We start from the raw sequence: 288,358 nt of genomic DNA, 5'->3' as shown, positions 1-288,358 counted from the left end.
AGCGAATGCGCTACTGTGCCTCCGCCGAGCTGCGATGAATTTTCGACCGTTGTTTACTGGTTTGGCCCAGCGGAGCGCTACTTCGCAGCATTGCCATCGAGAAGAAAGCGGCGCGCGCTATTCGAAGAAATTTAGACGATTGTAGCGAGATGCACTACTGGTCCGGCGCCGCGCATATTCTCGGTTGATCGGCGAGGATGCACCACTGGGCCTCGCCTTAGAGGTTTTAAGCCTACCAGGACGCGCACCGAGGTTGGATTCGTCGACGGTCCATATATGGACAGTATTTTACGGAGTATCACCGTTAAAGCTCGCCCGAAGTAGGAAAAGATGATCAAAATTCAATTTAGACGAGTAAACTTCCGTCAACTAAACGATCAATTTGAAATCGGTCGATTAATAAAAAATTTTAAATTTTGTTTTATTAAATATCAAAACATTAAATGTTAAAAGTAGCTAATCTTAAATTTGATCCTTCGAACAGCTGTGGAGCTCGAGCAATGAAACGCAAACTCTAATCTTAGCAAATTGAATTCTATTGCTTTTATCTTCAGAATTTATCAGTCACCTAATCTGAGAATATCAATGGTTAGTTTGAAAAATGTCAAAAATTTCTCAAAAATGTAGTAAAATAAGGTTTTTTTTTATTCCCCCCCCCAAAAAAAAAAAAAAATTAATTTAGCCTCTAGTCAAAATGGAATAGTTTAAAACGGAACAAAATTAATGGCATATACTATAAAATGTGAAGGTCTGCAGTAGTTCATTAAATTCAAAAGAAGATGCAATTCAAAATGTTTAAAGTATGAAGTAGCCCTCAATTTTAATTGAATTCTTTGTATTTGCCCCGACAAAGAAACATTTTGATGATTTTCAAACTAAACTTTTGAAAAAGTAATTTTTTATGATTGCAAGGCGATCTCGGAAGTCGGGTGGGATTGGTTATACGTTATGTATGACCTGCCGCGCATGTCTGACGTTGCGCGGCTCCCCTCATGTATCGTAAAGAACGATAATGGAACGACCCGTGGGGGTCACGACGTGATACAAAGCGGGAATTGGGGAACTTAAAGGCGGAGGTGGGGGCGGATTGTGGGAGGTTTCACTTTACCATTCTCCAGTCAGTTACTAGAAAAACGTAAGACCGCCATAATTGTGGTCTATTATTTGTATTTGATCACAAGAGGGGTAAGGCAAAGTGCAAAGAAACTGCTGCATAAAAACTTAAGGCATAACGGGTGATGATAGATCTCGTAAAAATATCTGTTCCATATATTCCAGGATATCTAGGTTCCATATATTCCAGGGACCGTCGCCGAGTCCAAACGGCGCGTCGTCCTGGTAGGTTGTAAAACCTACAACATATAATGATGCTCAGCTGCTGCTGTCGCGCGGCGCGCCCATAGCAGTAGTGAGCAGCAGTGAGCAGCAGTGAGCAACATAAACAGTGGCAGCAGTTGTTTGATTCTCGATTTCCAATCCTTCCCTAGCTCTGAGCTCGGCGAGGCCGTGGTGCATTTCGCTGATTACGAGATAAGAATATGCGCGGTGGGCTCAGTAGTTCTATATATTTATAAGCGTGTCTTCACTGCGCAATGCGGAACGCACGCCGGGTCAAACCGGAGGAGCTAAGTGCAAAGCAACGCCCATACTGCTCTAACTGCCTTAACTGCACTAACTGCCACTAACTGCCTCCAAACTGCCATAAACTGCCACAAACTGCCACTAACTGCTATAACTGCACTAACTGCCATAACTGCCACTAACTGCTACATCGCGCCCACGCATTTTGGCGCGACCGTAGCGTTTAGTGGCAGGTTTAGTGGCAGTTAGTGGCCGTTTAGTTAGTAGCAGTTAGTGGCAGTTTTTTATGCGCGTCGGGATTTCAAATCGAGCGCTCATCAAATTTTATAATAGCAAGTCCGCAGCGTTTTAGAGCTGCAATTGTTGAATTACTGGGCCGCGCTCACAGCTCAGCCAGTCATTCCGCGGCCGAATCTCTATTAATTACTGAACATGCTAGACTGAGGTCCCCAGGTCACATTGTTGACTAAACCCAAAGTGTGCACGTTTACGCTAGATGTCAAATGTTGCTAGATAGCGTGTACGTTTTTTAAAAAACTATGTTTTGATTTGATTAAACTTTATCTTGTAGTAAACGGTCGGCCGTTTTACAACACGTCAATTTATTGATGCTTGTTGTTCAAGACCTGTCTAGTTTCGCCATTAAAATATTTGTATCTCGCATGAGTAGATAATGTTTTATTGAATTATGATGAGAAGGTCGTGTATTGTGTAATAGATTCAGAAAAACTCGTAAAGGTGCAAGTATATGAATATTTAAACAAATCCATTGAATTAGAATTTTATTCATGGGGACCAGCAAAAGCTCACGTTACAGCATGTATTTTTTTTTATGATAAGATGATAATGTTCGTTATGAGCATTTTTAATTTAGTTCGTATCAGGCTAGGAGTCTAGTATGTGTTTTATTTGTAATTAAAAAAACTTCTCTATCGGTATAAGGGTAAACTGCTGTGATAGGACGGAGCGAGCAAAAAATTTAATATGTAATAGCTTGTCCTGGGACCGAAATTCTACCAAATATTTTCACTAAAGTATAAACACTTTTGGATTGAGAAGGGTGCTGTCCAAACTATGAGTATGTTAACAGTGCGCGGTGATATGATTGAAGCGAAGTCAGCACTAAAAAAGTAAAAGTAGATATTAATTATTAGAAAATATATGAATTTGGGACAAAATAATTTACTATCGAGGAAATAAACTATTAATTTTTATGAAAGCGATTACTAATACACACTACAGTTACACAAACACCTGCATGCAATACGATTACAAATTGTTTAAAGGTTAAATTACAGGGTCGTATCGCTATTAGTATTGTGCTATTGTGCCAAACATTACCAATATTATTATGGTCAATCGTAATCATTTGCAATTTGGAAGACCCCTCTGCTGATATGTAAACGACCTATATTAACTTGATTATAGCAACGCGTGATGTTTATTGAATCATCAGTTCGATATGACGATAGTTATGAGAAAAGAAAGTCAAACTACAATTTCCATAAACCAGTTTTAGAACTAAACGTGATTGACGGTTCAGAACTTTCCAATTTGAATATCAGGGCCCCTCCCACGGATTAAACAGTTTTGTGCGGAGAAGAAGTGAGAGAGTCGAGCCAACAGAGTTCTCGCAATTGTTCCAGGCTAGCCTCTCCGCAGCAACGCCAACAGCAAGCAGGGTATTATCCATGGCAACCTATACAACCGCTGGGACCCAAGAATGGACATGCCACGGTACCCTCTTAATAGTTGCTTCGATTTCCGTGATAGCACTAGCAGTAGCAGAATTTGATGCTTGTAATTCCTGGGCGTGCTGAAACCTGTCATTCCGCCCTATCTGCTCATAGGCATATTTTTAATCGCATAATATGTTCAATGTTAAATCAAAGTGTTTAACTTACTAAAATACAAAAGCTGAGCGAGGGTACCGTTCCCAGGTAAATTCATCTTTGCAAGTTGAAATTTTCGTTTGAAACCACTTCTCTGCACTGGTAATTTGTATTTAAAAAGGGAACAAAAATGATTGTACGTGACCAAATTATTCCCCGCGCGAGAGCAATTAGATTCTCTTTCAGAATTAAGTTTCAGTTTCGGGTATTCGCGCGGTAAATCATATTTGCACGTGTGCGTTCCATGTTCTTCAGAAATAGGCAACGGTAAGTTTAATTTGAACTTTAATGTTGTGAAACAGGTGCTGTTATTTCATGATGGGAATCCCAAAAAAAGTGCTTGATCGGCCAGTTCATAACTTTGTCTTGCTAAATACTTGGTTAGTTTCATGATGCTTCGACTAATCATCACTGTTGGATGGGATGGTATTCAACTGTTGGAGGGCTACTGTAACTGCAGCCATTGATACGTTATAGTCATCAGACAGCAACTAACTGATATCCAATGGGGTTCTCAGCCTTAGGGATTTAGAACAATTACAGGGCTCAACGGTGGCTCGGAAAAGTTAATTTCATGGGTCGTATATATGATTTTGGTCTATTGAACGAGTATTAAAGTGAAATATATCCTCCAGAGATGATGTACTAATATATATAATACTTCTGTTCGTGAAACTGGACTTTTTCGATATTTATGTCTTAGGCCCGTATGCACACCTTTAGGTCATACTTAAACAGCGTTTTAAGGTATGGGGTCGCACTTTAAAAAGGGGTTTTAAGTGGCAACTTAAAAATGGATTCACCAAATTTCACGATTTAAGTGTCACCTTAATTTTTAGGGTGGACACTTAAAATCCCTTTATGTTTGGTATTCACCAAATAAACTCACGCTTAAGTTGGTACTTAAACTCACACTTCTTAAAACGGGATATTTTTAAGGGTAACCTATATCAACCTTAAACTAAGAACTCCTACTTAAAATATTACTTTCACAGTTATCATACGTAGCGTCACACATATACATCAGGAGTTTGATATTTCCGACACGAGTTTTGATCTTTTGACCTCAAAAAATTTTAAATAGTTGAAGAGTAAATGGTAATCGTTAAAATCTGAAGTTTATTATTTATTTTATACTAGTGCCGTGTGGAACAAAGAAAACATAGTGGTTTCAGAGTAAAAGTAGTAGTAGTGTTTTAAAATCAATCTTAATTAAAATAATAAAAAATTACGAATAATCCGTTATGTCTCCCATTCTCAGCTCCGCGAGAGGCCAGCCGAGAGCAGATCGGTAGTGGTGGCTGTTGGTACCAGGTTGTCCCTGTGGACCCTTAGAATCTCCAACCAAAGTTCGTGCCTTTCAGCCTGCTGTTTGGCATTGCTGCATCTCAATTTGCTGAATTGCCAGAATCCCCATTCTTGCTTGATGAAGTCTTTGCCCGATCCTGCACAGTTTCTTCCTATGTGTTGCCTTGGTTGAAATGATGAAGGTAGGAGAATTTCTCTGCCTTCGTTCTTTACCTCCACCGAGGGTTTCCTCTTTGAGCTTTGTGGTTACGATGCTCGAAAACTTGTTGCTGGAGTAGCTGGGGCACTTTGCTCCTCTTCGCCCAGGTTATTACCTCTACATATGGTGATGGGTCAGTATCTTTTGACTCCCAAGTAACCGAGGTGGAGGTCAGAGTCCGACTCATACTTGAGAATTTAGTTAGCCATGAATGCGGCATCATGGCTAACTAAATTTCTGAACTTTATAATATCAGTTGTGTGCATCAGATGCACACAAATGATTATTTAAAGTTTTCAAATTTGTTGTGTTGGCGAACGAAATACCCTGATCTTCTGATCCATTTGTTTGGCGAAGTTTGGCGGAAATTCGCGCGCGGGCTGGCAAAGTCACGCACGTGTATTGGCGAAGTTTCGACTACATTTCTACTTCATCCCGGCGATGTTACCCACCAGCATGGCGTGTTACCCCAGGCGACCAAATGCCCATTGTAAACGCAGGCTAGAGCTAGATAAGTAAAATTGGCAGGTATTTCAGGGAATATAATTGAGTTTCAAGTGGCTTATGGTGCTTAGCACGAATATGGTATAGTTTCAAGAATGGCGAAGTTACCCCGATTGCAGGGTAACTTCGCCCTGATTTCAGTGAACCAATGCTAGCTGGACTATTCATGCTGCTGTGTGGTTCATACGAAAACATTTGCTTTACCAATCCTGTTCATATGAAGCTATATAATAACTTTTTTCAAGTTACTTCGTGTCGATATTTCTAAATAACATGAAATATCCTGTAAATACAAGGCGACGTTCCCCATTCTACGGTACTATATTTCATGTACACATCTATTTTCTAACCAGTCTAAGTTAAAGCTAAAGTTACGGTACGTGACAAGAAAAAAACGTGTTTAGCATTTTATTTTTACCAAAAAAAAGTTGCACACGGCGAATTGATTTTACGCACGAATTAGTTTTTAAATGTTAGGACCAATTAGATTTAGAAAATTTGATCTAATTACACAACTTTCTTCTATACACATCAGTGATGGGCTGATGACTCCAGTGAAAGGGCTGGTGACTCTAGCGAAAGTGCTGGTGCGTTGAGAAAAGACCATAAACCGGGATTCCTTCGGGGAGCATGTAAGATATATCAAGAGTTTGTTCGCCAATGGGGTGTGTCTGGGTGTCAAAGATCTTCAAGGTGGGTGCTACTTGTGATGGAACTCTAGAAGGATGTGATGGTACTACTCGTGTCTGGCGTCTGGAAGCCCATAGAATTCCAGTTCAGAGAACTGAGTAAGGAGGTGCGGTACTGTTGAGAAGCCTCCCTTTATAAGGTGTATTTGGGTTAGAAAACGGACATTGGGTCCCTTACCCACGCACAAAGGTTATCTCCAATTTCTTGTTGTGTTCCCACAACTACCAATAAGTATACTTACCTTTATGTACATTGTAACAATTTTGAAATATAATCTTTCTATAACCATATTCTCTATACAATATTGTTTCTCCTATATTATATACTCGTACATGACAGAATAAAATTTATTTCTGGACTGCCCTCTTTGTGTTCTCAGTTTACAATGGTTTCCTGCGGACCTTATTCTTTCTTACAATACGTAGTCTGTGCTATCAGCTTGTTACTAAGTGTCCCAGATACTACAAATAATGTTTTTCTTCTATCCGCACACGGGATCGAGATGTAAGCCTTCTAAAGAATTACCTTCAGCAGCTCCATTAACTTAAGGTTAGATACATACTATACTATTTGTATCACGTCGCGATCCCCACCGACATGTCATTACTTTTCTTAGTAGATCTTGAAGTGAAAATCTTTTCGGTTTTTAGCGTTGATGTCGCTGAAATTTCCGTGAGTTGTTAGACTGCCAAATGCAAAAGTTTCTTACTTCTTTCTGATAAGGTATTCCTTAGCGTTGCATTTACATTAGCCTTAGGAAAGGTTTTATAAAATTCGATAACTGTTTTATCCGTCTTTCGGTATCGCGGGTTTTTCTGATCTAATCTTTACGGCCGAATGGCAAAGCGATAAACATTATTTTTCATAACACATCCGGTTTTCCAACAGTTTAAGTTAAATAAGGCATACTTGGTCAGTTCGTACAAAAGTCGTAAAAAAATTCGTACAGTTCGGCCACATTTTTTCAGTTCGGGATTAGTTCGGGGAAAAATTCGCCTCATAAATTTTCGAACTTTGATTTAAATCGAAAGAACTTAAATTAACTCAGATGTCAGGCCTTTGATAGATAAGTACTTTTCAACGACCGGTGCTTTTAGCGGAGGTAAAATACTCTTTATCTTACCAGTACCATTATCACGATATCAGATATGGGTCAAGATTTATTTTATGGTTTAAATCATTTAGAATTTTGTTCAAAGAAGCGACACCACTAAAAATAATTTGTCATTTGACGGCAATATCATGATTTTAATTGGATTTCTTTGCGGATATCCTTACTAATTTATCATAGAGATAGATTGATGCTACAGCACTCATTAAACGATTGCATTTTTAAAACAGTTTTTAAAGTTATTTAATTGAATAGAAAAGTGTTTCTAAAACAACCGTTCCATAGGTGCACAGCACATCGAAAAAAGTAGAGAAAAATTCAGTGCTGAACTTTATGCATGAACGTGAATTTAAAAGAGATTCGACAATCTTTGTAAAGAGATTTTTAATGACATATATACTCCCACTCCCGATACATCTCAACCTGTGAGAGGGTATATTCTTGCCATCAGTTTAACTGCGTCAAACCTTACGATGGTCTAGACGCGATATTTTCTCCTGCGTGGTGCTATATAACGAGTTTTACATAACAGAGATTTTTATTTTATTTTATACTCCAAATAGTCGGCTTCAGTTTGATGACTGACTTTTTATTACCACTGTACATCAGGGTTCGCTCCGATAATGAAATTTACAAGCAAGAATGCCTCCCTCCCGTGACAAGAAACACTGTTCACTACATCCAGACTGAACATCACTGAACTTGGAAATGTTTTGGGCTGGGAAAAAACTATGTGCAGTCTATATAAATATATTCGCTGCTAATTGACTTCTTCCTCGCTATTAATCGCGTACAGTATATTTAACGAACGATCTATATCATATTATAACCAATATATATACTAAGTATCTCAATAGATGTGTGTGTGGTCTGTTAGTGTCTGTCGGTTGTATAGTGCCCAAATAGTGCGACAAAATACTCTGCGAAGCCAAAGGATTAAGGTTTCAATTCGGTTCGGTGGTAACGTGGTTTTAAAATTCGGTAAAAAGTCCTCAGCAGCTTTTTAAAATTCGTATTACCAGTTCGGACACCTTTTAAAAGTTCGTACAGTGCGTACTGACCAACTATGAAATAAGGTTAACGGTGACCAGTCCTGGTGGACAATGACATGGAGCCTATTAGTATGACTATAAATTTATAATAATGCAATTTAAAGTTGCATTTGACGTACTTTTGGGGAATACCAAAAGCGCGCAAACTGAATTTATTTAACGCGCGAATCTGTTTTTGAAATAATGATAAACTGAAAGTGAAAGGAATCTAATTTGTAATTTACATCGCGCGGGGAATAATGTTGGTCACGTACGTGTAAATAGTAAAACTATTTATAAGTATTACGAATAACTTATGGACCTTATTTGGACGGACATTACATTTGAACGGACACAATTATGAACGGACATTACATTGAACGCTCGAAGGCATTCAAAACCATCAAAAAATCGAATTTGTTCAATATTTTTTTCAACGTTTTTTTAAATTCAGGCAAATGATTTTTAATCCATTTTTTTTATACAGTAAGTAAGAAAGCAGTCATTAAGCAGTAAAAATGTTAAATTATTTGTACATGGATTTGTCTAATATCACATATCATATTCATCAATAAAATTAAATGAGTTTTCGTGCAATGAAATAAGTCCTGCTTAAATCATCAGTGATTTTAGCTTTATGGAAACCTTTTTTAAAAATCAACTACCCCGGTCCTGCAATTCGTGTTACTATTAACCTTTTACAAGCTATTCGGCGTGAAGTGGTTATATCTATAGACAACTTAAGGTTAACCTTAAAATCCCACGTGGAGCTTTCCTAGCATGGTTTCATTGCCGCCCGAGGTAATATAACGATACAAAGTCGGACATGTCCATGGCAACACGATTTACCGTAGATATCTAGAGGCTGGAGAAAGTTGTCATGGTTGGCGGGGACTAGTCATGAACTTTGTTGTTGAGTCATAGAATTTTCGTGACTTTTTTTCCCGCCAAGTGACCCTTTTTTTACTCTATATAGACATTATTTACTTCGGAGAGCTATTCCAACAGCATATTGTTACTACAAGGCAACCAGCCAATTACAGGAAGCCGAAGGATTTGATTTTAGCCAGTGACGGTTTAAGGTAGTGTGTACCATACTTTTTCGCCCGAGACTTTGCTGCAATGTGCAGCTCTCATTAACCCTCACACCCGATTTCTCGAGTATTCGGCTGGAGTTCACCGGCGGGGCTGCATAGACCACTCACGATTCCTTAGCTGAATGTCAACGACCTCCACCCCACGACCAGGCAGGCAGTGGGATTTGAACCGCAACCTCACGAATTGCAAAGCTGGCTAGACCAACCTCACGATTGCAAAGTGGTAACCAACTGCGCTACCTGGCCGCTCCATATACTAGTATATTTTTCTGTGCTCCGGGCGACCAAGGAGCAACCTTTCCGTCGTTAACTTACGGCACAATTAAAGTTCTCAAAAGTTTGTCATATTCTGGACTAATAGTTCGAAATGGAAAACATTTTTGAAAAAATCTTCAACGGACTTAAACTTGTCGGACATTAATTGAACGGACTTTATTTGAAGGACATTTAGATGAACGTAGGGGCCTCCAGCGTGCAAGTAATGTCCGTCCAAATAAGTCCGATAAGGTACCTAGCGATTCCGTAAAATAAGGGTAATCTATAAATCACTTTGAGCGGGACTGGGAAGCTATTCCGCACATAACTTAGGATCCAAAAAATTACTAGGTCTAGAGACAGGTCCAAATCAAACCCAGCAATGATAAGTTTAACTTTATCTTATTGAACTTTATTTAATTTAATTTTGATTTGGACACCAAAATTTCGATTGAACGCTTGAGAGTCTGAGAAGAGGCCCCCAGGCTAGGGCATAGAGTACATATATTAATATCCGTTAACCTTAAATAGTCTGCCATTTACGTTCAAGTTCAACGCCCGTACGTAACGTTTGAATGCTCCGGGCTCCGGCGTTTCATTTTTGATGTCCGTTTTTAACTATAAATTGATAAATGAGATAGAAACTATTGTTACGGACTTAGCAGTAAAAAAGACAATAATGAATAAAAATAAGTCACTTATAGTTAGGCAATAAGCAAAATTAATAATGAAATTAGTGCTCTTAATTCGTGAATTTTTCGTAAGACGCAAATTGCGTTAACATAAATAAGGCTCGCTGCTTGTTAACTGTTGAGGCGGTTTTTTTTTGTATTCGTCCATTCGTCAAGCTCCAATTCGTCTCACAGGGTGAGGCTGATGTCGAATGCGACAGCGCTTTCATTGCAAACATCTTTGTAATGCGAGTTGGGTACCTCGCCAACCGAAGTTGCTCCACCAAGAGACTGGACCGTCAGAATCGGGCTAAACTTTGAGGCAGCGTCAGTAGAGAATTACAGCCTCTTTTCTGTCGTAGATCGTAGTATGGCGAAAGTATCTTCTTCTTTCGTTGCGCCGTCACAACACGTGCCATGACATCTAGAAAACTCCTTCCAGACATCCGATTCGTGTGTTGTCATATCCCTGATCTTAAGCCGGGTGAACCACTAAACCCTACTGAATGTAGGGGGGAATGGAGCTCGGAGCCACTTTTGATTGGCAAGGACTACCATATCGCTTTTATAGTTTCAAGTGCGAAAGCAAAATTTGCTAACTTTTAAGGTGAACAGATAATATTTGGTAAAACTTAACCGATGAAACCAAGACAGGAATCTTAAGACTATTGTCTGAAAATTTAAGCAAGACTATTATCGGCTCGAGAATTGAGCATAATAGTCGACTTCTATCCGAAAACACTTGGCGGAGTTTTAGGGCCTGAAAAAGTGCATGCATGCGCGCTAAAACTCTTTTAGCTCATCTAGAACATGTAAAATAAAAAAAAAAACTGCGGTGTAAACGATGGAGTGTCGACGTGTTTATATTTAAATCTGATTAACGTTCCTTTAATATATGTTACGAACGTTAAATCTTTTAGCGAACGCGTTCACAAAACTATTTTTAGTGAGCGTTCCGTTACGTTCACTACAACTAAGCGGGATAGTCTTCAAAGTAAATACTCATTAACTTTGACTCTTTGACAATGACATCAACTGTGTGGAACCCGATATACTAAAAAGAGTAGATATTGGCAATATAATCTTTAATTGTTTAACCGTGCTACTGCTTATTAGTATTGTGGTGATGGAGATTGGAGATGCTCCCGCCCATCATGCATGGCGGATTATCTAATATTGTTCCCATTTCCAATAGGAAATCTCACCGAGGCTGACAACTAAATTATATGGATACCCTCTCAATTGTCAGCAAACTCCTCAACCGCATGATCCTTTATCAGTTGAGAGAGACCCGTCGGGGTATTCATGATGAAACATACTGACAGATGCCTTACGGTATCCGTTTAGGTATTCAAGCCCATAAGTTAGGCTTGATTCGACACTATGGAAAAATGCATTCGTGCAGGAGTATGCAAGGAGAATACGACTACCCTGTTTGTCATTACCTTATATTGAAGCTGTTGCTATGCAAAAGTCATAGAAGTCGTGATCTTGGCTTCAAAACTCGTTCTTAATAGACCTAAATCATTATACGACCATGAAGATTATACTTTCCGAGCCACCGTTGAGCCTGTATTGTTCTATGGCGTGAGACCCATTGGGATATCAGTTAGTTGCTGTCTGATAAATTAATAAGCGTATCAATGCTGCAGTTACAGTAGGCCCTCAACAGTTGAATACATCCCCCAATCCAACAGTGATGATTGTTAGTCGAAGCATAATGAAATAACCAATGTATTTAGCAAGACACAATTATGAACTGGGCGATCAAGACTTTTGGGATTCCCAGCATGAAATAACAGCACCTGTTTCAAAAAACAGTTAAGTTCAGATTAACTTAACGTTGGCTATTCTGAGAACATGGAACGCACACGTGACAAATTGATTTACGCGCGAATTACCAGAAACTGAAACTTAATTCTGAAAAGTGAATCTAATTGCCGTCGCGCGGGGAATTAATTTTGGTCACGTACATCATTTTGTTGTTCCCTTTTAATATACAATTACAGTGCAGAGAGTGGTTTTCAGAAACGCGACAAATTCCAACTGGCAAAGATGATTTACCTGGGAACGGTACTCGCTCAGGCTTTTGTATTTATTAAGTTTAAACACATTGATTTAACATTGAACATATTATGGCGATTAAAAATATGCCTATAGCAGATAGGGCGGAATGGACCAGGTTCAGGCAACGCCCAGGAATTACAAGCAGCAAATTCTGCTACTGCTTGTGCTATCACGGAGAATAGAAGCAAATATTATTAGTGGTACGTGGCATGTCCTTCTTGGTCAGCGTTGTAAAGGTTGCATGGATAAGTCCTGTTGCTGTTGGCGTTGCTGCGGTTGAGGCTTGCTGCGAACAATTGTCGGAGGAACTTCTTTGGCTTCGACTCTCTTCACTACTTTCTCCGCACAAAACTGTCTTAATCCGTGGGAGGCCCGTTATTTCAAATAAAGTTCTGAACGTCACTTCAAGCGTTTAGTTCTAAAACTGGTTATATATATTATGGAAATGTAGTTTTGTAGCTTTTCTATAAACTATCGTCCTATCGAACTGATGATCATTAAACATCACGCGGTTTGATACATTCCAAGTTAATTTAAGCAATAAGGGTCGTTACATATCAGCCAGATGGGTCTTTCCAAATTGCAATGATACGATTGCCATAGGCATAAGATATTGTTAATTTTTGCACAAATAGAAAACAATAATAGCGATAACCCGGATTTAACAATTTAAACAATTTGTTTCGTTATTGCCATGCAGTGTTGTGTAACTCAAGTTCGTAATGCTTTTTCTTGGTCAAAAAGTATTATTATTTCCTTCGATGGATAAATTATTTGTCCTAAATTCATATATTTTCTAATAATATAAAATTGGTTTTAAGTCCAATACAATGTCAAGAAGTCATGTGGCATGTAAGGCGCCAAAGAAAATTGCTAAAAAGGCGCGGCGCAAACTGCTGAAAACTGCCACTAATGCTACAAACTGCCACTAAACTGCCACTAAAACTGCCAGCTAACTGCTACAAAACTGCCACTAACTGCTGCAATCGGCGCGCGCCAGTGCGTGGGCGCGATTGTAGCAGTTAGTGGCAGTTAGTAGCAGTTAGTGGAAGTTGTGGCGTTATAGGACGCTCGATTTCTTTACTCGAGAATGGCGACGAAATTTGAGAAATTTAAATTATGATTTGTATGTCGTTTTTTATTACTTGCTGTGAAGTCCCGCAATGCCAATTAAATAAATACACAATTAATAAATACACACTTCTATGAGTATGTTATAAATATTCAATGATTGTTTTTTTACGAAAAAAAAAAATATTGACATTTCTTACATTTGACACTTAGGGCAGGAAAGGGGCTGTTGATACTTGAATAGTTTTAGTACATTACTTTCCTGGAACAAATCAAACCGTATTTTCATAAACCACACCGCAAGAATTATAGGTCAATTGCTATTATATGTATCTCGTTGCTCCGACCTGGCCGTCTAAAATCTGGGGCAGTATTTCTTGACATCGCCAGTTCCAAACTAAGCCTTTTGTTTTTAAAGTCGGCACATATACTCAAGGCAAGGTGCAAGGGAAAAAAGAGGACCAGTCCAGTCATGAATTTACACGATTACAATTTAGACCCTCTTCCATAGACCACGTGCTAGAATAATTAGAGGTTGCAGGCACAGTTGCACACGTACCATTTGATAATTGTATTAAGATTTAATTTAAAATACTCATTATTCTCAACGTCCGATCCTGTAGATAAGAATTGACAAATGGGCAATTGAATCAAATTAATGAATTGTTATGGACGCGTTTTTATAATTTGCTGTGAAGTCCGGCAATGCCAATACAACAATACTATGTTATAACTTATTCAATTGATTGGCTTTTCTTTTACGAAAAGTAAATTTTTTTGGACATTCTAACATTTGACATTAGGGGCCAGAAAAAGGGGCCGTTGATAACTTGAATATACATACTATCCTGGAACAACTCAACCGTATTTTACTATAGACACACGCAGGAATTATAGGTTAATTGCTATATTCGTTGCTCTGACTGGCGTCTAAAATCCTGGGCAGTATTTCTTGTGTCTTGACAATGCAGTTCAAAACTAAGCCAATTTTGTTTTTAAGTCGGCACATCTAATCAAGGGCAAGGTGCAAGGAGAAAAGAGGACCAGTCCAGTCATGATTTACCGATTACAAATGTAGCCCTCTTCAATAGACAACGTGCTAGACTAATTAGAGGTGCAGGCACAGTGCCAAACGTACCCCATATGATAAGTGTATTAAGATTTAATTTAAATAAACTCATTATCTCACCGTCCAATCCTGTAGATAAGAATTGACAAATGGGGCCAATTAATTTAAATTATGGATTTGTATGAGTTTTTATTTATTTGCTGTGAAGTCCGCAATGCCAATACACAATACTATGGTATAAAGTATTCAATGATTGGCTTCTTTTACGAAAAGTCAAAATTTTTATAGAATTCTAACATTTGACAATTAGGGCCAGAAAGGGGCCGTTGATACTTGAATAGTACATACTTTCCTGGAAACAAAGCAACCCCCCCCCCCCCCCCCCCCCCCCCCCCCCCCCCCCCCCCACCGTATTTCATAAACACACCGCAAGAATTATAGGTTAATTGCTATATCGTTTGCTTTGCTACGACATGGCGTCTAAATCCTGGGCAGTATTTCTTGAGTCTTGACATGCCAGTTCCAAAACTAAGCTTTTTGTTTAAAAGTCGGCACATATAATCAAGGCCAGGTGCAAGGAGAAAAGGGACAAGTCAGTCAATGAATTTACACGATTACAAATGTAGACCCCTCTTCCATTGACCCACGTGTGCTCATGACTAAAAAAAATTAGAGGTGCACGGCACAGTGCACACATACCCAATTGATAATTGTATTGGATTTAATTTAAAAAATCATTCGCTCTTGTCTCAACGTCCGATCCTGTAGATAAGAATTAAACAAATGGTCGATAAGAGTCTGTGAAAACAGGAAGGGCCGGTGAAACGCTATACGTATAAAACAAAGCATCTGATATTATTATTAGACGGATTTTTAATTTTGATCCGTTATCAGAAGTAAAATTTTAAGTCATTCGATGGAAATGTTTGTTAGGGCGGTCCCCAATTTCCGGCACCTCTTCGTGCATAAGTCCTTCGACCACAACCCAACAGAGAAGAGAAGGTGATGAGTATGAAGCTGCTCCTGTCACGATCCAAGAACTCTCCTAGACCATCCCGATACAGATTTCCCACCATATCTAACTCAGGTAGAAGCAACGTCTCGAAATAGATTCAGTGGAACTAGTGACTACCTTACTCGGGATAATTATACCCGGGATAAAGTGGCGGGTTTTGGAAGATTCCGCCCTATTTTTCCCGGTCAAAAATTTTACCGAATTAAAAAAAACCGTCGATCAGATTATGGGTTCCAAAGGGGGTGGTGATCATCATATTTTACTGAAGTCTAATGTGTAGAGAAGACTTTTGAACGCAGGGGAAATCAGATTTTGGGTGACCGTGATTTCACTTTTCTTGCCCATGAAGTGAGTAAAACCTGTGCCAGCTATTTCATGGTCCCACGGTGGATTGATTCACGGGAGCAGTTGAGATGCAAAGCAAGACGTTCCCCATTTACCAAGCGGTGGGCAGGAAATTAAAAGCTCGAGCTGACTTCAGGAGCAGTAGCCCCATTAGCGGACAAAATGAAAGCTCTTGAACACAACAATACAACTTCGAATTTGACGGTCAGCAGCAGGGGGATATCCAATAATGATTAATGGAGGGGGACATTAGCCGAAATGAGAATGAGAAACGTTACTGAAGATTTGACTTATTATTGTTATGATTTATTTTCCTGTAATATAGACGTGTCTTTTTTTCTATTTCGAGTATATCTCAGTAACTGTAAATTGAAATAACTTCTTTAACAAGTAACACAAAACAGAAATTACGGTTGAAAATTTGTTGACCTCTGAAAAAAAAAATTGAAAGGTCGGCCACCGGTAAATACCATGACCGGGGATAATTTGGCGGGTTTTGGGAAAGTCCGCCATATTTTCCGGGTATTAATTTTCCCAGTCATAATTAACCCGTATAATTTCCCGAGTAAGGTGGGTTATCCAATTCATCTGATTTATGCGAATAGGCATCGCAAATTTGAATTTATGATGTCAGAGTTTTAACGGTTGTTTTTGGAAAATGGAATCGAAAAATCTTGACAAATATAGAATTTTATATATCACGCACCCGGCCCTCATTACTTGGCAATTTAGCAGAATTGCGTTACTATTAGTTCACTGTTTATGTTTTTCTTCCAGTTCCAGTCTAGGTTTATTTGAATCCAAAGGTCACTGTAACGGCGGTACGTGGTGAACAAAACCAACTTCAGATGTTCAGGACATATTTTGATCTTGATTTCCATGCATTTTATTTTTGTCAGAATTTCATCTATTATTATTATGATAAAACAGGATCTTACGAAACAAAAATGATTCTTAAAAATTCTTAATGCGGTAAAACTGTACCTTGAACAAGATTTCAACATCTGTTGCATTGCAGCTATATCTTTAATTTCGTTCCAATTCATACAAGATGTCCATTTGCAAACTTCTACTATTTAAATCATTCTTAAAACCGATAACAAAGTTCATTCTAGGTTCCCCAATCTTCCAATGAATAAAATTATCTGATTCAAAGCAAATGAGAGAGCCGTTTGGGTGGGTTGTTTTCCATACTCTGAGAATGTGTCAAACATTTTCCACGCTGGTGTTCAATACGCTTGGATAAACCCCCCCCCCCCCCCCCTTACATACAATGCTTTGTTGCTGATCATACCTTTAGGCCATTTGATGTTTAAAGTGGACCTGAGGTGTCTACGATGAAGTGTGTCCATTTTCTCCATGGTTGCTTTCTTAGGACTCCAACTATTTGAGTTATAATCCAATACAGATACAACTTGAGCATCATAAAACCTCAGCTTTCTTTCAAAGGAAATTTTCTTACCGGACAACCATACTTTTTCAAAGTTCTTAAAAGCAATCTCAGCTAGGATTCTCCTTCTTTGAATGTCCTTCTCAGTACACAGTAAGGAACCTAGTGACTTATTACTTCGCCATGGTTCGTTATTAGCTGATGGCTGTCCGTTTGTGTCTTTATCGGATTTTTTTCGCCAGGTAGAAGGTACTGAGTCCAGTTTTAAAATAACTTACTTGGAGGTTCCAGTCTTTGAGAATCTCCTCCAAATATGTACTTAGGTTAATTTAATACGCGTGGTGTGAATACTGTGCTCTGATTGGTTAATATAATACGCGTGACAATTTCGTCTTCAGACGAAAGTTGACAGCTTTTGAGTTGTAGAGTTGTTTGAAAAATTCCGGTCTTCGATAAATTGCGGCGACCTTGATCTGCTTTATAATATGTGTAATTGGATTTATTTTGCTCGAGATCAATGATCTAATGAACCGACAAAGTTTTCGGATATTATTTTGTAAAAATTTATAATTACGGTGCAAATTAGATTTAGCTACCAAGACACTATCACGATCTAATTACTCAAAATAAAATAGTAACAAAATGCAGTGGGAAACTTGTGACGGCACCAAAAGGAGGAGGAGGAGGAGGAGGAGGAGGAGGAGGAGGAGGAGGAGGAGGAGGAGGAGGAGGAGGAGGAGGAGGAGGAGGAGGAGGAGGAGGAGGAGGAGGAGGAGGAGGAGGAGGAGGAGGAGGAGGAGGAGGAGGAGGAGGAGGAGGGAGGAGGAGGAGGAGGAGGAGGAGGAGGAGGAGGAGGAGGAGGAGGAGGAGGAGGAGGAGGAGGAGGAGGAGGAGGAGGAGGAGGAGGAGGAGGAGGAGGAGGAGGAGGAGGAGGAGGAGGAGGAGGAGGAGGAGGAGGAGGAGGAGGAGGAGGAGGAGGAGGAGGAGGAGGAGGAGGAGGAGGAGGAGGAGGAGGAGGAGGAGGAGGAGGAGGAGGAGGAGGAGGAGGAGGAGGAGGAGGAGGAGGAGGAGGAGGAGGAGGAGGAGGAGGAGGAGGAGGAGGAGGAGGAGGAGGAGGAGGAGGAGGAGGAGGACGGAGGAGGAGGAGGAGGAGGAGGAGGAGGAGGAGGAGGAGGAGGAGGAGGAGAGGAGGAGGAGGAGGAGGAGGAGGAGGAGGAGGAGGAGGAGGAGGAGGAGGAGGAGGAGGAGGAGGAGGAGGAGGAGGAGGAGGAGGAGGAGGAGAGGAGGAGGAGGAGGAGGAGGAGGAGGAGGAGGAGGAGGAGGAGGAGGAGGAGGAGGAGGAGGAGGAGGAGGAGGAGGAGGAGGGGAGGAGGAGGAGGAGGAGGAGGAGGAGGAGGAGGAGGAGGAGGAGGAGGAGGAGGAGGGGGAGGAGGAGGAGGAGGAGGAGGAGGAGTTCTCATCTGTAAAACTAAGGAGCAAGCTAAGAAAGTAGCATTCGACAAGTCAGTGAAGAGGAAGGTTATTACTCTGGAGGGAGATGTATACGATCCGGCAGGTACTCTAACGGGAGGGTCCAGGAACACTTCTAGATGTGTTCTTAAAGAACTCTCTGCCTGCAAACAGTCCAGATCTGATCTCACTTAGTACAAAGAGCAGTACAGACAGGTAGAGGGAGAGTTGAGTAAAATGGAAAGAGTTGTTCACCAGTGGGAGGAACTGACAGGACAGCTGAGGTTGAAGAAGCACGAGCGTGATTTATTAGAAGAAAGATTGAAGCAGACCTCTCACTACAAAGACATAGAGGAGTTGAGGAGGACTAAGGAGGACCTTGCAAAGCAAAAGGAAATTGTAGATAATTTTAACGACAAAGAAAAGAGTCTCTTAAAGAAGTGCGCGGAAGTGGAAGCTAAGATGAAGAACTTCAAATCTGAACAAGAGAAAGAACTGAAGAAGTCGGAGAGGAGGATATTAGACGCAAAGAGTAAATTAAACAAGTGTTCGAAGGAGGCGAAAGCAAAGGTGAACAAGTTGAAAGAACTAGAGTTGGAGGTGAGCAGTGAACTAGCTAAGGAGTGGAGGGTCTGCGAGAGCAGCTGCCTAAATGCGAGGAGGCTATAGCTGCTGCTCAGGAGCTTGTGGAGGGAGCCCAGTTAAAGCTAACTGAGTGCGCGGCGGTGAGGGAGACACTGGCTGCTGAACTTGGGGCTCAGCGTGAACTGATACAACAGTGTTCTGCTGAGATAGAGAACTTTGTGAAGGAGCAGAAAGCAGCGGAGAAGCTGATAAGTAGCTGCGGGATAAAGCTGAAGGAGCTGACTCACAAGCTGAGTAAACTGAACAAGGAAGCGAGCGAAGCAAAGCAGCAGGTCCAGTATTACCTCAACAACTATGAGTGGATTGCTTCTGAGAAGCAGTACTTCGGACAGAGGGACACTGCCTACGACTTTGAGAAACAGGACCTGAAAGAAAGTGATAAGAAGTTGGAGCGTCTGAAGGCAAGTAAAGATAAACTGTCCAAGAATGTGAACATGAGAGCAATGCACCTGCTAGGAGAAGCGGAGAAACGGTACATCGACCTGGTGAAAAGGAAGGACATTGTGACTAACGACAAGCACAAGATAAACAAGGTGATCAAGGAGCTGGACGAGAAGAAGAACAGAGCAGTCAGGAGAGCCTGGGAGCAGGTGAACAAGGATTTCGGCTCTATATTCTCTACGCTGCTTCCTGGAGCGAGGGTTAAACTGCAGACTTTGGAGGGGAGACCTGTTACTGATGGTCTAGAAGTCAAGGTAAGTGCTAATGTTTATATCTTTGGAGGGGAGACCTGTTACTGATGGTTTAGAAGTCAAGGTAAGTGCTAATGTTTATATCTTTGGAGGGGAGACCTGTTACTGATGGTTTAGAAGTCAAGGTAAGTGCTAATGTTTATATCTTTGGATGGGAGACCTGTTACTGATGGTTTAGAAGTCAAGGTAAGTGCTAATGTTTATATCTTTGGAGGGGAGACCTGTTACTGATGGTTTAGAAGTCAAGGTAAGTGCTAATGTTTATATCTTTGGAGGGGAGACCTGTTACTGATGGTTTAGAAGTCAAGGTAAGTGCTAATGTTTATATCTTTGGAGGGGAGACCTGTTACTGATGGTTTAGAAGTCAAGGTAAGTGCTAATGTTTATATCTTTGGAGGGGAGACCTGTTACTGATGGTTTAGAAGTCAAGGTAAGTGCTAATGTTTATATCTTTGGAGGGGAGACCTGTTACTGATGGTTAAGAAGTCAAGGTAAGTGCTAATGTTTATATCTTTGGAGGGGAGACCTGTTACTGATGGTTTAGAAGTCAAGGTAAGTGCTAATGTTTATATCTTTGGAGGGGAGACCTGTTACTGATGGTTTAGAAGTCAAGGTAAGTGCTAATGTTTATATCTTTGGAGGGGAGACCTGTTACTGATGGTTTAGAAGTCAAGGTAAGTGCTAATGTTTATATCTTTGGAGGGGAGACCTGTTACTGATGGTTTAGAAGTCAAGGTAAGTGCTAATGTTTATATCTTTGGAGGGGAGACCTGTTACTGATGGTTAAGAAGTCAAGGTGAGTGCTAATGTTTATATCTTTGGAGGGGAGACCTGTTACTGATGGTTTAGAAGTCAAGGTAAGTGCTAATGTTTATATCTTTGGAGGGGAGACCTGTTACTGATGGTTTAGAAGTCAAGGTAAGTGCTAATGTTTATATCTTTGGAGGGGAGACCTGTTACTGATGGTTTAGAAGTCAAGGTAAGTGCTAATGTTTATATCTTTGGAGGGGAGACCTGTTACTGATGGTTAAGAAGTCAAGGTGAGTGCTAATGTTTATATCTTTGGAGGGGAGACCTGTTACTGATGGTTTAGAAGTCAAGGTAAGTGCTAATGTTAATATCTTTGGAGGGGGGACCTGTTACTGATGGTTTAGAAGTCAAGGTAAGTGCTAATGTTTATATCTTTGGAGGGGAGACCTGTTACTGATGGTTTAGAAGTCAAGGTAAGTGCTAATGTTTATATCTTTGGAGGGGAGACCTGTTACTGATGGTTTAGAAGTCAAGGTAAGTGCTAATGTTTATATCTTTGGAGGGGAGACCTGTTACTGATGGTTTAGAAGTCAAGGTAAGTGCTAATGTTTATATCTTTGGAGGGGAGACCTGTTACTGATGGTTTAGAAGTCAAGGTAAGTGCTAATGTTTATATCTTTGGAGGGGAGACCTGTTACTGATGGTTTAGAAGTCAAGGTAAGTGCTAATGTTTATATCTTTGGAGGGGAGACCTGTTACTGATGGTTTAGAAGTCAAGGTAAGTGCTAATGTTTATATCTTTGGAGGGGAGACCTGTTACTGATGGTTTAGAAGTCAAGGTAAGTGCTAATGTTTATATCTTTGGAGGGGAGACCTGTTACTGATGGTTTAGAAGTCAAGGTAAGTGCTAATGTTTATATCTTTGGAGGGGAGACCTGTTACTGATGGTTTAGAAGTCAAGGTAAGTGCTAATGTTTATATCTTTGGAGGGGAGACCTGTTACTGATGGTTTAGAAGTCAAGGTAAGTGCTAATGTTTATATCTTTGGAGGGGAGACCTGTTACTGATGGTTTAGAAGTCAAGGTAAGTGCTAATGTTTATATCTTTGGAGGGGAGACCTGTTACTGATGGTTTAGAAGTCAAGGTAAGTGCTAATGTTTATATCTTTGGAGGGGAGACCTGTTACTGATGGTTTAGAAGTCAAGGTAAGTGCTAATGTTTATATCTTTGGAGGGGAGACCTGTTACTGATGGTTTAGAAGTCAAGGTAAGTGCTAATGTTTATATCTTTGGAGGGGAGACCTGTTACTGATGGTCTAGAAGTCAAGGTAAGTGCTAATGTTTATATCTTTGGAGGGGAGACCTGTTACTGATGGTTTAGAAGTCAAGGTAAGTGCTAATGTTTATATCTTTGGAGGGGGGACCTGTTACTGATGGTTTAGAAGTCAAGGTAAGTGCTAATGTTTATATCTTTGGAGGGGAGACCTGTTACTAATGGTTTAGAAGTCAAGGTAAGTGCTAATGTTTATATATTTGGAGGGGAGACCTGTTACTGATGGTTTAGAAGTCAAGGTAAGTGCTAATGTTTATATCTTTGGAGGGGAGACCTGTTACTGATGGTTTAGAAGTCAAGGTAAGTGCTAATGTTTATATCTTTGGAGGGGAGACCTGTTACTGATGGTTTAGAAGTCAAGGTAAGTGCTAATGTTTATATCTTTGGAGGGGAGACCTGTTACTGATGGTTTAGAAGTCAAGGTAAGTGCTAATGTTTATATCTTTGGAGGGGAGACCTGTTACTGATGGTTTAGAAGTCAAGGTAAGTGCTAATGTTTATATCTTTGGAGGGGAGACCTGTTACTGATGGTTTAGAAGTCAAGGTAAGTGCTAATGTTTATATCTTTGGAGGGGAGACCTGTTACTGATGGTTTAGAAGTCAAGGTAAGTGCTAATGTTTATATCTTTGGAGGGGAGACCTGTTACTGATGGTTTAGAAGTCAAGGTAAGTGCTAATGTTTATATCTTTGGAGGGGAGACCTGTTACTGATGGTTTAGAAGTCAAGGTAAGTGCTAATGTTTATATCTTTGGAGGGGAGACCTGTTACTGATGGTTTAGAAGTCAAGGTAAGTGCTAATGTTTATATCTTTGGAGGGGAGACCTGTTACTGATGGTTTAGAAGTCAAGGTAAGTGCTAATGTTTATATCTTTGGAGGGGAGTCCTGTTACTGATGGTTTAGAAGTCAAGGTAAGTGCTAATGTTTATATCTTTGTAGGGGGGACCTGTTACTGATGGTTTAGAAGTCAAGGTAAGTGCTAATGTTTATATCTTTAGAGGGGAGACCTGTTACTGATGGTTTAGAAGTCAAGGTAAGTGCTAATGTTTATATCTTTGGAGGGGAGACCTGTTACTGATGGTTTAGAAGTCAAGGTAAGTGCTAATGTTTATATCTTTGGAGGGGAGACCTGTTACTGATGGTTTAGAAGTCAAGGTAAGTGCTAATGTTTATATCTTTGGAGGGGAGTCCTGTTACTGATGGTTTAGAAGTCAAGGTAAGTGCTAATGTTTATATCTTTGGAGGGGAGACCTGTTACTGATGGTTTAGAAGTCAAGGTAAGTGCTAATGTTTATATCTTTGGCGGGGAGACCTGTTACTGATGGTTTAGAAGTCAAGGTAAGTGCTAATGTTTATATCTTTGGAGGGGAGACCTGTTACTGATGGTTTAGAAGTCAAGGTAAGTGCTAATGTTTATATCTTTGGAGGGGAGACCTGTTACTGATGGTTTAGAAGTCAAGGTAAGTGCTAATGTTTATATCTTTGGAGGGGAGACCTGTTACTGATGGTTTAGAAGTCAAGGTAAGTGCTAATGTTTATATGTTTGGAGGGGAGACCTGTTACTGATGGTTTAGAAGTCAAGGTAAGTGCTAATGTTTATATCTTTGGAGGGGAGACCTGTTACTGATGGTTTAGAAGTCAAGGTAAGTGCTAATGTTTATATCTTTGGAGGGGAGACCTGTTACTGATGGTTTAGAAGTCAAGGTAAGTGCTAATGTTTATATCTTTGGAGGGGAGACCTGTTACTGATGGTTTAGAAGTCAAGGTAAGTGCTAATGTTTATATCTTTGGAGGGGAGTCCTGTTACTGATGGTTTAGAAGTCAAGGTAAGTGCTAATGTTTATATCTTTGTAGGGGGGACCTGTTACTGATGGTTTAGAAGTCAAGGTAAGTGCTAATGTTTATATCTTTAGAGGGGAGACCTGTTACTGATGGTTTAGAAGTCAAGGTAAGTGCTAATGTTTATATCTTTGGAGGGGAGACCTGTTACTGATGGTTTAGAAGTCAAGGTAAGTGCTAATGTTTATATCTTTGGAGGGGAGACCTGTTACTGATGGTTTAGAAGTCAAGGTAAGTGCTAATGTTTATATCTTTGGAGGGGAGTCCTGTTACTGATGGTTTAGAAGTCAAGGTAAGTGCTAATGTTTATATCTTTGGAGGGGAGACCTGTTACTGATGGTTTAGAAGTCAAGGTAAGTGCTAATGTTTATATCTTTGGCGGGGAGACCTGTTACTGATGGTTTAGAAGTCAAGGTAAGTGCTAATGTTTATATCTTTGGAGGGGAGACCTGTTACTGATGGTTTAGAAGTCAAGGTAAGTGCTAATGTTTATATCTTTGGAGGGGAGACCTGTTACTGATGGTTTAGAAGTCAAGGTAAGTGCTAATGTTTATATCTTTGGAGGGGAGACCTGTTACTGATGGTTTAGAAGTCAAGGTAAGTGCTAATGTTTATATGTTTGGAGGGGAGACCTGTTACTGATGGTTCAGAAGTCAAGGTAAGTGCTAATGTTTATACCTTTGGAGGGGGGACCTGTTACTGATGGTTTAGAAGTCAAGGTAAGTGCTAATGTTTATATCTTTGGAGGGGAGTCCTGTTACTGATGGTTTAGAAGTCAAGGTAAGTGCTAATGTTTATATCTTTGGAGGGGAGACCTGTTACTGATGGTTTAGAAGTCAAGGTAAGTGCTAATGTTTATATCTTTGGAGGGGAAACTTGTTACTGATGGTTTAGAAGTCAAGGTAAGTGCTAATGTTTATATCTTTGGAGGGGAGACCTGTTACTGATGGTTTAGAAGTCAAGGTAAGTGCTAATGTTTATATCTTTGGAGGGGGGACCTGTTACTGATGGTTTAGAAGTCAAGGTAAGTGCTAATATTTATATCTTTAGAGGGGAGACCTGTTACTGATGGTTTAGAAGTCAAGGTAAGTGCTAATGTTTATATCTTTGGAGGGGAGACCTGTTACTGATGGTTTAGAAGTCAAGGTAAGTGCTAATGTTTATATCTTTGGAGGGGAGACCTGTCACTAAACATATCTTACTTTGTAAACCTATACTACCTTACTTTACTACTACTATGTCGGAGCTTAGTCCGATCTACGCCAGAAACCCCCCTCAATATATCCCTGTCCCGCATCAGGGTTCGCAGTTCCTCTTTAGAGTTTGTCCCAACTTCCTTCAGTAACATAGACAAGTAGCTTTGTCTTGGTCTACTTTAAAGTTTATAATTGCAGGTTGGGTTTGGTGAGGTATGGAAAGAGTCATTAACAGAACTGAGCGGGGGGCAGAGATCTTTAGTGGCTCTCTCTCTTATCTTATCTCTTCTTCTCTTCAAACCCGCTCCTCTATACATTCTGGACGAGGTAATTATACTAATTATACTAATTATACTAATTATACTAATTATCCTCCTCTGTTAGGAAATACTAAAACGTTTATGTTAGGGAATACTAAAACGTTTTTGTTAGGGAATACTAAAACGTTTCTGTTAGAGAATACTAAAACGTTTCTGTTAGGAAATGCTAAAATGTTTCTGTTAGGAAATACTAAAAAGTTTCTGTTAGGGAATACTGAAATGTTCTGTTAGGAGAATACTAAAACGTTTCTGTTAGGGAATACTAAAACGTTTCTGTTAGGAAATACTAAAACGTATCTGTTAGGGAATACTGACACGTGTTTCTCTCCAGGTGGACGCAGCGCTAGACTTGTCCCACACTCAGAACATCGGACAGATGTTGAGGGCTCACTTCAAACATTCTCAATTCGTCGTGGTCTCCCTCAAAGATGGCATGTTCCAGAATGCTAACGTTCTCTTCAGGTTAATTGAATATTTTTTTGTGAATACTGTGCTCTGATTGGTTAGTTTGTGTCACGTGGTGTGAGTACTGGGCTCTGATTGGTTAGTTTATGTCACGTGGTGTGAATACTGTGCTCTGATTGGTTGGTTTGTGTCACATGGTGTGAGTACTGTGCTCTGATTGGTTACTTTGTGTCACGTGGTGTGAATACTGTGCTCTGATTGGTTACTTTGTGTCACGTGGTGTGAGTACTGTGCTCTGATTGGTTAGTTTGTGTCACGTGGTGTGAGTACTGTGCTCTGATTGGTTAGTTTATGTCACGTGGTGTTAATACTATGCTCTGATTGGTTAGTTTGTGTCACGTGGTGTGAGTACTGTGCTCTGATTGGTTAGTTTGTGTCACGTGGTGTGAATACTGTGCTCTGATTGGTTACTTTGTGTCACGTGGTGTGAGTACTGTGCTCTGATTGGTTAGTTTGTGTCACGTGGTGTGAGTACTGTGCTCTGATTGGTTAGTTTGTGTCACGTGGTGTGAGTACTGTGATCTGATTGGTTACTTTGTGTCACGTGGTGTGAGTACTGTGCTCTGATTGGTTACTTTGTGTCACGTGGTGTGAGTACTGTGCTCTGATTGGTTAGTTTGTGTCACGTGGTGTGAGTACTGTGCTCTGATTGGTTACTTTGTGTCACGTGGTGTGAGTACTGTGCTCTGATTGGTTAGTTTGTGTCACGTGGTGTGAGTACTGTGCTCTGATTGGTTGGTTTGTGTCACGTGGTGTGAGTACTGTGCTCTGATTGGTTATAATAAGACCCTCATCCTATCAGGACGAAGTTTGTTGACGGAGTATCAGCTGTTACACGACACACTCAACATTCCTCCACAAAACCTGCTCTTTCTGAGAAGGAGAATATTCAGCCGATCGCGAAGAAAAACAAAAAACAAAAGGTTTAGTTACCATGGTGACTGGTGATGTGAAACGTACTTACTTTTTTATTTTCGTGATGAGGATCTGTAAAACTTACTTTTTAAACAGGTGCTATTCAAGAAGCTTCTTCTAAGTTTAAATTAAGCAAATTGTCAAGTTGAGAACTAAGGTGGTGTTACCATGACCATGGTTACGGATTATTAAAACTGCGTATCAAGTTCAGTGCGCGGCTTAATGACTATAAGTGTGTACATGACTGAGTCCTGACTTGCTAACTTTATCTTGTTTAATATTATAGTACACTTTGCAAAGCAGCCTTACATTTACAACCTTATGTATCGAGTGTTCCTGTTATGTGGTGTGTGCTCGTGATACAAAGTAAAAGTAATATATACTGGTATTAATTATTTGTTATAGTTAATTGTGCTCACGCGGTATCAATCTACGTGTGTCTTATATTTAATACAAAATTAATACTTTTAATCGGTAAATTTAGATTCAAAGCTTTCTTCTTTGTAAATTTTAAACGACCCAGCTTTTAAGTCACAATTTTTTTAATTGTTTGTTATTTTTTAGTTATCCTACGTTTCCCCTAGTTGATGGTAATGCCGTTGACTTTAATAAAAAATGTGCTAATGAAAACAATCATCAGTACTTCTCAGTTTATTATGAGATATGAACGTTTGAAATTATGTACTGACGTTGATAAGTTTGTGTCACGTGGTGTGAATACTGTGCTCTGATTGGTTAATATCTCAAATCCTTAGAGCAGCATTTTAAATCCTGCACCTTTTGTTTGTATCTTTAAGACTATATTTTTAGTCGCAATGTATTCTGCTTTACCTGGACTGTGTTTATATTTATATTGTTGTATTTCAGTTACATTTCATTGGAATCTACCGAAACATTACAATTATTTTACTGTTCTTTGTTCATTAAGTAGAAATGTAAGCGAACAATACAGCAATAGTGAATAGCACTATTCAACGAAACATTTGTAAGTTTCAGCCCCACCTAGCTTTAAGACTGTTATTTGAGCAACATGTTCGCTCGTATCTCCGCTATATCTCCAGTGGATATTAGTGCAGTGGAGATTATTATTATCTACAGAAAGCACATCCAAATAAACAGTATGGAATATGTAAATTATTTCAAACAAATATTGGAAGCAGATCATAGTGATATACAAATTTAAACTATAAATTTAAATAAGAAAAATTGTAATTTTCATAAATAAACCGATTAAAAAAATGTAATCGTATTCAAAATATTCAATCGCATTCAAACATTTAAACGTATTCAAAATATTTAATCGTATTCAAAATATTTAATCGTATTCAAAGTATTCAATCGCATGCAAAATATTTAATCGAATTCAAAATATTTATTCGAATTCAAAATATTTAACCGTATTCAAAATATTTAATCGCATTCAAAATATTTAATCGTATTCAAAATATTTATTCGAATTCAAAATATCTAACCGTATATTTAATCGCATTCAAAATATTTAACCGTATTCAAAATATTTAATCGCATTCAAAATATTTATTCGCATTCAAAATATAATATAATATAATAAGTCACTGAAATATCAAGCACTCTGGAAGTGTTCGGATAATCGTATTTAAATATTGTTCATGTTCCCCGTTATACTGTCAAGGTTCTACTTCTTAATTGTTAGTTGGTTCTGAGATTCTGTATCCTGGCACCTTCCTAACATTTCTTCTGATAAACTTTTCTTATCCACAGAGTTGCCAAACTGAAATAGTTGCTGTCTGAATTTATTGCTGTTACAGAGTTATGTTTGATCTTTATAAATATATAGTATATACTATATAGTTAATATTAAATATAAGACATTTAAAAACTAAGCTTTTAATATTGTCGTTATGACTTGGCGGGAAGTTACGTAAATCATGATTTTTGGTCTGAAAAATTAAATATAATTATAAAGTATTGTAAACCGTATTTTATAGGTATACAGATAAATACAATTTTATTTAAACAATTGCATTTAAATTAGATAAATAAACCATTTTGTCTGTAAAGTGGACTGCGTTAACACTTGTATCACGTGGTGACCCCCACGGTCGTTTCACTATGTAGAGTTTCTACGATACAGGGGGGGGGGGGATACAACGTATGACAATTTAACACCCTTTCCAGTATTCGCTAGACTCTGAAATAGTATGTAGTGTTAGTAGAACACGAGTGCGAAAATAACACGAGTGCCTCAATGCCTGGGGTTGCGTCCCGTCTATGCTGAAGGGAAATCTGCACCGAAAGGACCGTGGCCGCACCGCAAAAGAAAAGGATATCGATCCTAGCTTGCTAGGTTCGCCATTGTTGTTGTTGTTAGTAGAACAGTTAAATCTACATATAATATAATTTAGAACATTAGCAGTTCGGATGTTATTTAACATTGCGTGAACTAAACATACTAGTATAATTTAGTCTCCAGCGTCTAATTTAGTCCTAATCCATCTATTTGGACTGAAACATACCAGAAGTAATGCTAACACTGCAACAAGTAGTGTATACATTACCCAGAAGTAATGCTAACACTGCAACAAGTAGTGTATACATTACCCAGAAGTAATGCTAACACTGCAACAAGTAGTGTATACATTACCCAGAAGTAATGCTAACACTGCAACAAGTAGTGTATACATTACCCAGAAGTAATGCTAACACTGCAACAAGTAGTGTATACATTACCCAGAAGTAATGCTAACACTGCAACAAGTAGTGTATACATTACCCAGAAGTAGTGCTAACACTGCAACAAGTAGTGTATACATTACCCAGAAGTAGTGCTAACACTGCAACACGTAGTGTATACATTACCCAGAAGTAATGCTAACACTGCAACAAGTAGTGTATACATTACCCAGAAGTAATGCTAACACTGCAACAAGTAGTGTATACATTACCCAGAAGTAATGTTAACACTGCAACAAGTAGTGTATACATTACCCAGAAGTAGTGCTAACACTGCAACAAGTAGTGTATACATTACCCAGAAGTAATGCTAACACTGCAACAAGTAGTGTATACATTACCCAGAAGTAATGCTAACACTGCAACAAGTAGTGTATACATTACCCAGAAGTAATGCTAACACTGCAACAAGTAGTGTATACATTACCCAAAAGTAATGCTAACACTGCAACAAGTAGTGTATACATTACCCAAAAGTAATGCTAACACTGCAACAAGTAGTGTATACATTACCCAGAAGTAATGCTAACACTGCAACAAGTAGTGTATACATTACCCAGAAGTAATGCTAACACTGCAACAAGTAGTGTATACATTACCCAGAAGTAATGCTAACACTACAACAAGTAGTGTATACATTACCCAGAAGTAGTGCTAACACTGCTACAAGTAGTGTATACATTACCCAGAAGTAATGCTAACACTGCAACAAGTAGTGTATACATTACCCAGAAGTAGTGCTAACACTGCAACAAGTAGTGTATACATTACCCAGAAGTAATGCTAACACTGCAACAAGTAGTGTATACATTACCCAGAAGTAATGCTAACACTGCAACAAGTAGTGTATACATTACCCAGAAGTAGTGCTAACACTGCAACAAGTGGTGTATACATTACCCAGAAGTAGTGCTAACACTGCAACAAGTAGTGTATACATTACCCAGAAGTAATGTTAAAACTGCAACAAGTAGTGTATACATTACCCAGAAGTAGTGCTAACACTGCAAAAAGTAGTGTATACATTACCCAGAAGTAATGCTAACACTGCAACAAGTAGTGTATACATTACCCAGAAGTAATGCTAACACAGCAACAAGTAGTGTATACATTACCCAGAAGTAGTGCTAACCCTGCACCAAGTAGTGTATACATTACCCAGAAGTAGTGCTAACACTGCAACAAATAATGTATACATTACCCAGAAGTAATGCTAACACTGCAACAAGTAGTGTATACATTACCCAGAAGTAATGCTAACACTGCAACAAGTAGTGTATACATTACCCAGAAGTAATGCTAACACTGCAACAAGTAGTGTATACATTACCCAGAAGTAATGCTAACACTGCATTAAGTAGTGTATACATTACCCAGAAGTAATGTTAACACTGCAACAAGTAGTGTATACATTACCCAGAAGTAGTGCTAACACTGCAAAAAGTAGTGTATACATTACCCAGAAGTAATGCTAACACTGCAACAAGTAATGCTAACACTACAACAAGTAGTGTATACATTACCCAGAAGTAGTGCTAACACTGCAACAAGTAGTGTATACATTACCCAGAAGTAATGCTAACACTGCAACAAGTAGTGTATACATTACCCAGAAGTAATGCTAACACTGCAACAAGTAGTGTATACATTACCCAGAAGTAGTGCTAACACTGCAACAAGTAGTGTATACATTACCCAGAAGTAATGCTAACACTGCAACAAGTAGTGTATACATTACCCAGAAGTAATGCTAACACTGCAACAAGTAGTGTATACATTACCCAGAAGTAATGCTAACACTGCAACAAGTAGTGTATACATTACCCAGAAGTAATGCTAACACTGCAACAAGTAGTGTATACATTACCCAGAAGTAATGCTAACACTGCAACAAGTAGTGTATACATTACCCAGAAGTAATGCTAACACTGCAACAAGTAGTGTATACATTACCCAGAAGTAGTGCTAACACTGCAACAAGTAGTGTATACATTACCCAGAAGTAGTGCTAACACTGCAACAAGTAGTGTATACATTACCCAGAAGTAATGCTAACACTGCAACAAGTAGTGTATACATTACCCAGAAGTAATGCTAACACTGCAACAAGTAGTGTATACATTACCCAGAAGTAATGCTAACACTGCAACAAGTAGTGTATACATTACCCAGAAGTAGTGCTAACACTGCAACAAGTAGTGTATACATTACCCAGAAGTAATGCTAACACTGCAACAAGTAGTGTATACATTACCCAGAAGTAATGCTAACACTGCAACAAGTAGTGTATACATTACCCAGAAGTAATGCTAACACTGCAACAAGTAGTGTATACATTACCCAGAAGTAATGCTAACACTGCAACAAGTAGTGTATACATTACCCAGAAGTAATGCTAACACTGCAACAAGTAGTGTATACATTACCCAGAAGTAATGCTAACACTGCAACAAGTAGTGTATACATTACCCAGAAGTAATGCTAACACTGCAACAAGTAGTGTATACATTACCCAGAAGTAATGCTAACACTGCAACAAGTAGTGTATACATTACCCAGAAGTAGTGCTAACACTGCAACAAGTAGTGTATACATTACCCAGAAGTAATGCTAACACTGCAACAAGTAGTGTATACATTACCCAGAAGTAGTGCTAACACTGCAACAAGTAGTGTATACATTACCCAGAAGTAATGCTAACACTGCAACAAGTAGTGTATACATTACCCAGAAGTAATGCTAACACTGCAACAAGTAGTGTATACATTACCCAGAAGTAGTGCTAACACTGCAACAAGTAGTGTATACATTACCCAGAAGTAGTGCTAACACTGCAACAAGTAGTGTATACATTACCCAGAAGTAATGCTAACACTGCAACAAGTAGTGTATACATTACCCAGAAGTAGTGCTAACACTGCAACAAGTAGTGTATACATTACCCAGAAGTAATGCTAACACTGCAACAAGTAGTGTATACATTACCCAGAAGTAATGCTAACACTGCAACAAGTAGTGTATACATTACCCAGAAGTAGTGCTAACACTGCAACAAGTAGTGTATACATTACCCAGAAGTAGTGCTAACACTGCAACAAGTAGTGTATACATTACCCAGAAGTAATGCTAACACTGCAACAAGTAGTGTATACATTACCCAGAAGTAATGCTAACACTGCAACAAGTAGTGTATACATTACCCAGAAGTAATGCTAACACTGCAACAAGTAGTGTATACATTACCCAGAAGTAATGCTAACACTGCAACAAGTAGTGTATACATTACCCAGAAGTAATGCTAACACTGCAACAAGTAGTGTATACATTACCCAGAAGTAGTGCTAACACTGCAACAAGTAGTGTATACATTACCCAGAAGTAATGCTAACACTGCAACAAGTAATGCTAACACTACAACAAGTAGTGTATACATTACCCAGAAGTAGTGCTAACACTGCAACAAGTAGTGTATACATTACCCAGAAGTAATGCTAACACTGCAACAAGTAGTGTATACATTACCCAGAAGTAATGCTAACACTGCAACAAGTAGTGTATACATTACCCAGAAGTAGTGCTTACACTGCAACAAGTAGTGTATACATTACCCAGAAGTAATGCTAACACTGCAACAAGTAGTGTATACATTACCCAGAAGTAATGCTAACACTGCAACAAGTAGTGTATACATTACCCAGAAGTAATGCTAACACTGCAACAAGTAGTGTATACATTACCTAGAAGTAATGCTAACACTGCAACAAGTAGTGTATACATTACCTAGAAGTAATGCTAATACTGCAACAAGTAGTGTATACATTACCCAGAAGTAGTGCTAACACTGCAACAAGTAGTGTATACATTACCCAGAAGTAGTGCTAACACTGCAACAAGTAGTGTATACATTACCCAGAAGTAGTGCTAACACTGCAACAAGTAGTGTATACATTACCCAGAAGTAGTGCTAACACTGCAACAAGTAGTGTATACATTACCCAGAAGTAGTGCTAACACTGCAACAAGTAGTGTATACATTACCCAGAAGTAATGCTAACACTGCAACAAGTAGTGTATACATTACCCAGAAGTAATGCTAACACTGCAACAAGTAGTGTATACATTACCCAGAAGTAATGCTAACACTGCAACAAGTAGTGTATACATTACCCAGAAGTAGTGCTAACACTGCAACAAGTAGTGTATACATTACCCAGAAGTAATGCTAACACTGCAACAAGTAGTGTATACATTACCCAGAAGTAATGCTAACACTGCAACAAGTAGTGTATACATTACTTACCCAGAAGTAATGCTAACACTGCAACAAGTAGTGTATACATTACCCAGAAGTAATGCTAACACTGCAACAAGTAGTGTATACATTACCCAGAAGTAATGCTAACACTGCAACAAGTAGTGTATACATTACCCAGAAGTAGTGCTAACACTGCAACAAGTAGTGTATACATTACCCAGAAGTAATGCTAACACTGCAACAAGTAGTGTATACATTACCCAGAAGTAATGCTAACACTGCAACAAGTAGTGTATACATTACCCAGAAGTAATGCTAACACTGCAACAAGTAGTGTATACATTACCCAGAAGTAGTGCTAACACTGCAACAAGTAGTGTATACATTACCCAGAAGTATTGCTAACACTGCAACAAGTAGTGTATACATTACCCAGTCACTAAGGAGATCAATATTTGAATTGAAATTCATTAATACATGTTTAATATAAGACACAATCAGATGGTTATTAAAAAGTAGATTTAAAGAATTAATCTCACAAAAATCATTTTGCACCTTTTTAACTTACCACTTCACCAGATATTTCTTCGCACGTGCAGAAACGCTGTTTTAGTTGATCAGATCTGATCTCTGTCTTGTATCTGATATCATCTGATCTTCTAGACATATCACATATTGTTAAATGATTTCACTGTTAGAATAAAATAATAAAACTATTGACTATACTGCAGTATAATGTATATTAGAAATTAGAAAGATCTTTACAATTGAACACTGATTAAAACTGAAGTTTTAAAAGATAATTTTCAGGGGGGGGGGGCATTATTCAGACAAACTCAGTAATCAAACACAAGTAAAACGTATAAATAACGAGTCTGTAACATATGCTCAGATACAGTTAGAAAAGTAGTAGTATTCAACTGAATATACACAGTATACACCAACAATAAAGCAGTAACATTCACTGTTCACTCATATCACGAACATACAATTGGTAAATACATTAGAATCGTGGAGAAAAGCGACATAACAAACGTAAGGTAAATTTATAGAGATAAGTTTGATTTCTATCGATGGATAGATGGATGAATTTCAGAAGGTGCAAGCGTTGTACCCAGGTCAAATTAACCAAAATAATTGGTATGTTCATAGTATTATAGATATATCATATCGACAAAAAGGGAAATAAGTTGCCGATAGATCCAAATAAAAGCAGACTCAACTCTGAGATCTGGATACCACCATAATATTACCTTATATGGTAGCGTTACCATGGTAACACTCTTGGGAGAGATATAGACGCGGTAAACAGATTGAGTCATTGATTAACCAATCAGCTTCCAGCATTACCAATCTCAGTCACGTGTCTTAACATCTAGCCAGATACATTATCAAGAGGGGTAATTAACATAATAATGTAATTAACATAATAATGTTATTAACATAATAATGTAATCAATGTTACATTGTTATGTAACATAATAATGTTATTAACATAATAATGTTCATTTGCACGCGGGATTATTTTTGGGTACTGGGTACATCTGAGATATTCACTGTTCATATTATAAATTAAAACTGCTGCACACCAATAATGTAGTAATGATGTTACTTTATTACTAATAAAGTAATATAAGTGCTAATAAAGTAATATAAGTGCTTATAAAGTAATATCATTATCAATAAAGTAACATCATTTCTAATAAAATTATATCGGTATCATTAACTACTGAGATAAAGTAATATCATTTCTAATGGATTACACAATATCACTTCAAAGTGTGGTTATTGAATATAAGACAGAAAATATGGCATTATGTAAGTTTCTAAATACTTATTTGTAAATATCTAGTTAGAATGGAGAAGGCGGACCACATTGTACCAGAATAGTAATACCACATTAACAACAAACTTCAAACATCGTATAAACTGACAAACTAAACTGCTGAATTAACAATATCTTGTCCTGTTTCTATGGCAACAATATCTTGTCCTGTTTCTATGGCAACAATATCTTGTCCGACAGGCTGATACTTTGTTTGTCCTGATGAAGAATTCCTCCTGTTTCTATGGTAACAGTTCCTCAGTTCTGCAACTTTTCTGGTTACCCAGCCGTGTTTTGAGGGTGTTTTAACCCCGTTGATGTGGAAATTAGAGTGTTTCTCATCGTACAGCACTATAGTAGTGTCAGGAAGGTATGATGCGTTATTATTACAAGGGTTCAAGTATACTGCGAGTCTTTCTTTTTCTGTTATCCACTTCTCAATATCCTTTATACATTGAGCTGAACCCCATTTTTTGAAGCGGTATTTAGTAAGAATCTCAGTGGGAGCTGTTTCACACCAGGCAAGAACCTTATTTTCCCATTGCTGCTCTTTTAAGGAAAAGTATTCTTCGCAGAGGTTACTGATCTGTTCAACCAGCTCATCATTGAGAATGTCACCTTCAGTCGCATCAGTGTACTTGTTTTCTATTCTAACTTTCAGTTTGTTGCACGCTGGTACGAGATTAGGACTCAACTCATCGTCCCTGATATCTTCAATACTGCGGAACACATTTGAACCAATCGCTCTACACCTCGAGATAAGATTGGGGTCAATGTTCTCAATACCAGGAAATAAATCTAACAGATGAAGATGAATATTGTCGTACTTTCTCACTTTAGTAATGAGCAAATCCACGTCCTTACGACGCAACTGAAGATTCTCAGCAAGATTCTCAGCATCACTAATTGAGGGCGAGAGTCTCCTGTAAGTGCTATTAAATGGTCGAGTAAAGCAGTTTCTAAGTTTCTTCAGAAAACTTGATCGTGAGCAGCATTTGCTCTGACTAACAGGTTTATCTTTATCTGTGTGTTCCCTACCCAACATGCAGTCATAACAGGGATCTAGAACTTGGAGTCTGTAATTATACTGATTGGACGAGTAGACTTTTGTGCTGTTTATCTTTGTTGCTTTTTCAGTTACATGACAAAATCGAGTGCTTGTGGTCACCTGGGATTTATATCCAAACTGCTTCAACCTGGGGTTGATTGAAACCGACAATAATTTAGATGTCTTGTCTGGATTAAGAACTGTTAAGTACAGCATATACATTGCACCAGATATGAGAAATAGTGCCAGCGATACATACCCCAAATCCATTATCCATCGTTTAGAGTTGAGAGTGTTTGCTAAAACCGTGACGGTTATCACTTCTAACAGGTGAAACACATAAATCAAGAAAAACTGTCGTCTTGATCTCAAATGATAAGTGCTTGGAAAATGTCCTGACACCAGATCTATAGGATGTCGGAGGCTCACTATAAAGGATTCACTCCATGATAGACAGAACACTAGTGCGCAGCGTCCAATCACTACAAGTTTACTGTTTTTGTTTCCGCCTTCTCTCAGAATAAAATCCTTTATCACAAATTTTCTTTTTACCATCGAAAAGTCATAAGGAGACTGCCACTCGTGATGAGATAGTAAGTGAGTAACAGAAGATAACAATATGTGAAGAAATACACTGATGGTAAAAATCCACATAGTTCCATTATCACGCATCACGCTGAATAGAACAAGGCACATGATGAGTCGTGAATTAAGTGAGAGCAATACTCCTATGAACGACACTAGTTTCTGACATGTCGTGAGGGCTCCAGGAGAATTGTCTGCACTCCTGCACAACTCTTCAAAACTTGCTACTTTATAGCAGAGTGTTAGTATACCATATACAGTTGAAAATAGGGTAACATATTCATCTGATCCCAAACTAAAATCAACATTACTTTTGTTGTTGTCGATAAATTTATACAAAATTATACCCTTGATAAGAGTGCAGGGCACATTCTCTAGGATCTTCTCTTGAGTGGAGAGTCTTCCAAAATGAAATTTATTACTTATGATTGTATCCAGCGTTTTACTCCGATGAAACACCAGCTCAAAAGCTGTTATAAGGGGATGCAGCTGTAATACTGTTAAAATGTTCAAGATAGTGTGTTTTACACTGTCAAACCTCCAAGGGAAAAATAACTTCATTATTCGTCCTCTGTTTGATCCCTGTAGAGATATCACAGGATCGACAGTTACCCTGCTCCAGCATTGAATGTAATACCGTAAAACAGATTGATAATTTAGATAAATCAAAGGTAAAATACTAAATAAAAGTAAACAATAACCCTCATACCGTGTGCTCAAAGTAGCATCATTAACAGAGTTTATCCCTACTTTAATGTCTAAAACAATGTCTACAATATATAGAGCAAAAAATTTCAAGATATTTAATATAAACAGTGTGTTGACCAAAACACATTTATGTCGCTTTTCTCCACAACTTAAGTACGTATTTATCAACTGTGCAGCAAGTCTAGATAACTTACTGTCAGTGTCTAACTCGGCGATTTCCTTCAAAGAATGTGTGTGTGGAACTAACAATGCAGCAACTTTAGCAGGGTGGTTGCATGTGAGCCTGGTGACAATAATCCGTAATATCTTGATTTTGTACTCAGAAGATAACACATCAGATCTGATCCGGGAGATACACGTGTCTATGAGTTGTTTGTTGGAGAAGTGCTCATGTAAAGCCATGCTCCCTTGTAACATGTTGTAAATACAATCAATAGTGCTCTCCAGTACCTCAACATTACTGCTTGTTTGAAAAATATTTGTCACTAGTTCGGGTATATCTCCGTACTCTGTACTGTTAGCTATTAACTCACTGATATCCTCCCTATTACAGGTAATGTTCTGTAAAGTTCCAAGTAACTTAACCATCACAGTGTCATCTTACTCCACTTCTGTAGTAGTTTAGATATAAGGGTTAGAACTCCCTCCTCAACAAGGTGGTCAACATGTGAGAAATCACCTTTATCGTATGCAAACTACTTAGAGTAGCTGATATATTGCACATAACCTCACTGTCAGTGCAAAGTTCACATGTTGTTATTAAATGTTTCATTACACCACTTTTAACCAGTGAGCTTATTACAGCTTTATCTCCTAGATAAGCTACTCTACTTATCACATATGTCAGGTTTCTACGATACACCTCCTCAGTATTACTGTCGTACTGTTCACTAAACTTGCTGATAAAGTCAGCTGAAACAACCTCTCTGATTACTTGTTTTTCAAATTCTTCTTCTTCATCAGGTATCGCTTTTATGTTACTAGCTAACTTTACAATACCGCCCTCAGTGAACATTTCATTTGTCGGCGGTATTAACAGTTGTAATAGCTCACTTTCCTCAATACTGCCCAGGTATTTATTTAACAGTATCGCAGCATTTACACTTAACACACTATCACTCCCCGTCTTGGCAAATTCTTTCAGTGGTTGAGAGTAAGGAATCAGAAGATCTTTCATTTTATCAGTATTCTTGTTTGCTAATGTACATATTATACCACACAGTAGGTACTGCTTACTATCACTGTTTAGTGTAGTTGATTGCAGGTGTCGGAAAGCTGTGGTAAAGAAGCTTGCGTGTAGAAACACTGTGTGAAGTACATCAGTCCCCACTACTAAATTCCTGATCACATCAATAGTCTCCACAATAACACTGTCACTGGAAGCTGTTTCTAATAACTCTTGTAGGAGTAGAGGTATATTTCCGTACTCTGTACTGTTAGCTATTAACTCCTTGATATCTTTCCTATTACAGGTAATGTACTGTAAAGTTACAAGTAACCTAACCATCACAGTGTCATCTTCACTCCACTTCTGTAGTAGTTTAGATATAAGGGTTAGAACTCCCTCCTCAACAAGGTGGTCAACATGTGAGAGATCACCGTTATCGTATGCAATGTTCTGTAGAGTAACTGATATATTGCACATAACCTCACTGTCAGTGCAATGTTCACATGTTGTTATTAAATGTTTTATTACACCACTTTTAACCAGTGAGCTTATTACAGCTTTATCTCCTAGACAAGCTACTCTTCTCAGCACATATGTCAGGTTTCTACGATACACCTCCTCGGTATTACTGTCGTACTGTTCAATAAACTTGCTGATAAAGTCAGCTGAAACAACCTCTCTGATTACTTGTTTTCCAAATTCTTCTTCTTCATCAGGTATCGCTTTTATGTTACTAGCTAGCTTTACAATACCTCCCTCAGTGAACATTTCATTTGTCGGTGGTATTAACAGTTGTAATAGCTCACTTTCCTCAATACTGTCCAGGTATTTATTTAACAGTATCGCAGCATTTACACTTAACACACTATCACTCCCCGTCTTGGCTAATTCTTTCAGTGGTTGAGAGTAAGGAATCAGAAGATCTTTCATTTTATCAGTATTCTTGTTTGCTAATGTACATATGATACCACACAGCAGGTACTGCTTACTATCACTGTTTAGTGTAGTTGATTGCAGGTGTCGGAAAGCTGTGGTAAAGAAGCTTGCGTGTAGAAACACTGTGTGAAGTACATCAGTCCCCACTACTAAATTCCTGATCACCTTCAATAGTCTGCACAATAACACTGTCACTGGAAGCTGTTTCTAATAACCCTTGTAGGAGTAGAGGTATATCTCCGTACTCTGTACTGTTAGCTATTAACTCACTGATATCCTCCCTATTACAGGTAATGTTCTGTAAAGTTCAAGTAACCTAACCATCACAGTGTCATCTTTACTCCACTTCTGTAGTAGTTTAGATATAAGGGTTAGAACTCCCTCCTCAACAAGGTGGTCTACATGTGAGATATCACCGTTATCGTATACAACACTACTTAGAGTAGCTGATATATTGCACATAACCTCACTGTCAGTGCAAAGTTCACATGTTGTTATTAAATGTTTCATTACACCACTTTTAACCAGTGAGCTTCTTACAGCTGTATCTCCTAGATAAGCTACTCTTTTCATCACATATGTCAGGTTTCTACGATACACCTCCTCAGTATTACTGTCGTACTGTTCACTAAACTTGCTGATAAAGTCAGCTGAAACAACCTCTCTGATTACTTGTTTTTCAAATTCTTCTTCTTCACCAGGTATCGCTTCTATGTTACTAGCTAGCTTTACAATCCCGCCCTCAGTGAACATTTCATTTGTCGGTGGTATTAACAGTTGTAATAGCTCACTTTCCTCAATACTGCCCAGGTATTTGAATAACAGTATCGCAGCAGTTACTTTACAGCTTGTGTCCGAACTTATTATTTCTCTAAGAAGTTGATGTTTATTTCTCAGTATATCAACCAATCTAGGCTGGTTTAATGAAACAATATCTTCACCTAGTGACATCTCATAAGAACATATCGTGTTGATCATGGAAAGTATTCTCCAGCTATAACATCGTTACTTTTCCAGGTCTCCAGCAGGTATATCACTTTATCATAAAGACCCTCCTCGGCAATGTCTGACAAAAGAACCCTGTTATGTTTGGAACATACATCTCTTAAGACTGTCACTACGTTTGTTATGAGATCTGCATCTGTTGAGTAAACACAGTCTGTAAGGATGAGCCTCACTATACCTCTATGAACTAGCTCCTTTAAATCTTCCTTATCACCGTAGTATCCGACCCTTCTCAATAAGAAAGTTGCATCCCTCCTAAATTGCAACTCCTCATTACTCTTATACAAATCAACAACCACACTGTAAAACTCAGTTTGTTTCAGCTTCTTTACCACATCTGGGCATACTGTGTCGTTCTTATCATCAGGAACTGAGCGAAGTTTGGTAGCGAGAGAAGATATTTCCTCTTTTGTACCAAGTTTACTATTTATAGTAATCATCTTACCTGGTTCTTGCTCTGGATTGTCTATTCTTATCAGACTGTTCTTATCTTCGACTGAAATGTATTATAAAAAGTTTTCACATTAGATTAGAATTAGAAATGCGCTAGTCGACAGCTTTACTCGAGATATTTAAAATCAGTTATGTTTTAATTTCTCTTCATCTTGTTCAGCACTGTAGAAAGTATGGATGTTATTTGACCTTATTTGACAATGACAACAAAGTTTTAAGTATTTCACCACATCAAAAATATCGATCATATTAACGGTAACCTAAGTTATGAGAAGTTGTGGGCGTAAAACTGAGCTATCTTATCGATTTTGTTTGAGCGGACATAAATTGGACGCCGGAGGCCCAAGCGTTTTTTCTCGTCGATAAAGCGCGACTTAAGTTGTCGTAATTTATTAATCATCTTAAGAATATTGCTTTGACAGAGCAAATTGGCACAGAATGCAACATTTATAATTCTCTTCTTTTAAAGAAAGATTAGATAACAGCGTTGTGTTTACACTATCTGTTATTTAGAACTTTGGTATATCTATAAGTATATAATATTTTAAACTTGAAAAAACACTGATAATTTAAAGAGTTAAAGGTTAACTACGTCGTTGCGTAGCAACATCAAGAGATTGCACGTGCGCGAGCAACCACAGTATACAACACAGGTTAGCAACGCGCGTCGCAGTGCTTTATAACCTGCCTCATAAGTGCGTCATAACTAGCTAACTAGCTCACATTACAATTACGCTATGACTATCCATAACTTTGGTTGTGATTGATGTTTTTTGATGCAGTAACAAGTATCGATTAGACAATACTTAAACCTTTGTCATCATTGGCAAATAAAAATCCATACAATTTATGTTACGGAGCTAGAGCCTAGATCATAGATGATAACAAAAAACTATGTAACATAATAGATTTTCAATTTCCTCGAAAAAAACTTTTAGCTAGCGGGTGTACACTGTACAGGTTGGAAGAAGCCTATGAGCTAGGTAGGCAGGTTATAAGGCACAACACTCATAGTCATACTCGAAAAGAAACTTTAAACTTTTAAAGATAAAATCATACAAGAAAATGTACGGTCAGAAACAGGTCGTAATAATACGGAATATTGTAACTGTCCCTTTTATCACGAATCAATCGCTCCTAGTCCTACTAAATCGCTCGCCCAAATTTTAAGAAAATTCTTGTGTAAAGGCCCTTTGGGTATGAAATTGATCTGAGTAGGTGTATTTTTGGACGCAATACGAACAATTAAAAAGGTAGATTGATAACAGTATGTATATGAGGTTTAACTATATAAGATGAGTTATAGGAATGGACAGATAGTTTTTCGCTCTATAAGTATAAGGCAGTTGAGCCAGGCCGAGTCTATCGAACACAAAATAAAAGACTTAGTGCAACATCAAGCCTAAATAGAACAATCTGATGTAGTCCTCATCAGCGCTGGTGTCTTAAAAACGGTCGTGCTGATTCTGTTATCGTGCATAACCACTTGAAACACTTCACGGGTCAATCCTTATTCAGAACACGATTCATTTTTACACCCTTAACCTGAACGCAGACCCTTACTATGAAATGAACGACAGCATTGATTGCCAGAACGAGCGTTTTCTTCGGCTCTCATTACGCTGAGGCAAACCGGAATTTGAATTGTCAAACAAATGGAAGCTCAGCGAAACCCCTACATGATATCTACATGACACTGATGCCAACCCAATCTCTAACCGAAGCATATGCTAATACCTTAATTCTAACGGAAAATTAAACCAACTTCCTTATTATATCTTTATATGGTCATATCGGCTTTTACTAATTCATATCACGTGATTGAGGCACTTTTTCGCCGATACCTCGCCAGTATTTGGTAAATCATTTTTTCGTTTTCAGCATTTGCCCTATATAAACATGAATTTTATGAAGATTTTGGGGGAGGGGGGGGGGGGGCAACCATATTAAAGTATATTGAAATGTAGGATTTTTCCCGATTTTGACCCGGGGATATACTTTAATATACTTTAATATATCTACAATATACTTTAATATATCCCTATCTCCTTGGAGGCCTACATCAAAAATTGTTGCCCAAAATAAGCTTGAAATGCAATTCTTAATCGATTCCAAAAATTTCTTGAAAAAATATTGAAAACTGATGGAGTTATTTCAATTTTAATGAAGTCATTTTGGCTAGTATTCCGAACCGAGATATTATGTGCAATTTTCCCAATTTTGTTCATGGAGGTCTTTTTACTTAGTATCCACTATATTCAACAAACACTGAGTTATATCTTTCACATAGAGTTAGTCTCATTAAAATAATATTGAAATTTTATCGAATTTGGGCAAAAGCGAATTTGGGCAAAAGCGTATGCCCAAATATGGGCATATTTTTTTAAGCTCATAGCTCAGCCAATTTTTGACCAATCTGGATGGAAATTCATGTACTAGTCCTAAAACAGGCTTATCTTGCGAATCTGAGTGAAAAATATAGTTCATCATGTAAATCTTAACGAAGAATATAAATCTTCTAATTGTAGGTATATTGAAGTATATTAAAATGTAGGATTTTTTCCGATTTTGACCCGGGGATATACTTTAATATGGTTGCCCCCCCCCCCCCCCCCCCCCCCAGATTTTAAATAAAATGCTAAAATATAAGGAGACTAGGTAATGTCTTATAGTTGGTTTACCTTGTGTTCAGAACAGATTTTTGAGCTGCTTGAGAATAAAACCAGCTTGTTTCTTGACAATCTCACGTGTAGGTGAAATGATCCTGAAATTTTTTAGTTATTTGTCCAGTGGTCATGTTCAAAATGAACAATAGAGCATTAAATCTTTTTAAGTCAAATAGGTACTTATCAGTTTTCACACAGTTAGTTACCATTAACGATAAAAAAGTAAAATATAGTTTTTATAATAACCTTAAGCTGTTTAGTACTCCTTTTCTTCTTGTTTAGCTTTGTTTTATAGAGAACTGAATTGACCTGCAAATGACAATTGACATTTTATTAAACATTAAAACAATTATAGCAACTATATAATTTTGTAAAACCTAAAAATTAATCCAGTCTGTTGACATTGGATCAATTACTCGGCACTAACGCGTTCAAATGTTCTTGATATACATGATTAAATTACAATCAATTTAAAGATACACAAATAAAAATATTTCAATAGGTTGGCTGTTAAGGTTAAGAACTGTCGTAATATTAATATCATAGTCCTGTCGCAACATAGTACCGTCATAATATAGTACCGTCGTAATATAGTACCGTCGTAATATAGTACCGTCATAATATAGTACCCGAGTACCGTCGTAATATAGTACCGTCGTAATATAGTACCGTCATAATATAGTACCGTCATAGTATAGTACCGTCATAATATAGTACCGTCATAATATAGTACCGTCGTAATATAGTACCGTCGTAATATAGTACCGTCATAATATAGTACTGTCATAATATAGTACCGTCGTAATATAGTACTGTTGTAATATAGTACCGTCATAATATAGTACTGTCATAATATAGTACCGTCGTAATATAGTACCGTCATAATATAGTACCGTCATAATATAGTACTGTAATAATATAGTACCGTCATAATATAGTACCCGAGTACCGTCGTAATATAGTACCGTCGTAATATAGTACCGTCGTAATATAGTACCGTCGTAATATAGTACCGTCATAATATAGTACCGTCATAATATAGTACCGTCGTAATATAGTACCGTCATAATATAGTACCGTCATAATATAGTACTGTAATAATATAGTACCGTCATAATATAGTACCCGAGTACCGTCGTAATATAGTACCGTCGTAATATAGTACCGTCGTAATATAGTACCGTCGTAATATAGTACCGTCATAATATAGTACCGTCATAATATAGTACCGTCGTAATATAGTACCGTCGTAATATAGTACCGTCATAATATAGTACTGTCATAATATAGTACCGTCGTAATATAGTACTGTTGTAATATATTACCGTCATAATATAGTACTGTCATAATTTAGTACCGTCGTAATATAGTACCGTCATAATATAGTACCGTCATAATATAGTACTGTAATAATATAGTACCGTCATAATATAGTACCGTCATAATATAGTACCGTCATAATATAGTACCGTCGTAATATAGTACCGTCGTAATATAGTACCGTCATAATATTGTACCGTCATAATATAGTACCGTCATAATATAGTACTGTCATAATATAGTACCGTCGTAATATAGTACTGTTGTAATATAGTACTGTTGTAATATAGTACCGTCGTAATATAGTACCGTCGTAATTAATATAGTACCGTCATAATATAGTACCGTCATAATATAGTACCGTCATAATATAGTACCGTCATAATATAGTACCGTCATAATATAGTACCGTCGTAATATAGTACCGTCATAATATAGTACTGTAATAATATAGTACCGTCATAATATAGTACCGTCATAATATTGTACCGTCATAATATAGTACCGTCATAATATAGTACCGTCATAATATAGTACCGTCATAATATAGTACCGTCATAATATAGTACCGTCGTAATATAGTACCGTCATAATATAGTACTGTAATAATATAGTACCGTCATAATATAGTACCGTCATAATATTGTACCGTCATAATATAGTACCGTCGTAATATAGTACCGTCATAATATAGTACCGTCATAATATAGTACCGTCATAATATAGTACCGTCGTAATATAGTACCGTCATAATATAGTACTGTAATAATATAGTACCGTCATAATATAGTACCGTCATAATATTGTACCGTCATAATATAGTACCGTCGTAATATAGTACTGTTGTAATATAGTACTGTTGTAATATAGTACCGTTGTAATATAGTACCGTCGTAATATAGTACCGTCGTAATATAGTACCGTCGTAATATAGTACCGTCATAATATAGTACCGTCGTAATATAGTACCGTCGTAATATAGTACCGTCATAATATAGTACCGTCGTAATATAGTACTGGCGTAATATTATAGTACCGTCATAATATAGTACCGTTGCAACATAGTACCGTCATAATATAGTACCGTCATAATATAGTACCGTCGTAATATAGTACCGTCATAATATAGTACCGTCGTAATATAGTACCGTCGTAATATAGTCCTGTCGCAACCCCAGAAGAAGCAGGAGATACCCAGCAGTTAAGATGACAGATGTCGACTTTGCTGACGATCTTGCACTGACAACAGACACCGCAGAGCAAGCGCAAGATCTTCTCCTCAGTGTGGAGCTGGCTGCTAACTCCGTTGGACTTCACCTCAACGAGAGTAAGACGAAGTACATCAGACTTCAGAGTCAATCTCTCTGAGTCTGACTCTACCGTCATTAAAGCAGCAAGTGGGCAGGAGATAGAGCAAGTAGATGACTTTGTCTACCTTGGAAGCAGAATAATGAGTGCGGAGAAGGACTTTGATGTTAGGAAAGCAAAGGCATGGGGGGCCTGTCATCAGTTAAAGACAACCTGGAAGTCTGGAATGCGCAGGGACTTAAAGATCCGTGTCTTTCGGGCAACGGTTGAGCCCGTACTCCTGTACGGCTCTGAAGCTTGGACGATAAGCCAATCCATATCTAAGCGGATCAATGGATGCTACACTAGAATGCTCCGGATGGCCTTGAACATACGTTGGCCACAAATCATCAACAACAGTGATTTATACGGCAACATCCCCAAGCCATCAGCGATGATAGCCTCCAGAAGAATGAGACTGGCTGGACATGTAGCCAGGCATGACGACCTTCTGGCAAACCAACTTCTGTTCTGGGACCCTCAGCATGGATACAGGAGACCGGGGAGGCCCCACCTTACGTTTCTGGACATGCTAAAGAAGGACACCAGCCTTTCCTGTGTTGAAGAGATAAGATCTGTTATGCTTGACCGCGACGTGTGGCGAGGAATTGTAGTTGCTCGGACCAAGAAGCCGACTTAAGTCAGAAGTCAATATAGTACCGTCATAATATAGTACCTTTGTAATATAGTACCGTCATAATATAGTACCGTTGTAATATAGTACTTTCATATTATAGTACCGTCGTAATATAGTACCGTCATAATGTAGTACCGTCGTAATATAGTACCGTCATAATATAGTACCGTCATAATATAGTACCGTCGTAATATAGTACCGTCATAATATAGTACCGTCATAATATAGTACCGTCGTAATATAGTACCGTTGTAATATAGTACCGTCGTAATATAGTACCGTCATAATATTGTACCGTCATAATATAGTACCGTCGTAATATAGTACCGTCATAATATAGTACCGTCGTAATATAGTACCGTCGTAATTAATATAGTACCGTCGTAATATAGTACCGTCTTTATATAGTACCGTCGTAATATAGTACCGTCGTAATATAGTACTGTCGTAATATTATATATATATAATGGTAACCACTGATAAATGTTTGGAATCATTTTTGCTTACCAAATCGTTTTCTTAGCCGCCCGCGCCCGTAATGTTCTTTCACTTTCCGGCTGCCAATCACAAGCTATAATAGAATTGTTATATATACTCCAGTAGCAGGGAGGAGTTGAGTGTGCACTTCGATGTCCACAGTTTTTTGCTGCTAAATCGGGTTAAATAGGTCATTGGTAACTCAAAAAATCGAGGGCCGCATGTTGTGTCGCTAGTCCCAACCCTGTGGAGCCACGCCCATATTTCATATCAGGTGCGTATATGGGAAATATGTATCTCAGCTTCTGGAGGTCTTAGAGACTCAAACTTGAGTTTAAAATGACCGCAATGCACATGTTTATATTGGTACTATGAAGGTCATGAAAGCCCAAAATGCTTATTTTTGGAAAAAATTCAGAAAAACCAATTTTCACTTGGGCGCGAGTAAAAAATTTACACTATAAATTAAGTGAAAATCGAGTAAGCAGTTCAGTGACTACAACATTTCTAAACACAGGGTCCTCTGCAGTTAGGTCATTCTAAATCGGAATTGGTAAAGTAAGCAAATTCTTTTAGTAGTTTTAACCCTGTGGAGCCACGCCCATATTTCATATTATGTGCGAATATGGGAAATTTGTATCTCAGCTTCTGAAGGACTTAGAGACTCAAAGGTGGGCTTAAAATGACCGCAATGTACATGTTTATATTGGCACTATGAGGGTCATGAAGGCCCAGAATGCTTATTTTTTGGGAAAATTCAGTAAAACCGATTTTCACTTGGGGCGTGAGTAAAAATCGACTCTTAGAAGTTAAGTGAAATCGAGTATGAAGTTCAGTGTCTGCAACGTTTCTAAACACAGGATCCTTTGTCAGGTCATTCTGAATCAGAAATGATAAGGTACGCAAATTCTATTGGTAGTTTCAATTCTAGCTCTAGGGTGCAAAACTCCTAAATTACCTCCAGGCGCAAATATGTGACTTTTCTATCTCGGCTTCTGAACGTTGTAGGGGCCCCTCTTTGAACTCAAAGTAACTACGATGGCCACATTTATATACCAACTGTAAAGAAACATAGGGTCTATACTCTATAGTGCTTAGTTTTTAAAACATGAACACATTCGGATAACATTTATGGAGCAGCACATACCACCTAACTTTAATTTTGGTATAACTGCGAAAATACTCAGTTTCAGAAGCTCCTTCCAGCTATCTTAGGCTGCCTTCAGCTCCCTCTCTGGGGCTCTCTCCAGTACTGCTTGGCTATTATGGCTAATCAACTTGAATCCAACCTCATGTAGCAGAAACTACTTTTAGCTACATTCTGCTAACTCCATGTCAACTCTACCCAGCTACCACCATCAGTACGTCATAATTTTAGATCTTTCTAGCAACCTCTGATATGTATGCTACCTCTTCCTCTATCCAGCTACTATACCACCTGTATGGCAGAAACCGCCTGTTTTCACCTACTTCGGCTACCTCTATTTAGCTACCACCAAGGTTCCTCCAACTTCTGCTATTTCTAGCAACCTTAGCTTAGGCTAGTGGGCTACTTCTTGCCCTGTCTAGCAATCATCAGCAACATTTTATTCTGGCGTTTAGAGGTTGCTAGAAACAGCAAATTTCCTCTTTCTTAATGAGCTCGAAATTGTTGGATGCAGCAGAGGTAGCACTCATATCAGAGGTTGATAGAAAGATCTAAAATTATAACGTACTGGTGGTGGTAGCTGGGTAGAGTTAGCAGAATACCAGAATGTAGCTAGAAGTAGATTCTGTTACATGAGGTTGGATTCAATACTCCAGTAGCAGGGAGGGGTTGAGTGTGCACTTCGATGTATAGAGTTTTTTGCTACTGAATCGGGTTAAATAGGTCATTGGTAACTCAAATCACCGAGGGGCGCATTTTGTATCGCTAGTCCCAGTCCTACAGGGCGAAATTTCTAAATTGCCCTCAGGCGAAAATTTGGGATTTTTGTATCTCGGCTTCTAAAAGACTTAGAGATTTGAATATTGGCTTAAAATAACCGCAATAGCCTTATTTATATACAAGTTATGAAGCAATCTAAGGTCTCAAGTGCCTAGTTTTAAAGATATTCACGAAAAACCGTTTTTTGGCTCATCGCAGCCTGAAATACCGGATTATTTTTTATCTCGAGCTAGAAAGGTCGTAGAAACTTCTCCTATATTGAAAAATATGCGCAATGAGCACATTTATATAAGACTTATGAATCATTATATGCTCTAAAATGCTTATTTGTAGAGATATTAGCAAAAATCGGTCATTTTGGTTACACCAATACAAATTTGGTAATTCATTTTGTCTTTTTGTTGCAAATATTCACGTTGCAATTTTCAAGATGCAGTTTGTTGCTATCGATAGGACTTTATATGCTATTGCATGGTTTTGATACAATCCTTCAGCACCTGACATAGGCAATAGGGGTCACAAACCCTGAAATGTCAGGAACTGGGCAGTGGCCGAGATAAATATTTGATAATTACTTGGACTCTTGACTCACATACATCTTTTCAACGGTTAGTTAGACATCTTAAACCAGTATTGAACGTTGAGTAAAACTTCTGATCCATTTATAGCTCAGGTGATGTGCCCCATAACCTCACGCCTGAGTGACAGTGGGCCTTATCGATCATGAGCCGCAAATCACAATGACTTTGGGCCTCAGAGACAAGGGCATTCGTACTCTTGGCTTAAATTGGCTCTTCGTTAGTATCATCGATCAGGTTTCTAACTTCTATATCATCTGCCTGTCCAGTGTCCATCCGTCTCTTTGGGATTCATTATTACTTCAAGTTCAGCCATTTCGCTTCTGTTCAACTGTAGGCGTAATGAGGGACTTCAGTCCAGCAATAAAGTCAATATCTCTAGATTTAGCAATATCTGGTTTCGCTACTTTTAAGGTAATTGTGTTCAGCAAGCAAGTTTGTAAGTTTTCAGTCTTTCTGCCCCAAAGTATTGGCCCCCAGGGCACCAGTAATGCTGGAGCACTGGTAATGCACATGGTAATTATACTGATTTTTTGCTTATCATTGCTCATTTTTAAGTTCCTTTTTCAGCAGTCTTCCCTATCATACTGGCAAAAAACAGATTCACCTCCTTTATCTCTAAATATAATTTTGAACCTGGGCTATACAGGTTATCGAATGTCCACCAACCTCGTGCCCCAATTATTGTCAGCCCCAGGACCTCTCGCACCTGCAACTTTGGGTCCCAAAACTTGAAGAACTTCGGGCCCAACGATACCTGTCCTTCAGTGACTCTGTGCCCCACATAATTCTAATTTATGACTCAATGTAAATTGTAAATGCTAAGATGGACATTCGATAACCTGTAGAGCTCAGGTTCAAGATTATATTTAGAGATAAAGGAGGTGAATCTGTTTTTATTGCCAGTATGATAGGGAAGACTGCTGAAAAAGGAACTTAAAAATGAGCAATGATAAGCAAAAAATCAGTATAATTACCATGTGCATTACCAGTGCTCCAGCATTACTGGTGCCCTGGGGGCCAATACTTTGGGGCAGAAAGACTGAAAACTTACAAACTTGCTTGCTGAACACAATTACCTTAAAAGTAGCAAAACCAGATATTGCTAAATCTAGAGATATTGACTTTATTGCTGGACTGAAGTCCCTCATTACGCCTACAGTTGAACAGAAGCGAAATGGCTGAACTTGAAGTAATAATGAATCTCAAAGAGACGGATGGACACTGGACAGGCAGATGATATAGAAGTTAGAAACCTGATCGATGATACTAACGAAGAGCCAATTTAAGCCAAGAGTACGAATGCCCTTGTCTCTGAGGCCCAAAGTCATTGTGATTTGCTGCTCATGATCGATAAGGCCCACTGTCACTCAGGCGTGAGGTTTTGGGGCACATCACCTGAGCTACAAATGGATCAGAAGTTTTACTCAACATTCAATACTGGTTTAAGATGTCTAACTAACCGTTGAAAAGATGTATGTGAGTCAAGAGTCCAAGTAATTATCAAATATTTATCTCGGCCACTGCCCAGTTCCTGACATTTCAGGGTTTGTGACCCCTATTGCCTATGTCAGGTGCTGAAGGATTGTATCAAAACCATGCAATAGTCCTATCGATAGCAACAAACTGCATCTTGAAAATTGCAACGTGAATATTTGCAACAAAAAGACAAAATGAATTACCAAATTTGTATTGGTGTAACCAAAATGACCGATTTTTGCTAATATCTCTACAAATAAGCATTTTAGAGCATATAATGATTCATAAGTCTTATATAAATGTGCTCATTGCGCATATTTTTCAATATAGGAGAAGTTTCTACGACCTTTCTAGCTCGAGATAAAAAATAATCCGGTATTTCAGGCTGCGATGAGCCAAAAAACGGTTTTTCGTGAATATCTTTAAAACTAGGCACTTGAGACCTTAGATTGCTTCATAACTTGTATATAAATAAGGCTATTGCGGTTATTTTAAGCCAATATTCAAATCTCTAAGTCTTTTAGAAGCCGAGATACAAAAATCCCAAATTTTCGCCTGAGGGCAATTTAGAAATTTCGCCCTGTAGGACTGGGACTAGCGATACAAAATGCGCCCCTCGGTGATTTGAGTTACCAATGACCTATTTAACCCTATTCAGTAGCAAAAAACTCTATACATCGAAGTGCACACTCAACCCCTCCCTGCTACTGGAGTACAAGTTGATTAGCCATAATAGCCAAGCAGTACTGGAGAGAGCCCCAGAGAGGGAGCTGAAAGCAGCCTAAGATAGCTGGAAGGAGCTTCTGAAACTGAGTATTTTCGCAGTTATACCAAAATTAAAGTTAGGTGGTATGTGCTGCTCCATAAATGTTATCCGAATGTGTTCATGTTGAACGTTTTACTGTGCTGCAAATGAGATACCATAATTAAGTACAAGTTTATGTTATTATTTTATGATGCATGAAGGTTAAAACAGTTTTTAATGAGTTTTTAAAAACTAAGCACTATAGAGTATAGACCCTATGTTTCTTTACAGTTGGTATATAAATGTGGCCATCGTAGTTACTTTGAGCTCAAAGAGATTAGAGAGGCCCCTACAACGTTCAGAAGCCGAGATAGAAAAGTCATATATTTGCGCCTGGAGGTAATTTAGGAGTTTTGCACCCTAGGGTTAAACTACTAATAGAATTTGCGTACCTTATCATTTCTGATTCAGAATGACCTTACAAAGCTAAAGGATCCTGTGTTTAGAAACGTTGCAGACACTGAACTTCATACTCGATTTCACTTAACTTCTAAGAGTCGATTTTTACTCACGCCCCAAGTGAAAATCGGTTTTACTGAATTTTCCCAAAAAATAAGCATTCTGGGCCTTCATGACCCTCATAGTGCCAATATAAACATGTACATTGCGGTCATTTTAAGCCCACCTTTGAGTCTCTAAGTCCTTCAGAAGCTGAGATACAAATTTCCCATATTCGCACATAATATGAAATATGGGCGTGGCTCCACAGGGTTAAAACTACTAAAAGAATTTGCTTACTTTACCAATTCCGATTTAGAATGACCTAACTGCAGAGGACCCTGTGTTTAGAAATGTTGTAGTCACTGAACTGCTTACTCGATTTTCACTTAATTTATAGTGTAAATTTTTTACTCGCGCCCAAGTGAAAATTGGTTTTTCTGAATTTTTTCCAAAAATAAGCATTTTGGGCTTTCATGACCTTCATAGTACCAATATAAACATGTGCATTGCGGTCATTTTAAACTCAAGTTTGAGTCTCTAAGACCTCCAGAAGCTGAGATACATATTTCCCATATACGCACCTGATATGAAATATGGGCGTGGCTCCACAGGGTTGGGACTAGCGACACAACATGCGGCCCTCGATTTTTTGAGTTACCAATGACCTATTTAACCCGATTTAGCAGCAAAAAACTGTGGACATCGAAGTGCACACTCAACTCCTCCCTGCTACTGGAGTAATAAGTATCTTTGATCGTGCTACAAAATAACATCATGAGAACAAAACACAACCTTTTAATTATCTCAGCAGATTGGGCCAATCAAGTTAATCTGTATTCGAAAATAGAATAATCTCATTATATTAATTGCTGATACCATCTAACGTAAAACTTATGAAGTAAATTAATTACGACAGGTTAAAATTAGGAAAGATATCATGAAGTTTTTTAAAACAAAATAATATGGGTGACTAAAGAATCAATAATGACTCAGCTAAGCTGTTCAAATAACAAAGGCCAGAACCGCACGAAACACCGAGACCTCTGGATGACCTTAACTTTTCTAGGTAGTTACTCTAAGTAGGTACTCTAGGTAGGAACTCTAGGTAGGTACTCTAGGTAGGTACACTTGGTAGGTACTCTAGGAAGGTACTCTAGGTAGGTACTCTAGGTAGTTACTCTTGGTAGGTACTCTAGGTAGGTACTCTAGGTAGGTACTCTAGGTAGGCACTCTAGGTAGGTACTCTAGGTAGGTACTCTAGGTTAGTACTGTAGGTAGGTACTCTAGTTAGGTACACTAGGTAGGTACTCTAGGTAGGTACTCTAGGTAGGCACTCAAGGTAGATACTCTAGGTAGGTACTCTAGGTAGGTACTCTAGGTAGGTACTCTAGGTAGGTACTCTAGGTAGGTACTCTAGGTAGGTACACTAGGTAGGTACTCTAGGTAGGTACACTAGGTAGGTACTCTAGGTAGGTACTCTAGATAGGTACTCTCGGTAGATACACTAGGTAGGTACTCTAGGTAGATACTCTAAATAGGTACTCTAGGTAGGTACTCTAGGTAGGTACTCTAGGTAGGTACTCTAGGTAGGTACTCTAGGTAGGTACACTAGGTAGGTCCTCTAGGTAGGTACACTAGGTAGGTACTCTAGGTAGGTACTCTAGGTAGGTACTTTAGGTAGGTACTCTAGGTAGGTACTCTCGGTAGATACACTAGGTAGGTACTCTAGGTAGGTACTCTAGGTAGGTACTCTAGGTAGGTACTCTAGGTAAATACTCTAGGTAGGTACTCTAGGTTAGTACACTAGGTAGGTACTCTAGGTGGGTACTCTCGGTAGATACACTAGGTAGGTACTCTAGGTAGGTACTCTAGGTAGGTACTCTAGGTAGGTATTCTAGGTTCGTACTCTAGGTAGGTACTCTAGGTTAGTACTCTAGGTTAGTACTCTAGGTAGGTACAGTAGGTAAGTACTCTAGGTAGGTACACTAAGTAGGTACTCTAGGTAGTTACTCTAGGTAGGTACTCTAGGTAGGTACTCTAGGTAGGTACCCTAGGTAGGTACTCTAGGTAGGTACTCTAAGTAGGTACTCTAGGTAGGTACTCTAGGAAGGTACTCTAGGTAGGTACTCTAGGTAGGTACTCTAGGTAGGTACTTTAGGTAGGTACTCTAGGTAGGTACTCTCGGTAGGTACACTAGGTAGGTACTCTAGGTAGGTACTCTAGGTAGGTACTCTAGGTAGGTACTCTAGGTAGGTACTATAGGTAGGTACACTAGGTAGGTACACTAGGTAGGTACTCTAGGTAGGTACTCTAGGTAGGTACTCTAGGTAGGTACTCTAGGTAGGTACTCTAGGTAGGTACTCTAGGTAGGTACTCCCGGTAGGTACACTAGGTAGGTACTCTAGGTAGGTACTCTAGGTAGGTACTCTAGGTTAGTACTCTAGGTAGGTACTCTAGGCGGGTACTCTCGGTAGATACACTAGGTAGGTACTCTAGGTAGGAACTCTAGGTAGGTACTTTAGGTAGGTACTCTAGGTAGGTACTCTAGGTAGGAACTCTAGGTAGGTACTCTAGGTAAGTACTCTAGGTAGGTACTCTAGGTTAGTACTCTAGGTAGGTACTCTAGGTGGGTACTCTCGGTAGATACACTAGGTAGGTACTCTAGGTAGGTACTCTAGGTAGGTACTCTAGGTAGGTACTCTAGGTAGGTACTCTAGGTAGGTACTCTAGGTTAATACTCTAGGTTAGTACTCTAGGTAGGTACAGTAGGTAAGTACTCTAGGTAGGTACACTAGGTAGGTACTCTAGGTAGTTACTCTAGGTAGGTACTCTAGGTAGGTACTCTAGGTAGGTACTCTAGGTAGGTACTCTAGGTAGGTACTCTAGGTAGGTACTCTAGGTAGGTACTCTAGGTAGGTACTCTAGGTAGGTACTCTTGGTAGGTACTCTAGGTAGGTACTCTAGGTAGGTACTCTAGGTAGGTACTCTAGGTAGGTACTCTAGGTAGGTACTCTAGGTAGGTACTCTAGGTAGGTACTCTAGGTAGGTACTCTAGGTAGGTACTCTATGTAGGTACTCTAGGTAGGTACTCTAGGTAAGTACTCTAGGTAGGTACTCTAGGTAGTTACTCTAGGTAGGTAATCTAGGTAGGTACTCTAGGTAGGTACTCTAGGTAGGTACTCTAGGTAGGTACTCTAGGTAAGAGCTTCTACTATATATCAAAATTTACCCAAACCTAAGATTTAAAAAACACTATAGCAACAAGGCTCCGGTTCACAGCATATGTATATATACACAATGCTTAAGGAAGGTCATATGACTATATGATCATTGATCATATGACCTTCCTAAAGCATTGTGTATCTACTCACCAAAGAAATCTGGTGTCCTCTTACTCAAAATGCATATCATTTGGATTTTCAAAATGGAATCATTATACTTACTGCTCGACATCTCAAAATGTGTTACTCAGCACTCATTTTCGAACAAATATAGCTTTATACATTTCAACGATGGATGGTGATTAATCACTTTACAATCAGCTCTCAGGGTAGCTAGATATTCGGGTAGCTAGGTAGCCGGGTAGCTGGGTAGCTGGGTAGCTGGGTAGCCGGGTAGCTGAGTAGCTAGGTAGCTGGGTAGCTGGGTAGCTGGGTAGCTAGGTAGCTGGGTAGCTGGGTAGCCGGGTAGCTGGGTAACTGTGTAGCTGGGTAGCTAGGTAGCTAGGTAGCAGGGTAGCTGGGTAGCCGGGTAGCTGGGTAGCTGGGTAGCTGGGTAGTTGGGTAGCCGGGTAGCTGGGTAGCTGGGTAGCTGGGTAGCCGGGTAGCCGGGTAGCTGGGTAGCTGGGTAGCTGGGTAGCTGGGTAGCCGGGTAGCCGGGTAGCTGGGTAGCCGGGTAGCTGGAGAGCTGAATAGCTGGGTAGCCGGGTAGCTGGGTAGCCGGGTAGCTGGGTAGCTGGGTAGTTGGGTAGCTAGGTAGCTAGGTAGCAGGGTAGCTGGGTAGCCGGGTAGCTGGGTAGCTGGGTAGCTGGGTAGCCGGGTAGCTGGGTAGCTGGGTAGCTGGGTAGCTGGGTAGCTGGGTAGTTGGGTAGCCGGGTAGCCGGGTAGCTGGATAGCTGGGTAGCTGGGTAGCCGGGTAGCTGGGTAGCTGGGTAGCTGGGTAGCTGGGTAGCTGGGTAGCTAGGTAGCCGGGTAGCTGGGAAGCTGGGTAGCTGGGTAGCTGGGTAGCCGGGTAGCTGGGTAGCTGGGTAGCTGGGTAGCCGGGTAGCTGGGTAGCTGGGTAGCTGGGTAGCTGGGTAGCTGGGTAGCTAAGTAGCTAGGTAGCCGGGTAGCTGGGTAGCTGGGTAGCTGGGTAGCTGGGTAACTGGGTAGCTGGGTAGCTGGGTAGCTGGGTAGTTGGGTAGCTTGGTAGCCGGGTAACCGGGTAGCTGGGTAGCCGGGTAGCTAGGTAGCTGGGTAGCTGGGTAGCTGGGTAGCCGGGTAGCTGGGTAGCTGGGTAGCTGGGTAGCTGGGTAGCCGGGTAGCTGTGTAGCCGGGTAGCTGGGTAGCCGGGTAGCCGGGTAGCTGAGTAGCTGGGTAGCCGGGTAGCTTGGTAGCTGGGTAGCTGGGTAGCCGGGTAGCTTGGTAGCTGGGTAGTTGGGTAGCTGGGTAGCCGGGTAGCTGGGTAGCCGGGTAGCTGGGTAGCTGGGTAGCCGGGTAGCTGGGTAGCTGGGTAGCCGGGTAGCCGGGTAGCTGGGTAGCTGGGTAGCCGGGTAGCCGGGTAGCTGGGTAGCCGGGTAGCTGGGTAGCTAGGTAGCCGGGTAGCCGGGTAGCTGGGTAGCTGGGTAGCCGGGTAGCTGGGTAGCTGGGTAGCTGGGTAGCTGGGTAGCTGGGTGGTTGGGTAGCTGGGTAGTTGGGTAGCCGGGTAGCTGGGTAGCTGGGTAGCTGGGTAGCTGGGTAGCCGGGTAGCTGGGTAGCTGGGTAGCTGGGTAGCTGGGTAACTGGGTAGCTGGGTAGCTGGGTAGCTGGGTAGCTGGGTAGCCGGGTAGCCGGGTAACTGGGTAGCTGGGTAGCCGGGTAGCTAGGTAGCTGGGTAGCTGGGTAGCCGGGTAGCCTGGTAGCTGGGTAGCCGGGTAGCTGGGTAGTTGGGTAGCCGGGTAGCCGGGTAACTGGGTAGCTGGGTAGCCGGGTAGCTAGGTAGCTGGGTAGCTGGGTAGCTGGGTAGCTGGATAGCTAGGTAGCTGGGTAGCTGGGTAGTTGGGTAGCCGGGTAGCCGGGTAGCTGGGTAGCTGGGTAGCTGGGTAGCCGGGTAGCTGGGTAGCCGGGTAGCTGGGTAGCCGGGTAGCTGGGTAGCTGGGTAGCTGGGTAGCCGGGTAGCTGGGTAGCTGGGTAGCTGGGTAGCTGGGTAGCTGGGTAGCTGGGTAGCTGGGTAGCTGGGTAGCTGGGTAGCTGGGTAACTGGGTAGCTAGGTAGCTGGGTAGCTAGGTAGCCGGGTAGCTGGGTAGCTGGGTAGCTGGGTAGCTAGGTAGCTGGGTAGCTGGGTAGCTGGGTAGTTGGGTAGCCGGGTAGCCGGGTAGCTAGGTAGCTGGGTAGCTGGGTAGCTGGGTAGCCGGGTAGCCGGGTAGCTGGGTAGCTGGGTAGCCGGGTAGCTGGGTAGCTGGGTAGCTGGGTAGCCGGGTAGCTGGGTAGCTGGGTAGCTGGGTAGCTGGGTAGCTGGGTAGCCGGGTAGCTGGGTAGTTGGGTAGCTGGGTAGCTAGGTAGCCGGGTAGCTGAGTAGCTGGGTAGCTGGGTAGCCGGGTAGCTGGGTAGCTGGGTAGCTGGGTAGTTGGGTAGCTGGGTAGCTGGGTAGCTGGGTAGCCGGGTAGCTGGGTAGCTGATTAGCTGGGTAGCTGGGTAGCTAGGTAGTTGGGTAGCTGGGTAGCTGGGTAGCTAGGTAGCTGGGTAGCTGGGTAGCTGGGTAGCCGGGTAGCTGAGTAGCTGGGTAGCCGGGTAGCTGTGTAGCTGGGTAGCTGGGTAGCTGGGTAGCTGGGTAGCCGGGTAGCTGGGTAGCTGGGTAGCTGGGTAGTTGGGTAGCCGGGTAGCTGGGTAGCTGGGTAGCTGGGTAGCCGGGTAGCTGGGTAGCTGGGTAGCTGGGTAGCTGGGTAGCTGGGTAGCCGGGTAGCCGGGTAGCTGGGTAGCCGGGTAGCTGGAGAGCTGAATAGCTGGGTAGCCGGGTAGCTGGGTAGCCGGGTAGCTGGGTAGCTGGGTAGTTGGGTAGCTAGGTAGCTAGGTAGCAGGGTAGCTGGGTAGCCGGGTAGCTGGGTAGCTGGGTAGCTGGGTAGCCGGGTAGCTGGGTAGCTGGGTAGCTGGGTAGCTGGGTAGCTGGGTAGTTGGGTAGCCGGGTAGCCGGGTAGCTGGATAGCTGGGTAGCTGGGTAGCCGGGTAGCTGGGTAGCTGGGTAGCTGGGTAGCTGGGTAGCTGGGTAGCTAGGTAGCCGGGTAGCTGGGAAGCTGGGTAGCTGGGTAGCTGGGTAGCCGGGTAGCTGGGTAGCTGGTTAGCTGGGTAGCCGGGTAGCTGGGTAGCTGGGTAGCTGGGTAGCTGGGTAGCTAAGTAGCTAGGTAGCCGGGTAGCTGGGTAGCTGGGTAGCTGGGTAGCTGGGTAACTGGGTAGCTGGGTAGCTGGGTAGCTGGGTAGTTGGGTAGCTTGGTAGCCGGGTAACCGGGTAGCTGGGTAGCCGGGTAGCTAGGTAGCTGGGTAGCTGGGTAGCTGGGTAGCCGGGTAGCTGGGTAGCTGGGTAGCTGGGTAGCTGGGTAGCCGGGTAGCTGTGTAGCCGGGTAGCTGGGTAGCCGGGTAGCCGGGTAGCTGAGTAGCTGGGTAGCCGGGTAGCTGGGTAGCTGGGTAGCTGGGTAGCCGGGTAGCTTGGTAGCTGGGTAGCTGGGTAGCTGGGTAGCCGGGTAGCTGGGTAGCCGGGTAGCTGGGTAGCTGGGTAGCCGGGTAGCTGGGTAGCTGGGTAGCCGGGTAGCGGGTAGCTGGGTAGCTGGGTAGCCGGGTAGCGGGTAGCTGGGTAGCCGGGTAGCTGGGTAGCTAGGTAGCCGGGTAGCCGGGTAGCTGGGTAGCTGGGTAGCCGGGTAGCTGGGTAGCTGGGTAGCTGGGTAGCTGGGTAGCTGGGTGGTTGGGTAGCTGGGTAGTTGGGTAGCCGGGTAGCTGGGTAGCTGGGTAGCTGGGTAGCTGGGTAGCCGGGTAGCTGGGTAGCTGGGTAGCTGGGTAGCTGGGTAACTGGGTAGCTGGGTAGCTGGGTAGCTGGGTAGCTGGGTAGCCGGGTAGCCGGGTAACTGGGTAGCTGGGTAGCCGGGTAGCTAGGTAGCTGGGTAGCTGGGTAGCCGGGTAGCCTGGTAGCTGGGTAGCCGGGTAGCTGGGTAGTTGGGTAGCCGGGTAGCCGGGTAACTGGGTAGCTGGGTAGCCGGGTAGCTAGGTAGCTGGGTAGCTGGGTAGCTGGGTAGCTGGATAGCTAGGTAGCTGGGTAGCTGGGTAGTTGGGTAGCCGGGTAGCCGGGTAGCTGGGTAGCTGGGTAGCTGGGTAGCCGGGTAGCTGGGTAGCCGGGTAGCTGGGTAGCCGGGTAGCTGGGTAGCTGGGTAGCTGGGTAGCCGGGTAGCTGGGTAGCTGGGTAGCTGGGTAGCTGGGTAGCTGGGTAGCTGGGTAGCTGGGTAGCTGGGTAGCTGGGTAGCTGGGTAACTGGGTAGCTAGGTAGCTGGGTAGCTAGGTAGCCGGGTAGCTGGGTAGCTGGGTAGCTGGGTAGCTAGGTAGCTGGGTAGCTGGGTAGCTGGGTAGTTGGGTAGCCGGGTAGCCGGGTAGCTAGGTAGCTGGGTAGCTGGGTAGCTGGGTAGCCGGGTAGCCGGGTAGCTGGGTAGCTGGGTAGCCGGGTAGCTGGGTAGCTGGGTAGCTGGGTAGCCGGGTAGCTGGGTAGCTGGGTAGCTGGGTAGCTGGGTAGCTGGGTAGCCGGGTAGCTGGGTAGTTGGGTAGCTGGGTAGCTAGGTAGCCGGGTAGCTGAGTAGCTGGGTAGCTGGGTAGCCGGGTAGCTGGGTAGCTGGGTAGCTGGGTAGTTGGGTAGCTGGGTAGCTGGGTAGCTGGGTAGCCGGGTAGCTGGGTAGCTGATTAGCTGGGTAGCTGGGTAGCTAGGTAGTTGGGTAGCTGGGTAGCTGGGTAGCTAGGTAGCTGGGTAGCTGGGTAGCTGGGTAGCCGGGTAGCTGAGTAGCTGGGTAGCCGGGTAACTGAGTAGCTGGGTAGCAGGGTAGCCGGGTAGCTGGGTAGCTGGGTAGCTGGGTAGCTGGGTAGCTGGGTAGTTGGGTAGCTGGGTAGCTGGGTAAATGGGTAGCTGGGTAGCTGGGTAGCCGGGTAGCTGGGTAGCCGGGTAGCTGGGTAGCTAGGTAGCCGGGTAGCCGGGTAGCTGGGTAGCCGGGTAGCTAGGTAGCTGGGTAGCTGGGTAGCTAGGTAGCTGGGTAGCTGGGTAGCTGGGTAGCTGGGTAGCTGGGTAGCTGGGTAGCTGCGTAGCTGGGCAGGGGTGTAGGAATGATTTTCTTCATGAGGGGGCCAAAATCTTAGAGTTTCTCAAATTTTGCACGCGCTTTGGCCACAGCCTGAAAACGTGTAAAAGGCCTAGCTGAGCAATTTGGCAATAGAGATCATTTTCAAACACAGTTTCAAGAATGATTAAAATAATACGATTTTAAATGCATATTAATTATTAGGGCCTGCAAGCAGCTCTTGCGAAATAAGTGTAGTTCGAAAAAGGGGTGCATATTGCATTCTCTGGAAAAGAATTTCAGGAAATTTGCTTCCAGAATTGAAATCTAGCAATGTGAAATGATAAATCCAGAAAGATTTTGTTGTGCCCATTTAATTAAGGGTCAAAGGAAATGTCCTGCAAATTTTGAAAAATATTCTTACAGTTATAGGTCTCACTCTCAAAGAGGGTACAACATGCAAGGAAGGAGAAACTGGAACAATTCTTGGAAAATTTGTTTTAAGGAACGAATTCTAGCAATGAGGTAATGTAAATTTGGACTACAAGGGGCAAACTGTGTCTTACTAATTTACTCCCACGGCATAAAAAAGTAATCAGTAATGTTATCTGAATTTTATACTCACTAGGCTTCTGAACTTCTGATGAATCCAGACATGTAATATGTTTTGTTTTAAAGACCCGAGGGCCACTGTGTCCTGCTAATTTACTCCCACGGCATAAAAGAGTAATCAGTAATGTTATCTGAATTTTATAATCGCTAGGCTTCTGAACTTCTGATGAATCCTGACATGTAATATGTTTTGTTTTAAAGACCTTTAATTCATGTCAAATAACGGAGTAGTTCGCTGTTTATTAGTCTCATGATTGAAATACTGATATCTGGATATTATCCGGTTGGAAGAGACAAGGACAAGTGAAACAAGGAAGTTAGGAGTAAGGGCAAATTTTCGGCGTCAACGCCATCTTCAGGCTCAAATTATTTGTTATATAGTAGTGTTGAAAGTATTAAAATATTTTAATACTTTCAACACTACTATATAACAAATAATTTGAGCCTGAAGATGGCGTTGACGCCGAAAATTTGCCCTTACTCCTAACTTCCTTGTTTCACTTGTCCTTGTCTCTTCCAACCGGATAATATCCAGATATCAGTATTTTAATTCATGTCACACACCAAAACTTTAAATTTTATCAAATTACAAATGTCCTAATATATACATTATACGTCTCTTATTAAGTTAAAAAGTCAGGGGTGCAGCCGTTGTACTTCAATTAAAATAATTGATCACGCCGGATCACGATGTTATTTTATCAAAATCAGCTACCCGTTTAATATCAGAATATGTAATATAAATTAACAGATTTCTGGTTCATTGAAAGATTCTGGTATTGAAAATACTGAACACGGCATAGAAGAGTAACCAGCAATGTTATCTGAATTTTATAATCGCTAGGTTCCTGAACTTCTGATGAATCCTGACATGTAATATCGGAATATGTAATATAAATTATCAGATTTCATGTTCATGCCAGCTCACAGCTGGATTGTATCCTGCTAATTTACTTGAAAAAGTTGGCCCCTTTTCGCCCCTTTTCCAGATTTTATGGGGGGGGGGGGGGGGGGCGGTCGCCCCCCCTGCCCCCACTCTTCCTACACCCCTTCCTACACCCCTGTAGCTGGGTAGCTGGGTAGCTGGGTAGATGGGTAGCTGGGTAGCTGGGTAGCTGGGTAGCTGGGTAGCTGGGTAGCTGGGTAGCTCAGTAGCTAGGTAGCTGGGTAGCTGGGTAGCTGGGTAGCTGGGTAGCTAGGTAGCCGGGTAGCTGGGTAGCTGGGTAGCTGGGTAGCTGGGTAGCTGGGTAGCTGGGTAGCTGGGTAGCTGGGTAGCTGGGTAGCTGGGTAGCTGGGTAGCTGGGTAGCTGGGTAGCTGGGTAGCTGGGTAGCTGGGTAGCTGGGTAGCTGGGTAGCTGGGTAGCTGGGTAGCTGGGTAGCTGGGTAGCTGGGTAGCTGGGTAGCCGGGTAGCCGGGTAGCCGGGTAGCTGGGTAGCTGGGTAGCTGGGTAGCTGGGTAGCTGGGTAGCTGGGTAGCTGGGTAGCTGGGTAGCTGGGTAGCCGAGGTAGTGCTGGAAAACTTTCCAAATTTTACCAAATTACTGATAGTTGACCAAAACTGTCGACGAGTTCATTTCTGCGCGCGTCTTGGTAGATTATAAATCTACAAGTTTCTGTTTGGCATTAATTATAAACGTTGTGATATCATAAAAAGGCTAATTTACTGTGATTCAAGCCTCGTCAAATCCCTCGTCAAATTTTAATCTTAAGCTTTTAGATCCATATTTATATTTTAGATATTTAAAATAAAACAGTGTAGTTAGGCGAGTTTACTTCTTGATTTTGTAACTCAATCTTGTCAACATATAACCAATTTAAAATACTGAACCAATTTAGACATGAAGAGTCGTCTACAATCTTGTGAATCTAATTAGCGATCAGGGCGAGCTGGGAATGACTAATTAGTAACCATGGTAACGAGCATTCTTATTCTTTTTTACTTGTAGTGGAACTATACAAGATACAAGATACAAGGCCAGGTCTCTCCCGAACGTTGGGATGGCTTGAGGTGCTTATCTCCTTTTCAGTAACCCTAAGCCACTCTGTGCCGAGGCACTATACTAGCTGTAGGGGGGTTAGTCCTACGAGCCAGAGAGTGTGTATCACCAGCCGAAGCTGTACCAAATCACAGCTTGGTAACTGGCCGACTTGCATCCGACCGTATTTGAACCCAGGTCTTCTGCTTGGGAGGCGATCGTGTTACCACTACACCACCCGGCTACTATTGTAAAATAGTTATTTTAACTATGATAACTATACTACTATTATTTTTTGTAATTTATAGCGCACCTATGGTAACTGTTATTCTTTCTTACTTGTAGTGTAACTATGGTAACTGTTATTCTTTTTTACTTGTAGTGTAACTATAGTAACTGTTATTCTTTTTTACTTGTAGTGTAACTATAGTAACGAGTAGTGTAACTTTGGTAACTAGTAGTGTAACTATGGTAACTAATAATGTAACTATAGTAACCAGTAACGTGTGTTACAGGTGATACGAGCAGGGGACGGGTGTAATGACGGATCTGTTCTTGTTGATGGTATCTGTACACTTTGTAACCCAGGTACTTACTTTAATGTGTAACTATGGTAACTAGTAGTGTAACTATGGCAACTAGTAGTGTAACTATGGTAACTAGTAGTGTAACTATGGTTACTAGTAGTGTAACTATGGTAACTAGTAGTGTAACTATGGTAACTAGTAGTGTCACTATGGTAACTAGTAGTGTCACTATGATAACTAGTAGTGTAACTATGGTAACTAGTAGTGTCACTATGGTAACTAGTAGTGTAACTATGGTAACTAGTAGTGTAACTATGGTAACTATCAATGTAACTCTGTAGGTTCTAAACATGAAGCCTAAAGAGATATTATCGATGATAGAGGAGGCGGCTGGAACGTCTCTTTACGAGAGTAAGAAACAATCTGCCCTTAAAACTATTGAGAAGAAAGATAACAAACTAACTGATATAAACAAGATACTAGATGAAGAGCTGAACCCTACTCTTGGTACATATACATTTATTTAATACACAGCAATACTCTTGTTCTTTATACTGTTTTATTATCCCACAACCAAACTTAGTTTGCTGAGTTATTTACAATTTTATTTGTTATCACGTTGTATAAATACTAATAAATACTAATACTGTCTTCTGATTTGTGCTCACATATTACCACGTGCTACCAATACTCGGTTCTGATTTGTGCTCACTTCAGAGAAGCTGAAAGCAGAGAGAGCGTCCTATTTGGAGTACCAGAAGATACAGCGACACATAGAAACATTAACCCGACTAGTGGTTGCCTACAAATACACACGTGCTCAACACGTGGACCAGAACGCAGCGGGGGAGGTGCTGTCTTTACAGGACCAGATAAACACCGTGGATAACGAAGTGGGTGCAAGTAAGAGTGAGATAGAACGGCTGAAGGAGGAGATCTGTAGATTGGAACAGACCAGGAAAGGACAGGCTTCTTCTAAGTTGGAGGAGCTGGAGACTGAGATGACGGACATGAGTAAGAGGGAGGTAAAGGCTACGTCAGATCTGGATAACGTGCTGGACGCTGTTAGACAGGAGGAGAAGGAGAAGGAGAGCATGTTGAGAAGTATCGCTAACACTGAGAAACTCATCTCTAATAAATCAGAGGAGTTGACAGCAGTGAGAGAAGAGGCAGAGAAGTACAAGGAGTTGGAGGAGAAAGAGAGAGGAAACGTGGAGAGAGCAGAGTCTAACTACACCCAGGTACAAGCGGGACAGATGGAGGGAGAAGACGGAGAGCAGCTGACCTACACTGAACATCTGATGAAGCTAAAAGACTCGCTGAGCGAGGCACAGACAGCAAACCAACAAGCTAACCTGAAACTAGCACACTCTCAGAGCACTATAAAGAAGATGGAGAATGACTGCAAGAAGGCGGAGAGGGAAATAGCCCGGGAGAAGGGCGAGTTTGACACGGCTGTAACAGTTGTGGAAGGTGTGGAGAGGAGAATTGAGAAGCTTGGCTTCTCTCATGAAGAGGTGCATAGTGAGCTACAAAATGAGAAATGTGAACTAGAAAACAAGGTGGCTAAAGCTTCAAAACAGGTAAACGAGTTAGTGAACAAGTTCCCGCAACTCCAGTTCGACTACGTGTCCCCAGACAGGCACTTTGATAGGTCCCGTGTAAAGGGACTGGTAGCTGATCTCTTCACTGTACCGGATAACCAGTACGCGATGGCTCTAGAGGTTGCCGCTGGGGGGAGGTTGTATAACGTGGTGACAGACAACGAGGACACCAGTGCTCTGCTCATCAAACACGGCCAACTCCGCAGAAGGTACGTCATGATACCCCTCAACAAGATCCGCAGCAATGTTATAGACAGGGAGGTGGTTAACAGTGCCAAGAGACTGGTCGGTGGGGACAACTGTCACCTAGCTCTGGATGTCATCCAGTTTGATAAACAGGTGGAACCGGCCATGAAGTTCTGTTTTGGAGGGGTTCTCATCTGTAAAACTAAGGAGCAAGCTAAGAAAGTAGCATTCGACAAGTCAGTGAAGAGGAAGGTTATTACTCTGGAGGGAGATGTATACGATCCGGCAGGTACTCTAACGGGAGGGTCCAGGAACACTTCTAGATGTGTTCTTAAAGAACTCTCTGCCTGCAAACAGTCCAGATCTGATCTCACTCAGTACAAAGAGCAGTACAGACAGGTAGAGGGAGAGTTGAGTAAAATGGAAAGAGTTGTCCACGAGTGGGAGGAACTGAAAGGTCAGCTGAGGCTGAAGAAGCACGAGCGTGATTTATTAGAAGAAAGATTGAAGCAGACCTCTCATTACAAGGACATAGAGGAGTTGAGGAGGACTAAGGAGGACCTGGCAAAGCAAAAGGAAATTGTAGATAATTTTAACGACAAAGAAAAGAGTCTCTTAAAGAAGTGCGCGGAAGTGGAAGCTAAGATGAAGAACTTCAAATCTGAACAAGAGAAAGAACTGAAGAAGTCGGAGAGGAGGATATTAGACGCAAAGAGTAAATTAAACAAGTGTTCGAAGGAGGCGAAAGCAAAGGTGAACAAGTTGAAAGAACTAGAGTTGGAGGTGAGCAGTGAGCTAGCTAAGGAGCTGGAGGGTCTGCGAGAGCAGCTGCCTAAGTGCGAGGAGGCTATAGCTGCTGCTCAGGAGCTTGTTGAGGGAGCCCAGTTAAAGCTGACTGAGTGCGCGGCGGTGAGGGAGGCACTGGCTGCTGAACTTGGGGCTCAGCGTGAACTGATACAACAGTGTTCTGCTGAGATAGAAAACTTTGTGAAGGAGCAGAAAGCGGCGGAGAAGCTGATAAGTAGCTGCGGGATAAAGCTGAAGGAGCTGACCCACAAGCTGAGTAAACTGAACAAGGAAGCGAGCGAAGCAAAGCAGCAGGTCCAGTATTACCTCAACAACTATGAGTGGATTGCTTCTGAAAAACAGTACTTCGGACAGAGGGACACTGCCTACGACTTTGAGAAACAGGACCTGAAAGAAAGTGATAAGAAGTTGGAGCGTCTGAAGGCAAGTAAAGAGAAACTGTCCAAGAATGTGAACATGAGAGCAATGCACCTGCTAGTAGTGTAACTATGGTAACTAGTAGTGTAACCATGGTAACTAGTAGTGTAACCATGGTAACTATGGTAACAATGCACCTGCTAGGAGAAGCGGAGAAACGTTACATCGACCTGGTGAAAAGGAAAGACATTGTGACTAACGACAAGCACAAGATAAACAAGGTGATCAAGGAACTGGACGAGAAGAAGAACCGGGCAGTTAGGAGAGCCTGGGAGCAGGTGAACAAGGATTTCGGCTCTATATTCTCTACGCTGCTTCCTGGAGCGAGGGTTAAACTGCAGACTTTGGAGGGGAGACCTGTTACTGATGGTTTAGAAGTCAAGGTAAGTGCTAATGTTTATATCTTTGGAGGGGAGACCTGTTACTGATGGTTTAGAAGTCAAGGTAAGTGCTAATGTTTATATCTTTGGAGGGGAGACCTGTTACTGATGGTTTAGAAGTCAAGGTAAGTGCTAATGTTTATATCTTTGGAGGGGAGACCTGTTACTGATGGTTTAGAAGTCAAGGTAAGTGCTAATGTTTATATCTTTGGAGGGGAGACCTGTTACTGATGGTTTAGAAGTCAAGGTAAGTGCTAATGTTTATATCTTTGGAGGGGAGACCTGTTACTGATGGTTTGGAAGTCAAGGTAAGTGCTAATGTTTATATCTTTGGAGGGGAGACCTGTTACTGATGATTTAGAAGTCAAGGTAAGTGCTAATGTTTATATCTTTGGAGGGGAGACCTGTTACTGATGGTTTAGAAGTCAAGGTAAGTGCTAATGTTTATATCTTTGGAGGGGAGACCTCTTACTGATGGTTTAGAAGTCAAGGTAAGTGCTAATGTTTATATCTTTGGAGGGGAGACCTGTTACTGATGGTTTAGAAGTCAAGGTAAGTGCTAATGTTTATATCTTTGGAGGGGAGACCTGTTACTGATGGTTTAGAAGTCAAGGTAAGTGCTAATGTTTATATCTTTGGAGGGGAGACCTGTTACTGATGGTTTAGAAGTCAAGGTAAGTGCTAATGTTTATATCTTTGGAGGGGATACCTGTTACTGATGGTTTAGAAGTCAAGGTAAGTGCTAATGTTTATATCTTTGGAGGGGAGACCTGTTACTGATGGTTTAGAAGTCAAGGTAAGTGCTAATGTTTATATCTTTGGAGGGGAGTCCTGTTACTGATGGTTTAGAAGTCAAGGTAAGTGCTAATGTTTATATCTTTGGAGGGGAGACCTGTTACTGATGGTTTAGAAGTCAAGGTAAGTGCTAATGTTTATATCTTTGGAGGGGAGACCTGTTACTGATGGTTTAGAAGTCAAGGTAAGTGCTAATGTTTATATCTTTGGAGGGGAGACCTCTTACTGATGGTTTAGAAGTCAAGGTAAGTGCTAATGTTTATATCTTTGGAGGGGAGACCTGTTACTGATGGTTTAGAAGTCAAGGTAAGTGCTAATGTTTATATCTTTGGAGGGGAGACCTGTTACTGATGGTTTAGAAGTCAAGGTAAGTGCTAATGTTTATATCTTTGGAGGGGAGACCTGTTACTGATGGTTTAGAAGTCAAGGTAAGTGCTAATGTTTATATCTTTGGAGGGGATACCTGTTACTGATGGTTTAGAAGTCAAGGTAAGTGCTAATGTTTATATCTTTGGAGGGGAGACCTGTTACTGATGGTTTAGAAGTCAAGGTAAGTGCTAATGTTTATATCTTTGGAGGGGAGTCCTGTTACTGATGGTTTAGAAGTCAAGGTAAGTGCTAATGTTTATATCTTTGGAGGGGAGACCTGTTACTGATGGTTTAGAAGTCAAGGTAAGTGCTAATGTTTATATCTTTGGAGGGGAGACCTGTTACTGGTGGTTTAGAAGTCAAGGTAAGTGCTAATGTTTATATCTTTGGAGGGGAGACCTGTTACTGATGGTTTAGAAGTCAAGGTAAGTGCTAATGTTTATATCTTTGGAGGGGAGACCTGTTACTGATGGTTTAGAAGTCAAGGTAAGTGCTAATGTTTATATCTTTGGAGGGGAGTCCTGTTACTGATGGTTTAGAAGTCAAGGTAAGTGCTAATGTTTATATCTTTGGAGGGGAGACCTGTTACTGATGGTTTAGAAGTCAAGGTAAGTGCTAATGTTTATATCTTTGGAGGGGAGTCCTGTTACTGATGGTTTAGAAGTCAAGGTAAGTGCTAATGTTTATATCTTTGGAGGGGAGACCTGTTACTGATGGTTTAGAAGTCAAGGTAAGTGCGAATGTTTATATCTTTGGGGGGGAGACCTGTTACTGATGGTTTAGAAGTCAAGGTAAGTGCTAATGTTTATATCTTTGGAGGGGAGACCTGTTACTGATGGTTTAGAAGTCAAGGTAAGTGCTAATGTTTATATCTTTGGAGGGGAGACCTGTTACTGATGGTTTAGAAGTCAAGGTAAGTGCTAATGTTTATATCTTTGGAGGGGAGACCTGTTACTGATGGTTTAGAAGTCAAGGTAAGTGCTAATGTTTATATCTTTGGAGGGGAGACCTGTTACTGATGATTTAGAAGTCAAGGTAAGTGCTAATGTTTATATCTTTGGAGGGGAGACCTGTTACTGATGGTTTAGAAGTCAAGGTAAGTGCTAATGTTTATATCTTTGGAGGGGTGACCTGTTACTGATGGTTTAGAAGTCAAGGTAAGTGCTAATGTTTATATCTTTGGAGGGGAGACCTGTTACTGATGGTTTAGAAGTCAAGGTAAGTGCTAATGTTTATATCTTTGGAGGGGAGACCTGTTATTGATGGTTAAGAAGTCAAGGTAAGTGCTAATGTTTATATCTTTGGAGGGGGGACCTGTTACTGATGGTTTAGAAGTCAAGGTAAGTGCTAATGTTTATATCTTTGGAGGGGAGACCTGTTACTAATGGTTTAGAAGTCAAGGTAAGTGCTAATGTTTATATCTTTGGAGGGGAGACCTGTTACTAATGGTTTAGAAGTCAAGGTAAGTGCTAATGTTTGTATCTTTATATAGGTTGTTATTGTTGCTAAGTAAACATATCTTACTTTGTAAACCTATACTACCTTACTTTAATAGTTTATAATTGTAGGAGCTTAGTCCGATCTACGCCAGAAAACCCCCTCAATATATCCCTGTCCCGCATCAGGGTTCGCAGTTCCTCTTTAGAGTTTGTCCCAACTTAGACAAGTAGCTTTGTCTTGGTCTTACTTTAAAGCTTTAATAGTTTATAATTGCAGGTTACTTTGTAAACCTATACTACCTTACTTTAATAGTTTATAATTGCAGGTTGGGTTCTATACTACCTTACTTTAATAGTTTATAATTGCAGGTTGGGTTCTATACTACCTTACTTTAATAGCTTATAATTGCAGGTTGGGTTCTATACTACCTTACTTTAATAGCTTATAATTGCAGGTTGGGTTCTATACTACCTTACTTTAATAGCTTATAATTGCAGGTAGGGTTCGGTGAGGTATGGAAAGAGTCACTAACCGAATTGAGCGGTGGACAGAGATCTTTAGTGGCCCTCTCTCTTATCTTATCTCTTCTTCTCTTCAAACCCGCTCCTCTATACATTCTGGACGAGGTAATTATACTAATTATACTTATCATACTAATTATACTAATTATACTAATTATACTAATTATACTAATTATACTAATTATACTAATTATACTAATTATACTAACTAGCAGGAACCCGTCTAACCCTAAAGTGGTGTCAAGACTCGAGAGACTAAAATAATTATTACCTATTTAATTCGCGTTTTTGACACCACTTGGGAGTCCAAATTTCGGGCACTAAAATTATTATTCCTTGGTCAATTTTTTATTTTTTCATGCTGATTTGAAGGCCTATAAAGCATTTGACCCAGTCAAAAAAGTTTCAGTTGTATATCTTTTACGGTTTTTGCGGAAAGTTGCGTTAAAGTTGATGCCGTGGTGTCAGTAAAATGGCACGGATAAATAAATATATATATATCGTCTCGCTTTATATATAGTAAGATTATACTAATTATACTAATTATACTCCTCTGTTAGGGAATACTAAAACGTGTTCCTCTCCAGGTGGACGCAGCGCTAGACTTGTCCCACACTCAGAACATCGGACAGATGTTGAGGGCTCACTTCAAACATTCTCAATTCGTCGTGGTATCCCTCAAAGATGGCATGTTCCAGAATGCTAACGTTCTCTTCAGGTAGATTGGATATTTACATTGTGAATACTGTGTTCTGATTGGTTGGTTTGTGTCACGTGGTGTGAGTACTGTGCTCTGATTGGTTACTTTGTGTCACGTGGTGTGAGTACTGTGCTCTGATTGGTTACTTTGTGTCACATGGTGTGAGTACTGTGCTCTGATTGGTTACTTTGTGTCACGTGGTGTGAGTACTGTGCTCTGATTGGTTACTTTGTGTCACGTGGTGTGAGTACTGTGCTCTGATTGGTTACTTTGTGTCACGTGGTGTGAGTACTGTGCTCTGATTGGTTACTTTGTGTCACGTGGTGTGAGTACTGTGCTCTGATTGGTTACTTTGTGTTACGTGGTGTGAGTACTGTGCTCTGATTGGTTACTTTGTGTCACGTGGTGTGAGTACTGTGCTCTGATTGGTTACTTTGTGTCACGTGGTGTGAGTACTGTACTCTGATTGGTTAGTTTGTGTCACGTGGTGTGAGTACTGGGCTCTGATTGGTTTCTTTGTGTCACATGATGTGAGTACTTTGCTCTGATTGGTTACTTTGTGTCACGTGGTGTGAGTACTGTGCTCTGATTGGTTACTTTGTGTCACGTGGTGTGAGTACTGTACTCTGATTGGTTAGTTTGTGTCACGTGGTGTGAGTACTGGGCTCTGATTGGTTTCTTTGTGTCACATGATGTGAGTACTGTGCTCTGATTGGTTACTTTGTGTCACGTGGTGTGAGTACTGTGCTCTGATTGGTTAGTTTGTGTCACGTGGTGTGAATACTGTGCTCTGATTGGTTATAATAAGACCCTCATCCTATCAGGACGAAGTTTGTAGACGGAGTATCAGCTGTTACACGACACACTCAACATTCCTCCACAAAACCTGTTCTGTCTGAGAAGGAGAATATTCAGCCGCTCGCTAAGAAAAATAAAAAACAAAAGGTTTAGTTACCATGGTGATTGGTGACTGGTGATGTGAAACCTACTTACTTTTAAAACAGTTGCTATTCAAGTAGCTTCTTTTTAAATTAAGCAAATTGTCAAGTTGAGAACTAAGGTGATGTTACCATGGTCACGGATTATTAAAACTGCGTATCAATATCAGTGCGCGGCTTAATGACTATAAGTGTGTACATGACTAGGGAGCACTGAGTTGTTAACTTTCTCTTGTTTAATATTATTGCACACTTTGCAAAGCAGCCTTACATTTACAACTTTATGTATGGAGTGCTCGTAATACAAAGTAAAAGTAATATACACTGGTATTAATTATTTGTTATAGTTAATTGTGCTCACGTGGTATTTATCTACGTGTGTCTTATATTTAATACAAAATTAATACTTTTAATCGGTTAAAGCTTAGATTTTAAGCTTTTTTCTTTGTAAATTTTAAACGACCCAGTTTTTAAGTCACAATTTTTTAAATTACTTGTTCTTTATTATAGTTATCCTACGTTTCCCCTAGTTGATGGCAATGCCGTTGACTTTAATAAAAAATGTGCTAATAAAAACAATCATCAGTATTTCTCAGTTTATTATGAGATATGAACGTTTGAAATTATGTACTGACGTTGATAAGTTTGTGTCACGTGGTGTGAATACTGTGCTCTGATTGGTTAATATCTCAAATCCTTAGAGCAGCATTTTAAATCCTGCACCTTTTGTTTGTATCTTTAAGACTATATTTTTAGTCGCAATGTATTCTGCTTTACCTGGACTGTGTTTATATTTATATTGTTGTATTTCAGTTACATTTCATTGGAATCTACCGAAACATTACAATTATTTTACTGTTCTTTGTTCATTAAGTAGAAATGTAAGCGAACAATACAGCAATAGTGAATAGCACTATTCAACGAAACATTTGTAAGTTTCAGCCCCACCTAGCTTTAAGACTGTTATTTGAGCAACATGTTCGCTCGTATCTCCGCTATATCTCCAGTGGATATTAGTGCAGTGGAGATTATTATTATCTACAGAAAGCACATCCAAATAAACAGTATGGAATATGTAATTTATTTCAAACAAATATTGGAAGCAGATCATAGTGATATACAAATTTAAACTATAAATTTAAATAAGAAAAATTGTAATTTTCATAAATAAACCGATTAAAAAATGTAATCGTATTCAAAATATTCAATCGCATTCAAAACATTTAATCGCATTCAAAGTATTCAATCGCATTCAAAATATTAAATCGTATTCAAAGTATTCAATCGCATTCAAAATATTTAATCGTATTCAAAATATTTAATCGTATTCAAAATATTTAATCGTATTCAAAGTATTCAATCGCATTCAAAATATTTAATCGTATTCAAAATATTTATTCGAATTCAAAATATTTAACCGTATTCAAAATATTTAATCGCATTCAAAATATTTAATCGCATTCAAAACATAAATATCTAATCGCATTCAAAATATTTATTCGTATTCAAAATATTTAATCGTATTCAAAATATTCAATCGCATTCAAAACATTTAATCGCATTCAAAGTATTCAATCGCATTCAAAATATTAAATCGTATTCAAAGTATTCAATCGCATTCAAAATATTAAATCGTATTCAAAGTATTCAATCGCATTCAAAATATTTAATCGTATTCAAAATATTTAATCGTATTCAAAATATTTAATCGTATTCAAAGTATTCAATCGCATTCAAAATATTTAATCGTATTCAAAATATTTATTCGAATTCAAAATATTTAACCGTATTCAAAATATTTAATCGCATTCAAAATATTTAATCGCATTCAAAATATAAATATCTAATCGCATTCAAAATATTTATTCGTATTCAAAATATTTAATCGTATTCAAAATATTTAATTGCATTCAAAATATTTAATCGTATTCAAAATATTTATTCGAATTCAAAATATTTAACCGTATTCAAAATATTTAATCGCATTCAAAATATTTAATCGCATTCAAAATATTAAATCTTAATCAAGATATTTAATCGTATTCAAGATATAATAAAATATAATAAGTCACTGAAATATCAAGCACTCTGGAAGTGTTCGGATAATCGTATTTGAATATTGTTCATGTTTCCCGTTATACTGACAAGGTTCTACTTCTTAATTGTTAGTTGGTTCTGAGATTCTGTATCCTGGCACCTTCCTAACAGTTCTTCTGATAAACTTTTCTTATCCACAGAGTTGCCAAACTGTAATAGTGGCTGTCTGAATTTGGTGCTGTTACAGTGTTATGTTTTATCTTTATAAATATATATATCTACTATAATTATATAGTTTCATAATATTTAATATAAGACATTTAAAAACTAAGCTTTTAATATTGTCGTTATGACTGGGCGGGAAGTTACGTAAATCATGATTTTTGCTCTGAAAAATTAAATATAATTATAAAGTATTGTAAACCGTATTTTATAGGTATACAGATAAATATTATTTTATTTAAACAATTGCATTAAAAGTTGATAAATAAACCATTTTGTCTGTAAGGTGGACTGCGTTAACACCCTATCCAGTATTCGCTAGACTCTGAAATAGTATGTAATAGTTAGTAGTAGAACACGAGTGCAAAAATAACACGAGTCTGTACCGAACGGCAGTGTTAGTAAAACAGTTAAATAGTACAGGGTGGGCCAAAAGTCAGTGTGCAAACGTTGGGTCTTATACCTCCGCTGTGTTTTATATTTGAGAGCTGTTGCTTTGCAGATGGCATACTGTACTTACTGGTTCGAGGATTCCGTCGTCAAAATTTGAAAATTCGAATATTTTAGACCACGCCCATTCAATATTAAAACACTTATATTGTTTTCTCTGAACATGCTGAACGCCTAATTTTTTCAGAGACGGTAGATTATCAAATTTTGCATATGATCTGAAAACATGAGGCAAAACGGATTAGAAATGACGAAGTTATCAAGCATTTTGTGTATCTCGTTAACAAAATTGACTGGGTGATTATGTGACACCGTGACACGACACCTTAATTGGGCACCCTAAACAATTCCCATAATGTTTAACGGGGTAGTTAACGGGGTCACCTTATCACGTGATTAGGTAAACCAATCACCTGATCACACGTAATGAATAAACTCGTTATGCTTCATATCTCGGTCATCTGAGAAGCTACAGTTCTAATTCTTTCAGGACAAACGTAATTCGAATGGCCAAACACAATTCAATAACATTTAGCTTGATCCAACTATCCAAACTATCAAATAAATGTGAAAATGAACCTCCATTTGAAAAAAATGAACGCGAATATTTTTCGAGTTGACAAATTCCTCGAACCAGTGGTGGTACTAAGTCATACCAGAAGGAAGTATTTCAATTGGGCACTCAGTGACTGAGCTATTAAGGCCAACGTTTGCACACTGACTTTTGGCCCACCCTGTATAATTTAGAACATTAGAAAATCGGATGTTATTAAACATTGCGTGAACTAAACATACTATAATAATTTAGTCTCCAGCGTCTAATTTAGTCCTAATCCATGGACTGAACCAAACCAGAAGTAATGCTAACACTGCAACTAGTAGTGTATACATTACCCAGAAGTAATGCTAACACTGCAACAAGTAGTGTATACATTACCCAGAAGTAATGCTAACACTGCAACAAGTAGTGTATACATTACCCAGAAGTAATGCTAACACTGCAACAAGTAGTGTATACATTACCCAGAAGTAATGCTAACACTGCAACAAGTAGTGTATACATTACCCGGAAGTAGTGCTAACACTGCAACAAGTAGTGTATACATTACCCAGAAGTAATGCTAACACTGCAACAAGTAGTGTATACATTACCCAGAAGTAATGCTAACACTGCAACAAGTAGTGTATACATTACCCAGAAGTAATGCTAACACTGCAACAAGTAGTGTATACATTACCCAGAAGTAATGCTAACACTGCAACAAGTAGTGTATACATTACCCAGAAGTAGTGCTAACACTGCAACAAGTAGTGTATACATAACCCAGAAGTAATGCTAACACTGCAACAAGAAGTGTATACATTACCCAGAAGTAATACTAACACTGCAACAAGTAGTGTATACATAACCCAGAAGTAATGCTAACACTGCAACAAGTAGTGTATACATTACCCAGAAGTAATGCTAACACTGCAACAAGTAGTGTATACATTACCCAGAAGTAGTGCTAACACTGCAACAAGTAGTGTATACATTACCCAGAAGTAATGCTAACACTGCAACAAGTAGTGTATACATTACCCAGAAGTAGTGCTAACACTGCAACAAGTAGTGTATACATTACCCAGAAGTAATGCTAACACTGCAACAAGTAGTGTATGCATTACCCAGAAGTAATGCTAACACTGCAACAAGTAGTGTATACATTACCCAGAAGTAATGCTAACACTGCAACAAGTAGTGTATACATTACCCAGAAGTAATGCTAACACTGCAACAAGTAGTGTATACATTACCCAGAAGTAGTGCTAACACTGCAACAAGTAGTGTATACATTACCCAGAAGTAATGCTAACACTGCAACAAGTAGTGTATACATTACCCAGAAGTAGTGCTAACACTGCAACAAGTAGTGTATACATTACCCAGAAGTAATGCTAACACTGCAACAAGTAGTGTATACATTACCCAGAAGTAATGCTAACACTGCAACAAGTAGTGTATACATTACCCAGAAGTAATGCTAACACTGCAACAAGTAGTGTATACATTACCCAGTCACTAAGGAGATCAACATATGAATTGAAATATACGTATAATATAAGACACAATCAGATGGTTATTAAAAAGTAGATTTAAAGAATTAATCTCACAACAATCATACTGCACGTTTTTAACTTACCACTTCACCAGATATTTCGTCGCACGTGCAGAAACGCTGTTTTAGTTGAACATCTGATCTCTGTCTGGTATCTGATATCATCTGATCTTCTAGACATATCATATATTGTTAAATGATTTCACTGTTAGAATAAAATAATAAAACTATTGACTATTATCTGCAGTATAATGTATATTAGAAATTAGAAAGATCTTTACAATTGAACACTGATTAAAACCGAAGTTTTAAAAGGTAATTAGTTATCTTATTAATTAATTGTCTGATTGAAGACAAACTCACTAATCAAACACAAGTAAAACGTATAAATAACGAGTCTGTAACATATGCTCAGATACAGTTAGAAAAGTAGTAGTATTCAACTGAATATACACAGTATACACCAACAATAAAGCAGTAACATTCACTGTTCACTCATATCACGAACATATATTTGGTAAATACATTAGAATCGTGGAGAAAAGCGACATTACGAACGTAAGGTAAATTTATAGAGATAAGTTTGATTTCTATCGATGGATAGATGGAAGAATTTCAGAAGGTGCAAGCGATGTACCCAGGTCAAATTAACCAAAATAATTAGTATGTTCATAGTATTATAGATAGATCATATCGACAAAAAGGGAAATAAGTTGCCGATAGATCCAAATAAAAGCAGACTCAACTCTGAGATCTGGATACCACCATAATATTACCTTATATGGTAGCGTTACCATGGTAATACTCTTGGGAGAGATATTATAGACGCGGTAAACAGATTGAGTCATTGATTAACCAATCAGCTTCCAGCATTACCGATCTCAGCTACGTGTTTTAACATCTAGCCAGATACATTATCAAGAGGGGTAATTAACATAATAATGTAATTAACATAATAATGTGATTAACATAATAATGTAATCAATGTTACATTGTTATGTAACATAATAATGTAATTAACATAATAATGTTCATTTGCACGCGGGATTATTTTTGGGTACTGGGTACATCCGAGATATTCACTGTTCATATTATAAATTAAAACTGCTGCACACCAATAATGTAGTAATGATGTTGCTTTATTTCTGATAAAGTAATATAAGTGCTAATAAAGTAATATCATTATCAATAAAGTAACATCATTTCTAATAAAATTATATCATTATCATTAATTACTGAGATTATAAAGTAACATCATTTCTAATAGAATTATATCATGATTACCTAATTATTACCGATAAAGTAATATCATTACTTATAGATTACACAATCGAACTTCAAGGTGTGGTTATTGAATATAAGACAGAGGATATGAGATTATGTAAGTTTCTAAATACTTATTTGTAAATATCTAGTTAGAATTAATAGGTAGGAGTATTTAGTATTTACCCGTTGAGTCAAACCCCGCATTAGGTGAGCAATTCTATTCGGAGTGCCCTCACGTATCCAATGGTATCTTAAACAATAGTATCTTAAACAATAATCAATAGAAATTAACCCTTAACACCACAACCGCCTATCATATTTGTGAACACGCATAACATTGTCTTATGAAAGTATGAACTCTCTTTGCAGTCCAAACAGTGCCCCTCCCCTAATAACCTAATAAGATTATAGTATAATATGACAGCGAATCTTACCCGGGTAACCCAATTACACTATTGATGCAGCTACATATGCGAGCCCCGTAACTCTTACCGTTTTCTTGATTAAGCCGCTCGGAAATTACACGCACACAGACGAACAGAAAACACACATTCTGGGATTATTAAGGTGATGTAAGTTTCTAAATACTTATTTGTAAATATCTAGTTAGAATGGAGGAGGCGGACCACATTGTACCAGAATAGTAATACCACATAAACCAATAAACTTCAAACATTATATAAACTGACAAACTAAACTGCTGAATTAACAATATCTTGTCCTGTTTCTATGGTAACAATATCTTGTCCTGTTTCTATGGCAACAATATCTTGTCCAACAGGCTGATACTCAGTTTGTCCTGATGAAGAATTCCCCCTGTTTCTATGGTAACAGTTCCTCAGTACCCAGCCGTGTTTTGAGGGTGTTTTAACCCCGTTGATGTGGAAATTAGAGTGTTTCTCATCGTACAGCACTATAGTAGTGTCAGGAAGGTTTGATGCGTTATTATTACAAGGGTTCAAGTATACTGCAAGTCTTTCTTTTTCTGTTATCCACTTCTCAATATCCTTTATACATTGAGCTGAATCCCATTTTCCATTGTCATATTTAGTAAGAATCTCAGTGGGAGCTGTTTCACACCAGGCAAGAACCTTATTTTCCCATTGCTGCTCTTTTAAGGAAAAGTATTCTTCGCAGAGGTCACAGATCTGTTCAACCAGCTCATCATTGAGAATGTCACCTTCAGTCGCATCAGTGTACTTGTTTTCTATTCTACCTTTCAGTTTGTTGCACGCTGGTACGAGATTAGGACTCAACTCATCGTCCCTGATATCATTAATACTGCGGAACACATTTGAACCAATCGCTCTACACCTCGAGATAAATTTGGGGTCCACTTTTTCAATGTTCTCAATACCAGGAAATAAATATATCTGATGACGATGAATATTGTCGTACTTTCTCACTTTAGTAATGAGCAAATCCACGTCCTTACGACGCAACTGAAGATTCTCAGCAAGATTCTCAGCATCACTAATTGAGGGCGAGAGTCTCCTGTAAGTGCTATTAAATGGTCGAGTAAAGCAGTTTCTAAGTTTCTTCAGAAAACTTGATAGTGAGCAGCACTTGCTCTGATTAACAGGTTCATCTTTATCTGTGTGTTCTCTACCCAACATGCAGTCATAACAAGGATCTAGAACTTGGAGTCTGTAATTATACTGATTGGATGAGTAGACTTTTGTGCTGTTTATCTTTGTTGCTTTTTCAGTTACATGACAAAATCGAGTGATGGTGGTCACCTGGGATTTATATCCAAACTGCTTCAACCTGGGGTTGATTGAAACCGACAATAATTTAGATGTCTTGTCTGGATTAAGAACTGTAAAGTACAGCATATACATTGCACCAGATACGAGAAATAGTAGCAGCGATACATACCCCAAATCCATTATCCATCGTTTAGAGTTGAGAGTGTTTGCTAAAACCGTGACGGTTATCACTTCTAACAGGTGAAACACATAAATCAAGAAAAACTGTCGTCTTGATCTCAGATGATAAGTGCTTGGAATATCTCCCGACACCAGATCTATAGGATGTCGGAGGCTCACTATAAAGGATTCACTCCATGATAGACAGAACACTAGTGCGCAGCGTCCAATCACAACAAGTTTACTGTTTCTGTTACTGCCTTCTTTCAGAATAAAATCCTTTATCACAAATTTTCTTTTTACCGAAGAGTCATAAGGAGACTGCCACTCGTGATGAGATAGTAAGTGAGTAACAGAAGATAACAATATGTGAAGAAATACACTGATGGTAAAAATCCACATAGTTCCATTATCACGCATCACGCTGAATAGAACAAGGCACATGATGAGTCGTGAATTAAGTGAGAGCAATACTCCTATGAACGACACTAGTTTCTGACATGTCGTGAGGGCTCCAGGATAAGATTTGTCTGCACTCCGGCACAACTCTTCAAAACTTGCTACTTTATAGCAGAGTGTTAGTATACCATATACAGTTGAAAATAGGGTAACATATTCATCCGATCCCAAACTAAAATCAACATCACTTTTGTTGTTGTCGATAAATTTATACAAAATGATACCCTTGATAAGAGTGCAGGGCACATTCTCTAGAATCTTCTCTTGAGTGGAGAGTCTCCCAAAATGAAATTTATTAGTTATGATTGTACTCAGCTTTTTACTCCGATGAAACACTAGCTCAAAAGCTGTTATAAGGGGATGCAGCTGTAATACTGTTAAAATGTTCAAGATAGTGTGTTTTACACTGTTAAACCTCCAAGGGAAAAAGAACTTCATTATTCGTCCTCTGTTTGATCCCTGTAGAGATATCACAGGATCGACAGTTATCATGCCCCAGCATTGAATGTAATACCGTAAAACAGATTGATAATTTAGATAAATCAAAGGTAAAATACTAAATAAAAGTAAACAATAACCCTCATACCGTGTGCTCAAAGTAGCATCATTAACAGAGTTTATCCCTACTTTAATGTCTAAAACAATGTCTACAATATATAGAGCAAAAAATTTCAAGATATTTAATATAAACAGTGTGTTAACCAAAACACATTTATGTCGCTTTTCTCCACAACTTAAGTACGTATTTATCAAATCTGCAGCAAGTCTAGATAACTTACTGTCAGTGTCTAACTCGGCGATTTCCTTCAAAGAATGTGTGTGTGGAACTAACAATGCAGCAACTTTAGCAGGGTGGTTGCATGTGAGTTTGGTGACAATAAACCGTAATATCTTGAATTTGTACTCAGAAGATAACACATCAGATCTGATCCGGGAGATACACGTGTCTATGAGTTGTTTGTTGGAGAAGTGCTCATGTAAAGCCATGCTCTCATGTAACATGTTATCAATACAACAAATAGTGCTCTCCAGTACCTTCATATTACTGCTTGTTTGAAAAATATTTGTCACTAGTTTGGGTATATTGCCCTCCTCTGTTGTACTACTGTTAGCTATTAACTCACTGATATCCTCCCTATTACAGGTAATGTTCAGTAAAGTTACAAGTAACTTAACCATCACAGTGTCATCTTTACTCCACTTCTGTAGTAGTTTAGATATAAGGGTTAGTACTCCCTCCTCAACAAGGTGGTCAACATGTGAGAAATCACCTTTATCGTATGCTATGTTCTGTAGAGTAGCTGATATATTGCACATAACCTCACTGTCAGTGCAATGTTCACATGTTATTATTAAATGTTTTATTACACCACTTTTAACCAGTGAGCTTCTTACAGCTTTATCTCCTAGACAAGCTACTCTACTTATCACATATGTCAGGTTTCTACGATACACCTCCTCAGTATTACTGTCGTACTGTTCAATAAACTTGCTGATAAAGTCAGCTGAAACAACCTCTCTGATTACTTGTTTTCCAAATTCTTCTTCTTCATCAGGTATCGCTTTTATGTTACTAGCTAGCTTTACAATACCGCCCTCAGTGAACATTTCATTTGTCGGCGGTATTAACAGTTGTAATAGCTCACTTTCCTCAATACTGCCCAGGTATTTATTTAACAGTATCGCAGCATTTACACTTAACACACTATCACTCCCTATCTTGGCTAATTCTTTCAGTGGTTGAGAGTAAGGAATCAGAAGAGCTTTCATTTTATCAGTATTCTTGTTTGCTAATGTACATATGATACCACACAGTAGGTACTGCTTACTATCACTGTTTAGTGTAATTGATTGCAGGTGTCGGAAAGCTGTGGTAAAGAAGCTTGCGTGTAGAAACACTGTGTGAAGTACATCAATCCCCACTACTAAATTCCTGATCACCTTAATAGTCTTATCAATAACACTGTCACTGGAAGCTGTTTCTAATAACCCTCGTAGGAGTAGAGGTATATTTCCGTACTCTGTACTGTTAGCTATTAACTCCTCGATATCTTTCCTATTACAGGTAATGTTCAGTAAAGTTACAAGTAACTTAACCATCACAGTGTCATCTTCACTCCACTTCTGTAGTAGTTTAGATATAAGGGTTAGTACTCCCTCCTCAACAAGGTGGTCAACATGTGAGAGATCACCTTTATCGTATGCAATGTTCTGTAGAGTAGCTGATATATTGCACATAACCTCACTGTCAGTGCAATGTTCACATGTTATTATTAAATGTTTTATTACACCACTTTTAACCAGTGAGCTTCTTACAGCTTTATCTCCTAGACAAGCTACTCTACTTATCACATATGTCAGGTTTCTACGATACACCTCCTCAGTATTACTGTCGTACTGTTCAATAAACTTGCTGATAAAGTCAGCTGAAACAACCTCTCTGATTACTTGTTTTTCAAATTCTTCTTCTTCACCAGGTATCGCTTTTATGATAGTAGCTAACTTTACAATACCTCCCTCAGTGAACATTTCATTTGTCGGTGGTATTAACAGTTGTAATAGCTCACTTTTTTCAATACTGCCCAGGTATTTGAATAACAGTATCGCAGCAGTTACTTTACAGCTTGTGTCCGAACTTATTATTTCTCTAAGAAGTTGATGTTTATTTCTCAGTATATCAACAAATCTAGGCTGGTTTAATGAAACAATATCTTCACCTAGTGACATCTCATAAGAACATATCGTGTTGATCATGTAAAGTAATCTCCAGCTATAACATCGTTACTTTTCCAGGTCTCCAGCAGGTATATCACTTTATCATAAAGACCCTCCTCAGCAATGTCTGACAAAAGAACCCTGTTTATGATTGGAACATACATCTCTTAAGACTGTCACTACGTTTGTTATGAGATCTGCATTCTGTTGAGTAAACACAGTCTGTAAGGATGAGCCTCACTATACCTCTATGAACTAGCTCCTTTAAATCTTCCTTATCACCGTAGTATCCGACCCTTCTCAATAAGAAAGTTGCATCCCTCCTAAATTGCAACTCCGCATTTATAACTCTTATACAAATCAAACAACCACACTGTAAAACTCAGTTGTTGTTTCAGCTTCTTTACTCACATCTGGGAATACTGTTCGTTCGTTTTTTTTTTTTCATTTCAGGATAAAACACACTGTATGCGAGTTTGGTAGCGGGACGGGAGAAAGATATTTCTTTCCTTTTTGTATTTTTTACCACCATGTTTTTACTGAATTTTATAGTATCATCTTGACCTGGTGATTGCTTTGTATTGGTCTATTTTTCTTATCTGCATCTTGTTTTTCTTATTCAGGAATGTTTATTTATCTTCGTATGACAAAATGTAATTATTTAAATTGGTTTTTATCATTTGATTATGAGTTGAAAATTAGTTGCGGACACAGTCGGGACAGGTGCTTGTTACTTCGATAGGAATGTTTTAAAATTCTTGTTATGTTTTTATTTTCTCTTTCATTTAGCTTCACGCAACGTTGTGAAGTTTGTGGTGATGTTATTTGGGAGTGACCCAATTGGGGGAACAATGGGGATCCCAAACAAAATAGGTTTCAAGTCCTTTTTTTAAAAGCCGGGGCTACTTTTTAACACCACCATTCAAAAAATAAAATATAGAAATACACATTAAACCTAATGTTATTGAAAAATAAATAAACATGTTTCAAGTATTCCCATAAGTGGCCTGGGGCGTAAAAACAAAAACGGGAGCTCACACTTTATCGGATTTTTGTCTGTGAGGCGGACATCATATTTTGGGGGACCGCCGGGAGGGGGCACCTACCAAAAGGCGTTTTTTCTCGTCGATTAAAAAAAAGCCGCGAACCTTTTTAAAGGTGTTCGTAATAACTTTATTGATTCATCTTAAGATTATTGCTTTGGGACAAGGGAGCAAAATTTGGGCACAGGAATGCACAAGTTTCTTTATTATTCTGTTTTTCACTTTAGAGAAAGGGACATGGGGGTTTGGCAGGCGTTGTGATTTTCACTAATCTGTTATTTTGGAACTTTGCGGTATTTATCTATAAAGTTATTATAATATTTTTTTAAAACATCGAAATAAAAAAAACCCAATGATAAATTATAAAGGTTAACTACGTTCCGGTTGCGTATGCTAACCCATCAAGGGGAGATTACACCGTGCGCGGAGCAACCCACCAGTTTTACAAAACTACCAGGGTTAATGCAAACCCGCGGCGTTTGGCTTTTTTTAAACAGAACGCTTATAAGTGCGTTCTTAACATACGGTCTTAAACTAGGCCCTTCACATTTTACAATGTTACCGCTATGACTTTATCCCATAATCTTTGGTTTGATTGATGTTTTTTTTGATGCAGGTTCAGTTAAGTAGTTAAAACACAAAGGTTATAAGATTACGGGGGGACAATACTTAAAAACCCTTTGTTCTTGTTTTCATTGGGCAAAATAAAAAAATTCCCATTTTCTTACCTATTTATGTTACGGAGCTAGGGGAGGGCCCTATAGAAAACATAGATTATTTGTTAAACCAAAACAAATCTTCCTTCAAACTCATTGTAAACATATTTAGTTTTTCCCAATTTCCTCGAAAAAACAAAAACTTTTAGCTTGCGGGTAGTCCGGATGTAAAAACAGGTTGGAAGAAATGGGGGGCCTATGAGGCTAGGTGGCAAGGTGTATAAGGGGGGGGACATACAAAACACCTCTTAGTCATTTACGCGCGAAAGAAACATTTAAAGATTTAAATTCACTCACATAGAAAATAGTGTTTTTACGTGTCTAGAAAACAAACACGGGTCGTTTCGTTACTAATAAGGGGAATATTGTTAAAACAATCAACTGTCCCTGTTGTATTCAAAGAAATCCAATTCGCTCCTAGTCATACTAAAAAATCTCAGCTCCGCCACACAAAATTTAAAGAGAAATTTTTCTGGTTGGTTAAAAGGCCCTTTGGGTATGGGAAATTGATTTCTGTGTAGGTTGTTATTTTTTGGGGACGCAATTTACGGATTAACATATTATTAAATAGGTTAGTTTTAAGGTTTGGATTTTATAAACATGTTCGGTTTTATGAGGGTTTTGTACTATATAAGGGATGAGTTATAGGATTGGGGGACAGGATTGTTTTTACGAGTCATAGTAGGTTATAAGGGGGGGGCAGTTGAGGGCCAAAAGCAGAGGTTCTATCAAACCCAACAAATATAAATGGGTCTTAAGTGCAAACAAATCAAAAGCCTAAATTAGAAAAAATCTTTGAACATGTAGCGGTTCCTCATTCAGCGCTGGTGTCTTTAAAAAAAAAACGGGTTGCGTTTTGGCTGATTTTCTGGTGTATTCGTGCATAACCAAACTTTGGGGGGGGAACAACTTTTTCACGGGGGGTCCTATATCCTTAAAAAACCCACGATTTCCCATTGTTTCTACCCCACCCTTAAACCTGGGGTAACGGCAGGTGGGGGGGGGGGGGGGGACACTTTTTAAATATGAAATGAACAACAAAACGGACAGCATTGGATTGCCCCATGAACGAAGCGTTTTTCCTTGTCGGCTTTCTTTTTTCATTTTACCGCTGAGGGGGCCAACACACGGAAGTTTGAAATTGGTTCAAACAAAACAAAATGGGAATTAGGGCTCAGCGGAATAGAAAAAAACCCCTTACATATATCTTCCTACATGACACTGGATGCCAACCCCCCTTAACCCTATTTAATCTTAACCGGATTAGGCCATATGGATTTAACTTACCGTTAATTTTCTCTAACGGAAAAATGTATGAACAAACTTTTCCTTTTATTAGTATTATACCTTTAGTGGGTGAATATCGGGCTTTTTACTAATTTCTTTTTCATATCAAACGTGAGTTGAGGGCAACTATTTCGCCGATTTTTTTTTACCTTCGGCCAGGTAAATTTTGGTAAAAAAAAATTCATTATATTTTCGTTTAAGCATTTTTGGGCCGTATATTAATAAAATATAAACATGAAATTTTTTTATGAGATTTTTTAACTTAACCATGCGATAATATTAAGGAGACTTTAGGGCTTTAAAATTAGTTCCCTATTTTTTGTAGGTTTACCGTGTGGTTGCAGAAACAGGATCTTTTGAGGGGCTAATTGTTTCTTGACCCCAATTCCCTCACGTGGGGTAGGGTGGGAAAAGGATCCTGAAAAAATGTTTTTTAGTTAATTTTGTATTCAAGTGGTTCCTTGGGGGTCAAAATGAAAAAAAACCAAAGAAGGGGGACCATTTAAATCTTTTTTTAATGTTCCAAAATAAGGTGTACTTATTCAGTTTTTTCCACCCACCAGGAATTAGTTTACCATCAACGGATAAAAAAAAAAAGTTAAAAACTATTTAGGGGGTTTTGTGATAAATAAACATTAAAAGCTTTGTTTAGTAGTCCTTTTTTTCTTCGTGGGTTTTTGGCTTTGTTGTTTAATAGGGAGTGAACCTGGGAATTAACCTTGCAAAAATTGGACAATTTTTACAACTAACAGGTTATTTGGAATCATATTATATAAAAAAATAACAATGTTAAAACCATATTAGTTATTAATTTTGGTTTAAAAAACTTAAAAAAAAAACATTAAAATCCAGTCGTCAGGGTTCAGTTTTATACAAAAAAAAATAGTAACCTCGCACAGAAAACGCGTTCAAAATTAAGCAATTGGAGTGATTCAAATTACAATCAATATTTTTAAAGAATAAAAATTACAATAAAAAACTATATTTTCCATAGGGGAGGTCATTGTTTGGGCTGTTAGGGGTTAAAAATAGAACTGTCGGTAATGGTTAAATAATTTTAGTCAGTTTACATTCTAGGGGGTATCTAGGTTGGGGAAACCTCTATGTTAGTTTTTTTTCTTTTCGGTGGGTACTCTAGGTAGGTTACCTACTAGGTTTTAGGAAAAAATCCTATGGTAGTGTGTCCTTCTTTAGGGTAGGTACTCTAGGTATGGTACTTTTTCTGGGGAAGGGTTTTTAACTCTTGGTTAGGTTTACGTATAGGTAGGGATTTTACCTCTAGGGTAGGTACTTTCTAAGGGTAGGTTGACATTCTAGGTAAGTCTGACTCTAGGTTAAGGTACTCTTAGGGTAGGGGTACTCTTAGGTAGGGGTTTTTACTGTAGGATTAGGGTGAACTCTTAAGGTTAGGGACTATAGGTAGGGTTTACTCTAGGTAGGATTAAAAATTCAAATTCTCTTGAGATAACTCCTAGTTAGGTTGGTACTCTTGGGTAGGGTAACTCTATTTAAAATGGTACCGTAGTTGTTTGGGGAATTTTTTAAGGTTTCTCTCTGTGGTAAACCAAGTAAATTGGTGTTGGATAAAACTTATTTTTATGCTTACCCAATTACGTGTTCTTAAGGGGGGCCCCCAACCTATTTTATCTTTTACCTTTTTCTGGCTTTGCCAAATCCACCAGAGCTATAAGAGGGATTGTTATATTAAGCATTACTTTGGGAACGGTTGGCTCAAAAAAATTCAACTAATGGTAAACAAATAAACACAACTTTTTCGATATTTTTTTGTTAAAAAACTAATTACTGATATTTCAATTCTTAAACGTTTTAAAAACTTTTTACTTAAAAGGGATAATTTAATTTTAACAAATTAAGGAACAATTTATCTTAAAGATACTGATTTGAAAATTATGTTATGGGGACCGGGCAATAATTCTGTGACTTAAGTAACGGCAAGTTAAAGCTGTTTCAAATGTGAAAACAAAAGGGGGCTAAGGAATTAATCACGCACCCCACCGCAAACCCAATAACCGAGACACTTTAGCGGAGATGAGGATTAGGGATAATTTTTACACACACACTATTAACCGGGGCTTCTCATTTTTACTTAAATTTTCAACCCAACTTCAAGTAAACCAAAACAAACACCCAGAAATAGTTCCTTCCAACATTAGATCCATTAATATCCCGCATAAACGAAACGCCGCTACAATCATCTTTTACAAGTCCCTAAGGTAAAGGGGGTGGGGGGGACTGTTCAATATTGGGTCAAGCTCTCCTCCAAAATTATTGTCTTTGGGATTTAATACGCTTCACATTTAAACGCGTCCGCGCTGAGTGCCGCGGCTGATCCCAGACCCACATCACCCTCTACAGCGCACCCCCCCCATTCAGGGACTTAAAGGTAAGAGCTTTTAGTTGTTTTTAGGGGGGAGTTGTTTGAAAAAATTTTCCGGTTCTTGCCTTTCGGATAAATTGTGGAGTGGGGGGGAAATTGGATCTGCACCTTTATTAAAAATATGTGTCAATTGGATCTTTATTTACTTTCGGAAAGATCAAAATCCCCCCACACTATCATACGATTATAATCGCCCATCCACCCCCCAACAAAGGTTTTCGGGGATTTATTTATTTCTTGTTAAAAAATTTGAACATTACCGGTGGGGCAAATTTAAGGGGGTATTTTTAAAGCTACCAAGGGGGGGGGGCCCCCCCACTATTCACCCGATTCTAATTTTACTCAAAACAAAATAAATTTAGTAAACCAAACTAAATTGCAACGGTGGGCAAACCTTGTGGGGAGGTAACCGGCCCACCCAAAAAAAAAAACCTTTCTCCTGGGCAGGAGGGGGGAGGGAGGAGGAGGGGAGGAGTGGAGGAGGGAGAGGAGGAGAGGAGGAGGAGGAGGGAGGAGGAGGAGGAGGGAGGAGGAGGAGGGGAGGAGGAGGAGGAGGAAGAAGGAGGAGGGGAGGAGGAGGAGGGAGGAGGAGGAGGAGGAGGAGGAGGAGGAGAGGAGGAGGAGGAGGAGGAGGGGAGGAGGAGGACGCGAGGAGGAGGAGGAGGAGGATGGAGGAGGAAGAGGAGGAGAGGAGGGAGGAGGAGGAGAGGAGGAGGAGGGAGGAGGAGGAGGAGGAGGAGAAGAGGAGGAGGAGGAGGAGGAGGAGGAGGAGGAGGAGGAGGAGGGGAGGAGGAGGAGGAGGAGGAGGGGAGGAGGAGGAGGAGGAGGAGGAGGAGGAGGAGGAGGAGGAGGGGAGGAGGAGGAGGAGGAGGGGGTGGAGGGAGGAGGTGGAGGAGGAGGGGAGGAGGAGGAGGAGGAGGAGGAGGAGGGGAGGAGGGAGGAGGGAGGGAGGGAGGGGGGGAGGGGACGGAGGGAGGGGAGGGAGGAGTTGAGGGGGGGAGGGAGTGTGAGGAGGAAGGAGGGAGGGAGGGTAGGGAGGGAGGCGAGGAGGAAGGGAGGAGGGAGCGGGAGGGAAGAAGAGGAGGAGGGAGGAGGGGAAGAGGAAGGAGGGAAGCGGATGGGGAGGAGGGAGGGCGGGAGGGGGAGGGAAGGGGAGGAGGAAGGAGGGAGGGGAGGGGAAGAGGAGGAGGAGTGAGGAGGAGGAGGAGGGAGGAGGGGAAGGAGGGGAGGGAGGGGGAGGAAGTGGGAGTGGGTGAGGGGAGGGAGGGTAAGGGAGGCGGGGAGGAACGAGGAGGGGAGGGTGGAGGAGGGAGGAGGTGGAAGAGGAAGAGGGAGGGGAGGAAGGAGGTGGCGGAGGTAGGGAGGACGGAGAGGAGGAGGGAGGAGCCGAAGGTGAGCGAGGGGGAGGAGGAGGAGGAAGGAGGAGGGAGGAGGTGAAGGAGGGAGGAGGAGGAGGGAGGAGGAGGGGAAGGAGGGAGGAGGAGGGGGAGGGGAGAGGAGGGGGAGGGAGGGAGGGACGGGAAGGGAGGGGGAGGGGGAGGAGGGGAGGAGGAGGGAGGAGGGAGGAGGAGGGAGGAGGAGGAGGGAGGGAGGACGGTGGGGGGGAGGGAGGAGGGAGGAGGAAGGCAGGTGAGGGAGGTAGAGAGGGAGGGGGGGGGGGGGGGAGGGTGGAGGAAAAGGAGGAAGGCGGGAAGGAGGGAAGGGAGGGGAGGGAGGAGGAAGTAGGGGGAGGATAGAGGGGAGGACGAAGGGAAAGGGACCCGGATGAGGGGACCGAAGGAGGGAGGGAGGAGTGAGGAGGGGCCGAGGGGGGACGAGGAGGACGAGGAGGAGGGGACGAGGAGGACGAGGGAGAGGAGGTGGACGAGGGGAGGGGGGTGGAGGGAGGTGGGACGAGGGGGAGGTGAGGGAGGGGGAGGGAGGGGAGGACGGAGGAGGGAGGAGGGAGGAGGAGGAAGGAGATGGAGGAGGAGGGAGGAGGAGGAGGAGGAGGAGGAGGGAGGAGGAGGAGGAGGAGGAGGAGGGAGGAGGGAGGAGGGAGGAGGGAGGAGGAGGAGGAAGGAGGAGGGAGGGAGGAGGGAGAGGGAGGAGGGAGGAGGGAGGAGGGAGGGGAGGGCGGAGGAAGAGGAGGAGGAGGAGGAGGGAGGAGGCGGAGGAGGAGGAGGAGGAGGGAGGAGGGAGGGGAGGAGGAGGAGGAGGGAGGAGGGAGGAGGAGTGGAGGAGGGAGGAGGGAGGAGGGAGGAGGGGGAGGAGGAGGGAGGAGGAGGGGAGAGAGGAAGGAGGAGGAGGAGGGGAGGGAGGAGGGAGGGAGGACGGCAAAGAGGAGGGGAAGTCGATAGTAGGAAGGAAGGGAGGAGGAGGGTGGAGGGAGGGGAGGAGGAGGAAAGAGGGGGAAAGAGGGGAGGGAGGCAGGGGGGGAAGAGGGAAAGAGGAGAGGAGGGAGGAACGGGAGGGGGGAGGGAGGGAGGGAGGGAGGAAGGAGGAGGAAGGGGGGGGGGAGGATGGGGAGGAGGAGGAGGAGAAGGGGGGGATGGAAGGGAGGGAGGGAGGGTAGGGGCAGGGGAGGAGGGAGGAGGAGGGAGGAGGAGGAGGGGGAAGTGGGAGGGAAGAGGGAGGACGCTAGGGAGGGGACGAGGGAGGGAGGGGAGGGAGGGAGGGAGGAGGGGAGGGAGGGGGGGAGGGAGGAGGAGAGGAGGAGGAGGAGGAAGGAGGGAGGGAGGGGGAAGGAGGAGGAGGAGGGGAAGGAGGAGGGGGAGGAGGAGGGAGGGAGGAAGGAGAGGGAGGGAGGGAGGAGGAGGGAGGGGGAGGGAGGGAGAGGAGGGAGGGAGGAGGGAGGGGGAGGAGGGAGGAGTGGAGGGAGGGAGGAGGGAGGAGGGGGGAGGGACGAGGAGGGAGGGAGGGAGGAGGGAGGGAGGAGGGAACGGAGGAGGGAAGGCACGGAGGGGGACGGTTGAGGGACGGGGAGGAGGACGAGGGAGGAGGAGGGAGGATGTGAGGGGGGGGGGGGAGGAGGAGGAAAAAGAGGGAGGAGGATGAGGGAGGAAGGGGAGGAGGGGAAAAGGAGGGAAAGAGGGGAGGAGTCGAGTAGGAGGGTTTTCGGAGGTAAAGTAGGAGGAGGGAGGGGAGGAGGAGGGAGGAAGGGGGAGGAGGAGCGAGGGAGGGAGTGAGGAAGGGAGGGAGGAGGGGGAGGGGAGGAGGGGAGGGGACGAGGGGAGGGGGGAACGAGGGAGGAGGGGAGGGGAAAGAGAGGAGGAAAGAGGAGGTACGAGGGAAGGTTGGCGAGGGGAGGTGGGGAGGGAGGGAAGAGGAGGACCGAAGGGAAGGACGGGAGGAGGGAAGGAGGGGAGGGGAGGAGGAGGAGGGAGGGAGAAGGGAGGGAGGGGGGAGGAAGGATTATGGAAGGGAGGGAGGGGGAGGGAGGGAGGGAGGAGGATGGAGGGGGGGGAGGAGGACGGAAGGGAGGGAAGGGGAGGGAGGAGGAGGGAGGGGAGGAGGGGGAGGGAGGAGGGAGGGGAAGGTGGAGGTGGAAGGGGAGGGGAGGAGAAGGAGAAGGAGGGAGGGGAAGGGAGGAAGGTGAGGGAGGAGGGGGGGGAGGGAGGGGAGGAGGAGGGGAGGGAGAAGGGAGGAAGAGGAGGGGAGGGGAGGGAGGGGAGGAGGAGGAGGGGGGAGGGAGGAGGGAGGGAGGGAGGAGAAAACAGGGGAGGGACGACGGGAGGACTAACGAAGGGACGGGAGGAGGAGGAGGTAGGGGGGAAGGGAGGAGGGGAGGAGGAAGGAGGGGAGGGGAGGGAGGAGGAGGAGGGAAGAGATGGAGGGAGGAGGAGAGGGACGAGGAAGAGGAAGGGAGGGGGAGGAGGAAACGGAGGGCGAGGAGGAGGAGGTGGTGAGGGGAAGGAGGGGAAGAGGGGAGGGAGGGGAGGTAAGGAGGGGGAGGAGGAGGGAGGAGGAGGAGGAGGGGATGGAGGGAGAGGAGGGAGGAGGGAGGGAGAGGGAGGGGGAGGGGGGACGAGGGGAGGGGAGGGGGACGAGGGGGGACAGAGGGGAGGGGGAGGAGGAGGAGGAGAAGGAGGGAGGGGAGGAGGAAGGAGGGATGGAGGGGAGGAGGCGGGGAGGAGGGAGTGAGGAGGAGGAGGGAAGGGAGGAGGAGGAGGAGGAGGGGGAGGAGGGGAGGGGAGGAGGAGGAGGAGGGGAGGAGGGGGAGGGGAGGGAGGGGAGGGGGGAGGGGAGGGAGGAGGGGGAGGAGGGGGGGGAGGATGAGGAGGGGAGGGAGCGAGGAGGTGGAGGGAGGGAGGGTGGAGGGAGGAGGAGGGGAGGGGAGGGAGGAGGGGGAGGCGAGAGGGAGGGAGGAGGAGGGGAGGGGAGGGGAGGGAGAGGGAGGGAGGGGGGAGGGAGGGGGGAGGGAGGAGGGATGGGGAGGGGGAGGTAGGAGGGAGGAGGGAGGAGGAGGTAGGGGGAGGAGGAGGGAGGAGGAGGAGAGGAGAGGAAGGAGGGGGAGGAGGAGGAGGAGGAGGAGGGGGAGGGGAGGAGGGGGGAGGGAAGGGGTGGAGCGAGGAGCGAGGAGGAGGGAGGAGGGAGGAGGAGGGGGGAGGAGGAGGGATGGGGGAATCGGAGGGGGGAGAGAGTAGGTAGTACTCTAAGTGGGTTTACTCTTTACGGTAGGTTTTTTTACTCTTAGTAGGTACCGTAAAGGGGTTTTAAACTCTAGGCTAGGTTATGTGAAGGGTTTTTAGTTTCATCTATGTAGGTACGCCTAGAGGTCTTTAGTATTCTTCTAGGGTAAAGGTTACTCCAGGTGAGGAATTACTTTTAGGGGTAGGTACTATTCTAAGGCAGGTTACCCTTTCTAGGTGGGGGAAACTTAGGTATGGTTACCAGTAGGTTAGTTACTTCTAGGCAGGTTACTCTGGGTAAGGTACTTCTTGGGCCAGATTGTTACTATAGATTAGGTTTACTCTAGGGTTAGGTTTACTCTTTTTAAAATGGGTATACACAAGTAGTTAATATGTGTAGTTTTTGTGGTAACCCCATTATTAATGGTTGGATAATACAACCATATTTTTATGGCTTAACCAAATATCGGTATTCTTAAGGGGGGGGACCCAATAGTTATTTTTCACTTTACCCTTTCTGGCTGCCCAAATGTACAAGCTATTTAAATGGATTGTTATATAATAGCATCTTTGGAACCGTATTTCCAAAATACTTAAATGGTAAACACAAAAAACTAAACATCAAATTTTTTATTATTATTGTTAAACTAAAATACTGATATTTTCTTCTAAACGGTTTAAATATACAACTTAATTAAGAAAATTTTTTTAAAAACAATAAGTAGGAAATTATTACTTCTTTAAGATTATATTATGTATAATTACTTTGAGTGGGACGGCCCAATTAAAATCATCGCGGGTACTAAAGTAACGGGCATAAGGGTTATAGATGCTTCAAATTTGGACACAAGGCCTGTAAACCGCACCGCAAACTATTAAAAAACACCCGAGGGAAACTCGGGATGAGAATAGAATTGACAAACAACAATCAACTAATAATACCGGGGGGGGCTCTCATTTTTACTTAATTTTTCACACATTCCTGATCACAACAACAGAATCGTTCTTTCATACACGTAGTTTCAATTTTTAACTCGCATAACGGGGAACGACGGCTTAGATCTATCTTACACTATAACTGCTTAGGTTGTCTTTTTGGAGGGGCCCAAATCAGAAATTTTCAAAATACTATTCAACTTTGACATGGAGTGACTTCTTTCATTTTGGGGATTATTTTAAAAGGAATTTTTGGAAAAATTTTTTAGGAAACCACTTATTAATTGGTGAAATTTCAAATTGGATTTATCATTATTGATTGGGTTAATCCAAAATCTTTTTGGAGTACCACCTAGCAGTAATTCTAAGTGTGTACCTCTAGGGTAGATGTAAATTCTTAGGCAAGTTTACCTCTTAGGTTAAGGTGACCTCGAGGTTTAAGTTAACTATAAAGGGTAGATACTCTAGGTAGGTTTTTTTTAACCTTTCTAGGTTTATGTACTCTAGGGTTTGGGTACTAGTTATTATGGTTACTTCTAGGTAAGGTTTGTAACTTTTACTTATGGTATGTTACTAAGGTTTAGGTTCAATGTTTTCTTTTACTTGAACATTAATTACAAATTTAAATTTAACAATTTGGATCATATTTGATACATGTTTGATGTTTCGCCTTCGGCGGCGCGCGCTTAGCGCCCGAAAAGTGGCATGCAACGTATGTCAAGATCATATGAACAATGAACTAAATGCAATCCTTGCTCTATTATGTGCGTAGTTAAACTGTGCATCACAGTTTAACTACGCTTAAACTACGAAACTACAAATATATCTTGATAGGAGGAATGTTGGAGAAGAATGTTGGAGAGGAATGTTGGAGAGGAATGTTGAGAAGGAGGAATGTTGAGACCAAATATGATCAGCACAGCTGTCCTTGTATAGCTGCTCCACTTCCAGTTCACTAACATTCAGTTTTCTTTCAGTATAAGTTCTTACTTCTTTGGGGGGGGGGGGGGCTAATTAGATATATACTACAGTAAGAGGTGCACGATAAAAATAAACTTGCTCGGATTTTAAAAATTTTTGTACCAGTGTTTTCTAGAGACTGTGAGAATTTTCACAATACCAAATTTGTCATACCTTTTTGGAAAGATCAGTGAATTTCGCCTAATAATAAGTGCCATATTTGATGGTGCGCGGCTTTTGGAGCAAAAGTAGCTGTAAAAGTCGCGTAATTTGAACAAATTCGTCCAAATTTGACCATTTTTGTCGTATTATTCGGATTTATCTTCAGTTCCTTAAATGAGATCATTCTGAAAATTGGCGACGACCTTCCAATAGGGCTTTTACAACTGTCCGAAAAATTTGGTGGATATCGGAGTTGATATAGTAATCAAAATGGGGCAAAATACGCTGCTTTTAGCTGTAACATAATGTCTGTTAATTGGATGTGCTTTAAATTTTTCGGACACTTTCCTTGTAAGTCTATGAGTAAGCTTACCAATTTTTGTTGCAATTGGAGGTCGGGAAGGATACTCAATATTTATTTGTTTGAAGAAAATTGTGCTGGCCGAAATTAGCGCTAAAAAACCATCCTACAGTCGGCACGCGCGGCTCACTGTCGATGGCGCACTACCTAACTACAGTACAGCTGAACTTACACTCACATTCACAAGCATGCAACTGCAAGCTCACCTGGTCCAATGAGCGGGAAACGGAGAACAAGCTCTGGTGACGTCATAGCCATGTGACCTCAGGCTCATAATCACGTGACCTCAGACCCAATCAACTGGGTTATGATCAGGTCAGCTCCCTGTTACCCGATCTTGAGGTGACGTACGACACCTCGTTGTCCCAATCAATGTCTGGATTACCTGGGGACCTCAGGCAATCATATTCATTAACATGAATAGAATAGAGATTAGGCGGAATGACAGGCTGAGCGCGGCCCAGTAATGTCTGGAAGGCTGCACATTTTCACATGCTAAATTAAATTTATAAGATTCTTAAGGAGTTGTGCTAGATGACGATACATAGAGGCCGTAGGATTATGAGGACTACCAGATCCTGATGGAACCTAAGCGATCCATGATATCACAACAGGCCCTACGGCTAGTCCTTAGTCCTCAGTCACATGACATTCTAGAGTTTACTAAAAATGTTTACAATTATTTGGGCGGTCATGACCGTAAATAATTATGTCCGTGAAAAATTTGGGCCGTGAAAAACTTGTCAGTGACAATTATGACCGATCGATAAGGTAGTAAGATAATGATTAATAACCCATCTCGAGTTTTGTCTTTTAAATACAACTAATTACTGATTACACTGCATTCTGATTTATGGTTGATAGCGATTCAGAGGAAGCTCCGGCCTCCGCGGTTGATCGTCTCTCAACGGATTCTGGGTATGAGGTTAGCAGCAGGTATGATGTTACCATCCCTCGAGCTATTTCGTTTTATTTTACGCATTTCCTTTTTCCTGGAATGTGGATATTTTTACTTTACGTTTATTCCGATCACGTCTGTAGATACTTCATTATATTAGTTTCTATGTTTTCTGCATTCTACACAGTCACCAAAATCTATATGGCTGTCTAACAAATATCTTTCTCCTAATTGCAGCGTTGAACGCACACTACACGCAAAGTGAGCCTCCTCAGTCATTGATCTTGATCATAACCTGATTAACTAGATCACATAATTAATTGAAATTTCTTACTGAAATTAGATCCCAACTGACTTGAAAACCTTAGACCTGTAACATAAGTCACTAAAAATGTGACAGAAATAGCTAGGAAATAGATTCGTAGATTCCTCTACAGCTGGGTTGACCACTTCTGGTTACCTGATTAAGACTTTTAATTGTATCACGTCGTGACCCCCAACGTCACGTATACAGCCGCGCAAACGTGAGGCAAATTAAGATCACAGCTTATTGATATTCGCGGTAATATTCCATAAATCCTCCATAAATTGCAAAATGTTTAAGGTAGTTTCTCATTCTATCCCACCGCCAGCTCTTGATCCACTTCATGTGTCCTAATATAAGCATGGGCTTCAATTTTCTTCGTCCATCAAATTTTGCTGAAGAGTCTGAGGAAACATTTTTAAAAACATGCTATTTTCGCTCGAATTATGTATAACTTTTTGAACTTTTATCGAATTTATCGCTGCTGCCTCATTCATACTCCAGCTCAGTTCAGCAAAGAATTTCCATTAGGGCAGCTGTACATCAGAGTGCATCAGAATTATTGGCGTGGTTGAAATATTATGTGTATTTTATGATGAAATCAATATTTTTCAACGGCCAGTCATAACTTTACTTCTGAATATCGAAATTACAAAATTCAAAAACTGGTCTGTTGACAATCTTTTGAACTTTTCCTTAGTTTCAGAATTTTGTGGTGATGTACTGCTACTAGGCAGTGCGCCATCGACAATAAGACGCGCGCGCTGACCATTGAATGGTTTTTAGCTCTTATTTCGGCCAGCACATTATTTTGGAAACAATCGAAAAGTTATAATACTTCCCATATAACAATTTTGTTGAAATTTGATCAGCTTACGTAAACACTTATGTTCTACTGAACCTAAATTGCTCAGTTCTTCGGGCCGCAAATTCCCTCCAGCAAGCTGTCGGGAATTATCATGCGGAGCCCAAAGAAGCGAAGGTATTACATACTATATTATAAAAGCTCTCTTTCTCCACTAACTGATAAAATAAAAGTTAGTCGAGCGGACGCATCCTGCATCTCGCATTCAGAATCAGGGGAATTGAAGCAGCCGAAGGCTTCAAGTCCAATAATCCAAATTTTTCTCTTTCGTTGTGATTTCGGACTTCGTGTTTATACTGAAGTCTGAACTGTAGTGTAAAGGATTACTTCTCGAATGATAAAGACTGCAAAGGAAACTGACACTGAGAAGTCAAGTAGTGATAGTTTTAAAAGCTTGGGTAAGCTAAAATTTCACGCAAAAGGAGGTCGCCACTCCCCAGGTTATAGTTGCTAACTGACATGTTGTTATTTGGATACAATTTAAGAAATACTGACAGCTTTGCCTTGAAGAGCAGTGGAGGCAGGGTCTCTAATGAGGTGAAGATCTGATGAAATTTATATAGTTCCATAAACTTGGCAAATGAACCATCATACAATGACTGTTGACGTCGATTAGGTATACTGGTCTTGGTGACACGACACTTGGAATAGTGGCCTTGATTCAGTGACTTGATGGAGTAGAAAACGAATACCCAGATCATTTGAGCAGTGTTGGTGCAATATTTTCCACATATGGATGATATCATAACGCTCTACTCTCCTTTTCATCGATACTATTTTATCGATGTAGTGATTTTTTTATAAATGTAGTGTTTTCAGCCGCTGCCAATGGCAATGCCACTAGTCGAAGTCGAAAAAAATTCTAAAAGCGCAATCGTCTGCGTCTCATTGACATTATGACTTTCTAGTTTCTTTATATTGTTTAATCGCTTGAATCCTATTTTTCAGAATGAAGCCCAATTTAAAAGCTTCGCAATACTATTTTTATTTGATTACAGTAGCGAAAGGTTTTTAGGGCAAATTTTTTCCTCCCTCATTAAAATTTGCATATGAAATTATTTGTGGTTTTAGCCTTAGGGGGGAGGGGGTTTATGTCCGCCAATGTCCGTTTCCTTTTTGAACTCTATGAGATAACGGACGTGTTTTTTGGGACATCAGCGGACATTTGACGCTAACAGAAAAATGTTTAAGTCAAAAACTTTTAAAAGTTATCCTGGAAATCTTTATTTTTCCTGCTACCCTGATCTCATTATCTTTAGCGAGTGATTGAGTGCGACCGTATTCTTCTTATTAGCGATTTACTTATTTGTGGTATGCGTTCCCGCACAAGGTCTTGGGACTGTCAACTACAAATACAATTATCTTGCAGATTTGCAAAGATTTGTTGTTGTTGTTGGAGTATAACTTTGTGAGTCTCAGTGAACAAATTCCTGGACAATTGAATTTCATGATACAATTAACTTCCGGTTACCTGATTAAGATTACGCTCATTCCAGAAATCCTCCATAAATTGCAAAATGTCTATTTAAGGGCTGTCCCACACCAATTATACATGAGTCTTACATTTCTTGTTTCATTGAATCATACAGTCGGCTAAGCCAGTTTCTCATTCGATCCCACTGCCAGCTATCGATCCCTGAAAATCATTTCCGGACTTTTGTCTTAAGCATGGGCTTCAATTACTTCATTATATTTTATAATACTATTTTTATTTTATTACAGTAGTTAAAGGTTTTCAGGGCAAATTTTTCCCTCCCTCATTTATCATATATACTGCTATAATACATGTGAATCATTGTATTATTAACATTATCATGAGGCACGTTTCGCCGTTCTCGTTACGTGGATGATCAATAATAATTAATTAATGTATTTCAAAAGAAATTTTCTAAATATTTTTCAATGCAATGTAGGAATAATCAAGTAAGTGTAACGACTATCGATAGTGCTGCACATCTATTTTTATTAAAGATGAAGGTGAGTGATTGACTGATGTGTTCCTAAAGCACCATTTTCATTTAGCAGGGGTTGTCAAGTTCAACACGTCACGTGTTTAGTAATTTCTCAATAAAATCAGAAAAGCTACGTCCTCCTACCAACTCAAACTATCCGGCGCAATTATGGCCATTTCTTATTAATTTGAACAAAGTTTAAGATTTTAACTTATATTATTGACATTCGGAAAACCACTTTGTTAATATTTTTAATTTGTTGTCCTCTTTCAGATCTTGATCTTGGTTCTGTTCGTGTTCGGTGGTACTCTAGCGGAACAGTATTGCTTTCCTGAAACTTCAACTACGTTTTTACAGGAATCATTTCAGTACCATTTTACGAAGATTGCTAGCAGCTTGTATGATATTATGAAGGAAGTGGCTGCTCTTCCGGATAGCTCAGGTAAGTATATTTGATCACAAATCGTTCTTTTTTGTTAACAGGGGATACCCGTACAAGGTCTATTCGAAATATTAGACTCCAATTGATGAGTTGATATCGTCAATCAATGCCACGGCGTATAATTTTAAACCTGTTTGTTTCCAGTTCAGTCTAATACCCCGAATATTCCATGTGAAGATACAATTTATGCTTTTGTTTCAGTTATAACGGATGACTCAGCTGCAGCTTCCGGCAACAAATTCAAAATCGCATATGACTTGTCTGTTGCGGCGCTGACACTCAAGATTGGAGAAGGACGTATGAAGGGCAAGACTAGCCACGAAGTATCCACTTTTAGTACTGAAAATGGATATGATGTTAAAACTGTACGCATGGTAGCTATGTTCACGGATTCGCATGAGTATCAGATGAACATAATCTTTTTTGATCCGGAAGCCCTGACGGAAGCCACCACCACAATGTCTTATACGTATCCAGTAGACGGAGACAACGCTAAGGGCACGATGAACGATTGGTACGTGACGTACACCTTCGACGAGGACGGTCAGTTGGAAGTTTATCTGAGCGACAGGAAAGATGGTCTCCTGGCAGAAGATAGCAAACTAAAGACAACTGACAAATTTCCCAGTAACGCATGGATGTTCTTGAAGACGCAATTAGAGGACAATTATGATGGAGTGTTCCTGGAGTTGTCTATGGGCCCGGATCATCCAGATGGCGTAATCACATTTCAATACCGTAAGTTAATCTGAAAAATGATCAAAGTACATCCAACAAAACATTTTCCTATCATAATACAGTAAACCCCAATTAACCGTACCTTTCCCCTTTCCTCCAAATCCGCTTTATCAATGCAATGGGACCCTGATGTCAAGCACAATTGTCAAGCACTTTACTTCCCCTGAGTGAACATCCTCATCGATTGATTTGATGTTTTTCTCGAATGAATGATTATAGCTAGTCGTATCAGTAACTGAGTAATAAGCCCAAACGTTTTCACAGTTCACACCTATAATATATTGATATGAGTATTGCTGAAAGCACAGTGTAAGGCCTACACGGACCGCCTCTAACTAGCCAATCCCTGTTTACATGCCGTGTAGCAGGGGACTAGAAAGAGCTAAACTAGTAAGCGGGGCATAGCCAATACACTATACTTCCATCATTGAGTATATTACCAACCAAGAGGAAAATTTCCTTGTGTTTGGAATCTACCAAGACGAAAGTTGTACAATCCAGCGAAATTCCGAAGAATCATTCCAGTAGACTAGGCGCATTGCAACCACAGCCACGGAAATACTTATGAGTATTGCTGAAAGCACAGTGTAAGGCCTACACGGACCGCCTCTAACTAGCCAATCCCTGTTTACATGCCGTGTAGCAGGGGACTAGAAAGAGCTAAACTAGTAAGCGGGGCATAGCCAATTATATATGATTCTGGGGCAAAATTTGCAGTTTTTCCGTTTGTTGCGACAGAGAAAAGGCTCTCATCAGGATAAGGAAATGTTCTAAGTTTCAATGTAACAACATCGTATTCATGATCTCAAATTATTTGTTATATAGTAATGTTGAAAGTATTGAAACTGATAGCAAAACAACTTCCCAGCCATCCCCGGAGACTCTATTACAACCAGTGACATCGAAATTGTCGTGATGGGAGAAGCTGGATTCGGTTATATCCTGCAACGGGCAAGCTACCCCGGTAGCGCTGCGGTGATGATAAATGGTTATTCATTCCCGGAATGCGTAAACACAGACAACTGTGAGTAAATCCAAAGTTTAAACCGTTACCATGGTGACTATGCGTTTCCATGGTGACTATGCGCTCGTTCATAGTATTATTAATTTAGTTACGAGCAGTTGCTATACATACTAAGTCGGGGTATTCTGACTCTATAAGCGAAATAATATTATGATTATTATTTAGTTGCTTTTATAAAATAACCTCCTATATTTCAGACATGTATATTGTTCGTGATTTAGTTGCTTTTATAAAATAACCTCCTTCATTTCAAACATGTATATTGTTCGTGATTTATTTGCTGTTATAAAATAACCTCCTTCACTTCAAACATGTATATTGTTCGTGATTTAGTTGCTTTTATAAAATAACCTCCTTCATTTCAGACATGTATATTGTTCGTGATTTATTTGCTGTTATAAAATAACCTCCTTCACTTCAGACATGTATATTGTTCGTGATTTAGTTGCTTTTATAAAATAACCTCCTTCATTTCAGACATGTATATTGTTCGTGATTTATTTGCTGTTATAAAATAACCTCCTTCACTTCAGACATGTATTTTGTTCGTGATTTATTTGCTTTTATAAAATAACCTCCTTCATTTCAGACAAGTATACGGATCTCGTGCAGAGTGAAAATCCCTACTGTCCTCAACCCAACACCGTCAGAGAGGTTGAAAGTAAAATGCCTTACGGTAAATATCATACTAAAGAGACGTGTCAAAGCGATAGATATAGCTGTTGGGATGATACTCATAGCACCTGTAATGCAAAACAAAATTTAGGTAAGAAACGATGTTACTACAAAGGTCAATATGTGTTATGGGACTATTATTGCGATTAGCAAATTTATCCCTTAATTGTCAAATTTGTTAACCAATGGTTGCGGAATATATGGGTGATTGCACGGACCTTATGGGACTTTATTTGGACAGACATTAAAAGTTAGTGATGGACTTTTTTATGTTTAAACGAGTATTATACGGCTGCTTTTATATTGTCTTCGAATCAGTTGGCTGTTCATTAACAAAGCTTGAAGCAAAAAGTTGCCAAATAAACAAATTGTAAGCCAAGAATAAAAATATATCCATCCAGAATTATGTCTGTCCAAATAAGGTACGATAAGTTCAGAGTTAGTCGTAATTGCTACTCAGATTTAGATAGCTCTTTTAACTGTGACTTTCAGTTTGTAGTGTGTCGGAAGCTGATGCGATTGTAATGACTACCGATGAGCACATAGATGTGCACGTGGACAACTTTGGACCGTTTGTCGAAATGGAACTGTCGGAGGGGGATCTTGACAAAGTTATCTTCTTGGGGGAAAGACTTGACTTTATCTGTAAAGACAAAAATGATGGAGCTGAGTAAGTGGTCTACATCATGTATATATGGTCATATGTTTGGTCACATTATTGTATGAACAGTATCGCTGGTGAACCTATTAAACCTATTTTCTTTGGCTATAGAAATGGCGCGGAACAGTTTAATCTGTTACCGCTTGTAACTGCTATTCAGAGCATGGTTTTGATTGCTGGTATTATGTAAAGAGGGAGCTGGGGGGAGAGGGCAGGGGTAGGGGGCTGGGGGCAGTAATTGTTTTTCCTTTGAATATCGTGGAGTCCTCTTCAAACTACAGAAAATTGTGTGTTAGCGAGAAAGTAAGTCTGTAAGTCGCGGAGTCCTCTTCAAACTACAGAAAATTGTGTGTTAGCGAGAAAGTAAGTCTGTAAGTTTCAGGATTATATTATGATTCAATTGATAAAGTTGGAATCCCAGATATGTGTTCGAGTACGACCCGGAAAACTTCAATGATGAGTCTCAGTTTGGATACGACACCATCAGTTTCAGCTGCGTCAACGATTACGCTAAATTATACACCGACTTCAAGGCTATCTTTGATGCCTTGAAATGTGTCCGTAAGTTACTGTTAAAGCTAATTATATGAAAGTGATAGTATTGTCTAGCTTGCTCGGCTCTTTAGTCTCTAGTCTGGGAGAGAAGTAATGTAATTACCCCGTCCTCTTAGACTCTAAGATTCTTATGAGATAAATTCGTGTTTCCAACCATTTCAAACGATTGTTAGTTCCGCAATTATTTAACATATTTTAAATTACAGCTAAAGCTAAGCCAGAAGATGAGCCAGAAGATGAGCCAGAAGATGAGCCAGAAGATGAGCCAGAAGATGAGCCAGAAGATGAACCAGAAGATGAGCCAGAAGATGAGCCAGAAGATGAGCCAGAAGATAAGCCAGAAGATAAGCCAGAAGATGAGCCAGAAGATGAGCCAGAAGATGAGCCAGAAGATTCGCAAGCTGCTATCCTTACTAGCAGCTCAGCCATCATAATTTTTCTCCTAGTAGTAGCATTCTTTTAGAATTTTCTATCAAGTGACCTATTCAATGATCGCAGAATTGAATACAGAATAGATATTACAAAAGGACACGAACCAGACTCAATTAGATTTAGAGCATAAAAACTGTTATTATTATTAAGGCTTTATTAGTGATACAGTTTTGTACAGTTCTAGGTCTTAGAAAGGGGTAGTTCGCATATTACGTAATCACTTATTGGCCCATTTTCAACCCCCTCCAATCCCCCTCCGTATAATCAGTTTTACACATAGCTATTAGTATTGTGTCAAATAATTACACTATCGTAATCATTTTATATTTTATAAATTCCAACCCCGGTATCGGTTCATTACATAATATTAGGGCTCTGGATAGAGCAAGCGAGAGGCCTCTGGTTAGAGTAAGTTTTTATATAATTCTGTTGTTATTGTATTTCAATCCACAATCGCGGTAAAATTGTTTTAATGTTTAATTTCTAATTTCTTATTCATTATAATTGTACAACAATTCCTTATTTGATATTTAATTGTCATACGTTGTATGACCCGCCGCGCACGAAGCTCCCCCTGCATCGTCGTTTCACCATAGTGAAACGATCGTGGGGGTCGCAACGTGATATTGTATCACGTGGTGACCCCCATGGTCGCTTCACTATGGGGCGCGGCGGGTCATACAACGTATGACAAACGTGATACAAGTATTTAATTGTCTAAGAATTTCATTGAAATAGAAATTAGCTTCAATTATAAAGATCAATGATCACATATCACACACGATGTAGTGATGCACCCGGGTTACAGACGACGCTATTGTCAGCACTGCGCGCGCACACACGCACCATCTACTGAGAGTGTGTACTGAGTGCTCATTTGTTGACGGATGTAACTCGTCTAACTTTCTTCGAAGTAGCGCGCGCCGGGCCAGACCATTAACAATGGACAAGCTCATTTGTATGTTTTTATAATCTATATTACTTGTGAATCAAGCGCGTCACGCATTATATACCGAGCTGCGAAGAATTAACAAAGTCAAGTCTAGTAACCTCTCCCAAGCTTATTTTGTATCACGTCGTGACGTTGCATCAGACACCCACGCTCGTTTCACTATAGATACAGCATACAGGGGTTCACCTAACCATGTGCTTTCGCGCCGCTTCGGGCGCGCTTGTTTCACAAGTCAAGAAAAGCACTTATCCACGAACCCCGATGGGAAGGTTCGTGCGCGCGTGCGCAATGCTGACAACAGCGTCTTTGTAGAGCAGGTAGTCTTGCACCCAACGCGAGCTGACTACTCAGAATGCGCGAGCACGTCAACATAAAATTTTTCGCGCCCTACAAACTTCGGTAGACCTTATAATTTGCGACTGAACGCTTGCGTATGTCGTAGTTCAAGCTGCGCGCGCGGTATGAGTATTTTCATTGCATCATACAACATAAATTATCGGATTATAAGTAGAAGCTATTTGTACAGGGATTTTCTCATCGATACTTTAAATGACTAATCTTTAAAAAACAAGGTCGATTCTTATACAATTACAATATATTTTGCATATGCGCGTTAAATCAATTCGTTATCATGTAATAATGTGTGTCATACTTAAAGCTAGGAATATTTGTGTAATATGGATTTTCATTCTAAAACATGGAAAGATTTCATCAATTAATGTAACTTGGTACCATATGGTTTATTTGATCTTATATGTTATCGATCTATATAGTTTTACGTTATCGTGTATCATGTATTGATAGTTATACATTATTATTATACAACGAGTCCAACCCAGCGCGCGTTTTGGTAGTTTATAAACCTACAAATAATTTTATCCCCTGATAAACTCCAAGATATTATACATCAACGGATTATAATCTCATTGTATAGTCACATAACATGATACCATGACCTAAATTTTGACAAATGGCTAAGCTCTTGACAAAAATTATAACCTGTAAAAGTCATAAAAATGATAACTTCACATAATCGGGTGGAAATCATGCTTTTTAAAATTTTTCACGAAAGTTTTTAACAGCATATTGTTTATCACATTTTTTTACACAAGATTTGAATCATGTTGTAATTTTGTTTTCCAATATTTTGATCAAAAATAATTTTTATTTGGATTTCAAAGTACGCACTACGCCGCGCAGTTAGAAATCGTAATTGTTCTGAACAAGTGAGATTTGAGATTTAATCATTATTTTCACAAGTGAGTCGATATATTGCAATCCCATCTCTTTTCGTTGCTGCTCACAGCATAGAGCTTCAATGCTCAAACCGTATATCTAGTTGATAGTAAAGTAGTATAGAAGTAGTAAAGTAGTATAGAAGCTGTTTCGTTGCACATTGAAATACAGATATTACTAAATGATCTTGAGAGGTTATTTAATGTAATCGATTTAGTGTTACTGCCTTTAAGCTGTGATGTGCTGGAGACTACTAAAACTAGTTCTAGTATAGAAAAGCACAGCGGATTTTGCTATCATGTTACACTTTTGTAGATCAGGATCGAATTTGAACGTATTACTCCTAAACAGATTATTTCAATCCTGCATTATATGGAAATATCGATAACCCATTCGAGCCTTTTTTTAAATGTGTTTATGTTTTTGAAAAAGTATATTATTGTGATACTTCCATGTATTAAATCGTTTAAATGGTATGGTAAAGAACAGTACACAGATACTTATTCTTTGATGCCCCGAAACACATTCCTAGCTCTAGATCTGCCTTACATTTCAATAATGGCTCTTTCATCACATTTGCTTGATAACTGCTGATTTGTAATGCTTAAAATTGATCCCACTCAGTTTGACTATCTTAGGTTAGCTGTAATATCGAACTCTACAGTAGCTTCCTCTCTCATGTCGGAGATCTCAGGAGACGACTGGGTATTTTGTGTCAAGAAGAGGTTAACCTCCCACTTAACAAGATAAACATCAAATTCATAGGTTTGTCTCTATTTTGATGGTTACTGATACAGCAGTTCATGTGTTTAAAATGTATGGGTTAAATTCTAATTAAATTCGGTAATAAATATTACTGCAAATTTTGTTAACGGTAAAACCATTGTGTATAAGACAGTCAATTATCTCAGGAGTGCCAAAAAGGTACCGTTTAATCGAGAGGACTTCACTGATGACAGAGATGTGGAAAAGACTACGTCCTTCTCTGGAAAACTACAAGGATAAAATACCCACCTTCTTCGGGAAAAAGTCCATCATATGCGAAAGGTAAATCGTTTATTTTTGAAAACCCGATCACGATCAAAGCATATACAATTTGGGCATGTCCCAGCCAAGTTAAGCCGAAAATCTGGCTTTGAAATCTTTAATTTGAAAACACCCAAAAATGTAGTTAATATACCCCTCCACCATACCAGATCGATTTTAAGTCAGCCAAGGCATAATTACTGCCCAAAAAGCCTGTTCCAAATTTGTCTCAATTCTGTTCCAGAATCCCAACTTCTCTGAAACCAAAATGGAACATTGCCCACAAAGCCTTTTCTGAGGATGCTAGGGCCACCAAACTTTTCAAGGACACTCCTGGTATCGATACCAATCGATTCTGATCGCCTTCAACTCAGTTTAGGCGATTTTAGGGTAAAGTTCATTTTTGTTCATTTCATGAACCAGGGGATCATTTTGCACTAAAAAGGTTTTTTTAAAGTTGAACAAAAAATGTCACAATTTGATGTGTGAAAATAGTGCTTTCGATGTGAAACTGGATGATTCTTGACGCACCCTATCCCTTCGGTGGAGTATTAAATTTCAAAGAAAAAAACTTCTGAGTTGCTGAACATGTTAGTAAACAATATGCCCCTCTACCATACCATATCGATTCCATGCCAGTCCAGGCATAATAACCGCTAAAAAGCATGTTTCTAAATTTGTGTCAATTGTTTCCACCATCTCAACTACTCTGAAACCAAAATAGAAACATTGCCCCAGAGCCCTTTTTGAACATGCTAGGCACACCAAACTTCTCAGGGACACTCCTGGTATCAATACCGACCGATTCCAATTGGTTTTAGCCCAATTCAGGCGATTTTAGGATAATGTTCATTTTGTGTTCATTTCATTCATTCCATGAACCAGGGGAGTATTTTGCAAGTCTAAGTGGCTGGAAATGTTAGTACATGTGTCCTTCTACCATACCAGATAGATTCCAAGTGGACACGTTCAAAAAAAGGTGGCACTAGAGATTGATTTTTTTTAAATGAGTTTTAAAAATGGTCATTGCTCTTTGTTGGTTGATATATCTATCTATACCTTTAGAAATTCGATTAAATTTCATGATCCTGAAATCACGGAGTCTGTAGTGCTTATATCACAGGAGTTATCGTTATTTGTGTGCCAATGATTCAAAAATCACACAATTAGAAATGCAAGATGAATCAACACTAGATAATCTGAAAAGTACTATTCACAAAGACGCCAAAATTGATATGGTGACTATAATGCATGTAAGGAATAAAATGTCTTATCTGAAATTGTTATTGGTGCCAAAATGATTCAAAAATCACAACTTAAACATTGGAAATGAGCCTATTTTGAGCAGTGATTATTGAATCATCTTACGTTTTTATTGGCTTTCTATCATTTGTTAGGGTACAAAATAGTATTAAATAGTATTAAAACCAGTTAATATGATTCAAAAATCACATTTTCGTTATTGGTGCGCTATTAAGTCTCACTATAGTAAGCCTTAAATTAAGTGCACAATATGACAACATATATCCATTCTATGGTTCTTATTATGTGATTTTTGAATCCATGTCTAAGCTTATACCATATTGAAGGCCTTTGAGCGATAATTTTTGATCTGGGTGGTTAAATGATTCAAAAATCACACAAATCTGGCTACCAACTATGTAATTTTCTTTAAAGTATGACAATTGAATCATATGTAATGTTCAAGTTGTAATGACATTTTGAAAAGAAAGGTAATGAATCGATAATCACATTTCAAAAATTCAATTAAGTATTATACGTAACTGATTGATTCATTTGTCACAGTATGGAGACAAAATTATCATGGCTTGAGTAGTAAAAGTACTTGCCTAGTTTAATCAGTTTAAAATCAGTGTTTTGTGATTATTGATTCCACTATTACTCTAATAACGAACTTCTCCATGACCATAAACAAGTGCAGTGTCACAACAAATTATTGCAGATTTACTATGAATACCAACCTGATATAGAGCCAAAAAGTGATGTTGTTGTTGTGAAACCAGTATTTCTGGTACCCATAGGGGATTTGAAATCAACTTATAAATCAAATGTCATTCCTCAAAGTATCATAATCAAACCCCGGGCGAGTCCAAAATTAGAAACCTGAGTATTGATTCATATGAAATATGAATATCTCTTAAACGATAAAATTTCCTGAACCAGATCTGACTCGCTATGTCTGTTCAGACATGTTTGTCTGCCAGATCGTGGTACCTGAGTCCCTTCATTGCCGTGCATTGAAATCACACAATAACACACAAAGCTAGAATCACGGCAAATCGACATTCATCGCTTTTTCATCGGAGTACTAATGGACAGTGTTCAAATGGACAGTGTACATTCCCCTGATACAGCATAATTTCAATACATGCTCATTTATGTGATTTTTGACTCATTATGGCACTTTTAACCATCTAAATTCTCTAAATATTAGTTAGCATGATATAATTGACATTGATAGAGTTCATTGTTACAATCATTCCGTTGATATTCATATCACATTCATCATTCTAAAATACTTAGTCAGAATTAACCCTGTATGTGATAATTGCATCGTAACTCCACATTTAACCGGTGATTCTTTGCACTTTTAACACTCAGCTATCTCAAAAAGGTTCAATAATCACATTGAGAAGCAGGACACACTCACAGAATGTAAATTCATGATTAGAGGTGCAAGAAATGAATATTTTGTGATTTCTGGCTCATATCTGCACAATTAACAGATATAAAGAGATGAATGACTTTATTATGTGACATTTGAATCTTTTTGGACCACATTAAAATTTGGTTAACTTTCATAGCATACTCCTTGAGATACAAGTATTTTAAAATGCTTCACACAATTTTGGCAGTGAAAAATCAATCTCTAGTGCCACCTTTTTATGAACATGTCCAAGTCAGTACAAGCATAAATACGGCTGTAAAAGCATGTTTCCAAAATTGTATCAAATGTTTCCACCATCTCAACTACTATTTTCATTTTTGTTCATTTTCCATACATTCCATGAACCTGGGTAATGTTATTTGAGTTTTGATGGCTCTTAGGCCTAGTTTTTACCTACATCCATCTTAGAAAACCGAATTGAGGCTTCCCAGCACTTAAATACAGCCAATACTTCGATGTGCCCATGTTCCAAAAATCTGGATTCTCAGGAGGATTATTGTGTCAAAATTGGGACATTTTGGAACATTGGTAACATCGGTTCTAGACATGTAATGATTCTCAAACTTGGTTTGAGTGGTCCTAGGACTAATATAAACACTTTCCGACCCATTTTAAACCATTCTGAGCACTATGAGAAGAATGTTCATTTTCGTTCATTTCTGGTCATTCCATGGGTAGTTTTATACGACTTTTTATGGTTCCTAGGCCTAGCTTACGGCTATATCCATCTTAGAAATCCGAACTGAGCCTTCCCAGCACTCAAATACGGCCAATACTGTGATGTGCCCATGTTCCAAATTTATGAATTCATCTACTGCATCTTCTGATGGCGGCCGCTGGCGCGAATTCGATTTTCGGTAAAAACCACATCAGTTTTCAAATTTGAGATATTTTTAGCGCGCGGCGCGCGCACTGCGTGTTAAATTTTAAATTTACGCCAGCTAGCAGGTGTCAGATTTACTGGTTATAATTGTGGGAAGTCCATCTATGTTTATTATTAATAATTTTTGGTTGACTATTTATTTTCCCCAGGAAACTTACTCACGTGCGAAAGACGAACTCTAAGAATTGGAGAATAACGGCAGTAGACAGCAGCTAACTTCCCCTGTACTCAACGACATTGAACAATAGACATGAAATGACTCGCTGACCCCCTACAAAGTACTTGTGCTCGGAGGCAGAATTTGGCATCGTTTGGGTCGAGAGATTTCCAAGGGTAATGATACAGTTAAACTGTATAAAAATACCTCTCTAAAACAACCTTCTCCTGGTCGGCCATGTCCCTCATCCTGCACTTGACCCCTGCAGAGGTCACAAGAACATCGGAGCACAAATGAGCGAGAAACGGGGAAGCCTTAGCTTCCGGGTCAAGGACTGCATCACTAGCACCTACCTATTGAACCTATTGATAGGTTTAAAAGTAGGCATCTTCACGCAATCTGCGGACCACCTCCTAGCAGCGAAATACGGATATACCCTCCCTATTACATGCGTTCAACCGGCACCCGAACCACACGCTGTTTCTTGGACACAACTTCCCACTTAAATCAGTGTCCTGTCGCATCAACTGGCATCGGCAAGTGGCGACACTGTGTAGACTCAACCCTGAGCTTGATCAGAATCTTCAGTCACAAACCTGACACCGTTTCGGGGCTTGCAATACGGTTTTCTGTCAGGCTCCCAGCAGTTTCTTTTGGACCACCATCTCATCTGACAATCACCCGAGGATACCTGCCAGAGCTCGCAATTTACGACGAGTTAGCTTATGGCACCTCTGGCTGTTAAGTGAAGTCATAAAGCTCAAACAGCTCTCATCTCCCATTCTCTCTTCCTAGACAGCAGACCTGGGAGAAACTCCTTCTAGCCGGACGTCACGCGTGATGTACGAGAAACTACGGACAGGTGTGTACCTATACTTTTTAAAATTACACATTTCGTCTGGATTGTGATTCACTGCAAAACAAGTCGCAGGTTCCAATTGTAGAACTATAAAATTTTAATAATTCATGGTTGATTATACGGCCTAAGCGGTATACAAATAAAGCGTTATTATTATTATTGCCTCTAATCCTCAGGGTACTCCTACTTGCGTGCGAAAGACAAAGGCAGCAAGAATCGAAGAACAGAACCCCGACCACACTGCTTGTGAGAAATGAGCAGCTCTTGATCTAGGACAAAAAACTTTCTTCTGTTTAATATCTAAAACGTGTTACGTGTGATATTACACCAACTTTTGATTAATAATACGAAACTTTATACCTTATAAAGTATGATATTTAAACACGAAAATTTACATTCTGAAATTGGTATAGTGTTCCTTTAACTGTTCCTTCAACTTTCATCGTAGCTTTTTTCAAAATATTCTTCAGTGCCATCAACAAACAGATTTTTTCATTTGACTGAACTGTGCCATATTTGATATTGCCTCTGTATTTTATAGGGAAAATTTTTTAAATCTTGCAAGTTGATGTAATTAAGTTTTAAGTTAACGTATTATAGATATGTTAACACTAGTTTATGTTTCAGTATTTAAATTGTTTCCATTTATAGTTTAACCGCTCCCTGTTGTAGAGTTATCAGATCTTTACTTAGGATAAACAATATAATATGAAGTTCGATAATAATATTAATAAACATTAATTGTATTCACTGTTTTCTAGTCATCAAACTTCAGATCAGGAGGTGACCGGGACATGATTTTAGGCCTGACCGGGACCGGGACCGGGATACAAAATGTGACTTGACCGGGACCGGGACTGAGATTATCAATTTACCGTGACCGGGACCGGGACCAATAATTTCTGGGATTTCTATCTTACCGGGACCAGGACCGGGACCAACAATACAATTTTTTCGGGATGACCGGGATGACCGGGACCAAAACTGGTATTCTCATATTGAAAGCTGCAACTTTCATTTACATTATAATTGAACAATTTGAATAAGTAATAACTAGAATATTAAATTAGAAAAAACTAGAAAAAACCCGTCAATATGGGGCATGGGCCTAATGTACTACACCAATAATGTTCATGTACTGATTACTCAAGTTCACCCTCATTCCTCAGTCAATGATCCCTCATTATTCAACAGTTTCATTCTCCAATTGACAATTGGGCGTAGCCCGAGTTGAAAACTTGATGTTAGTTTGCACTTATGAGTTATGTAACGATATTAGTTACCTAAACTTGTTTAGCAATTTTAAACATTGTTTTATTTGGCTCAGAGGTTGTTTTAAGATGAAATTCACAATGAATGAAAGTAAAAACTTAAAATCACAGTGAATGAAATTATGTAAAAGATCCCGGTCAAAATCCCGGCAAATTTGAGTGATTGACCGGGACCGGGACCAAGAATCCTGAATTGACCGGGATCATAAATCAGCATTTGACCGCGACCGGGATGAAAAATGTGACCTGACCCGGTTGACCGGGACCGGGATAACTCAAAATTGCCAATCCCGGTCACCTCCTGCTTCAGATCGGGGTAATATATTTATAATGTACAAAATGATACGCTCTCGAATGCACGCTTCCTTTTCCTCACCTTCGCATCTTTGATCTTGTTAAGTAAAACACATAGTAAGGTTCCCCAGAAATGTCCTGTAAACTTGACTTTTTATTTAGGCCGGTAAAAACCCACAACTGACTGAGGTTTCGAAATACAGCCAAGAACTCAGATATGACACAATCAATTTTTTACCTGAGGACCCCAGGCTATTATGTTCATAAATAACGAATATAGATTTGGCGGAATGACAGGCTGAGCGCGGCCCAGTAATCAATTTTATGTGTATGAAACAAATTTTCAACTGTCTGGCGGCGATCAGCATGTCATACTGACTAAACTCTAATCGGTTTATGAAAATTACATCCCGGTTAATGAAAAGCGTAGCCTGGAGTTCCCGCTCCCAGGTAAAATACATACATAAATGAGGACCGCCAAGCAAGGAATGAAGAACGAAATTAAATATTATCTAATCGATTACAAATCTTGCAGATTCCTGAAATTAAATGTAAAATGCAGCTAAACTCGTGCATCTAATAATAATATGACAATATGATAGAATTGTAATAATGCTACATGCTACGCGCGCTAAAACGATGAATCTAATCTAAATCTAGTAACCATATCAACGCGCAGTAACCATAGTAACGCGCTCGATTCAATTCCAGTATATTGCGACGAGTGTTTACATCACTAAATTAGCTGTAACTTTGTGTGATTATGGACGATCGTGCTAAATTTAAGGCGCTGTGGCTAAAATCGTCCACTGAACCAACAGGTAAAATTTCAGAGAGATCGTCCCCAGCGCTCATTTTCACCTCGCGAATGATCAGCTCGCAGTGGGCAGCACTTCTCCCTCCTTTTTACCGCCGTGAGGCGTGCGCGCGCTACTGCAAGCGCAAGGGCTCTGGATAGAGCAAATACAGGGGAGCCGCGCACTCGTGCGTGTGACAAAGCTTATTTTCTTGATTCAAAGTGTGCTTATTAGCTCAGTGTGTGCTGTTGGAGGCCTCGCCGCTTCGCGCAAACTATCATTTTAATTTTACTAGATCGTTGCAGAGCAACGATCTGGAAGGGTTGACATCATCAATCAATGTGTGCTCGTATTTACCTGGGGACCCCAGGCTATTGTGTTCATAAACATATAAATGACGGAATGACAGGCTGAGCGCCACCCAGTAATGCTCGTAAATAATATAATTTATAATACTGCTTCTCGGATCACGTAGTCATAATCCACAGGGGGAGCTGAAACATTGCCATTTGTAGTCAAACGCCGCCAGCAGTTGCTTTCGTCCAATGAAATCGCTGCATTATGAAAACCAAGCTTCGCATACCAATATATGTAATATATATATAATTCAATTATGCATAATGGCAGGCAAAATGCAGCGTGACAAGAATACCTGGGCAAACTTTCTGAACTCAGGCAGCTTGAACGACTAAATTTGATAAAGTAAAATTTCTTGTCTGAATGAACTATTAGAACCTCAAGAAGCTGATCCTCATGTCTCCGCTACTAAAATGTTTAATGAGCCCAATCACTCATCACTTAACAGTTTAATCTTCAAAGTGAGTTGTACAATCTAGGTTGTTTTAAGTAGCTGTTGATAGTGTAAAACAGGAGTGACCTGATCGTTTTCATAACTTCGATTAACAATTTGTACCATAATCAATAATAAAACTAGCACTGCCATGCATGGGGTTCAAAAAGGGTCATTGTAAGCCTCCAGCGTAATGGTGGGGGGGGGTGTCACGTCTCATAGAATCCAAAAAGGACTGGACAGGACAGGACAGGACATAGGCGGACATAGGCGGACATAGGCGGACATAGGCGGACATAGACGGACATAGACGGACTTTGGCGGACATAGACGGACATATACGGACTTTGGCGGACATTAGCGGACATTAATGGACACCTAAAATTAAATTGCTAAATAAAATGTTCAATTTTTGCTGTTATATGGGGAATCATGTTTTTTGTCCGACAAAAATGGACAAAAACGGACAAAAATGGGAATAACATTTAGATGCTTCCTCCTCCTACTCTTCCTCCTCCTCCTCCTGAGTCTTCCTGATCTTCCTCAGTCTTCTTCCTCCTCCCCTCCTCAGTCCTCCTCCTACTCCTCCTCCTCGTCCTCAGTCCTCCTCATCAGTCATCAACAGTCCTCCTCCTCCCCAGTCCTCCTCCTCCTCCTCCTCCTGAGTCCTCCTCCTGGGTCCTCCTCCTCCTCTTCATCATCCTCCTCTTCCTCCTCAGTCCTCAGTTCTCCTCAGTCATCCTCCTCATCCTTCTCCTCAGTCCTCCATCCTCCTCCTCAGTCCTCCCCCAGTCCCCCTCCTCCTTCTCCTATTTAGTCCTCCTCCTCCTTCTCAGTCCTCCTCAGTCCTCCTCCTCCTCCTCCTGAGTCCTCCTCCTCCTCCTCCTCCTCCTCCTCCTCCTCCTCCTCCTCCTCCTCCTCCTCCTCCTCCTCCTCCTCCTCCTCCTCCTCCTCCTCCTCCTCCTCCTCCTCCTCCTCCTCCTCCTCCTCCTCCTCCTCCTCCTCCTCCTCCTCCTCCTCCTCCTCCTCCTCCTCCTCCTCCTCCTCCTCCTCCTCCTCCTCCTCCTCCTCCTCCTCCTCCTCCTCCTCCTCCTCCTCCTCCTCCTCCTCCTCCTCCTCCTCCTCCTCCTCCTCCTCCTCCTCCTCCTCCTCCTCCTCCTCCTCCTCCTCCTCCTCCTCCTGAGTCCCCCTCCTCCTGAGTCCTCCTCCTCCTCCTCCTCCTCCTCCTCCTCCTCCTCCCTCTCAGCCATCCTCCTCAGTCCTCCTCAATCCTCCTCCTCAGTCCTCCTCCTCAGTCCTCCTCCTCCTCTTCATCCTCCTCCTCTTCCTCCTCCTCTTCATCCTCCTCCTCTTCCTCCTCAGTCCTCAGTCCTCCTCCTCAGTCCTCCTCCTCATCCTCTCTCAATAATAAAACTAGCACTGCCATGCATGGGGTTCAAAAAGGGTCATTGTAAGCCTCCAGCGTAATGGTGGGGGGGGGGTGTCACGTCTCATAGAATCCAAAAAGGACTGGACAGGACAGGACAGGACATAGGCGGACATAGGCGGACATAGGCGGACATAGGCGGACATAGACGGACATAGACGGACTTTGGCGGACATAGACGGACATATACGGACTTTGGCGGACATTAGCGGACATTAATGGACACCTAAAATTAAATTGCTAAATAAAATGTTCAATTTTTGCTGTTATATGGGGAATCATGTTTTTTGTCCGACAAAAATGGACAAAAACGGACAAAAATGGGAATAACATTTAGATGCTTCCTCCTCCTACTCTTCCTCCTCCTCCTCCTGAGTCTTCCTGATCTTCCTCAGTCTTCTTCCTCCTCCCCTCCTCAGTCCTCCTCCTACTCCTCCTCCTCGTCCTCAGTCCTCCTCATCAGTCATCAACAGTCCTCCTCCTCCCCAGTCCTCCTCCTCCTCCTCCTCCTGAGTCCTCCTCCTGGGTCCTCCTCCTCCTCTTCATCATCCTCCTCTTCCTCCTCAGTCCTCAGTTCTCCTCAGTCATCCTCCTCATCCTTCTCCTCAGTCCTCCATCCTCCTCCTCAGTCCTCCCCCAGTCCCCCTCCTCCTTCTCCTATTTAGTCCTCCTCCTCCTTCTCAGTCCTCCTCAGTCCTCCTCCTCCTCCTCCTGAGTCCTCCTCCTCCTCCTCCTCCTCCTCCTCCTCCTCCTCCTCCTCCTCCTCCTCCTCCTCCTCCTCCTCCTCCTCCTCCTCCTCCTCCTCCTCCTCCTCCTCCTCCTCCTCCTCCTCCTCCTCCTCCTCCTCCTCCTCCTCCTCCTCCTCCTCCTCCTCCTCCTCCTCCTCCTCCTCCTCCTCCTCCTCCTCCTCCTCCTCCTCCTCCTCCTCCTCCTCCTCCTCCTCCTCCTCCTCCTCCTCCTCCTCCTCCTGAGTCCTCCTCCTCCTCCTCCTCCTCCTCCTCCTCCTCCTCCTCCTCCTCCTCCTCTTCCTCCTCCTCCTCCTCCTCCTCCTCCTCCTGAGTCCTCCTCCTCCTGAGTCCTCCTCCTCCTCCTCCTCCTCCTCCTCCTCCTCCTCCCTCTCAGCCATCCTCCTCAGTCCTCCTCAGTCCTCCTCCTCAGTCCTCCTCCTCAGTCCTCCTCCTCCTCTTCATCCTCCTCCTCTTCCTCCTCCTCTTCATCCTCCTCCTCTTCCTCCTCAGTCCTCAGTCCTCCTCCTCAGTCCTCCTCCTCATCCTTCTCATCAGTCCTCCTCCTCCTCAGTCCTCTACCAGTCCTCCTCCTCCTTCTCCTCCTCCTATTCAGTCCTCCTCCTCCTCCTCTTCAGTTCTTCTCAGTCCTCCTTCTCATTTCTCTTAAGTCCTCCTCCTGGGTCCTCCTCCTGAGTCTTCCTGATCCTCCCCAGTCCTCTTTCTCCTCCCCTCCTCAGTCCTCCTCCTACTCCTCCTCCTCGTCCTCAGTCCTCCTCATCAGTCCTCAACAGTCCTCCTCCTCCCCAGTCCTCCTCCTCCTCCTGGGGCCTTTTCCTGGGTCCTCCTCCTCCTGGGTCCTCCTCCTCCTCATTCTCCTCTTCAGTCCTTCTCCTCATCCTCCTCAGTCCTCTTCCTCCTCTTCCTCCTCCTCCCTCTCAGTCATCCTCCTCAGCCATCCTCCTCAGCCATCCTCCTCAGTACTCCTCAGTCCTCCTCCTTCTCAGTCCTCCTCAGTCCTCCTCCTCAGTCCTCCTCCTCCTCAGTCATCCTCCTCAGTTCTCCTCCTCCTCCTCCTAGGTCCTCCTCCTGGGTCCTCCTCCTCCTGGGTCCTCCTCCTGATTCTTCCTGATCCTCCTTCTCCCTCTCGGTCATCCTCCTCAGTCATCCTCCTCAGTCATCCTCCTCAGCCATCCTCCTCAGCCATCCTCCTCAGCCATCCTCTTCAGCCATCCTCCTCAGTACTCTTCAGTCCTCCTCCTTCTCAGTCCTCCTGAGTCCTCCTCCTGAGTCCTCCTCCTCCTGAGTCATCCTCCTGAGTCCTCCTCCTCCTCCTGGGTCCTCCTCCTGGGTCCTCCTCCTTCTCCTCCTCCTGGGTCTTCCTGATCCTCCCGGCCCAGTCCTCTTCCTCCTCCCCTCCTCAGTCCTCCTTCTACTAGCCTCCTTCTCGTCCTCAGTCCTCCTCATCAGTTAAAGCTATTAATAGCTTTAGTGTGATTAATAAGTCGTTAGTAGGGGGTGCACAATAAAAATGAACTTGCTCGGATTTTCAAAATTTTTGTACCATTGTTTTCTAGAGACTGTACAAATTTTCACAGTACTAAATTTGTCATACCTTTTTGGAATGATCAGTGAGTTTCGCCTAGGTACCATATTTGATGGTGCGCGGCTTTAGCCAGCAAAATTAGGTGTAAAAGTCGCGTAATTTGACCAAATTCGTTGATTTTTGTCGTATTATTTTGTTAAATCTTCGGTTTATGAACGTACATGAATCGTGCTGAAAAATTTGTCAGAACCTTCCAATCATATTAGCCTACCGAACTTAATTGACGATGTCAATTCATGGCAGCTCGGCGCGGCACAGTAGCGCATCTCGCCGATCTCGCTGTGAGAATCCTTATTGAGTGCGCGGCGCGGCACAGTAACGCATCGCGCTACAACTACCGAACCTAAATTAGTTGGGAGGGATTGGTCTTGATTAAGAGGTCTAAAAATGACAAAATATGTATAAATTCGTTGATAACTCAAATTCTGGCCATCGAAATTGCTCAAATGTCAAACTAATTTAAGTTCAGTAGAACAATGAACATAAGTGTTTACGTAAGCTGACCAAATTTCGACAAAATTGTTATATGAAAAGTATCATAACTTTTTGATTGTTTTCAAAATAATAGGCTTGCCAAAATACGAGCTAAAATTAAAATACCATTCAATGGTCAGCGCGCGCGTCTTACGGTCGATGTCGCACGGCCTATCGTTAGCTTTGTACAAAATTATAATACATAGAACATAGAAGTTGCCACAAATTCTCAAAATGTTTGTCCGCTAAAGTCCACCAATGTCCGGTAATGTCCACCAATGTCCATTTTTGTCCACCAATGTCCGTCTTGTCATACGTTGTATGACCCGCCGCGCGGCTTCCCTAGGCGTCACGCAGTACGCGTAGACACATGGCTATGTGTACTTCACATAGTATAGCCATGTGTATACGCGTACTGCGTGACGCGCTTGTTTCACAATTAGAATATATATTCGGCGGTCGCGTGATACTGCAAGCGAGAGGGCTCTGGTTAGAGCAAGCATCACGCTACAACTTCGATCTTGTCTTCGATACAGTTAAATTGCTTACCCTCTTATTGCTTATATTATATATATAGTTCCATGGGCAAATTTTCACTTAAATATTTGAGATAGGGAATATATTCAATATTGATTTTTTTGAAAGGTTGTTTTTATATAGGGTCATTGTAACAATTATTTGATTCACGATGTCAATCCTTCGCATCTCGCCGATCTGCGGTTGCCGATCTGTGGTTGCGAGAAGAATTATTTGATGCGCGGCGCGACCCAGTAGTGCATCGCGCTACAAAACAATTATGTGTATATTGTCTAAATAATTTTATATTTAATTTTCACTTAAATTTTTCACTCGAATAAAATTGTTCGAATTTTTAGCACCCTCTTTTTGATTCACTCAAATATTTTAGCTGAACAACTTTTGATCGATTGTGCTCACTTAAATTTTTCTCACTAAAATATTATAGTCGGTGTGATCGTAATCAATATTATAATTGCATTTTGTTGTCCCGCAACCACGTTTCTGTTTGTGTTTGTGTATCCTAATCTAAACTCAAGTGGCTGCAGTCCTGAACCTGCCCAACACCACCAATACACGTATCGATTACTGTGTGCAAATTATTTGCCCATCAAACAGGTCACCCATGTCAGTAATAAAGAGAAACATAACAATTATCTTTGGTTCCATCCTTATGTGGCAAAGAAGCGTTTTATAAATTTTTATTCCACTGGAAAGTTTTTAAAATAGGATAATGTTTTTGATAAAATTGTTTTTTAAATGTTGTATTTGATGAAGTGAAACAAATTTTTTTTAGTGAAACAAATTTAAAATTTTATCCTTTATTTTACAATCATAATATAATAATATTTATGAGCCTCCGTTTTGAAAGTTTTAAATTTTAATACATTCACATTTCTATTTAAAATTCAATTTTATGTACAAGTCAATAACTGGCCGCCAAAGCCGCGCATTCTTGAAAACAGGATTAACTTGGTTATAGTTATACGACTATGTAAATTTAAAACTATCCGTGGTTTTTTCTTTAAAATAAATAAGTTATAATTTTACTTGATTCACGATGTCAATCCTTCGCATCTCGCCGATCTGTGGTTGCGAGAAGCATTATTGGATGCGCGCGCGCGACCCAGTAGTGCATCGCGCTACAATAATTTTACCTAAGTCCAAAGCCAGCTTTGAAAAATTTACTATTAAATCATAATATATCGTCAACTTTAAATATTTACAATGCAACAATTCATTAATCTGTAAACACGCGTACTCCAGCCCCTAAACGCATAAATTGTTATGCGGCGCGGCTCAAGCCGCGCACGCACGTATTATTTTATTGTTTATACTGTTTGCTTTCTGATAAATATCGTGTCAATGTGTACGTCTAAATTGTAAACGTTCATCTTTTGTGTAAAGTGAATCCAATTGGGACTAGTGACAAGGATAAGGACCCAAGTGCCTGTACGGCTTTTTCGGACCCCTGTGGACCACTACTCTTGAAATCACTCTACAACAATGAACATCTATATCTACTACGTCATTTGGCAATTATTGTCATTAATCTAACTTTCTAATTAATTGCCGAGGGGGGAGAGTAAACGCTTCACATTAAAATTCAATATACAAAATTCAAAACCATCAATACGGTATTAAATATTATGGACAAATCTATAGATCTATTTCGTAGTCATATATTCACATGATTTGCTTTATATTATCTTAATACTGTAATGAAGTACAGTAGGATTTGTGTTTCGAGAAAGAAAGGTTGCGGTCAAATTATTAACAAAAGTAAACAAAAGTCCATCAGGGACTCCGTGGAGTCGAAAAAGGTACACGGCCGCTGTCTGGTGCTGCTAGGCATTTATTGATCAAGATGTTTTATTGTATTGATTTATAATGATTCTATTGTTCGTGACTAATCAAGTTCTAAGTGGAGGTATAAAGTGCTGCTTAAGATACTTCGTCATCTCATGTCCAGTATAATGATTAAGATAGTATACAATGCAGTTTTAGTAGTTGACCCATACAGTTAAGTCCGTCATAACTCACAATCGTTAAGTCGTCGGTCAATTGTCAAAGTCGTTGTGTGTTTATTCGTTGAGATAGCAGTAAGATAAGATGTTACGCGCGCGCGTTTAATCCCGTCGACGTGAGATGTGACAATGAAAACGCCATAGAATTATTATTTTCGCGCGTTACGTAGAGTTTACCAGTGTGTAATACTAGTTAACAATGGGTGTACACTGAGCGCCACAATGCCATTAGAGACACTGCAGCTTTCTTCCTTCAAGAAGCAAAGTGTAAGGATGTAAGGATAGAACCTGCACTCCTACCTGTCCAACCAACTTCATTCTCCAGGAAGACCAACACCCAGGATGAAGCCCGTCTGGACGTAGCAGCTGTTGGACTGTATGCACCATTCGAAAGAACATTCTTTGACATCAGGGTCACTCATCCTAATTGCGACTCCAATACATTTAAGCCACTAGATAAAATCTACAGTGCCCATGAGAAAGAGAAGAAAGATCTATATGAGGAGAGAGTACTTCAGTCAGAGAAAGGGTCCTTTGTCCCACTAGTTTTTACAACATCTGGAGGTATGGGCCCACTCTGCACTGTGTTTGTAGATCGTATTTCTGAAAGGATAGCTGACCACAATAAAGAAGCTAAGAGCCAGGTCAAAAATCACATCAGAACACGATTCAGGTTTGATCTGCTACGAAGCACACTCATAGCACTCAGGGGAATCAGAGGAAGACAAAAAGCCCAGCACCTTGGACTGGATGACGTATCCTTCAATCTCATTCCTCAGAAGACGAGCTTTGAGGTCTCTTAAGTTTGTTAATGTAAATTTTATAGACAATTTATTGTAGCTATTAAAGGGGATGTACGGATAAAGTACCAAACCTTATTGTGTATATTTGGTTGCAATTCCGGTAAATGATGAAACATGTCTCTTCTGAGAGTGATACCGTGAGTTGCTTCCTTCTCTTATTATCAAAAAAAAAAAAAAAAAAAAAAAAAAAACACTGAGTGTAAGTGTGAGTTTCATATACAAGCCGTTGAATATTTCCAATTTTGAGTGTATCGTGAGCATGTTTTACAGTGCGATTGCTCGGTACTAGTGTGTTTGTGGAGTGCAGTGGTTGTATGTATGAGAAAAGATATATGGTCATTTTAGTAACTCACATAAATCAATTAATGTTGGTGGGGAAATATTTATTATATATTTTTTCACATAGTGCGATGATATTTTGTAGACATGTGTGATGATGTGATGTCATAAATTTTACTTTACTTTACTTTACTTTATACAATTTTATTTCTCAAATAAAATTTGCTCACATTTTTTTCACTGTATTATTTGCCCATTACATAGAACTAAAGGGTAAGTATATTCGTGCAATTATCAAAAATACCTCATCTTTAGATTTGAGGCCTCATCCATCCATTTTTAAACAATTTGGGACTCCAAAAACCAAAACCCTGGAATCTTACCAAAAACTCGGATCTACTGCAGGTTTTTGTTTTCCCCAAAGTCCGCCATGATAATTATTTTGCTTATAGTTAAGGTGTTGAGTGCACAACATGCACATATACATTGTGAGACATGGACAAACCCTTGCCAATGTTGAACGGCTTATTGCAGGCCATCAAGATTTTCCTCTTACTGAGATGGGGGTAGATAACTCTGTCAGGACTGGACAGTTGTTGAATAGGACATCTTTTAACAAGGTAAAGCTTCTCATCATAATAATTTAACTTAAAATGAATCCTGCCTCTCAAACCAATAAGTTGTCCCAAATAACAGCAAGTGCTCACCACTGCTTCCTTTTGGAGTCAAAATCATTAATTGGTGAGTAAAAAAGGTATTTTGTACAGATGAGAAATTTTCACACTGCATAATAGTATACATTATTGTTGATGCAGTCCTTCAGCCAAAATTTCAGGAAAGTCAACATATAATTTTCTTGAAATTGTGAGGTTGTGGATCACAATACTAAAATTACATAAATTATACTTTTTAGATACACTGTAGTGACCTTGGTAGGACAAAAGACACTCTTCTTAACATCGGCTATACTAGTGCAACCTTTGATAAGCGCTTGAGAGAGCGTGATTTTGGAGTTTGGTCTGGGAAACTTTGGTCAGAATATATTGATGCCAGCAAAGATATGAAAGATGGTATTTTTCTGCATGATTTGCCTGGAGTTGAATCCAATGAAGAAATGAACATAAGGTGAACCACCAAGACAGGGTCTAAAATCGTGCCCTGAAAATCATGTCAAAAAATCTATCTTTTCCTACATTTTTTGAGTAATCATCCTGAAACTTTCAGGATATATTCAAAAATTTTGAAATTAACCTTCAGAATCTTTTTATTCGACTTTGAAAATACCTTCATTTTTGTTAAGATTCAACTCTGCCTCAAGTGTTTAGTGATTCATTCTTTTTCCCGAAACTGTTCAAAGGAAATAGACAATATTAGTTTGCTCTTGGTACCGTTGATTGATATACTGATACTGTTGCATAATACATGTACACAATCAATTATACTTGTTTTTCAGGCTAAAAGACTTCTTGGCTGATCTAGTGAATATGCATGAAAAGAGTCCCTATAATGAGAATGTTCTCATTGTATCTCATAAAGGAACGATAAGAGCACTTGTTTGTCTTCTACTTGAAAACTCCAGTTATGATGCTCATAATGTACAATCAACTAATTGTCCAATAGGCTACAATTGTGTGTCACATTTTGAATTAGAAATAAGTGATAAAACAATACAAAACTGTAAAGTATTGAAGCTTTTCGACTGCAGTCATTTGATCTGAGATTGACTTCTTTCCATATTTTTTGTGTTGTTATGTTTCTAGCTTAATACTATTTATACACGTTTTATCGTCACAATAAATTATTTTTAGAGCAATTATTGAACAATGTTTGTAACCTTCCTGCAACTTTTTTTCTAAATCTGTATTAAAATTCAAATCCGCAAAAAGTCACAAACGATTGATTAAGCATCAGTTAATTAACCACCATCTAGGTATACCATAGCCACATCCCATTCTCTGTACTACAGTACTAAAGCAAAATTCTCACAATTTACTGCAGTATGCTATATTATGATGAATAATTACTCCAGTGATGAAAGTTAGTTTATATGTTGTGCGTCATGGCCAAACACATGCTAATGCTAGAGGTGTTCTTCAAGGACATCAAGATTCTCCTCTCACTGCTCTAGGAGTCCAAAGTTCAGCAAACACAGGGAAAGCTCTACAAGAAATAAATTTCAGTGTGGTAAGATTAATTGCAATGAAAACCATATTTTTCACCAGGTCTAAACCTATGTTAAATAGAATCTGCTGAATCTGTCGATGAAAGACAATTGAATAACCTTGGCCTTGGTTTAGCTGCTTTTTTAATAGAATTTCCAACGACCAGGTATTCAGCAGTGATCTGGGGAGGGCTCAAGACACTCTCTGTCAAATCGGCTACAAAACTCCAGACAAGTTTGACAAGAGGTTGCGGGAGCGTGATTATGGGTCCTGGTCAGGGAAACCCTGGAAAGAGTACAAGAATGCAACCAAGTGCAATAATGGGGAGTCTACTGAATACCACCATCTTCCTGGTGTCGAGACGGATGATAAATTACAGAAAAGGTTTTATAAAATGGAATTATTTTAACTTATTTATTGAATGAATTGTTTTTAGTTTGGCAAAAACTCAATGGATGGTTACCGTAATGGGTGCCACATGCCTAGCATGAAATATTTACCTACTTACTTGCACTTGTGTAGGTCTGTAGAAGCATTAAAATCGGGCGTTGCCTGCCACAGGCTATCCCGAATTTAGAAGCTTGCTTTCATCATTGGTCAAAAATAAATGTCATGAAAATATACTGTTTTTAATCATTTACAGAGGTCAAGCTAATAATTGTTGATCTGAACATGCCCCCAAAATGAAAACATGTTTCTTTTTAAAAAACTATACATCTCATCAGATGGAGTGAATTTCTTTATGAAATGATTAAGAATTTCAAGGACAGTACACCAGAAAACAACGCCCTCATAGTCACCCACGGAGGTATGATACGAGTGATAACAAAACACCTGCTGCAATTCTCGTCCCGACCCCTGGGACTGAACCTGGCGCACTGTGGTATTGGCAACAATAGCATATCAGTGTTCGAGTTGGAAGTCTCTGACGCTGAAATAGTTAATTGTGATGTTGTTAAAGTATTTGACTGCAAGCATTTGCAACGGTCTTGCTGATTTGGGAGGTTACACATTTTTATTTTTCCAGAATTTGTTGCTACCTAATGTTTATTTATTATCTGGAATATTTCTTTTATATTCAGAGGATTTTAATATGAACTCATATTCCGTTTGGATTCATTTTTCAAGTTTTGTACCGTTGAAGGTTATCATTCAACACTGAAATTAAAATCTTTTCCTAATTTATATATATTACATTGCATTCTTATGTTATTAAATAGGCTGATTTAAAGTTGAAATAACTAAACACAAATTTATTGTACAATATAATAGTAATTCCTGCACTGTTCTAAAGCAATGTTTTTGAGCGCTTACTTTGAATCTCTATCATAGTTTTGAATTTATTCTTTATCATAGTTTTAAATTTAATCGTTTTATGAGATTCGCGATTAGTATTTAGTAGTACTAAAATTAACATGTATATTGTATAATTAATATATACGTTATAAATGTAATTTCAATGTTTTGTTCTTCTGCAGCATATTAAATAATGATATTCTGTGCAATTTTCAAAAGATTTTTGGATAAAAACTAATAAGCTCACCTTTGGGTTTGTCAATTAGTGGGATTAGTTTACATTAACCTATGGTTCACAAACAATATCTTTGTAGTTTTTAGAGATCAAATTTCTTTACTAAGTAGGGTAAATTGGTATAACTGGTGATGTAGTTTTAAAATTAAATAGATGATACAAGTGATGATATATGTTATTATGTATTAAATATTACAACGGGCTGTTTAGTTATCCTTTGTTCACTTGGTATTAACTTTAATAATTTATTCTTTGAATCAGTTCTCTAAATGTTTTAAATACACTACAGAAGCGAAACTTATTATAATTTCTAAATTTATCGATTAGATAGCACGTGGTGTGGAATGGAATTTGTAGAGCCCGAACCTTTTATTATTTACAACAATTAAATTACAACAATACTTTTATTATGGATTGACTTTGTTTTATCTTATTGTTAACTGAACTAAAGCTAACAAGTAGTATGATACATAATTATCGGAGAGATTTTATCGAGGAAAGTTAAAATATCTGGTTTAAAAGTTATTTAAGTCATTTTTAGACGTTTGTGTCAATAATTACTATCTGTACTGAGCTTCAGTGTTCTTTTTGTAATGAATATATATGTTAGTACCTGTGTGCTATTACCTTATGATGAGCAGCTATTAAATGTCATAACACCAGTTCACCTCTATGTAACTTACTTAGGGATTAAATAATTGCCGCATTAATCTTTTAATGTTCATATTTATTAGGGCAGGCTCCCTCTATTAAAAATTCATGATATTGGCTATCTTTGAAGTGTGATCTTCACCCATAAAAATGTGACCTAAAGAGGTGATCCCTTGTATTTATATATAATATAATAAACATTATAATATTTTAGTTTAAGATCATTGATTTTTGAATATTTCTATTGAAGGAATTGATCAAAGTTAGTAAAAACTATTATTTGGTGGCTTTTTGATCAAATTTCCGTAACGACGTATTAATTGAAAATAGAATACGATTACTAAAATTTTTTCAGTCTTACAATAATTTCTAATTTAAATACAATCTGTAGAATTATTAATTCTATTAGCGACCTACTTATTTGTTATTTTCGTATGCCGAACTTAAAGTTAACTGAATTGTATTTACAATTCTGCCTTGATCTGATACATGGATAGGATAGATGGATATGATCATTGATTTTGGCATAAATACTTTTAAACTAACTTTGCAAAACGTTATTGTTTTTTAACCTGTAACGCAATCCAAATTTAATACTCCTCCCAAACGTTAAAACTGCATTAATTTTGCATGATCGTGATATTGGTCGGTAATCTTGGCTCAGGAAATTAGTTTTGCAGCTCCTTCAAAATTAAATATACATAATTTCTGTCAGCATAGTTTCTGTCAGCATGATTTTGATCTCTGGGCAAATTTTTTCGAGATTAGCCCAATAGCCTATGTTCAGGGTGCCAAATTTACCAAATAGAAGCAAATCATGATCATAAATTTAAGTACAATAATTTCTTATGAATACATCCCCTTCAAGTCCTGGTAATTGTCGAAAAATCTCTGGGCCATAACTTTATCATTAACCAATTTTAAACTAGCCGATCGAGTTACTGTATTCATATCAAGGCAGACCTAATGTAGCAGGTAATGGCTATTAAAAAGAGGATTACAATTTCAGGCGCCCTCTTCATCTGACAACTGTACGATTATTTAGAAATCTCGTTAAATATAAACGTATTCTCTTTTATGGACCTAAATGGAACGCCGTAAAGGATAGTCACGTGCGTTACTATAGTTACTATAGTCTGTTACATAATTTCATTTTTAATAGCAATTCATAGACCTCTACTTGCAGTCAAATTGTTCATTTAATTTACTAAACCTAACATAATATTGTAAACTTTGAGGGTTGTTTCACTTCTACTGCGCATATCCTCTAATAGGAAAATTGTCTCTAAAGATTGTAAAATGTATTGAAAGTATTAATAGTATTAATACTATTGATTTAATACCATGTTTGAGTGCATTCGTTGGTTAAACAAATTTTAACACAATATTTCATGTTTCAGGTCATATATGTAATATACATGGCAAGGAATTTATTACAAAACTCATTACGAATATTGAATGCAGCTGCTGAAAGGAGGATAACATCAATACTCCAATCCTACATCCCCTATCCTACATCCTACATCCCCACTCCTCTGCTGAACCATGATGCTGAACAGCACAACTCTCTTTCAAACTACCCCTCTCTAAATGCAGATAAAGACTTTGGTATCTTGTACAGCAAGAGAAGGCAAGGAGACGTGTTTACTTCAGAGTGGCGCGAGGAAGAGGACAAGGGCTTCTGGCATAGGAGTAACAGAGACATTCTGATTGATAAGAGATTAGACTTTGAGGCTGAGTGCCCTATGTGGCTGGTAAATAAAAAGGGTCGAGAGTGGCGACCTGCCCTGCCCAGGTTTATTGAGGGTGTTATAGTGGACCTCCAGACGAGGAAACCTAAGAAACCCAACTCTGGAAACAGGAAAGTTGCGAAGGTTCAGATAACAAAACACGGCCAACAGAGGGTCATTACTGCGCGGATACAGGGGGAGAATAACACTTTGCAGCAGCACCACAGGGTCCTGGTGCAGTATTGTAGGGCCAGGAACCTACCTACTGTCAAGTGGGTTATAGTTAGGGGCCAGCTGGATGCTCAGTACTGAACTGGGAACAGAATAGTACGCAACTATTGTCCTGATATTTATTTCGAGGTTGAACTGTTGAAGTGCATTTTGGATCAATTTGATGGAAGCTCATTTCTTTAAAGTAACTGTTACTGATGTCTTCTTGTAGTGAACTCACTTGAAGTTGACAGCTGAGATCGAAGAGAGGATATAGCTTTTAATAATTTGAGAAGCCAACTTCAAATCGGTCCGCTACATTATATCAGTTGTTAGCTAATATTTTGCCGACCTTTTTAGAGTGAAACGCACTCGAAGTGACGTAACGAATGCTAGCATACATTATCAGCAATTCATGAGCTGTTTTTATGCTTTTCTACTGAGCTTACTTTTATAAAGTCACTTCTTAAGATAACCGTTTCATTATTGAATCTGATAAAAGCTCGCTATATAATGCATAGATAATACATATATTAATGTGGAAACGTTTGAGACTTGAGACAATGCATTACAATTTTATTTAATCCAATCATTCAAAATATCTAAAAACTTAACATAATTATAACTCGATTTGATATATTCCTCAAATAACTGATGACTGATGATAATTGATAGCAAGTCATAGCAGAAAAAATGATCTCAATCGGGCACTCAATGACTGAGAAATAAGCTCAAACGTTTGCACACTGACTTATGGCCCACCCTGTATTATCTCTAATATACACACTGGACCCCCCCCCCCCCAAACCTAACCCTAGTAGGTACATACTACATAGTGGTTTTGATCGTGATGAGTTTCGTATACTTATTACTAATCAAAAGTATATTATTATTAATACCCATTACTCCATTACCCCCACTCTCTACCAGAGATCATTACGTCACCCACCCTGTACATTACGTCACCCACCCTGTACAATGTACATTACACTACAATTTTCTAGCAATGTTTCTAAAGAATTTATAATATATAATAATTCCGTTTCTTTAAATAACTATACGTACTAAATTAATACAAAGTTATTTTATCATACTTATTAAATTTTCAAAGTTATGTTAACAGGATCCCTCCAATTCTGCGTGATGTATTTATTTTGATGAATCGTCTCTATTTAGAAAAGTTAGAAGGTAATGGAATCAGCAGCAGCGCTGCTTCTGAAGAAACAGCTTGTAGGTAATTATTAATTGCTTAATATTATTACTTAATAACTTGTAGGTAATAATTAATTAATTAATTACTTAATATTATTACTTAGTAACTTGTAAGTAATTATTAATTAATTAATTACTTCATATTATTACTTAGTAACTTTTAGGTAAAGTTCAATTACTTAATATTATTACTTAATATTATTACGGAACCATCAACAATATTCTAGACCATGACCCATTGATTTTGCGGTAACATTTTAACTAAGGCGATTTGTTATTGACCCCCCCCCCGCCGAGAAAAGAATAACAAGCTTCTGGAACAAAATAAAATGCAGCTGTAAATGGTATTTAACAGAGGTATTTCAGAGTTGCAGAAATCCAGTACAGAGGGGTTCTCAGCCGGACTAGTGGATGATAGCGATCTCTTCAAATGGGACGTCATGGTCATTGGACCTTACGAAACTTTCTAGTAAGTTATCATCATTAGCAGTTATCATCATTAGCCTTAACCATAATTTCAAGGTGATCTTTGGGCCCATTTTCTAGTTAGTTATAGTAGCGATAATTAGACAACACGGACATCTTTAGCATAATATTGTATATAGCATGGCTTATATAGCATAATATTGGTATTCGAATTATTATCAGAAAATGAGGCATGTGGCAAATCGTAATTTATGTCACGTGATAGCGTGATTCAGTGAACCAATCCTGAATCCTGTTTCAATACACTGTGCATCATATCATGTCAATACAGTGTAAGTACAGTGTAAGTACAGTGTAAGTACAGTGTAAGTACAGTGTAAGTACAGTGTAAGTACAGTGTAAGTACAGTGTAAGTACGCTGTAAGTACAGTGTAAGTAAACTGTAAGTAAACTGTAAGTACAGTGTAAGTATACTGTAAATACACTGTAAGTAAACTGTAAGTACAGTGTAAGTACAGTGTAAGTACACTGTAAGTACACTAGAAGTAAACTGTAAGTACACTGTAACTAAACTGTAAGTACACTGTAAGTAAACTGTAAGTACACTGTAAGTAAACTGTAAGTAAACTGTAAGTACACTGTAAGTACACTGTAAGTAAACTGTAAGTACACTGTAAGTAAACTGTAAGTAAACTGTAAGTACACTGTAAGTACACTGTAAGTACTTACTCCACTAAACACATTGGAAACATAAATAATATCCCTGGTGTCATATCGCAAAATTAGAGACAGACCGGACCATCCACACACTACACAGCCCGTGTGTGACAAACTCTCGTGAAGTTGTGTAGAGTATGGTGTGACACACTGGCCAGTGTATTTACTTGGGTAATTACATAGCGGATCTTCAAGATGACGGAACCAAATCACAGTACTTAATTAGCATGTAATTTTGTTTTAAAGTTTGACGCTAGCTATAAGACGGTAGATATTAATCTGGTCAGAAGTCAGAACGTAGAATTTTTGGGTGAACTCCAAACTACTTCAGTGATTAATGTGAAATCATGTTCTACAACAAAATTGTTTACTAATCACTTACTAACTACTTATTTCTAATTGTAACTTATTTCCCAGCGAGGGAGGTTACTTCAGAGCTATCCTACAGTTCCCAAAGGAGTATCCAAACCGTCCCCCAGTCATGAAGTTTGTCTCCGAGATGTGGCATCCCAATGGTACGTACTCTCAACTCAAACATTTATTTAGCATGGTACGTACTCTCAACTCAAACATTTATTTAGCATGGTACGTACTCTCAACTCAAACATTTATTTAGCATGGTACGTATTCTCAACTCAAACATTTATTTAGCATGGTACGTATAACTCTCAACTCAAACATTTATTTAGCATGGTACGTACTCTCAACTCAAACATTTATTTAGCATTTTAATTTTTACTGTGATGTTTTCTGAGTAGATGTGTTTTTGAGATGATGTAGCTGTATAATGAACTTGCTGAATATTTTCACCTCACTATTTAGAACTGCTCTGACATGGTTAGTACCTGACACTTGTCTCAGTTGCTAGCCCTATGGGCGATTTAATACGTGACGCACAGTATTTCATTTCATCTCAACTGTCTATTTGTTGTAGTTTATCTCAAATAGTTATCTGGTTATACTGCCATTTTGAAATTTGGTATTCTTAATTTATTACATTCAGATAGTAGAAGGGATATTTGGTTGAGTAGATTAGTCTCATTTTAAAATGGATAGTTGACTGTTAAGCTTTATTAATGATATACATTGTACATAATAAATACATGATACATATTGAATATTTTAACATATTATATCCGAATTATAGAGATATACTGAACCGGAATTTTAATAAAGTTCTAATCTAAATCCATAATTCATATATTCTATTTTGGTCGTAATATCTTGTCTTTATTAAGTGACATTGTCAAACTTAGTTGACATCCTCCATCTATATTATTATATATATATTATATACAATATAAATATATCTGTATATTACACTGTTCAGATAATGATATTACTAATAATGACAATAATAATAATGAATAATTTCTAACATTCATTACACGCTTCAACATTAAAACTATGATATGTGGAATAATATACATTTCAAACTCTGTATTCCACAACATGACGTTTATTACATATCGTGTATATATCGTGTAGATTTACTCTCTTGTATTTATCTAGTTCTATGTATTGTTATAGACAATCCCCAGTACTATACATTATGATATATCTAAAACGTTCACTTATCTGCAAAGTAATCAGACACTGCCTTAATCCCCACTAATTACTTAATCCCCGCTAATTGGGTCTTATTAAGGACAGCCAATACCCATCTCTATTCAGGACTCAATTAAAGATAATGAAATTTGATCTATATTCTAAAACCCTCTAAAGCTAATATTGCCCTGTGTTAACTACTCACGAAAGTTCGTGACGTCATAAATGGTGATAAATGGATTATACAGCGTTCAATTTTCATGTAAGAATCTATGGTGACACATTAAAGTTATTAATATTTAATAACTTTTACTGGCCCACACAATTAAACCTAATGTCCCTGCTTACCTTATATAATACCCGCACATAATGTATTATGTGATATTATGAGCTGTAATGCTGGATAATAATTAAGTATGTTACATCCCACATGTGACATAAGGCTGTCACAACCGTGACACTGAAACCTACATTATACCTACTCTGTGTAACGGTTGTAGAGTGTATGTAACATTATGTGTTACAGTTGAAAAGAACGGAGTAGTTTGTGTAACAGTTGTATGAGTGTATGTAACATTATGTGTTACAGTTGAAAAGAACGGAGTAGTTTGTGAATGTAACATTATGTGTTACAGTTGAAAAGAACGGAGTGGTTTTGAACAGTTGTATGAGTATATGTAACATTATGTGTTACAGTTAAAAAGAACGGAGTAGTTTGTGTAACAGTTGTATGAGTGTATGTAACATTATGTGTTACAGTCGAAAATAACGGAGTAGTTTGTGTAACAGTTGTATGAGTATATGTAACATTATGTGTTACAGTCGAAAAGACCGGAGTAGTTTGTGTAACAGTTGTATGAGTATATGTAACATTATGTGTTACAGTTAAAAAGAACGGAGTAGTTTGTATAACAGTTGTATGAGTATATGTAACATTATGTGTTACAGTTAAAAAGAACGGATTAGTTTGTATAACAGTTGTATGAGTATATGTAACATTATGTGTTACAGTCGAAAAGAACAGAGTAGTTTGTGTAACAGTTGTATGAGTATATGTAACATTATGTGTTACAGTCGAAAAGAACAGAGTAGTTTGTGTAACAGTTGTATGAGTATATGTAACATTATGTGTTACAGTTAAAAAGAACGGATTAGTTTGTGTAACAGTTGTATGAGTATATGTAACATTATGTGTTACAGTCGAAAAGAACAGAGTAGTTTGTGTAACAGTTGTATGAGTGTATGTAACATTATGTGTTACAGTTGAAAAGAACGGATTAGTTTGTGTAACAGTTGTATGAGTGTATGTAACATTATGTGTTACAGTTGAAAAGAACGGAGTAGTTTGTGTAACAGTTGTATGAGTGTATGTAACATTATGTGTTACAGTTGAAAAGAACGGAGTAGTTTGTGTAACAGTTGTATGAGTGTATGTAACATTATGTGTTACAGTTGAAAAGAACGGAGTAGTTTGTGTAACAGTTGCATGAGTGTATGTAACATTATGTGTTTTTTTTTATTAAATACTTTTCAAATTTTACAGAGTACAGCAATAGATGAATATAAAATAGAATCGTTCAAAATATCGCCCCCATCTGTAAAATATGATGGGCACCCAAACACGGTAAACACATAGTGAACTATGTCCGCAGTAACTTGGACCCATTACATCGAATTAATCTAAATCCAAAAATTTATGAAAAACTATTTAATAACAAACAAATCCATGGTGAATAACTGTGGATATATAGTCAAAATTGGTATTTCAATACGTCAAATTCCAGATACATTAGATACAGGTCTGATATGGTCATTAATGTGTGAGGTGTGCGGGTGAAGTGTGATATGATGTTGAAAGTATAGGAAGGTAGATAAAAAATTAATAAAACAAAAATAATAATAATATGGGGAGCAAAGAGACTAGGCTAGGCTGTTGTTTCACTATCCAATAAACATTTCCATAGATGCTTAGTGACCTCAGCTTTGAAAACACTTGTAGACACAATCTGTCTTACCTGTAAAGGGAGTCCATTCCACAGTATATGAGTTCTGTAGAAAAATGATTTTGCCAGTGGGCTATTTGAGGTACATAAGGTGTGTGAATTCTGACTTAACTTAGGTAAAATTGATGACACAATAGACAGACTGTCGAGGTGGCAACGTCTTAGTCGAGAAGTGCCCTGATATAAAGTGAGATAGTGAGGCAGCGATACAGGAATTAAATTGTTCAGAACTTTGTGGAAAAAAATAAGATCATTCAAGTCAAACTTTTGAGACAAAGGGAGAATGTCGACAAGCTTGCACTTTTTGACATATTGCTCAGGTGGATAACTGCGGCCCTCTTCAGACAGAATCCATTTAATAGCTCTCTTTTGGAGACTTTCTAATTTATCACTAAGTGATTTATTACAAGGGCGCCAGATTATGGAACAATTTTCGAATTGGCTACGAACCAGGGAGAGGTAAAGCGCCCGGCGACGTTTCTGATCAATGACAATATGGCCATCTCTTCTGACCATACCAAGTTGTTGGCAGGCCTTAGTATAAATTCTGTCGCACTGACTATTCCAACTGAGCTTAGGAGTAACATCGACTCCAAGATCTTTTTCTAACTCTACATACACAAGAGGAGAGCCATCAAGATTATATGCGAATGGAGGAGATAAAGATGGTTTTCCTGAAACAATAAGCACTTTACATTTTGCTGGATGGAATCGCATTTTGTTTCTAAGTGCCCAGTCAGAGAGATAGTCTATATCCATTTGTAAATTGGTATTATCAGAAGATGAATGTATTTTACGCCAGATTTTTGTATCATCGGCATACAAAACAATATCAGTATTATCCGAAAGGCCAAGAGGAATATCATTGATAAACAATACAAAAAGTAAGGGACCAAGGATAGAGCCCTGGGGGACACCAGAATTAACTGAGAGGGTAGATGACATCTCATTACCAATAACCACTCTTTGGTAACGGCCTTGAAGGTAATTGGTAAGAAATTTGAGAAGTGTACCATCAATGTTATATAAGGTCTTTAGCTTATGAAGAAGGGTATCATGATTTACAGAATCAAATGCCTTAGCAAAATCAAAATACACAACATGATTGATAATGTTTTCGTTAAGAGACAATGCCAGGCTATCACAAAAATCAACCATATTGGTTGTGCATGACTTGTGCTCTAGAAAACCATGCTGCCTGGGATCGAGAAGGGTACTTGTCAAAGAAAGCAGTTTACGTTTAACAATGCGCTCAAAAACTTTCATGACTAAACAAGTAAGGGATATTGGTCTATAGTTTTCAACCTCACTTTTCTGACCTTTCTTAAATATTGGGACAACATTTGCAAGTTTCCATTCTTGTGGAATGTAGCCGCTGTTGTAGGATCCACGAAAAATGCATGTTAGAGGGTAAGCTAAACCTACGGAACAATTTTTTAGAATTTTACCGTGTATGCCATCTGGTCCCTGGGCTTTATTTGAATTAATATTTGAAAGAAGCTTACGAACATCCCGATGATCGAAGTCAATATCAAAATCAACATCATTGACATAGGAGATGTCAGTGTCATAAAGTGAAGGATCCGAAAACTGGTTATAAAAGAAAGAATTGAAAAGTTCAGCTTTATCTTTGGGATTGAACCGAAGCTGTCCAGAATAACTAACACAATTAGGAATACGGCAGGAGTTAGATTTATACTTAACATGTGACCAAAACTTCTTAGTTATAAGCGCTGGATCATCACTATTAAAAAGATTATCTCTTATTTTGGCTGATGAGAGCCTCTTAAAATCTTTACGGCTAGTAACAAACTTTAACAGTTGAAAAGAACGGAGTAGTTTGTGTAACAGTTGAATGAGTGTATGTAACATTATGTGTTACAGTTGAAAAGAACGGAGTAGTTTGTGTAACAGTTGAATGAGTGTATGTAACATTATGTGTTACAGTTAAAAAGAACGGAGTAGTTTGTGTAACAGTTGTATGAGTGTATGTAACATTATGTGTTACAGTTGAAAAGAACGGAGTGGTGTGCATCAGTATCCTGCACGAGCCGGGGGAGGATGCGTACGGTTACGAGGATGCGGGGATGAGGTGGCTCCCAATCCACACTATCGAGACTATCCTTATCAGTGTTATCAGCATGCTCGCAGATCCTAACGATGAATCTCCCGCTAACGTGGAGGCAGCGGTTTGTAATATTTGTAATATTTGTAATATTTGTTCCTTTTTTTGGGGAATGCCGGAAAATAGAGGATGGGCTGAACAGCTGGATAACGTCACCAGTTGCATTATGCCTTAATTTTATGGCGATCGTGTTTTCTTCCTCATCCTGGGATGATTCATAATCTTGATTAGGATTGTTATCAATTTCGTGCAACTTTCAGTTTATTAGCCCATATTATCTAAGCACATGACCGGATCAAACTAATCTCTATAAGGTCTACTTTAAATTTGTACAGTAGCGCGCGAAACGCAAATCATTGTGTATCTAATTCTCCGAAAAGAAGAGCGCACGCGCGTACGTACGTGCTCGTGCTATTTTCAGTTTTAAGTAGAAATCAGGCCGGTTTAAAAGCATCTGACCGATTACCTAATTTCTTGTCATAAAAGATTTTAAACACCTTCGTGAGCAACAGACACCCAGACCGGATATCTCAAATACCTTTTCACCTGCTATTTGGCCCTTCAGACTCGTTTTCCTGCTTCACCTAATGTAACCTGTCGTCACGTTCTTCCAGGATATTTTCACCTAAAGGCTGAACGTGTTACTTACTGAGATTCAGCGAAACTGATCTGTAAATTGTCTCCGATCGAATAATGAAATGACTAACTTCTCAAGGAAAGTTTTTTTTAAATATGTCGAACTGACACATTCATTCGCTGAAAATAAAATAGATCGCGTAAATATAATACGTAAATGATAAATCGGTGCGAAATTCCATCCGTCATCTCAAACTTTGTTTCTCAAATTACAATACGGTTGGAAATGTTGCAACCGATCACTATTATGTTCAATAGGTAACAACCTGCATTGAAACTAAGCTGTAAGCTGAGAATCAGTCCTGATAAGTGTTCACTGTGCAGTGTTCGTCGCGATTGTTAAAAACTGGCATGTTTTAAATTTTAAGGACCAGTTTATACCTTTAAAGAGGTTATATTAGGTTCATAACTAATCTGTAATAATCAGTAAATCTTACGCCGATAGGACTAAATATTTCTCCGTAATAGTGCGATATTAAATATTAACCATGAATTTTACCCTTACAGAAACAGTTTAGAGACGACTACAACGGTGAGTTCAAGAAACGAGTCCGAGCCTGCGTCAGAAAGAGTCAAGAGTTTTAAGAGTTGTTCGAGGACCACCACATGGTGACGTCTGCAGAAGACGAAGAGAGAAAAGGGACACTGAGGGCCCGGCCGGGGTGTGGCACATTTCTCATCACCCTCACCTACCACCACCGCTTATAGTTGTGCCGGCTATTATTGACTGCTTTCAATGAGACTGATACGATCGAGGAGTAGTAATTCAAAATTGTGAGACTTTTTTGACGTCTTTGGGTTGGTGGCAGCTAGTGAGCAGTGTGCTCGACATGCACTTTCCAAGCTTCCTTATTTAATTTCATGAACCTTTTATTTGTGAGATACCGCATGTTTGGTTCTTCAGCGCCCCAAAGGGCCGGATCTGCTGTCGAGTCGTTTTGGGTTTGGGTCAGAAGGTTGTTCTGGATAAACTTTTCGGCGCTTTGTTTTCGTCGTTGAGATGACTTTTGCTGCCACTTTGGTATTGTTTCTTGGGTACAAAATTAAAATTACGAGATTATGGTAAAATACGAAGTGCAATTCTCTCAATGATTGATTAACGTGATATATATTGTATGTATTTTAAGTTTAGTTAGTCAATAAATGATTAAACCTCTAACTTGTCTTATAGCAGCAAAAGCTGTTTAGTTTATTTATTCATTTTATTGTAAGTTTGATATCTATTACAAGATATGACAAGCTGGCCTTAAAATTTCATGCTTTCAGCGTAATTCTATTGCAATCGAGAGCATAGGTCTGGTCGTAAATCATAATTTACGAACGTGCTAAATCACTTAATCGCTCGACCCATTTTTTTTCAAATTCTTGTGAAAAGGCCATGAGGGTATGAAAGTAATCTAATTCTGTGCAATTTTTGGACGCTGATTCCGAATCACCCCCATGGGCCCATGACGTAGGGTAAAAATTCTTCCCTGGAGAGTTATGGGCAAAGAACAGTTTTGGTCACTAACTGATAGGCTAGTTCAACACGAATTCGATTGTTTGTTGTTATCTAATGAATGTGGTCTAATTTCTCGTTAGGGTAATTAGGGTTTTAGCATATGCTTCATTTTTACCTGGGGACCCCAGCACCCAGGCTATTATATTTATGTTCATAATCATATTGAATATGACAGGCTGAGCGCCGCCCAGTAAGCTTCAGTTAAGGATTCCGGATTGAGTTAGGGTTTCGAATAGTCATTGAGGGCCATCACCTGGAGAACGTGTTTATAAAAAAATCATATGATAGTCTATAGTGTACAGTTAATTGACGATGTCAATTCATGGCAGCTCGGCGCGGCACAGTAGCGCATCTCGCCGATCTAGCCAGACTCCAGAGAAGCCTTATTGAGTGCGCGGCGCGGCACAGTAACGCATCGCGCTACAAGTTGTACTTGTATATGACCCACTGCGCACGAGTGCGCGGCTCCCCCTGTATCGTAGAAACGCTACACTCTACAGCCACAGGGGGTCACTTAGTGAAACGACAATGAAATGGGGGTCACGACGTAATCCAAGTAAATTCCCAATGACAATACTACGAGAATCCTCAATCCTGGGAGTCCCACTCTACTAACAAAAAACATTATATTATAACTAACTACAAGTATATGTTGAGCTTGAACTAATCAATTTATTCGGCAATTGGGAAGTGGTCGATTTCTGCAGGAACCCCTGTTTTAAAAAAGATTGTCGTGAAGTATTATATATTTGACCAAAATCCATAATTGCAAATTGGGTAGGGTGGACCGCTGCCAGTGTCTCCCTTTCCCAAACAAAAGTAAATGATATTAATTTTAAATTTGAATTACCGTCCGCAAATACAAAATGATACCGAGAATAAAATTGGTCGATCGCTTTTCCCATGCAGTGTTCGTAGATTCAAAATTTTTAAAAATACAGCCATTTTGAACCACAATCATTTATAATTTAGTTTATATTATATACAAAAATAGTTTGACGTCATCCGACGAGTCCAACTCGGCGCGCGTCCTGGTAGGTTGTAAACCTACAACGTCATCATCACCACTGGCACTAGCACTTACTGGGCGGAGCTCAGCCTGTCATTCCGCCTAGAGTCTCTCTTATGATTATGAACATAAATTAAAATATAATACTAATAGGGCAGTGGCGTAACGTCGCATGTTGCCTGTTTTATTTGAGGAAGTAACAACTTTTAAAATCGATTTTTCTTCCTTAAGGAGTATTTTATTAAAAATTTGATCAGGACGTATAGAAGTTAGATATTTGTCCAAGCTTTCTAAAAATCTACCGGAAAGTTTACCTAGTTTGCTCCTTCATAAAGATATTTGCTATTGAAGTCAGAAGTGAGTACTTTTTTGAAGAATAATTTTATATAGAAATACAAAAGTTTTGATTTAGTATTTTTTGGTGTTGGGCCATCCCTCGGGTCGTGGAGCTCAGTTTTGTTTTCTAGAGGTCTAAATTTTGTTATAGGCTAGTTTTAAAGTCGAAAATTTGCACACGTGGGGACACGCCCAAATTTATAGAAAATTGCTAAACGCAGAGGTGAGAATTTTGCTAATATTCATCATTCATGATTTCTATCAGATTCTGCTTTCCCACGACAGTTAGATGGTATCATATATAATGTATATGAATTTAATGCCAACTTGGATGAGTAAAAATTGGCATATTCAGTCAGTGATCGACAGATATGCTTATCTAAACACAAGGAAATGTTTTCAAAGGTAAAATTTCGAAATTACCCGGAATTGGGGTGGTGCACCTCCTCCTTTTCCTCCTTCTTCAGTACTGACACCCCCATTTTATTGTGAAACTGAAAATGATAAAAAGTACAATGGTGTAACATAAATAATTGTTAATAATCTTAGTCATAGTGACCCCAACAAACATTGTGCAGATGCTCAAAGTTAACCCGAAATCATGAAGCCATTATTCTATGAGAATAATAAAATGTATTTGAACTTCATTACAATTAGAGTTAGAAGAGAGAGCCTACCTGGACACGACGTGGGGAACAGTGCGCTGTGCTGGCACTGGTTGTCTAACATTATATCCTGAACATGACACGTGTTAATTGTGATTTGTGAGAAATTATAGAGCTGTCAGAATGTTTGATCTTTCTTTTACTTAGTGAGACCTGAGGTTGCTGTTTTATTTAAGAGAAAACTTTGTAAATTCTTTATTTTAATTGCATGCTAATTGCTAAATGTGCTGAGCAAGTTTCTAAAGTATAGTATAACAGTATCTGAGACTTACAGTTAACTACACAAGACATGTACTAATAAAGCGGAAAACTTAGTACTTACTAATTGTCAACCTACCACCTGACCTGATCACGTGACCTGGTCACAGTTGTCATGACTACCTTCCTTACACATGCATTGGTTATCCAGACACCCTCACAGGCTCACAAGACAGTTAAAAAATACCTGAAGTGAGGCTGACATTATCTGTCTTCATCCTGTCTTCCGCCCCCACAGCCAGATCAGTGAAAGAGAACTGAACTTGTGCTCGGTTGGAACTTGACGTAATGCACTAAGATTGATCTTAAAATTTGGAGGGCGAATAGGTCTTAGTTTCACAAGAGTATAATATATACCAATCAATGTAAGGGAAAATATTAAAACTTTGAGTTGAGCACTTAGACTTGTCTCGAAGTTACTGTTGTATTTACACAACATGTTTGCGTGTAAAATAATATGGGTATAATATATATCATTCAAGCCTTTTGGTTGACGCTGGGAGTAATAACCCCACCCCTTTAAGTTTACAAGTGCCGACAATTCTAGTGTTTCTTCCAAATAATGATTGTCGTCAAAAGTGAAAAACATTAACAGACGAAGCTATCTGATTTATTATCTTGGAAGTTTTTCGAAACTGTAGATTTATTTTAGAGTTTGGTGATCAATGGTGATGAAGTGATAGTTTGTGCAATTACAGGTTGGAGCCCCGTGATTAAGGGTGAAATGAAAAGCAACACATTTTTGTGCGGAGTTGGTCTGGTTCACAGTACCTACACTCACCTACTTCGTACTTACTGCCTTCGACTTTTTAATTGTTACCTACCAAAGTAAACAAAGAATGAAAAAAATAGATATTTAAATTGTGTCTGGCCACATTATCCCATATTCTCTTAAATCTCATTTTCGATGTTTTAAACAATATATGTCTCAACATTTTTTTGATTGTTGAAAAACTTTTAAACGTTTTGATACTTTTTTGACCGTAGGATTTTAATGTTGGATCCAGCATTATATTATGAGACAAATGTACGATGATTATTGATTAATAACTTTTTTTTCTATTTGATCCGATCTTCTTAGGGGTCGTTCACGGCTCTTACTAATTCGCTCGCCCAAAAATTTCACGTGACTTTGCTATCCATAACCCTTACTCTTACCACAACCCTAACCCTAACCCGAGCCCTAAACAATCGAATTCATGTTTTACTAGCCTGTCACGTGACCAAAACGGTTTTTTGCCCATAACTCTCCAGGGAAGCATTATTACCCTACGTCATGTGGGGTGATTCGGAATCAGCATCCAAAAATACACCGAACCTGATCAATTTCATACCCAAAGGGCCTTTTCACAAGAATTTTCTTAAAATTTGGGCGAGCGATTTAGTAGGAGCGGTCGTTCACATATTACGTAATCAGCCGAGGGGGGTTTCTAAATGATTACGCTAATGTAATTTTGACACAATAGCTATGTATAAAACTGATTACGGAGGGGGAGGGAAAAAATTGATTACGTATTATGTGAACGACCCCTTATTACATATAATATTTAAAAAGGCTGGAAACAGGACTTCTTTCTGGACATTGCCTACAAAGTAACGCCTCGGAAACATGCTATTATTAGTATTCTACAGCGGGAAAATCATTAAAAAAATAATATAATCACTGTACTATAATTAGTACGGGTAAGTAAGTAGGGTGTGTCCACCTAACCGCCGAAATGTATATTATTATAGTAAAATTTTGGTTCCTCACGGAACGTTAAAATATTATTCACATGATTAAATCACACCGTCACGTAGTCCCTGTCTATTAGTCGCCTCCCTCCGGAAAATAGTGTGCATTGTGAACCATTGACACGTGCTTTGACCTTTAACACGTGTTCTGATTTTTAAAAATCACAATAGATGACAAAACCATACATCTACGCACGGAACAGACAGACTTTGATGAGGTTTGAGAACCATTTTGAACGTATAATTAAGGGAGCTCTGGTATCATTTCTCACTAACAATTTATCTTTCTCTATTTCTCTATTCGCCATCACCGAGGATGAGGAACGCACTCTTGCTCCTGTTGGTTATCCTAACACTCTGCAAGACGGTAGATGCTAGAAATAAACATAAGAAGAAGCCTTCGCCAGAAAAAGCGTGCCAGCACCATTTCAAAAAGTACGATAACTGTTTGAAGAAAGGGTACGTTTCGACACTAGGATGCAAGTACAGCACAAAGAAACCAATGAAAGGCAAAAAACACAAACATTGTGCCAAGTTGGAGAAAAAAGCAAAGAATTGTGGTAAAAGTTGCGCAATTGATGGCGGGTGGACTGATTTCGGTGGTTGGTCTGATTGCTCTGCGAAATGTGGTGGAGGATCTCAGGATAGGATGAGGTCCTGCGATAGCCCTGCACCTAAAAATGGCGGAGCTGAATGCCAGGGAGATGATTCAGAAAGCCAGGATTGTAACACACAAGGATGTCCAGTTGATGGTGGGTGGACTGACTTCGGAAGTTGGACTGATTGCTCTGCAGAATGTGGTGGAGGATCTCAGGAAAGGAAGAGGTCCTGCGTTAGCCCTGCACCTGAAAATGGCGGAGCTGATTGCCAGGGAGATGACTCAGAAAGCCAGGATTGCAACACACAAGGATGTCCAGTTGATGGTGGGTGGACTGACTTCGGAAGTTGGACTGATTGCTCTGCAGAATGTGGTGGAGGATCTCAGGAAAGGAAGAGGTCCTGCGTTAGCCCTGCACCTGAAAATGGCGGAGCTGATTGCCAGGGAGATGACTCAGAAAGCCAGGATTGCAACACACAAGGATGTCCAGTTGATGGTGGGTGGACTGACTTCGGTGGTTGGTCTGATTGCTCTGCAGAATGTGGCGGAGGATCTCAGGATAGGATGAGGTCATGCGATAGCCCTGCACCTGAAAATGGCGGAGCTGAATGCCAGGGAGGTGACGTAGAAATCCAGGCTTGCAACATACAAGGCTGTCCAGTTGATGGTGGGTGGACTGACTTCGGAAGTTGGACTCACTGCACTGTTGAATGTGGTGGAGGAACTATGACGAAGTACAGGACCTGCGAAAACCCAGCGCCAGAAAATGGTGGAGCAGAATGCCAGGGAGAAGAATCAAAATCGATCGGGTGCCACGAATATGCTTGTGAATCAGGTACTGGTAAGGGAGTTTTGGCTTTTATAAGGGTGAAATCTTCTCAAGCTATGCAATTTATGGTTTCAGATTGGGTATCATTAATTGTTGCACGATGATTAGCGCGCATCTAAGGGTCACTTAAGGGTCGCATGATGCACAGTGGTTACTGGAGGCACAATGTTTACTGGAGGCACAATGGTTACTGGAGGCACAATGGTTACTGGAGGCAATTAGGAGGGTAAGTAACAGTATCTAAAATGCAGCAGAATGAGTTCAGAAATAGGGTATGTTACCATGTTAGCTACTTAAATTGGCTCTTAAATTACTTTCATACCCTCAGGGCCTTGTCACAAGAATTTTCTCAAAATTTGGGCGAGCGATTTAGTGGGAGCGTCTTAAATTCCTTCCATAAGCAACCCTTAATCGAGTATAGACAGATTTCAAGTTGTCAAATACAAAATAAGCTAGAATTTTGACCAAGAAACCATTTAAACAGATATTGGATGTTGGCCCAAAGAGATAGGGCAAATAAAGGATACGCGTACGAAGGATCTCAATCAAAGACTAAATCGGGCTATACTTGTCAGGAGTGGTCTAGCCAATCCCCTCACAGACATATGTACACTGCTTTTCAGTAAGTAATGGTAATAAACCACAAATATTAGCAATTTCCAAACTTTAAATATGTACAATAATTAATTACAAGTGAACAGTGGTACTTTTCAGCTAAGCGTTTCATTTTTTTAATAAATCTGATCGTCCACTGACCTAAGACCTTTCCTTGCAGTTATCCAGGCAAAGGATTGGATCACAACTACTGTAGGAACCCAGCAGAAAAGTACCATGAAACATGGTGTTACACGACCGATCCTAGCAAACGATGGGACTGGTGTGTGGTCCCAGATTGCGGTTAGTTTTTCCTTAGAACCCTTTAATGTTTAAGATTTCTTTAAAAATCGAAAGATCTTCTTAGGCCCTAATAGTAATTAGATTTTTTAAACCTATAGTTAAGGTGTATCATCATCCTTTCATTTCCCTGGTGTTATTATTTCATATAGATCGTCCATTTTCATAGTAAAAGGACATTTTTTATTAACATAACTGTAAAATGAATTTTTTTACCAATACAAATACAATTATTTTCTTTTTAAGGAACTTTCAACATTGGTAATACTTTTAACATTCCTGTTCGGTAATATAACCATAACTGAACTTTTAAACAGCCGAAGAACTTAAGTTCATCAGCGCCACACAAAAAACCACCGGTTGGGGTGGGGTTGCAAAATTGGCTATTGACGGTAATACTAACGGCTTCTATTCCTCCAAGTAAGTACTAAGTTGATAGCTCAATTTAAATCTTGGGTCATCGCATTCTGCTGGTAATTGAAAATGAAAACGATAAAATATCAGGAAATAAAGCAATTGGCCGGTTTATGATCGATATAGAGCTAAAAAACAATTCATATGTAAAATAAAATAAAATTTAGGCAGCAAAAATAAAATGATATCTTCAGGACATGTACCCACTCTTCCGACCATGAACAAAACTGGTGGAACGGTAAGCTATCTGAGAGAGCTTCAGTGAGTAAGGTCATTATTCACAACAGACTCGACTGTCAGCAATAGAATCAATAATGTCCAGGTTAGAAGCTACTGTCCTTGTGTTATCCTTAGTAGTTTTCAATCAGTTTCTCAACCTAATCTTTCAATATTGAAGAGTTACCAGAATACTCTACCCACCATTTTCCCAGTGCCCAATATCTCTCAGGGTGCCTCACTATAACATCTAACCCCAGGTATATGTAGCGGGCACATACTGCGGGGCGATTACTTATGAAACTGGCAAGGTTGTATACGAAGTGGACTGTGGAGGTGCTATAGGGGATTACATAAAGGTAACACAGAACGGTGATTATCTGACACTTTGTGAGGTTCAGGCTATTGGAGTTTCCTCACCCAACCAGTGAGGAGTCCAGGAGTTGGAACACTGATATCTGTTTGGAGGTTGATTTTGAGTATATTTTAGTTTGTTTCGACTTGAAATTTCATTTAAGTATTACCAGTAGCTCTTTCTTGTTTGGTAGATTTCTGTTTCCTGTTTTCAATTGTTTCAAAAACTCCGAGTATTACTAAGCGTATCCACACATCATTTAATTTTAGCACTCTGAAAACTGCATTACGTCTAACCTTTAAAAAACGATTACATGATGTAATAATACTCTGGATGTAATATCCAGAGTATTCTTATCCTCTCCACCCCCCCCCCACTGTTACAGTGTTACAAATCTTCTCTTCGTATTGACAAATCCTTTCCTCGTCGTCTCATCTCTAAATTGAAAAAAAACATAAATAATAAACTATTCTCCGAGTCAATGAAGCTGTGGGCCATAATCGGACGGAACCCCATTAATAACGATTACAAAAGAGTCTATAGTGGTTTAAGTTACACTGTGTTCAGCTAGTCTACTGACCGTGCAAAGTAGTCCATAGTTTTACAATTCAAAATGAACAAATTATCATTTTCCTTTGCAAGATTCTAGAAGAATGAACGTTCATGTGTCATGGAGAATCGTATTTGATTCAATCATTACTTACAGTAATCCATGAGTTTTATGTGATTCCGCCGTATTAATTGGTTTTAGGCGTATCATCCACCCTTCTGATAAGTTCCGCCCATTGGTATATATTATGTCATATATGACATATATGTGAGACGTGAGTCAAGTAAATTTATTATCAGGCGGGAAATTTACATTTCAGTTTAATTTCTGACTAATTTAAACTGTACGTACGTTACTCGCGTGCATTGGTGCGCGGCAACAGAAATCTCATCCGCGCGTCACATAAAGTGCATTACTGGTCCGTGCCATGCTGGATGTCGCCACGTCACCAGATTTTGCAGCTTACCCACCACGTCCACAGGTCGGCCCGGGCAAACTTACACGTCCTCAAATATTGTCACGATGAAGTCACCGGCCTTTCAATCGCTCATCTGATCGTGTTTGAGAGGCTGAACTAGCATGTTCTTGTTCAACTGATTCTATGAGAGTTGAGACGGTCTTCAGTTATACTAATGATTAACCACTACGTATATTTTAGCACATCATTAAACATAAATTATAGCCTCGACACTTTAAAAAATGTCATTTCATTTATCAAATTTTCATCTCACAACACCTCCAAAACTTTTCACAACGATCTACAATAACAAAAACACTTGGATACAATTTAAAATAAACAAATTAAATTTACATGATATAAAAGTACAAAAGTAAAGTCCGACAAAATATAAGCAATGTAATCAAGTTCAATTTGCTTTGCTTTGTTTTGTATGGGAAAACTTTTAATTGACTCCGATTGTCTGTCAATGTCAAATTATTAGAAAACTATGATCGTTATAATATTTCAAACTATACATTATAGCGGTAAAAAAGTTAACTGTGATTTTGAATCATCTCTAAACTTGCTACTGTTGTGAAAATAAAAATGGTGAAAACAAAATAAATCGTAATGATATGTTGTCTCCTTTAAGAAAATTCCAAGCTAACCTCCGATAAGATTCATAAACAAGAATAAGCATAAATAACATATCGTTAAATGAACAATAAATCCCCTTTATATCATCCACTGCAACTGTTGGATAGATAATAAAATTCTGAAACTGTTATCAATAGTGTTCAAAGCTCATCGTGCTTTCCCTTTTTGGGACCGCTGAATTCGTTCAAGTCAACAAAGCCGTCCTCATTGATGTCCTCTAGGTTAAATATTTCGTCCACTACGTTGTCAATCTCGCTCTGGCCTCGCAGTGTCACTGTGCGACCTGGAAAAAGTAATCAAATACTCGATTAATTTATCATTATTCAAGTTAAATGTATACATTTAATTTGCTCCACTTTTCTGGGGAAATGGAAGTTTTAGAAAACGATTTTTAATGAAATATCCTAAAATATCCTAAAAATTACCTGTTTCCAGAATAAAGGCGCCCATTTCCTCTCTACTGATGAGCTTGTCTTTGTTAAGATCAATCTTAGCGAATATGTTGGGGGGAATAGTTCCTTTTTGAATATGTATCTGAGGGGAAATTAATAGTTTAAACAACACATTCTGCATAAATTAACAGCATGCACAGCCATCCGGTCAATTGTGGTAGTGGGTGGAATTTAGTGTACATAGTTGGGAAGCTTTGCAAGTGTAGTGTATGGTAGTAGCAGGTTGATATATGGAGAATTACAGATTGCAGTGTAGGGAGCATCACGGCTCTTGGATGTAGACAAATTGAAACAAGGCAAATGACTGGTGAAAACTAAATGAAATAATGACTGGCGGTAGTTCGAATATTAAGTTCCCACAGAATTATGCGCTAAATACACCAGAAGATTATGCTCATAATTCTGTGGGAACTTGTTAAATATAACTTTGTTATATTTTAACCTTCTGTTATTAGAGCAGCATATTATTTCAAACTATCGTGTATGTTTAGCCAGAGATGGATATAATAATATATAATATATAATAATATATAACAACACTAACAGTGCAGTATCATTTGTCGCAAAAATCAGAATAATCAGAAATTATTTGGAACTCCCAAAAACTGTCTAATATAATATATAATATATAATAATAAGAATTAAAGATAAAACTAACCACTTCAACGTCGTATACAAGGTCAGCACCAGGGGGGACATTTTTGCCGTCTCCTATTTTACCGTAGGCTAGGACAGCTGGGATGTGAATACGCCTCTTCTCTCCTACACACACTTGGAGGAGACCTGTGGAAGAGGGGAACATCAAGATTCTGACCATTTATCTAGGAGTGTGTCCTCTGAGAGGACTACAGAAAAATATAAATGTCTGTAATGTTGCCCCACTGCACGGAAATCTTTAGTAAAAGGCGAAAGATTTATTCGTGATGCAATGAGACCAGACTACACCTACTCTGTGGTGGTAGGCCATATGTTGATGACATAATGTATCCTTGTGTTTGAACTTAGACAGCACATAACACTGATAATTGCATCAATTAACGCTTAAAGTGAAGCTAATGAACATGGAAGTACTCGGATAAGTCTGTATAGAATACAAAGGCTTCTTTCTGGAAGTGCGTGTGAAGTTCATTCAGTTCATATTACATTAATGATTAAAATTGATCACTACTAGCTAGCATGGTTGTATGATTGCACAGTGAAGTTGTCTCTAGGATATAAATAGGTCTATGTTAATACGACAGAGCTGTTGTAATGTAATTAAGTTAAATGCCACCGAGTCAGTGGGCTACAGGAATTCTGCAACGTGGTACATTCGACGTTTTAAACTCTACCACGGATTGCAGCGTGGTAAGGTACACGTTTTAAGCTCTAAGTGTCATTAAACAGTCCAATAAAAGTAATAATTGCAAATCCTACAGATAGATGGATCATGGCAATCAGCAATGATCTCTCCGAAATCAATATTTTCATCAACAAAAACACCCAAAATAAAGCTTCTCACCTCGCTCAAGACCCTTGATCATATAACCGTGTCCTATTTTGAAAGAGGAAGGTTTACTAGAGTCGTGACTGCTTTCAAACCGTTCCAGTCCATTTGCCATGAATCCGTGGAATTCTGCTGTCAACATGTCTCCTTCTTCTGCCTTCTTCGTGCAGTCCTCACCTGCAAACAGCCGGGGTTTAGTATGGAAGTTAAACCATTATTGTAGTGTCATATTAATGCTGTCCGGGTGTTTATATTTTAAATGACATTGAATAGTAAGCCAGATAATGTTGCCCGCACTTGATAGTAGGGCCCCCAACTTGAGTGATATGTGATCTACTTTTCTACTTAGACCAGAAAGCAGCTGAGAGCTGAATTTATCCCACTGTAACTTATAAGCCGACCACATGGCTCGTTATCGGTTTAGGGCTAAGATCAATGTCCACTTTCCAGGTGTTATCCACAGTACAAATATAAGATATAATCACTGTTGCGAGGTTGTTGACGTTCTATTATACACGTGTCACTGACATTACATTATTATACACGTGTCACAACCTAAACAGTTCGAGAAGGGACACGTGGGGGAGACTATGTTTCACAGCTGGTATTATCAACACCTCATTCTATGGCGTATTACTGAGGTAACTGTTGCTGGAAATCTTTCTTTAGCATCAGTGGAACCCTCCACCAAAAGCTCAAAGTAGATCACGATAGCATTGAGAACCAAGAGCACCAGAATTACACTCCACAATTTAGGGCTAGAGAATAGTTTCGATTTAGGAACTGAATGGTTTTGATTTAGGAACTGAACACGGAAGTTTTTATATTATTTAGATGTATAGGTGGTGGGTGAGAACTGCTACTATCTTCTTGATATAGTTCGGAGAAATAAATATGTGGTCTAAATGGTAACTCCTGAAATGAGGTGAGTTCGCTATAATACTACAATATATGGATATTGGAGCTAGAACAAGAGTGGAATAAATTAGAGAGCAATGATCCGACTTGTAACTGGTCAAAAAGAAGCAACAGATGGTGCAAAACGGACAAAGAAATTATAATCGGCATTTCTTTCAACAGTGGTAAACTCATTGTTTCTATGTTTTGTTTGGGTAACCATGCGTAACCATGCGTAACGGAATGGATTAGCGGACTAAGACCGTGCATCGGTGAATTTCGTTATGTTTCCATTTTTAAGACTGAGTTTAAAATTATAGATACGCTCTCCTAACTGCTGTGGTGAATTGTGAGCTGATCTTATTATCTTAGCCGGCAGGTGGTGAACAAAGCAGTGTATTGGACCCTAAACCAGGTAACAATAAGATTAGGTAGTTTGACAAGTTTTAACAATGCAATAGATTGTGCTACTGTGTTTCTAGCTGACCTTGACAGAAACAGGTTAATCTCGTGATTCTGCGAAAATTACTATTCGTGCTTCTGACTTTACTGTTCACGTTTCTTACTTAACTTTCCGCTAGATTCTAACTTTACTTTTCACACTTCTTACATCACTGTTTACGCATATAACTTTACGGATTACGGAAAGTGACTTATTATTATATATTACGGAAAGTGACTTATTATCAATTTTCTAATACCACAAAACTCTGTAGAAATTTCAGTATTTGAATTTGAACTGTTGAGTTGGATAAGGAATAAGATTAAATGGGCATCATTTTCTTCATTTTTCGGTCAAAATTGAAAAGTAAATATTTCTGATATCATACTCTATTTAGCTGAAAATTGAAATAGAGAAAGGCGACAGGATGGTGATGTTTATTTTTTAATCAATCAAGCTTTAGCTTACATAAAGCCCATGCCCATTATACAAAAAATGTGGGAATACATGGGTATGTGGTTGTGTGACGAGTCACTTCACGACGTTGTGAATTTAGTTAACAAAATTTCCAACGGTTGATTTTAAAGTTCAAGAAAATCGTCCACTTATCTGACGCGGCTCTCGAGCAAATTTCAATTCACTTTTCTGAGACAATGTGGATAATTTATTGCAAAGACATGAGATGATTAGAAAACGCTGTCATACTATGTGGACTACAAAATTATCTACATAATTTTACGGTCTGTTAAACTCGAAAAGGTTCCGACAATAAGAATAGGCATTATCTAACACCTGGCTCTGTGGCTATCCCGAATATCAGATAAAACATTTACCATTGGATTCACAATTACAGTAATTTAAATACCTCTATGTGGTTCCAAACTGATTCATAGGTCGGCATTATATTAACATAATATTATCCTAATTTCAGTTTCTCCCCTAGGATGATGGATAACTTCTCCCTGATATTGTGTGTAATTTCCTTTCTTTGCTTAGTAGTTGGAACACCTCTTAATCTCCTAGCACTTGCTTACTTCACGAGGAACCCTACGAGGACGCTAGCTAACTGCCTGTTTATAGTAATCAGTGCAATAGACGGGCTACTCTGTCTCTCCATGCTGCACCACGCTGTATTGCTGGCAAGGGAAGTGGACCCTGGAACTGCTAAAGAATCTATTACTTGCATTGCTGTTTCCTGGATATGGAACATCCTAAGCAGACTGTCTCTGTTCTTAACAAGTGTTCTGAGTGTTACACGAGCGGTTAGCCTCTGCAGGCCCTTCTCCAATATCCGCACTAGACCCATTGTTATATTGGTGGCGGCAGAGCTGGTGTATTTGCTACTGTACGAGTGTTCCCCGTCCTTCACTTCACATAGAGTAACAGTGTACCATTATGGAAGTTGTGACTGGTCCGTGAGTAATGTTGGAACCGAGGTTCCTTACCAAATGTTCTACTCCATAGCTTACTTTTTACCCCTCATTCTGACCATTGGAAGTTCGACTGCTTCGTTCTGTTTGTTGAGGAGAAACCAGGTCATTTTCTGTGGGCTGAGAGGTAGTGAAGCTAACACTTATCGAAGACAATGTTTTGCAGCTAACACGATATTCATACTGGTTATTATATACGCTCTCTGCAACCTCCCCTATGCAGTTGTTCTGTTTGTTATTGATATTGAGATTATAATGAAATTTAAAATAAGGGCAGGTTTCTTTAAAAGTGTCCTGTTGCAGAGCATTTCACTAGGATCTGTTTATTTAGTTGCAATTAATGCTGCTCTTACTCCACTAGTTTTCCTTTTGAGGATTAATGAATTTCGGCTTTTCATTACAAGAAAGACTCTAGTGAGAAAACAGGAGACTGTTGTCTCAACCTTGTAAATCTGTTGATTTGCCTATTTTGGACATTCTTTACAATTCATATTGGAACACAAAAAGTGATAAAGTTTGAGAACCTGATATGATAATTGGTTCAATTAACCATCTGTTCAATTCTTTAGAATAGTAATCGAATGCACACTAACAGACTAATACCATCATGATCCTAATGGGTTTGCCAAACTGCGAACTTAGGTTCACATGTTTGGTGATATCGCATTTATTGCCAGGTTTAGTTTGAATATGTATCTTTTAAATGTTCATTGATTTAAGTTTGACTCCAAAACCGCATTCATCAGTAAAATTATTGGAACAGCGATTAGAAAACCATCAATTACGTAGTTATAATTATAAGTTTGTTGATGTGTCATGTTGCCATGGCCTGGTTGTTATTCCTGATTTTGGAACTTTAAATTTCAACTACTAAATATTTTTCCTCTCAGGATGAACAGCATTAATCTAGTACTCTCAGTGATATCTTTTCTGTGTCTACTGCTTGGAGCTCCCCTCAACTTTCTGGCTTTGGCCTACTTCACTAAAAACCCCTCTAGAAGTCTTGCCAACAAGATGTTCATGATTGTAAGTGCTATTGATGCCATTCTTTGTTTGTCAATGCTGTACAGCTTTGCAGTATTGGTTGATGAACTTGAAGAGGCTGAAGCGATACACTCTACCTTCTGCCAAATTCACTGTTGGATCTTCAACATTTTCAGCAGACTGTCTCTGTTCTTGTCCAGTATCCTTAGCGTGATGAGAGCAGTCAGTTTGCACAACCCTTTCACCATCATTCCTAACAAGCCTATTATAAGTCTCATCTCTCTGGAATTCCTCTACCTTGTTCTCTTCGAATGTTCTCCAGATTTCAGATCTCATAGACTTCACACATTTACCTATGGTGTCTGTGATTGGAGTACTGCAAAAGAGGTCAGAGGTGCCTATCACATGTTCTATTCCCTGGCTTATTACTTGCCAATAGTGCTCACAATAGGGAGTTCCCTTGCATCTCTGTGTTTATTGAGAAGAAACAGGAACAGGTTCAGCGAACTACAAGGTGATGAAGCAAACAACTACGCAAACCAATGTTACGCGTCTAATACAATATTTATTATTGTCATCATCTACGCTGTTTGTAACATCCCTTATGCATTTGTTCTATCTGTAGTTGACATTGAAATTATGACTGGATTGGAGCTAAGATATGCTGTATTTGCTGGAGCACACGTAGAGTTGCAATCTTTTGGATCTGTTTATTTGGTGGCAATCAATGCTGCAATAACTCCTTTCGTGTTCATTTTGAGACTGAAGGAATTTCGTTACTATGTGAAGAGATGGATCACGGTCCTTAAGGCTCAAATAATTAGATCAATAAGGGTCCATTTTTATCAGTATTAGTCAATCAAATGACATATTTTGAATGAAGAAGAGTGTGACGTTAAAGATCTACTTTGAATTTTGAAATAGTTAAACCAGTAAATGATTGACATGTGATGAAAATTTCTAAATGAATTTAAAATGTATTTAAATGTGCAACCGGTCCAGTCATAACGGGGCCATCAAAACAATGGTTTCGTTTGACTAAACTGACTCAAAGTGGACTCCCGAAAATCTCAAATTCAATGTTTAAAGAATCATTACTAACAGTAACAATGTTTTTATTTGACAGTGGCTTATTTTAACACAGCAGTTTATTTAAGAACTTTGTCAAAGAAAAACACTATTATCAACAAATAACAAAATGAAAGATTGAGCAATTCATATTTAAGTTTTAAATGTTGAATTTTTACCTTTTTTTAGAACATCGATCTTCACACCATCCGACTCAAAGTGATATAATATTGGTGCATGCTCATCATATTTGTAAACCTCATCAGCAGTCAGCACTGAAGCTATTAATAGAACTAGGAGGACTAGCAGGGAATTCATGACTGCTAAAATAGTGATAGGATTAGTTTGTTTTAGTAATCTCTGTAGTGAGTCTGTACTCCAAACTTCATACAAAAGTAGGGAAAATAAAAATTTTGCTGGTTTAAATAATGGGGTTCTAAAACTAGGTAATAAACGTTGGGGTACAAAACTGGTTAACCTTGTACTGTTGGGTAAGTGGTGAATCTTGGACAAAATGAGGCTGTGGCAATGTTCGAAACTATAAGCAAACTTTGTGAAGTGCTAATGACATCACCAACTAAGTAGTTCTTGCAATCAGACAATGGTTGAAAGTTACAAATCTCTTAATAAATCTGTATATACCCATACATACATACATACATCATCAGAATATGTGAAAAGTTTATAAAATATCTAAATAAATTCTGTATAAAATTAAAGGCTAGGTATGAACAATTTAACACCTTAAAGTACTATAATTCGAGATAATAAGGATCCAGATGTGAGGGTTTTGAGACAACAACTAAGAGTTAGCATATTAGCCCCTGCATCTAGAAAGGGGAAGCTCAAGGACTAGGATCAAAAGATTTATTCTCAAACAAAACGGGGATTCCAAAAGGATCACAGGCATTAATCCCTTGAGGCTTTAAAGTTCCCAACTTCTTGGCGAAAAATTGTTCATTGACTTCCAAATTACTAGGGCTCGAATTCCTAAGGATAAAAACGTTATAAGACAAATCAAAATCGGATCTACAAACAAGTTTGTGTTCGTCAATTAAATGTGCGGCCAAACTAAAAGTATCATTATTATCTTGCAAGAAATCATCACTAAACTTTAAAGACGTATCATTTAAAAGACTATAAAAATTGGCCCTGTGTTCAGCAACTTGCTCAAGAAGAGTTTTTACAGTTCGACCAATAAAACATTTCCTCGGAGTTACACAAATTTTACAGATGAAGATGTAAATAATGTTATAACTCGAACAAGTTCCTGGTGCTGGCTTGATTTTCATCCCATTTATGTTATATGATTTCTCCTTCCCGATCAAACCACAGCACTTACAGTTTTCCTGGTGGCACGGCTCTGTCTTCGTGAGCCACTCATTTACCCCATATCGACGGCCCAATTTTGATGGAGCAGGAAGCATACCTCGAAGGAGTTGGACCCCTGATTGCGTGATAATTAAAGATTCAATTAATGCTGCCACAAACAAAAGTAACACTATTTATTCATAGATAACAAAGAGAAACAGATGCAACCTGATGGGCCTCGGTTGACACTGAACAATGAGTCGCTAGCTAATGGAGTGGAAAATGAATTTGTTCATAGAAATATCTAATATAGTAAAATAGAGCTTTTTGCAGCACCGAAGTACAAATAATGACCGAATTACGTACAGATGATAATTGGAATAAACAGTTAAGTAATAATGATCAGTAATCAAGAAACTTACTTTAAAGGGTCTTGCTTTGAGTAAAAAATGCAACGAAAAGACTAAAGTAAGAAATGAACAAGGCTCATCTAGCTAGACATTACAATTGTAATTTACTTAGCTTCTGACAATATCTTGATGCATAGCATTATAATTGATATAAGAAGTATCGGCTCTGACTACTATTACTGGGCCGCGCTCAGCCTGTCATTCCGCCGAATCTCTATTTATGAACACAATAGCCTGAGGTTCCCAGGTAATGACTACTAAGGATACTGTACTCTTCGCAGATACATTAAAAAGCAAAGTTCTGCTAACCATATCGCTACACGGTTTACAAATTAACAATTAAATGCATATAAATTTTTTTTTATAGGAGAGGAGAATTTATTCAAACAATATACACATAATATAACAATTACCCTATATAAAATTCAATATAAATTCAATAACATAACATAACATAACATAACATTATAAATAATGCCTCTCTGGGCATCTCAAAAAGAAATTCATAGAAAATGAACACTTTACGTTTGAAACCATATAATTACAAACTTTAAAAAAATTTAATTAAATACCTTTGATATTAACCTTCTTCCTCTTAGCTACCAATGGATTCTCTTTCATATAACTTACATAACTATTCCTATTAGACACAGACACATCTATCCTATCAAAGATGTCATATGAAAGTTCCCAGTGATGACCAAGCTTATTAGCTCGATATCCATGAAGCCGAAAGGCATCTAATCCCCTCTTGAAACCAGTAACTGACTCACTAGCTTTCACAAGTGGTGGTAGACTGTTCCAATAGCGCAAGACCCTTTGGGCAAAGAAATCAGTCTCATTTGTGGTGAATCTATGAGTCTTTGATCTAGCAGCAACGGTCCTACCAGAACGACCAAATAAATCGGAACCATAACCCACAAAGCCTTCCTGGATCTTGAACATCTCAATGAGATCTCCACGAACCCTGCGTTCAAGCAGGGTTGTGAGGTTCAGCTTATCCAGTCTCTCTCTGTACGTCATGAGTCCCAATCCATCAATCATACGGGTGAACGATCTTTGAACACCTTCCAATTCAAGAATCAGTGACCAGTTTCCATGCCTAGCCATTGGAGCCCATGCCTGTGAACAATACTCTATATGAGGCTTTACTAAAGACTTATACAAGCCCAGCATAACGCTTTTCTCCCTCGATATAATATTTCTTGTAAGCCAGGCAATGGTACTATTAGCTTTAGCAATGCACTTTCTCACATGACCCTCAAAGTTGAAGCTGGTGTTAAAGACAACTCCAAGGTCCTTCTCGCTTTCAACACATCGCAAAGGCACACCACCAAACAAGTACTGATTCTTAGGATTACAAGAACCAATTTGCATGACCATACACTTATCTACATTAAAATTTAAACACCAACGAGACTCCCAAAGTTCTAGCAACTTCAAATCAGCTGTTAGATTAATAAAAGGATTAACAATCATTTTAACATCATCAGCAAAAAGTTTGATGATAGCTTTGATTCCTTCTGGAAGATCATTTACAAATAAAAGAAAGAGCAATGGTCCCAAAACACTGCCTTGGGGCACTCCTGAAAGTATATACTTAATCTCAGAAAATTCATCTCCTACTTTAACTTTCATAGACCTCCCTACTAAAAAGTTTTCTAAAATACCAATTATCTCCTCAGGAACACCAACATTTCTTAATTTAACTAATAAACGGTGGTGTGGTACGCTATCAAAGGCCTTAGAGAAATCAAAGTATAATATATCAGCACAGCCACCTTCAGCCAGCAAGTCATTGACAGCGTCAATAGACTCCAGTAGGTTAGATAAGCATGACCGACCCTTCATGAAGCCGTGCTGCGTGCTACTAAGCACCTGTTCAACACCGTCGAGAATATACTCCCTAAGAAGCTTCTCATAGGCTTTGCATAGTATACAAGTCAGTGACACAGGCCTGTAATTATTAGGACTATGTACTGACCCCTTTTTGTGCAAGGCCACAACAGTGGCAGTTTTCCATACCTCAGGAATATACTGCTCAGAAGCACAGGCACTAAACAGCAACACAACCGCATCCACAAAGGAACTGTTCTCACTTAAATACCTCAGGAGTCTAGGATGAACACCATCAGGACCCATAGCTTTACTAATATCTAGTGATCCCAAAATCTTGGCAACACTTTCAGGGTGCACCATAAATTTACTCCAGAAGTAATCATTATTACATTCTGTATAACAATTTTGAGGCAGAGGGCCAAAAGGTTCAGGTTTAAAAACTGACTGGAAAAAATCAGCTAACACTTCTGCCGTTTCAGAAGGAGACTTGGTCTCAGAACCATCATCTGTTTTAAGTCTTTCTACAGATTTTCTTAAAATACTTTTAGATTTAAGGTAATTAAAAAGAGGTTTACAATTTAACTTAAACAATTTAGTCACTTTATTCTCATATTTGATCTTTGCCTTAATCTCACCGTTCTGGTACATCAATAGAAAACCCTTGAACACCCTTTAAGTAGTATAAGTAAGCCAGTTTAAAGAACTGGCTCCAAATTTATATCTAATTCTGCTATTTATGCATATAAATCGAATCAATAAAATGATTCGCGTGGTTATGAATTACAAATCTATTAGTGGAGAAAATATTTGAAAAAACAAAATATATTCTAACATCTAACGCTTAAATAATAAAGTCGAATGACATGAATCGTAAAAAAGCAGCTTATATACACCACGATTATAACAGCAGCAATACACGTCACTAATGACTAAGTTACAAATTTCTGATATCAGTACGTGTCTTTTACTTGTTATTATTGTTATTATTATTCTTGTGCGCGGTGTGACGATCATTTCAACAGTTGATACTAGTGAAATATTTGTCGACAAGTCCAACTCGGCGCGCGCGTTTTCACAGTTTTATTAGATTACAAACCTACAACGATTTGCTTTATCCACAGCCCTCTTGCTTGCAGTGAAATATCAGCAACCAAATTTATACACATTTACTTCATCATAGGGGCAAAATTGACGGATGATACTCGTCTAAATTTCTTCGAAGTAGCGCGCGCCGCTTTCTTCTCGAAAGTGCTACGAAGTACCGCGCGCCGGGCCAGACCATTAATTCACATAGCCATGTGTCTACGCTACTGCAAGCGAGAGGGCTCTGGTTAGAGCAAAACCATTAACAATGGTCAAGGGCAAATAAAAAATGAAGTTATAAAAAAGCTTTTGATAGTAGAGCTAGGGGTTTCATATTTTTGTCCATTATATTTTCTTGCCTCTGCATTACACACTGCATTTTTCTACCATCCAATTTTTCTTGTACGTGCACTATAATAAACGCCGCGAGCGTGCTATTTTTTAAAAGGTCCCCAGCACACAGCAGTTTTATTTTAACATATTTATTTTATTTAAACCAACTAGACTTGAATCAATGTATTTTTAATTTTGTATGCTGATTCTAACATCTAAATCACCGGCCACGTAACATCGACCTGCTTCTACCAACATTTTTGTAGGTTTATAACTAATTACCAAAACGCGCGCCGCGAGTTGGACTCGTCGCGCGACGGTCTTGTGATTAATTGACGATGTCAATTCATGTGTCATGGCAGCTTGGCGCGGCACAGTAGCGCATTTCGCCGATCTATCCAGAAGTCGCTGTGAGAAGCCTCATTGAGTGCGCGGCGCGGCACAGTAACGCATCGCGCTACAAGTCTTGTGACTAATATTTTAAACAAATATTTTACGAGTATCAACTGCAAACTGGCCGTTAACCAGAATTTTGCTCTATCCAGAGCCCTTGCATTTGTAGTTGTAGTTAGTAGCTCGCGCCCGCCATTTCTGCGTCATATTGTTTGGCCCTCCTCGGCCACCATACATGATACAGCAGATCTATTTTCGTAAAATATTTGATCAACGATTGATTGACGATGTCAATCCGTCGAGATCGTTGCTCTGCTTCGCAGACGATCGTCGATGCGAAGCAAGAATGCTAGTTTGCGCGGCGCGTCGAAGCGGCGAAGTCCTCCAAATAACCGATTTCTGATAAAATTAAAGTTACCTGGGGACCTCAGGCCAGGCTATCATAATCATGTTCATAATAGAGAATATGCAGAATGACAGCATGAGCGCGCGGCCCAGTAAAATTCAAGTAGCGCTGGTGAGGCTAAGCCTTAATGGAAAAAGTGAGTCGCCAGTCGCGTGATTGGAACAAGATAAATGGAAAAGACAACTACTTTAATTCATGATGATATAATGATTTATTTTATAAGGTTACCTACTTATGAATTTATTCGAGAAATATTCTGGAAGTATTATCTTTTCACGCATGTATACGACTACGAGTAAGTACACAGTGGCCAAGCTCATTTACTGGGCCGCGCTCAGCCTGTCATTCCGCCAAATCTTTATTTATGTTAATGAACATAATAGCCTGGGGTCCTCAGGTAAAAGCTCATGAGAACTGAACTGATAAGAACTGATAATAAAATTAAGGAATAGTTCAACACCATACATTGCGAGTTGACTATTTTTAATGGTTTGGCCCGGCGCGCGCTACTTCGTAGAACTTGCCATCTTGTTATGTAGCGCGATGCGTTACTGTGCCTGGCTAGATCGGCGAGATGCGCTAAGCTGTGCCGCGCCGAGCTGCCATGAATTGACATCGTCAATTAATTGCCATCGGGCCGTAACATTTCGAGAAGAAAGCGGCGCGCGCTTCTTCGAAGAAATTTAGACGAGTAACATCCGTCAACATAGCGAGTAGGTAAATTTTCTAGTTTAACCATGATATATAGTTGCATCTATTAGTATTAACAATTTGTGTCCAATTGCAACAGCTTATTCTAGGTAGTGCGCCATCGACAGTGAGCCGCGCGTGCCGACTGTAGAATGGTTTTTTAGCGCTAACTTCGGCCAGCACAATTTTCTTCAAACAAATAGATATTGAGTATCATTCCCGACCTCCAATTGCAACAAAAATTGGTAAGCTTATTTATAGACTTACAAGGAAAGTGTCCGACAAATTTAAAGCATATCCAACCATCAGACATTATGTTACAGCTAAAAGCAGCGTATTTTGCCCCATTTTGATCATTATATTAACTCCGATATCCACCAAATTTTTCGGACAGTTGTGAAAGCCCTATTGGAAGGTCGTCGTCAATTTCCAGAATGATCTCATTTAAGGAACTGAAGATAAATCTGAATAATACGACAAAATGGTCAAATTTGGACGAATTTGGTCAAATTACGCGACTTTTACAGCTACTTTTGCTCCAAAAGCCGCGCACCATCAAATATGGCACCTAGGCGAAACTCACTGATCTTTCAAAAAAGGTATGACAAATTTGGTATTGTGAAAATTCTCACAGTCTCAAGAAAACAGTGGTACAAAAATTTTTAAAATCCTAGCAAGTTTATTTTTATCGTGCACCCCCTACTTATTCTACTGATAGAAGAAATCGACCAATGTGCAATGGCAGCAGTTTTAATTATTAAGATTACGCTGAAATAAGATAAGGCTGCTAAAATACGCAAGAAATACAAGCATTATTTTAATCGTTACATTTTCAATTCATTACAATTAGTTAACATGTCACATTTTAATAAGAATGAAGTTTTCGTCCTTAGTTGGAGAGTCACTAGAGTTACCTGAGACCAGTCCTTCTACTATATATAGGAGAGTGGTACAGTTGCTACTGCTTAGAAGTGACCAACACCCAAGGTGCAGATTAACAGGATACTGACTTTAGTAGCTGAGGAACTCGTTAGCTTCTATGCTGAATCGGACTGTTTGCTATCTTTGAACAGCAAAGCTTACATTTACAAGTATGTACTATGTAGTTTCAGTTTCCCTTGTAAATTTTGTCGCTGAATAGTGAATATATGATGCAGCTATTAGAAATATTATTACTTGTAACTTTACACGTGAATTTTTGATTCTTTTTGTTACGATTCTGAATTCTTTCAATATCCGTAGGCGTAGACTAAGACAGAAGTTTAAGAAGAGAGCGATTTTGAACATTGAGCACGTATCAGCGAACATTTCTCCCTTTAACATTTAAATTTGTCAACTGATCCTCTTACTATAATTATTTCGGCAGTTTTTATTCATTCATCTTTTACTTTTAGAAAACTGAAGAAACTTCACGCAACCATGAAGAAGATCCACGATTGTAAAGTCAACAGCACACCGCACGCCGACTTCACATTTCAATAAGAATGAAATTTTCGTCCTTAGTTGGAGAGCCACTAGAGTTACCTGAGACCAGTCCTTCTACTAGAGTAGTGGTACAGTTGCTACTGCTTAGAAGTGACCTGCAGCCCAAGGTGCAGATTAACAGGATACTGACTTTAGTAGCTGAGGAACTCGTTAGCTTCTACGCTGAATCGAACTTTTTGCTATCTTTGAACAGCAAAGCTAACATTTACAAGTATGTAGTCTCAGTTTCCCTTGTAAATCCCCTGTAAACTTTGTCGCTGAATAGTATATGATCCAGCTATTAGATATATTATTACCTGTAACTTTACACGTGAATTTTTGATTATTTTTGTTACAATTCATTCAATATCCGTAAACTAAGAGTAAGACAGAAGTTTAAGAAGGGAGCGATTTCGAACATAGAGCTCGCATTAGCGAATTATGGACTTTCTGACTTTGTTTGTTTATGCTGTAAGATTTTTCCATGTAACATTTAAATTTATTTAATAATCATGGGCAACATTAACCGTAATGCTGATAAAAACCTCGTCTTAATGCCATAAGCACGCCCGCAAGTATTTCTCGAGAAGAAGCTTGCTCGGGAAGCCAAGTAGGAGGAGTACGTCAACTATCAGTCCATAACTGAACCTCCTTCTATCCCTCTCAGATAAAGTCCCAGACGAGGAGAAGGAAGTCCTTGCGGCTAAGATAGGAAAACTGCCGCCTCAATCTCTACCTATCCAGAAACCTAAACTGCCTTCAATCAGTGAGAAGTCTCGTCTTGACGACTTCGTGGGACCTCGCTCTATCCTCATCTTCCAGGTACTCGGGGAGTCCCATACCTTTCTATCAAAAGATGAGTGGTGGCTTCTCTCAGTACGACGACAGCGGAGTCTCCGGAATCTTGTCCCCCTGAACGACTCCTGCGAGCGGGCTTTAGCGCTAGCCACTCGACTCAACGGGGCGATAATAAGAGACGAAGACTCATGGCAGGAGTTGGTCAGGGTGGTGGCTTCACATCACGAAAAGTTCCCCGTGAAGACCAAGGAAGATCTGAAGTAGTTTTAAATAGATGTTTTTAAGATAGTATAGTATTACAATTATGTATGATTTAATTTTCATAACTTTTAACAATAATAATATACTGATTGTACAAATTTGTTTTTTTTAAATGGGTGTGGCACATAGGGCGTGGTCACAGAAACTTTAAACCTTTTTAAAACGAAATACATGGGTCACATTTATATTCGAGTAGAAAGTCTCAAAGCTCTAAGTCAATCCAATCATTTAAAAATCTGAGATTTTCGTGTTTTTATGTGTATAAGAAATAGGGGTGTGGTCCACGGCCAGGGCGTGGTCAAAGAGTTTTGAAAGTATGTTTAAACGAAATGCCATCATCACATTTATTCATCATCACGATTTTCACTATTTTACCTGTATAAGAAACACTATAAAATATGGGCGTGGCCCAAGTCAGTGTTATACAAAACCGTAGAGACAAAATTGTTTTTTTGGTTGTTCCTGACCCTATAGAGCAACTAATTAGAGGTGATCTCTAATTATTTGAACGAAAAGTGGTTTTGTCAACCGGCCTAGTAATAGTATACAACACCTGCCAATCCTTCAAAAAGTTAAAAGGTCAATATCGACATGATCATTGATCCTCTTGTAGCTTCTTAATGATTTGTACGACACTTCAGAAGGTTTGGACATATGTATAAGCTGCCGTATCACACAGAGAGATTACCCAAAAATCTCTAATTCTAAAGCTGAACAAAGCACATAGATTTGCCTTGAAATAGGGATATAACGAAAGAGGAAAGATTTAATCATTTGCAGTATTCTTAAGTGGAGAAAAGTGGGTGCATCCAATTAGTGATACAATTAAAAAGACGTTTACAAAAAACTGTTTGAATTCAATGTGTAGAAAATCAAAAAATGAGTAATATAATTCAATATCAGAGAAAACTGATCCATTATTTTAAATGTACCAAAACATTTGCTGAGCATTAAAAAACTTCAAAACAACAAAAAGTACAGCAAAATCAATTAATAATGACAAAAAATCATTACACGTCATTATGAAAATTTAGCAATTTTAGCATTTAAATGCTGAACATAATTGGTTCCTTAAATTTTTCTGAAAACTTCATTCGAAACATTTCAAAAATAAAAATCATTTACAAAACGTTTAAAAATCAGCACGGAAAAGAACAGAACACTTTTTTAAGACAGAAAATAATTACAAAGCATCCTTAGGGCTTGCTTTAAAGAGGTAAGGTTTTTAAATCTTTATATTCAGTGACTCAAACTGAGGTATCTAAAAGACGTTTACTAGCCTCTCCCTCTCCACTTAGGATCTGGGGGCCAGCCTCTTTCTCGAAACTGTCTGAATCTCTGCCATCCTCTCCACCATCGCATGCAGCTTTCTTTTTATCCTCAGCCTCTCCAAAGTAAGTGAGACCGAGATAAACCAAAATACAGACAATGCAGACCAGAGCTAACATGATGGCGACAGCGATCTTAATTGCCAAGTCCCCATCAATGAATAATTTTGTCGTAGGAGCAAAGAGCAACATGATCAACCCAAAGCCACAAATAAACACAAATTTGAATGGGAATCTTTTGGGAATGCGGTTGCAGATTTGCGGCTGTAAAGTGTAGGCCAGTAGGATCAGGCATGTTGATGAAATGATGTACAAAATCAACCATGCCCATCCTTGGTATTTGAACACATCAGAGTTTGTACCGCAGGGGAAGAAGTGCTCCATGTACAGAGCACCTGCCAATCCTTCAACAAAATAAAAGGTCGATATCAACATGATCCTCTTGTAGCTTCTTAATGATTTGTACGACACTTCAGAAGGTTTGGACATATACGCTGTCGTATCCCGCAGAGAGATTACCCAAAAATCTCTAAAGCTGAACAAAAAGAGAAGAAAAACCTTTCTGACCTTAGATGTAGGACTGAGCTGTTTTTCTTTGAAGACAGGATCTTTGGAGATAACCATTAAGTTAATGATGGACCAAATTAAAGTAAAGAATAAGATCCATCCAACATTGTAGAAATGGTTTGGAGTGGCTTGCATTAGACTCGCATGGAGGAACAATCTAGACGGGATCATGGTTAAATAAGTTAGGTAAAGCAGAGTGGAGGCTCCGCCTGACATCTTTGGGGTTAGTGGGTCTAATTTCCTAAATGCCCCTTCAAGTGAAACTGTGCTTGCTGGCATTTTAAGAAATGGGATAATCATCGAAATGATCAGATACCACGGTGCACTTGTTTGGATCCCTAAAAAGTTTTTTTGTCCTTGGAAAAACTCATATTTATAAGTAAAAGTCTGCAACTTTCCAAAACACACAGCAGTGATGTTAGCAAGATTTTGTGATGCATAATCTGCAGTCCTATCATCTTTGGGCGACAATGATTCTGTGGCGATGTTATTTAAATAGATCTGAAAGAGATAAAATTGTACAATCAGCTCTGGTATCTGCTCTGTAACCATGAAAGACTGGTTAAGTACCTTCTGTGCTGAATTCTGGCGGATAACAGTCCGAATCTTCGATGGAGAGTGCATTAAGACCATCAGACGGTCGATCACCGGTCGCATCTGACATATTGTAAGGATGTTAAATAGTAGAGCTCTCTTCTTTTCACCATCTTTCATCTTAAACGGACAAAATAGTCGCTGAAAGAATTTCTTGAGACATGGTTTGCTGTAGTTGAGGGACGATTCTACAATCCAATCCTCTTCCTTTATTGCAAATCTACCAAGACTGACTCGAAGACGCTCCTTCTCCGCTTTGTAGAGCTCAACACTTGACCGATAATTTTCATGAATTAGAGTAAAACTCGCCAAAGCAATCATGAATCCTCCCAGTCTTTGTGAAAATCCTTGTAAAGATTCAACCCCTAGTTTAACATCCAAAGCAAAATCAAATAAATGAGTTATTGCACCTGGAATAGTAAAAAGTAATGTGGTGACGCCTCTTTCGCTACATTCGTGTAACCCCAATTTTTTAGCCATCCAAATCTCCCGGCCTTTGAAGAATTTCTCTACACGAGTAGAGACAGAGTATTCTTTGTCCTTCTTGAAATACGTTTCGTAAATATTCTTTGCCATGAGCTGAATATCACTACATTTTTCACCACTGTCCACTGTTTTTCCTAAACTTTTGATTGTTCTCTTAAACACTGGGTAAAGCTGTCCCTGCAGGATATTTCTAAGGAATTCCTTCTCTGATTTTTGACAGTCTGCGTTAGCTTGCAATGATACATAAACAAGCTTCATTACCTCGATAGTAGCAGTATGATCACTTTTAGTAATTTCTTGCTTATTGACAAATATCTTAACTAAGGGCTTGCACATGAAATATTTATAGAAAGTATATCTAAGATCATCATCGTGGGCATATTTCTGCAAGCCGACAATTATTACGTTAAGAACTGCTGATGCAATCGTGAATTTGACTACATCTTGTTTATCATCAGAACTTGACAAAACCTTAATTTTGTCCTGAAGCAGCGCCAGGATTGACTGATTCTTATGGGTTTTAAATTTGACTTCGAGCAGGAATCGTAAAGTTTCTGGTATTTTTTCTTTTTGTGATTTATGTAGAGAGCCATCACTTTCTGTGTTTTCTTTGGTTGAATTATGATCCACTTCGCATAATACAGCTTCAATCGCTTTTACGAGGCGTATTGATGGTTTGGAAGATCCCTTTGATATAATGCTGGCAGATGAACTCCTCTCTATAAGATCACAGACTATCTCGAAAATGTTATTGCCAGCGCTGTCTTTTATATCCAAATCGATTGTTGGCAGAGAGAGCAAATATAATGCGACATCCACGTTTCTGTGCTGAGTAGCTTCCAATAGAGGAGATCCTAATAGAGGAGATCCTAAGTTGATTTTAATGGATGGGAATTTGCAAAGGGCTTTCGCAGTATCCACATCTGTATTGGCTGCTGCTATGTGTAACGCAGTCCTATCTTCACTGTCCCTGGCGTTTACGTCAATATTAGAGAATTCGTTTAGTAAGTAGTTACATTCTTCCAGATCACGAAGCTCGGCTGCTATATGGATAATTCCCTTTCCTTGGTATTGCGCATTTATATCGACTTTGGTGCCGGGAAGTTTGTAGATGCACAAGAGGAAGTGTAATGACAAATTCTCTGAATTTGCCAGTTGTAACGGATCAACGCTACTGTCGTTTTCTCTGCGTTTAACACCAGGAAGGGAGCAGATGCACCTGGCTGCGTCAAGGTTGCCTTGTTTCACAGCGAAATGAAGCAGTGTGTCCCCTTCTTCGTACGACTTGTTAATATCTATCTCTTCCGGCGGTAAATCTTGCACCAGTATCCATAACATCGGATAAAGCTTTTCCTTAACAGCAATGTCGATTGGAGTTAGACCTTCGATGTTTTTGACGTTTTTCACATGTGGATTTTGGCATATCAGTTTTACGAGCTCAATATCATTTTTGCTCACTCCAGTATGAAGAATCGTTGCTCCTTTTGCATTAGCCAAGTTCACATCCTCATTGTTTATATTTATTTTGTTCACAACTGCATGAATCAAATGCCTGTGATTTGCTTCAAGAGCCAAGATTAGGGGAGTTGATCCAGAATTGTCTCCTATTGAACATACAAGTTTTTCCACATTATCGACTAAAATGCAAGCTGCTTCAAATTGTTTTTCTTTCATCGCCAGAAGAAGAGCAGTTCTTCCGGATTTATCACGATGGTTGACTTCTACCTGTTCATCAGCTATGAGGGCTTTGATAATTTCGGTTTGTCCTGCTTCTGCTGCATACATCAACGCATTTTTTCCAGTCTTATCACGATGGTTGACTTCTACTCGGTCATCGGTTGTGAGGGCTTTGATAACCTCAATTTTTCCTTCTTTTGCCGCATACATAAACGCAGTTCTTTCGGCCTTATCACAATGGTTGACCGCCTTGACGTCTACCCGTCCATCGGTTATGAGGGCTTTGATAACCTCAGTTTGTCCTGCTTTTGCTGCATAGATTAACGCAGTTTTTTTGTACTTATCTTGATAGTTGACTTCTACCCGGTTATCAGTTAGGAGGGCTTTGATAACCTCAGTTTGTCCTGCTTTTGCCGCATACATTACCGCGGTCATTCCGACTTTATCACGATGGTTGACTTTTACTCGATCATCAGTTGTGAGGGCTTTGATAACCTCAATTTGTCCTGCTTCTGCTGCATACATCAACGCAGTTCTTCCGGCCTTATCACGATGGTTGACTTCTACCTGGTCACTAATTGCGAGGGCTTTGATAACCTTAGTTTGTCCTGCTTTCGCCGCATGCATCAACGAAGTTCTTTCGAACTTATCGCGATGGTTAACTTTTACTTGGTCATCAGTTGTGAGGGCTTTGATAACCTCAATTTGTCGTGCTTCTCCTGCATACATCACGGCTGTTTTTCCGGCCTTATCACAATGATTGAATTCTACCCGGTCAACAGTTTTGAGGGCTTTGATAACCTTAAATTGCCCTGCTTCTGCCGCATAGATCAACGCAGTTTTTCCAAACTTATCACGATAGTTGACATCTACCCGGTCATCTGTCGTGAGGACTTGAACAGCCTCAGTTTGTCCTGCTTCTGCTGCATACATTAACGCAGTTCTTCCGGCTTTATCACGATAGTTAACTTCTACCCGGTCATCTGCAGTTGTGAGGGCTTTGATAACCTCAGTTTGTCCTGCTTTTGCTGCATACATCAACGCAGTTCTTCCGGCTTTATCACAAAAGTTGACATCTACCCGGTCATCAGCAATGAGGGCTTTGATAACATCAGTTTTTCCTGTTTTTGTTGCATGCATCAACGCAGTTCTTCCAGCTTTATCACAATGGTTGACTTCTACCCGGTCATCAGCAATGAGGGCTTTGATAACATCAGTTTTTCCTGCTTTCGTTGCATGCATCAACGCAGTTCTTCCGGCTTTATCACAATAGTTGACTTCTACCCGGTCATCAGCAATGAGGGCTTTGATAACATTAGTTTTTCCTACTTTTGTTGCATGCATCAACGCTGTTTCTCCGGAATTATCATTAACATTCACATCAACTTCGTCGATTTTCAGCAAGAATAAAACTAGTTCGACACTGCCTCTAGATGTTGCAAGATGAAACGGTGTTACCATAATATTATCCTTACTGATCACCAAAGAAGCATTATTGATCGATCCATTGCGGAGAAGACACTTAATCAACTCTAACGACTTGTGATTCATCACGGCATAATGTGAGATATTCAATCCGTAATCGTCTTTTTCTAAGAAAACATTTTTGTGCTGACATACAATGTTTACTATGTCTATCATGTCAATTCTATTAACCTCCAAAGCGTACATCAAGGCTGTCTTTCCCGTCGAATTCTTGATTTCTACATCAATTCCAACTATTTTAAAAAGATTTAAAATCAATTCCTTACTGGATCCTCTTTTGATTGCCATATGTAAGGGTGTCATGCCGTGTGGGTCTTTAGCGTTTACTAATGAGGTAGCAGCATTTGTTGGTATTTCGACACAAAGATATTCTACAGTTCTCATAGAGTCCTTCTGCACTGCGTGATGTAAGATATTCCACCCACTGTTATCCATCAAATTTATATCAGATCCGAGATTCAGTAGATGCTTAACCATTTCTATTTCGTCAGTCCATGCCGCGTACATAATGGGTGTCCTACTGTATTTGTCCCTAACGTTTATATGCACATCCACCAGACAATCATTTACTAACTTGATTTCCCCTTTTTGAGCAGCCTGGTGCAGTGTAATAGTACCATCTTTTTTTTGCACCTCCGACAGTAGCTGTTCTTCCACATCATCAGCCATCTTATCTCATCTCTCCTGAGGTATGAAAGAAAGTTAGCGAACGTGAGAAAATCTTATTGTATTGCTTCGGTTATAAACCATATATAATTGAAGTATTATATAACTAGACTTATGCAAAAGTCAAATAGAATATAAAATATATTATTATCTACTTCAGCTCCCTCTAGTTACCTCAAACTACTTCAATTTCAAACTTTATACGTCTAACCATCTTTTTATGTGGCTACCACAAGTTGGGCTTAGTTCCGGTCCCGGTCAATATCAGCTTATATATTGGAAATCCTGGTTCCGCAACAACCCGGGATTTTTATTGTACTTTTCGAGAATACTTTCGTAAAAAGTTTTCGTTTCAAAAAAATTTCTGATATTAAACGTTGTTTAATTATTTGAAACGGCAGACCGTTTCTTCTTAAATGTTTTGGATCGGGTGAGCTACCGAGGGGATATTTTAGGAAACTATCCATTAATACGAATCCAAAAAAACGAATCCATAAATAAAGGACTAATGATGTGAGACTGGCGGGTTTACTACTACTTCTTCAGCCTCAAGGACCAGACAATGTTGACGAAAAAATGTAATATACAGTGATAATATGAATGGTTAATATATATGTAATCCTACACACTTAATAACATAAGAAAGATAATATTAAAAGGATTATACCCTTATGATAAAGAAAAGGCACCGCACAACGTCATGTTGACCAACTGTTGCTAGGTCACTGTTGCTTGGTCACTGTTACTGATTTGAAACTTTTACAAAATAGCAAATATACAAATGTACAGCAAATCGAACAAAAATATAAATTTGGCCGAAATGTATAAATGCTCGAAAGCGTGGGTCAGTGAAACAAGTACAGAGGACAACTTTCAAAACACGAGTTTTATGGCCGCCCAAAGTCTCAATAACATCACCTCCACCTAGTAACAAAATTATGAAATATGAAAAGTGTGAAACGATTAAAAAATAAAGTATGTAAATTATATGATTGCCTCTCAAAAACAGATAACGCCCAAAACCTCTTAAGATACTCCTTCATATACTGATCAGTGTCCAAGAGACATAAATTACTTCATGGTGGCTTCTTAACACGGCTACACTCTACAGACCTTTTCGTAGTCGTACCAGATATAGTGGTCGAGATAAGTCTGTTCAGCCCTCTTCTTCTTCAGGTCAGTGACCAGATGCTTCCACGTTGCTCGTTCTTCGCTGGATCTATCTGGACAGATCCATGCATCTTTGTGGATCTCAACTAGCCTCAGTCTCCCTGTTTTCATCATAATCTTATGAACTGCTGTTGAGCTTGGGACGGTGATCTTGACTGGTCGGATAGCCGTACTACCTGGCCTCTTCCAGCCGACTCTAGTCGCTTCTAAGTGAGGTTTCTCCCCAATCTCCTCCAAAACTGCGGTTACTAGCGCTGGAAGCTGTACTTCCTCCTCTTCTTTCAGCCCAAACACAATCAGGTTCTTGCTCCTGTTCTCCTCTGCAGCCTTACTCTTCATCACTTTCTTCAGAATGTTATTGTTGCAGACCGTACCACTAGCACTGTTCTGTTGTACAGCTGCACTGTAGCTCTGAATCCCTGACTTCACCGTTGTTTGCACTGTCTCCTCAACCCAGTGGCGTAACGTTGCCTGTGCCCTGTTGGAGCCCCCGCTGAAAAAGCGCCCGCTGTTGGAGCCCCTCCCCCTTTTAGCAACCCTCCCTTAAATTGGACAAGTTAGATGATTTTAGAGGATACGCCGGTGACCTAGCAACAGTAACCTAGCAACAGTGACCTAGCAACAGTGATCTAGCAACAGCGACCTAGCAACAGTGACCTAGCAACAGTAACATAGCAACAGTAACATAGCAACAGTGACATAGCAACAGTAACATAGCAACAGTAACATAGCAACAGTAACATATCAACATTAAACTAGTAACAGTGACCTAGTAACAGTAACCTAGCAACAGTGATCTAGCAACAGTGACTTATCAACAGTGACCTAGCAACAGTGACCTAGCAACAGTAACCTAGTAACAGTGACCTAGGAACAGTGACTTATCAACAGTTGTTAGGTTGCTGTTGCTATGTTACTGTTGATATGTCACTGTTTCTAAGTCACTGTTGCTAGATCACTGTTGCTATATCACTGTTGCTAGGTCACTGTTGTTATGTTACTGTTGCTAGGTCACTGTTGTTATGTTACTGTTGCTAGGTCACTGTTGCTAGATCACTGTTACTAAGTCACTTTTGCTAGATCACTGTTGTTAGGTTACTGTTACTAGGTTACAATGTCATGTCGACCAATAGGCAGGGTAACTGGAACGTTTGAACTAGACCAAATAGTCTTGTAAACAACAAAAATGTAGTAAGAAACTTATATACATTAACTGGACGTATATTCAGATGTTAACAGATGTATAGTACGTTAAGTGTTAACTGAGTATAAATAACGAGGCGGATTATCTAGTGCACTACTACTAGTAGTAATCCATAGTAGTAAAATGTGGTCACGTTTTGTACTAACCATCATTTTATATCCTTCTTTCAGTAATTACGTCACAAGGACTGCTCCTTATTTAAACATTATTTTGGACAATTTACGATAACGTGGTAAAAATATTGCTCGGTAGCCAGCTGGAACCAGGGAATCATTTTCAAGAACTGAGAATTGTGAAATTTAAGTCTTATGAGGTGGAACTACTCAACAAAAAGTTAGACTTAAAGCACGTTGGAAGCGACACTGTAGATCTATTTTGGTATTATATTGTGTAAATGTGATTGCAATAATATGTACATTGATGAACAATTTATTTGAAAAAATGTAGGAATAAAAGTGTAATTTAATACTACAAGTTGACTTGAAACTAAACGTTCGAATTCGAAACCAGAAAGAATTTTAACGAAGAGTAATGGTTGCAAGTAATATCAGAAAGGATTTCTACTCCTAAACGAAACGTGTCGACCTCCCCAAGATCGTGTAAATTAACACACCGTGTTCTCACGGCGTGCTAACTCACGGAATTATTACATTCTCGCAGTCTCAGTATAAGCCTTGCAGCATAATCTCATTATCTGACACTGGTCTCTGGTATTTAAGGGGGAATCTGTGACAAACATAAATGGAAATACGTGAGCATTTCTAATTTTTTCTACTTCCTATTTGGTTAGAGTTTGTTTACGTCTAGAGAGAGAGAGAGAGAGAGAGAGAGAGAGAGAGTGAGAGAGAGAGAGTGAGAGAGAGAGAGAGAGAGAGAGAGAGAGAGAGAGAGAGAGAGAGAGAGAGAGAGAGAGAGAGAGAGAGAGAGAGAAAGGAGAGAGAGAGGGAGAGAGAGAGAGAGAGAGAGAGAGAGAGAGAGAGAGAGAGAGAGAGAGAGAGAGAGAGAGAGAGAGAGAGAGAGAGAGAGAGAGAGAGAGAGAGAGAGAGAGAGAGAGAGAGAGAGAGAGAGAGAGAGAGAGAGAGAGAGAGAGAGAGAGAGAGAGAGAGAGAGAGAGAGAGAGAGAGAGAGAGAGAGAGAGAGAGAGAGAGAGAGAGAGAGAGAGAGAGAGAGAGAGAGAGAGAGAGAGAGAGAGAGAGAGAGAGAGAGATAGAGAGAGAGAGAGAGAGAGAGAGATAATATGGCGGAGTGACAGGCCGAGCGCCGCTCAGTTAATTCCATATTTGATATTGAATTATAAAATCTTTTATATTTCTATGTAGCCATATGTTTATTGTTTAACTTTATCATCATAGCAGGGACAAAAGGAAATCGCGGCATGTACGGAATCGCGATTTTTCCCATTATTTGCGAAAAATTTTATGTATAGTTTAATATACCGCGAAATGTAATTCGCGGTATCGCGATTTTTGGCCAAAATAACCGCGAAATCCTTTTGTCCCTGCATCATAGAGTGAAGACGGTACAGTTAATTTGATGAAGGTGCAACAGTAACGGAAAACAGACACAAAAAGGTCGAATTTATGACATTCGTTGAATTATACTTATACTTTTAGTTATTGTTGTAAATAAATAGTTTTCAAAACCGTTCACACTTTCACAGTTCAGTAGAATCGATCATAAACTTAAACATTGTGCTTTAGTATTGGGTTGACGATCAAGTTATTGGGATGAGGCAGTTTATGATAGCAATTGCATTATGCCTTGTTGGATTAACGATCTCGGAGGTCCCTGTGCTCAAGCTAGGGCAAATTCTTCAATCTCCAGGACAGACATTAAAGCTGTTCAGCCAATACAAGGCAGAGGAGCATATCAATTTCGGCGCTAGTGAGAACAGGGTTCGGTTTCTGATATTCAAGAAGAACGCACAGTTGGTTTCAACTTTAAATTCTGCACCAGAAGAAACTGCTAAGTTTGGACTAAACTTCTTCTCATCTCAGAGCAGCGGGGAGAAACATAAATGGCTCGGACTTAACACAACAGGCCGTCCTTTGAACACTTACATTTCTTCGTTGGTATCATCTAAAGCATATAACACTCCCAAAAGTGTGGACTGGGTAAAAGAGGGAGCAGTAACAACCGTTAAAAAGCAAGGTTCGTGTGGTTCGTGCTGGGCGTTTGGTGCAGTAGGTGCTATGGAATCAAGATACAAAATAAAGTCAGGTAGATTGAGAGCCTTCTCGGAGCAAGAATATTTAGACTGCACTTTTTCTCAGGGTCGAGAAGAATCATTCAAGAAACAAGATGGCTGTGGTGGCGGGTTTCCCACTTTGGCATACGATTACTCAACAAACCACGGGGGTAGACTTGCAGCTGAAAGAGATTACCCTTACGAGAGTAAAATGGGCGAATGTAGAGGAACAAAAACACCAAATGCGGCTGTTGCGCTCAAAATCATCGGAGGGGAAATGCTGCCTCTTGGTGAAAGTTCTTCCATCGCAGCTCTTGCCGAAGGTCCTATTTGGATAGCTTTACAAGTTACTAATGCGTTTTTTGCTTACAGAAGTGGTGTTTTTAAAGATACCACTTGCATTGGGGATCAGCCTAATCACGGAGTAACTGGAGTCGGATATACTGAGACATACGTGCTTATCAAGAACTCGTGGGGTAAAACATGGGGAGCAAAGGGTTTCATGAAGGTGGCAAGGAATCACGACAGCTGTGGGCTGTGGAAAGAATGGAACGCGGGTTACCCGATGCTTGAAGCAACAGGGAAGAAAGACAAAGGAATAAACGATAAAAAGTCTGGATATGGCGATGAAGGTAATAGTGAAGATCAAGAAGACTCTTCTGAAGACGATAATGAGAACACTGCGTGCGAGGATAACTATTCTGACTGTAAAACGATTTGGTGCAAATATACCTACTTTGCTAAAGACCAGTGCCAGAAGACATGTAAAATGTGCGCGGAGAAAGATGGTGAAGATGGAAATGGGATATGTAACCCTGGCTTGATTAGGTGCCCAGATGGAGTGTGTAAGCACGAGCACATGTGTTAGGATTGCGGCTGATTATGAGAGTTAGAAATTCAGAATAAATTCATAAATTACGGGTGGTGCCTACATGGAAATTGCAAGGGTATTTATTAAGCGATTTAGTGGACTGAGATTAATTTGATTTTATTTTCATATATACTTGATTGTTATTGTCGAAACAAAGAAAACATCGATTCAAAAATTTGAAAAAAATTTAATACAAATAATAATTTGATCTTAGTCACCCTGCTTGCTGCCGGCAAAACTGCTTGACGGAGTTACCAAATAAATTAATAAATGCGTATCTAAATAATTATACAGTGCATTGTACAAAAATCGAGTAACCCTAAATTTAGAGTAACGGGTTAGTATCAGAGTTGAAATTGTATCAAACCACTTTGGTGGCGCGATTAAAATAAAAATATACCTTATTTTAATCAAAATTAATATTCTTTTTAGTTGAATTTATATGTCAGTCAATTGAATTATAGCTTTTTGGAGTGGCGAAAAAATATTCGAGCGTGCTTTAATGGAATGGATTTTTCTAAAAAGGGAGTCTTTACGATAACCAATAACCATCCTGCATAAAAGACTTTTGTCGTGATACAGTAAAGGGACTTCTTAAGTAATGTGCTTTAAGTATAATATACTATATACAGTCAAAAAATTGCTATTTACAAAGATATAATTATAAAAGTTAAAACCAATAAGCTGTTTTACGTTAAATGAACCCAATTAAAGTAAAAATCAGCGAACAACTTATGAAAATTGTGAAATTAAATTATTCTAATTGGTTATGAATAATGGCAACTATTTAAGAGATGAGCTTTTCCGTGAATGTTATCCGATGAAAAGGCCAGCAAAACCAAAGTGTCCTCCAGCAGCGCGGGGACTGGTCAATTCCATGAAAGGCAAATCTCTTGCTGCAACTGACACGGAATCGACAGAAGAGCTCCAAGACATGTTAAAACAGCGTGTTTTGGAATATAAAGAACAACAAGAGGAGATACTTAAAAAGGTTGATAAGAAGACTGCAAGGGTTTTGGAGCAGATTAGCGAACCAGGGAGCTCAAATTGGCTCTCATGTTTACCACTTAGAAAACATGGTTTCGTTCTAAATAAATCTGAATTCAGGGATTCTATCAGATTGCGGTACAACTTAGATCTGGATCGTTTGCCATTACAATGTCCATGCGGAAAAACGTTTGATGTGAACCATTCGCTAAATTGCCATCTTGGTGGCTACATCATTATCAGACACAATGAAATTAGGGATTTTTTTAGCTGGCTTGCTGAACACTGTTTGCTCGGACGTGGAAGTTGAACCTCAGCTTCAAGAACTAGAAGGAGAGCAGTTCAAGAGGTCCTCAACACTAACCGGTGACCAGGCAAGACCCGATATTAGAGCTCGTGGTTTCTATAGGCCGGGCCAAGTGGCTTTTTTCGATGTTAAGGTAATTAATCCTAATTCTAATTCCTACCCTCAACATTCGACAAAGAAGACAATGGAGAACGCCGAGAGACAGAAAACACGATGCTACAACGAGAGAATACTTAATGTAGAGCACGGGTCATTCGCTCCATTAATATATTCAGTAACGGGTGGCATGGGACCTCAAGCCAGGACATTTGAGAAACTGCTTTGCAACAAACTTGCTTATAAGAAGAAGCAGAATTACAACGATATTATAAATTATTATCGGTGTAAATTATCATTTTTAATTAGGAGATTAATTTTATTGTGTGTTAGAGGATCAAGAAATACCTCAAACAAAACTTACGAATTATCTAACATGGATGATTTAGAATTTAACTCTTTCGAATCGAAAGTCAACTAATTTTTTCAGTCCCATGGACTGGGTTTTATTTTTGCAATGATGATTTTCATAATATATAACCTGTAATACTATTCTGTATATATCTAATTTCGTTTTCCAAAAAAAAATTAAAAAGGAATTTCAAGAAAAAACATTTACTAAATGTCATAATATAAGTCATGATGTAAGGATTACTAATTTGATAAATTTTTTGTATTTCTATCGATGCCACAAGTGTTTTAAATTTATTACAACATTTAACTTAACGGCTGATACGCATTATGCACAGAGCTGTATCAGCTAGCTTGCATAGTATAAAATTTGTTTTGATAAAGGAGCAAATTTGCTAATTTCACGATATTGATTTATTTTCTCAAATGTCGTTTTAAATCTCAGTCAATTTCAATTTCTATCGTCAGACTAAATAATATCAACATTTGTGCTGCTTAACGACTGCTTTTCTTGCTTACTGTAATACAAATCAATTGAAAAGTCTGATTTTTAATGAATTTGAATGCCTTCGAGAGTTAATTTTAATGTCCGTTCTAAAGTATGTCCGTTCACGCGATGTCCGGTCAAATAACGTCCGATAAGGTACATTATATTTTGTTTCCAAAAAATGTATGGCATCTGTTTACTTATTCTTGTAAATAAATAACTTTCAAAACCTTTCAGTAGCATCGATAATGAACTAAAACAGTATACTTTAGTATTGAGTTGACGATCAAGTTATTGGGATGAGGCAGTTTATGATAGCAATTGCATTATGCCTTGTTGGATTAACGATCTCGGAGGTCCCTGTGCTCAAGCTAGGGTCGATTCTTCAATCTCCAGGACAGACATTAAAGCTGTTCAGCCAATACAAGGCAGAGGAGCATATCAATTTCGGCGCTAGTGAGAACAGGGTTCGGTTTCTGATGTTTAAGAAGAATGCACAGTTGGTTTCAACTTTAAATTCTGCACCAGAAGAAACTGCTAAGTTTGGACTAAACTTCTTCTCGTCTCTGAGCAGCGGGGAGAAACATAAATGGCTTGGACTTAACTCAACAGGCCATCTACCGAACACAAACATACCTCCGTTAGCCTCGTCTAAGACTAAACTATACACTCCCAAAAGTGTAAACTGGGTAAAAGAGGGAGCAGTAACACCCGTTAAAAGTCAAGGTTCGTGTGGTGCTTGCTGGGCGTTTGGTGCAGTAAGTGCTATGGAATCAAGATACAAAATAAAGTCAAGTAGATTGAGAGCCTTCTCAGAACAAGAATTTTTAGCCTGCACTCATATTAGTCAAGATGGCTGTAAAGGCGGATGGCCCTCTGATTCATACGTGTACTCAAAAAACAACGGAGGTCGACTTTCAGCTGAAAAAGATTACCCTTACGAGAATAAAATGGGCGAATGTAAAAGAACAACAACCCCTAATGCGGCTGTTGCGTACAAGATCGTCGAAAAACAAGAGGTGTCCGCTGGTGAAAGTTCTACCATCGCAGCTCTTGCTGACGGTCCTCTTTGGATGGCTATACAAGTAACAAATGCCTTCTATGCTTACAGGAGTGGTGTCTTTAAAGACCCCACTTGCCGTGATCATGTTAATCACGCAGTAACTGGAGTTGGATATACCGAGGAATACGTGCTTCTCAAGAACTCGTGGGGTAAAACATGGGGAGACAAAGGTTTTATAAAGATAGCAAGAGATGACTTCAGCTGTGGAATTTGGAAATTTAACGGCTACCCGATACTTAAAGCAACCAGTAAGAAAGACGAAGGAATAAACGATAAGAAGTCTACATATGTTGATGAGGATAATGAGGACGATGAGGATAATGAGAACGATGAGGATAATGAAAACGATGAGGATAATGAGGATAATGAGAACGATGAGGATAATGAGAACGATGACGATAATGAGAACGTTACATGCAATGATAAGGGCAGAGGTTGCGTTAAAGATATGTGCAAGCATGAATCATTTGCTTTTGAGTGGTGCCGGGATACTTGCGGGTACTGCAAAATAAAATGCGAGGATAACTATTCCGACTGTAGAACGATTTGGTGCAAATATACCTACTTTGCCGAAGACCAGTGCCAGAAGACATGTAAAATGTGCGAGGAGAAAGATGATGAAGATGGAAATGAGGGATGTAACCCTGGCTTGACAAGGTGCCCAGATGGAGTGTGTAAGCACGAGCACATGTGTTAGGATTGCCGATTATGACAGTTTCAAAAAATTCATACATTCGTAAACACTGATGGTCTCATATTTTTCCTATGATTGCGAGTTCGACTATCATTATGATGAGGTTATTGATTTTCATAATGCATCTAACGTTACACAAATTATTAGTTATGACAGTATCTATTGTTTTGAATTTGTATTAAATCCAGAGTGCAAAACGTATGGAATTGAGGGGTCAATATTATTTCTCCGGAGTAATACCGAAAAAATTTCTGGTCTCTGTTGTAACAAGAAATGCGACCGCTTTTCTTTTGTGGATGGCCGCTCAATTTCCCGATCCGTGATGTTTTATTTTATTACATATATTCAATATAACCTGGGTCCCCAGTCTTTGCTGTTTATTATAAGTATGCAGATTAGTGTATGTACTAAGAGCGCCAACTTGTGGGTGACATTTTATGTCTCAAACCCAACATATTATACATCATTGGAAAGGTCTCATTGAGTAGAGTCATATGGTACCAAGTTTTGGGCAAATGGCTGTTCCTAGCGAAAGTTATAGCCCGTCAAACTCAAAGTCCCAAAATTATCACTTCAGAAAATTGGGCGGGGCATCGTGTTCTTAAATTTTTTGACGAATTTTTTACAGCATATTGTTGATCACAGTTTTTTTTACACAAGATTTGCCGTATGCCGTAATTTTTAATCCATTATTAGAGTCACACTCAATTTATTTTGTCATCAGAGTTTGAAATACTCAAAGAGACGATCGATATTCCGCGTGGTTCGCGGCGCGCTACTTTGTCTACAAATTATTAAATTGCGCGTTATAATTCCGAGCAGCAGAAGACGTTTCGCTGAATTTTGTAGGGGATTTGACACGGATTTCAAATCCCCTACAAATAGTTGCGAATTGTTCCTGGGAGTGACCTAAGTGGGTCAAGACGTCGAAACTTAGTTTTTCTGATTGTTGGGGTCAGGTACTTCCTATCTAACCACCAAATCATGTTCCAAATACCCCGGAACATAAATCCCCTACAGGGATAAAGATTCTCAGTCTTGATAAGACCTGGATTTCAGTAATTTTGGGATGGGCGTGGCCCCTGGGAGTGGCCTGAGTGAGTCAAGATGTCAAAACTCGGTTTTTCTGATGGTTTGGGACAGGTACTTACTATTAAACCACCTAAACATGTTCCAAATACCCCGGAACATAAATCCCCTACAGGGATAAAGATTCTCAGTCTTGATAAGACCTGGATTTCAGTAATTTTGGGATGGGCGTGGCCCCTGGGAGTGGCCTGAGTGGGTCAAGATGTCAAAACTCGGTTTTTCTGATGGTTTGGGACAGGTACTTACTATTAAACCACATAAACATGTTCCAAATACCCCGGAACATAAATCCCCTACAAGGGTAAAGATTCTCAGTCTTGATTTGACCTAGATTTCAGTAATTTTGGGATGGGCGTGGCCCCTGAGTGGGTCAAGATGGCCTGAGTGGGTCAAGATGTCGAAACTTAATTTTTCTGATGATTTGGGGCAGGTACTAACTATTAAACCACCTAAACATGTTCCAAATACCCCGAAACATAAATCCCCTACAAGGGTAAAGATTCTCAGTCTTGATTTGCCCTAGATTTCAGTAATTTTGGGATGGGCGTGGCCCCTGGGGGTGGCCGGAGTGGGTCAAGATGTCGAAAATTGGTTTTTCTGATGGTTAGTGAGTATGAAAATATAGATGTTTTCCATTTCACCAGTCTTAGGTCCCGAATTTGTTCTGACATCAAGTGAATCGTAATGGTTATCAGTACAATACAAGATGAATTTAGCATAATTTTAATTTGATTTCTGTTGCCGGTCTAGAAGATGTTCGTGATAACTGTTATTGCGCACAATTGATCGAAGTATAACATTTGATTTCATCGTATGTGATGCATATAAAGGTTTTATTCTGATTTTTTGCGACAAATGATACTGCACTGTTAGGATGAACGACGTTTTAAAGTAACAACTTCGTATTCATGCTGACAAAATTGGTAAATATGTGAGAAAACTGTCCCATAAAATTTATAAGTCAAAAATTGCTAAACGACAACAAATTGTTCAAATACTAGACTAAAATTATAATCAAAATCTATATATACACAAATACTCTATCTGCTATTCAATAAACTTAAAACATCAATTGAACAGCAAGTACGTGATTGTGATCGTGTGATGGAATGACATGTACAGTGATAATAGATGATAAGGTAAAAGATACAATACATGTGTGATGGTGTATACACACTGTGAGTGAAATTATAGTGAGTGGTTACTGATCGTGAGCGAGATGTGAAAAAACACTAAAACTTACTACTACTAGAAAACTGAAACTGTATGCAATGTATGTATTTTACTCTATAGACATACTAGAAAATCTGTTGTCACAGGGAGAAATCTAGAAGTCAATTTTTATCATATCATAAATTTAAATCACAACCAAAGATACAGGCTATTATTTTGTAGAACACTCTAAACGCAACAGTAAATGATCGAAATTTAGCTCCAAATTCTTAACACGTGCACGTGCAAGTCTCCACCTGCTTTACTGCTTTACTATGCACGGGAGTCGGGAGCGGTTGTACACACAGACAGAAATTTTCGAATTATAAAATAAAAATATAAGATTAGAATTGCCAAAGATTGAGCTAACATTTTTATCAAATACAATACACATTGTGTATTTATTGAATACTAATTACACATATAATAATTTATAAATATGGCGAAACATCACATATTATCAAAAATTTAAAACTTGTAAATTTGTCAAATTCACGAATTAGTCTCAGTATAAAATAAAGTAAAACATCGCAGCAATAAATATAAGATGAGGACATTGCTACATTGACAGATCTAATATCAAATAATAGATCAGAAAAAGAAAAATGTCGTTATTCAATAAAAATCGATTCGAATAGTTTAAACTACAAGTGCTAGGGCCCTTATCAGTTATCATGTGAATTAAATAGATTAATTCTAATTGGTGTTCATCACTGATTAGAGGTAACAAAGTTTCGTCTCCGTAGGATAAGCTAGTCAGCAGTAAATAGCAATGCATCGCATCAGTCAGCGAACGCCATCGATCGTAATGTGTCTTGCTTCAAGCTTTTAACACCTGAAATTATATGTTTTGAATAACAATTACAACTCAAAAAAAATAACGGAACTCAAAAAGCTCTTAAGTCTTACGTTACAATATCTTAATAAAATTCTGGGTAACTAATTTAAATAAAACCATACCAACATTGGACATACGTCTTACAATGAGCGCTATAATATTCAGAACATAACAGCTGATAACCACCTATAACAAGCACGTGATTGAAATCCACGATTGGGGTCGGGCAATCTAACACTACTACTGGTATCACTACCACTGCACTACCAGGTATGAACTTAAGATGAAACAATTCTTAAAACCCCCTTTAGCTTTATATTCACGAGTTGACACATTTAACAATTTTACAAAAGCAAGGAAGCAGTAAATACCTTCACCAGCATGAAAAGAGGAAACTCTAGGAAAATCCCTCAATAGGCAGTGAACCTGGAGAAAATATTTTTAAATTAAATATCTAGGGGCTCTTAAAATGTGTTATACCTTGTTTAGTGTGGAAATGTATTTAAATACTTTTATATTCCTCTGTTTTATTGCACCCGACCATATTACCTGGTCCCGGAAGGTGTTGAAGTGGGCCACGGTAATCCTTGGCCTCTCGTCATGATCAGCGTAACTAGCCAACCTGAGGGTTGATCATTGTAGTTTCACTCTGCCCTTGCAATCCCAATAAAAGTTGCAAGCCGATACTACCTAGTAAGATACAATTTCAAAAAACACACCTTTGAATATCCGACAAGTCTGTGTCTAGGGTAAATCCAGCAGCAAAGTTTGTGAGGGCCAGCATTACCCCTCTGCATGGTGGTCCTGATCCTGCAGGGTGCTTCTTGGTAGCACTGTCTGACTGTCCACTTTGCAACTCTTGCACCTCCACTTGGAGTCTAAGAATTTAGAGGGATGGTGTGGAGGAATCCCAAAAAACCCGGCAGCACGCTTCGTCTCGTCCAGTAAAGCTGCTATAGCTTTTATGATTCCTGGATAAATGTGTATGACTGCGACTTGGCTAGATGTGATTTTAAACATAGAACACAGATTGGAATTATCTAGCATACGTAAATGTATAATTGAAAGTATGTAGCAAGCTGGACTAGCACGGCGTACTAACCTCATGTAAGGAATCTCTACCATCGGGGTTTCTGCGGCTCCTACGAGCAGTGGCAGTCCCATTCGCTACGTTTCGGCATGCCAGAGTCATGTTGTCATATTCAGGATTACCAACAGGATATGGCTGCTGGTATGCCTTGACGAACTCCTTAAAATGAATCAGCATCACTTGGTGAATATGATGAGGGTTGGTGTAAGGGTTCCCTATGTGGGTTCCCACCGTTATCATGGTCTGATGCAGGTGGACTGTGTTGTAGTAGTCCGCTACCGTCAGCTTCTTCTTCTGCGGGTTATTTAGTTTTATACTAGCATATGCGCCACTGGTGACTTGGCCAGAGGTCAAGCGGGAATATTTGGACAAAAAGGTATAAATTGAACTTTTCTCTTAATATGGAATTGAGTATTAACTATTGATGCTTTTCATATAAAAAAGTTAAAACAAATTCTTTATGTCGTCAAGGGGTGCCTCTCCAAGTTCTTGTAAATGAGTCCACTTTATAATCAACCAACCAACCATATGTTAACCTCTGAGCAGTTTTCAAACAACAAATAAAAGGTCATTTAATATAATTATAAACATCTTTAACTGTGTAATGTGTAAATAAAATACTTTATCAAACATCAAAAAGCGCTTACAGATCAAGATATGATGATACTCCATAGTTTGTCGGTGTGGGAGCGGTCACGGTGACAGGATTGGTCACCAGGGTAGGAGCTGTTGCCGGGACCAGGGCCGGAGCTGTTGCCGGGGTGATCAACGGTGCCGGAGCTGTTTGAGGGCTGACAGAGAGCGGGGCCGTTAAAAGGGTTACCTTACTCGGGATTATTATGACCGGGATAAAGTGGTGGGTTTAGGGTAATATCGCCATATTTTTCCCGAACCACATTTTCACCGGTCGTTAATAAACCCGCCTACTCAGCTTTTGGGGTTCCCAAGGGGTATGGGTGCTCATTTTTAATCGTTGTCTTATATTCACTAAAGAAGACTATTGGGACACTTGTTGTAGGTTTTTCGACTTCATTTGGCTAAAATTGCAAAAAATTCACCTTTTTGCCCAATTCTTGTCATATGTGTGGGATACTGAAGGGAAAGGAAGCAGTTCTAACGAGCTCTTCTCAAACACAAGGATATATTCTTGTGAACTCGGCTAGTATATATGAAACATTTGTCATGGAGTTGTAGAGGGAGTTATGTGCCTCGCCGGGCTAAAGTAGTGGATGACCTTGCTGTACGGCAAGTTAAACAAGGATCTGAAACTACTAGGTTCCGTACAGACTCAACTCTGCACCCGTGTCAATATGTTCATTATATGCAAGCCTCTTGATTTATAATCACCGAGTCTAGTAATTGTTTAAGAGAGTTCTCTGGCAGTTTCGAAACTCGAGAGACTGTGGGATACTGAAGGGAAAGGAAGCAGTTCTAACGAGCTCTTCTCAAACACAAGGATATATTCTTGTGAACTCGGCTAGTATATATGAAACATTTGTCATGGAGTTGTAGAGGGAGTTATGTGCCTCGCCGGGCTAAAGTAGTGGATGACCTTGCTGTACGGCAAGTTAAACAAGGATCTGAAACTACTAGGTTCCGTACAGACTCAACTCTGCACCCGTGTCAATATGTTCATTATATGCAAGCCTCTTGATTTATAATCACCGAGTCTAGTAATTGTTTAAGAGAGTTCTCTGGCAGTTACGAAACTCGAGAGACTGTGGGATACTGAAGGGAAAGGAAGCAGTTCTAACGAGCTCTTCTCAAACACAAGGATATATTCTTGTGAACTCGGCTAGTATATATGAAACATTTGTCATGGAGTTGTAGAGGGAGTTATGTGCCTCGCCGGGCTAAAGTAGTGGATGACCTTGCTGTACGGCAAGTTAAACAAGGATCTGAAACTACTAGGTTCCGTACAGACTCAACTCTGCACCCGTGTCAATATGTTCATTATATGCAAGCCTCTTGATTTATATATCCTTATTGTCAAATTTGATTTAAATAGGCCAATTTTTAATTTCTTAGGTATTGACTATCTCTACATAATAAAATAGGACTCAAAGTAAAAGTAACAGTTAAATTAAAACTTGAATTAATTAAAACTGATGAAAGGGATGATCCAGATGAAGATAACGAAGATGATTACAACTTATTGGAAGACTAAACAGCTCTCCCTTTATCTTAATATCGATCTGGTTGTTACGCTTCAAATGTTAAAAATTATTTTCCATCTAGTTTGATTAACCACGAGTCATTATTTCTGTCTACTTTCAACAATTATTGATAATTCGACTTGTTTCACAAGTTTTAGCAATGCGAACATTTCTAAACTTGCTTATCTCTAATAAGGAAATTTACATCTGCGACAACATTTTTGAATCTAAAATTGAAAGGTTGGACACCGGTAAAATGGCGACCGGGAAAATGTGGTGGGTTTTGAGCAATTTCGCCATATTTTTCCCGAACCATATTTTAACCGGTCGTTAATAAACCCGTCGTAATAATCCCGAGTAAGGTAATTCAGCCTCCTGGTTGTCCCAATAATTGTACGCCTTCCTGTAACAATATTTTAGAAATATTTTGTAATATCAAGCCATATATCGAACACAATATGACAATAATTCACAAAAAACAACTTTGATTGGCGATATATCAAAATAATTGGTTACAAAAACTTCCATTGGTGTAATTTTACTGAAATTGGTTCTTGGACTGTTTTAAATAACACAACATAATTTGCCACAACAAATATTATACTGACCCCTTGTCAGGTGAACTTGTACTGGCGGCGGGGCTGGCGACGGGGCTGGCGATGGGGCTTGTGACTCGGCTGGCAACCGGGCAGGCATCGGGCTTGCGACTGGGCTCGCGACTGGGTTGGCGACCGGGCTAGCAACCGTGCTGGCAACTAGGCTTATTACTGGGCTGTCGACCGGGCTTGCGACTCGGCTGGCAACCGGGCAGGCGACCGGGCAGGCGACCGGGCAGGCGACCGGGCAGTCGACCGGACGGGCTGGCGACTGGGCTTCCTCATGTAGCAATATTTTAGAAATCTTTCGTAACATAATTTAAGGCAAAGGTAATATGTTATATCTGCTGAACACGTTTATTCTGTACATAAAAACTGCACGATAAAATCAGGCTTGTTATTGAAAAAATATTATGTCAACCTCAATTTCACAACAAAAAAGGCTATTTTATAAAAGTTCTGCATGACCAAAATGGTTTTTGCCCATAACTGTCCAGAGAAGCATTCAAGCATGAGTGTGATTCGGAATCAGCGTCCAAAAATACACCGAATTAGGTTACTTTCAATTTCATATCTTAAAGAGTTAAAGGGCATTATATCACAATTTTTAATTTGGGTTAGCGATTTAAAGGGAGCAGTTTTAAATATCATAATTGTTGATATGCTACAATAATATTTGTGTTCGTCATTGTCGTGCATCCTGGGTTTGGACAGGATATGCCCGCTTAAAATACTTCCATCGCATTACATTACATAATTCTCAATAAATGTAATAGATTTGTAGTGTTGTAATTAGTTACAAACAACGAGAAAATAACTCTTCGTTTCTGTACCTGGAACTGGAGGGAGAACTTGCTGAGCAAACCCATCAAGCCATGTAAAAAACACACCCTTAGGTGCATTTTTACATCAATAACTTGTTAGAGGTATCCTTTGGCAGTGGCTCGTATCAGAACAGTAGCATGGTCTCCTATACCCCCTTTACTAATGTTCCGACTGAGCAGCAGGTACCATGCATGACGCTGCCTCAGGTAGTCACTGAACAAATCCCCTGTGATAAAATTTGGTCAGTAATGCACTATTAGTTACTGATTATACGATTCAATGAAACGAAAAGTTTTCAATGAAACGAAAAGTTTTATTTTACATTCCTTTAATCATAAATAAAATAAGAGCTTAAACCACGAATTAGTTAGCTAGAAGTAAACTTGAGGAAATATTTTTGGTGATTGTATATAATTATTTAAAAAACTTTATTTGGTTGTTAGTATTTTTATTATGGTACCTAAGTGGTTGAATTTAGTGAGACAAGGTCAGTTTCTCTATTATCTTAGAAAAATTTCTACTTTACAGTAGGCAATGCTGAGTGGCAGGAATGAGGGACCAAAACGCTTGGGGCTAACAATGGCCCATTTACAAACCACTTCAGACATGGCAATGATGTCATTTATGCTTAATTCGTCTGAAACTGACCCTACTGCACTTGTAACATTCTATAAAAATCTCTTCTAAAATAGGTATAAAAATGCATAACTCAAAACACACAAACAAAATGTTTATAATCCTTATATAATAAATTTCTATAGAACTTTTAAATTTCTATAAAACTAATAAACCTATATATATATTCATTTTGCACCCAGAGAAAGATGTGATCACAGAGGTAGTTTCGATATTATGTTCATGACAAGGTATGGGGCTGCTGCAAGTTATATTTTGCTAAGATATTACCGCTTTTTCAAGCTTAAGTAATCTAGGCAAGGTCAATTTTAAAGTTTTTGAATTTTGTCGAACGCTGTTTAAGGCTAAGTTCCAGTCATTTGGTTCTCCTTCCTTTTGAGTGTGAGTGATGGTGATTCTTATGGATGATTTGAGGTGATTGGGCTTATAACAGGTGAATGTAGTTAGCATGAGATTTTGTCGTACTGTATTCCATATTGTCCCTGCTCTGTATATGTAGCTGTCTGATGGTTTAGGTGTGAGAATGAGTGTCTCTTTGCCAAGTCTGCCAGATGTTTCAAAGAGGGAGTATAGTGATATAGGGGTTCTATATTTCAAGACCTTGAAGATGTCATTAATACAATGGTAGAAGTACAGATTATGCACATTCATGATTTCATGAGTGTTGAAGAGGGGTTTTGTATGCTCCTTTCTGTAGAATTCCTTGCCCAAGATTTGCTCCCCGTAGGGTCTGCATCGTGCACTAGTTTTAAATTTATCCAAGTATGCTTCTTTATCTCCAAACATTATGCGGGCACACATTTTCTGTGCTTTGAACAGAGGTTCAAGTTTTTTGTTAGATGCCCCTCCCCAGACAGTTATACCATATGCAAGATAGCTTTCAAACAGAGTGTGATATAGATCTTTATGGAGTGATGTGGGAATGTTTTCTTTAATTCTATTTAGCATGCCACAGCAGCTGGCTAGTTTTTTTGCTAATTTCCTTCTATGTGCGTTCCAGTTTAGGTCTTCATCGATTGTTACACCTAAGAATTTAGTTTCATGTACTCTCTCCAAGGGTATGCCATTGATATTGATTTCTTGATCAGAGGGTGTATCTTCATCTTTGTTGGATCAAGAGTTTGAGAATTCAAGGTAACAGCTCTTGCCAGTGTTTATGTGAAGTTTATTGGCAAGCATGTAGCGGTGTACGGAATTTAGGACATCATTGGCTTTTTTGTATGCTAGGTTTTTACTTTTTGCAGCGACGAAGATATTTGTGTCATCAGCAAATAGAACAAATTTAGAGTTCTTTTCAGAGTTTGTAAGATCGTTTATGTAAATTAAGAACAGAAGGGGCCCTAAGCAGCTCCCTTGTGGCACTCCAAAAAGCACAGGTAGAGTATCAGATATTTCATTGAGCACACCAACATATTGTTTACGGTCGGAAAGATAACTTTCCAGGAGTTTGTGTGCCCGTCCTCTGATCCCGTATGTGTTTAATTTTTTGAGAAGTATTGAGTGATTAATTATTAACTGCAGACCAGCGGCTTATATAATATAAAGGAGGTGTATAAAATACTCACAGCTGTAGGCGACAAACTTAATGTCCTTTACAACCTTGGGACGAAGCCAGGCTGCGTTTAATGTCAGACACATTTGTCGCCAATGCTCTATGACCAGGTCATGTCCTTTCCCCCACTTCGTGATGTTACCCACAAACATGATGCAACGTTTGCATGAACTCCTGTAGGTCTAGGGTTGACCGTACCGTCCGTTGATCTGTCAGTTTTGTAGACCCTGTTCAGATAATTTTGATAGCTGTTAATAATTTAGACGCTACCCTACTTGGTAAATGTGATAAATAGCAGAGAATTTAGACGCTACCCTACTTGGTAAATGTGATAAATGGCAGATAATTTATACGCTACCCTACATGGTCAATGTGATAAATGGCAGATAATTTAGACACTATCCTACTTGGTAAATGTGATAAATTGCAGAGAATTAAGACGATACCCTACTTGGTAAATGTGATAAATTGCAGAGAATTAAGACGCTACCCTACTTGGTAAATGTGATAAATTGGCGAGAGATAAGACGCTACCCTACTTGGTAAATGTGATAAATTGCAGAGAATTAAGACGCTACCCTACTTGGTAAATGTGATAAATTGCAGAGAATTTAGACGCTACTCTACTTGGTAAATGAGTTGAATCAATGGAAATTGTTACCTGTTCCAAACGATTTCTAAAACGAGGGCACTTTTCAGGGGTGCGTCTGAATCGAAAAATGTTAAACTTGATAAAGTTGTTGCCAGTTGCCCGTCTGAGTGATGCGGGTTTGATTAGATTATATATATACACTACAGTTGAACCTCTCATTACCGCCATTCATGGTAAATTCCAGTGCATATGTGATATAATTTACCTACTAAACTGTTTGATAGAGGTGCTGTGAGTTATGAGTGAGTGTGATGTGACATGACTATGCAGTATGCACTGACTGTTTTGAGTGTTTTAGTAAGGCATCAAATCCCTTCTCATCTTCTCTACAGAACTTTCTGAGCCGTTGATGCACTGGGCCACAGCATTCATGAGGCAGTTGCCATCACCAGTGGTGTGTAGTGTGTACCAGCTCAAGCCCATCTTCCTCGTTCTAAGGTAGAAAAGATTTTTAAATGCAGCTCGAAAAAGAATGTCCAGAGAATTTCATGTCGCAGTTCAATGACAGTACAACGTTTTTTAAGATGCTGAAGTTATAACCGAAAAGAATAACCTGGTAGTTGTGATTTCCTACGGTTAGAGGAGGGTCTGTACGTTCCAAAACAGGGTTTGGATGTGGAGGATGTCCGCTACTGGTACTGGATGTACGGTTAGGGGTTCTGTCCGGTTCCTGCAAATAGAGTATATCAATAACCAATCACTTTATAATGGTTGGAGATTGCACTGCCGTCAATTGTGATAAAACATATAATTGATACGGTGTTAAATATAAAAAGATGAAAACTTTGAACAAGTATCTGTGTGTGTGTGTGATATTATAAGACGTGCCCTTGTGTTATGGATATTCACATTGTCCTTTGCATCAACCAGTTTCCCAGTCTTACTCAGCTTTCTCTGGTCCTTGCTCCCTGCAGCAGTGTCAATGATTAGATCCCAGTCTTTGGATCTGTTCTTAGCCCACGTCACTCTGATAAATGTGGATAAAACTTGACTGACTTACTGACTTAAGTCGGCTTCTTGGTCCGAGCAACTACAATTCCTCGCCACACGTCGCGGTCAAGCATAACAGATCTTATCTCTTCAACACAGGAAAGGCTGGTGTCCTTCTTTAGCATGTCCAGAAACGTAAGGTGGGGCCTCCCCGGTCTCCTGTATCCATGCTGAGGGTCCCAGAACAGAAGTTGGTTTGCCAGAAGGTCGTCATGCCTGGCTACATGTCCAGCCAGTCTCATTCTTCTGGAGGCTATCATCGCTGATGGCTTGGGGATGTTGCCGTATAAATCACTGTTGTTGATGATTTGTGGCCAACGTATGTTCAAGGCCATCCGGAGCATTCTAGTGTAGCATCCATTGATCCGCTTAGTCATGGATTGGCTTATCGTCCAAGCTTCAGAGCCGTACAGGAGTACGGGCTCAACCGTTGCTCGAAAGACACGGATCTTTAAGTCCCTGCGCAATCCAGACTTCCAGGTTGTCTTTAACTGATGACAGGCCCCCCACGCCTTTGCTTTCCTAACATCAAAGTCCTTCTCCGCACTCATTATTCTGCTTCCAAGGTAGACAAAGTCATCTACTTGCTCTATCTCCTGCCCACTTGCTGCTTTAATGACGGTAGAGTCAGACTCAGAGAGATTGACTCTGATGTACTTCGTCTTACTCTCGTTGAGGTGAAGTCCAACGGAGTTAGCAGCCAGCTCCACACTGAGGAGAAGATCTTGCGCTTGCTCTGCGGTGTCTGTTGTCAGTGCAAGATCGTCAGCAAAGTCGACATCTGTCATCTTAACTGCTGGGTATCTCCTGCTTCTTCTGGGGTTGACAGTGAAGCCCAGATCTTTGCCTCTAAGTGCTGTTGTCATCACATAGTCAATGACAATCACGAAGAGGTAGGGCGCCAGTGTATCTCCCTGCATAACTCCAGCAAGTATAAGGAAAGCTTCAGTCAGACCATCCTCCGTGATGACTCGTGCCATGGTGTCCTTGTACATAGCATCTATCAGCCTAACAATGGGCTCTGGTATACCGTATGCCAGGAGTATCTTCATCAATATACCCCTATGAATGCTATCAAAGGCCTTCTTAAAATCGATGAACAAGAGAAGGGCGGACAGGTTTTTGTCTCTAGCCCCCTCCAAGATCCTCCTTAGACACAGAATGTGGCTGGTGGTACTGCGTCCCTCCCGAAATCCGTTTTGGTTGATCCTCAGGATTTTCTCCATCGCTGGTTTGATTCTGTTAAGGATCATACGATTCAAGGTCTTACTAACAATGGACGTAAGAGCGATTCCTCTGTAGTTATCCACTTTAGTTAGATTTCCTTTCTTGGGCACAGGCACGATGTTGAGTTGCCGCCATTGATCAGGGATTTTTCCATCAACCAGAGCGCTGTTACAGAACTCTAGAATCAGGTCGTCCATGTCCACTCTTTTGAGAATCTCTGGAGCTATGCCATCATCACCGTAGGCCTTACCCTCCTTGATCTGCTTCCTTGCCTCCGCTAACTCCTCCCTGCAAAACAGACCAGTCTCTAAATCCTGCTGTGGGTGGATGGTTTGGATAACTATTTCCTGGTCAGGTACAGATGGTGGTTGACCCAGGAGCTTAGTGAAGTGGTCCTTCCAGCTCTTCAATCTCCCCTCTGCACTACCTCCATCAACCAGGCTGCATGGCTTGCTTTTCCTGCCATTTATGTCATTAATAAGGTCCCAACTTTCCTTATTCTTGCACCTGTCAGCAGCATCCTCAGCCCGCCTGATCCGAGAAACAAGAGTCTCCTCCTCAACCTCTTTGTAGCTCACTGCAAGTGCATCCTTACACTCCTTAACTACCTCTCTACTCTCCTCTGTAGGATTCTCGTGATATGCGTCTTTGGCCTGAAACAGAGTTCTCCTCCTCTCCGATACCCTAGGATCTTGGGAGGGGTTGTTACGTTGTCTTCTTGGGATGGGCTTAAGCAACTTATGATTGGTTGCTTTCACGGCATCCATAAGCTTTCCGTACTGAATCGTGGGATCGTTCTGCTCACTAGATTCTTCCTCCAGTAGCATAGAGAATCTGTTTTTCACCTCCACAGAATACAAGGCTTGCAACCCCTTATTCTCTTTGAGCAGTCTGTAGTCATATCTTACTACTCTAGGTGCATTCTGGCACTTTCGCAGGCTGAGTTTGACTGAACTAACTACTAGACGGTGGTCCGACCCAAGAGAGTTAAAAGAATTGGAGACAACAGTGTCCTTGACTGAGTTACGCCACTTCTTCCTTATCAGGATGTAATCAATCTGACTCTTGCTCAGTGTTCCGTCAGAGAGATACGTCCATAGTTTACCGGGACGTTTCTGGAATCGGTGGTTAGTTGCCTCAAGGTTTCCCTCCAACAAAGTATCCCTGAGAAGCGATCCGTTTCTGTTGGATACTCGATGCCAGTACCAACCTGAATCCTCCTCATTCAATCTGCTAAGATGGGCGTTAAGATCACCAACAACCATTAGCAGATGATGGGCTGGTACCTCTCCTAATGCAGATCTTAGTCCCTCGTGAAAGTCCTCTGCCTCTTCATTTGATGCTGCTTCAGTGGGACTGTACACCGTTATTACTGTAAGCCGTGGGTTTCCATCAAAGGATATGAGAAAAATTCGCTTCCCAAACGATTTCATGAGACTCACTGCTTTGTAGGCCTGCTTGGTCAGCATAAACCCAACTCCACCAGTAGCAGCTTGTCGGGTGTTTCTCCAAGCAGGTGTGGTCACCAGGTGCACACCCTTCTCAAAACTTTGGATCTTGATCTCCTCCTCATGCACAATCCGGTGCTCTTGTACCCCTAAAACTGCAACTCTACTCTCAAGGAAGAGCGATGCTAACTCTATCCTCTTATATTGTTCCCTAACAGTACGAACGTTCAGTGTCCCGATGAACGTTTTCCTACTACACGACACAACGCTGCCACTATTACTGCTCTTCTTTTCCGGTTCTGTACTTATCCTGTTGTGTTGTGTTGGGTACGACAGTACATCATCGCCTGGCCCTCCCAGATTGGGTTTTAAGCCAACCAAGTCATAGAACTGCCGACCCTCCACAAGATTCGTGTTAGGGGCTTTAACCCTAGTGCTGTTTAAATTCATCATAGTTGTTTTTCAAATAGCTAAATGACCCCATGGAGTCCCCTCCATGGTGGCAAATGGTCATTTCCCAAAGCCACGCTACCGGAACATTTGGGTTTGAACCGCAGGAACATCAACTTGAGTTGAACTTTTTATCAGACTTTAACCAATCGAACTGTCTGTTCAGGGTAAATGATGTGGTGAATTCTTCTTCTTCTTCTTCTTCTTCTCCGACACTACCCGAAGGTAGCCACTCCTGTCCCTGAGCTAGGGGGGCTAGGGTGTCAGCATAAGCTAAACTTTTGCAGGAGCTAGCCCTCTCCCTGACTGCCCGTTACCCCGGGTATGGGGGGTCATCCTTTCCACCAGAGCGTGGTCCAATCATTTGGGTCGTAGTGGAAAGTCAGAGGATATAATGACCAACACCTCCAGCTGATGCTCCGCACCTCTCTTCTTCAGAGGCTAGGAGTTCGAGAGACAACTGACGTTCCTATCTTGTCTCTCCGGGGATCAGCTATCTACCCGTCGTCCATCCTGATTCTTGCCTGGAGTTCACCACCATCCATCGTCCAGTATCCAGTCTTCACCACGTGGAGGCATCAGGAGGACTTGTTGCAGAGAGGCTAAGGTCGACTTATTCGACTAGGTACTGACAGGGGGGCACTAGCGGGGTACCTCCGATTCACAGCCCTGGCTTTTATAGTGAGAGCACAGAACTGCTAGTCAGCGGTGATCTTTTTGATCACCTACGCATCTACAACCATTGGAAGACCAAATAAAACTTGGGAAGGATAAATAACAGCTGATAGGTATATCATATATATATACAGTGTACATACTACGTCATATTGTTAAAAGTGTCACGTTTTTCTGCACAGAAACACTTACCCAGCATGAATCTTCTTCTATTCGTGAGAAGGTCTATCCTTGGAGCTCACCACCTCCTTACAGATCTTACATTTGTACTGACTAACCAAATCCGGATTCTGGCGCTGCAGAAACTGAACAATTTGCCTGCCTTGTAGGTTGGTGAGGTACCAGGGTCCTCCGAATGCGAACCGTCGCTGAACAGGTCCAGTTCCGACCGTGAGGTCAGTCCTGTCCCCGAGCAGCTCCGTTACAGCACTCCGGGAACCCTCCTCGCTGCAGACAAGGAGGATCCAGCCCCCGACAATCCAGCTATATCTCAGTGAGACTGGCCCAGTTATTGCGGTTACCGGCATCTCTGCTATCCGCAGCGCCAAGAATTCCATAATTTCCCGGCGTACCTCTTCCTTGGGTGGGCCTGCAGTGGGTGTGGCCTCTACATTGAATGTTGGGCCTGCTCTGCGGGTGTTCTGTGGGGTTGTGGGGTTTGGTCGCTGTTCTCCAGTTACTGGTTCACTGCTGGTTTGTGGTGTGTTCTGTGAGGTGTTTGGTGAGGTGGCGGCCGCTGATCACCATTTACTGGATCACTGCGGTGGCCTTCCCGTTCTGCTCTCTCCTCAGCCCTCCTCCTGTTTTGGCGCTCCTTGGATTTTTGGTTTCGGCGGGCCATAGCCGCAGCCGATCTCTTAATCTTAGGGCGTTTTGGTTTCTCGACAGGTTCCTTCGATTCCTCCGTTTCCATTATCTCCACCGTCGGCTCTTCCACTGATGTGGTTGGAGTGATAGTGGTTGTCATGGAAACCGGGTCAGCCCGATCGTTTGAGCAAATTTCTCCTCTGTTAACAGCTAACGCGCATTTTACTGCGCGTCTGCAGACAAAGAAGCTAATTGCTGCTCGGAGTTTGTTCATTAAGTTTATTAGGATCTGTGGCCTACGTCTATGACGTGGCGCAAAAATACAAAAGTCTGACTCACTTGGAATCAGTCTGGTGTCCCTGTTAGTTTCCATCTCTTGATCTTCCTCTTTTTTTCCTCGCCGGTTTCCTCCTCATTGAGGAGGATATTCTCCCCTGAGAAGAGACAGCGATAATAAATGAGGAAGTGGTCGTGATTTGAGTTTAAAGAGTGTTGTCGGTTTGAACCGATGAGGAGAAAACTATTATTGTGGAAGCTTTTTATATAATTACCTTCTGGTGTAACATCCGTAATTTCCTCTTCCTCTTGTGAGGATTCGGAGGTTGACCGTTGACGCTTTTCAGATTCAAACATATTTCTAGTAAGAATTGGTGATTTAATTTATTTTTGGTTTTGCAGTACAAGTTAAATTTCCCATGCCCGAGGGTTTTGAGATATTTTTGCTTGTCTGGGATTTTGGTTTTACAGTTCAAATTAGACTTCCCTTACTGGGCGGCGCTCAGCCTGTCATTCCGCCGAATGTTTATGAACATAATAGCCTGGGGTCCCCAGGTAAGACTTCCCATTCCCAAGGGTTATGGGATATTCCAGCGTTACTATAATTTTGGTTCTGCAGTTCAAGTCTAGGATTTTCCCATGCCCTAAGTAAAGGTATTTGGATGTGTCCATAAGACTGAAGTTCGAGTTTTACAGTCTCCATAATAATGGCGATTGTTAATTTTATAATAAAATTTTGTAACTGAAACTTCAAAATCCATAAACTAGAACTGAAATAAGGGAATGGAGTTAATAGTCCACCACAGAAAACTTTCGTGCATGGTAAGGCATTCGCCTGGGTCGAGTAGTGATTAAAAAATCCAGAAAACTGGGTGGGTTTGACCTGGTGCCTTTCGTCCATTGACACCTTGTCCCACGTTGTCATACGTTGTATGACCCGCCGCGCACGAGTGCGCGGCTCCCCCTGTATTGTCGAAACTATAGTGAAGCGACCGTGGGGGTCACCACGTGATACAAGTCCCACGTACCTGAGGATGGTGTTAACGCCATGAACGAAATCCGGGATAAAGCAGCTCCTAGCTGGGCCTGAAACGGGGTACAAAATAGCCGTATAGGCACTTTACTTGGGTCCTTATCCTTGTCACTAGTCTCAATTGGATTCAGTTTACACAAAACATGAACATTTAGACGTACACATTGACACGATATTTATTAGAAAGCAAAATGAAAAAGTATAAAGTAATACGTGCGTGCGCGGCTTGAGCCGCGCCGCATAAGAATGGATGCGTGTAGTATAGGGGCTGGAGTACGCTTGTTTATCATTTATTTTTTATAGATTACTGAAATGTTGTATTGTAAATATTTTAACGGGTGATACTCGTAAAATATCTGTCCAACTCGGCGCGCGTCCTGGTAGGTTGTAAACCTACAATAAATATTTAGAATTGACTTGTAGCGCGATGCGTTACTGTGCCGCGCAGCGCACTCAATGAGCCTTCTCTCTAGATCGGCGAAATGCGCTACTGTTTGTCATACGTTGTATGACCCGCCGCGCACGAAGTGCGCGGCTCCTCCTGTATCGTCGAAGACGCTACAGTGAAGCGACTGTGGGGGTCACCACGTGGTACAAGCTACTGTGCCGCGCCGAGCTAAGATGAATTGACATTGTCAATTAATTTGACGGATGTTACTCGTCTAAATTTCTTCGAAGTAGCGCGCGCCGCTTTCTTCTCGAAATGGCCCGACGGAACGAGCTACGAAGTAGCGCGCGCCGGGCCAGATCATTAACAATGGTCAATCAATTAATGCGTGACGCGCTTGTTTCGGCGGTCGCGCGCTTCTGCAAGCGAAAGGGCTCTGGTTGAAGCAACGTATAACTATAAACAAGTTAATCCTGTTTTCATCGATGCGCGGCTTTGGCGGCCAGTTATTGACTTGTCATACGTTGTATGACCCACCGCGTCGGACGATAAAGTGAAATGACCGTGGGGGTCGCAACGTGATACAATTATTGACTTATACATAAAATTGAATTTTAAATAGAATTGTGGATATATTAAAATTTTAAACTTTCAAAACGGAGGCTTATGAGTATTATTAAATTATTATTAATTATTATTAAGTATACAAGCACATTATTTCATTTCATTGTAAAATAAAGGATAAAATTTTAAATTTGTTTTACTAAAAATTGTTTCACCATATACAGTAAGAGAGACTAAATGGGATTCTATCAAAGTATAATATAATTGTTGACAGTGAATCTATTGAATCTAAGTAAACTATAGGTAAAAATATAATATTAATCATAAGCTAAAATGTACTAATCTTTGTATTCTAAATGGGGAAAAAGAAGAAACATTGTCAGTCAGTCGAGAAAATTGTCAGTCAGGCTATATGGCAGCTTTGTAGATGTTGTGACTATGCTAGTAGTGGTCCCAGGCTTGCGACTGGAATTGCGGTGTTAAATCGATTTAATGGTACCAACGATCCACCTCCCACTTGTTGTTTGGTACTTAGCATTAATAGTGTTAGCTGTAGCCATTTATAGCAAGAATCTTAAAACTAAAGGGGATGACAAGGAAAAGAGGAAGGAAAAAGAATAACGGGACAAACAATTAATTAAAGTATTTATAGGAGCATTAGATATTGTAATTACAAGCTTCAATAATAAATCACTGACTAAAACTTCTAATTAAAATGACACTTGGTACGCTCGCCCATTTTCACTGGTCAGTCTGAACTTCGGTTTAGCACGTTGTACACTTATTCACCTAAGTTTCAGAATTTGTTCAGTTTAGCAGAGTTAGTACCCGTGTTTCAATAAATCAAAAGATATCAGGGGAGTTCTTTAATAATGTTACGGTCATCTAGAATACCGAACTTCCTGAAGACGTTATCATATTTCCTCAGACAACGTTTAATGCCTTTAATCAGTCTATCACGGCTATATCCTCTATTAATTAGAATTTTGAATATTTTGTGAAGATGGGAGGTAAAGATATCCAATCTAGTGCAAACATTACCATATCTAAGAACTTGACTTGAAAAAACGTTGTAGCCAACCTCGGTTGGGATGTTACTGTGAGGAAATGTAAGGGATACAACATGAAAATTAAAATCATCAGTTTTGTTATACACTGATATTTCTAGTCCTTCTGTGGAAATATTAATATTTAAATCAAGGTAGTTAATGATTTTATTATTGGAACCAGCTCGCTCCATCTCCAATGAATTAGGATAAATATCTTTAATCAATTTATGAAAGTAAAGGTAGTTAATAATAGATAAATCGTCAACATATCGTTTATTATTGGATAATATCTTTGCTAATCCCATTTTCTTTTCCTGAAGTAAACGTTTCATATAATTAAATTCCTTTTTGCCAACAGTGAGATCAGCTATAGGGGAACTTGAATTTCCACCCATAGGAATACCCTTGGTTTGTATGAATACAATCCCACCGAAGACGACATAAGTGTTATAAATAATAAATTTAACAGCCTCTTTTAGGTCATCTTGACTAAAGCAGGCATGACAATCATAGGTTTTATTGGAAAAGAAACATGTATTACTGTCTCTTTTAGAAATACAAATATATCTATTACGGTCTGAAAATATTAAATCAACAACTTCATTAATCATATTCTCTACTTCAATCAAGTCTAATCTGGTATAAAGAGTAGTAAAATCATATACTTGTATATTATGAACATCGCTATTTTTGATAGCTTCAAGGAATTCACTTGAGGAATCTATGCTCCAAAACATGTTTATACCGCTGTTGTTGTAGATTGCCTCGCAGTATTTCTTGAAGTATTTCCTCAAAAGTTTCAGACAACAGTTAACTTGGACGTTAAGTTGTTTCGTAACGCAAAAACGGGCACCTGCAATGAACCTCGCCTTGTAAGGGTTCTTATGAAGCTTAGGGTTCCAGAATATGCGTGCTAGTCGCAAGTTTTTATCTTCAACTTGTACATTAAATCTCTCCTTTAGACTCTCAGATATTTTATTGACATAATGAGTCTCGTCTTCGCTACAGGGTTTATATGTATCATTACCTATACATTCTAGAGTATTAGGATCAAAACCCATTTCATTGACAAGAGTTTTTACATAAAACTTTTTACAAATAAATGAAAAATTACCAGAAGCTTTGTCGATACTACAAATAATGTATTTACTTTTCAGCAATTTAAGACTTCTTTTAACATCATCTTTTTCCAGTGTGTTTTCTTTTATTTCAAATGTTTCAGGAAAGTTTTTCTTGTAATATTCAATACGATTGGAAACTATTGATAACACTTTTTCCTTCCAATCGCTGAACTTTACTTCTTTTTGACAGTACTTTCTACTTTTTGATTTTATAAATTTATCGACAGCTTCGGTAACTGACATATATATCTCATCTGGAGATTTAAATGTGGGAATTCTGTATTTACAACCGTAGGAAAGTACTTCCCTAAGTTCAACATTATCAACAATATCTAAATTACCAGTAACTACATGTCCATGAGGAGGATAATTGAAAGGGGAGGAGTGACAATCGCATGGACTACCTAAAATAGATTTAATATCAGAAATAGAAAGTTTCTTTAAGAATGAAGCATAGTTACAAATAGAAAGACTTATAGGATCATTATACTCATAATAAATCTGTAATGGTGTAAAAGACTGAATCAAAATGGGAAGCAAATCAATGACTGAAGTGTCAGAGAAAATAGATTTTAGGTTAAGATTATCAATGAATTTGCAATTAAATGGAACAATTATAAATTCTCTTTTACTGGATTCAGATTTGTTCTGATGGTATTTGGGGGAAAATGTTGAACAGAAAGAGGAACATACGTTGTAAATCAATCCTGAATTATTTTGACTCAAAGAGTAGAGAGTGTCTAAATCTGATAAGCTATAACATTTTAATGTTTTGTATATGGAATGTTCTGAAGAGATGTTATCTTTCAGCCTGTTAATATCAGACTCTATGGTATCCAGAGACTTCTTAGGCTGAACTTTCTTCTTTCCATTCCCTCTGCCACGTTTGTATCGAGCAATCTGTCCACTAAAATAATTCATAACCCGATCTTGGGAGATGTTGCCCGTTCCTTTCTTCTTGTCATTAAGACCAAGAGGGAATGCTGTCCCAAGCTTCTCTATCCAGTAATCCTCCAGGAGAAGTAAATCATTTTTGACATCGGTGGACATGTCAGAATCAACATAATCTACAATCTGTATGGAAGCATCTGAGAAGACGTGACCAGGAATATTAAAATGTTCATATAAAAATGTGGATGATTTGGCTTTGACACAATTTCTGTGGCCATTGACTCTTTTATGAAGTGGTTGAGTTGTTTCTCCAACATATTGTTTTTTACAGGTAGAACAGGTAATAACATAAATAACATTATTAGTTTTACAATTAAATATAAAATTTGTATGTCCAAAGATAAAATCATTATTAAAAGTACTGCTCCTAAATGTATTAACAGGATTAAAACTGTTGCAAGTGAGACAACCTCTACCATTGCAACATCTAAAAGAATTTATATTGAATTTTTATATAGGGTAATTGTTATATTATGTGTATATTGTTTGAATAATTTTCTTAGTGTGCTAGTAGCAGTTAGAGGTGTACGTGGTAAGGCAAAGAAGGCATGGACTGCCCCTATATCCAATGTCTCCTTCAACCTGATACCTGAGGAGAAGAGCTACGAGGGATAGATGATATCTATTGCTCAGGATTTACGATTGTGCTCTGCCAATTGCATCACTTGATTTAATTTATTGTATATATAATACTGTTTGACATTTCTTAGTTAATAAATATAATAATCAATAAATTAGAATAGAAACTTGTCTTCTTTTCAGCTCACTCTTCTGAAACCTCTTCCTCTACATTCCTCTACATTCTCAGCCTCATTATCAACTTCATTGCCAAGTCCTTGTCTAAACCATCAAATCCCAGTTGTGATCTAGGAATTATACAAATTTGTTCAATACTCTTAGATCATAAAAGGTTAGGGAGTGTTTGATGGGCGAGGGCCTGAATCACTTGTTGTTTTGATGTGAATTTATGGAATTTTATATTTAGTCTAGTTGACCGTTTTATAAGTTACAAAGGGTTTTTTTCTACCCTGGTTCTTACAAATTTATACCGTTTTTATTTATTAATTTATTACTTAATTGAGAGAAGTTTACTTTTAGGTGTCCAACCTTAGAGTGAGACAATCACCATTGCTGGATTTATTTGTGTATTATATTGTTTGAATAATTTACTTTGAAAACAAACAACATTTTTTTAAAATTTACAGAGCTGCTGTACAACTGGGCACTAAGTTTAGTTCATTCCCATTACAAAGATGCTTCATTCATTGTGGGATTTTTAGGTACTTCTGTACCACGTTCAGCTTTGCCATGAAACTCCTCACAATCGTTGTCATTTGATTTCTTTTTGAATTTACAGACTAGACTCAGCTTCAGGGTCATCAGAGTTGTCCACTTTATTCTGCGTTTGTTACCTGCTCAATGAAGTGTATTCTTGATCAGGATGTGTGAAGTATGTTCAAAAGATGAATGGAAATATAAATGCCCTAAATGTGTGATCAGATATTGCTCTCTTGACTGCTTTAAATCCCATGAGTGTAATCCACTTGTGCAGAAAACTCCAATTCAGCCACAAAAGAGAGGACCTAGGCCTCTTCAACTTGACTCTGATGACGAGACAGATTTGCTAACATCAGAACAGCTTCAATCTCTAAACTGTGATGCAATGACACAACTTCTTGGTAAATGGGCTACTGTTATGATAGTACCACAAACTTTACGAAATCTCTTTTGTATAAATATCTGGGATATTGACTTAAAATTACCGTTTCACAGAAACAATAATACAAATATAATGGTTTACCCATTTATACACAAAATGTTCAACTTCACCATACTTGCATTCTTTATGATTAGTAATTTATCTCAGGGAATCCTCATCTCAGAAACATTTTAATGGAAATAAACTCAGCCCGGGAACCAGAGATTGCCCTAGAACACTTCTATGATGAACCAATTGTTTCAGAGTTTATAAGCAAATGCCTTGAAACTTTTCCAGAGGAGGCATCAGGATAGCTAATTTATTTTTAGCTCAAAGTCATGTTGCTTTTTAAAGATTTTTTAGTTGTGACTGAATTCTAGTTTTTGAGCCAATTTACACTATTTTGCCCCCCCCCCCCCCCCCCCCTCAATTTGGCTTACAACAAGATACCTTTTTTATTTATGAGTCGTTTCTGTGATGATAGTTTGATATATTCACCTAAAGTGAGTCTTATTTTTTGTAAAAATTGCTGCTTTTAGGGATACAATATTAAATATGACCTGGTTTAAGACCTAATATCCTGTAACATATTACTTACAGGCCACATTGTTTCAATTAATACTAACATAATAATATTTACCAACAGATTATGACATGTCTGATCAACAAGTTGTAAAACTACCTCGCACAGTTAGAGTTTGGAACTTTGTCAATTCGGGTCGAGGACTTCTTTCATTTTGGGCTTTAAACTTTGTTGGTGCCATCAGCACAGTTATTTACTTAAAAGTGCGATACACTGGTCTGCGACGTAAAACTGTCAGAGAGAAGATCATTGCACGTCGTCTTGCTGTAATTAGTTAACTGACTGATATGAAGGTATTTTTGATCTTATTTAAAGAGTTACAGCCATACTACGCATAATGCTTCCAAGTTCCTTTAAATATCAAATTGAATTGTTTAACCAAAACTTCAATTGTAATGAATGGCATATAATTGAAATTTATGACTGATTTGAGTAATGTCATACTATTATACCTTATACCTTCTTATTTAAGTTTCCAGTCCTTACTTAAAATTGAAGTAAATTCTGCGATGTTAGATTAAACACTGCTGAGTATAAGTTTTATCTTAAAAGTAGTGTTGTTGAACTTCAATTTATTATTAATACATATTATCAAAATTTACATTACACCTTCACAATTTGTGCTTCAGATTAAGAAAGAAAAGAAACACCTGAGGTTGGTCGGCTTAGTTGATTCTTTATTTTTATTCCGTAGTCCTCATTAATAAATGTGATTGAATCTGTTCATTGTAAGTGAAATGCGCATGGCACTCAGCCAGAATATAATATACATAATTGTACTGTTTCAGGTACACACCACCGCCACAGTTCAAACCAACACAGAAACCTTCTAACCTGGGAAATAAAGAGTTGTGGCTCGTCCAGATTCCACCTGGGGTTAGTCTTTGTTTTTGAGATTATTGATAGCAGGAGATCAGTACCCTCGGGTTTTTGTTCTGGATATGTTCAATTTAAGCTGTGGTTATAATATGGCAAAAATGAAAAATTGTTACTTTCTCAATTGTTTCAACCTTATATTTGCCATGGAATCTGAATAACTAACCACAAAAGATTTATAATTATATTTTCAAATTATCATGACTTGAATGTGTTTGCAGAGTATCAATTTAGTATTAATTATAATACTATTTTAGGTAAAAGCAGAGTCCCTCAATGGTACGAAGTTCAAGCTGAAAAACAATAAAGTGATATCTCTGAATGAGGTTAGAATGAGTGAACCAATTATATAATACAGTTTGATAAATTGACAACGTACCCTGAATTTAAACTTAAAGAATCTTAATTGTCAGAAACATCTTGAAATTCTCTGAATTTTCTTGTATAGTAGGAGTACCTAGTTCTGTTATTGAGATCACGTTGACGGTTAAAGTGTAGTTCCTAGCTACTAGTAACCAGAATGCCTAGTTATAATATTTTCAGAACACAGAGATGTTTATACACAAGAAGAGCTCTGGTCACGTGGTGTCCGCTGACAAGTCAGTTCCACTGCAGGGACAGATCACTCTCAGACACAAGATTGAGATTCCCATTCTTAATAAACCTGTGGAAATGCCAGTCGCTGAACGGTTACCAACAGATCTGAAGTACAGGCTTTCCAGGCTACCTCAACAACAGATTAAAGAAGAGATTAGTTAAAAATAGTAGATTTACTAGAGGATACCCAGTGTGACCCCTGGTAATTTCGTTTCGAACAACTAAATGTATCATTCCAAAACCTGACCCTTTTAAGTATATATGTATTAATTCAACTAGATTAGGATTTGATGCTAACTTTGCCCTTTTAGATGAGGGTTTTTCATAAATTATTAATTTATTGGTTTTCTATCTTTACATCTTTATTAAAGATCCGTGCCCACCCCTATCTTTAAGATATATTTGTTGAAAAATTTGATAAAAAATGTGTCAAATAAATTTTTGTGTGCGATATGTTTTGAAAGTGATGATAACATATTAATGTATATGTTATAACTACATAATATTACATTGTGACTGAATAAATTACCAATTAATTAACTAATTACCAATTAATTTTGACTAATTACCAATCATATAACTAATTACCAATTAATTAACTAATTACTAATTAATTAACTACATTAGGTGGGTATGGACACCCTACTCCAGGAATCCTTCCCAGAGTTGGACCCCTGTATTCAGGAGTACCTCCTGGGCATGCTTGATGATGACACTACAGTAGAGGATTTAACATCGTAAGTGATCCAGGTAACTTGCCTGTTATTATAGGTCGTAGCCTGAATACTGGTGCTCGGATAGCTCGAATCACGTGACACTTAAACAGTCAGACCTTATAAGGCATGGTTGTTTTAATAAAACAAATATCACGTGACCATGGCAACCCGACTGCTATCTTTTAGCTGAACTGCCTATAACAAACGTTCTAAAGCTTATTAGACTCCTTCAGTTTAAACAACTCTGAAGACTTGTTTGGCAAAAAAATTCATTGTATCTAGCATGGTAAGGATACCCCCTCACTCTCCGTAATCATTTTTACACATAGTTATTGTGTCAAAATTACACTAGCGTGATCATTTGGAAACCCCCCTCCCCCTCAGCCTCGACTGATTACGTAATATGTGAACGACCCCTCGAAAGATATGATTAAACACGTTTTCTGTTTTAGTTTTTAAGTTTATTGCCATTAAATAGGGTTTTACCGATTTTATCTTCTTTGTAGACTTATCAGATCTTTAGAATGTTCATAATTAACTACTTCAGATTTGTGTAAAGTTTGATAATAAGGATACTAACTCTTCTAGTAGTATTAGTTTTCTATCTAGATTTTAACTCCCTAACTCCCCAACCCTTCTGCAGATCAGATGACCTGTTCGACCTGATTGGGCCGTTTATTTTGAACGGTTGTTCAGATGTGAAGGAGGGAAAAGTAATGAAGCTGTGTGCGGCAATGTATGACACCCTCAACATACCCACCTCCAACAGTCAGCAGACCATTCTCAGCGCTCCAATCCAGATTTCTAACATGACAATCGCCGACACCAGCCGTTAGTCTGAAATATCATGTATTATTTCTGATGTTTATGGTATTTCTGATGTTTTTTTTTTTCCAAGTCAAATATCGATTTCGGGTAGAATGTTTAAATAATTTGATAATTTTTTATTTCAAATTTCTACAGAGCTGAGCGGGAACATCTGGAAGGCCACAAAAGGAGAAAACTCAACAATTGTGAACAAACAGAAACTGGAGAAGGCAGAAGCTAAGCAGCGGGAGAAAGCGGAGAAGAAACTGTTTAATGAAGCAAACAAGAAACCACCTCCTAAAGCTGTGCACAACGACTCAGGAACAGTTAGTTAATATTGCCTGCTCTATTGGGGTATATTTTAATGAGCCAATAACGTATAATTGCAAAGAAAACACAACGACTCAGGAACAGTTAATTAATATTACCTGCTCTATTGACTATTGGGGTATATTTTAATAATGAGACGTATAAGTGCAAAAAAAACACAATTTGTATTGATCATATCAGAAAATTTAATATGAAATGAAAGGTTTCTTATTTTTGTAAGCCATAATGTGTACTAATAATGTTGTTTACAGGTGCAGCAGGCAGTAAACAAGAAGGACCAGTATCTGACGGCTAAAAGTGATATCCACATTAACAACTTTGATCTCATGTATGGAGAGAAGAAACTGCTCATGGATGCCAGTCTTACAATCAATTACGGACACAGGTATGTCACTCAGTTTTGAAGCTACATAGGTCTTATCTAGGTCACTAGTCTTTTATCTAGGTCACTAGTCTTATCTGTGTCTTATCTTAATCTAGCATTAGCTTTTTTATTTATTTTTTTAACATCTTTCTATCCTGAAAAGGCTGAACTATATTTTGACAATTCTTAGTATTTTGGGACACCCTCTTGAGTCTTGATGATGTGCACTGAACTAAATTAACCTAAAATAAGTAACTAACAGAATCATGACAGGTACGGTTTGGTTGGAAGGAACGGTTACGGAAAGTCTACACTGATGAACGCAATAGCAAAGAGAGAACTGGCAGTACCTCCTGCTGTTTCTTTGTTACATGTCGCTCAGGAAGTGGAGGGTAAGTACTTTCTAATCAGTAATATAATCAGTAAAATATTCAATATTCATATCTTAATATTTAACCTAAAGTAAGTAATATCGAATGTGGTGTTTTAATTTTTAGTTGACATTTTCCGCTGAGATTGTGACATTTCTACCCGGCCTGAAGTGTCAGATTATATAATTAAATTGTATAATTAAATTGTATAATTAAATTGTATAATTAAATTGTATAATTAAATTGTATAATTAAATTGTATAATTAAATTGTATAATTAAATTGTATAATTAAATTGTATAATTAAATTGTATAATTAAATTGTATAATTAAATTGTATAATTAAATTGTATAATTAAATTGTATAATTAAATTGTATAATTAAATTGTATAATCAAATTGTATAATTAAATTGTATAATTAAATTGTATAATTAAAGAATTAAATTGTATAATTAAATTGTATAAATTTTAAATTGTATAATTAAATTGTATAATTAAGTTGTATAAATTTTAAATTGTATAATTAAATTGTATAAATTTTAAATTGTATAATTAAATTGTATAATTAAGTTGTATAAATTTTAAATTGTATAATTAAATTGTATAAATTTTAAATTGTATAATTAAATTGTATAATTAAGTTGTATAAATTTTAAATTGTATAATTAAATTGTATAATTAAATTGTATAATTAAATTGTATAATTAAATTGTATAATTAAATTGTGGGGGGGGGGTGTAACCCAAAAAAAAACCCAACTCCTACCCAAGAAAAGGTAATACTGGGATTGGGTTTTTTTGGGTTTTTTTGGGTTTTTTAAACAAAATTTAAACAAAATTCTAGCCATTTCATTACTTGTATTGAATGTGAATTATTTCCCACTGAGTCTTACCTACGTGTTGTTCTCATGTCTTAACTTAATAGATAGTTTACATAGTATATAATAAGTGTGTTTATAATTATATTGATAGTATGTTATCACGATAGCAAACAGGATGTCTCGTTCATCGAGATATAATCCATATGAATGCACAAAGTGGAAATGTGCCAAACGTGGCATATGTGTTCTCCTGTCATGGAAGGAGGCTATGACGAAGGTCAAGGGCAAGTCAAAGCACATGACTTAAATTACTTGACTTAAGGCGGCTTCAGAGTCCGAGTCTCGATGATGTGTCTCCAAAGCTTTCTGTCCACCATAAGCTCCTTAATCTCCCTAGTGTTCTTGAGTCCAGTGTCACTTATTAGGTTATCGACGAAGGTGAGCGGTGGTCTACCCCTCCCTAGGTTCCCAAAGGAGAAGTTGGTGTGCTGCCAGGTCATCATGTCGCTGGATGTGCCTAGCCAACCTCATTCTTCTGGCATGTATCTTCGAAATAACTCTTGGGAGTGATCCGAAGACCTCCTTGTTGGTGCGATGTCCTATTCAGTCCACGTTTAGGGCCATCCGAAGCATTCTACTGTAAAGCTGTAACATCCGTCTATTCTTTTCTTCAAAGATTCTGTTATTGTCCACGTTTTCGTTCCATACAGGAAGATTGATTCAACCGTAGGTTGAACAGACGGATCTTTAAATCTCGGCGCAAATTGGACCTCCATATAGCCTACATTTTGTGGTAGGCAGCCCATGCCTTGGCCTTGCGTAACCTAAAGTCGTGCTCCGTTGTACTAAAATCCTCAACTTCTTCTAAAGCATGTCCGTCCTTAGAAACTATTGTGTGTGGCTCCTCTCCTACTAAATGAATGTAAGATGCTTGGTTTTAGACAAAAAAGATTTCATGCCTCCTCATCAGATGAGGCTTTTGTAGGACTGTAGCATGTGATGACAATGAGCCTGGGCTTTCCATTAAGAGACATGGTGAGGATCCTTGCGCTGTAAGATTTTATAACTTTATAAGACTTATAGCCTCATATGCGCTGCTGTCCTCGTCAAGATGATTTCTACTCTCCCATTAGAAGCGCCAGCTGCGTTTCTCCACGCAGATGAGATCACTGGATGAATCCCTTTGCTCATCTTTTCTATTCTGGTATTCTCAGCAATCAGCATGCACTACCCGATGTTCGATTCTTGCAGGGCAAGGATGTGCAGCTTGCTTCGAGAAAATAGTTCTGCAAGTTCGATGCGTTTGTGCTGTTCTCTGGCTGTTCTTATGTTAAATGTGCTTACCTTAGCAGTCCTTTTACATGATACAATACAATTGAGGTTCATATCTTTTTGATGTTTTCTTGTTTGACTTTCTGTAGAAATAGGTTGTCGTGTTGTGGAGACCGAGTCATCAGCTTCTGTAATAGCAGCGTAATTACCCCGGCAACCACTTCCACTAGAAAAATAAGGGGCTTTAACCCTTAAGCTGTTGATAAACTTCATCTTGACTTTTCAGTTGGCTCACAATCCTGTGCAGTCCCCTGCACATTGGCAGTGGATTGTGTTCTTAACTCTTGCGCCACTAAAAGGTTAAGGGCATCCGCTTGAACAATAGCCATCTTTAACTCTCACCATAATATCTTGGGTATCTTGAGCATGTAATTGCACGAACATAATATGCTATACAAGACACATGCGACACTTCCTTTTTCTACCCAACAGTATCAGTTGTAATCCTTACCCAATCGTCACCTGCTCCAGTGTGGGACTTTCCGATTTTATCCCAAAGCATAAGGAGGTTAGAGTGAGAACAGAGCTACACTTTAGCGGGGACTAACCCTTCCCTTGACTACTTCGTTACCCGGTACCCCGGGCATAGGGAACCGTATCCTGACTACCAGAGTGTGGCCCAGTCTAGCTGGGTCATAGTATACTAGGTTGAACAGGGTAACAGCCAACACATCTTTAGCTACTGTGCAATCCACAGTAAAGATTTACGAGTCTGAAAGCCTCTTCAAGTAGACCAAGAGTTAAGGAGTCAATAGATCAAATTATTGAACTTCCGGGGCTCAACGTCTCCCGTCGACCGTCCTGCCTTTAGCCTGGACCCCCTGTCCAGTATCCAGTCTTCACCACGCGGAGGTAGTGGCTTTCATCATGCTGTCCGATGAGTGTCTGGAAGAGGGCACCAGCAGGATATCCCTTTTCAAAGTTCTGGGAGCCTCACATCAGACCAGGGCTTCCACCCAGCTTTTATCCAGCGGTGACGCCTTGGCCCTTGGGCCACCTAAGCTTCACACAACCATTGAAAGACCACCTGCCTACTTTTAAAAATTTTGACGATGCGATTATTACAGTCGAGGGTCTGATGCTGTACATTCTCAGTGTAACAGCTGACAAGTGACAACAGTTATCAACACTTTATGCCCTGGCCGTTTACATCCGATGCCTGCGAGCAAACTTTATGCTTTCCTGCGCATAGGCCTCCATGCAGGCATTAGAACTAATCTGTGTTCTAAGGATATGTTGGTTGGCATGGGCAAATCAAACCGTTTCCTCGAGCTTGATGCACTCGGCAAAAGTTTGATCCCTGTAACAGTTGCCCACCCTCGCAACAAGCTTGTTATACCGCATCCGAAAGCAGAAACTATTTAGAGGTAAAGATACTTCAATCCCAAGATTGTTACAAGCTATGAAGAAGGGAGTCTCAAGGGGTAGAGAACTCCTTCAAGAACACTATAGCTTTGAAGGAGAGGCTTTCCAACCATCTTCTGACGGAGCAGAGAGTGACGAAGAGGAAACAGATGATGAAGAAGAGGAAGTGGAGTATATTGACTTATCAGAGGAATGGGCGAAAATAGTAACTGTGTATGGTGATGCTCTGCATCATGATACAGCTGTTGAGGTTTGCCTCAATGGAGGTCGGGATCGAATGCCATCCCAGTCAAGATTTTAGCGACTCCAGGGCCATAAACAAGCGAAGATATCACTTAATATCACATGTGATCATGCAGCTGATGGTAACTGCAAGATTCTTTCAGTTGGAGATAGAGCATGGTTTCTCGTTAAGCGGATGATCAGGAAAACGGAAACAGAGATCGTGAAGGTGAGAAGAAAGGCTTTATTCCTCTCGTACCGGTTGCGGTCAGGGTTGGGGTCATCAGTGAGTTGCGTCCCTACTAACTCAATTTGCCATGGCCATCGAAGTGAGCATTACATATGTCTGATATCATATCTGGATGGCCAACTTTTTCTGAGCACATCAGTGAATAAAATACTGCTTTTGGGTGATATTTAAGCGATCATATCTATTGTGATGTTGTAGTGATGAACCACAACAGTGATGCTGTACTGATAATTGTTTTGCTAGGTGCCTACATGATTTTATTTCCTTCAAATGAAAAATTTGTAAAAAACCCAAAAAAACCCAACTCCTACCCTGAAAAAGGTCATACTGGGATTGGGTTTTTTTGGGTTACACCCCCCCCAATTGTATAATTAAATTTTATAATTAAATTGTAATAAGATTGTATAATTAAATTCTTAGGTTTTGATCCTCTTACTTTAACGAGGAACTGATGTACTAGCCATTACTAATTATTGCTAATTATTACAAATATAACTTTAAACAGGAACTGATGTACTGGCTATTGCTAGTGTACTGGAGTGTCACACTGAACTAGCTGAGCTGAGGAGAAGGGAGAAGGTCGCTCAGGATACACTGGCTAAGGATGAAAATAATGAAGCTGCTGGAAAGGAACTCTCAGGTTTAATATATCAACATTTTTAATAGTATTATGGGCTGTTTAGCTTTGACCTAGTTGCTGTGAACATATTGGTGGGTGCATGTAAGAATATATATGTTATGATCTAACTGAACTGGATTCATGTGTTATCTCATTGTTCAATCTAAATGAAATTTTTCAGCGGTGTTTGCGAAGTTAGGAGAAATTGAGGCAGACAAGGCGGAGTCCCAAGCTGCTACTATTCTATCTGGTAAGAAGTTTTATCATAAATATTACAACATATTTATATTATATTAAGGGCACAGGGGGGTCTTCATATTATATTCAGCCCAGTTATCTAATACCCGTTTTACTAAATTTTGATGATTAAGATAACACTAATTTAACACTAATTTAACACTATTTTAAAACTATTCTAACACTAATTTAACACTAATTTAACACATGATATTATCCAGGCCTCGGTTTCAGTACTCGGATGCAAGGAATGGCAACCAAGGAGTTCAGTGGAGGATGGAGAATGAGACTAGCACTAGCTCGAGCTCTCTTCACTCAACCGGACCTCCTCTTGCTTGACGAACCTACTAACATGTTGGATATCAAGGCTATCATTTGGTGAGAGAGATAGGGGTATTGATGATAAGGTTATATTGTAATTAGCGGGGTGTAATTTATATTAGTCGTATTCCATAATAATTACAAATAATCAATAATTTGTCGACCTAAAAGAATGTATTTATTTTAACAGTTGAACTTTTAAAGGTAAATTACTCATCAGATTTCGATTGTATAATCACAATGAGAAAACAAATGTACATTCGCAATTATACTATTGCTAAACTATGTGCTCGTGTATTGATTATGATGATGTGTGTGGCACTGTGTCTACTGTCTATGAATTAACTATGAATTGAGCATATAATAGTAGGCATATTAAAGAAACTGTTAAACACTCTAAAAGGCTGTATCATCTTAATCGTCATCTCCCAGTGCGATTGCTAATCTAGATCTAATTGTTCATGATCAGTAAATATAAAAGGTCTTCTATAAATAGAACATATCCACATAAACCTATCCGGAGTATCTGTTTCCGTTAAATGTTCTGCAGAGCTAAGTCCCCTCTAGTGGAACCAGTCACTGATCTGCAGAGTATGATCCCCGGTCCCTTTCTAGTGACACTTCTCTCTAGTGACACTTCTTGTAACACCTCAGTGTCACTCCTTCTCCCTTCCTCACACACCTACACTTCCTCTTACACCCGCTCCCCTCTTTCAGCACCTTCAGTCCCCTCCTACTTGGCGTCACGTGACCAAACACCCCCTCCCAGTTCATTAAACTACACGTGTCAGGGCACCACTGCAACGTGCATAACCTGAGGGTCCTGTTAATGCACGTGCAACTATTACACCCGTCAAAATACAGCTGTCCTTGTTGAGCCCAGCGTGGTTTACCTTTTTTGTCGAGATAGGAGCAGCAAGTAGAATCTACATCGTCACATTCAGAAGAGTTAGCTGATTTGAACACCAGGAATAGCAACAGAAACTGTATCATAATGCAATGGTATTCAGGACAAACCAGAACTCAGAATCATGTGTGTTAAAAAGCTAGACTAAACATGAACCAGTTTTTATTCGTATTCTGAAATGTATCAAGGAGTCATCTTACAAGATTGTGACACCACTAACTTGTGCTCATTTAGAAGTGTTGTAGTGTGCCAATTACTGTGCGTCACTTTTAGGTTATTATATTTATTTTAATTTTATCATAAACTGTTTTCGTGGAGAATTTCTAGAAAGGGACTATTTGAAGTTTGTGGGTGTTATCACCCATCACCGGGTGTTATTTCAGTGATCTTGTCCTTCAAAGTTCAATATGTTAACTGTTATTTTGACAAAGAGAGCTCCTATCCTAGTAACAAAGCTAATTATCATTCACTATTATACTAACTATTGCTAATTATTACTAACTATTCCAGGTTAGAGCAGTATTTACAGAGCTGGCCGACAACACTACTGGTAATCTCTCACGACTTCAGTTTCCTAGACGCAGTAGCTAACATGATCTTCCATCTCCACTCTGCGAAGATAGACACCTACAGGGGAGACTTCCAAACTTTCCTCAAGTCTAAGACTGAGAAGTTGAAAGCCCAACAAAGCGAATACGAAGCACAACAAGCTGAACGAGCTCACATCCAGGCGTTTATAGACAGATTCAGAGTGAATGCTAACAGAGCAGCCCTGGTGCAAAGTAAGATCAAGATGTTGGAGAGGATGCCAGTGTTGAGGGCTGTGGAGCCGGAGAAGGAGGTGGTGTTTAAGTTCCCTGATGTGGATAACAACCTAGCTCCTCCCATTCTCCGTCTGGAAGCAGTTACATTCCATTACTCGCCCGAGTGCCCTATGTTTAAGAAAATAGACATTTCCGCTGACATGGATTCTAGAATCTGTCTTGTTGGTGATAACGGAGCGGGTAAATCAACTTTGTTGAAACTTTTAATCAAAGAGCACGAGCCATTGGACGGTTACTCGTTCCACCACCGGCACTTGAGGGTGGGCTACTTTAGTCAGCATTTTGTGGATCAGTTGTTGATGGACGATTCTCCAGTAAGCTTCATGGGATCTAAGATGCCCGGCACTAGCTCGGAACAGTGCAGGAGGTTATTGGGAAGGTTCGGTATATCTGGGGAGATAGCTATGAGACCTATTAGTACGCTCAGTGGGGGTAAGTAGTTATTTGTTACTTGTTGTAATATCTTGCAGTAAAACACCAAAATTCGGATGAAATCTTCGTAGTTGTTCTACATCATTAGTCCTGTAGGAGTTGCAAGTGTTGTTGTCTTGTTATTACTGGGGGATCCTACTGGGTCCCTACTGAGACCCTACTGGGTCTCTATTATGCTGTCTGTACTGCGACCAGATGTGTTTTGTCCGTGACGTACCTTGCTCTTACAATTGAACCTAGATCTGTTGTTTCACTTTAAGAAAGGTTTTGTCGTATAGCGACTTATTCCGACGTAATAGGACGTAATAGGACGTAATAGGACGTGTCACGTTTATAATGATAGATTATACGGATTTGAGCAGGTCGCTAAATTACTGTTCATGTTGTAATACTTGGCCAGACGCCAAGTTGGCCTGCTTGTAAGAGACAGTTTGTAGTACACCCTGTCGAGTTGGCGCACAACCAGAAAGACGACAGATCGACAGATAATTTGTTAGGAAATTTAAAACTTTCTGGATGTTGGTACTTTAGCCTGTTTGTTCGAGATAGTTTGTAGTATTTATTTAATCCAATTATTTTACCAGGTCAAAAAAGCAGGGTAGCGTTTGCAGTTTTATGTGCCAAAGAGCCTAATTTCCTTGTACTTGACGAACCTACGAATCATTTAGACATGGAGACTATAGAAGCACTTGGGGCGGGTTCGTTTAATATTTGTTTTTTTGTTTTTTTTTAGTCAGAAAATTATATCACAATAAAGTGATAAAGTTATAAAGTAATCATTCCACTCACTTTCGTGATAATGATTTCCAGTTTACAACATGTCCTCTAACTGAGCTATCATCACAGCAATAAAGGCGTATAAAGGAGGAGTAGTGATGGTTTCTCACGACGAGCGACTCATATCCATGGTGTGTACCATGTTGTGGTGGTGTCACGACCACAATGTTAGTGTGTTGGAGGGAGGCATCAGGGAGTACCGCCGTCTTATGGAGCTGGAACTCAAGAACTAGAGAGAAAATGATGAAACTGACGTGGGAGAATGTTGAAAGTGATCCTCAAGTTGGGACTTTTTGATCGTCAAGTTGAGACTCTGACCATCGAGTTGGGATTCTCTGATCGTGCTTGCTCCTGTTTTTATCTGTTTGAATTGTCATTGAATAAACTAATGAAGTTGAAATTGATGTGCATATTTCTGTAGATGTATAAACCTTTTTTTTATTTGGGCGATGTTGTATCAAATTGACTGCTTTGAAGACTGGAGATAAGAAATCCTAAAAGATATCATCAATAATTGATTCTAAAAGTTTTAAAACCTCCTGTGTACAGTATGACTGTTATATTCAAAATTAATTTCTAACAAAATTAAATTTATATCAGATCTGTAATAATTAAGATCTGTAATAATTAAGACCTAATACATGTATAATAGTTGACCTTTATCCTAACTGTTATACCACCACTAGGAGGGGGCGGCACCATGCCTCAGATATCATGTCGTTATTACGAACAGAAGTACCCGGAGGTGGACGAGGTTGTCATGGTAAATGTTGTTCAGATCGCTGAGATGGGCGCCTATGTCAAACTACTCGAATACGACGGACAGAAAGGTATGATCCTCATGTCCGAGTTCTCAAGAAAGCGTATCAGGTCTATAAACAAGTTGGTGAGAGTGGGAAGGAACGAGTGTGTCCTGGTGACCAGAGTGGACCAAGATAAGGGGTATATTGATCTCTCCAAGAGACGAGTCGTACAGGAGGATATTAAGAGGTGCGAAGAAAAGTACTCTAAAGCTAAAACAGTTAACCAGATCTTGAGACATGTTGGGGAGCTGCTAGATTACGAGGATGACAAAATGTTAGAGGAGCTGTACAAGAAGACCGCGTGGTGCTTTGACAAGAAATACCCGACGAGCGGAAAATCACACGAGATGTTCAAAGAAGCCGCTCAAAAACCTGAGGTCCTTGATGAGCTGGATATTGACGACCACACCAAAGAGGTTCTTTTGAAAAACATCAAGAGAAGACTCACTCCGCAAGCAGTCAAAGTAAGAGCTGACGTAGAGGTGCTATGTTATGCGTACGAAGGTATTGATGCTGTGAAAGCAGCTCTCAGAGCAGGTTTAAAACTAGCTACAGAGGAAGTTCCCTTGAAAATTAATCTTATTGCTCCACCTATTTACGTCATCTCTGTAACGTTGTTCAACGAAGAGAAAGGAGTTGAGGCAGTGAGAGCGTCTATGGAGGCCATCAAGAACTCAATAGAGGCCTCTAAAGGTACCTTTAACGTGAAGCTGGATCCTAAGGTAGTAACAGAAAGAGAGGATCAGAAACTACAGGAGGAACTGGAACAGAGGGAGAGAGATATGATGGAGAAAGATGGAGATGAAGACAGCGAAGATGAGGAAAGCGAAGATGACGAGGAGGAGGAGAGCGACGAGAATGAAGTCTAGTTTTGTGTTGAAACTTCTCCTCTGTTTCTTTTAATTTTTGAATTGTTTGGGTATCTTATGCTCGACATGTGCCATGTACATGATCTTCGTGTATCATTCTGATATTCTGTTTCCCATCTGCGACTCAAATTCTGGTCTCATTAAATATCTAGTACGAAATATCATCTCGTCACCTGAAAGCTAAAATGAAAATATTTAAAAAAGTATTTGCTGTAAATATTTTCATGTTCACGATACACAAAGCTAACCCGAACTTTTCCATGATTTAGCCAGTGTACTCGAGCGGTGCAAAATGACCTGCAGTCTAAGAATCTAGAAGAGATCCCAGAGGATGGAAATGAACTGATAACCTCGTCCCGCAATTCAGTAGCTGCTACAAAAACCCTGGTAACTAGTAATCCTGGTAACCCTGGTAACTGATAATGAAAACTAACGTGGTAGTAGCAGGCTCTGTAGCAGTGCTGTTTCTGGTCCCACTTGCTCTGCTCTGGTACCGTGGGAGGAAACAGGGGACAGGAGGGAGGAGGGATCGTATGGATGAGAGGCAACATGTCAAGAAGAACAAAGATAAGATAGTTAGAACCACTACTATCGAGAAGGAGGATGTTAGGTCAGTTTCTTACTTTCTTAGCGCGTTTATTACTTAACAGTGCATTTATTACTTGTAAGACAAAATTCAAGGGAATTTATAACTTATCAGTTAAAATTGTATTTTACAAAATCAGAAATGAAATCTAGAATTATATCCTATTGAGATAGGCACTTGAAAGTATCAATTATTATAAACTTATTTGGAGGCGATATTTAAATAATGACATAATGCAGTATATTCACAATATTATTTACTTAACTTTTAAGGCTGAAATTGTTTTTGCAATTGCTAGGTTTGCACGTTCTTACCCCTGTTACCTCCTGTTCATTGCATTCATTCATTCAATTTGATTCATTCATTTACATTCTTTCATCTTTCAGTTCGCCGTGTAGTGTGTATGTTTTTTAGTTCTAGTTACTAGTGGTCCTACCATACATTTTCAAATCGTGCAAGAAATCGTGTTTATCGTGTATAACACGTGGTTTTGCTTACATGTATCAATTAACTGATACGTATTCAGGTTTGTGATCGGTAAGAGAGGCTGCGTTATTAAAGACATTGAGAGTCGGTGCGGAGTCAAGATCTCCTTCCCAGAAGACAGTAACCCTGGTAACTGTAACCCTGGTAACTGTAACCCTGGTAACACGTCTCAGATAGTTGAAGTTAAGGGAGACTGTAACGATGATATAACAGAGGCAATAGTAAGTTATTATCAATACCTTGCCTAACATTCCGCTTTATTACACTTCTTATATGTATTTTTGTTGTGTTCAAGACTTTTGATCTTTTCCGACCAGACGATTCCTCTTTCTGGAGTCTGATGAGAACTTTAAACAGGGAGAGCAGTATATGGAACTTAACATGGTTCACTGATGCATCACGTCTTTAATATGCACTTTCTATTAGAGCTTATAAATATCAATTTGACAATATATATATATATATTTTATGTAAAGTAGGCTTACATAAGTAAGTGGTATACAGTTCTTTCATAATATATAATATTACATAGTTTGAGTGATCTGCATAGTAACTTCGATAGCTTAGTCAAGTCGTGTGTTAATCATTGTAACAAGCCACCATGTGCCGAAACACCCGCCAATACTGTTTCATTGTTTTTTGTTCTTTGCTATACAGTTGTTTAGAATCGTGATGTTGCTTTGAAACTAGCAATTTATAAACACTTTTTATAAATACTGTTTATAAGCACTGGCTATTTATAAAGACATCTGGTATCTGATAAAAGTGCCTAGAACATTTTTAGAAAATCGACTTTAAAGATTCAATAAACTGAGTCAGCTATTATAAATTAATGTTATAATATTCAGATATTATTGTTCCTTATTTTTTATTGTTCGATCAGATGAATGTTCATAATTTGTATTAACTGAATGTGAATTTCAGGAGATGGTCCAGGAAGCGTGCCAGCTAAAACCCAAAATACTAACAGAAGACATAGAAATCAGGGCTGAGTACTGCGGTAAGATAATCGGAAAAGGAGGAGAGAATTTGAAGGATATCAGGGAACAGAGTGGTACAAGGATACTTATTAGTAAGGAACCTGTGGAGGGAAACGAGGATATACGACTCTGCTCAATTGAAGGTAAATAAAACCATCATTAAAAACAGGTAAGTAATAATAGCACTCAAAACACATTTAGCTTATCTCAAGCTTTCAAACTCTTCTTAAAACATATTTTAATTACCTTTTTTATTGGAAATAATTGCAAATAAGTTTCTAAAAGTCCCCAGTTAAGGATATAAAAAGATCATAAAATCAAAAAAATGTTGCTAAAACATTAATTATCGAGATGAAATTAACAATATTTTAGGTCATTAGTTCAGTCTGGTTGGTTCCATTGTCTTAACATTACTGCTCTTCTAATATCACATGGTTAATTTTAAGTTATTTGTTCATCATGGGGCCTTGTAACTCTAGTTAGGAGTATTTTCTTCTCCTTGACCCCTAAAGAGAGCTACAAAGTAGTTCCTAATGTGCTGTCTTATCCGCTAATTTCTGGACACTATGACAAGAGGAGACAGAACAGCATTAACAAGAGGAAGCTCAGAGACTGGAGAGCTTCGAACATGCTGTACACCCAATCTGCAGGTTCACTGCAGGTTGTGATGAGGACTTGGATTATGATAGCAGAGATGGAGAGTGTCACAGAGGAATGATAAGACTGCTAGCAGGAACACTGTAGTAGTGTTGATGTGACCCCAGGCTATCAGAATAGTCTCCGTATCTTCTCTAGCTCTGGCACGCTGCCAGCCTGTTATCACTTGTACTACCATACTAACCAAGATAGCGAGGATAGGAAGCAGGTACTGCACAGTTAGCAGGCTGATCTCTATATGTATGCACTAGGCTCAGTTTTAAACCCAGCAGAGATCCAGACAGCCGGGGAACGTGGCCACTGATGCTAGAGAAACTAGCATGAACCAGAAGGAAATGAGGTTGCTGAAGGTCTTTGTGGTGGCTAAGTAAGCTAGGATGTAAATATCGTATACTGTCAGGGATAGAAGCAGCAGGATGTAGGTTTTTCCGTGGGTCCTGGGAATGTCTCTTTAACTGACATGCTAGATATGGTTACCAGGGTTACGGTCACCAAGGTCACAGTTACCAGGGTTACAGGGTAAGATATTGTCTCTACTAGGAAGGATCTAGAAGATAAGTGGGTGCAACAGAATGAAGCCTCAACAACTAGAATAATGATTAATCTCTAGACCAACCAGAAGAGTCCTATTGAAATTTCAAACCAGTACTCAAAATCAGAATTGCAGACACTTTTGGCCTCTTATGTTGTCATTATATTGGCAAATTTTCAGAAAGGGGCAGTTCACTTTTCACGCTCACCTAACCTTCTTAGCACCTTAGGCTTAAATGTGCCAAGAAATGCTCTTCATTGGAAATGCGTCTCAGCATGACACTATAGTTAAAGATTTAAAGGAACTAGAAATGTAGGAAATTAAGTGGCTTTTGAGGTTCAATTCTACTAAATGTTCAGTTATGCATCTAGACTTTAATGATAACCTAAGATCAAGTTATTTTTTCAATGAAGTTATTCTAGAAGAATCTGTACAGGAAAAAGACTTAGGGGTTATAATCCATAATTCCTTGCTTTGGAATGAACAGATTAAAGCTGCAATATCTAAAGCTAACAAGATGATATTATATGTTGGATTTGATTTTTTTTAATTAAATTGATTTCTGATACTCAAAATAGTTGTTGGAAGTGGATCTAGATAAAATACTTAAAGTCACGTAATGGTAGTCAAGTAATGGTAGTCACGTAATGGTAGTCACGTAATGGTAGTCAAGTAATGGTAGTCACGTAATGGTAGTCACGTAATGGTAGTCACGTAATGGTTGTCACGTAATAGTAGTCACGTAATGGTAGTCACGTAATGGTAGTCATGTAATGGTAGTCACGTAATGGTAGTCACGTTAACATAGGTGCAGATTTCGTTTTGAGGTGAACTTTTAAGTTCCCGAGAAATCTTCTTAAGTTTGCTTTTTTTTCTCCTCGGGCACATTCGTAACCTACGGACCAGGTAAACCTAAACTACATATTGAGTATTGACCGTTATGTACGTCGGTATCTACTATCTGTTGAGGAGCCAAATCATCTGAAAAGCCCTAAACCTATATTTTTCTCAGGCACGTAGCCAGGATTTTTCTTTGGGGGGGGGGGGGGGGGCTGTCGGCGAGCGAAGCTGCATACTGTGGCAGGGGTCTGGGGGCGCACCCCCCAGCGGGGTCCAGGGGCGGACCCCATTGGCGGGGGCTCGGGGGCGCACCCCCCCGGAAAAATTTTGCGAAATAGGGTGTTTTAGGCTAAATTGAAAGTTTAATGAATTTACAAAAATGTATGGTTTGGCATATCATTGCCTACAATCCTGACTTGAGTAATTTCCCCCTTTGAGACTTTATTTTGGGTTGAAAATTGAGTTTATCAAGAGGAAGTGAAAAATCTCTGGTTCAAATTTGGATTTGAAGCCATGTTTAATTTTTTCTGCTGAGGTCATTTTTTTGCGCAGAAAGCGCTCGATTTTAGGGGAAAAATGTAAGTTTGCTTTTAATTTTTATGGTCCTGTCGGCACCTGAAATCGACGTAATCTGCAGGGGTGGTCACGTAATGGTAGTCAAGTAATGGTAGTCAAGTAATGGTAGTCACGTAATGGTGCGACAGTCACGCAAACTTTAAGGATTTACATTTCATCATCTGACCACCCCATTTAATTAATATTGCAGAACCAGTGCAGGAATTGAGATGGAAAAATAGAACACCTCAATATTTGGGATAAGAGATCAGTTGCAGTAGGAAAAACTATGGGGGCCGGGGGCTACATCGTGTCTACTCATATTGCTTGTGTTACAGTATAAAGCTAATAAGGTGGTGCTCTGTGAAACAATCACGAGTAGCAGAGTGTAGTAACTGGCTGTATATTGTTGTCTTGTCAATCTGTGTGAATCTCACTAATTGTTTTCAGGTACAAAAGAGGAAATAGAAGTAGCAAAACAGCTGATTGATGGCAACATACTAACTGAGATAGAGATACGAAGAAAAAGAGAACATAGACAGGTAAGGTTCACAAGGTTACAAGGTTCACAAGGTTTGCAAGGTTCAGTGCTGGTTAAAATTGTAATTGTTGCTCGGCAAAATAAGAATTATTGAATTTCAGGAAGTGAAGAATTACCTGTCCAGCACTGTAAACGGCACTTCCTTAGAATCACGTGATGAGAGTGATAAGTCACGTGATAGTCAGAGTGATAAGTCACGTGATAGTCAGAGTGATAGGAGTGAGGAAGATGACAAATGCTCACATAAGAGTTACCCACTCCAAGACTCGTCAGTAGTGGCAGTGGAAGTGGCTCCTAGCCCTGAACCACAGCTTATATCTGAGTTTCTAGAAGAGGACCTGACAAGTGATGCGGTACCTAGCCCTGAAGAGTGTTTTGAAGAGGACCTGCCTACTGTGGTATGTGAGGAGATAACAGCTACAGAAGCAACAGACCTGTCTATGTTAGAACCTAGAGCTAGTTCGGGGTTTAGTCTGCAAATGTCCTCAGAATCACTGGTGCCAGAATCTGTGTTCGATAAAATCAGAACTGATTTGAGAATTGATGAGGACGTGGAAACGGTAAATATTACTACTGAACATGGATTAAAATTAGGAAAACTAGGAATAACTCCCTTTACCGAGCCTCTGCTTCAACTAAAGTAATATTATCTAGTGATTCAGTGAAGTTCTTTACACTTGCCTTGGGTGCACTTGCCTTAGGTGCCTTGTTTACACTTGCCTTGGGTGGAGCTCCTGAATCAATCTTTCAGATTAATCCATGATCAGGGGTAATATTTACCATTTAATCCACGATCAGGGGATATATATTATTACCCCAACTAAATAGATATGTGTTTCAGGTATATTTAAAGGACCAGAGAGACTTTGATCCGAACATAATGCTTGACAGTGTCTGTCTACCTCCGCTATCTCCAATTCAATCAGTAAACGAGGAAATTGGTGAGACACTTATTTACAACTGTCAAAACTGTGATTGGCAACTAGATTGAATTCGTATTTGTAGTATGTATTTGAAATTCATGAACAGTCTATGTGATTGTAAAGTTCACTAACATGACCACCTAGATTCCGAGAGCCAGGTTACAGTAATCGCCAGCTCCCTCTCTTCCAACATCTCTAACCTCGCTACTAACGGGGGGTCTACTTGTAGCTCTACTAGCTCTCTCACTAGCAACCTAGTTAACGAACAGATGACACTTAACCTCAAGTCAATGCTAGGGATTAACAAGAACGGCCACGGGTGAGTTAGATTTGGGTTACACTTGAGCATGGGATTACGTCATGATTACGTCATGGAAACTGTAGCCGGTCATGTCTGTAGTTTATGTTCTGTGGGGTATACTCTAAGTTGTCTAGTTTCACGCTCTGGTAATAACTGTTTAAGTACCTGAAGTACGTATGTGAACTAGTACTTGTAGTTAGTAGTAGTACTAGTAAGTACTGTGTCTATTTGCTGTATTACTTTACAGGGAGCTTGTGCATGATGAGCCCGGTACATTACTACCTGATACATTACTTGATAAAGCCTTGTTTGAATGCTCTGTCTACTCTTACAATCACGGTACACATCTTCATTTCTTCAGAACTACACTTTATCTACACTATCTACCTTATCTTATCCACTTTTTATCAGTTCAGAGCTATCTACTATGTTATCTCCTTCTTAATGGCCTTCTATATAAATTCAACCACCTTGATCAAATATTTTATCGACTCAAGCACCTTCATTACAGCCTTCGCTTAGCGTAGCTTGCTTTAAGCTTGCACTAAAAGCCTGCACTCAGCTAAGCCCACACTAAGCTTACACTTTGCAGTCTGCAGCACTAAGCCTTGCAGTCTGTACTAAGCCTAGATTAATTTGAATTTGTCCCAGGTAGTGTAGATATGAGAGTGGAGTGGGAGGAGTTTGAGGGAGTGATCACGTGTGCAAAGTGCTGCAGTCACGTGTGGATAGTCAACAGACAGTCCAACTGCCTACCCATCATCAACAACATGTTATCAGAGTACAGCCAACTCTCTCCACTACACTCTGTCAAGATGGTTAGCATTTTACTGTCTTTAACAGGCAATTTATTAAATGAATGGTCTTTCTTTCCGTTAAAAATTAAGCCGTTCTAATCTATTTTAAATTTGCAAAAAGTAATCGACCCCGAAGGGACTCGAACCCCCAATCTTCTGATTCGAAGTCAGACACCTTAGCCATTAGGCCACGAGGCCGATATGCTGTCTAAAAGTATTGACTTATTATACATATATATGGACATATCAGCGCATCAAGGCATCTTAGTCGACTGGAAATTTGTTTACTATTTATGCATATAACAATACCTGAAGCCCAATTGATATAATCTCCGTTTAACTCTAGCTTTCAGCCGTGCGAATATATTAAATTCACCAAATATACTCAGATGAATAGCACTTCAATTATACATTAGTGCTACTGCTATTCATTTACAAATCATATTCTTTGTAATATAAATCGTTTAGAAAATCCTCTCCATTGATCATCTTAAACCAAAAATAAACATTCTCACAAGTCTCTGCTAGGAATGTGGACATGCCTTATTTCTAGGGAAACCCAGCTAAGTAATAGTTTGTGTTAATTCCAAGTTAACTTTATAAAATTGGCCTATACGAGAAGAGAAAGTCTAACGAAGGATTGGTCGAAATTATGACGTTTTATTCATCAAATATATATTATTTGATCTAAATGGTTTCCATAAAAGCGATCTATGATCTTTCTGCTAATTATGTCTGTTCCTTATGTCTTTTGTGTAAGTGATATCTAGGGTGCCGCATAGCAGGGTAGCGGGGGCGGTGGTGTACAACTTACACCACTGCTTTAACGCTCAGTCACCTACTTCTTAGCTGATTTTGCCATCATGGCCCTGGTACCTTGAAACAGTCACGCGAAATTGCGAAACGCATCTGCACACACGGGTCGATAACGTTGCGCGCGAACGACGTATTACATTTTGTAGTCACAAAACTCTTCGGTCAAAATTTCGATCGCGCGCGCGTTCGAAAATTTTCAGCTTTCGTGCACGTGATTGCATATCGCGGATCTTACCGCATTTTATCTGTTGATGACATTGAAGAAATCCAACCTCTTTCGTTCGAAAAGTTGAAAATATGAGAATTATTTGTTTATTTCATATCGATGAACCGTTAAGTTGGTCGTGATATGGTACATAAAAGTCGGCGTGACTAACTTCGGCTCCAAATATGCTTAGCTGAGTTCAGATATCTCATTATCTTGAGGACAGTAATTTAATTCTCCTTTAACTTGACGTCGCAATAAAGATTGGATTAATTTGATCCAAATTCCAAACCAACTACTCAAACATCGCGACTACTATGTGTTTATTTATTGGTGCAGCACGAATACGATATTGTAAGTTAATAGTAATACTGTAATAGTTTAAGTAAGTTGTTTACCAGCGGTTATTAATATGGGGTGGTGGAGGAATGATAACTTCAAATCTTCAATGTATAAGATTTTCCCAAAACAGCCAACAATCCTTACTAAAAATGTTGTATATTATGCCCTTAAAAAGGTCAGGCCTTCTAAAAATTTCCTCTTTGGCACCATATTTCCTTCAAAACCGAAAATTTCCTCGCAGATTATCTGCTGGTTGCCCGGTCTGCCTCCTATCTGTCGGAACAGTTCTTATAACGGGGGGGGGGGGGGGGGGGATCCACCCCCCCCCCCCCTTATAACAACAAGTCAACTCTCCGTTTTCAACTAACTCACATTTGCAAGATATTACACTAACTGATAACTATAAATAAGTATTAAGTAATCGCATGAACTAATACAATAACATGCATGCTAGTTGCTTGACTGTCGAACAAATTAATACGATGACTTAATTGGAATGGGAGTGACTACAACACGTATAATTTCAGAATCGATTGTATCTGTTTATGGACCAATCCACGGGGACGAATTGCCGAATAATCACCCTACAGTCTATATCTAAAACTCTGGTAGAGTGTTACGATGTGGACACAGGAGTTGTGTTTGCAGTTCCTAGAAAGTGTTTGACGGAGCTGCCCGAGGACCTGGCTGGACTGCCCCCTGCTGGTTAGTTACTATTGACTTACTGTTGCCGTTATTGGGTGGGCGTGAGTTATAAGGGGGTGGGTGTGAGTTATAAGTGGGTGGGTGTGAGTTATAAGTGGGTGGGTGTGAGTTATAAGTGGGTGGGTGTGGGTTATAAGTGGGTGGGTGTGGGTTATAAGTGGGTGGGTGTGGGTTATAAGTGGGTGGGTGTGGGTTATAAGTGGGTGGGTGTGGGTTATAAGTGGGTGGGTGTGAGTTATAAGTGGGTGGTATGAGTGGGTGGGTGTGAGTTATAAGTGGGTGGGTGTGGGTTATAAGTGGGTGCTGGAATAGTTGAGGGTAAAATAAGGAGGAGGGTCTGCCAAACGATCAAGAATTTTCTTAGGATACCCCTTCAGTATCATACAATATATCACACTTTTGAAACAAAGCATTATAATACTATCATGTATCAGAGCATGCTCGAATAGTTTACAGAATTAATGTTTTATCCACCGCCAGTTTTACCGGAAAACCTAGCAGTAGCAATGTTGCCATATAGAGACATTGTTTCACCATGCTAAACTCGTACCACATGCGGATCGCACACCGCAGCAAGGCTCAGCACTCCACTTACTTACTGTAGTTTAGTGGTCACATGTCCGCTAGCTCTTATTAAAACGTAACGTTAATAACCTTATATTAATACTTACTTACTTACTTTATGTTAATAACGTTAGTTTATGGTTAGTATTGTTAATTAATTATGGCTAGTATTGTCTTAGAATAATTGTCGTGCGATTTCGTAGCCTTAAACGAAAACATTTAACAATTTTGTAGCCTTTCACCTGAGATTAAAATATCATTAATTTTAAATGATTTTATATAAGAATGTATTTAAAATTCCTGTGGACGCCATTGGCAACGTATCGCATAATAGATTAGTGGAGGGGATTTTGTAAAAGGGAACCAGTTAAAATATAATTTGATGACAATGCACAATGGTTAGTGTTATGTAATATATGACTCTATGCATGGTTAGTTAAGCGTGTGGCCCAACAAGCTATTACTACTAATACTACTCAAGTCTTCCTTTTCTCATGTTGTTTAATGGGGACAACGCTTACTCACCTGCTCCTTTATAATAAACTCAATTGTTTCCCGACTATTAAACCGAAAATATCTGATTTACAGCCCTTCTCATTATATATATATTATTAAAACTCGTACTTGCCAAAATCTTTTTGTTGTACTTAAAACTGTAGAGCGCGTAACGGATAATACAGCGCACACACAATCACTCTCTTTAAATCCTGCTTTCCAGTTCACGCTGCATGTGGAGCACTTTGTTTAACAGGTGTGTGAGGAGTCGGAGGAGCAGATATATGTGAATACCTGTAACTCACTGTGTGCACTGTTGCACTGCTTGTTACACACTCTTTTAACCTTCCCGCCCTCGCTTACACTATTATCCCCCGGCTCATAATAAAACATTATATTCGTGTGCTTGATTTTAGTTTGCTGTCATCTCGTGAGAGTACTACTGCGTGAGTTATATCTAGATAGGCTCAATCTACCTCAGTTAGGCAAGTTTTCTTACCTGAGCTGTTCACATTTTGGTTTTGTCACCGCTTGTTTCTTTGTTCGATTACAGGACCTACTATTATTAGTTCTGCCTAGACCTATCTGCTAAAATCAAGCATGGGTAAATACACTGTATAAACACTGTAGTAAGCTACCAACAGTAGTAAGCTACTAACAGTGGTAAGCTACCGACAGTAGTAAGCTACCAACAGTAGTAAGCTACCGACAGTAGTAAGCTACCGACAGTAGTAAGCTACCGACAGTAGTAAGCTACTAAAAGTAGTAAGCTACTAACAGTAGTAAGCTACTAACAGTAGTAAGCTACCAACAGTAGTAAGCTACCTACAGAAGTAAGCTACCGACAGTAGTAAGCTACCGACAGTAGTAAGCTACTAACAGTGGTAAGCTACCGACAGTAGTAAGCTACCAACAGTAGTAAGCTACCGACAGTAGTAAGCTACCGACAGTAGTAAGCTACCGACAGTAGTAAGCTACTAACAGTAGTAAGCTACTAACAGTAGTAAGCTACCGACAGTAGTAACTACTAACAGTAGTAAGCTACCGACAGTAGTAAGCTACTATTACAACTGTTTATTCTTTATGTTATTGTGCTTTTGCCACGCATATCCTCAGTTTTTACACGTGTATTTTCAGCTGTGTGTGTGAGTATTGGAGCTAGTGGCTGTGGAAACGTGGCAAGTTCTGAGCTGATAGGAAAAGTAGTTACCGTCACCCCTCGAGACATGGGCGCTAACAAGGAAATCAAGTACCCACGGGTCAAGATACACCGGGACCAGGTGAGATCTGCTCTGGATCTACTGCTAACTTGTTATTATCATTGAGTTTCTCAAACTGCAAATATTTGACTTGCATCAACCATGACTAACTAAACTAAACTAAAACACTAAACATCTAACCAGTAGTCAGGGGGGGGGGGGGCTAGGGGGCCAGGTGAGATCTGCTCTGGATCTACTGCTAACTTGTTATTATCTTAGAGTTTCTCAAACTGCAAATATTTGACTTGCATCAACCATGACTAACTAAACTAAACTAAAACACTAAACATCTAACCAGTAGTCAGGGGGGGGGGGGGGGCTAGGGGGCCAGGTGAGATCTGCTCTGGATCTACTGCTAACTTGTTATTATCTTAGAGTTTCTCAAACTGCAAATATTTGACTTGCATCAACCATGACGCCCCTCTAACTTTTAGGAGGTTCTTTCATCGGAATTTCTGGTTAACATAAATATTGAATATTTCTCTGTTATGCAAGGTACTTACTCACTGAAAGAATGTTAGTCTAGATTTGCTTTTGTGCGATCACGGTTACTACACTCTGCTGTATAGGTCAGCATACTCAACATAGTAAAGGTTAAAGGTGTTAGGTACTCAAGTAGGAGTTGTAGTGGATAGCCAAGTAGGCGTCAAATATTTCAATAACATACCCTGAATAACCCTTTTGACCAATAATGTTGAGAGTATTTTCTAGGAATAACTGCATCTCAGATTATTTACAACAAATCCCTCTCAGATTATTTACAACAAATCCCTCTCAGATTATTAACAACAAATCCCTCTCAGATTGTTTACAACAATTACCGGCCCTACGTTTCGTCACCTAAACCTACTGAGGCTGTCTCACTTCCCAATGGTTCTTCTTTAGTGTACGTCTCAGCTATTCATAACGCCGGCCACTTCTATGTTCAGGTGAATCAACTATTCACAACTGCTTAACATAGGTTTATATTCACTATTCAGGAATGTGTTGTTTTTAATCAATAGTCTTATATAATGATTCCCTTAGTCTTGCCTCACTAAGATGACATATTGATTTTGTTCAAATAGGGGTGGAGGATTTGAACGTTTTCCCCAGGAATACGTTAGTTATTGGATAGTTGGTACAAGGTAACACTGTCATTACCCACATTAAATACCATGTGTCTGGCGGAAGACTTATTACCTCTCGACTTGTCAGTGTTAACAGTGTTAAGTCCGCACACTGACGTACAGTAAGTGGAGATAACTTCTAACTTCTCTTTTTAACCCCTGGTATGTTGTACAGGCGTGTGGTAAGAACATATCAGAGCTGGACCGGTTAGAATCAGCTATGGCACAGCACTACGGATCAGTGGAGACTCTTCCTCAGTATTCCTGGGATCCTGTCCCTGGACAGGTTAGATACCATTACCATGGTTACTATGGTTACTAGATCCCATTGCCATGGTTATTGGTTAACCCATAATTACCCTTAAATACTGTTCTGCAACCAGATCAATATAAGATCGACAAACATTGAGTTTCTCATAATTTATATTTCCTTTTTGTGACACTGTTCAGATTACCTGTCCTTCATTATAATTCCACTAATAATTATACGAGTGATTGTTACAATGTTAATACTAGTGTGCCTGATAGTAGTGGTACAGTAGTGGCTTTACCGTATACCATGCGTGATATATCGCATACCATGCGTGATATCTCGTGTTTTCGTGTGAAATGATTGACTGAAATTGAAACTGTTTAACAGCTGCCATTACCCACGTGATATGTTCATTACCAATACCACGTGTTCAGATGTGCGGAGTTTGGCACACTTCGGAGCAGATCTGGCTGAGAGGACAGATCAAAGAGTTGGACAACTCCGACATGCTCTACATTAAATACATGGACTATGGGGACACTGTCCATCTCCCTCACTCTCACACGCGCAAACTCAGGTTTCTAACCCTCCTTTTTACTGGTTGTAACCTTAAGGCTAACTAGGATTATTTAATTGGGAGCCTGAATTGTAAATGTGACTGAGTTGTGTTCCTGTCTGATCAGGTATGTATTACCATGTGATTGTGCGTCAAGTTTGAATTCCATTTAGTAGTAGAAGTAGTACCTCCTTAAGTGTATAGTAGTAGTAAGTACCTTCGTAAGTGCATTGCCGCAAGTTCTTCATTACGAGTGGCCGGAATAAAAACACGAGCTCACTCCGCAAGCGTTTCTGAAGAACTAATTACTGAGTACAGTGCTTGACACTATCCGGCAGTCGGCACTGCATTATGCTTGCCCGAGAGACGTGTAACAGTAAGCTGCTCCTTCGGCAAAACATGTATAATTCACGCTTGTTCGGGATTAAGGGAGCAGATATTATTGGTAGTTAATGACAGCATGTACAGGATCCTACTTAGTTTCGAGCTAATATGTGTCGGAGTGGGATGGTTATTATCGGTCATGATGGATCCAGAGAATATTTGGACGTGAGGAACTTGGCTGTAAATGTTACTGATGTGAATTAGAGTTGGCACGAATTTGAGAAGATTCTTTATATATTTAGCATTAGTAGTAGTAGTAATATATAATATATTATGTGGATCATATTCTTAATGTTGCCAGATATTTAGGGAGTATTTTAGGTGGTGACTCAAATGGAGACAGTAATTTTACTAATATGCACATAGCAGTCATCTAAAATGCACATGATATAGGCTTTAAAATCAAAATTTTAACTGATCAATCGGACAGTTATAATATTTTGGTAGTGATGTAAAACATTCTTCCTTATCTCAGATCGAATATCTTAAAGAAGGAAAAGAGATCGTATATTATCTTTTAATCACAAAACAGTATGACAGAAAATAAATATTCCTTCGGTTTCATTGGAGCATCATTCTCTGATCTCCATCTCTCCTCTTTACTCCTTACTCTTCCCTTACTCTTCCCTTACTCCCTACTCCTTACTCCTCACTCCTTACTCGTTATCTTAGGTTCTGATTGTTCGTCTCGGCATGACATACTCCTGAGTACGCTTACCCCCGCCTAGTCATTTGTCTGTGACTATGAGTCCTATTGCAGTACCAATAAACCCAGTCCCTATAGCCGCGTACAAGTTCGGCATCTCATCAAAAACAAGGACCTGGTAAGCGAAGCTGAAGACAATACTAACATTCCTCACTGTGGCTACAATAGAGCTATCACAGATCTGTGTGCCCTTGGTCGCAAAACTCTGACAAATGAACATGAGAACTCCAATACTAAGACAAATAGCCAGTAAGAAGTTATCGTCTATTCTCAGAAAGAACATCTCAGAAAGCAGATAGTCTCCCATGAGGAAGGAGTAGAGTATACCTAGGAGTATGAGTATAGTGAATATAGACAGTCCGTATACACTGTGATAGAATATAACCACGCTGCTCTCCACCTCACTCCCCAGTTTCCGGACCATAATGGAGGACATGGCTCTGAACAGACCGTGTCCCACCCCAGCTCCTAGTCCGTAAAGTCGTGCGGTTGAGAAGGTATTTTCCATGATGATATCCTCCGGGTTAGCCAGCAGAAAGACTCCAATTAGTCCGAGTATTAGAGCTACGTAGATCTTACAGGTTAGGGGTTCCTTGAGGAATACAGCAGCCATCAGCACCATGAACAGGGACATGCTGAAGAACATGACCACAGTCGCCTCCCCGACCGGAAGGTACATCACAGCAAACAGTACCAGAGACATGGCTATGTTCTCAAAACAGGATCTGATGAACAGGTAGAGGAGTCGTCCCTCCGTGTCTATGTTCTGTCTGGTGTAGATCATTGTGGAACCCACTAGGATGAACATTACGAGGAACTTGAACCAGAGGACTTGTAGAACTGGAACTACCTGCAGGTGATGATGGGTTATCATAGTTACCACCTAGTTACCACCTAGTTACCACCTGGTTACCACCTAGTTACCATATAGTTACCACCTAGTTACCACCTAGTTACCATGGAGACCACTCCGAGAATATTTGTTACTGTAGTTTTGTTCCAGTGGGATTTTTAAAATTGATCGAGAAGTTAATTAGTTCATTAATTAATTATTAATTAATCGCGGACCTGTTCAGCTAGTTTGATGCTGACACTGGCAGAGGAGCTGAACAGAGCTCCGACCACTGTGAACAAAATCCCCTTCCTACGATTAGTGAACCAGCCATCCTTCTCCTGAGGAGGTCGTGTGTTAGTAGTAGTAGTTGTTGTTTATCTTATGTAGTTATGAACAGGGCCAGATTAAGTGTTTTCGAGGAGTTAATGTAAGTACAAACTAAAGAAACAGAACGAAAATATGTTGCCCTCTTAGAATTTGTTCCAATCGTTAGAAGATGTTCGCACCTTTTTGAGGATGTCAATATCGTCATCGTCATCACTGAAGTGTGTGAGAATATAGGTGGTAGTGTCCTTTACCATGCTTTTAGCTGAGCCCTGTGCTGTGTATTTGTTGTTTGACAGCTGTTGCTTTATATAAACACCATTAATTATTAATTTGACAATATATCGTGCTGAATTTAAAATAAATCTCAAATTCTTCAAGTTTTCGATATTGATAAACTTGCTAATTCTAGCAGGGAGGTTTTATCAAATTATTAACATCTCTCGTTAACATGATGAGCATTGAGCAACATATTTAGGTACACTCCTTAAAGTGGATATAACGGCGACAAACAACATGCATCATAAGGATCAGCAGCGAACATAATATGTTGATAAGTTCCTAAGAAATCACGAATTCTCGAAATATTTCAATATTTATCAAGAATAGTTACGTCAGGATAGGCAGATAATCCTGCAGCAATTAAAAGGATCAGCCATTTAATTATCTTTATAAGTTCGTAAGAAATCTCCAATTCTTCAAACTTTCGATATCGATTTTTAAAAAGAGTTACGTCAGGGAAGCTGGATGATAGAGCGGAAGTTATAAGAATAGGAGGACAGTGTTACAATGTTACAGTGTTACAATGTTAAAGTCTTACATAAATTAATTTTTAAGAATTTAAAGAATCAGTGTTTAATGTTTACACAAATTATAAAATCAATAGAAACACAGTACAGCATAGTACGTATAAAGTTAGCTAAATCCTACTAAATGTTTGTGTTTTGCGTGGGCACAAGCTTACAGTAAACACTTATTCTGCCTAAAATTATAATACAATGTAGCTAGACTTTATTACAGAGAGGATTGTGCATGTGCAACAGAGGATTGAGCACGTGCAACAGAGGATTGTGCATGTGCAACAGAGCAGGAGGTGACCGGGATTGGAAATTTTGAGCTATCCCGGTCCCGGTCCCGGTCAAATGCTGATTTATTTATTTATGATCCCGGTCCCGGTACCGGTTAATTCGGGATTCTTGGTCCCGGTCCCGGTCCCGGTCCCGGTCAATCACTCAAATTTGCCGGGATTTTGACCGGGATCTTTTACATAATTTCATTCACTGTGATTTTAAGTTTTTCCTTTCATTCATTGTGAATTTCATCTTTAAACATCCTCTGAGCCAAATACAACAATGTTTAAAATTGCTAAACAAGTTTGAGTAATAAATTATGATCATGAATTAACCAGTAATCGACCGGAATTCCCGGTACCAGGAATCCCGGTACCGGGATTGGCAATTTTGAGCTATCCCGGTCCCGGTCCCGGTCCCGGTCAAGTCACATTTTTCATCCCGGTCCCGGTCCCGGTAAATTGATAATCTCTGTCCCGGTCCCGGTCAAGTCACATTTTGTATCCCGGTCCCGGTCCCGGTCAGGCCTGAAATCATGTCCCGCCGGTCACCTCCTGCAACAGAGGATTGTGCACGTGCAACAGAGGATTGAGCACGTGCAACAGAGGATTGTGCACGTGCAACAGAGGATTGTGCACGTGCAACAGAGGATTGTGCACGTGCAACAGAGGATTGAGCACGTGCAACAGAGGATTGAGCACGTGCCAAATAGTCAAATACTCTTTACGCTAACACCAGACACCTTTAAATATTATATTATATGCAGGAAACGTAACCTAGGTGTTAGAGTAGGGTGCAGGTGGTGTATTACAAAGTACGGAATTTTTCTTCTTTTTACCTTGGTAACATGCAGTAGTGTAGTGAAAGGAGGGATCAAAACAGTTCTGTAGTTATGTTTAATAGTTATCATCCCCCTGTAGATATTATCATGTTATATTATAATGTTGCTCCGTGGGAACACTTAGGCCACTCTAACGTTTATCTACCTCAGGGCAGAGTTTATGGAGTTACCCTACCAAGCTATAGAATGCTTCCTTGCAAACACCATCCCTATCAGTAAGTTGCAATTCTCGCGAACCTGAAAATGAAAACCTTAAATAGATTTCCTATCAATCAATATTCTTATATAACTACTGCTCCCCCCCCCCCCTCTAATATCTCCCTCCGCAGCGACCAGACAGTGGACCCCGGACGCTACAGCCAAGTTCGATGCCTTGACCCAATGTGGACAGTGGTACCCGCTAAGATGTGTGGTAGTGGGTGAGAGACACGGTAAACCCTGTGTGGAGTTGTATGATCAGCCCTACAGGTGAGAACGGACTTGCCACCCAGGCCCATGGAAACATTAAATATGTTGATTCTGATTCAAAATTTCTGGTCATTCTGTTTTTGCGACAAGTGAATATATATTGTGAAATTAGCTATATCATTGAAATTTATTTCACAATTATGTTTTAATTTATTTCCATAAAAAGCTAAATTTCACTTTACCAGTGATAAGGAGTACAGTGTGGGTGAGTGTTTGTGTACAATGGACTACGCTCGGAGTAGCAAGATGGAGATACCTGCAGTACAGACCCTCTCCACTCCCATCCCTTCCTTCGCTTCCGGTTTGTTTATTTAATTTTTAATTATTTTAATTTACAATTTTTAATTATTTTATTTTCAAATATTTTTATAGCGATCATTATCGTCTTAGCCAAAGAAATTTAAGCAATTTCGGTGGCAAAAGTAAGAAAGTTATCTCATAATTTCACCCTTCAAATTGGCATTCTTATGGCAACCATTTTTCGAGATTTTAACAACAACCTGGTCCAGGTGCGGCTTATCTAGTTTCCCCTGATTTTGATGACGTTGACGACGAACTAGAAGAACTGTTTGCCTGTGATGATGACAGTGACAGCGCTGACAGTGATGATTTTCCTGTTTCCCGGGAAAACGTCTCCAACCTCCTACTCTCCCTAGGCAACCAAGTAAGCAGGCTACCTCCATCTACTGCCAATACAATATACATCAGATCACCCCAAAAATAACACCGAAATCCACCAGATTACCCTCCAAAATAACAATAAATTTCCTCAGATTACTCCCCAAAGTACACAGTGCAAGAAGAACAACCCCAAATACAGACCTCAGACTTGCGGACAAGCCAAGAATAACGCCTTCATGGAGCGACGGGAATCCACCGACTCCAACAATAATCCTTCAGAACAGGTACTATATAAAAATAGGTCTTATTTCCTTCTTCTTTGCTCTCTTTAAGTTTCTGTATTTATTGTAAAATTGCTAATACTAATAGTAATAAGGTGAATAGTTGCCTAGATAACAACCGTGTGAGGTTACCTTTACCTTGCTGGCCCTGCCTACCTTGCTGGCACACACAACAAACTTTATCACGAGTCTTCCAGCGACGTGAAAATAATAAAATAGACACATTACTTTACTTTTAATGGTAGAAATAATGGTAAACCCGCATCGTGTACCTGTTACCGATGATAGCCCAATATTCGCAGTTATAATTAAATCTCAACACTATTACAGATAATTTATCGCAATTATTCACTATATTCGGGATAGTAAGCGATGTCGCTCATTAAACCTTACTAGTTACATACTAGTAACTAACTACTATTATAACAGCCTGGAATTGTGGGGTCGCATTGAACAGGCGCACCGTACATATTAGGGGATACCAGATAAAAATACTGGAACTATGATTGTGACAGAATAGTTGTAATTAGTAACAATGAAGTTTGCAAATACCTTGTATAATTGGAAGCGTCTGAGAATTTTTAGAAATATTAATAGATAAATTCAGTCTTAGTAAAATTTTGTAGCGCTACCCTTACTAACCCTTAATGTTCATGTATTTTAGAAACCCCACTTATATTAGTTATAGAGTTAGTTGGCAACTATTGTACTTCCCAGCCGCTCTGAAACCATCATTTTCATCAACCGCTTCAAAGTGTATAACCGCAAAATGTTTGACACATTTTTATATGAAGCAAGACGTGCAACATAATATGCTTCTTCATAAATGTGTAACAAGTCACAAGTGTAAATTGAATAAAGTTTAAATTAAATACAATAAGAATTTAAAATACGTACAATAGAGTTTAAAAGTACAACAAAGTTTAATAATAAATTTGCATAACTGTTAAGAAAAGCTAATTGATGAGACAGAATTTACGGAGAGTGTAGTGTTTAACTGTCTCGTTTTACAGACGACCCCACAACCACAGAGGAAGAACCGGTTCAGTACACAAGAAAGCAGTTCCACATCCGACTCAGATAACATCTCAGAATCTGATCAGGTTCGTCTTAATGAAGACTTGGGTGTTGGGTGGGGGTGGAGGTAACATTTAACTGAACAATTGGTTGGGGGGGGGGGGGTAACATCTAACTGAACAATTGGTTGGGGGGGTAACATTTAACTGAACAATTGGTTGGGGGTGGGTAACATTTAACTGAACAATTGGTTGGGGGGGGGGGGTAACATTTAACTGAACAATTGGTTGGGGGGGGCCGGGGGGTAACATTTAACTGAACAATTGGTTGGGGGGGGTAACATCTGTTATTTGGAAAGGAATATTAGTAAAGAAATTAGAATAACATTATTATATTGGAAATTCAAAATGTTCCCAAATCGTAGTTATGGAGACCATTATGTAATGCAACTTTGCTCTCGTGATTTATCAAAAGATCTGGAACATAGCATTGAGGAATGCTATTCCGTTTTTACGGATAATAAGTATTATTTTCACTTCAAATAGGTCGCCGACATAGTTCGTCAACACAGACACAGACACACACTTGACACTGAAATCCCAAATTAGATCCTTATGTTAAAATGAGTATTAGCAGTACTGTAGTTCTGTATTGGGATTGCTGTAGCGCTAGATAGCTAGTCGTTAGTATTTAAACTTCAACTTGTTAATTAATTTGTAACAGCACTCAGTTAGGTCTGATATGTTGAGGGAGGAATTGTGCTAATTTGATCCAGAAGACTATTACTGGGGGGGGTGTCACGTCCGTCTATGTCCGCTTGTCTCATAGAATCCAAAAAGGACAGGACATAGGCGGACATAGGCGGACATAGGCGGACATATGCGGACATAGGCGGACATAGACGGACATAGGCGGACATTGGTGGACATAGACGGACATTAATGGACACCTAAATTGCTAAATAAAATGTTCAATTTTTGCTGTTATAGGAGGATCATGTTTTTTTGTCCGTTCGGTACCCTATATTTTCAAAACGGACAAAAAATAGAGCGGACAAAAACGGACAAAAATGGACAAAAACGGACAAAAATGGAAATAACATTTAGATGCTTCCTCCTCCTACTCTTCCTCCTCCTCCCCCTGGGTCTTCCTGATCTTCCCCAGTCCTCTTCCTCCTCCCCTCTTTAGTCCTCTTACTCTCCTCCTCGTCCTCAGTCCCTCTCATCAGTCCTCAACAGTCCTCCTCCCCAGTCCTCCTCCTCCTCTTCATCCTCCTCCTCTTCCTCCCTCAGTCCTCAGTCCTCCTCAGTCCTCCTCCACATCCTTCTCCTCAGTCCTCCATCCTCCTCCTGAGTCCTCCTCCTGGGTCCCTCTTCCTGGGTCCTCCAACTCCTCTTCATCCTCCTCCTCTTCCTCCTCAGTCCTCAGTCCTTCTCAGTCCTCCTCCTCATCCTTCTCCTCAGTCCTCCGTCCTCCTCCTCAGTCCTCCCCCAGTCCCTCTCCTCCTCCTCCTATTCAGTCCTCCTCCTCCTCAGTCCTCCTCAGTCCTCCTCCTCCTCCTCCTGAGTCCTCCTCCTCCTCCTCTTCCCTCTCAGTCATCCTCCTCAGTCCTCCTCCTCAGTCCTCCTCCTCCTGGGTCCTCCTCCTCCTCTTCATCCTCCTCCTCTTCATCCTCGGTCCTCAGTCCTCCTCCTCATCCTTCTCATCAGTCCTCCTACTCCTCAGTCCTTTCCCAGTCCCCCTCCTTCTCCTCCTCCTATTCAGTCCTCCTCCTCCTCCTCAGTTCTCCTCAGTCCTCCTTCTCATTTCTCCTAAGTCCTCCTCCTGAGTCCTCTTCCTCCTGAGTCCTCCTCCTGAGTCCTCCTCCTCCCTCTCAGTCATCCTCCTCAGTCATCCTCCTCAGCCATCCTCCTCAGCCATCCTCCTCAGCCATCCTCCTCAGTCATCCTCCTCAGTCCTCCTCCTCAGTCATCGTCAGTCATCCTCCTCAGTCCTCCTGGTCCTCCTCCTCCTCCTCCCTGGGTCCTCCTCCTCCTCCTCCTCCTGGGTCCTCCTCCTGGGTCTTCCTGATCCTCCTCAGTCCTCTTCCTCCTCCCCTCCTCAGTCCTCCTCCTACTCCTCATCCTCGTCCTCAGTTCTCCTCATCAGTCCTCACAGTCCTCCTCCCCAGTCCTCCTCCTCCTCCTGGGGCCTTTTCCTGGGTCCTCCTCCTGAGTCCTCCTCCTCCTGGGTCCTCCTCCTCCTGGGTCCTCCTTCTCCTCAGTCCTTCTCCTCCTCCTCAGTCCTCTTCCTCCTCTTCCTCCTCCTCCCCCGCATCCATCCTCCTCAGCCATCCTCCTCAGTCCTCCTCCTTCTCATTCCTCCTGAGTCCTCCTCCTCCTGAGTCATCCTCCTCAGTTCTCCTCCTCCTCCTAGGTCCTCCTTCTGGGTCCTCCTCCTCCTCCTCCTGGGTCTTCCTGATCCTCCTCCTCCCTCTCAGTCATCCTCCTCAGTCATCCTCCTCAGTCATCCTCCTCAGTCATCCTCCTCAGTCATCCTCCTCAACCATCCTCTTCAGTACTCTTCAGTACTCTTCAGTCCTCCTCCGTCTCAGTCCTCCTCAGTCCTCCTCCTGCGTCCTCCTCCTGAGTCATCCTCCTGAGTCCTCCTCCTCCTCCTCCTGGGTCCTTTCCCAGTCCCCCTCCTTATCCTCCTATTCAGTCCTCCTCCTCCTCCTTCTCCTCAGTTCTCCTCAGTCCCTCCTTCTCATTTCTCCTAAGTCCTCCTCCTGAGTCCTCTTCCTCCAGAGTCCTCCTCCTGAGTCCTCCTCCTCCCTCTCAGTCATCCTCCTCAGTGCAGTCATCCTCCTCAGCCATCCTCCTCAGCCATCCTCCTCAGTCATCCTCCTCAGTCCTCCTCCTCAGTCATCGTCAGTCCTCTTCCTCAGTCCTCCTGGGTCCTTCTCCTCCTCCTCCTGGGACCTCCTCCTCCTCCTCCTCCTGGGTCCTCCTCCTGGGTCTTCCTGATCCTCCCCAGTCCTCTTCCTCCTCCCCTCCTCAGTCCTCCTCCTACTCCTCCTCCTCGTCCTCAGTTCTCCTCATCAGTCCTCAACAGTCCTCCTCCCCAGTCCTCCTCCTCCTCCTGGGCCTTTTCCTGGGTCCTCCTCCTGGGTCCTTCTCCTCCTGGGTCCTCCTCCTCCTGGGTCCTCCTTCTCCTCCTGGGTCCTTCTCCTCCTCCTCCTCAGTCCTCTTCCTCCTCTTCCTCCTCCTCCCTCTCAGTCATTCTCCTAAGCCATCTTCCTCAGTCCTCCTCCTTCTCATTCCTCCTGAGTCCTCCTCCTGAGTCCTCCTCCTCCTGAGTCATCCTCCTCAGTTCTCCTCCTCCTCCCTAGGTCCTCCTTCTGGTCCTCCTCCCTCCTGGGTCTTCCTGATCCTCTCCTCCCTCTCAGTCAATCCTCCTCAGTCATCCTCCTCAGCCATCCTCCTCAGCCATCCTCCTCAGCCATCCTCCTCAGCCATCCTCCTCAGCCATCCTCCTCAGTACTCTTCAGTACTCTTCAGTCCTCCTCCTTCTCAGTCCTCCTCAGTCCTCCTCCTGAGTCCTCCTCCTCCTGAGTCATCCTCCTTAGTCCTCCTCCTCCTCCTCCTCCTGGGTCCTTTCCCAGTCCCCCTCCTTATCCTCCTATTCAGTCCTCCTCCTCCTCCTCAGTTCTCCTCAGTCCTCCTTCTCATTTCTCCCTAAGTCCTCCTCTGAGTCCTCTTCCTCCCTGAGTCCCTCCTCCTGATCCTCCTCCTCCCCTCTCAGTCAGTCCTCCTCAGTCATCCTCCTCAGCCATCCTCCTCAGCCATCCTCCTCAGCCATCCTCCTCCGTCATCCTTCTCAGTCCTCCCTCCTCAGTCATCGTCAGTCATCCTCCTCAGTCCTCCTGGGTCCCTCCTCCTCCTCCTCCTGGGTCCTCCTCCTCCTCCTCCTCCTGGGTCCTCCTCCTGGGGTCTTCCGGATCTCCCTCAGTCCTCTCCCTCCTCCCCTCCTCAGTCCTCCTCCAACTCCTCATCCCTCGTCCTCAGTTCTCCTCAATCAGTCCTCAACAGTCCTCCTCCCCAGTCTCCTCCTCCTCCTGGGGCCTTCTCCTGGGCTCCTCCTCCTGAGTCCTCCTCCTCCTGGGTCCTCCCTCCTCCTGGGGTCCTCCTTCTCCTCAGTTCCTTCTCCTCCTCCTCAGTCCTCTTACCTCCTCTTCCTCCTCCTCCCCCTCCCCCGCATCCATCCTCCTCAGCCAGTCCTCCTCAGTCCTCCTCCATCTCATTCCTCCTGAGTCCTCCTCTCCTGAGTCATCCTCCTCAGTTCTCCTCCTCCTCCTAGGTCCTCCTTCTGGGTCCTCCTCCTCCTCCTCCTGGGTCTTCCTGATCCTCCTCCTCCCTCTCAGTCATCCTCCTCAGTCATCCTCCTCAGGTCATCCTCCTCAGTCAATCCTCCTCAGTCATCCTCCCTCAACCATCCTCTTCAGTACTCTTCAGTACTCTTCAGTCCTCCTCCGTCTCAGTCCTCCTCAGTCCTCCTCTGAGTCCCTCCTCCTGAGTCATCCCTCCTGGGTCCTCCTCCTCCTCCTCCTGGGTCCTTTTCCCAGTCCCCCTCCTTATCCTCCTATTCAGTCCTCCTCCTCCTCCTTCTCCTCCAGTCTCACTCAGTCGTCCTTCTCATTTCTCCTAAGTCCTCCTCCTGAGTCCTCCTTCCCTCCTGAGTCCTCCTCCTGAGTCCTCCTCCTCCCTCTCAGTCAATCCTCCTCAGTGCAGTCATCCTCCTCAGCCATCCTCCTCAGCCATCCTCCTCAGTCATCCTCCTCAGTCCTCCTCCTCCAGTCATCGTCAGTCCTCTTCCTCAGTCCTCCTGGGTCCTTCTCCTCCTCCCTCCTGGGGGACCTCCTCCTCCTCCTCCTCCCTGGGTCCCTCCTCCTGGGTCTTCCTGATCCCTCCCCAGTCCTCTTCCTCCCTCCCCTCCCTCAGTCCTCCCTCCTACTCCTCCTCCTCCGTCCTCAGTTCTCCTCATCGTCCTCAACCAGTCCTCCTCCCCAGTCCTCCTCCTCCTCCTCCTGGGGCCTTTTCCTGGGTCCTCCTCCTGGGTCCTTCTCCTCCTGGGTCCTCCTCCTCCTGGGTCCTCCTTCTCCTCTGGTCCTTCTCCTCCTCCTCCTCAGTCCTCTTCCTCCTCTTCCTCCCTCCTCCCTCTCAGTCATCTCCTAAGCCATCTTCCTCAGTCCTCCTCCTTCTCATTCCTCCTGAGTCCCTCCTCCTGAGTCCTCCTCCTCCTGAGTCATCCTCCTCAGTTCTCCTCTCCCTCCCTAGGTCCTCCTTCTGGGTCCCTCCTCCTCCCTGGGTCTTCCTAATCCTCCTCCTCCCTCTCAGTCATCCTCCCTCAGTCATCCTCCTCAGCCATCCTCCTCAGCCATCCTCCCTCAGCCATCCCTCCTCAGCCATCCTCCTCAGCCATCCTCCTCAGTACTCTTCAGTACTCTTCAGCTCCTCCTCCTGTCTCCAGTCCTCCTCAGTCCTCCTCCGGAGTCCCTCCTCCCTCCTGAGTCGATCCTCCTTAGTCCTCCTCCTCCTCCTCCTGGGTCCTTTCCCAGTCCCCCTCCTTATCCTCCCTATTCAGTCCTCCTCCTCCTCCTCAGTTCTCTCAGTCTCCTTCTCATTTCTCCTAAGTCCTCCTCCTGAGTCCTCTTCCTCCTGAGTCCTCCTCCCTGAGTCCTCCTCCCTCCCTCTCAGTCATCCTCCTCAGTCATCCTCCTCAGCCATCCTCCTCAGCCATCCTCCTCAGCCATCCTCCTCAGTCAATAGTCATCATCCCTCAGTCCCTCCTCCTCAGTCATCGTCAGTCATCCTCCTCAGTCCTCCTGGGTCCCTCCCTCCTCCTCCTTCTGGGTCCTCCTCCTCCTCCTCCTCCTGGGTCCTCCTCCTGGGTCTTCCCTGATCCTCCTCAGGTCCTCTTCCTCCTCCCACTCCTACAGTCCTCCTCCCTACTCCTCATCCTCGTCCCTCAGTTCTCCTCATCAGTCCCTCAACAGTCCCCTCCCCAGTCCTCCTCCTCCTCCTGGGGCCTTTCCTGGGTCCCTCCTCCTGAGTCCCTCCTCCTCCTGGGTCCTCCTCCTCCTGGGTCCTCCTTCTCCCTCAGTCCCTTCTCCTCCTCCTCAGTCCTCTTCCTCCTCTTCCTCCTCCTCCCCCCGCATCCATCCCTCCTCAGCCATCCCTCCTCAGTCCTCCTCCTTCTCATTCCTCCTGAGTCCTCCTCCTCCCTGGTCATCCTCCCTCAGTTCTCCTCGCCCTCCTAGGTCCTCCCTTCTGGGTCCTCCTCCTCCTCTCCTGGGTCTTCCTGATCCTCCCTCTCCCTCTCAGTCAATCCTCCTCAGTCATCCTCCTCAGTCATCCTCCTCAGTCATCCTCCTCAGTCATCTCCTCAACCATCCTCTTCAGTACTCTTCAGTACTCTTCAGTCCTCCTCCGTCTCAGTCCCACTCTCAGTCCTCCTCCTGAGTCCTCTCCTGAAGTCATCCTCCTGAGTCCTCCTCCTCCCTCCTCCTGGGTCCCTTTCCCAGTCCCCCTCCACTTATCTCCTATTCAGTCCCTCCCCTCCTCCTCCTCTCTCCTCAGTTCTCCCTCAGTCCTCCTTCTCATTTCTCCCTAAGTCCTCCTCCTGAGTCCTCTTCCTCCTGAGTCCTCCTCAGAGTCCTCCTCCTCCCTCTCAGTCATCCTCCTCAGTGCTGTCATCCTCCTCAGCCATCCTCCTCAGCATCCTCCTCAGTCATCCTCCCAGTCCTCCTCCTCAGTCATCGTCAAGTCCTCTTCCTCAGTCCTCCTGGTCCTTCTCCTCCTCCTCCTGGGACCTCCTCCTCCTCCTCCCTCCTGGTCCTCCTCCCTGGGTCTTCCTGATCCTCCCCAGTCCTCTTCCTCCTCCCCTCCTCAGTCCTCCTCCTACTCTCCTCCCTCGTCCTCAGTTCTCCTCATCAGTCCTCAACAGTCCCTCCTCCCCAGTCCTCCTCCTCCTCCTGGGGCCTTTTCCTGGGTCCTCCTCTGGGTCCTTCCCTCCTGGGTCCTCCTCCTCCTAGGGGGGTCCTCTTCTCCTCCTGGTTCCTTCTCCTCCTCCTCTCAGTCCTCTTCCTCCTCTTCCTCCTCCTCCCCTCTCAGTCATTCTCCTAAGCCATCTTCTCAGTCCTCCTCCTTCTCATTCCTCCCTGAGTCCCTCCTCCTGAGTTCCTCCCTCCTCTGAGTCATCCTCCTCAGTTCTCCCTCTCCCTCCTAGGTCCTCCTTCTGGGTCCTCCTCCTCCTGGGTCTTCCTGATCCTCCTCCTCCCTCTCAGGTCATCCTCCTCAGTCATCCTCCACAGCCATCTCCTCAGCCATCCTCCTCAGCCATCCTCCTCAGCCATCCTCCTCACGCCATCCTCCTCAGTACTCTTCAGTACTCTTCAGTCCTCCTCACTTCTCAGTCCTCCTCAGTCCTCCTCCTGAGTCCTCCTCCTCCTGAGTCATCCTCCCTTAGTCCTCCTCCGGGTCCTCCTCCTGGGTCCTCTTCCTCTGAGTCCTCCTCCTGAGGTCCTCCTCCTCCCTCTCAGTCATCCTCTCAGTGCAGTCATCCTCCTCAGCCATCCTCCTCAGCCATCCTCACCAGTCATCCTCCTCAGCTCCTCTCCTCAGTCCTCCTGGTCCTTATCTCCTCCTCCCTCCTGGGGACCATCCTCCTCCTCCTCCTCCTGGGTTCCTCCTCCTGGGTCTTCCTGATCCTCCCCAGTCCTCTTCCTCCTCCCCTACTCAGTCCTCCCTCCTACTCCTCCTCCTCGTCCTCAGTTCTCCTCATCAGTCCTCAACAGTCCCTCCTCCCCAGTCCCTCCTCCTCTCCTGGGCCTTTTCCTGGGTCCTCCTCCTGGGGTCCTTCTCCTCCTGGGTCCCTCCTCACTCCTGGGTCCCTCCCTTCTCCTCCTGGGTCCTTCTCCTCCTCCTCCTCAGTCCTCTCCTCCTCTTCCCTCCTCTCCCCTCTCAGTATCCTCCTAAGCCATCTTCCTCAGTCCTCCTCCTTCTCATTCCTCCTGAGTTCCCTCTCCTGAGTCCTCCTCCTCCTGAGCTCATCCTCCTCAGTTCTCCTCCCTCCTCCTAGGTCCTCCTTCTGGGTCTCCTCCTCCTGGGTCTTCCTGATCCTCCTCCTCCCCCTTCAGTCATCCTCCCCAGTCATCCCTCCTCAGCCATCCTCCTCAGCCCTCCTCCTCAGCCATCCTCCCTCAGCATCCTCCCTCAGCCATCCTCCTCAGTACTCTTCAGTACTCTTCAGTCCTCCTCCTTCTCAGTCCTCCTCCAGTCCTCCTCCTGAGTCCCTCCTCCCTCCTAAGTCATCCTCCTATAGTCCTCCTCCTGGGCCCTCCTCCTGGGTCCTCCTCCTGGGTTTTCCTAATCCGCCCCAGTTCTCATCTTCCTCCCCTCCTCAGTCCCTCCTCCTACTCCTTGTCCCTCAGGTCCTCCCCTCCTGAGTCCTCCTCCTCCTGAGGTCATCCCTCCTCAGTCCTCCTCTGATCCTCCTCCTCCTGGGTCCCTCATCTGGGTCCTCCCTCCTGGGTCTTCCTGATCCTCCCCAGTTCTCTTCCTCCTCCTACTCATCGTCCTCAGTCCTCCTCATCAGTCCTCAACAGTCCTCCCTCCTCCAGTCATCCACTCCTCCTCCCCTGGGGCCTTTCCTGGGTCCCTATATAGTTATATAATTGATATAATAAGTTAAAGCCTATTAATAGCTTTAGTGTGATTAATAAGTCGTTTGTTTTGTACAAGAATATAATACAAGTTGCGAAAATTCTCAAAATGTTTGTCCGCTTATGTCCACCAATGTCCGCTAATGTCCACCAATGTCCGTCCCGAGTCCCGCCTATGTCGTCCGGGTCCGCCTATGTCCGTCCGAGTCCGCCAATGTCCGTCAGTGTCCGCCCATGTCCCCAAAAAACACGTCCGGTGTCTCATAGAATCCAAAAAGGACAGGACATAGCGGACAAGACGGACATGACACCCCCCCCATTACTATACTTCGTTCATTGTAAAACATCTAAAAAATATATGGAGACATCCATAGTAAAGAATTTATATTAATATCCGAGACGAGGAGACGAGGAGACGGTCTCGGTACATATTTCTCATGATATAGATCATACTACTTGTTTTGGAGCTTCTTTTATTTATTTTTCAGTTCGTTGCTAAATACACCTGCTAGTTAACATACGTTACATGTTTTTAATTTCAAACTTTTAATCGTTTTAAATACTATTTAAGACTGTGTATTATAGTGTACAACCACTTTTTAACCACTATTTTACTGTTTTTTGTCCGATGTGGTCTTCGCTTATGACGGTTTATTAAAGTATTTCGGTCGATTACATAACTATATAGAATAAGTGTAACCCGGCCTTCGGCCGGGATTTCACTGCCGCAGTTAAAAAGGGTAGGAGTAATTACCTGCTGAGTCAAAACCCGTATTTGGTGACCCAATACTCAATAGTTTCTTATACAATAATTTCATAATCAGTTATTTCTTGTGGATAATTAAGTCATTATTAGCATGAGGCACCACATTCCACGATCATAAGGTCTGAACACCGAATATTACACCTCATCACTCCGTCTTGAACCGCTTTCTATTTTTATTTAATCGTTATAGAAATTAACCCCTTTACATGTTAAATCCGCACCACACCCGCATATTATATTTGAAAACACGCCATAACATTGTCGTATGAACTCTCTCTCTCTCTGCAGTCCAAACAGACCCCAAACACTAACAGTCCCCCTCCCCTGCTAATAAGCTTATGGTATTACATTACAGCGAATCTCCCCGGGCTAACGCAATTATGACGCTACTTAAATGCAGCTACATATTATTATACAGTAATGAGATATAGAGAGCAAGCCCCGTAACTCTTGCCGTTCTGCTCAAGCTATTTTATGCAAACATATGTGGTACAAAACTGTCAATTAAACCACTTTCCACCGGCCGATTTTTAAAAAATTTGCTTATGGACTTTCATCAGATTTTTGTCCGCACGAATCCTGAAAAAAACCAGTCCCGTAACTCTTACCGTTTTGTTTGTATAACCGTTCGGAAATTACACACAGACAGACACAACAGACACACCACACATTCTGGTGTTATTAAGTTGATGATTCTAGCCCTCTTGAAGAGCCGTATTACTCTAATATTGCGAGTAATACAACTTGCTGAGGTTTATATAGCGGGTGTGCTACTAACAGTTCTATGATATTGTTTGTTCTATAGTTTCTTATTTAACTGACACAAATATTTATCGATAAATAACTGTATAAAATGTGACTTTATTTATTATTTATTTAGTTATTTAAAGGAGGTAAACTAGGAGGTCGAGTACGCGTGATAACACTTTTAGTAGTGTGATACTAATTGAGTAATTACTATACTAGTGACTAAACTAGTGGCGAAGTAATAGTATAGTGATAAAATAATACTAGTAACTAGTATTAGAATATGGCTCTAGTAAATAGTAATATAATAACTAGTACTTACACTATTATCAGTATAAATACTTGATTAAATAGTTTAATTCTAGTAATAGTGTTATTCTATATAATATAGTCATTAGTCACTAGTATAAAGTAGTAAAGCGAGTTCGTTTATAAATGGTACTTGTATAATTTCTTGATAGGTATCCCGCCCAGGGGTTCATATTTCCGAGACGAAACATGAACTCGTTAGCTTTTCGTGTTAAAAGCCATTTCTAGACGGTTATCACCTCCCTAGATGATATGCTTAAAATATTTGGTCTCCAGTCAGGTTATCCTATGTCAACTAGACCATAATGAAGCAGGTGGAACGTCATATCTTGATATATTCAATACGTGCTATAAGAGAGACTAGTAGTAGTAGGGGGGGGGGGGGGGTGTGTAGTATTAATGTAGCAGGTGGCTTCATGATCAGTTGGGCGTTTTGCCTTGCTCAATCACAAGCTCAACCATGTTCCAATATAGATAAACACCTTCATCGAGAAAAGTAATCAGTTACCACTAATCAATTACCAGACCGTGCATACCATATAATGCAGTCTACAGTAATACTATGCTAGTATTATAGTAGACCATTCTTTTTGCTATTTTGTGTTATTTTGTAACCAATGACCCGCTATATTTTGCACGAACACAGCAGTCTAAAAATAGTTCTTATTTTCACTTTTAATCTTTAATGTTATCCCTCAGATCAGAGGTTAGTAACCCCACAGAACACAATATCTCGATATTAAAGTCTTGTCTAATCACAGTCTTGTTATTATTTCCTACTATTTTACTAACTGATAGCTCCCACTATTATTAGCTAAGATACATTATTTATAGTACATAGTAGATAATTTAAGTACAATATTCATCTAGAATCTAAATATCAATTCGAACACCAAAAATACAATTTTTGCCCTTTTATCGTATTTCAACCTTTAACAATTTTCCAGCTCGGACACAAGGGTCCCCCCCCCCCCCCCCCCCTTGTATAAATTTTGTACAAATTGTAAAATAATTATTTTTTCAAATATCATAATTTTTGTACTTTTCCTTTCCAAGCTGAAAACAATCCTGTAAAAATATTTCCGAGATTTATAAGTTTTTATGTTTTCTATCCCGATTTCGAAGTCCTACATCACCCTCGATATCCGATCTAGTAGTCAAGGCTTCCCTTTGTAATCTCAAAGGGCAGGCGCCAGGCCTCCCCTTTGCAATACGACCTCGGAAGCGGGGAGTCTGCCTTTAGAGGTACGTATCAATCGAAAAAAAATTTGTCAAGTTTTCCTGGAAACCACTTTTCTCTACAGTTCATGAAACTACCCTGATCATTATGAGCCGAAAATATTTTTTGTTTTTTCGATATATATATATATATACGATTTTGGACTCGAGGGTTCCCCCTTGTAATGCGATCTCGGAAGGCAGGCCTCCCCTTTGCATTGCGAGCTCGGAAGCGGGAGCCTCTCTTCAGAGGTACGTATCGAGGATGACTCGGACCGAACATTTTCCTGGAAACAACTTTTCTCCAGTGTTCATATTACTTTGATAATTATGAGCCGAAAATATTTTTCGGGACCTCGCCCTCGAGAATTTTTCATGAAAATTAATGAAATTTCTGATTGATATGTGGCCAAGCACCTTCTTAACTACTTACTATAGCCGGATATCCGATCGATTTCTAAATTTTATCACTATCAGAGTGAAATTGAGTGGAATTTGAATTGAAAATAGTTGAATTAATCTTGGCCTCTAGTAGCCTGGTATGAGCCTCTAGTAGCTTGGTCTGAGCCTCTAGTAGCTTGGTATGAACTTTGACTAGCCTGGAATGCGAAAATAAACATGTTAGAGTGTTTAAGTAAGCCAAGGGTTTTACTGTATAAACAGTGTTTAAATAATGTTATAAGCCATAAGATCACCAGTCGCACAGACTTGATGTGTAGTAGTGTCGTGTGGGCACTACAGTATCTTAATAAACTCCCTCTATTTAGGGTATTTGTCACTTAAATTTAACACTAGACACATCCCTCCCTCTATGTTTCTATTTATAGCTAGTTTTACTTTTAGTAACGGTTCCTGCTCTCTCACTGTCTAACACAGAAGTGACAGCACACACGAGTCACAGTTGTCATGACAACACACCAATAACAGTTCTTATAGCAATAGTTGTTATGGTAACATACTACTTACCACGTGTCACAGTAAGCAGCCTAACAAGCCTGTAAACTGCGGGTGCTACATTCACCGGGGTTCCTTACCCCTGCTACAAGTGCTAGCAACCTCGCAACTAGTGTACACAAATATGAAACGCCCGGTGATTGGTGCAGTTGTGTGATTCGGGGCTGCTGATAGGTCGAGAGGATGACTATAGATATGACTCTATTTTCTATATAAAGGAAGACGGAGGGCTCCTACCCCCTGCCCGCTACAATGACCTCACCATCAGTAATACACCAACAGGAGGTTCAGTTCCTTGTCCCTTGAAATCACCCTTGCTTCGTTCCAGTTTTGGGTATGTTCACAGTTCACCCGAGAATAAACCTAGCTTGTTGTCCGGGAATAAACCTAGCTTGTTATCCTGTAGTTGTTCGGGAATCACCCAGGCTTGTTGTCCTGAATTATTTTGTTGTTCACTTGTTCTGGGCCTTATTAGTTGTCTTTTTGTTCTGGGCCTCATTTGTTGTCCTCTTGTTCTGTTATGTTAAATAATACTCCTAAATTGCCTGTTTTATCATAGCGAGGGTCTAATGTCTGATGTCTATACTAACAACCGCTACCACAGCCAGCCAGAGCAGCCCATTATCATTGTCAGTCCTAAAACACTCTGCCCTAATACCTTCCTATTACAAGACGTATTTACTGCCGAGTTCAATGAGTCCAGCTTGCTCTGGGTCTAGTCTGCTCCTAAATCGCGGCTTTATTGCCGCTACTCAGTACTCACATCAACAATTGCATTGGAATCTAGACAAAGAGTGAACTCAGATTAGTAGGTCTAATCCCTGTTCAGGGCTGCTGCGGGAAAATTATGGGTCATTATTATATGTCATATGATACATAATTGGTAGTTTTAGGGGTTGTGGCCTTTTGTAAAATATAATGATTATAAAATAATATAATGCTTCGCAGGGGCAAATATTTATATCCAATGTCCATCTACCATTTGTAAAGAATTACTCGCTCGTGATTTACTCTCTCGTGTGTGTAGGCTATCACATGATGAAGAATAATTCAAATAACTTTTTATGAAGTAATTATGTTGTCCCTTTGTCTAATTTAATTTTTAATTCTTAAACTATTCTCTCAAATATTTATTTCATTTTTGCCTGTTTTTAAAAGTTTGAGTCTCCTTTAATAATCCGCATATTGTGCTCAATAACGATCATTAGTTTTATTACAATCTAGTTTCGTGACGCACCGTTACATGACTAATAGTAATAAATATGACTAATAGCATTATAAGGTTGGTAATAATAAGAATATGTGAGGAAGAGGCCAGGGGAGGAGTTACGTTAACAGGGCATTAGTCGAGGTAAAACCTAATATTTTATAATCGTTATGCCACACACCAACTATACTACCACACCAATCACAACCAGTCCCTCATGTGAGACCCGATCAGTATGGTTGTGCAGTCACAACCAGTCACTTTTGTGTGGTTGTGCGTCCCCAACCAGTCACTTTTCTGTGGTTGTTCGGTCCCAACCAGTCACCTTTGTGTGGTTGTGCGGTCCCAACCCGTCACTTTTGTGTGGTTGTGCGGTCCCAACCAGTCACTTTTGTGTGGTTGTGCGTCCCCAACCAGTCACTTTTTTGTGGTTGTGCGGTCCCAACCAGTCACTTTTCTGTGGTTGTGCGGTCCCAACCAGTCACTTTTGTGTGGTTGTGCGTCCCCAACCATTAACTTTTGTGTGGTTGTGTGTCCCCAACCATTCACTTTTGTGTGGTTGTGCAGTCACAACCAGTCACTTTTGTGTAGTTGTGCAGTCACAACCAGTCACTTTTGTGTGGTTGTGCGTCCCCAACCAGTCACTTTTCTGTGGTTGTGCGGTCCCAACCCGTCACTTTTGTGTGGTTGTGCCTCCCCAACCATTCACTTTTGTGTGGTTGTGCAGTCACAACCAGTCACTTTTGTGTAGTTGTGCAGTCACAACCAGTCACTTTTGTGTGGTTGTGCGTCCCCAACCAGTCACTTTTGTGTGGTTGTGCGGTCCCAACCATTCACTTTTGTGTGGTTGTGCGGTCCCAACCAGTCACTTTTTTGTGGTTGTGCAGTCACAACCAGTCACTTTTGTGTGGTTGTGCGTCCCCAACCAGTCACTTTTAATTTTCTGTGGTTGTGCGGTCCCAACCCGTCACTTTTGTGTGGTTGTGCCTCCTCAACCATTCACTTTTGTGTGGTTGTGCGGTCACAACCATTCACTTTTGTGTGGTTGTGCAGTCCCAACCAGTCAGCTTTCTGTGGTTGTGCGGTCCCAACCCGTCACTTTTGTGTGGTTGTGCCTCCCCAACCATTCACTTTTGTGTGGTTGTGCGGTCACAACCATTCACTTTTGTGTGGTTGTGCAGTCACAACCAGTCACTTTTGTGTGGTTGTGCGGTCACAACCATTCACTTTTGTGTGGTTGTGCGGTCCCAACCAGTCACTTTTAATTTTGTGTGGTTGTGCAGTCACAACCAGTCACTTTTGTGTGGTTGTGCAGTCACAACCAGTCACTTTTGTGTGGTTGTGTGGTCCCAACCAGTCACTTTTGTGTAGTTTTGCGGTCCCAACTTGTCACTTTTGTGTGGTTATGCGGTCCCAACCAGTCACTTTTAATTTTGTGTGGTTGTGCGGTCCCAACCATTCACTTTTGTGTGGTTGTGCAGTCCCAACCATTCACTTTTGTGTGGTTGTGCAGTCCCAACCATTCACTTTTGTGTGGTTGTGCGGTCCCAACCATTCACTTTTGTGTGGTTGTGCAGTCCCAACCATTCACTTTTGTGTGGTTGTGCAGTCCCAACCATTCACTTTTGTGTGGTTGTGCAGTCCCAACCATTCACTTTTGTGTGGTTGTGTGGTCCCAACCCGTCACATTTGTGTCGTTGTGCGGTCCCTTCTTCTGAAAAGAGCATAAACCAGATTCACTATTCCTGTTAACTCTGTATGGGAATCTTATTTTCGTTTTTACTTACTGAAGTCTTGTTTAAAGGCATAATTTCTGACTCATTACCCTTATAAATATTTTAATTGTATAGATCTAGGTTAATTCGTGTTTTTTTATTTGTAAGAAAAATAACATCCTCCCTTCAAAATGTTGATTCTATTTCTTCCATCGCCCTCTTTTCGTATTATATAACAAAAAGTCAAATATAAAGGTTGGGAATGAACGGCTTTATTGTAATTCCCCAGAAAAGTAATAGTCTCTGGGGAGAAATCTCCAATCTTCATATCTCATCATATTATAAAGATGGAAAGTAAGTTGATGGGAATATGTTGCATACCCGTATATTTTGAGACATGTACTTGAGTTACCACTTACCAGTCCTTACTCCTTATCTATTGTTCAAGTACTTTTTTGGGATGTTCAGATTAAACACTGCTGAGTATAAGTTTTATCTTAATAGTGGTGTTATTAAACTTCAATTTATTATTATATTGTTTGATAATTATGCAATTATTAATTCAATCAACCATGTTAATGACTGGTTAATCTTGATAACTTTATAACCTTTATTTTAAAGTGCGTTCATTATAACTTGTGAGGAGAGTCTCAATTTTGAATATTCCTTATCAAGTGAACCTTATGTGGCACATAGTGATCAGTCCCATTGCATTATATATTACCATGGCAACGATAATCGATCAAGTTATTTTAATTAACATTGTATCGTTATTAGTGATATTTATTTCTCTTTAGTTACCTACCTATGTGATCTATGTTGAGTTTCCTCAAAACTTGACGGGGCCATTTTATTTATTAAGTTCTTTACTTAGCGTAGTTATTGATTTAGTGGTAGGTCAAGTGGACTAAATCCCAAAAATCGTTGTGCTCGGGCGGCATTTCAGCCAGTGTTTCCAAATAAATATTCTAAATAGCAGTAGGATTAATGATTAGTTGTTAACTGATGAATAAGATGATCCTCATCGTAATTTCATTTCATAATGAGTACCGTGGCGAAAACCACGATATGGCCGCTCACTCGTGCGCGGCGGGCCCACAACATGAGGCAAGTTACCACCCGTATTTACACTCAGAATCTTTAGTTGTTGCTTGGTTCCCCAGCACCTGACAAGAAGGAGCATTAAACGTATCAGAATAACACGTGCTACAAAGAGCAGTAGTTTCATATGACAGGTTGTGATATGTTGTAACAATAGAATAACATAGGTGGTGACACGGCTAACCTAGTGGTGACACGGCTAACCTAGTGGTGACACGGCTAACCTAGTGGTGACACGGCTAACCTAGTGGTGACACGGTAACCTAGTGGTGACACGGCTAACCTAGTGGAGTAGTAGTGGTGACACGACTAACCTAGTGGAGTAGTAGTGGTGACACGGCTAACCTAGTGGTGACACGGCTAACCTAGTGGTGACACGGCTAACCTAGTGGTGATACGGCTAACCTAGTGGAGTAGTAGTGGTGACACGACTAACCTAGTGGAGTAGTAGTGCATACTACTCTGGCTAGCACTCCTGACACTCCAGTGGCCAGTCTCCCGTTGATGCAACTGTAGTCTATATTGTTATAGTCTAGACTTTACATTTAATCCGTTATTTCAAAGTTGACGCGTTGGTTATGTTATTTACTTACTTATTATATGGCTCACATTCTGATTATTCGGTTTTTAATCAGCTGCGGAAAGAGCGGAACCCCGGTAACCTAGGTAACCAGGTTAACCTCACTTCAGTGGGAGTCATGGTATAGTTTAGTTCGTTTAACTTACTCTTAAATTGAGTTTAGATGAAACCAATGAAAACCAATTGAACATGAATTTGAATTGCGACATATTCTCTTGTTAAGAACTAACATCTATATTCTATATTCGAGCACTTTAAGTCTTAGAAAATTACCAGATTAAAGCCCATTTGAGCGCTTTGACCTTCCCTGCTCATAACTAGCATAATTAGCATAATTAGCGTAGCTATGGAACGTTTACGTTTTTGTAGCAGATATCAGCCACCTTCACACCTAGTTAAAATGCGATGGAACGTGCTGGAATAAACCCTGTTGATACCCTACTGATTGTGCTATGAGAAAAGAATGTCAAATACATTCTTTTCTGAGATACAAGGCTTCCTGAGTGGGTAGGAAGGAAAGATCAAGGAATGGACCGGTGACAACGACTTGTGAATTTGAGGGTCTTTCTGAAGCTGTTATTCCGCAAGCTTCCTGGATCCTGCTTTCTGAAGCTGTTACCTAGTGTTAATGAGCTGGATGAGTGCTGCTTCCTCCGCAAGCTTCCTCCGCTGCTCCCTTATACCCGATGTAGTGTTATGTAGTGTTCTGTCTTGTTTATTTGTCACTATTACTCGATGTTATTTGTTGGCTGAGAAGCCCAGGGCGTTATGACACCATTGAGGACCCCCTCCAGTCTCGAGGATATTGAACCAGCTTATAAAGTATATAGTAGTTTATATCAGTTTAGGACGGAACTAGGATTTTGATAGGTCGAAGCTTAAGAATTAGCACTTTGGCAGTCGGGACATGATTACTGCTCCCTAATTACTCCTTATAAAGAATAATTGAAACCACGTGATCCTTCTATCACGTGCTCCTGATCACATCTTTATAGAACAGAACTGTAAAGTAAACATGTTTTGCGTAGTATCGATTGGCCGTAGTTTTAATTTTAAAGTTGAATCACTGCCAAGGTAACAATAATATGAAATCTCTACCATTCACTGGTAGCAATCTTTATCTTTCCCAAACAAGAGTGTAAACTACAAATAACAGATTAGTAGAAGTCTCCCTCCAATACTATTGACAAGTAGTTAGTAGCTAATACTTTTAATAACAAGGTAACTAAGTATACTAATCCCAACACAGCTGTGTTCTCTTTTATATTTAACCTTCGATTGTAGCCCCTCGTATCTAGTTCTACTACTAGCCCCTTATCTAGCCCCTCTTGAGTCGATTTAAATATTCATCGTTATAATAAATAACAAGTGCACTTTCTCGTAAAACACTTTACAGAATATAAACGTTTTGTAAGTGGTCATTCTTGAAAGAAATTAGGCAATTAGTTCGAGTGTTTAGCAGGAAATAGTCGGAGCAATTTTGACACAAATCCACCGCTTCTTAGGCCTTTTCAAAGTGATGATAAAAATTTCATTTGTCTTCTAATTTCATTTGTCTTCTAACTCTAGATGAAATTAATAGGTGATTTGCAAAATGTCTTTTCAGCCATTCCGTTGCAGGAAATATTTTGCGCAAGATTTTTGTCCTTCCTTGAGATACCAAGCACCGAGCAATTTTGACAACAAATCTACCGCTTCCTAGGCCATTTCAAAGCGATGATAAAAATTAGCATTTGTCTTCTAAATGAAATAAATGGGTAATTTGCAACACTTTCCTTCAGCCATTCCGTTGCAGGAAATATTTGGTGCAAGATTTGTGGGCAATAATCTACCAGTATCTGCCACTGAGCGGCTACTGACGCTACTATTTGTGAGGTGGTGTATTACTCATACACAATATTAGTAGTCGCTCCGTTAAAGAAATTCCTCTTTCGAGACCGTACTTTTCACTTTTGAGGCAAGCTGAAATCTGAACACCAATTTATTATAGTTAGATAAACAATTGATAGTGTGCTCACAATAACAATTGGTTGGTTAGTTCCCACTAATGCCCTACTACTCTACATCTATTGTTAAAATGGCTACTCAGAGTTCTCCTGATCTCACCTGCTGATACTTATGTTACTTAACAGATAACACGATGTACTGCTCTAGTAACATGAGTTGCTGGGTGATCTGTTGGGGAAGCATCACATATTTTGTATTTTGTATTTTTTACAAGACCTACCAGGTAACAAAATATCAAATATTATACTGATAGGTATTATAGTACCTTGCTACTCCGCATAACTTATAAGCTTAAAACACTTATCGTCAACCAACCACCGCGCAAAAAACGGGTTCTTACCGGCGACTTACCGTAATGCCTGTAAACTGTGGCCTATGTTCTGTAACATTTCTGTATTATAACCTGCGATTAAATCAGATTGTTGATGTTTTTTGCGCATAACTCTCAGTACTACTCCGCATAACTGTCAGTACTACTCCGCATAACTCTCAGTACTACTCCGCATAACTATCAGTACTACTCCGCATAACTATCAGTACTACTCCGCATAACTATCAGTACTACTCCGCATAACTATCAGTACTACTCCGCATAACTATCAGTACTACTCCGCATAACTCTCAGTACTACTCCGCATAACTCTCAGTAGTACTCCGCATAACTCTCAGTACTACTCCGCATAACTGTCAGTACTACTCCGCATAACTCTCAGTACTACTCCGCATAACTCTCAGTAGTACTCCGCATAAATCTCAGTACTACTCCGCATAACTCTCAGTACTACTCCGCATAACTATCAGTACTACTCCGCATAACTCTCAGTACTACTCCGCATAACTCTCAGTACTACTCCGCATAACTCTCAGTACTACTCCGCATAACTATCAGTACTACTCCGCATAACTCTCAGTAGTACTCCGCATAACTCTCAGTACTACTCCGCATAACTCTCAGTACTACTCCGCATAACTCTCAGTACTACTCCGCATAACTATCAGTACTACTCCGCATAACTATCAGTACTACTCCGCATAACTCTCAGTAGTACTCCGCATAACTCTCAGTACTACTCCGCATAACTCTCAGTACTACTCCGCATAACTCTCAGTACTACTCCGCATAACTATCAGTACTACTCCGCATAACTATCAGTACTACTCCGCATAACTCTCAGTAGTACTCCGCATAACTCTCAGTACTACTCCGCATAACTCTCAGTACTACTCCGCATAACTGTCAGTACTACTCCGCATAACTCTCAGTACTAATCCGCATAACTCTCAGTACTACTCCGCATAACTCTCAGTACTACTCCGCATAACTCTCAGTACTACTCCGCATAACTCTCAGTAGTACTCCGCATAACTATCAGTACTACTCCGCATAACTATCAGTACTACTCCGCATAACTATCAGTAGTACTCTGCATAACTCTCAGTAGTACTCCGCATAACTATCAGTAGTACTCCGCATAACTCTCAGTACTACTCCGCATAACTCTCAGTACCTTTGTAATGTAGGCTGCTGTTTACAGTAGTATAACAGGTAGTACTGTCCAGGTGGAGACTGTAAAGCAGCCTGCCTGTCAAGTGTCAAGTTGATATTTTAACACGTCCCATGTGGCCTAGCAACTGGTAACTTAGCAACTAGTAACTTAGCAACTAGCATGGTATGTCTTCATTGAGCTAGAATAATCTTAACTAAAACTAGAACAAGAACAGTTAATTTAATGAATAGTTGGTTTTTTAGTTACTGAACGAAATAGTTGGTTTGGTAGCTACTAAACTCCTTAGATTCTCTTTGATTTGTTGCCTTCTTGGTTGTTCCTAAGTTGTAACTGCTGTTCCGGCAGTATACGGACAAGCACTGCCTTTATTATTTTTTAACTTCCGTTGCTTCATATTCCTTAAGTTAACGTGCGCCTTCCTACTCCGCATAACTTATGAGCTTTATAGTTCCTTCCCCGCTCTACCCACCTACAGAATAGATTTTATGAAAACTTCTGACTTTGAACTTTGAAGAAAGAGTTTTATGATATCAGACTTCAAACACAAGGAAATTATTTCCTTAATCGTCTACTATAAAGCCAACCTTTATCTGGTAAGTGTTTGTCTTACTTAGTGAACCTAGTTGATGTCCTTGTTGCACGGTTAGGTATGCCAGGATTCATGTAGGAAGCTCCGTGCTGACCAACCTACAGTGTCCGACCAAAGGTTAGATGGCTATTAGCCGGCTGACAGCCCTCAAAACATCTGACTTGAACTTTGAAGAAAGATTATTGTGATATGAGACTTCAAACACATGGAAATTATTTCCCTAACTGTTTACCATAAAGACAACTTCTACCACTACTTGGTGTCCATTTGTTCTTGGTGAACCTAGTGGATGTCCTTGTTGTGCGGGGGCCGGGTAGTTACTACTATACTACTACTAGTAGTTACTACTAGTTAGTTACTACTACTACTATACTACTACTAGTTACCTAGTTATACTAGGGGTCTTGTAGGAGGCTTCGTGCAGACCAACCTACACAAGGACATGCAACCTATATTAAGATTTGAGCCAATTATGAGGGTCCTAAAATATGTTAAACGATTGTGATCTTAGCCTTTAGACTAGTCTTATTCTCTGTCGAAACCGTATTAACATAATCATGTTAAGTTAGTAATGCGGAGTAATGATAATTCATATAGCACTGTCGGTAATACCATCCATTCTCAATAATAATGATATACATTACATATAATATTAGCATAGAAACGCTGCAATATGACAAGACAAATATCCTAAGATTATAGCTGATCTGCTGTATGATATGCCGTTCCCTGCAAATAGGTACAACGCCGTTCTCTGCTCTGAGTTTGGAATAGTGCTTAACATAATACAGGTACCTTCTCGTGTACATTGACCGCTTTCTTCAGTAAATAGGTTGTTTTATATTAGGTTAGGTTAAAAACATAATTTTGTTAAAATTGGCGTTATGTTTTGGTTCTCAAGTAAGCGTAGAGTGAGGGTAGCCCTGTGAAAAGCTTTGACTACACGATGATACCAAAAATTTGTAACTATTAAGTATTAACCTTAATTTTACTTTGAATAAAAGTAAACTAATAAAACTCATGTCAAGTTAATGTTTGTGCCTGGCTGTGCTAAGATATAATTCATTAATAACCAACTGGCCTCCATCCGTTGGTTAATAACACAGATACAGATAACAACTATTTCACACGATAGCGCGCTAAGTGTGATGGAATTCACCCTTGTTATTTGAAAAACTCAGCAAGTTTTTCTTAACATTTTGCAACACATTTTAGTCGCCAGAACCTGGAGGTACCACGTTTGTTTGCAGTAACCTTTCCAACTTTGAGCTTTTTAAATTCCAAGGGTTGAAGGAGTAGTTCATACGTTTTAAATTAAATCATAGAGTATTATCAATTATGAAGACAACTCAAGTAATTAAGACAAGTAATGAAGCATTGAGTTTAAGATAACCAGAATTGAACGGAAAAGGCACGTAGGTTACTTGCTGCTTTTTATTGTAGCGGCAATTCGACCTGAAATATAGACGAGGTCTGGTTCTATCACAACACCTTGGTCTGAGCGAAGGGGCGGATTTGCCTCATGCCAAATATTTCCAGACCGCCCTGATAATTGATATCATCCTTGATACTAATTGTCGGTTGAGCGGCCTAGTGAGCGGTACTTTATAGAAAGTTCGATTGGAACACAACATTCCGTTTCTAAATGTTAATTAAGTTTAATTGTGTCCGATTCACCCTCTCTGGTAATGATTTATAATTTTTTTCTGTCACTTGAAATTTTACTAACATATCTTGATTGATATTTGCCTGACAATTTTTTGCAGTCTGATGCGGTTTTTCGACTTAGCGGGTCGAACAGTCGACTTAACGGGTTAATACTTATTTAAAAGTTTTGAAACCGTTTTAACTGCGACAGTGAAATCCGGCTGAAGAATATATTGGATGTCTTATATTATGTTTTTAAGCTGGACGCTTGGTTGGGATTTGTCACAATCATTGACTAACAATAAGAGCGTTATTTGCGTTATTATTAGTTCCCTGTTTTATGAGGTTCTGTGTAACTAAACGTGTAATTTATAAAAACTAAAATTAATTTCTACCAATTTTGAGCAGCTTAGTTTTAAGTTTACAACTTAAATCAGTCAGGTCATGTGATTGTTACCTCTAGTAACAATTAAAAGGCCCAATTATATTTAATGTAGCTCATGATTAAATCTGTCTATCTCGTACACCTGTTTGTTTGAACTCTTTATTTAATTTTACCTCTGTCTTTAAGCCCTGCCTTTAAAATAGTAATGGTCCATCTGGCAGTTGGCACGGTAACATCGTGCCATTTAAACCACTGAGCTTCATCTTACAACAGCTGTCATTTAGACTTCTAGGCAACTATCTGTCATCGAGAGCCTTGAACTTGTTTGGTTTTGTCAAATGGTTCTTGATAAATATTTAAAATATCCCTTCGTCGCCATTCGTTACTGGCCAGCGCTTTCAGCATGCATTAATGTAATATAAATATTAAATATCGATAGAAAACAATAAGACAATAATATAACAAAAGATTTGTCTAAAATAATTGCAATTTCTTGTCCATTTTATATTAGCTGTTTATATTCAGTAAATTGGAGAACCGTTCTCTTTATTCCCCACTATACACATTACAGAGCATAGACTTCAGATGCTGAACTGTTAACCCTCTCCAGTCTCCGTAGTCCATGACTTGATGTGACCCAATATTAACCAAGACCTCTCCGCTTTCTTATTCTCAGATCATAATGCAGCATGACTCCTGCCAAAACTCCGAAGTCGAAATTGTCCCAAGTTGGGCTATTGCATGAGATCATATTATCATGATTATGTGATAATTAATTGATAACCTAATCTGTGCCGGTGGGACGGTATATCGAGAATATGTCACGTGAGAGCACTTAAAAACGTCTCGCCACTTTGACCGTCCCTCCCGCTGCATAGTGCATAAGCTTGACTTTTTTCCCTTTTTACGTGTTACGTTGTGAACTTTAGCGGGTTCTCCCATTCCATACTCCTACTATTTCCCCCTTAAATCACATAATCATTCATAAAACAATGGGTAAACAAGGAAATGGAATAAAAATAGAACACCAGTGCAGCAATTCGGTAAATCTTTTGAACAAGGCTCTCCCAATCCATACTCCTACTATTTTCACCGTCTCACTTATTTACCAGTTGGTTTGCTTTTATTTCATTTTATTTCTCCCAGCACGCACTGAGGACGGTTTTAGCTGTTATTAAATCTGTGGTCACAAGGAGAAAGATAATAGTACTCTTTGATAGTCAGTTTTTACCAAATCAAAAGATATCCATCCCGATCGAAGATACAGCTGACTTAAATGTAAAACATTCCACACAACGTAATATGACAACAAAACTGATCATAATTTCGCTCCAATATTCATTGCACGTTCAAATGCGCGTTGTTGTATTCTTTACCATATAACTTCCTATTTCTCATATAATTTGCACGTGGGCGGTCATGCGTACGTATGAAACTTTTGGATTATAAGTTAGACTCATATATACTATAATAACATATTCGAACTGAGACCCCAGCAAGGTGCGAAAGCGTGTTTCCCAGTGAACAGTCTTGTTAGTGTTAGTAGTTTCCCAGTGAACAGGATGTGAACACATTGTACCAGCACTGAGCACAGTCAGGTCGCCAGTGAACTGCTTTCCATATTTAAAAGTTACTTGAGGGTGTGTTTTAACAGTACTTCAAGTATTGTTTAACAGTGTTCACACCAGTATTCACACTTAGCACTCCCCTGAGTACTGTAACCACGGTTACGTGAGTACCGTAACTTTACAACTAGAGTTAGATGCTTTAGTTCTCTAAAACTAGGTCTGCTTTCCACTCTAACTGCGCTGATCAGTTCAAGTAGGGCTCACTGTACTTACTATTACCGCTGAAGTTGCAACTAACATGTTCACACAGGGTTAAACAAGAAACTATAACAAAACAGTTGTAGCTTATTACTAGTACAGTAGCTAGAGCTAGTGCTATTATTACTGCTGCTTCACCTTTCTTGATACCTTCTTGTGTTCATATTCTCCTAGTTCATTTTTCATTATCATTTATCATTCATTTATTATGTTCGTAGAAATATTTCCTTTACCCTCATGAGTTTTTGTCCATATCGTGTTCGCAAAGGTATGTTATAAAGTTATAATATAGATTGTCTTAGTGATGGGCATTATAGAATGTTACCTGTCTGTTCAGAAGACTCCCTCGTTATATAGTAACTAGGGTTACTAACCAGTTACCATAGTTACTACTTCCTCCGTATTATTGATTAAATTTATGAAGTTTTATAATGACCTTTGTTTTCCGAGCCCCCGTTATTAGTAACTACTTGTCGAGCTGCTGGCAAGGTATTGGATATTATATTGAGGATACATTTTGAAAGGTGTCAGGGAATATCCGGGGATGTAGCTATTAGTGTTAGTGAATATCCGGGGATATGATGTAGCTATTAGTGTTAGTGAATATCCGGGGATGTAGCTATTAGTGTTAGTGAATATCCGGGGATGTAGCTATTAGTGTTAGTGAATATCCGGGGATGTAGCTATTAGTGTTAGTGAATATCCGGGGATGTAGCTATTAGTGTTAGTGAATATCCGGGGATGTAGCTATTAGTGTTAGTGAATATCCGGGGATGTAGCTATTAGTGTTAGTGAATATCCGGGGATGTAGCTATTAGTGTTAGTAAATATCCGGGGATGTAGCTATTAGTGTTAGTGAATATCCGGGGATGTAGCTATTAGTGTTAGTGAATATCAGCTGTTTTAACACGACGTGTTTATCTAGACCTTCCCAACCGCCACTTGTTGACACATTCCCACAGCTACATCTCCTAAAATCCTACGATTGATTAAATATCCTCATTTTATCCATATTTTAACTCAAATATCTGACCTAAATTTTCAAACCCACAATCTAGAACCTGGAACATGCGGGATTATGGATTACGGTGTGATGAACAGTTCTAAATATAGTTTGAGGAAACTAGACTTGCTAATCTGTTGGTATTTGTGGTATGCCAGTGACTGCGTAGTCGGTATCTACAGTGTAGATACCGACTACTGATTCTACACCGTTCTATTGCTAGTCAATATCTACCCCGGCATTATATTGCTGAAAACTACGTAAGTGGGGGAAATTGACAAAAGAATATACTTGATTAGGGTATATACTGTGTGATATGAGTCCTGTTATAATAGCACTACTATACAGTATACACATCATCATTGTTATACTAGTACCCAGGTGGGTAACATCTACTATAAATAGTGTTACAAATATTAAAATTCCGGTTTGTAGCCTTATATACAGATAGGTATTTTAGTACGTTTTATAAAAGTATTGTTATTAATTATGCTAGTAAGTTATTTTCTGGGATGAATAGTTTAAACACTGCTGAGTATAAGTTGTATCTTAAAATAAAAGTGGTGTTATTAAATTTCAATTTATTATACAGGGTGGGCCAAAAGTCAGTGTGCAAACGTTGGGTCTTATACCTCCGCCGTGTTTTATATTTGAGAGCTGTTGCTTTGCAGATGGCATACTGTACTTACTGGTTCGAGGATTCCGTCGTCAAAATTTGAAAATTCGAATATTTTAGACCACGCCCATTCAATATTAAAACACCTATATTGTTCTCTCTGAACATGCTGAACGCCTAATTTTTGTCAGAGACGGTAGATTATCAAATGTTGCATATGATCTGAAAACATGAGGCAAAACGGATTAGAAATGACGAAGTTATTAAGCATTTTGTGTATCTCGTTAACAAAATTGACTGGGTGATTATGTGACACCGTGACACGACACCTTAATTGGGCACCTTTAACAATTCCTATAATGTTTAACGGGGTAGTTAACGGGGTCACCTTATCACGTGATTAGGTAAACCAATCACCTGATCACACGTAATGAATAAACTCGTTATGCTTCATATCTCGGTCATCTGAGAAGCTACAGTTCTAATTCTTTCAGGACAAACGTAATTCGAATGGCCAAACACAATTCAATAACATTTAGCTTGATCCGACTATCCAAACTATCAAATAAATGTGAAAATGAACCTCCATTTGAAAAAAATTAACGCGAATATTTTTCGAGTTGACAAATTCCTCGAACCAGTGGTGGTGCTAAGTCGTACCAGAAGGAAGTATTTCAATTGGGCACTCAGTGACTGAGCTATTAAGGCCAACGTTTGCACACTGACTTTTGGCCCACCCTGTATTATTACGTATTTTACTGTACTCAGTACTGCGCGCATTTTGAGACTGGACACAGAGCGGTCAAGTGCAAATTGCAAGTAAATAGTTTGATTGTAACATACATGTTATTTAGTTAATGATCACAACTTTCTGTCACCAGAGACGTTTATTTGTATCGTCTAGTCAGTAGTTACTAGTTAGTTACTAGTTACTAGTTAGTTACTAGTAGTAGTTATACATGTTTTACACCTTTCCTGACGACTTATTCGCAGTAGAAACTCTTCTTTGATACTTTAATACTCTTATCTCAAAGTACAATGACAGTCAATAACAGTCAATAGGGCTCTTTTCGATGAATAGGGATGCTGTTTTTGGCAATGAACAGGTTTTACAGCGATATTTAGACAATATCAGTGTTAATGGTTTTATTTGCCCCAACGTTAAGGAGTCTTGTTGATGAGTTTAGTTCAAACATATTGTTACCTAAAGTAAATAAGTAAACTGAAAGGTCCGCAATCTTTTAATCTATACAAATTCTCCCTTTTATTTGTGAGACTTCTCAAGTTATTGCACAGGTTCTCGCAGTTCTTCCTTTTTCTTTCTTATTCTTTGTTCAAGAGGAAACACCGCTTTAATTAATGACTTTAACAAACCCTTACTAGTTGTTTGATCGGTCCTTTAATCTAACACCTAGCATTGCTACTCACTGACAGTATAGAATATCAAATTCATGATTAATGGCCATAGAAGGGCACATTTTTCGATCGCACAACTTTAAGTTATTTATACTAAGCAGTGAGAAATGAGTCGCCATCTGGAGGATTTGACTTTGGGTTTAATTCTTTACAATGAACTGCCCTCCCAACATTAATTTTTAGTAAGAGATTTAGCAAACATTTATTTCATATTTACTAAGAATTATCCCAATTTTTGTTTATTTTTTATTTATCTAAATCTATTCTACTAGCTTTAAAAACATCTTATGAAAATGAATTCTAGCAATAAGGAATGTAAATTCCTACACCCCTGTCTCTTGCTCTAATTGATTGACTTTTAGCCAATTTTAAAACAAATAAAAGATAGACAGGAATTTTGAGTACATGAAAATGTTGAGTATTCGATTTTTGTGAGTCTTACATTTTTACCTAACTATTTCACTATATAATATCTTATATGCATTGCACAGAGCATTTTTCCTGATGACAGTTTTTCGGGCGAACATAGTGGGAATACTGAGTAAGAACAGTAACACTTGAAATGAACCTTCCAACTACTGTATATCACTGTATATAAAGTGTCTTCTCAACTATTGTATCTCACTCAATGAGATCTCAGATCAACACCATCAAAACATTAAAGCTCTTTCAATACTCTTTGTGCCGTTCTGATGTTTTTAGTTCGCTTTAAACCGCTGTTTGGTATCATCACTCTGTTGACTTGTTGGACTACTTCAGATGTTATAGAGAAAATTCACAAGACTTTCTCCAACTGATATCGCGTATTTTCTAGTTGTTACGAAAATACATAATCGCTTAGCTCTTAAGGTTTACTTTAATAGAGTGATAACATATTTATTTTCCTTTTATTTATTTTCCTTTTACTTGTATTTATCAAGTAATTCGTTTCTCAATATTATTTAGTTCTACAGTTTTCTATTCATATAACTATTTTTTAGTCCGAGAATTTTATAGTCCGAGCATTTTCCCAGCCTAAACATTCTTTGTCGCCATTGATTTTATCCAAGTTTCCTTGTTGTATTATTCTCTATTATTTGATGAAAGTTTCAACCACAAACCACCCAGAGGGAAGGAACATGATATTTTGCGCTGACGAGGAGAATGGAATTGTGGGTGACCCCCGCTACGACACTCTTGTGAACACCATCTACGCTGTTATCGTCATCATCGCATTCATCATCTCCGGACTCCTGAACCCTGCTCTGTTCTGGTTCCACTTCTCCCGGTCCTCCACCATCCTCACTATCCTACTGAGGATTCTGAACGTGGTGGACTTTGTTACCACCACTATCTTGTGCCCCTACTTAGTGTACGGACTCCTCATCCCCATCCCTCTGCCTCATCAAGTGCTCGCCACTCTGGGTCAGAGACTTTACTCCGCCGTATTCGCTTTTATCCTCTTTATGAGCGTCAGTACCACCACTATAATGACCGTCACTAGAGCTTACAGTATCAAGTGTCCCCTGAAGGTATTGCGGAGGAAGAGTGCTATTGATTATCCCATGTTGGTGCTGATGGGCATAGCTCTGCTAATTACCAGTATTAACTTCTATTTTAACGCAACATGGGACCGCTTCCTATTCAGCACTAACCGACTCAAACTAGTTCTCTTCAAACACGGCACTGGACAAATAGACAACTGGCCTGAACTCGCATTCGGGGGATTACTCATGACCATTGCCATGGGAGGTATAGTGTGCGCGGCGATCACCGGGAGAGAGATCTACAAATCCAGGACGCGCACTACGACAATCAACACGCGGAAACGCGCGCACACCCAGCAGAAGATGTATAGGCGAAGCTGCGTTACTATTCTCATGTTGTCAGGGGGTATCCAGGCTGCTGTTCTCCTGGTTTGCATCCAGTTTCTCTACTCTATATTCGTGAGGGACGGGTTCCCGTATCATGCTAACTATTTCTTCTATGCTAACGGATTGTTTTGCTCACTGGTTTTATCAGTTGTAAACCCTTTTATCACTGCTGCTCGTAGCACTGGTTTTAAAAAATTTTTAATGAAGAAACTACGGGGTGAGTCAGCTGATTCAAATACAATAAAATCAAAAGGGTTGGGACTTACCTCTAGGCTGACTATGAGCAAATTATGTGATAGAACTTCGGTTCTTAAAGGTCTTAACAGTGGACGCGAACGAACCCCATCCTAATTCTTTTCATAAATTATAATCGCTGTCCGCTGAACTAAAAAAAATATGTGTTCTTGTTTATATCCTCCAGATTAAATCTCATTATAACTATAAGTAATCTTGATCAAAACGTTTATTAATTAAAATTACTGCGGGGGTGACGTCACTGTAGCATAAAGTTATTCAATTTAGATAGACTCTAACAGATAGACTTATTTTGTAAAAGTGTGATTTCGTTTTTTCCAAACCAATTTAGCAACTTTGCCAACTAGTCGGGGAGAGAGTAACAGTAGAGTTACAGAGTAGTACTACTAGTAAAACTACAGTATTAACGGTTATTATTACTAGAGTTACTGTTAAGGAATCAGTAACTATAGTAGCCAGGATTGAGCGGGAAAATACTTCACTTCTACGTCGAGGGAACTGTAATCAAAATTGATTGTTTGTAATATAATGTTAAGATTTCGGTCAATTCAAGCGGTTTTCCTTGTAAAAATATCTTTACTCCGTATAAAAAAGTACTGTACCCCTTATTAAAGTCAGTTAAATCCTGAACAACCACCAACAAGTGAAAATCTTAAAACTCTTTTAGATGTTAATTAATCTGGTTCGCACAGCTGGCATAACAAATATAATTTGTACCCTGTGTCTAACCCCCTGTGCATTGCAACAACTAACCATCCTTGTGTTTTCAGAGTAACTTCTACGAGACACCCCGGGGCAGTTCCCCCAAAAGCACCACCTCATCCTACGCGTCAGCTGCCGAGTTTAACAACACATTCGTAGCTCCCCTAGATACGCCCTATCAGAACAGTGTTACTCCTCTCCATCTCTCCAGCGCTGAAGATACAGACTGTGGATGAGACAGTGTGATATAGCTCCCACTTATGTGCCTTTATTTCGTGCAGAGTGGACTGGTGGTGCACGTGCGGTTATGTCACAGGATATTTATAATATACTGCTGCGTAATGTGTGCCTCACTCAATATTGGTTCAATCTGTTACTTAAATTGGGCACAGTTAGTTTCTCTAGCTCATATGTAGTCAATAGGGGCCAACACTATTACTCATTGCTTCTGGCTTCATAAACCTTCGTCGGATAATACGCGTAATATTGTTAAATGAGAGGATCTTGTTTTTTTTAATGATACTTCTTAACTTCTAGGTGCAATTAACATGTGCCTACATATCCAGTACATACTGATTTTATAACACTTTGCAAGCAAGGTAGGTGGAAGCACAACTTTGCAAGCAAGGTAGGTGGAAGCACAACTTTGCAAGCAAGGTAGGTGGAAGCACAACTTTGCAAGCAAGGTATAGTAGGTGGAAGCACAACGTATGCTTGCGATCTATTATCGCTACTCTGATGGTCGTAAGTCGCTACGTACTGATTTATAGAAGCGATATTCTTAAGATTCTTGAACTCGAGTATACAGGAAAAGTAATGTTTCCTTTTCGCCGAGGAAGCAGTGTTTAAGTTTTTGATTTAAATTCACAGAATTGGATTATGGTTTCCAGTGATTTTTAAGATATATAACATGTTAATGATGATAATTTATTGAAATTATGCTTGTTAGTATCAGAAAGCAACATATCCTCAGAATTCAGATTAAGTGTGGAACCTGTGTTAGTTTCTATGTTTTTAAGTCTGATTTCAAATTTATTACTCAGCCGTAAATAAAGGTGTGTTCTTCGTTAATCCTTGAAAAATTTGTACTGATTTCTTTGTATTTCAAATTCTGTTTTCTTGCAGATCTAAAATGTGGCCGTTGATTTCTGCATTTTCTATTTTGAATATCTTCAAAATCAAATGTTAAATTTTTTCAATCAAATTAATTTATTACTATGTGATCATATGTATTTTGTACCGATATTAGTTAATAAACTGTGCTATATAATAACAGTTTATTTAATATCAAATTGTTGAACTTTATTTGTGCAACGGAAGTTTCTACTCAAGTTAGCTCGAAATTTAAAGTTGATATTCAAAAAACCAATTTCACTAAAGTATCCCATTTCATCATTAACGAACTGTTTAAAAGTCCAGCGCATGAAATGTCCAGTATTCTGCAGAATGCAGAATAACGAATATCTATCTGTAGTGTCATCTGTACCGTCATTCAGGAATCAGTAACTTCACTACTTCTAGCTAGCATAATTCAGTTTAACGTCACTATACTACAACTAATATTTCACTATTCAATCCTGGATGTGAAGCTATCTAACCTGTAATTATCTTAATTAATTTGCTGTAAAATTAAAACCTATTGCAATAGTAAACCTTTTTCTTTGCACCTTTCCGTAACACTTTATTCTAAACACATTTTAATTCGCTATCGAGGAGGATTAAGTCATTATGAAGCACCACGCTCGGTAATTATTACCTGAAGTTCCGTTTACCCCGCAGATGACCGAGATATGAAGCATAACGAGTTTGTTCATTGCGTGTGATTGGGTGATTGGGTTGATGCTAGATCCGCATTATCATTATATTTATGGGAATCGTGCAGAGAGCCCAATTACGGTTTCGTAATTGGGTAGGTAATAATGAAATAATATTCAAAGAGTTGAAATAAATAGAACTTTTTCGTTAATTCTGCCAAAATTTCCGGACGTCCGGATTTTCAGAAACCACCCCCTTCCCCTGTCCGGATTTGTCCGAAATTTCAAAACCACCTCCCCCGGCCCCCCCCCCCCTCCCTATTTGCCGGACGTCCTATAAGTAGATGGCCCCTAAGCCGTGAATGAATGGAAAAAGTAAGCGATCGATTTCATTCTCGGTATCACTATCATTTTGCATTTGCAGACGGTCAATCAAATTAATATCATTTCCTAACTTTTGTTTGGGAAAGTGAGACACTGTCAGCGGTCCACTCTACCCAATTATGGGTTTTGGTCAAATGGTATATACTATTGTTTTGCTTATCGCTCCCTAATCTAACTAGACTAACGCTGGCTAGTTTAACTTTAACGAATACCTTATCGGACCTTATATGGACGTACATTAAATGAACGGACATAATTATGTACGGACATTAATATAATTATAAACGCTAGAAGGCATTTAAAACCATCAAAAATCCGAATTTTTTTCATTTTTTTGACGTTTTTTTAATTTCAGCAAATGATTTTTAAATCCATTTTTATAGTTATACAGTAAGTAAGAAAAGCAGTCGTTAAGCAGTAAACATGTTAAGATATGTGTACATGATCAGTGTCTAATATCACATATCACCTTCATTAAATGGGTTTTCGTGCATGAAATAGTCCATTCTTAAAGCATCAGTGATTTCTAGCTTTGTGGAAACCTTTTTTTATCAAACTACCCCGGTCCTGCATTTCAATTTCAGTGTTAACTTTTACAAGACATTCGGCGTGAAGTGGTTTTATCTTAGACAACTTTAGGTTAACCTTAACATCACGTGGAGTTTTCCTAGCACCGTTTCATTACCTCCCCTGGGTAATATGAACTATAACAACGTCGGACAATGTCCTTGGCAATACGATTTACCGTAATATCTAGAGGCTAGAACAAGTTTGTCATGTTGAACATGATGATGAACTATGTTGTTGAGTGCCATAATTTCGTTGACTTTTTCCGCTAAGTGACCCTCGAAAACATCATATACTTGTAGAGTTTTCTGTACCTCCAGCAGACCAAGGATAGGAGAACCTTTCAGTCGTTAACTTACGGCACAATAAAATAATAAAGCTCTCATAGTTGTCATATTCTGGACAAAAAGTTCGAAGTGGAAAAATGTTTGAAAAAATTCAACGAACTTTAACTTGGACGGACCTTAAAATTAAATGAACGGACATTAATAATAATATTATTTGACATTTGAACGGACGTTAAGATGAACGTCGTTAGCGCCTCCAATCCAGCTTTCAATTAATGTCCGTCCAAATAAGGTCCGATAAAGTATATGACATCTAACTTAACTCTGGAAATACATTTTCTTTCGCCGCGAACGCGAATTCGCCTCGATTTTTCCTAGTTTGGCTTGTCGCGGCGCGGCGATTTTTGGCCTAAATTATCGCGATTTTCTTTTTTCCTTGTAGCGCGATGCGTTACTGTGCCGCGCCGCGCACTCAATGATCGGTGAGATGCGCTACTGTGCCGCGCCGAGCTGAGATGAATTGACATCGTTAATTAACTTTTTTCTTTGCTGTCACGTGACTTCTTCAACCCGTTCTCTAGCTGGCCCTGAACAACAAAATGAAAAAGCATATGCTGAAACCCTAACAGTAACACTAGTAACCCTAGGCCTAGCTAACGAAAAATTATACTGTCGGGCTGCTCTTTTTGAAAAATCTCGATGATCGAGTGTAAAGTGATTTAGCACGCTCGATAATAAATCGATAAAGTCATAATCAAGGAAAATTATACGTGAAAAATAATTTGGGGGAATAATGATGCAGGTGACCTAAAGTTTTTTAACGAATGTTATATAGGTTGAATCAAAATTTATTACACTCGATCATGAGTATCTAAAACATCCCGTGGACATCAGATATCTCTGTAGTATATGTTGACTCTTACTAAATCGCTCGCCCAAAAATTTCACGTGACTTTGGTTTTTTTGGTTTTGCAGCCGTACAAAACGGTTTTACATAAACCCTAATCCCAACCCTAACCATAACCCCGAAGCTATCCATAATCTTAACCACAACCCTAACCCTAACCCTAGCCCTGAATAATCGAATTCACGTTTTACTAGCCTGTCACGTGACCAAAACGCGAACGGTTTTTTGCCGTTAACTCTCCAGGGAAACATTTTAACCCTACGTCATGGGGGGTCATTCGAAATCAGCGTCCAAAAATACACCGATCTAGATCACTTTCATTGTTCATGCCTAAGGGCCTTTTCACAAGAATTTTCTTAAAATTTGGGCGAGCGATTTAGTAGGAGCGGTATTTATAATATATAAGTTAAAACCATGCATCCGTAAGGAGGACAGTTAAACGTTTGGTTTACTATTTCATATTTGTTTACTTTTAGACTAGACAATACTATAACTTTTTGATTGTTTCCGAAATAATTTGACGGATGTTACTCGTCTAAATTTCTTCGAAGTAGCGCGCGCCGCTTTCTTCTCGAAATGGCCCGACGGCACGAGCTACGAAGTAGCGCGCGCCGGGCCAGATCATTAACAATGGTCAACGAAATAATGTGCTGGCCGAAATACGAGCTAAAAACCATTCAATGGTCAATGGTCAGCGCGCGCGTCTTACGGTCGATGTTGTAGGTTTACAACCTACCTGCTACCAGGACGCGCGCCGAGTTGGACTCGTCGACGTCCAATATATGGAACAGATATTTTACGAGCATCAGTATCACCCGTTAAAGTCGCTTCTACTAAATCGCTCGCCCAAATTTTAAGAAAATTCTTGTGAAAACATAAAAGGCCCTTTCGGTATGAAATTGATCTCAATCTGTGTATTTTTGAACGCTGATTCCGAATCACCCCCCATGACGTAGGGTAAAAATGCTTCCCTGGAGAGTTATGGGCAAAAAACCGTTTTGGTCACGTGACAGGCTAGTAAAACATGAATTCGATTGTTTAGGGCTCTGGTTAGGGTTAGGGTTGTGGTTGCTCTAACCAGAGCCCTCTCGCTTGCAGTAGCGCGCGACCGCCGGAGGCGGCAAAGAGGGCTCTATCCATGGCCACAACTGGCACCACAAATCGTGGTGCCAGATTTCCTCCCATATTTCTGATGCCGCGCGGGACGTGTCAGTCATTTTTAGTCATGTCCGTGGATTGTGATTGTAATATACAATGTATAGGAAAACAATATTTTCTCATTGGATTTGATTTTTGTAGAGAGCTAATATACCTTCTTTGATCATGCACTCCATTTAACAAATTTTGCTTGTTCCTTAGTTTGTTGCAATCATTCAGTTGATCATTCGGCGGATGATTCAAAGGGCCGGGACATATTTTAATGTTAAATTCTCAATAACCAGCAGACTTGTTACCTGCAGTTACCTTGCTACACTTTTGTCTTTTGCAATTGGACTTTAGATTTATTTTCTCATTGGATTAGATTTTTGTAGGGAGCTAATATACCTTCTTTGATCATGCACTCCATTTAACAAATTTTGCTTGTTTCTTTGTCTGTTGCAATCATTCGGTTAATCATTCGGTGGATGCTCCAAAGGGCCGGGACATATTTTAATGTTAAATTCTCAATAACCAGCAGACTTGTTACCAGTTACCTTGCTACACTTTTGTCATTTGCAATTGGACTTAAGATTTATTTTCTCATTGGATTAGATTTTTGTAGGGAGCTAATATACCTTCTTTGATCATGCACTCCATTTAACAAATTTTGCTTGTTTCTTTGTCTGTTGCAATCATTCAGTTGATCATTCGGCGGATGATTCAAAGGGCCGGGACATATTTTAATGTTAAATTCTCAATAACCAGCAGACTTGTTACCAGTTACCTTGCTACACTTTTGTCTTTTGCAATTGGACTTTAGATTTATTTTCTCATTGGATTAGATTTTTGTAGGGAGCTAATATACCTTCTTTGATCATGCACTCCATTTAACAAATTTTGCTTGTTCCTTTGTTTGTTGCAATCATTCAGTTGATCATTCGGCGGATGATTCAAAGGGCCGGGACATATTTTAATGTTAAATTCTCAATAACCAGCAGACTTGTTACCAGTTACCTTGCTACACTCTTGTCATTTGCAATTGGACTTAAGATTTATTTTCTCATTGGATTAGATTTTTGTAGGGAGCTAATATACCTTCTTTGATCATGCACTCCATTTAACAAATTTTGCTTGTTTCTTTGTCTGTTGCAATCATTCAGTTGATCATTCGGCGGATGATTCAAAGGGCCGGGACATATTTTAATGTTAAATTCTCAATAACCAGCAGACTTGTTACCAGTTACCTTACTACACTTTTGTCATTTGCAATTGGACTTTGGATTTATTTTCTCATTGGATTAGATTTTTGTAGGGAGCTAATATACCTTCTTTGATCATGCACTCCATTTAACAAATTTTGCTTGTTCCTTTGTTTGTTGCAATCATTCAGTTGATCATTCGGCGGATGATTCAAAGGGCCGGGACATATTTTAATGTTAAATTCTCAATAACCAGCAGACTTGTTACCTGCAGTTACCTTGCTACACTTTTGTCTTTTGCAATTGGACTTTAGATTTATTTTCTCATTGGATTAGATTTTTGTAGGGAGCTAATATACCTTCTTTGATCATGCACTCCATTTAACAAATTTTGCTTGTTTCTTTGTCTGTTGCAATCATTCAGTTGATCATTCGGCGGATGCTCCAAAGGGCCGGGACATATTTTAATGTTAAATTCTCAATAACCAGCAGACTTGTTACCTGCAGTAACCTTGCGACACTTTTGTCATTTGCAATTGGACTTTAGATTTATTTTCTCATTGGATTAGATTTTTGTAGGGAGCTAATATACCTTCTTTGATCATGCACTCCATTTAACAAATTTTGCTTGTTCCTTTGTTTGTTGCAATCATTCAGTTGATCATTCGGCGGATGCTCCAAAGGGCCGGGACATATTTTAATGTTAAATTCTCAATAACCAGCAGACTTGTTACCTGCAGTTACCTTGCTACACTTTTGTCTTTTGCAATTGGACTTTAGATTTATTTTCTCATTGGATTAGATTTTTGTAGGGAGCTAATATACCTTCTTTGATCATGCACTCCATTTAACAAATTTTGCTTGTTTCTTTGTCTGTTGCAATCATTCGGTTGATCATTCGGTGGATGATTCAAAGGGCCGGGACATATTTTAATGTTAAATTCTCAATAACCAGCAGAGTGCAGACTTGTTACCAGTTACCTTACTACACTTTTGTCATTTGCAATTGGACTTCGGATTTATTTTCTCATTGGATTAGATTTTTGTAGGGAGCTAATATACCTTCTTTGATCATGCACTCCATTTAACAAATTTTGCTTGTTCCTTTGTTTGTTTCAATCATTCAGTTGATCATTCGGCGGATGATTCAAAGGGCCGGGACATATTTTAATGTTAAATTCTCAATAACCAGCAGACTTGTTACCTGCAGTTACCTTACTACACTTTTGTCATTTGCAATTTAATCCTGGACCAGGCAAAAGTCCTGCTCACATTGGGACGTTCGCTAAGTTTCTCGATGTAATTGGACTTATATGACCCTAAATAACATAATTGACTCGGGTACACTTTTTCACCAGTGGGGCATTTCTCGGAATCACGCCCTTTTTGACCGCACCCATATCGCGACCCCCACTATAAATTATCTCGGCTTCTGATTGAGATACAGACCTCAGCTATGAACCAAACTGTGCCTAAGATGCATGTTTATATTAGTGCTATGAAGATACTTAAGGCCTAAGAGACTTAGTTTTTGAGAAATCGCCAAAAATCCGATTTTACTATATTAGCAGTCTCGAGAGTAACAATTATCACACTTATTTCAAGATATCTCCGCTTCTGATTGGAGCTAAGCGCTCATTTTGGGCATTAAAATGGTCAGAATCATCATATTGAGTGGGGTAGAGCATGGTTTTAAAGTCTTCAGACTTCAGGTTGTTGAGTTATTAGGTCAGATCCCATTTTTACGCTCTCGCTAGTAGCAATTGATGCACTTATTTCAAGATATCTCAGCTTCTGAATGGAGTTTAACGCTCATCTTGGGCATTGAAACGGTCAGAATCATCAGATTGAGTGGGGTAGAGCATGGTTTCAAAGTCTTCAGACTTCAGGTTGTTGAGTTATTAGGTTAGATCCCATTTTTACGCTCTCGCGAGTAGCGATTGATGCACTTATTTCAAGATATCTCAGCTTCTGAATGGAGTTTAACGCTCATCTTGGGCATTGAAATGGTCAGAATCATCATATTGAGTGGGGTAGAGCATGGTTTCAAAGTCTTCAGACTTCAGGTTGTTGAGTTATTAGGTCAGATCCCATTTTTACGCTCTCGCGAGTAGCGATTGATGCACTTATTTCAAGATATCTCCGCTTCTGATTGGAGCTAAGCGCTCATCTTGGGCATTAAAATGGTCAGAATCATCATACTGAGTTGGGTAGAGCATGGTTTCAAAGTCTTCAGACTTCAGGTTGTTGAGTTATTAGGTCAGATCCCATTTTTACGCTCTCGCGAATAGCGATTGATGCACTTGTTTCAAGATATCTCAACTTCTGAGTGGAGCTGTGGAGATAAGCGTTCATCATGGGCATTAAAATAGTAAAAGTTATCAAATTAAGTAGCATCAAGCATGGTTTTAAAGTCTTTAGACTTAAGGTTATTAAATTATTAGGTTAAACCCTATTTTTATGCTCTTGCAAGAATGGTCACTGCAATGGTGGAAATATTTATTAAATGAACTGTAATTAATCGCCAGGAAAAAGTTGTTTGCCAAGAAATATCAGTAAAATGTCACTAAAACCTCTAGCACTAGGAACATGCTTTACCCCACTTAATATGATCATACTGACCATTTCAGTGCCCATGATAAGCACTTAGCTTCAATCAGAAGCTGCGATATCTTGTAATAAGTGTGTCAATCGCTACTCGCAAGAGTGTAAAAATATATTCTAACCTAATAATTCAACAACCTGAAGTCTGAAGACCTTTGAAACCATGCTCTACCCCACTCAATGTGATGATTCTGACCATTTCAATGCCCAAGATGAACGCTTAGCTCCGATCAGAAGCTGATATATCTTGAAATAAGTGCATCAATCGCTACTCGCGAGAGCGTAAAAATGGGATCTGACCTAATAATATAACTCTACAACCTCAAGTCTCAAGACTTCAAAACCATGCTCTACCTCACTCAATGTGATGATTCTGACCATTTCAATGCCCAATATGAACGCTTAGCTCCAATCAGAAGCTGAGATATCTTGAAATAAGTGCATCAATCGCTACTCGCGAGAGCGTAAAAATGGGATCTGACCTAATAACTGATTTTTGATTTGAAACTTTTACAAAATAGCAAGTATACAAATGTACAGCAATTCGAACAAACATATAAAATGGGCCGAAATGTATAAATGCTAAAAAGCGTGGGTCAGTGAAACAAGTACAGAGGACAACTTTCAGAACAGAAGTTTTTTGGCCGCCCAAAGTCTCAATAACATCACCTCCACCTAGTAATAAAATTATGAAACGTGAAAAGTGTGAAACAATCAAATAATATTGTATTTATATAATATAATTGTCTCTCAAATACAGATAACGTCCGTAAACTCTTAAAATACTCCTACAAGTACATATTATACTGATCGGTGTCCGAGAAACATGAATTACGTCATCATGGTGCCTTCTTAACACGGCTACAGACCTTCCGTTACGGATGTAGTGGTCGAGATGAGTCTGTTCAGCCCTCTTCTTCTTCAGGTCAGTAACCACGTTCTTCCTTGCTGCACGCTCTTCACTGGATCTATCAGGACAGATCCATACAACTCAACAACCTGAAGTCTGAAGACTTTGAAACCATGCTCTACCCCACTCAATATGATGATTCTGACCATTTTAATGCCCAAAATGAGCGCTTAGCTCCAATCAGAAGCGGAGATATCTTGAAATAAGTGTGATAATTGTTACTCTCGAGACTGCTAATATAGTAAAATCGGATTTTTGGCGATTTCTCAAAAACTAAGTCTCTTAGGCCTTAAGTATCTTCATAGCACTAATATAAACATGCATCTTAGGCACAGTTTGGTTCATAGCTGAGGTCTGTATCTCAATCAGAAGCCGAGATGATTTATAGTGGGGGTCGCGATATGGGTGCGGTCAAAAAGGGCGTGATTCCGAGAAATGCCCCACTGGTGAAAAAGTGTACCCGAGTCAATTATGTTATTTAGGGTCATATAAGTCGAATTACATCGAGAAACTTAGCGAACGTCCCAATGTGAGCAGGACTTTTGCCTGGTCCAGGATTAATTGGACTTTAGATTTATTTTATCATTGGATTAGATTTTTGTAGGGAGCTAATATACCTTCTTTGATCATGCACTCCATTTAACAAATTTTGCTTGTTTCTTTGTCTGTTGCAATCATTCAGTTGATCATTCGGCGGATGATTCAAAGGGCCGGGACATATTTTAATGTTAAATTTTGAATAACCAGCAGACTTGTTACCAGTTACCTTATTACACTTTTGTCATTTGCAATAGTACATTTGTTAAATGTACTATTGTACACTGTTCGATCTGTTGTTTTATACATTTGAGTTCACATTGCACTTTATCAGATCATAATTTCAGTCGACTAATATTTTCTTGTCTTAAAACAGCTTATTGTTTAACATTTTACCAATTACTCTGTCTTATTGTGTTTCATTTTAAACTGTTCGATCCGAATTGTGAGTTTGTTTTATACATTTGAGTTCACAGCTGCACTTTATCAGATTATAATTTCAGTCCACTAATATTTGCTTCTCTTAAATCATCTCATTGTTTAACATTTGACCATATTTATTTTTATAAATTTATTAGCATAATTTACAGCCATCTATATCTCTGAGAAACACTATCAGTGAACCTACCCCAGTATTGCTGTATTGGTTAGCAAAGTGAGTGATAACTAAATATGTGAATGACCCCTTACAAAGGATCCTGTACGTGCAGAAATAGTATACATCGAAGTACACACTCATCTGCACACTAAAGTTACACTCGCTACAGTTCATCTCTCGGATTATTCCAGAATTGCGCGCAAACACACGTGTTGTCTCAAACAGTGAAACAGTCTGTTTCATTGACATGTAGTACGCGTAGGTCGACACTCTCTCGTTGTGTACGTTTTGAGAACTTTTGTTTAGACTTTAGGGGCCATCTACTTGGGACGTCCGTCAAAATTGCAGATTTTCAGACCACCCCCGGGGAGCACCCCCTCCCCCTGTCCGGGTGTGTCCGAATTTTCAAACCCCCTCCCCCGGACGTCCGGATTTCCAGCTACTTTAAAGAGTACAAATAAAACCAACTCAAATTCATTGTTAATAAAATGTGTAGTCACTTAGAATAGACAATAATACATTTAGTGTCGAACAAGTTTAGCACAGTTACATTAAGGTACTTAAGTAGGTAGCCATCCAATGGAATAAGTTTTAAGGCAGTAGCAGAATATGCGAGTTGTGTCTCGGCTCTCATGAGCTGCTCTGGGAAACGACTTCTCGTTCAAAATACAGGGATCTAAACTTACTGAGTAATTAGTGTCAAAGAGTTGAAATAAATGCGACTTTTTCGTTAATTCTGCCAAAATTTCCGGACGTCCGGATTTTCAGAAACCACTCCCTATCACTGTCCGGATTTGTCTGAAATTCCAAAACCACCTCCCCCTCCCTTTTTGCTGGACGTCCTAAGTAGATGGCCACTTAATATTTTATTTGATGCAGAATAGCTGACAGCAGCTACAATTGTACATTTGACTCAGTCTTTCTGTGCTTTCATATCTTAAGTCTGATATTTACTTTGCTCCTAAACCTTCTTTTAGTTCTGACAAAGCAAGATTTGCCATGATACAGCGACTTTTTATGTCGTCATCGCTGCATAATTTAGACTTTAGAGCCAAGGTACTAATTGGCAGATAGCTGATATTCAGGGCTCTTTCCCCCTACACGATTTTGGAGCCCGCTGTTTGACAATATTTACACTGACAAAAATTGGTCGACTCTTTTATCTTATTCTCTCACATTAAACAACATTAACCAGGTTTTTTTCTTTCTAGAAATGACTATAATGTGACTATTGCATTGGATAGAGTTTTCCAATGGCATTGTTTTCTACCTATCTGACCTATGTTGAGTTTCGCCAAGACTTGACGGGACCATCACATCTTTTGACCACCCCAAAGTCTCACTCGTTGCGCCAACACAGCAGAGAGTTTGTGAGGAGGGGCCTATATCCCTGATCAGCGGCTTATCCTTTCGTCCACCACAACACTAACTCACACAGTAACTGATGACAATCCTTTCCAACTAATGCTCACTGAATTTATCCTCAGCGCTTCTGTTGACACAGCATGGCACCAGGTACTCTCCCTTATTTTTCCCTATTTATTTTGTTATATTACACAAGCTGAACTGGCTTGAGGGATACCAGTGGCGTAACGAAGGGCCCTGCTGACCCCGCTGTGCAGGGGGGCGCCGTCTTAGGGGGGCGCCAAATCGTCGTTTGAATGTGGGACAATTTCGAAAACTTAACTAAAGTACTAGCAAAACTGCGCGTTTTGCTCTAGATACACACTTTTTTAGAGATTTTACCGGCGTATCCTCTAAAATCACCTAATTTATTCAATTTTAGGGAGGGGCACCAAAAGGGGAGGGGGCGCCAACAGGGGGCGCCTTTTCGGCAGGGGGGCGCCAACAGGCAACGTTACGCCACTGAGGGATACCCTTAATTTTTACACGTACCTCATTATTACATCATATCAAGTTTAAGTATGTTGAATTCGATTCTAATCGAAATAAAATGGTTAACATTTGCAAGATAGTAACATTTGTTTCACTTCAGGGACGGATCCAGTGATCCACTAACTTTTCCTATAAGAGATCTAGACGGACCTGAAAAAAGCACCTCCTGTAGTTCCCGCCTAAACAGTATCGAAAGATTGATCTAGAAGCTTTGACAGAGTTTTAGCTCTTTATGTCTGCCACATTGACTTTCTGATGAATAAAGGAAAAAATCGTAAGCCTTTTACAATATCTAGCGCCAGCCGGCCGCGCGTTATTGACATTGTGTAGACCCTTTGAAATTTTTTAAAGCTTTTAAAAACGGCCATTTCTTAGGATCGATGTCCTTAAAGTTAGTTGTTCAGATCATTCAGAGGTTATCGTTTAAAGTTTAGTTCAGTCTAAAAAAGAAATCTGAAAGAAGGTAAATATCTTAAACCTCAGCTGCTTTTCCTAATATGCGAGATGAGTCTGTCCGACCAAATTTTATTTGGTTAGCCGTCAGGCCAGAAACTCAGAATCTCAACGAATCTTTATTTAGTTGCTTATCTTAAAATCTGTTTCAGGTAGGTGATAAGGTGACGTTTGCAGAGCGGCGTCTATTAAATATCATACCTTTATGTTTGAAGCTGAGACCGGCGATATTCCCAAGTAATACGGCAGATGAAGACACAAGTTTTAGTAAGGGAGGGCTCCTGCAGAGATCAATTCACGGACGCTAATGTTGCCTTGAATTATAGTATGATAACCGACAGAGTAAGTTTGTATTATATAATTAGTGTTTGTGAAGTTAAGTTGTAAATCAAGTCGGAGGTTTTGTGATGTATAAGTATAATGTCTTGATAAATGATTCAAATTTCTGATTGTCTCTAAATAGACTTAGTGAAGACAGATTCTAATAGAAATAAATAGTTGAATAACGTATCGACATAACTACGTCATACTCATATCCTCAATAAATGTAATGGATTTGTAGTGTTGTAATTAGTTTAAAACTAAGAATAAGTGTGCAGATGATAATATAGCAATATAATATTGTGCCCAGACCCTCCCAGATCTGCCTTCAGCTCCCTGTCGTAGTCAGGGATTATAAGGAGCTCTATCTACTTATCCCTTTTCAGGTGACGTTTGCAGAGCGGCGTCTATTGAATATCATACCTTTATGTTTGAAGCTGAGACCGGCGATATTCCCAAGTAATACGGCAGATGAAGACACAAGTTTTAGTAAGGGAGGGCTCCTGCAGAGATCAATTCACGGACTCAAATGTTGCCTTGAATTATAGTATGATAACCGACAGAGTAAGTTTGTATTATGTGATTAGTGTTTGTGAAGTTAAGTTGTAAATCAAGTCGGAGGTTTTGTGATGTATAAGTATAATGTCTTGATAAATGATTCAAATTTCCGATTGTCTCTAAATAGACTTAGTGAAGACAGATTCTAATAGAAATAAATAGTTGAATAACGTATCGACATAACTACGTCATACTCATATCCTCAATAAATGTAATGGATTTGTAGTGTTGTAATTAGTTTAAGCTAAGTTAAAGTATAAGTGTGCAGATGATAATATAATAGCAATATAATATTGTGCCCAGACCCTCCCAGATTTGCCTTCAGCTCCCTGTCGTAGTCAGGGATTATAAGGAACTCTATCTACGTATCCCTTTTCATTCCTGACCCTGATTGTTGTACGTAGCTGTGACTTGTAATCTTCTCGATTCTCCCAGTTCAATTTCATTTGAACAGCTTCAGGTAGCATTTAAACAACAATTGTTACATGTTTAAATCTGGAAATATTCTTCGATCGTACACTTCTCTACACTGTTTTACACCATACATAAAAAATCAAGAAAACAACAAATTTTGTTGTGCAGCTGGATTGAACGGGTCGGCTCGCTCCGCTCGCCAAGGGCCCCCCAAAGAAAAATCCTGGCTACGTGCCTGTAGTGGATACTAAGTAAAAAGGCTTCCATGAAAAAAATTGCACATATAATATCTCGGTTCGGGATACTAGCCAAAATGACTTCTTTAAAATTGAAATAACTCCAGTTTTTAATATTCAGTTTTTTACTCTTTTTCTGAACTCTAGAATGTGACTGAGGAGTGATTATATTTGTCCTAGTATACTAATTAGCTAATATAGTAATCGGCTACAGACATATCTACGCCTATGTGGGACGCACACTAAAATTAATGGAAATAATTATCGGACTTTATTATTCACGGACCTTAATACCACAGACATTATTTTCACGGACATAATTATTCACGCTGAGGTCTTCAGTGTGAAAGTAATGTCCGTGATAATTATGACCAATAAGGTAGATAACATGCTTGTCCTTGCATTTTAGAGTTCCGTCTAGCACCAGTTCTATGTTGTTGACCATGATCGGGGGGGGGGGGGGGGGGGGGCCAATGACTACTTTTGGGGACTTGGGGAATTACGTCAACGATTTTACCCCGAGTCCCCATGATTTTTAGTCCCCAAAAGTCTCCATTAGTCCCCATTTAGATGATTTTTAGTCCCCAAAAGTCTCCATTAGTCCCCATTTAGATTTATCCTACTTTTATCTTGGACAAAACATCTCGATCGTATCGTTATAAAACTAACTTGAAAACCATAAATAACTGTCAAAAATTCTGGGGACTTATGGGGACAAATGGTGAATTACGTCAACGAGTTGACCTCTAGTCCCCATGATTTTTAGTCCCCATTAGTCCCCAAAAGTCTCCATTGGTAGTCATTGGCCCCCCCCCCCCCATGATCTTTTGAGTCCTTGTCAAAGAGGACGGGGCAAATTTTGCAGCTAGGTCCATTACACCTCTGTAATTGTCCTACATCAAGGGTTTCCAGTTGTCCCAGTTGTCGATTCTTTTCTAGTGTATTACCGATTGAAGGGTGTTTCCTAGTGGCAAATACTATCCGTACATCCCCACATAACATTAACCTAGTAGCTTAATGACCAGATTAAGTTCTTAACCAACTTTGTAAGACTAATGTTATCAAGAGTGTTGTACGGAAAATACGAGGCTCTGTTGTGTCTTATCCTCAGTGTCTCTGGTTGGATTTCCTGGGTTCTCAATAGACCTCTGTATTGCTTTCGGCTCGATTTCTTCTAGTTTGTCACCGTTGTTGTTGTGTCCGCATCTGGCAAGATCCTCCTTTAGTTCGCCCAGGTCCTCTACACATGGTGGGGTTGGAAACTACATATGTATCTGATCTCAAGTAGTTCCTAGCATCTGTTTCCTTTCTAAATAGCTTGTACCAGATCTGATTTTCTGAGTCCAAGCTCAAGGTAAGGTCTAAAAAGTTAACCTTGATTCTATATGGTTCTGCCAGTTTGATTTAGCCAGTTTGTTCAACAATTCGACAAACATTGTAAATTGTCCCGCTGTCCCCATCCACACTCCAAATATGTCGTCGATGAATCTCTCCCAAAAGTTTATCAGGGTCGCACTCTTTATCTTTTTGCTAACCTTTTTGAAGAGCAACCAATGCATAGTAACGTCTGACACTTGTCTGGAGATACAGTTTCCAGTAGTAGGCATGAGGCAGGGAAAATTAGTGTGTGACTGATTTAAGCAGTTGGTCACCAGAGTTCAGTTCGAGTACTAATTTTAAGGAAATTAGTGACGTTTTATTGCTAATAAAATTGATTTGAATTCACGTATTTTTGTTGACGTTAACAAGGCTCATACCTCCCCCTCCTGTCAGCAACCGTCAGCATTTCCAAATACCCTTTTCCCTCGGCTGCTGACGTCATACAAGAACGCTCGCTTATGTTAGCTATACATTTTGTAACAGCAACATTTACATTGTATTATGTATTATATTGTATTATGTAATTACATTAAATGACGGGTGGGCGACAATTTACCCCCCGACAATTATCCCCCCGACAATATAATTTAATACAATTAACCCTGACCCTGACCCTGACCCTGACCCTGACCCTGACCCTGACCCTGACCCTGACCCTGACCCTGACCCTGACCCTGACCCTGACCCTGACCCTGACCTTGACCCTGACCCTGACCCTGACCCTGACCCTAACCCTAACCCTAACCCCAACCCTAGGCCTGACCCTGACCCTGACCCTGACCCTGATCCAGGACCCTGACCCTGACCACTGACTCTGACCCTGACCGGACCCTGACCCTAACCCGATCAATTGACCCAGTGTAATTACATGGGGGTCAATTGTCGTACTAAGTCCTAGATTTCGCGACAATTGACCCTAGTTTAATTACATAGGTAGGGGGTCAATTGTCGGTGGGTCAATTTTCGGGGGGCCAATTGTCGTACTAAACCCTAGATTTCGCGACAATTGACCCCAGTGTAATTACATAGGGGGTCAATTGTCGGGGGGTCAATTCACAATTGTCGCGGTACCTAAATGACATGTACTTTTTCAGGATCAAGTCAAAGTCAGGCCTGCAGCGACGAGCCCCTTTCTTTCGGATTGTGAAGTGTAATGTTAATGTTTAATGTAGCTGTTTAACGTCGAAAATTGTTAGTTTGTAATTGTTTTTGAGAAGCAAAATAATTAATCTGAGAAGTGTTTTCAGTTTTATAAAGCTCAGGCATGGGCACCGTATTGTTTATTTAGTTATATTTTATACAATATCTTTGACCTTTGTCGCATTAAGTTGTAGTACTACTACTAGTAGCGGGGTAGTACTAGTAAATACTGAATACTGTGTTTCGTTTATTCTATAAGTATATAAATATTGCATTGTGTATCTTTGTCGCATAGTACATAGTATAAGTTGATAAGTAGCGAGGTAGTTGATACTGTTTCGTGATGTATTTTGATCGTACAATCTTAATTATTCGTATTATTATACCGCAATTCCTGTATTTTATCGTCTAAAAGTGAACAATACCAAATTAAAATAAACAAGAGGCATTTATAGCCTTCGATAAGTATAAATAATCGCACACGATGTACGTGCACCCGGGGTTAAATACGACGCAATTGTCAGCACTGCGCGCGCGCACACGTACCATCTTATGTGTGCTGATCTGTATGTGCCTATCCTACTTGTGAAACAAGCGCGTCACGCAGTACGCGTAGGCACATGGCTATGTGAAGGGTTGTGGTAAGGGTTATGGATAGCTTCGGGGTTATGGTTAGGGTTGGGATTAGGGTTTATGTAAAACCGTTTTGTACGGCTGCAAAACCATAAAAACCAAAGTCACGTGAAATTTTTGGGCGAGCGAATTAGTAAGAGCCCGTTAAGGTCGATGGTGCACGGCCTAACCACTACAAACTAACAATAGTGAGCTACTTTAT

General features: G+C 39.9%; 15 protein-coding genes, 5 long non-coding RNA genes, 2 other non-coding genes and 1 pseudogene across 24 annotated transcripts; 15 read left to right on the top strand and 8 right to left on the bottom strand.

The window, feature by feature from the left end:
• Nucleotides 1-18,982: 18,982 nt before the first annotated feature.
• LOC134826778 (structural maintenance of chromosomes protein 2-like) lies at nucleotides 18,983-27,049 on the top strand. Its single transcript, XM_063839274.1, has 5 exons — nucleotides 18,983-19,277; nucleotides 19,367-20,085; nucleotides 25,397-25,525; nucleotides 25,850-25,980; nucleotides 26,786-27,049. The coding sequence occupies exons 1-5, from the start codon at nucleotides 18,983-18,985 to the stop codon at nucleotides 26,910-26,912; spliced, it is 1,401 nt and encodes a 466-aa protein (XP_063695344.1). The 3' UTR covers nucleotides 26,913-27,049.
• A 7,659-nt stretch (nucleotides 27,050-34,708) lies between these two features.
• On the bottom strand, nucleotides 34,709-44,719 carry LOC134826502 (uncharacterized). Of its 2 annotated transcripts, none has more exons than XM_063838886.1 (3): nucleotides 44,506-44,719; nucleotides 44,275-44,357; nucleotides 34,709-41,636 (listed from the first exon to the last, which is right to left on the bottom strand). In XM_063838886.1, the coding sequence occupies exon 3, from the start codon at nucleotides 40,127-40,129 to the stop codon at nucleotides 38,666-38,668; it is 1,464 nt and encodes a 487-aa protein (XP_063694956.1). In that variant the 5' UTR covers nucleotides 40,130-41,636; nucleotides 44,275-44,357; nucleotides 44,506-44,719; the 3' UTR covers nucleotides 34,709-38,665. The 2 variants fall into 2 exon arrangements, with proteins under 2 accessions (XP_063694956.1, XP_063694955.1); XM_063838885.1 differs by having other exon boundaries at nucleotides 44,506-44,577.
• Nucleotides 44,720-62,770: 18,051 nt separating this feature from the next.
• LOC134826503 (ubiquitin-conjugating enzyme E2 G1-like) lies at nucleotides 62,771-140,072 on the top strand. Its single transcript, XM_063838887.1, has 6 exons — nucleotides 62,771-62,802; nucleotides 131,423-131,480; nucleotides 131,825-131,927; nucleotides 133,019-133,116; nucleotides 138,163-138,341; nucleotides 139,421-140,072. The coding sequence occupies exons 2-6, from the start codon at nucleotides 131,438-131,440 to the stop codon at nucleotides 139,496-139,498; spliced, it is 501 nt and encodes a 166-aa protein (XP_063694957.1). The 5' UTR covers nucleotides 62,771-62,802; nucleotides 131,423-131,437; the 3' UTR covers nucleotides 139,499-140,072.
• Nucleotides 65,208-73,030, top strand: LOC134826776 (structural maintenance of chromosomes protein 2-like). Its single transcript, XM_063839273.1, has 6 exons — nucleotides 65,208-65,367; nucleotides 65,578-67,928; nucleotides 68,012-68,257; nucleotides 71,356-71,484; nucleotides 71,967-72,097; nucleotides 72,904-73,030. Exons 1-6 carry the CDS (start codon nucleotides 65,211-65,213, stop codon nucleotides 73,028-73,030), a joined length of 3,141 nt encoding a protein of 1,046 aa, XP_063695343.1. The 5' UTR covers nucleotides 65,208-65,210.
• Nucleotides 74,090-79,581, bottom strand: LOC134811467 (uncharacterized). The gene is made up of 3 exons (XR_010159813.1): nucleotides 77,910-79,581; nucleotides 75,548-75,601; nucleotides 74,090-75,264 (listed from the first exon to the last, which is right to left on the bottom strand). It is a non-coding gene; the product is annotated as an uncharacterized LOC134811467 (long non-coding RNA).
• On the bottom strand, nucleotides 91,658-96,858 carry LOC134826775 (basic proline-rich protein-like; annotated as a pseudogene).
• On the top strand, nucleotides 100,591-105,662 carry LOC134811222 (uncharacterized). Its single transcript, XM_063817989.1, has 8 exons — nucleotides 100,591-100,650; nucleotides 100,899-101,067; nucleotides 101,269-101,805; nucleotides 102,674-102,829; nucleotides 103,419-103,595; nucleotides 103,997-104,174; nucleotides 104,587-104,726; nucleotides 104,927-105,662. The coding sequence occupies exons 1-8, from the start codon at nucleotides 100,645-100,647 to the stop codon at nucleotides 105,181-105,183; spliced, it is 1,620 nt and encodes a 539-aa protein (XP_063674059.1). The 5' UTR covers nucleotides 100,591-100,644; the 3' UTR covers nucleotides 105,184-105,662.
• LOC134826662 (uncharacterized) lies at nucleotides 107,977-113,583 on the top strand. The gene is made up of 4 exons (XR_010161731.1): nucleotides 107,977-108,105; nucleotides 108,252-108,387; nucleotides 112,088-112,957; nucleotides 113,131-113,583. It is a non-coding gene; the product is annotated as an uncharacterized LOC134826662 (long non-coding RNA).
• On the top strand, nucleotides 124,946-125,806 carry LOC134811706 (uncharacterized). Its single transcript, XR_010159843.1, has 2 exons — nucleotides 124,946-125,087; nucleotides 125,416-125,806. It is a non-coding gene; the product is annotated as an uncharacterized LOC134811706 (long non-coding RNA).
• Nucleotides 125,990-128,461, top strand: LOC134811435 (uncharacterized). Its single transcript, XR_010159804.1, has 3 exons — nucleotides 125,990-126,146; nucleotides 126,291-126,508; nucleotides 126,850-128,461. It is a non-coding gene; the product is annotated as an uncharacterized LOC134811435 (long non-coding RNA).
• Nucleotides 140,073-144,506: 4,434 nt separating the features above from the next.
• LOC134811175 (coadhesin-like) lies at nucleotides 144,507-147,948 on the top strand. The gene is made up of 6 exons (XM_063817920.1): nucleotides 144,507-145,849; nucleotides 146,328-146,465; nucleotides 146,619-146,740; nucleotides 147,055-147,157; nucleotides 147,346-147,473; nucleotides 147,628-147,948. The coding sequence occupies exons 1-5, from the start codon at nucleotides 144,733-144,735 to the stop codon at nucleotides 147,414-147,416; spliced, it is 1,551 nt and encodes a 516-aa protein (XP_063673990.1). The 5' UTR covers nucleotides 144,507-144,732; the 3' UTR covers nucleotides 147,417-147,473; nucleotides 147,628-147,948.
• Nucleotides 147,949-149,053: 1,105 nt separating this feature from the next.
• Nucleotides 149,054-156,479, bottom strand: LOC134811134 (uncharacterized). The gene is made up of 5 exons (XM_063817870.1): nucleotides 156,307-156,479; nucleotides 151,322-151,483; nucleotides 150,479-150,603; nucleotides 149,794-149,902; nucleotides 149,054-149,651 (listed from the first exon to the last, which is right to left on the bottom strand). The coding sequence occupies exons 1-5, from the start codon at nucleotides 156,443-156,445 to the stop codon at nucleotides 149,509-149,511; spliced, it is 678 nt and encodes a 225-aa protein (XP_063673940.1). The 5' UTR covers nucleotides 156,446-156,479; the 3' UTR covers nucleotides 149,054-149,508.
• On the bottom strand, nucleotides 150,651-150,761 carry LOC134812063 (U5 spliceosomal RNA). The gene has a single exon (XR_010159881.1). It is a non-coding gene; the product is annotated as a U5 spliceosomal RNA (small nuclear RNA).
• A 9,472-nt stretch (nucleotides 156,480-165,951) lies between the features above and the next one.
• LOC134811121 (uncharacterized) lies at nucleotides 165,952-172,194 on the bottom strand. Its single transcript, XM_063817859.1, has one exon. The coding sequence runs from the start codon at nucleotides 171,919-171,921 to the stop codon at nucleotides 166,363-166,365; it is 5,559 nt and encodes a 1,852-aa protein (XP_063673929.1). The 5' UTR covers nucleotides 171,922-172,194; the 3' UTR covers nucleotides 165,952-166,362.
• A 3,704-nt stretch (nucleotides 172,195-175,898) lies between these two features.
• On the top strand, nucleotides 175,899-177,468 carry LOC134811371 (uncharacterized). The gene has a single exon (XM_063818164.1). It carries the CDS (start codon nucleotides 176,020-176,022, stop codon nucleotides 177,346-177,348), a length of 1,329 nt encoding a protein of 442 aa, XP_063674234.1. The 5' UTR covers nucleotides 175,899-176,019; the 3' UTR covers nucleotides 177,349-177,468.
• A 2,590-nt stretch (nucleotides 177,469-180,058) lies between these two features.
• LOC134826774 (cathepsin S-like) lies at nucleotides 180,059-181,339 on the top strand. Its single transcript, XM_063839272.1, has one exon. It carries the CDS (start codon nucleotides 180,059-180,061, stop codon nucleotides 181,337-181,339), a length of 1,281 nt encoding a protein of 426 aa, XP_063695342.1.
• Nucleotides 181,340-205,310: 23,971 nt separating this feature from the next.
• On the top strand, nucleotides 205,311-207,179 carry LOC134811462 (uncharacterized). Its single transcript, XM_063818297.1, has 5 exons — nucleotides 205,311-205,536; nucleotides 205,873-205,898; nucleotides 206,032-206,119; nucleotides 206,377-206,445; nucleotides 206,663-207,179. The coding sequence occupies exons 1-5, from the start codon at nucleotides 205,531-205,533 to the stop codon at nucleotides 206,876-206,878; spliced, it is 405 nt and encodes a 134-aa protein (XP_063674367.1). The 5' UTR covers nucleotides 205,311-205,530; the 3' UTR covers nucleotides 206,879-207,179.
• A 134-nt stretch (nucleotides 207,180-207,313) lies between these two features.
• On the top strand, nucleotides 207,314-217,860 carry LOC134811515 (ATP-binding cassette sub-family F member 3-like). Its single transcript, XM_063818361.1, has 11 exons — nucleotides 207,314-207,453; nucleotides 208,076-208,263; nucleotides 208,396-208,565; nucleotides 208,821-208,954; nucleotides 209,207-209,325; nucleotides 213,801-213,935; nucleotides 214,096-214,164; nucleotides 214,373-214,529; nucleotides 215,890-216,635; nucleotides 217,220-217,333; nucleotides 217,482-217,860. The coding sequence occupies exons 1-11, from the start codon at nucleotides 207,350-207,352 to the stop codon at nucleotides 217,643-217,645; spliced, it is 2,100 nt and encodes a 699-aa protein (XP_063674431.1). The 5' UTR covers nucleotides 207,314-207,349; the 3' UTR covers nucleotides 217,646-217,860.
• A 240-nt stretch (nucleotides 217,861-218,100) lies between these two features.
• On the top strand, nucleotides 218,101-219,167 carry LOC134811380 (eukaryotic translation initiation factor 2 subunit 1-like). The gene has a single exon (XM_063818174.1). It carries the CDS (start codon nucleotides 218,113-218,115, stop codon nucleotides 219,082-219,084), a length of 972 nt encoding a protein of 323 aa, XP_063674244.1. The 5' UTR covers nucleotides 218,101-218,112; the 3' UTR covers nucleotides 219,085-219,167.
• Nucleotides 219,168-219,346: 179 nt separating this feature from the next.
• LOC134811671 (uncharacterized) lies at nucleotides 219,347-271,632 on the top strand. Of its 2 annotated transcripts, none has more exons than XM_063818699.1 (21): nucleotides 219,347-219,694; nucleotides 220,197-220,377; nucleotides 221,081-221,279; nucleotides 224,171-224,262; nucleotides 224,363-224,659; nucleotides 225,103-225,202; nucleotides 225,329-225,503; nucleotides 225,733-225,824; nucleotides 226,137-226,303; nucleotides 228,173-228,350; nucleotides 230,547-230,689; nucleotides 231,472-231,597; nucleotides 231,953-232,063; nucleotides 232,465-232,607; nucleotides 236,897-236,961; nucleotides 237,076-237,214; nucleotides 237,400-237,515; nucleotides 237,724-237,878; nucleotides 237,988-238,119; nucleotides 239,130-239,219; nucleotides 270,307-271,597. In XM_063818699.1, the coding sequence occupies exons 1-21, from the start codon at nucleotides 219,507-219,509 to the stop codon at nucleotides 270,472-270,474; spliced, it is 3,057 nt and encodes a 1,018-aa protein (XP_063674769.1). In that variant the 5' UTR covers nucleotides 219,347-219,506; the 3' UTR covers nucleotides 270,475-271,597. The 2 variants fall into 2 exon arrangements, with proteins under 2 accessions (XP_063674769.1, XP_063674768.1); XM_063818698.1 differs by having other exon boundaries at nucleotides 219,348-219,694; nucleotides 224,363-224,821; nucleotides 270,307-271,632.
• Trnar-ucg (transfer RNA arginine (anticodon UCG)) lies at nucleotides 226,408-226,480 on the bottom strand. Its single transcript has one exon. It is a non-coding gene; the product is annotated as a tRNA-Arg (tRNA).
• Nucleotides 233,322-235,092, bottom strand: LOC134811974 (solute carrier family 35 member G1-like). Its single transcript, XM_063819143.1, has 3 exons — nucleotides 235,018-235,092; nucleotides 234,745-234,849; nucleotides 233,322-234,526 (listed from the first exon to the last, which is right to left on the bottom strand). The coding sequence occupies exons 1-3, from the start codon at nucleotides 235,090-235,092 to the stop codon at nucleotides 233,699-233,701; spliced, it is 1,008 nt and encodes a 335-aa protein (XP_063675213.1). The 3' UTR covers nucleotides 233,322-233,698.
• Nucleotides 271,633-282,340: 10,708 nt separating the features above from the next.
• LOC134811252 (uncharacterized) lies at nucleotides 282,341-287,964 on the top strand. Its single transcript, XR_010159779.1, has 5 exons — nucleotides 282,341-282,640; nucleotides 283,122-283,295; nucleotides 283,627-283,816; nucleotides 284,182-284,359; nucleotides 287,478-287,964. It is a non-coding gene; the product is annotated as an uncharacterized LOC134811252 (long non-coding RNA).
• Nucleotides 287,965-288,358: the final 394 nt, after the last annotated feature.

The sequence above is a fragment of the Bolinopsis microptera genome, chromosome 2, assembly GCF_026151205.1.
Source record: "Bolinopsis microptera isolate Bmic1 chromosome 2, MBARI_Bmic_1.0, whole genome shotgun sequence".
In the NCBI taxonomy this organism is placed as follows: Eukaryota; Metazoa; Ctenophora; class Tentaculata; order Lobata; family Bolinopsidae; genus Bolinopsis; species Bolinopsis microptera.
Note: the sequence above shows the minus strand (reverse complement) of the source record. Positions and strands in the feature narration are given on the sequence as shown.

What these genes read in the sequence shown, in the direction of transcription:
- LOC134811380 (XM_063818174.1), top strand. Translation starts at nt 218,113, where the DNA reads ATGCCTCAGATATCATGTCGTTATTACGAACAGAAGTACCCGGAGGTG.
- LOC134826776 (XM_063839273.1), top strand. Translation starts at nt 65,211, where the DNA reads ATGAAGCCTAAAGAGATATTATCGATGATAGAGGAGGCGGCTGGAACG. An exon ending in TGAACATGAGAGCAATGCAC is followed by an intron (nt 67,929 to 68,011) that starts CTGCTAGTAGTG and finishes GTAACAATGCAC; the next exon opens with CTGCTAGGAGAAGCGGAGAA. An exon ending in CTCTATACATTCTGGACGAG is followed by an intron (nt 71,485 to 71,966) that starts GTAATTATACTA and finishes GTTCCTCTCCAG; the next exon opens with GTGGACGCAGCGCTAGACTT.
- LOC134811515 (XM_063818361.1), top strand. Translation starts at nt 207,350, where the DNA reads ATGGACACCCTACTCCAGGAATCCTTCCCAGAGTTGGACCCCTGTATT. An exon ending in ACAGTAGAGGATTTAACATC is followed by an intron (nt 207,454 to 208,075) that starts GTAAGTGATCCA and finishes ACCCTTCTGCAG; the next exon opens with ATCAGATGACCTGTTCGACC. An exon ending in TGTCGCTCAGGAAGTGGAGG is followed by an intron (nt 209,326 to 213,800) that starts GTAAGTACTTTC and finishes AACTTTAAACAG; the next exon opens with GAACTGATGTACTGGCTATT.
- LOC134826503 (XM_063838887.1), top strand. Translation starts at nt 131,438, where the DNA reads ATGGAATCAGCAGCAGCGCTGCTTCTGAAGAAACAGCTTGTAG. An exon ending in GGACCTTACGAAACTTTCTA is followed by an intron (nt 131,928 to 133,018) that starts GTAAGTTATCAT and finishes CTTATTTCCCAG; the next exon opens with CGAGGGAGGTTACTTCAGAG. An exon ending in CGAGATGTGGCATCCCAATG is followed by an intron (nt 133,117 to 138,162) that starts GTACGTACTCTC and finishes TATGTGTTACAG; the next exon opens with TTGAAAAGAACGGAGTGGTG.
- LOC134811175 (XM_063817920.1), top strand. Translation starts at nt 144,733, where the DNA reads ATGAGGAACGCACTCTTGCTCCTGTTGGTTATCCTAACACTCTGCAAG. An exon ending in CGAATATGCTTGTGAATCAG is followed by an intron (nt 145,850 to 146,327) that starts GTACTGGTAAGG and finishes CCATTTAAACAG; the next exon opens with ATATTGGATGTTGGCCCAAA. An exon ending in CATATGTACACTGCTTTTCA is followed by an intron (nt 146,466 to 146,618) that starts GTAAGTAATGGT and finishes CTTTCCTTGCAG; the next exon opens with TTATCCAGGCAAAGGATTGG.
- LOC134811462 (XM_063818297.1), top strand. An exon ending in TCGTCCAGATTCCACCTGGG is followed by an intron (nt 206,120 to 206,376) that starts GTTAGTCTTTGT and finishes ATACTATTTTAG; the next exon opens with GTAAAAGCAGAGTCCCTCAA. An exon ending in AAGTGATATCTCTGAATGAG is followed by an intron (nt 206,446 to 206,662) that starts GTTAGAATGAGT and finishes TAATATTTTCAG; the next exon opens with AACACAGAGATGTTTATACA.
- LOC134811974 (XM_063819143.1), bottom strand. Translation starts at nt 235,092, where the DNA reads ATGGTAAAGGACACTACCACCTATATTCTCACACACTTCAGTGATGAC. An exon ending in ATATTGACATCCTCAAAAAG is followed by an intron (nt 234,850 to 235,017) that starts GTGCGAACATCT and finishes CGACCTCCTCAG; the next exon opens with GAGAAGGATGGCTGGTTCAC. An exon ending in GCATCAAACTAGCTGAACAG is followed by an intron (nt 234,527 to 234,744) that starts GTCCGCGATTAA and finishes CATCACCTGCAG; the next exon opens with GTAGTTCCAGTTCTACAAGT.
- LOC134811671 (XM_063818698.1), top strand. Translation starts at nt 219,507, where the DNA reads ATGAAAACTAACGTGGTAGTAGCAGGCTCTGTAGCAGTGCTGTTTCTG. An exon ending in GAAAAAGAGAACATAGACAG is followed by an intron (nt 224,263 to 224,362) that starts GTAAGGTTCACA and finishes ATTGAATTTCAG; the next exon opens with GAAGTGAAGAATTACCTGTC. An exon ending in TCAAGATACACCGGGACCAG is followed by an intron (nt 230,690 to 231,471) that starts GTGAGATCTGCT and finishes AATCCCTCTCAG; the next exon opens with ATTGTTTACAACAATTACCG.
- LOC134811222 (XM_063817989.1), top strand. An exon ending in CGTAATCACATTTCAATACC is followed by an intron (nt 101,806 to 102,673) that starts GTAAGTTAATCT and finishes ACAACTTCCCAG; the next exon opens with CCATCCCCGGAGACTCTATT. An exon ending in TGATGCCTTGAAATGTGTCC is followed by an intron (nt 104,727 to 104,926) that starts GTAAGTTACTGT and finishes TTTAAATTACAG; the next exon opens with CTAAAGCTAAGCCAGAAGAT.
- LOC134826774 (XM_063839272.1), top strand. Translation starts at nt 180,059, where the DNA reads ATGTTTAAGAAGAATGCACAGTTGGTTTCAACTTTAAATTCTGCACCA.
- LOC134811121 (XM_063817859.1), bottom strand. Translation starts at nt 171,921, where the DNA reads ATGGCTGATGATGTGGAAGAACAGCTACTGTCGGAGGTGCAAAAAAAA.
- LOC134826778 (XM_063839274.1), top strand. Translation starts at nt 18,983, where the DNA reads ATGGAAAGAGTTGTTCACCAGTGGGAGGAACTGACAGGACAGCTGAGG. An exon ending in CTGATGGTCTAGAAGTCAAG is followed by an intron (nt 20,086 to 25,396) that starts GTAAGTGCTAAT and finishes TTATAATTGCAG; the next exon opens with GTTGGGTTTGGTGAGGTATG. An exon ending in CTCTATACATTCTGGACGAG is followed by an intron (nt 25,526 to 25,849) that starts GTAATTATACTA and finishes GTTTCTCTCCAG; the next exon opens with GTGGACGCAGCGCTAGACTT.
- LOC134811371 (XM_063818164.1), top strand. Translation starts at nt 176,020, where the DNA reads ATGAGGCAGTTTATGATAGCAATTGCATTATGCCTTGTTGGATTAACG.
- LOC134826502 (XM_063838885.1), bottom strand. Translation starts at nt 38,619, where the DNA reads ATGGTTAAGTTACTTGGAACTTTACAGAACATTACCTGTAATAGGGAG.
- LOC134811134 (XM_063817870.1), bottom strand. Translation starts at nt 156,445, where the DNA reads ATGAATTCCCTGCTAGTCCTCCTAGTTCTATTAATAGCTTCAGTGCTG. An exon ending in GATCGATGTTCTAAAAAAAG is followed by an intron (nt 151,484 to 156,306) that starts GTAAAAATTCAA and finishes GGCTGTTTGCAG; the next exon opens with GTGAGGACTGCACGAAGAAG. An exon ending in CGCCTTTATTCTGGAAACAG is followed by an intron (nt 149,652 to 149,793) that starts GTAATTTTTAGG and finishes TACTTTTTCCAG; the next exon opens with GTCGCACAGTGACACTGCGA.